The 226,656-nt window shown below is 40.6% G+C and overlaps 1 protein-coding gene across 2 annotated transcripts; it reads left to right on the plus strand.

Moving 5' to 3' along the window:
- The first annotated feature begins 34,673 nt into the window (after positions 1-34,673).
- On the plus strand, positions 34,674-224,450 carry NR3C2 (nuclear receptor subfamily 3 group C member 2). Of its 2 annotated transcripts, none has more exons than XM_050973779.1 (8): positions 34,674-34,880; positions 39,622-41,386; positions 144,677-144,816; positions 174,332-174,448; positions 192,556-192,894; positions 193,288-193,432; positions 208,559-208,689; positions 220,736-220,874. In XM_050973779.1, exons 2-8 carry the CDS (start codon positions 39,624-39,626, stop codon positions 220,741-220,743), a joined length of 2,643 nt encoding a protein of 880 aa, XP_050829736.1. In that variant the 5' UTR covers positions 34,674-34,880; positions 39,622-39,623; the 3' UTR covers positions 220,744-220,874. The 2 variants fall into 2 exon arrangements, with proteins under 2 accessions (XP_050829736.1, XP_009099607.2); XM_009101359.4 differs by lacking the exon at positions 34,674-34,880 and adding an exon at positions 212,331-212,488 and having other exon boundaries at positions 39,609-41,386; positions 220,736-224,450.
- Positions 224,451-226,656: the final 2,206 nt, after the last annotated feature.

Raw genomic sequence — 226,656 nt, forward strand, 5'->3', positions numbered from 1 at the left:
AACAAACGTGGTGTCACACCAGATCAAGCCCAATCCATAAATGTAACAGACAGCCAAACCTGGGCTTTACAGAGTTAACAGGATCCATGCCATTGGTTCAGTGTGATCAGGCTCTCTCTCCAGGTCTCTCTAAGAGCCAGTAGTAGAGTAATCAGCTACCCATGAGAGCACACTGGTTGCCTCAGTCCCCAGGAGACTGGACATTTTATCCATCCCTGTAAATAAGCCCAGGGTGTTTTAAATTCATTGACAGATTAGCTGCAAACAAACTGGTCCTTTTGTCATGGCACTCAGGATGAGAGTATTTTTTCTTTGAGGTGATAATGACAGATTTTTTCCACTGTATAATCTCCTTCTTGGTCTTTTAAAATGTTGTCTTAGATCTTTACTTTCAGCCAGCTTTCTTTTGCCTAAGGTCATGTTTACTCTTAACACTTAGACTGCCCAATGGGAGTTTTATTAGCAAAAGAAGCTGATTTAGTGGGCACTAGGAAGCTGTGGCAGTCATTTGGCTGCTTCATGCTCAGAATTCTTCTCTCTGCTTCTGGTGATGCCTTATTTCTGAATTTCTCCTTGCATGCGTTCTCTTAGCAATTCCATTCCCAGCATTAAGTTATGCCTTTATTACCTGAGAGCTGTAAATATGTCTCCAGCAGCCCCCGAGGCAAGGCACTGCTGTAAGGGATGATGCCTTCTGCCCTGCATCACCAGGTATGTCTTGAAACTTTGCCTCCACTTTCTACCCCTGTCTTCTCCCCGTCAGGAAAGCAGATTTTTCAGCCAGGGTATGTGTGCAGCAGGTTCAAAGGCAGGCTAATTCTTCAGCAGCACTATAAATAAGCCTGTCCCTCTCTCCGCTCCTCCAGTTCAGCAGCTCAGGCCTCCTGGTGCCATAAAAGTCACCGTCTCTGCAACCTTTGCTCTGTGGCTGCACATTTTTGGGCAATAGGGCATGTAACACACTTTTGAGTCTTCATATGCCAAGATGCAGAAAATCAATTTTAATGTCCCTACAAAGAAGAGCTAGTGAAGCGAGAGGCTATCAGTACTGCCAGACACTCTCGTGTGTTGGAGGTATGAGGAGAAATGCTTCAAAAATAAAAAGAGGTTCAGTGCTTTCTCTAGCCCCTTATTGTTGTGACAAGAACCAGCAGCATAACAAAATGCAGAGGAACAGGAATGGAAAATGAGTGTTGTCTGCATCATGTCCTTAAGAAATATTTGCCTATTAAATGAAAAATTGAAGGATTATGCATTCTTTTCCTGTTACCATAGAATCATAAAATGGTTTGTATTAAAAGGGACCTTAAGGATCACCCAGTTCCAATCTCTCTGCCATGGGGAGGGTTCTGCTAGAAATCTTACTCTGCTCATGTCAGCACCAGATCAGTGATCAAATTAGAAAATAGAAAAGTCACATCTAGAAACCTACAATGCCTGGTAGAGAAAGTGTTGAGAGAAATTTCCAAAGACAGAAGTAATTAAATATTAAAGTAATGGTACTATAAGGATCTCCTTGTAGTTTTAATTACAATCCCTAGTTCATAGCAGTTAATAATAATTGGCTTTACCATAACTTGCTGCATCTGAGTCACCAAACTATCCATATCTTGATTATTTTAAGCCCTCGTACTAGCTCCGAATTCATAATGGTTGAACTCCACAGATGAGAAAATAGGATGTGAAAAGGAGAGAGAGAAGAAATCACAGCAATCAATTCAAACAAAACTGTTTCTTACAAGCTGAACAGTAAATGTCTTCAGAATGTTTCACTTCAGGGTTTTGACAGAGGCAAATTCTAAAATCTTGGAATACATGGTAGAAAACAAGTCAACAGTTTTGTCAGCAAGTAACACATAAATGGGAATTATTTCGATCATATGAGTATCTTAACCTTTGCAACTGTGCCTTTCGAGGGATATTTCGGGAAGAGCGTGAACTGACACCCTGTGGAATGCTCACACAAGGCATGTTCTTGTTCTTCCAGTTTTCTTCGGCGCGTCTGCTGCCTCTAACCTCCTCCTTCCCAGCTGCATCCTGAAACAATTTCCCAGTGCAGTCCAAGCACACTGCTATCTGCTGGCTTTCTTCAGCAATGGGAAGGGTTGTGCTGGGCAAGTCTTCTCTGCTAATGTGCAGGTGCTGATATCCACAAAACCTCAGCGCAGCACCTGGCTCGGTGAGAGTCTTTTCAGGCTGGCTTTATAACAAACACAAACGTATGATCAACTGGTGGGTTGAGCTGGTGTTTTCCCCAATAACAGCATAATTTAAGCAACTCCAGAAAGGAATAATGCTGAGTGCAAAGAGAGAAATATAATAAAGCTGTGAGAAACGCTTTCACACAGTGCATTTAAATGTGCACTGAATTATAAATTAGGTGATTCCATAGAAACATCTACAATAAAAAAAAAGTTTGTTGTGAATAGATTTTTCTCTTATGAATATGTTTGCAGAATTATGCAAGTATCCCTGTCCACCCTGTTAAAAAAAACAATATAACTTGAGGAAAAATTAAAAAATAACAAGTCTGAGGGATTATATTAGGAAAAAATACTCAAGCACAAAAAAAAAAATGTGGTAAGCACACAAAACAGGGACTTACAAGCTCTTAAAAAACACCACAGTATCCTGTAGGGTAACAAACACAGTATCACAAAAAGAAGTCAGGCATTTTGAGTGTTGCATATCCTCAAAATACATAAAGTTGAAAACAGATATTCAGTATGCAATGCAAAAAAAATCTGAATTATTAAATCTATGCTGTTTTTCTGTGAGCACTGCTTGCTTATAAGAGCTACTTCAATGAAGCCTTCTAAACCCACTGAAACTGTCACAGCTTTTACTGCATTATTTCATAGAAGAATCATAGCCTAGTGTTTCACCGTGGCACATTAAATAATTTTAATATTTGTACTGCTGAAAAGACATGGTCAGTGTTCTGCTACTACAAATGGTTGTGTTTTGTTAGAAATCCACTGGAGATGGGATGATTGGTGGCTGTGAATGCATGTGTAAATAATGAACTCAGGGAGCAAAGAGCTGTCATTTTCCAGAAATAAATAAATAGTATGCCGAGCTATTTTACTAAATTATAGTGTGTGCATCACTTTGATATATAAAGTAATGTTATATTTTTATCTGAGATAGAGAAGAATTTCACAATAATTATTTTTAATCCATATTGTATCTTACACATATCGGAGTGAAACATTGAGAAATTTGGGGTAGTTTGGCAAAGATGCTTTTCCCAACAGTAGGAAAAATACATATCCTGTAGATGAGGCTCTTGAAAGAAAATCTCAGAGGGAAGAGGGGGGTGGTTTCTAGCAAGGGTTTAACCTCCCTGCTTCCCAGCCCATCTCTGTTTTGACAAACATGCCTTATTTCCATTGGAAAGCGGTTTCCTTGCAAAATTCCCAACTGGCTGGAGTCAGGAGTTATGGCTATTTCCTTCCAGAGTTTGCTTTCTACAACAAAGCAGTAGAGGTTGCAAGACTTGTGACAAATATATCTTTAGCATCAATGGCATGCCAGGCAACTGCTTTTCCCCTGTGCATGCCAAGCTGTGCAGGATCAGGTGTTTGTGCTTCTTCTGCCACTTTTAAAAGTAAATGTGTGAGATATTACTGCAAAACTCACCTCTGTCTGCACAGGAACATTAAAAATATGCTGCTGCTTTTCATACAGAATATTCTACCATTACAAGTCTTTGCTCATTGGGGGAGACAAACTGGTTTCTGATACAAATCCAGAGACATCCAAGTCTTTTTTTGTTTGTGGTGGGTTTTTTTCACATTAGGAAACAATTAATTTCATGGTGTTTATGAACTGTTAAAAATAACTATGCCCATTTTTCTCCTTTCTGTAGTCAATTCTCTGCAGAGGCTACCACATGAAAATTCAGTGATATAAATCTCGATGAACCTCCAGACACATTTTTTCATGACACATTTTAAGAGCTTAAAGCAGCAATGCAAGGCAGCCCATTAACTTTCCTTTCAGTGGTCCTGAGGCATATACCAACAGCTTATTACACCAACCTACCATACAGTTTGCTTTTTGCCAGTTCTCAAAAAAAAACAAACAAATTTATTCAACCAAACTTTAAATGAAAACTTTTTGGTTCACTTTACATGTCTTTCTACATGCAAAATGTATGTACTGCATCACATTTGCAGTACTGTGAATAGTCCCATCCCAATTTGTGTATTAATTTGGATGATTGGCAGAAGCTGTACCTGCCATGCTTTCAGGTGTTGAGTCAGAAACTCATCCTGTAGAAATGCCTACCAGCACTGACCTCCCAGGGCATATGCACATGACTATAGGTGTAGGCAGGATTAAGGTTAGCTATTTTTTGATTCAGTGGCATCTGGCAGAGCATTCCTTGCTCTGCCCATATACACCTGCAGGAGTAATTAATATGGTGCAAGAACTGGTATAACTGTGAGATTTTTGTTAGCCTTTAACATCTGATATATGTTTCCAGAAGCCTTACCAAAGTTAGGAACAAACTGACTATGTACATTTGACAACATCAACAACAAAACAAAACCAAACAAAAATCCAAAACCAAAAAACAAACAAAAACCCAAAAACCAAAACCAAAACCAAACCAAACAAACAAAAAAAAAAAGTGGTGTGTCCTTCCTTTTTGTGTTCTCTCTCTCTCTCTGGTAGATCAAATCTTATAAAACCATCAGTGAGAAATAGTGCACATAATGTTAGCCTAAAGGAGAAGGGAATGGATTAGAAGAAAAGGAAAAAATTTAGAGTGTGCAGAGGATACCTGAGTGCAGCCTCTGCAGGTGTATGAGGAAAGGAATGGATCTAAAATGGTTTCAATCCCAGCTCCCTTTCCTTTTACTGGCTTTCTTTTCAGTTTAAGAAACAAGAAAGGGGTCACAGTGCTTTATTCAGAGCTCTTCAAGCCATCAGCTGCCTGTTTATCCATCAGGAGCCTGAATGCTCTGACAGAGGCCATCAGTGAAATCAGTCACCAGCCTCCTTTTCCTTCTCAACCTGGCTTTGAGAGCATTCCTGATCAGAGGGGTAAAAACCCTTTCTAAGCATTCTGAATCACAACCCTCCATTGAAAGGGCTCCCTTCAGAGGTGTAGCATCTCTTTATATAGAAAGAGAGTTTTTTGATTTGGAAGGAGCTGCTTTGGCTCCAGAAAGCAGCACCAAACACTTGTCCTACATTGCTTCCTGAAAGGAAGCATTTCAGCTGCCACTGAGTCTGCAGGACCAGGGATGCTGCAGGGAGACTGCCAGAAAGTAAACATCAGTCCTGTGCAGGACAACTGCAACTCGCCTGCCATCCAGCATGGATACCTGTGCATCCTGTGCTGTGGCTTAGAATAAGATTAGAAGAAAAATTAGATATAGAAAAATAAGATATTATAAAAATTAGAAATCTCTCTAGCTGATCTGTTATTCAGAGAGAGCCTCCCTCCCTGGGTCTCTCTCCAGCTCACTGCCTCATCTCCTTTTCAACCACTCCTCCTCCCTGCCCAGACACATTCCTTCCCAACCCCTCCCACACCTCAAGCCAAGGGCTGGAGAGCCTCCACAGGTGCTTTGGGTTCCTTACATGAATGAATGCTTATAAATGTTCTCAAATGTGGTGGCTACCATACACTGAAAAGAGTTTTCTTTATCCTGAGGGAAAGACTATTATTCAGACAAGCCTTCCCTAATGTTTTTATTCTTCTGTTTCCCACCTTACAAACAGCAAATTGAATTAGACTCTCAGACAACTGTTGATGTGGGAGAGGAAGAGCAAACACTGACGTGTACATACACACTTCTTAAGGATCTGCCTCTTAGTTTAACAAAAACAACCCTCTGTTATTCAGCCTTAGTATGCCTGGATGATTTATACAAAAGCTTGTGAGAATTGCTACTCATTCCCTAAGGGAGATGTGAGGAGAGCAGAAGCTTTCCATGCAGCTCTTAACTCACAGTTAAAGTTTGGTTCATCTGAGAGGATGAATGGAAAAACCCCAAAAACTTACTTCCAGAACACAGACTTTTCTAGACAATTCCCACAGTGACCATGAGGTGCAAGAGACATAGCTCAGCTCCAGAGCATGACTGCAAAGCAGCTCCCAGAGGAACAGAGACCATGAGGACCCACCATGCTGCAGACACAGAGCAGCAAACAGCCACTCACAGCCACGGCAGGGGCATAGGCTGTCCCCCACATCCTCTCACCACCACCACAGATGGGATGGTGTAGGATGGCTGGAAGCATTTCCCTGGGAAACCCTTCCCAAGCAGGGCAGCCTCCCAACAGCACCATGCTGGGTGTCTCCTCTTCCCACAGGCCCTTGTTCCACAGGGCTGTCCATGGGTGTTGGTTTTTCTTCCGTAATTTAAACATTTCCTGAAATGTCAAAACTTGTCATCAGTAACTAGGTCAAACTGGCTGGAGCACTGTGTAGGCTCTTCCTGAAACCTCACCAATGTGTCTCTCTCACATTCCTGGTCCTTTCTGCCACTTCCAAACCCAAGCCATACCAATAAATGAAAGTTAACCCTGAAACTCTCTCTAACTTTGTCCTAATGTGGCTTCGGGCCAAAGGCACAGAGTTAGTGCTTTAATCCCCTTCACCATCTATCCCTCTGGGGTTCATAACTCAGCCATGAATGTTTGTTTTGAGCTAAAACTTGCAGTGCAGGTTCTCTTCCAAAGAGCCGCGGCACGGCAGAAGGCAGGCGCTCTCTGGAGAGCACGCTGGCACCCCAGGGACAGCAGTGGGAAAGCAGTGAGGGAGAGGAAGGGCCAAGCCCCTCTGCAGGGAGAGAGGTGGGAAATGAGGCAGGGTGCAGTCTGCAAGGGAAGGAAGGGGGGAAACACTACAAGATGTATATGCAATAACACTCATCTTTGACTTGCTTATTCTTACTCTCATGGATTTGTCTGGATTGACTTTTTACTCTTCACACAAAGACTGGCACTTAATTTCTCCTCATCCTGGTCAGGTAGTGCTGGTGTCAGTATAGCACTCTGAATCATCATAATCCCAGTGGTAATAATATCAGTGTGACTGTTTCATATTCCTAAAACTGACCACACTTGAATTTGTGGGCATACATTTGTACATCCTTGCAAATTTTATACAGATTTTTAGAAGATTCAAGCAAACAGTGTACTTTATCTGAGGTCCTACCATTGGGATATCTGCATGTCTCAGGCTTTATGGTATGTTTGGTTTTGGTTTTGGTTTTTCTAATATGCCCTTGAGAAGAGTGGAAATGCTACCTCTGTTTTACAGAAGAGAAACAGGGGTATAGAGCAGCTAAATGCCTTCCCTGAGGCCAGGTAGGATGTCTCAAGCAAGTAAAGAATGAAAATGTTTCATAGAGTGAGGACTGCTGGAGTCCTGTGGTGGATTTCCAAGCACAGGGATACTGAGATGTGAACTATGACCTCTACTGACTAAAAAATAACATTAGACATTCTCTTATCAGAACACAAAGTACTTACATACACCATGGTCACCAACTGTTTTTTTGGGCTTGATTTCTAGAGTAACGTCTTTAATTGCTTTAGTGCAAAGCTTGGTGGAATTGTAACATTAATGGATCTAATGAAAGATTTTCCATTTTTAAAATCCTTTTTCTGACATGAACCTTCTAAACACATCTTACTTAGCAGCTCTCTTATTTCTCTTATGTAGCTACTCCTTACTTTAAAAGTCTTTCCAAGGGTAGAAGTTAGTTAATATGAATTTTGGAAACCCATAGGGAAAAAAAGATCTTTATAAACTAATATCCTCTCTCTGTGGGTACACCAACCACCATGCCTGATGACAGGTACACCATCAAAGATTGCTGTAGATGTGAGCATGTTAAATTATGTTTTAACTTGCTTAACATTTATTTAACAGGGGCACAGTCACCAAAGCTGTAAATTTCCTGACAACTTTTTGATTGATCCAAGCTGTTTGATTTGCAGCAGGAACCGAGTTGCAGTAAGAAAACTCATGGAAAATCCGTGGTTTTTAACAGCTACTGACGAGTCAGTGTGAGGATATCCATGCTTAAGCAAGAAGCTGGAAAGCTGAAGGATGAACAGCTCTGATGAGAAAAGCACATCCCAGTTTCCCATGGCACCTCAGTGTCATGTGCTGTACCGAAAGGAATGACTGGCACACCCTACATACTTCCATGCCTTGTACAGGAAAATGGCCAAAAAAGGTGTCTCATGAGCACAGCAGCCATAATCGACCACCTACAAGGGCTCTTGCAACAGAATGTAACCACCAGGTTTGAGTGTAACCACCAGGTTTGCAGCCCTCCTCCTTGGCAGCCCCATCAGCGCACGGATAAGGACGCTGCAGATGTGGTCACGCTGATGAGGCGTTCTCTGCGCCATCCAGCTACACCTCTGACCTCCTGTCATCAGCAAGCCCACTTTGGCCAGATGCCTTGCACAAGAGTGGCTTTTGGCTGATGCCATTAGGCAGATCAGGACCACAACAAGTGGTCACTCCCACTACTTGAGTTGCTGAGTCATTAGCAGGAAAAATAGGCAATGATTCATGCACGGGATGGGTGCACTGCAGTGGCTGTGCCGTGCCTCATTACCAGCTGGCTTGCCACAAAGAGTAATCTTTGCATACTTTCCAAACAGTATTTCACTACATGCTAATGACAGAAAAATCCAGAAATCTTCCTGGGATGCCACCAGGGATGGCTACAGAAGACCAAGGGGTCTGAGACTCATGGATCCTCATTTATAGGTGCTTTGCACCACAGGCACGTACACCATTGATAAATGTGGATGAGCACAGAAGAGACGTGGGAGTGTCATCCTAGGAATATTAACTTAAACTTCCTGAAAGATATGCTCGCATTTCAAGCACATCTGATACTTGGAAATATAGGACTGATTTCTCTTCTACATTTTATTCTGTCCCACTTGTGGCATTACAAAAAGTGGCTCAGCTTTACTCCCTAATGTATGCAATGTATACTTCACAACCAGCAGCCCAAGTGAGAAACCAAGCCTGCAGGCAGGCAGAATAAGCCATTACTGAAGATTCCCTTTGAGATGGAAAAATGAACAACCATCAAACCCCAGTATTAATGTGGGATATCAAAAGACTCCTCAGTAGAGGTCATGCATCTTACCTGCCTTCTCATTTCCAAAGCCAAATTAGCACATTCTTTGAAGTACCAGTGTTTACCCAGGAGCCATTAAATCATCTCTGGGTACAGGCAAAGATCTAATGACTAAGCAAAAACATTTTACACCTCATTTCAGCTGTGCATGCTGCTTTGAACTGCTGCTCCAGCCACAGTGTGGGCTCTGGTCCCCTGGCACTCCAGTGGGGAAAGGGCGTGGGGCCCACCAAGAGAAAGCCGGTTTTGGGAAAGCCTTCAGACCACAGAATCACACACTGGCAGTCACCTCCCACCTGCCAGCACAGGCAATCTGTCACCTGCCTGCTCTCTCACCTGTGTTTATCTGGTGGCTGGTCCGCTTTTCATAAAATAGCACAAGACCAATATAATTTGACCCCCTTGCACCCAGTCCCTGGTCCTCTGTCTAGTCCTTCTCCACAGCCACGTTCTCATAAAAGAAGCAGGAATAACAAACAAAAATTCTGGAGAGAGAGAAAGAGACAGCTACTGGTGGAACCTCCTAGCTCCCCAAGTCCCAGGTACTAGCACTTGCTCTTCCCAGAGTCTCTCTCTGAATGCAGCAGCACTGGCTGGCATACAGTGGGACTTTGTGCTCTGCCTTTTTCGGTGTTTTTCTCTTTCCTTTGGGGGATTATTAAGTGTTCACTTCTCCAATATTTGTCTCTTCGGTGTAGAAATAGCACAGGAATAATATTTCAGCTGAGTGAGAAAACGCTGACTTCTGATGTTTTCCACAATAGATGGGTTGATGTGAATATGAAAGATGATGTACTTGATTTGCTTCGCTTTCACCATCCTCTGGAGAGTTTAATCTATCCAGAAAAGAAGTGTCTGCTTTTCTCTTCCTGTGTGACTGGCAGTTCATCATCTTGTAAGAAGGAGTTATTCTAAACACAAAAAAGGAGAATTCATAAGGCAGCTTGATGAGTTTGACTCACCCTATTTGCAGCCAACTTCCTCTATGAGGTTATGAAGGGATATGTTTAATTGCCAGGTTATGAAGGGATATGTTTAATTGCCAGGTACCATCAAAAAGGAGACACCTGAATTCAGTGCTTGGACTTTGAAAGAAAGGGCGTTTCTGTCTGCTTATCAATATTTACTGTATTGAAACTGTCAGATTCAGCTTTTAAAAGTGGCCCAAGGAAACACAAGTCTATTTTGTGTTTGCTTACCAATGTAAGCTTATTTTGCATACTTCCTAAAAGTTTTTTTCAATTGTTTTATTTCTCAAAGGAAAGCAAAAAATTATTCAAATATCATAAAACAAAAGAAATATTTCTCATGCCATGTTTTCTTATTTTCACAAAGGCTTTTTTATAAAATTCTCATGAAGTCTGAAGGTTATACGCTAAGTATTATTTACAATGATGGTCCTGATTCACTTATCTGTGAGGATAAGTCTGGCCAGCACAGAAAAAAGCTGTGAGATGGTGCAAAACAAGGGGTCTCTTGCCCGATGATCATGAGCAGAGAGACCCCAGAGAGTCATGGCACCTCCTTATGGCTGCAACCTGTCCTTTATCTGAGGGAACACCACTTGCAGTCCTTCTGTCAGCCAAAAAAGGCAGGACACTTATTCTTCAATTCAGTTCCTGGTACCTCTAGCTCAAATTCTGGTAAATACAGCCTTTCCCTGCTTTTATCAGACACACAAAGCCTCAAATGGCACAAAAAATATGTAAGGGCATAAAACAAATGGATGTTGAGCAAGAGCTTCTGCTTTTCTTCCCTAGTCATACGAGGATAAGGTGACATTCAATTACATTAAAAATTGGCAGGTTTGACTAAAAGGAGGTCCTCTTTCACATAATTAATGGATGGAAGTCCTGGCCCCAGGATGTCATTGAAAAAAAGTGCTACTCCTTAACTCGGATGAATCTACAGGGATCTGCACATGCTCCAAATCCATCCTCGGGAATGCAGTGGTCTCTCTGAAACTTCCCAGGATCTACAGTCTGCCAGATCCAGGGATGCCTCCTTGAAGGATTTTGCAGGAAAAGAACCAGAAAAAAGGCCTCCTTTGACATGTCACTGAGTGTGTTCTACATGCAGCATCTGTACAGGAGTTGTGAAGATTTGATTCACCAGCAACAACAAAAAGGACGTGCTGCTTTGCACACGCAGCAGGGCACTGACAGCTCTGCTAGGGCTCGGGGCTTCATTGCCAATGATTAAAGAATTTAAGATGATTAATGCTTTTGGACAACATTTATCAGCTATAAAATCATAAGAAGTTCTACATTTTCATTTCCATCAGGGCCTGCATTTTTCCCATTGACATTGGTGTTTATTTTGACAACTGAAAATCAGATCAGACACCTGCTTCGAGCAGCACATTGGCAAATTAATAATAAAAAAGGCAAATGTCTCCTGGAAGGTGGATAGTTTTTGAAGGAAATCTAAGTATACCCTGTGACTAGGAACAACAGCTAAATAGTCCTGCTTCCTTAGTTACCAGCTACTTTTTTGCCATGCTTTAACAAAATTTTTTCAACAAACATTTTCAGACACATCTATTTACATGATGAAAGTAACATCTTGAGCAGCTTGGAAGCCACCCATGAAGCCTTCCAAGTTGGGTCACCAAGACCTGGAGTGGTATGAAGTGGGTACCTTCTATGGTTTCACAATAGTCTTTCATTTCAAGTTTTATTTATAACAGAAGGAGGTGTCTCCAAGGGTGCTGGCATCTAGATAACTAATGGGGGAAATGAAACAACAGGTGGAGCCAGTATCTGCCCAAATTGCAGCACAAGTGCAGCAGAGTTGTTGACAGGGTGCTCTTTTCAGAGTATATGAAATCCCAGACTGGAATTTAATTTTGTAGTTCAAATGACATGAACAAATTTTATGGTGCAGGTTGGCCAGGAAAAGGAATGGATTATGCTGGATATCTGTACAGGGTACTGCACCTATAAAAACTGGGGCATACAGGCATTTTTAGCAGGTGAGACCAAGGCTGTGTTTCACCCAATGTCCTGCCACTGACAGCTGCTCTGTCAGGAATGCCCACGGAAGTGTAAGACAAGCAACAGCTCCAGTATAAAGGTGTGCTAGCTTGGCTTAAAAGACTAGCTCCTGAATTTCCATAAGTATTGGAGCAGCAAGCTTAGGGGTCCTCTTTTTCTCAGGAACATTCATGAGAAATACACAAGGCACGACATTTTCAATGCTGCACACCAAGCAATTCAAAGTAAGCATAGCTGTATTGTTAGAGGTTGAAAGGGACACGTTTTTTTTTTTTTTTTAATCAGCTACACCAAACCATTTATCATATTTTATTCACTTCCAGGGCATAAGGTAATGACAGTCTGATGAGGCAGTTTCTCCTGTCTCCTTGAAAGAATTACTCTCCAGGCTCTTTTGGACAGGTAAGAAAACTGCAAACTGTGCCTGGTGCAAGCAGCAGGCACAGTTGCACAAAACCATGGGACAGCCAAAAACTGGACAGTTCTTGGGAGTGTTGGTGAGTTGGACAGATTTCCAGCATATTCCAAACACCAGCTTCTGCAAGAGCCATCAGTCCTTAGGAAAACCTTATGCATATAAGAAGGGATGGATGATTTAGACAGAGCAGATAAATATAATTTTAATCAATATTCACCCTTCATAGCAGTTCAACCCAGTGCCTGAAGTGCTAAAACACCAAACCAAAATGCATTTGGCAGGCCAAATACAGCTGGTCAAGAAAAGCATCTGAAAGCTAGGATTTCCACCTGAATTAAAGCACTTTATCTTCTGAGGTCTGCAGCTCACTATTTATAGAACAGCTAGGTGGATCCTGGTCTTAAGCACATGGATGGTCCCATTCACCACTGCTGCTCAGGAGAGCAAGGGCTGTGACAGCACCTTCCACTGTCTCTTTCCACCCTCAGCAAGTGCCAGTGCCAAGGCTGCTGAGCAGCCCACAGCCTGAGCTCGATCCCAGCTCACGGGGGCAAACCATGGTGAAATCCACGGCACTCGCTGCTGTTACAGCAGGACTCAACCAGCTGTGAGCTAAGTGGCATCAGGATCAGATCATCTGCTTACAGCCTCTGTGTTTCCAAAACATTCTCTGATGGGGCTGAAGTTTTCCATGATTGATCTCTGGCCAAAGGCAACCCTTTTTTTTTTTTTTTCAAGTGTAAGCAAACCCTTCATTTTCAAGAGAGAAGATGTTGGAAAGAGGGCAGAGCAACCCTGTGAGGAACAATTCTGTAACCCAGCTTTTTTGTTCAAGCCTTTGTATCCTCAGAATGCAAAATGTGATTTATTGCTATAGGATGGCTAACTGCTAAAAAAGGCCAGAAAAAGTACAATTGGACAAAACCACTAGCTTTATCATGTTTCTGATTAAAAAACAACTCCTACATATATTTTTCCTGTAGTTGTATGTATTGTGTGACAGTGGAAATCAGAAAGTCACTGCTATTAGCCTCAAACAGAATGGGAGCTAATAAATCTGACTATAAAACAAATAAATCTTTCTCTCTGTAGTTCCAAGAGTGCAAAAGTACCTTCTGCTTTGCAGAGCCTGTGCAGGGGTCCAATCCACACCAAGGAAAAAGAGCAAACTCAAAGCTAGCCATCAGAACAGACCCGAAGAGGAGGCCAGCTCATTTGCAAGTGAACAGTTTACACAAACACAGAGAAGTGCAGACCCATTTTTAAACGTGGTATCACAATTGAAAATAATTTTCAAAGGCAGAACTATGAATGCATTTTCTAGCATTTGCTGCTGACTTTTGGACAAACTATCTATTTGGTAACTCAGAGCAGAAGATGGAGAGGCTGCATTAGTTTCCCCAGGTTTTTGTTTCCAGCTCAGTGGTTTCTGCCTGACTGCAGCCCAGATTCCCCGCGAGGTCAGCAGCCATTCAAAATCACTCCTGCTCCCAAGGACCAGCCAAGCCTCATTATATTTCTGTGCAAACATCCTCCTGAAATCGCAGCTCCACTGACAAACAGTCTTGCACAGCAGAAAACAACGGGGTAAATCACACTGAGCTACAAGTTGCCACTTTGGAGTTCCCAGTGAATCTGTAAAAAGCATGTGACAACGCAGAAGCACAAAATCTGTAAACATGACAAAAGCAGGCACTGCCTGTGTGTTGGCCTAAGGAGGTGTTCAGAAACCACACGAGGGTTGACTTGGTAAGATGGTCACATATTTAGTGGGTTCCAAACGCACACAGTGAAGACCCAGACCTGGCTCAAGCTCCGTATGAGTTGCTCAGCAAAAAGTTGGTCTCCAATGGGAGTCTAACATGGAGAGGAGAAAAAAAAATCTAATTATTCCCCAATGGGAATCCATAGAGCTGCTTGAAGGGTAGGTCTCATTTCACAGAAATCATGGTAGGCACTGATCCCACCCCATGGGTTTCTCCTGCCTCCATCTGTCTCTGCTGGCACCTGTGGCCCCCAGGTCACTCCTCCTTGTCACATTGGAAAGAGGAAGGATGGACTTTTCTTGATTTCTATCATTTAGTGTGTGCATATCCAAAGGTAGAAACCACATTGTATTCAGGGCAAATACAAGAGGGGTATAGTGGACATTGTGACACAAATATTATAGTCTGGGAAGTACCAGTGAAGCAAACTTCAAACCTGGTGCCGTGAGGTTACCTATGTCACAGACTGCCTGTGAGTTCTCAGGCAAATGACACCCCTGCCTCACAGGACCAGGGAGCAGGACTGTCCCAGATGCCTGTATCCCCAAAACCCTGCCTCGCTGTCCTTGAAGCACTATTTCTGTGCCATCCCAGACTTTTGCAGCAGGACTGATATCTTGTTCTTACATGTCGCACAAGCTTGGCTCCTCTGACAACCCAATTAGATACATTTCACATTTTAGTAGTTCTCTGAAAAGAGAGATCAAGCGAAATGACAATTTCCTTCCCACCCAGGAATGCCATAAACAGGAGGCTTCAGAGCCAGCCTCACTGACATTGAACGTTTTTGTCTCTGCACTTTGCTGCTTCAGCAAAGGCCATGTGGAATACAACCTCCCCAGAGCCTAGAGATCCACAGATTCATACAAGGGTTTGGGTTGGAAGGCACCTTTAAGATCATCTAGTTTCAACACCCCCTGCCATGGGCAGGGACACCTTCCACTAGACCAGGTTGCTCAAAGCCCCATCCAGCCTAGCCTTGAACACTTCCAGGGATGGGGCATCCAAAGTTTCTTTGGGCAATGGTTGCCAGTGCCTCACCATCCTCACAGTAAAGAATTTTTCCCAAATATCTAATCTAACCTACTTTCTTCCAGTTTAAAGACATTCCCCCTCATTCTATCACTTCATGCTCCTGTAAAAAATCCTTCTCCATCTCTCCAAGGCTGGAGATCCCAGCCCCATAAAGCAGTGGCTCATGGGAGGCCAAACCTTCCTCATAAAGGAAGAGGGGCACCCAAAGGCACTGAGTTTCTTCCCAGAAGGGAAGAGCTGACCTCCAGGTGAAGAGCAGGAGTTGGGACTTCTGTCTGCGTGGGGCTGGGTGACAAAGGTGTCAGGGGGCAGGGGGTGGCTGCTTGGCCAGTTACGCCTGGTGGCAGAGGTGTGCTGGAAGACAAGCAGGGTTGGCTGCTGCCTTCAGTGCTTGGTAGGCACAGCCAAGGTGGGTGGGGGAAGCAGCGGCTGCTGTGTTTGGGGGTTCTGGGAACATGGGGTGCTGCTCCTGTGGCAGAGACTGCTGGCATGTCCCAAATCATGCTCATCCCTTGCTGCAGCAATGATGCTGGGCAGTACCACTGACATAAAAGTCTGTCCTGCTGACTTGTACAACTAATTTCAAGAGAGGGCTTTGGTTGGTGTTTCTTGATTTCATCAAGAATCCTTCCTCAAGCCCAGATTTAAACTTCTGCCTTCTGACAGCAAGCTGGGGAGAGCTGCCTGCTCTGTGCTCTGCCGCTGGGACTGCGGGCTTTGCACGGGTTAGGGCAGAGAGGCACAGAAATAGTGTGGCAATGAGTGACCACAGAAGCACCACAGTTAGACATGGTTTGTTTAGTGCCAGATGTATGCAAGTCATTTTGCCAGACAAGAATCTTCCTTCCAAAGAGGCTCCCATAGAGCCTATCATCAGTTTTTTAAAGTTTGCAGTTGGCTGGCTGAAGCTTTCCACTGGAGTTGGTCTTGCCTAAGGGCTGTAAACTTGCAGAGTTGGAAAACATAGTGTTGATGTATTCTTGCCAAATTCAGCTTGTTCCTTGGATTGTTTCCTTTCTCTAATCACTGTTTATCTTTACATGGGCCAGATTGGCCCATTTCTTCCACTAGTCTCTGCAACAGATACACGATCTCTAAAATTCTCCCTTGGCTGACCATGGTTCATTCATTGGGGAATAAATTTATCCCTTTGTTGGGAAATTAGTTACCACTCACTGAATTTCCAAAGGCATTTCTAATACCTCAGCCACCTTGGATTTCCAGGTGTCACAGGAGCACTACCCTGTGTGCACGCAGGGTTTCCCCTTTTAGCAAAACATCTGCCACCAACAGTCCACAAAAGCTCTGTACCTCCAGCTCTTGGACAGGAGTCAGCTCTTCCCCAGTCCCCCCTTGCTTTTATAGGCAAGGAAAAGGAAAGCGCTACCCAAAACCTGCCCTCAGCTATGTACCTAAGCAAGGATTTTCACTGCAGTTTTCCAAACTGCATTCGGAATTTCTCTTTCTCAAGATATTGGGTTTGATTCTTTCTACTCTGTAATGTCTAAATTCCCAGGCCCATTTGCTTTATTTTCTCTCATTGTTACTCACATTTTAGTGTATATTCTACTCTAATAGGTAAAATAGATAAACAAAATATTATTATCAATTTTGGCAGATGGACAAGAAAGAAAGTGGGAAAATTAGGTTATTGCCTCACAGATTGCAGCACAGTCACAAGCAGAGCCTCAGTCCCTCGAGTTTGGTACCCTGATCCTTGATCCTGATTTTGATCCTGTAATTTTCCACCTGAACACATTCCAGCTTTTACTGATTCCAAAGGGCTGGATGAATGTGCTTTAGCAATACCTCTATCTGCCTGGGACAGCAATACTCTCACACTGAAGAGAGGGGAAGTAAGCAGCCGCTAAAACAACGGGAGGCAGATTCAGCCCTCACATAAGTGAAAGCAACTCTCTTCTGCCAAGCCTGAATTTGCCTCTGTATCCATAGCATTGCATTTCTTAAGATCCTCCGGCCAGCATGAAAGGGTTTTGGTAACCCAAAGAAACCATCAAGCCCAGCTCTGAACTGGCTCTAACACAGCCGGCTGCCATCCCGGACAGCTGGAGATCATTGGGCTGCGGACGCGGCGCCAGCACGCGGATCCATCACCCATTGCCCCCCGCGGGGAAGCGAGGACCATCGCCAGACTATTCCCATCTTGCAGCCAGAAGCAGGAGGCTGAAGCAGCTCTGCTGCCACCTCACGCTGTGCTTCTCCCGGCCTGCCTCCGCTGAGAGCCTGCTCTCCGCTGGCTGGAGCGGAAGCCCCGTGGGCCCCGCTGCGGGAATTTTCACACATTAGCCTCTGCACAACTCCCACTTAGAAACAAAAAAAATCACAAGTTTGGGGCAAAAAGTATTTGCCAAGACCCCGTAATTGGAAGTGTTTCTATTCAATTTCCCAGCAGTAAATTTAGCTACAATTTCTAGTTTCTTTCTTCTCGAGCCCACACTGAACATTTGGGGGTGCGGTTCCGTATGGCAGAATAGCGCTGTGACTTTATAAAAGTCTTGTAAATATTGCCTGTGAAAGAGAGCACACGGGGGAGTTGATGTCCAGGTGGCCAGCATAAAGGGGTAGGTTCCTGTCATTTCCAGAGTCCTCTCTGCCAGCAATGAGTTATATACTTCATTCAAAAAGTCAGCATCAACTTGCAGGCAGTAAAATCAACAAAATTTGCTTGGGACTGCCCTGGAAGTGTTCAAGGCCAGGCTGGATGGGACTTTGAAGAAGCTGGACTAGTGGAAAGCATTCCTACCCATGGCAGGGGCATTGGAATGAGATGGTCTTAAACATCCCTTCCAACCCAGTCTTTCATGATTCTATGACATCTGAACATGCTGTCTTGAAATCCTTGTGACACATTGTGTGACCCTGACCTGTGCTTCTCTCCATGCAAATAAAATTAGTAAACCTGCTTTTTTTATATATAACATTTGCCCATTTAAAAAAATAATAATTTTTTTAAAAAAGAATGGAGTCTATTTTAAGAGTCTTCATATAGCCTCCTTTCCATTTCCCACAGAGAGGCACAAATGCAGCATTTACAAATGTGACAGCATTTACAAAACACAAAGCTCCAGCAAACATAAGACAGTGATCCAGAATAGCTCTCCAGAGAAAATGGAGAAAATAAAAGAGAAGGATGCCGAGCCCTGTGATTCTGAGGCTGACCATGAGTGAGAAGCAACGAAACCTGACCTTGGTCAGAAGTCCTTCCTGTCTTCTGCCCTACACCAACCTCAGCCAAATTCAAAGATACCACAGAAGACAGAATGACTCTTGTCCACAGCTTGTGGCCAAAAGGCTACACCCTGTTGTGGCCATGGTACCACTGGTATCTCAGTTTAGGCTCTACAGACCTCATGAAGATTGCAGAAGGTGACTGATGCATGTAGGAGGAAGGTTCCTCTGCCCCATTTGCTCCCTAAGACACCTGTGCCAGAGAGAACTCTATAAAAGGCCACAGTTTTATATTAAAAAGGAAAAAAAAGCTTTCAAGATGAGGTCTAATCACATTCAGTTCCTTCAGTGCTTGCTGGAATAATCATGATGAACTCTGTCAGTGTTAATGGGGGTGTTATAAGTATCTGTGTAGGACTGCCTCTGTAATTCAGCATTAATTAGCTGAATCATTATTTTAGAGTGTTACTGAATTATCTTATAATTACTACCTAACTTGGTGCTTGTAAATGAGGCAACAGAAGGAAATGGCAATTCTTTTAAATGTACTTAAAATTAAGAAGGCATAATAAACACTCCATTCTGTCCTTTTGAGAAGCTTTTTTATCTTCTGTGAGATGTAAGGCTAGTACAACTGCTTTCATCTGTGCCTTGTAGATTTATTACAATCATTATAACAAATGGAAATGAATATTATTCAGGTTTATTACCCCATAGTATATCTTTATGAGCACACAGGAAACCATGTTGCTTCTTTATCCACTGCCTATGAAGAGACAGAAAAAAGTCCTGCCTGGGAAAACAGACTATTGTGATTAAAAAAAGATCATTTGATTCTCCTAGTAGAACTGTTTTGCTAATAACTTATCTGCTCTGATTCCCAACACAATCAGACCTAATTGTTGCTCACTAAGAAGCCTCATTATGGCTTGACTGGGAAGGTAGTTCGGAAATACCACATACATTTTTTGTTGTCACTGATTCTGCTCCAAAGGTGCTAATTCTGTGGTACAAAGTCTTTGGCACCATATCCCCCTGCCCCAAGTGTGCTGAAGGAAAGGGGAAGAAAGGGAATGTGTTTGGCACCAGGCAAATCAGAAAGGCTGGTTTGGGGTTCAGGTTCTTGGGATCATCTTTGAGTGCTGGGGACAAGCCCCTTTGCTCAGACCATCATACATTCCCAAAAGACTACTCTGCACAACTTTTTGCAGGATTTTTTTACGGCACAGACACAGATTTATAAAATTATGAAGAAGCACGCTAAGACAATCTCTCCCTGTTATCAGGCTTTTACTTAAATGTCCTTTTTGTAACTTCTCTGCTCACACTAAAAGAGATTGTCCAGGTCAACAGCTCTGCTTGACCAAAGGGGAGTCAATGTTGTGCAACCAGTTGTACAAGCAACCAGACATTTCTGGCGTGCTTTAGTTTTTCAGGCTGTATTCAGAGGTTTGCAGCAGGCCCTCACAGTCTGCATTCTCTTACCACATACTTCGTATGCAGGACTCACAACATACCTGCAACCTTCATTTTCTCAGTGTTTTGCCACCAGAGCTGAGGGCACATTGGTACTTGACTTCTTTAGAACCCAAGAGGTTCTAAATTTGAAACAAAAATCAATATACACACACATACGCGCATATATATAAATATATATATACACACACAGGGAATACAGATACTTGAAAAATCTTGTTGTGAACAGATTTTCAGCCTGACTGTTCTCAGATACATTGCTTCCTGAGCACCAAATATTATACACAGTTTGAAATAGCGTAACAGTTTATCAGGGATGATTGCTGGGAGGATGGTACTGATACAATGAAGGTATGAAACATTAAATCACACTTAACTTTTATATCTATGAAAAGAGAGATGATTTTCATACCATGGTATGTTTATTGCTTTGAGACCTAGCCTGTTATTTATTAGGGTTTACTCTGTAGTTTTTGGAAATGGCAGACTATTACTATTGTGATTGCTCTTATTGCTAGAATCATGATGGTATCCAAACTTCATACAGAGCAGTTTAAATCATGGGAAGAATGCACAGCATGGCTAAACAATTTTGTGGCAAAGATAGCCCACAAATAACCCCTCTTACAAGTAGTACACTTTAAGAAACTTACCTTAAGTTTCTCAACCCGCTTATCCAAGATCAATCAATTAAAAATGTGTGCCATAGCTGGTCTTCAAGAGCACCATTCTAGAGAGCAGTGGTCCATTACTGGAAACATAACCATCCTGACAACTAGAATATGAAACACTCAGAAGTTTAGATGATGAAAATATGATGGAAAAATTTTGGTTGGAAGGGACTTTGGGGACTGATCTTCTTCTCAAGGCAGGACTAACTTTAAGGTTTTGTCAGGCACCTCAGGATCTCAAGTAAGCAAATTTTGCTTACTTCCCCTGCTCTCCAAATCTCCCAGAGGTAAAATGCATCTCTCTGTTCAGCTTATATCCAGAAGAACCCAGTTTGGGTGCATTTAGATGTGTCACTCCTACCTGCACTGCTAATATCAGCACAGCAGTAGTTTTACATATTAATAGGGCTGCCAACCTCTTTGAAGAGCCCACTTCCAATTGTGTGTGACATTTCCAAACACTACAAAACATCTCCACAGTGAGTCAATTCTTCTCTTTGCTTTCACTTTAAAATACAAATTTCAGCTGAATTAGCTGAGCTGTTTCTAAGCAGCAGACTCAGGAACAAGATTCCTGCTGAAAAACCCAGTACCCTCCCATAACTTCAGAGCAAGGACAAGAAGCTCTGTCAAAGAACAGCTTCCCTGTGCAGTTTCTGCTCAGGTCCACCCACATTTGGTCAAAGGATGAGCTTCACAAAAATTGTGATGGAATCCACTCAGTGGGGACTTGCTATAGCCTTGAAGAGACGCTGCCTGTGAGGCTGCCAGCCACAGGGAGCACGTCTGAACCTCTCTGCTTTTCAGGAGAGCAGAAGCCAGCTGAGTGTCAGGGTGGCATTTGGGCACAAGCAAGACAGGAGCTGACCTGCCACCAGTCTCTGCTACCACATACCTTGGTACCAAGCCTGGGACCAGCCAAGTGGGCAGAGTGCAAGGGGCCAACACCAAGAGAGGGAGCATGAGGACAGGAATGAGGTAGAAAAGACAAAGCAGGCAGAGTAATTTGCTAATGGCACTCACCACTACCAGTCTTGAGTGCTTTACAAACATCAATGATTTCATTTTCACAGCATGCTGGAAACTGAGGTGATACTATTAACAACATTTTGGAAAAAAAAAATCTAAAACCTGGGGAATAGTTCCAAAGTTTCTACTATTCTTGGTGTCTGTTCTGAGTCATTATTTGTTTTTCTCAGAGCATTTACCACTACATAATGTTTCAGGCATTCAGAGATCATTACAGATGTAGCTGCTCATATGTCTGAAAACCAGAATTCATGGCCAAGTGTCTGTAAAAGACTAAATTAAGGATAACCTGTGAAAAAATTTGTTTAAGCAACTACACAATGTCCTAATGGGACTCTTTGGCAAAGCCAAACAAGAATCAGATCCCACAGCTCAGCTGAGGCTCCTTGTGCTCCAGACTTTCTAATACACCTCCACTTTCAGCTGGGCACCCTAGAAAAATCTATTGTGGGTTGGTTTAGAAGAAGAAATTTGGGAAGGTATGGGAGGATAATTGAAAAAGTTACCAGAGGATAACACTGCAGGAAATATTACTAAAATGTTGATGAATATTCTTAGTTTCCTTTGCTGCTACATCATCTCACCCTTCGGTCTGACTGGTGCCTCTAACTTACTCCAGGACAGGCACAATCCAGAGAGCTCTCAGTGACATCTTCCCTGCTCCCATAATCCATCCAGAATAAACCTCCTGGGAGTCGTTTTTCTTCCCTAGCCCACAATTAAGTGACTTCTTTCCTGCCTCTTCCTGTTTATGCCCTCCTGCTCCCCGGTGATTGGGCTCAGCAGCTGGAGTGTCACATCTTTCTGTAAGGGATGGCCTCCTTCCTTCCCTCCTTTCTAAAACCTACTCCCTTAAGTTTTCTTCTGTGCATCTTTAATTAGCACACAGCCAGCTTCAGGCACCGGGACATTTTCTCCTGCTTAAATCCTCCTCAAAGTATGATCACGTTACTCGCACATTACAGAGAATGGAAATGTTTAATGATGAAAAGCCCTTTCAAGGGTTTACTCTCTTGAACTTGATGGGGTTTTCAATGCCCTGCTGTGTTAAATCTCCACGTACACAGAGAAATGCAACAAAATGTTTAGGAATGGAATAGTTCAGGCTACACTGTTGACATCTCAGTTTGTTGGATTAGGGAAATGGCCTTGCACCTGCCCTGAGTTCAGCACTACAAGGTTAACTCCAGTTTCAAGGCATTAGCCTGAATGCAAATAAAATATGTTTACTCAGTTAGGTTTGAACATGTGTGGCCTCAGTTGCCTGATAGCCTACCATGACATTTATACTTGTGTTGATTCTTACAGTTAGGGTAAATCTCTATAACTTTTAGGCTATCTTTTTTGTGCAAATGCCAAAAAAAAAAAAAAAAAGGAAAGAAAGCAGAAATACAGTATGTTTGGTTTTTCAGATAAAACAACCCTTTTTACTCCTGGGTTTCTTATTAAACATGTCATTTCAGGAAATATTTTAAATATTTTACATCAAGTTCACACTCTTTCAGGCATGAAAGTGTCAGCCTGTGAGCTGGTGCCATCACTGAAAAATCCTTGATTCCTGATTTCTGATGACGATTTTAGGTAAATACTTAGAGCAGCCATAGCCCATCCCAGTGCTTTGCCTCTGCAGAACAGGCTGCTGCCAGCTCTTTGTAGTCCACCAGAAGCAAAACTCAAAGGATGGTTCCTCTAAAAAACTTTGTCTGACAGATCCTCATACGTCATTTCTTGGCACCTATCTGTCAAATTATTTGGCAGTTCTCTCCATACGAATTGTAGCAGTTTAGCTGCAACAATTTCCAGATCAAAGCTGTCAATCACTAGGCAATTCCCACAAGGACATGCAAAAGGACCTGACAGGAAAATTAGTTAAAGCTCCAATAATCTAAAAGACGTGAAAAATATTTAAAAAAAAAAAATTAAAAAAAAAGAAAGAAAAGTAAGATTTCCTGAATTATATGGATTGAAGTTCAATTACTGTTTTCCTTTGAACAATTTAAGACACTGAGCTATCATAGCCGCTAGATCTGCAGGAAAAAATCTAGAAAGGGAGTTGCAATTCATCTGTTTCCTTGGCATTCCCCTCCTTTCCAATTAAATATGCTTTTCTTTTCTTCGCCATTATTCTGAAGAGGCAGTAAACTTCAGTCTAAATGAACATTTACATGAAAGTCAGAGCTCTCCAAGGCATCCACTAAAACTTCTTTAATACAATATTTGCTTTAATTTGATTTTCCCTCTTGCCAGTGGGAGAGTGTCAATCGCATTTGGTATGATTTATAATTGTACGCCCCCTCGTCCTGCAGAGGTCATTCCTTTCCTAAAACTGCATCACTTGACCAGAAAGAATTCCTTTTACAAGTAAACAGCCCAGCAATCAATACTGTCCACAGATGATAGTGAGCACAGTGCATTTTTTAATGGAGTCTCTCAAATGTCAGAAGCCTCACTTTAATCTCCAAGAAATATAATCTGTTTACCTCACCTGCAGCCTCTTGGTTGTCTCCTTCAGGAAGACTACTTTCTTGGGCTCACTGAATAATCTCTTCCACTTTATTTTATGAAAACCCAGCTTCATCAGACATATTTCAAGAAATCTTTGCTTTCCTGAATACAAGTGAATAGGAGAATCATATTCTGTGATTTATTTATCTCATCACATCAAAATATGAAGCCACATACAAAGGGCTATGATGCAAGCATCTTCTTAAAGATATTTAATCCTGCTTCCATGATATTGATCTCACTTTGTTTCATTAAAATAATCTACCACATGCTATTGAAACTGCCTCTCAAAGAAACAAATTCTTCTTCTAAAGAGGGAACCTTGACGAAACATGTTGTTCAAAGTCTTAAAAATTAGTATTTATCAGTGTATTTATACAGATATACTAAACTTTTACCAAACACAGAATGATGTGCAAAAAAAAAAAAAAAAAAGGACAGGCTAAAATTAGTAGTAGAAAAGCAAAATTCTAATAATTTACAAAACAACTATTTTTTTCCATTACTAATCTATGCTATGACATGTCAAAGCACTACCATGCTTGTTAGAATATGGAACCCAAAGCAAAAAAAAAATTTCTTATCTAAAACACATACTCTGGGCTGGATTTTCTGTCCCCACACTTATCTCCACGTATTTTGTTGCATGTCTGCATGGCACTATCTATCTATATAATGATTTCAGTAAAGTAAGCACCTCCACATGTCAGCATTTTCTGCTTAGCCATGTATGTAGAGTGTTTTGCTTACTGATCAGACATATAACTAATGGAAAAATTAGAGCCTATGTCCTTCTGTCCCTGTACATCCATAGGATCTCAGGGTTTGGATTTCTCTCTATCTTGCAATTTGAAGCTCTTAACAAGTCATTATTTATCAACTATTTCAGCTTAAGTACTTGGAGCTGTGGGAAAACCCAGGAGATTTCTGTATCGTTCTTTGGTTTCTTCTGGGGAACTCTGGGCTTTATTTCAGAAACAATGTGCATTACCCAGCCTTGGGTCAGCAATTGCATCTGTGTTAATTGTTGGCTTGAAACCATTTCCCTGCCTACACTGCAAATGACAGCAGTGTTTCCAACTTTCTTTCTCTTCTTGGTCCTAGCAGAATATCCTTCTAACAAAGACAGCAAGCTTTGCACACACACGTTGCATGAAAAAGAGCAATGTAGAGACAAGTTTCCTCCAGAAACCAGGAGAGGGACCAATGTGTGGTTCCTCAGGAGTTAACACAGCCTGTAAAATAAACTGATATGCATTTCTGTAATGTATGTACTCTAACTTGTTTTACTTGCTTTTAGAGTGGCTACAGTCCAGATGTGCATAAAGTACACATATATATTTATATACATATTTGTGCACGGTTGTTTCACTTGACTGTATTATTAAAGACAAGGCAGAAAACCACAAAGGAAACCTGCCAAGCACTGACCTAAGGTAAGATTTGCAGCCTCTTGGGCCTGAGACACTCACATGAGGGGACATTCCCAAAGAAGTTGCAAAAACATCATCAGCCAAACATTCTCCTAAGCAGAAATCCCCTGCACTTCTCAGAAAATCCTGCCAGCCTGCAACTGGAAACACCCAGAGCCACCAGCAACCTAAGAGCTGAGTGAAACCTCTTCATGCTATGCCAGAGAAGCTCTTAACCCATGGTAACTCAGGGAAGGGCTAAAACCACTGTAGCCCCCTGGCTAGGGCTATGGCTTTTGGCTGGACCACTTGAGCAGGCAGAACTTGTCAGTCACACCATGGAGGGTGAGAGTGAGACACTGAAATACATCATCCCCAAATCAAAGTTGAGGATCCACAACACGTCTGTGCATGGGTTGCTCAGAAATGTGTACTCACAGTGAATGCAAATGGACTTACACAGATATTAAGGGGAAAACCCAAAAAAGTGGTGTCTCCTAATCCTCTGGGCCACTCATTTGTCTGGTTACTGCCTGTCCTCCTAAAGCACCCCAAAAACCAGAGCATTGGGATTTACCTTATATCTTACAGTCTAACTAAAGCCCCATAAGACTTCTCACAATCCCAAAAAGCCCCTTTGTTTTTTCATCATTATAATGAGGTGCAGCTTCTAGTTTCCAGATGTGGCACTGCCCTGAAAGCAGAAAGCCCCTAATGGGATCAATGCACAGACTTCCTTGCTCTGTGAGAATGTGTTATTTCCTGACAGAAACTTCTGTGATGCAGTTGATTGTCTCTATCAATGCCTTATCAATGCTTTCCTGTGGTGAACAGCATTTTGAACAGTGCTCATGTCCATCCGTGAGCATTAGCTCTGTGGGAAAAATCTCCTGGTTTTTTTCTTATGGAAAACTCATAAAAAAAAGATATCCATTTGCCTGAACCATGGCTATGCCAGAATATTACTAACTTTAAATCCAACAAATAAAAATAGTGAGGGTGCACATCAACATCTGGAATAATATTTAATATTACATTCTACCAAGCCCTGAGGAAACATCATTATATGGCTAATGCTGCAGTGAACAAGGAGTAAGCACTGAACACACTTTAAGGCAGAGGCTGTCATTTACAGATGTGCTTTGGGTAAGATTTATAACATGCAAGTCTGAGTCTCCCTCTTCCTTTCAGCTCTTACAGAGGTGCAGGGAGCTGGGATGCAGAGACAAAGGAGGATGGACTGAATTGGATGGACTTTCTTATCTGTCACCTTCAGCTGAGGTTTCTTTGAACTGCTCTCCCTACTGATTCATAACAACAGTGGAGCATCATGTCTTATTCTTTACCAAGGCCACTGGGACATAGTGTTGGAGAGCCTCAAATCTAATGTTGGCTGGGAAGGAGCCTTATAAGAAACACCTTTCTCACATCACATGAGCCATATAAAGTTACATCCCACCTGAGAACTGATATGTCTTTGCCAATTCTGAGTCACCTTAATGGAAATAAACTTTTGGGATAAGAGTTGTGACTGTTTTCCCTCCGTTACAACCCCTAAGGTGATACTGAAAAACTGCTTCCAGTTTCTTCCTGCCAATCTGCACCCCTGAAGCTGTGGACTCAGACCGAGCTAGAAGGAAATTATCAAAGGGATGCTTCAGATCTTGGTACTTCCCCAAGTATTGCTACTCACCTTAGTATACACCACTACTAAAACCTCCATGCAGACACAGATGGAAAGAGAAAATGACAGGCTTTTGTTAATGTCCTTCAAATGTTTATTGTCTTCATTCTGCTTTTGCAGCTTAAATCGTAGTCAGCTTATAATGTCATTACTGGTAGGAAAACCGTCCTGACAAGTGTTTCATGTACTCTATAAAGATGCCCATTAATTTACACCCCATTTCCTTTTTGTTCTTAATTGCCCAAATAATTTCTGCATTTTATATACATGCTTTCTGGACTTTGTGACACCAAACTTCACTGTCTGTCAAAAGGAAATGCATTCTTCATGTCACTGTAGATATTAGAATTTCTCATATCAGTCTGGATTACCTGCAACCCTTCCCTTTCACTCTTCAATTTATGGATCATCAGACTAGATGGGTAATTTTTTAACTCGGTATCTATTTTCATGCACAAGGCAGGAGGTTGCATCATCTCTTTCATGAAGTATTCCAGTAATCTCTGGATTCATAAATTTCTTGCCCTTGTCAATTTGTCTCTTTGATTAGTCTTCTTTTTTATTATAATCAGAACTGGCATGGGGAATTACCTTAGGCTGTTTTGACCAATTATACCTTCAATCCTTGAAACCATCTTTTTGGCATGTCTGATTAAAATGGATCAATTAAAAAGGACATTTTGCTATTCCTTGACATGAACTCCTCACTTTCAGTCCCATCTCATATTTTAGTTCCCAAGAGTTACAGCACCATTAAAAGATTTTTTTTCTTTAATCAAACTATGATAATTCTTTTTATAATGGTGCAATTATCTCCTCTCATCTGGTTTCACCTTAGCTAGCTCAGTGAGTCATAGACCTTTACATCTACTGCATCTACGCCCACTGATGATCAACAAGGAGCGACAGTCCCTGGGATTCATTTGCTCTCCGCAACGGATTTACAAGGAAGCACTTGCTTAGACACCCTTCAGTACAAGCTCTGAAATAAAAATGTGCAGGCAGAGTGTACTGCCTACTTTATGTATTCATTTTTTTAATGATTCCCACTAAAAGAAGGTCTAATTCTTTCTCTCCTGATAGTGTAAATCATGTTACAATCACTATTGTTGTGGTTATATAAAAGCAGTATAAATAATGCAAATACAGCCCAGCACCTCCAGTTGTCCTGTGTTTCCTTTCAGCTGTCCTTTTCATTCTTCTTACAGAAAAGAGTAATGGTTAGGACTTGAAAAGTCCTGCAGGACTAGCACCACAGTGGCAGGTGTCTTCTGCCTAGGACAGGACCAAAGCAACCAGATTAAAAGGATCAGTACCTGCTCTTACATTTGGAAGTACTCACAACTTCCATGCAGCTGTTGAACACAAAAAATTTCTGATAGGCTCATGTTTTCAATTTTAAGTCATGCACAGAGGACATAAATGAACCATGCCAAGAGAAATTCTTGTTTGTTAAACCCTCTATAAGTCCTGCCCTGGAACAACTTTGACTCTTAAACAAGATTTCCTTTGAGTCCTGGCTGATATTCCTTTGAAAATCTTGAGAGGGTACATAATTTCTACTCCATGAGTGTCTAACCAGGGCTGAGAATAGAATACAAAATTAATAAATAAAAAAAAATTATAAAATTGCTTTCATTTAGCTTCTTATGTGTTTACTTTACATATATATATATATATATATATATATTATATATATATATATATTATATATATATATATATATATACGAAGGAATGATTTTTTTTAATCAGAATTACTCATGAGCAGCAGAGTTCAAAGTGGTGAGGTCACGAACAACATGCACAGAAGCCAAAATGAAAATATGCATGTACAAGAATTCATGCCAGAAATTCTTGCACATTCATGGAATGTGACTCTTCTGACCAGGTTTGAGCAGGCAGGGAAGGTAACATCAATCTTCAGTGGCTGCTGCTAATCCACATGGTAAAAGCCCCAACAATATGGGGTTTCTAAAATTCATTACAATAATGAATCCATTCAAACAGAGCATGGTGTGTTTTCCTTCCCAGACAACAACCAAAAGTGCTTTACCTCTACGTCACTCATGCTCAGGCAGCATTCCTGGGAAGGCCCTGGCTGAAAAGGAACCCTGGTCCTGCAATGGAAGGCTGTGATTTGGGAAGTAACAATCTTTGTACTTTGTAACCTTCTTAGTGGCCTGAGATAAACCCTGCAATCTCTTTGTTCCTCCACTCCCTGCCTATAAAATGCTGATAATGCTGCTCTTCTTTCTAGAACTCAGAAGAAATGGGTCTGTGTGGTACTTGGATGCTGCAGGTGCCAGGATTGCACAAGCGCTGATAGAGAGAGCAGCCTTTGTGGAAACCAAGCTGGCTTGGTTTAAACCAGAAGAGAATGGACCACAGCCAGGCAAAAGTGTTGATGAGAATACTACTCTCACCTGTGAGTTACTAGGGACAAACCAATCCAATGTGCCAAAATTTCTGTCTCTCCTGGCTTGTGAGCCAAGTGCTGATGAGCTCAGTGGGAAAATGCTGGAATGCATGACTTTTCATTACCAGATATTTAGTCTAGGGCAGACAAATTCTGGTGTGACCTTGATCTCCAAAGCCAGGACATGTTCTCAGAACACTGACCTATGGTTCCTTTTTTAACCAAACCTGTGTAAATCAACGTGCATCTGGCAAGGACCAACTCTCCGTGTTGTGCAAGATCAGCTGCCCAGGGGACACATTGAATGAGCTCCTGGAGCTGGATCATAGCCTACCAAGGAAGCAAGAGTTCAACATATGAACAAAATCAACAAAATACATCCATTTAGGAAAGCTCTGCATCTTCCACCAAAATCAAAAGATTTTTTTTCCCTTTTCTGTCTTGCACATGTTTCTTCCTCATTCTCTTAGCTTCACAGCAGTGCTCTTCTCAGTCTCTTCTTCTCTGTATGCTTTGGGGAGAGTCCAGCCAAAACCTCTCTTTTCCAGGAAATACAGATTTTAAAAAAAATTTAGACAACAAATGTTTTTCAAGTCTCAATATGATTTTGATCATGCAGGTTAATATCAAACAATCTACCATTGCATAATATCTGAGAGCAGGCAATTTCAGGATTATAGAAGAATCTGGAAAATTACATAAGAATTCTCCTTTTGCTGTAGGAGCTTTAAAGCTGCACCTTCATTCAATGAGGAAGATAATTTCTTCTACGCAGCAAGTTTCAAATTCTGCTTATGACCTTGGTGTCATGACAAATTTGCTACTAACTTATCCCACACTTTAAGTATTGCTACTAGAACTGTGAATAATCATCAAAATTAACTAGTGTATAGACTGATTAAATAATTTCCTCCAATTTGCATTTGATATGTTTATTAAGTGCTGGAGGGTGCTATTTGCTGCTTTTACTGCTGTTAAACACTGTGTCTGGGTTTTTGACACAGGTGCAGTACTGTTATGGTTACTACAAAATTTTTATCAGATTAAGGCGTGAATTACCATTTGATACTGTAGAAATGCCAGTAGGTAGCAGATAAATATTAAGATACAATTAGCTGGCACTACCTTTTATTGCTTGGGAATTCATTAATATCGAGATAAGGCTGCTTTCTGTGGCAGTGACAATTTTTTGAAAAATTACATGTTCTTACAAGAAATAGTGCAAGAGAGAAGCTGACTCTAAACAATGTAAACATATGTGGCAATATTAAAGCTCCACAAAATACAAAGTACCGCCCATGTGTTATTCTTTATGCTTTGTTCGTCCTAGCACTGTCTACAAGACCTATTATCCACAGCAAGCAACTCTCTGTGGGATGTTTTCATTTCGAAGCAGATGAAACTATTGGTGCTAATAGTCAATAAAAACTGTGATTTGAAATGCATTGGAAATAGATGTTTTTAAATGCATGTCTTGGCCCTTTGCACAAGCAAGTGGTTGCTAATGCCAATGTGCATTAGAAATGCACTTGTGCTATACTTAGATGTGGTTCAACCACAGTTACAACAGGGCCATTAAAGAGCATTAAAAAAAAAAAGAAAAAAAAAGGTAGAAAAGAAAGAATACAGGTTAAAAGGGAACATGTTCTGTTTCTCAGCTAAAGGATTTCTCTATAATTAGAAAATAAAATTGTTCAAAATTGGACTAAATAGATAAAATATTGATATCTTGGAGAACATAAACATACCATACAGAAAACATGCTTACTTATAGTCTCTTAAAAAATTCTAAAGATTTTCAGCATGGCTTGGGAAACTAGCTTTCATACAATTAACTGGCAAATCAGAGAAGACTGTGGACTCCTCTCTTGGAAGACTCATGTCTGTTGCTCAGGGAAAGTAAACTCTCACCTGTCATCCCTAATGTTTTTCCAGTGTCTTCACAAAATACAACTACTTCTGACCAGCTGCAAATCTCAAGTAATCAAACCCACATGAGCCAAATGGCACAAAAATTAAATCTACGGTGAGTAATGTCGGGTAAAGGAATAATATGTGTGACCATGTGATTGCCTGCATTCCTGGGCTGGAGCTGGAGAGAAGTGGGAAATGCCCAGCTGCCTTAGTTGGAACCGACTCAAAACTTCATCCGCTTTGGTTCAGTTCTCAAAATAGGGCACATGACCTCTAAGTAAGACAGTACAGTAGGCTGCTTTTACACTACATTGCTGCTCCTGCAGCCCCTAATACCTAATTCACTCACTTTTCCAAGCACTGGAGGAGGTACAATTTGACACTTGCCTAGTTCCAGCGTTATCTTGTTTTGTAATGCATTATCCATAGCAAATTTGCCCCTATCTTTAGGAACAGAGATGACATCTGCTGCAAGAGTGCCCTAACACTTGTCTGACTGCTGCTTTCAGTGTCATGTGTGTGACATGAGTTAACCTCATAGAAAATCTAATATGAGGGAAGGGAATCGCTCATTGGAGGTGTCCGCGCTGCTCCTCTTGACCTACTTGGAAAACTATGACTCGACTCTTTGCGGCTTCCCCCATCGCAACACAGCTGCAGAAGGCAGCAAAACAGGACCACTTTTAACCAAATCTGAGATGTGCTATATATACATTTGTATGCCTTTGAATAACATTACTTCCAAACCTTGCAAAGCCCTGTTACTTCATCAAGCCCACTACACATCCCCCTTTTCTTTCCCCCATAGAATTGGCATAATGAGAAAATAAAGCCTTTTCTCTTTGCAGATAAAGATCCAAATTACATTTTATAATCTGACAACAAATGTAGTCTGATTTTTTAAAATAAAACAGATAAACTCCCCTTCTTGTTCAAGATGGGATCGTATTTGTTAGTGACAGCTGTTAAAATGCTGCTAAAAATAGATATAGTGTCAACCACTAAAAAGCTAAGTGCTCCTGTGAACCACAAACAGAAAACAAATTAGGTTTCTACTGAATTTGTGGAAAAACTGTGAGCATCTTGCACATACCATGAAAGATGCTTTATTCTTCCAGCAGCCATCTCTGTCTGTATCACAGGGGGAAGGGAGGGGATCAAATATTTGGTACTAAGGCAGTACATTGGTCTATTCCCTCAATTTTATTTTCTATCTCCATTTTGCTATTAAAAATACAAGAAAAAAGATGATGCAACACAAAGACTGAGGCTACATCCAAGCATTTCAAATGTCTTTTTCATTTATAACTTTGCCCCCCCCAAAAAAATCAAGAAAAGTAAAACAAAAAAAGTGCAACCAAAGAGCCAAATACACTGTAATTCTAAATTAATAAAAAATAGTTGTTCTGGCTACGCCAGTTATTGGGAGAGCAGACAGCGTGCTTGGATGCTTTTTGCATGGCTGTGACTTGCCGGGTTCCTTGCAGAGTTGCGTGGAACTTTCCTCTGCCTTGGAATTACAGCCTCCGGCCGGCCCATCCACGGTAGTTCTGTTCAATTAATAAATGAGCTGAATTCCAAACCAGATGTATGTCACAGAATGAGTAAAAAGAGAGAGAACAGAATTGTTCACATTTGATGTTATAACACATCTCAGTAGGTTCCTTCTTTTTAGCTAGATTATGGCTAAAAATAGAGCACTAGTGTAGGCACAGTGAAATATGATTTGCTTCCAATAATACAGTAAACTAATTGTGAAATTAAGCTATTGAATGTGCTGTTATCTCCGAATCTGGCCTCACCAGCACTTTCTGCTTCCCTGTTTAACATTTATCAAGTTACCCACAAACTTTGATGGATGCAAACAACAGCTGATAAAATATTGCCTTTTCCAAGGCCCCGATCCTACAGACTCTGGCACAGGTAAAATTGCCGGCGAGCAGCCCTTTTCCACGTTTAAAGACTTGCATCAAGGCTATTAAAATAGGGCCAAGACTTTCCTTCTTCCAATGCCTAATTTTTTCCTTAAGATGTTCAAATGAAGAGACATTTAATGCCCTGAACTCAAACATAATCTGTTCTAAAAGATCTTAGCCACAAGTGAAATATTATTTTAAAACCAGCATCGCTCTTAGCACCGATTTTTCTGTTAATGTGTGGAATCGGGGCGGGTTTGCCCCACCGCAGCCCCGCGAGTGCGGCGTGGATGCTCCCGCTCCTTGCCGGTATCCCGGGACACAAGGGCACGCTGGGGGGGGCAGCGGGGACCGGCTCCCCCCGCCTGGCAGCGGCGGGGACGGGGGGATGGAAGGCGCAGGCCCGGCGGAGGGGGGGAGGCGCAGCCTCCTCCCGCAATCCCGTCCAGGGGCGCTTCGCTCCCCGCAGCCCGCCCGGGGGCCGAGCGGGGCGGTCGGAGAGGGGAGGGGAGGGGTGTTCCGCCGCCGCCGCCGCCGCCAGGGCCGGGAGAGACGCTCCGCCTGGGGAAGGGCACGGGGAGACACTCCTCCTCCCCCGCCGCCCGCCCTCCTTCCCTTCCTCCGGCGGCTCCGCGAACCAGGAACCGCGGCGGCGGCGGGCTCCGTGCGTGAGAAACCCCGCGGCGCCGGGAGCCGCCGGGAGCCGCCGGGGCGGGCGGCGCGGGAGGGGGCGGCGGGGGCGCCGCGGCCGCCGGGCGCTGCGAGGGGCCGGGCGGCACCGGAGGGGGCGGGGGGGAGGAAAAAGTTTACACCCTCGCCACTCTCCTCCCTCCTCTTCCTTGGTGGCGCAGATGGGAGTTTTACCTGGAATGACATAAGTTTGATTTTTTTTTTCGGGTTTGTTTTTTGATTTTTTTTTTTTTTTGGAGGGTGTCTCTCTCTCTCCCTCTCCGCCCCCTCTTCTTTTCCCCCCCCACCCCCAAAAACCCCCTTCCCCCCGCACCGGTGCTGGATCCACCCCCCGTTCCCCTCCGCCGGCGGGCGAGGGTGTGACCCGCGGGAACACCCACCCACCTAGGCGTCCATGGTGGGAGCTGTCCGCCGAGCCGAGCCGAGCCGCGGGCACCCCACCGCCTGCCGCCGCAGCTCCCTCCCGCCGCCCGGCCGCGCTCCCGGTGCTTCCTCCGCGTACTTTTTTTTTTTTTTTTTTTTTTTATTCTACCCTTGGTGGCGGTGCGGGCTCCCGGATGGTTCGCTGCCAGTAGCTGGGGGCCGCGTCTCCTCCCCCCGCCGCGCCACCATGTCCTAGGGGAGGTGAGTGAGTGCGGCGCGGAGCCTTGCGCGGGGCGAGCAGCGGCGCGGGGGGCAGCGGGGCGGGTGTCCGACACACCGGCCGGCGTATCCAGGTCACGGCTAGTCCCGTCCCCATCCGTGAAAACTTCGCGGGAAGGACACGTCCATTGCTCGCCAGCGCCCGCGGGGAAGCGCGGCGGTGGTGGCGGCTGCTCCTCCGCGGGTCGCGCCGCGGGCGCGGGGAGCCGCCGCCTCGGCCCGTGAGTGTGGGTCGATATTCGGCAGAATAGGAAAGCGAGAGGGGCACGTGACACCCCAAATCCTAGGGATGTTGGCGCTTTCGCCGTGACTCTGGAATACAAACCCGCAGCAGCACACGCGGGGTCCCTGCGGGCGCGCACGGGCGATTGCGGGAGAAGGTGCGCGGTGCCCGGCGCTGCCGCTGCCCGGTGGGCTCAGCCCCACGCCCCGCTCCCGGGGGTACCGCTGTCACCCTGCGGGGCCACGGAGCTGTCCCCGCCGGGCCGTGGGGCGCACCTGGGGGCTGGGGGCGGTATTTAGCGAGCGAGTTGGGAGCGCATCGCCTGAAAGTTTGCTCGGCGGCTTTTTTCCCTTTCTTTCTTTCTTTTTTTTTTTTTTTAAAGGCTTGACTGGGAAATGGGTATTCCTGCAGCCAGGACGCAGGCACCCAGGGGGACACTGGGGAATAGGAGGTGGCAGCAACCGCGGGGCCAGGGGTCGTTCCGGCGGCTCTTCTGGCTGGCGGGAGGCAGCGGGCGGGGCGCCCGGCGGGATGCGCGGCTGCCGCGGAGCGGAGCCAGCCCGGCGGGGAGCGGAGGACGAGTCCTTGAACCCTCCTGCGCTCCGCCGCCGTCGCTCCTCCGCTCCTTATTTTTTAACACCCGTACATTTTCCTTTTTCTTTTTCCCCCTCCACCTAATTATATTAATTTTTTAAAATTTCCCTGTTAAATCGCCGCTGCATCGGCACGGTGCGCATTCATGCGCCGCTGACAGGCGGAAACCCCGGGCCGGCGGAGAGACGATGCCCGGCCCTGCCGCCGGCGCGGCGCGGGCACCGGGCGGGGGCGGCCGCGCCCCGCGCACCTCACCTGTGCGCGGGGTCCCGGGGCCGCCGCGCCGCCGCCGCGCCGGAGGGGCCCGGGGCGGTGCGCGGGGACCCCGCGGGCGGGCGGGCGGAGCGCGGGGGCCGTGAGGTCCCTGCTGCTTTAAGGAGATGCGTTTCCCAGGCTGTGTCGCAGCAACTTTGTATCAGTCATGTCGCCCGGCGGTTGAGTGACGGCGCGGCGCAGCCAATGGCGCGCCCGTCTGGCCCCGGCCGCGCCGCGCTCCGAGGCGCGCCCGCCAATCGCGGCGGGCGGCGGGCGGGACGTAAACTTGAACTTTATGTGGGCATGTGACATGTTTTTAAAGGACTTGGCACCTTTTCCCGTCCCCTCCCGGGTGCCGCTCCGTGTCACCGGGCGGCGCGGCGCGCCTCGGGCGGGCGAGCAGGCGGGGGAGGGGCGGGGGAGCCGCGCCGCCCGCCCTGCCGCTCCGCGCCGCCCTGCGCTCCGCTCCGCGCCGCGGGGCTCGGGCTCGCCCCGCCGCAACAGGTACCGGGGCCGGGCCGCGCCGGGCCGGGGGGGCACCGCTCCGCGACCCGCTCCGCGGAGGGAGGTGCTGCTGGCGGGGTGTGGCGGGAGCCGGGGGGCTCGGCAGCGGGGCCCGGACCCTGCCCGCCGCGAAGGGTGGGGAGCGGCGTTTGCACGAGAAGAAGCGCTTTTCTGCATCGCTCGTGTGGCGGGCGGCAGGAGGGGGCCGGCGGGGAGGGCTCGGCCGAAAGCGGGTTTGGGCTGTGGATCCCCCCTCCCCCGCGGACTCCTGGGAGGGAGGGAAGGGAGGGAGCGAGCTTCCGGGCACTGCTGGGCTTCCCCACGCGTGACAACCCGGACTGCACCTGCGGGAAAGCAGGCTGGCGGGGGGGGCGTGGGGGACAGGGGTGCAAAGCGGTGGCTGCTCCCTGGGAGCTGCGGTGATGCTCCTCGCAGCGTAGGATAAATAGGGAAATCAGCGTGCGCGCCGCCTGCGTGGATGTTAACGCGCGGCGACGGGGATCCGCTCCGGTCCGTGGGCGGCCGTGCCGGGGCAGCGCCGGTGCCGGGGCTGCCCGCGCCGCTCCGGTACCCTGGAGAAAGGGGGGGAAAACCCCAGCCCAGCCATGAAACTCAGGTCCCCTGGGCAATCTTGTGTCAGCGGGGTGGCTGGCAGACAGTGAAACTTCAAGGAAATTTGGTTTACAAACACCGAGAATTAAGAAGCGGGTGGCCGCTTGAGCCACCAGTTTATTTATTTTTTTTTTTTTTCTGAAACTGGGCTTACTTCAGATTTCCCCGTATCTAGGTGACCTTTTGGTTGCAGGGATACCAGGTACCATTTGATTTTTTATTTGGCTGTTGCTGCGAGACTAGTTTCATGCCTAATTGATCGGAGATTTGTGCTGCGGAGGGCTGTTTGTTGATGTGTTTGGGGTGAAATACACAGCTAGCAGTGTCTTCGTAGTTCTTCGGAGAGGGCGTCTGGATAAGCTGCTGTTCACACAATGTATCTTGCTTTTGTAACGTGTCAGATAAAGATGATCTTAGTTTCAGTATGTAACACTGCTGAGCTTTAGTTGTGGGTGTCCGTGGATGTTGTAGCCCCCAGTCAGATTTGTTTAGTGAAAGTCAGTAAAAAAGCATGTGTGTGCAGTAGGTGAAGTGTGGATTCCGTGGATAGATGTGCTAGTCAAGTTGTAATAACTTCTGCCTAAAGGAACAAAACCAAACCCTAATGCTACCAGTAACCCCTGAGATTATTAATTTGGTTCTGGTATTCACCGAGGCACTTGGAGGTGACAGAAACCATCACTCCCAAAAAATCCGTTTGCTGCTGCATTCTCCCTAACTTATAGCTCTCATTTTAAACTGAACTTGTATTAGGCCACAAATAATCTCTGCTTCTTTTTGATCCTCTCGGATATATTTACCCGTCTTTGCAAGTGCAGGATCACTGCATTTTCTACTTTCTTTTCCTTTATGTGACTCAGATTTTTATTCGCTGAAGTTTCAGAGTATGCTTGGCTATTGATTATAGTTGAAGTTTGAATTTTACTGCCGTGAGAGAAGTCGCTACGAAGCTCAAACACTGGTGCAGTGCTAGGCCTATATCAGAGATTTCCTGGCATGCAGTGGTTCTGCTGGTGTTTCTGAGAGTTAAAATTAACTTACATCCTAATTTTAAGCCTTAACTAAGTTTCCTGGTTTTCAGAAATGCGGGTCACTCACAGCTGCAATTGATTTCTCTAGGATTTAGGCTTGCTCAGCACTTAAATCAGGGGTAGGTGATTATCTGGGAGTGACTTTATATGGAATTAGGCACTTCTGTCTGAAAATTTTATACTATAGGAATGTGATTTAATATACATGATGATGTGAGACACATAATTCTAGGTTCTAATAAAATTTGTGCTTGAGGAAAATGTAAGCATTGGGCTATAGTTCCAATTAAGTAAGGGCAAAGAAGTATTCAAGTCATTCAGTGTATGTTTTTTTGTTTTATTATTTTGCATAAAATAGCTTAGTTAAGTAGTGTTAAGTAAAGGGGTTGAACACTAAATTAAATATTGGAAAATTAATACATTCTGAAAGGAAAAAATATTTGCATAATTTTGATATTGTAACTGTTGGTACTTGAGTTTTTGCAGTTCTAATGATACTATGAGCCAAATCCTTTAAAAATAAGAAATTGTTGTTACTTATATGTGGTTTTCAGATTGTTAGAGACTGGATCATGCATTTTGTTCCTTACCTAGAGAAAGTGGCGTGTGGGATGGGAGGGGTTTTTTTAGGGTCCATATTAAAACAAGGTTTGCTTTTCTTAATATATTCCTCTTGCTGGCTGCCATGGAAGTTTGCAGAGTTGGCAGAGTTATGGATCCGTTTAATAGCCGTGCATTCCCACCTAGTCTGATCCCCTTCCTCTGTGGCAGAAGTGTTTCCTGCTGATCTGCTGTCCTACTTGTCTCCCCACACCTTCATGTCTCCTTGGGAGGTTGTATGAGAAGTTTGTGTAGTTGGGAAGGGGTGAGTCAGCTCCCAGACCCTCAGAACCACTGGTTCCTTCTAAAGCATCCTATGTTACATTGAATGGTGAGGGTGAAGAGAAATCCCCTTAAAACAGCAGTCTCCCTTGCTTTGTTGTCCCTGTGACATGGCAGTGGAAGGTCCTTGGAGGAGCAGAGCTGGAATGAGCAATTTCCACAGGGTTTTCATCCTGCCTGCCACCAGCATGTCCTTTCAGGACCTCTCTGGATCCTTACTCCCCTTTCCCTTTTTTAGCTGAGGGACAGCCCCTGGTGCAGCGTGCACTGATCATGGGGTTATGGCCAGCGAGGGTGGGCGGTTTGCTGACATTGCCAAGCCATTCCTTTTGGGGCAGGGCTGGGAGCACTAATTTGGGTGTTTCCTAACTGCTGAGCTGTTTTCTCCCTCAGCCCATAGGGCTGTCATATCCATGAGACCTTTCCCTCGGTTTGATTGAAATTGGACAAATGGTTGAGAGATGATGGATGGAGCAGGGAAATGGGACTGGCAGGCAGAGAGAGAGAGGAGGATAGACAGAGAAAGCGGATACGCCTTGTTTCCTTAGGAAATTAGGAAATTTCCTTAGGAAGTCACACTGTCCTGTCATTAATTTTACTTTTTTATATATGTCTTTGCTAGTTATGGAGACAAAAGGATACCACAGCTACCCAGAAGGCTTAGATATGGAGAGACGGTGGGGTCAAGTTTCTCAGTCTGTGGAGTATTCTTCCATAGGTGCTGGAGAGCAGACTGATGACAGTAACTACATGGAGATTGTAAACGTCAGCTGCGCCGCCGGCACTTTCGCAAACAGCAGTGCTCAAGGAAACGGCAAAGAAAAACCTGAGCTACTCTCCTGCCTGCAGCAAGACAACAGCCAGCCTGGTCTCCTGCGCTCTGACATCAAAACCGAAACAGAGTCCAAGGAGCTGTCGGCAACGGTGGCCGAATCCATGGGTTTGTATATGGATTCGATACGAGATGCCGATTACCACTACGATCAGCAAAACCAGGGGAGCCCAGGAAAGATCTACCAGAATGTGGAGCAGCTGGTGAAGCTCTACAAGGAGAACGGCCATTGCTCCTCTCCCCTCCACAGCGCCAGCAGGCCCTTGAGGTCTTTGATGTCGGACTCTGGGAGCGCTGTGAACGGCGGTGCCATGCACACGATTGTCAAAAGCCCTATCATGTGTCAAGAGAAAAGCCCCTCGGGCTGCAGCCCTCAGAACATGGCCTCTTCAGTATGTAGTCCTGCGGGAGTTAACTCCATGTCCTCAACTACCGCTAGCTTTGGGAACTTTGCCATGCACAGCCCCATGGGGCAGGGCACCCCTCTGTCGCGCTCGCCCAACGTTGAGAGCCGGGGCTCCATGTTGCACAGCCCCGCGCATGTCAGCAATGTTGGCTCTCCACTTTCCAGCCCTATCAGTAGCATGAAGTCGCCGATCTCCAGTCCTCCCAGCCACTGCAGCGTGAAATCTCCCGTCTCCAGTCCCAACAATGTCACTATGCGATCTTCTGTGTCCAGTCCTGCAAACCTGAACTCCAGGAGCTCCATTGCCAGCCCTTCCAATGCCAATAATAGGTCCACACGTTCTAGTCCAGCAGTTAGCACTGTGGGATCAGCCATCTGTAGCCCCGTAAACAACTCCATAGGGTTCCCGCCTTCCGGCACGCCAGTGGGGCCTAGCAGAAGCCAAGATACCGTTCCTAGTCCAGAAACAAAAGATAAGGGTGCTCAAGAACTCACGTTTCCTAAGATGGAGGAAATGGAGAACGCCATCTCCAACAGCAGCCAGATGAACCTTGTTCAGTTCATAAAGCCCGAGCCAGACGGGTCCTTTGGCAGCGCCTGCATCGGCGACAGCAGCAGCAAAATAAACTCCGATTCCCCCTTTCCAGTACCAGTGAAGCAAGAGTCTGCCAAACATCCTTGTTCTGGTGCCTCCTTTAAAGGGAATCAAACAGTAAATCCTTTCCCATTTACAGATGGCTCGTATTTTTCTTTTATGGATGACAAAGACTATTACTCTCTTTCTGGGATTTTAGGACCACCTGTTTCTTCATTTGATGGAAATTGTGAAGGTAGCGGTTTTCCAAATCCAGGCCTACGTGTGGGGATTAAGCAGGAGCCTGATGATGGCAGCTATTACCAAGAGAACAGTATACCCTCCTCTGCCATTGTGGGTGTAAATTCAGGTGGACAGTCATTTCACTACAGGATCGGCGCCCAGGGCACAATATCCTTGTCGCGGCCGGTTGCTCGAGAGCAGACATTTCAGCACTTGAGCTCCTTCCCTGCTGTCAGCACGCTCGTGGAGACCTGGAAGTCGCATTCAGAGTTGGCATCCAGAAGAAGTGATGGGTATCCAGTTCTAGAGTACATTCCAGAAAATGTGTCCAGGTGAGCTGGCAAATTGCCTTTTTTTTTTTAAATCTCCTTATTTTTTTCTTTCTTCCCCTGCACTAAACAAACAAGACATGAATTAAAATGAGGACCACGGTGGTACTTCTCAGTCTGATGCATAGTTCTTTGTTTGAATTTCCATTAATTTTAGATTTGTGGCTATCTTGCTGTATTTTACTCTGCCTTTAATGAAAGCAAAGTGCTGGCTTTAATATTTAAGAAGAACATATTGTATTCTGTTATTATTAGGTTTGAAGGTATGGCTTTAGTATGTTTATGAGCTCTTACTACTACAAATGTTGTTTTTCCTATAATGAGAGCTTAGCAAAATTGCTCTCTTGTGTCCTATAATGGTTATTTTTTTTCTTAGCTAGTGCTTGAATGTGTGGTACCTCAGATGAAATGTTGAGATGAGGATAAGAAAATGGTAGTGTCAGGAATCTGTTTTTGTGAAGAAGCATAGTTCTGTCTTTGCACTGGACTTTAACTGGTTAAGTTTAAAAAACAACGTTACAAGCCTGTGGCAACATATTATTTCTGTATTTTAACTGTAGGAACATTTGGTTTATATATATAGAAAAATGCCTCCAGAAGGAGGAGAGCTGTTAAAACTTGATGCATTTGAAAGGGAGAAATGGATAAACTGATCCCCTCACTTTTGGTGGAAGAGAAATGAGCAAGTGCCATCTGAATTTGGCTTTCTTGGCTGATCTTTGGCTGATCTGTGGCAGCACGTCCTTCCTCAAGCAGGTGTCCTTGTATCACGTGAGGGATGCCTACTTTCCTAAACCATTTGTTTAGTTGCAGAGTCAATAGTACATGTTCTGAAGCACCTCTGACAGCATGACTGAGTTCAAATGGTTGCACAGCATACCCGTGTACCCAGCAGGCTTACCAAAGGCTTGTGCCAAAGCTCAAATAGCCAGTGACAGATTGGCATTTGCCTTTCTCAAGTGGTTTTTCTTGCTCATCACGAGCTATGCAGCTGCCCTCAGTGAATGAAGCATCTGCCTTATTCTTGGCGTGGGGTTAGAAGGATGCGTGGTGTTTTCCATATTTGTGTGATACTACAGATTTCTGAAAATAGTGTTGCAGTGAAGAACATAATATCTAAAACAGTGGTACTTTTCAGGAGGGAAATCAGCCTATCTACCTATAAGGAGAAAAAAAACCCAAAACCTGTTTCCATTTTACTCTCTGTTCTGTCCAGCGCTGATACAATCTCTCTATCATTTTGTAGGCCATACTTCACTTTTTCTTTGGCCATTTCTGATACGGTCTTGAAAAAGAATGCGCTTTTTAATATACTCAACTTAAAAGGGCTGTATCCTGTCATCATGTTGAACTTTGCATGTAGCTGAATATTTTTTACCTCCAGTCTTGGCTTAAATGTACTTTCTTGGATTAAGGAAGATGCAGTCTCTGTTCCTTAGTTATTTTACCTGATGAAATGTTCATAAATTGTATTATTTATATAGTGAGAAAAGTTCACCAGAAGACTGGTGGAATGCCTGAATACAAAGACCCACTATTTTACTGCCTTTGTGGTTGAGCACTGTTGCTTGGACAGGTAGCTCCTGCCGGCTGTGAGAACTCTTGTGTGACTGAATGCTTGCACTAAGTCAAGGCTGTCATCCATTGCAGGGACAATAAACAAGGAAATAATGCAGGAAGGAGCAAGGTTGTCATCAATAGTTGTGTTTGGAGTGACAGTTTCTTATAAGACTTTCAAAGGAGTCTCCTGATCTGACATCAGTCCAATGTAGCTCTAGATCAGTAAATGCAATCAGATTCGATGATGACACAGGCTGGGTTCACTTTCCAAGTCTTTGTTCTCCAAGCTGGTATCTCTGTAGGATTTGCAGGTGAGTGTAGTTGCCACTCTGCAGGATTGGAATTCTGAAATGTTTAGTCCTCAGAGCTGTTATGTGTGAAATTCTGTTCAGGTGATGGAGATCTGCTGCAGGGTTGCGACACTCCAGGCATCCTGATCTGTACTCCAGATTAGGACATGTGTCATCATTTGAAATCTCAGAACTCAACCCCATTATTTAACTCCATGTTAAATGGCTGGTGATGGCTATATGCCAACAGTGCAGCCAGGGACCTGTGCAAAGCCCTTAAAATTTTCAAGGTAAATTCATGTAGAGATCTTTTAGGCAGTGCAGATTTGAGTGCAGAGGTGCCTGCTGAGATATTTGTCTGCTGGTGGGACAAGTCATAAAGACTCCACATAAGATGTCTCACATGTAGAATCTCATAAGATGTCACACATGTGAAAGCTCAGCCTCGCTATTGAACCTCAGGCTGATCTTTATTCTTCTCTTTGTTTCTGTGCTGTCTTGCAGCTAGAACAGAGGAAATCATGCTCAAATTAGTTGGTGCTCTGAGGTGTTGTAATAAAACACACATAGCTTAAAACCGTGCCAGACCCAACATCCCAAGCAAGGTTGGTTTCAGCTGTCCCATATCCATGTGGCATGGGGATTGCAAAATACCTCTTCCTTCGTGTCATCAGAACAGCAGCATCACACCTCTGTCCTCTAAACCAGATCCTTGCTGTTTCCAGTCAGGTTTTTTTTTCTGATGTGTCAATCATATCCGGCATCACACATTTTGCAGACTTTTCCAGCATGTGATTAACCCTTCAAAGTTTGCAATATTTTGAAGTTTCCAGTATTCTAAGTCTTGGTCTTTTTTTTTGGCTTGCAATATAAACGGCTGCAAGCAGAGAATAAGGTGAAGGGAAAAATAGGCTACATGGCTCTCTAAAGCCAGTAGATGACCAGCATAGCAGCATTATTTTCTGACTCTTGATGTCATACCCTTTCTGAACTGCCTCAGACCTGCAGCTTACATGGTGAAAAGGAGTGGATGGCCAAAAGAAGATGACTTTGACTTTTCATCTTTATAATGAATCTTAAGAATATTGCTCTTAAAAAAAAATCATATTAGAGTGTTCCCTTTCTTGAATCAGTGGTAGTATCTAATAGCCATAGTTGAGGCATTTAAAATGCCTTGCTGCCTTGTTGACTGTGCCAATCACCCACTGCCAACTAGAACATTTCTCTTTTTCTCCTTCAGTTACTTTTATTAGATGTGCACAGTTATGGTTCTTTTTAAGTTAGTTGATAGTAACTTTTTTATAACATTGCAGCTTTTGGTGTTTGGGGAATGAGAGCCTCTTAAGGAAAACCAAATTGCCTTATTCCCTTTTAAATATTTTTCTTCTGCTAATACACATGCAGAACATGTCTTTTTTTTTGAAAGATTTTACATTTGTAATTTTTAATAAAGGGTGAATCATACTTATCTGGTTGTGTGTATAGATTCCTCCTTCCACAAATGGCCTTTCTAAGAAATACTGGTTTCTAAACTAAATAATAGCTAAGTGGGCTTGAAAAAGAAGGTATAGGCAATTGTGTGATGTTATTGATGAAAACCTACACAAAGAATCCACAGAGGATTTCACTATAAGGTGATCAGTGCTTGTCTGAATTGGGGTGCTAGCCTAAGCCCTATGATCATGCCAATTATGTGATTTTCAAAATGGCCTAAGAAAATGTCATGGTTGCTTAAAGCAACAGTAAAAATCGAGGAGGATGACCTTCTGCTGCATTAGCTCTTACCTAAAGCTTCTTGTGCAAACGTGCCTTTTCCCTCTAATTTCCATATTAACTCATGTATGTCCACACGTGTACTCGCTTTTCTCAGTGCTTGTGGTGGAAACAGAGGGTTGATACTCCCTCCTACTGTCATTTCTTCCTGGCAATTCCACTGGCGTAATCCAGTGTGGGAGGAATTCACAGAGTTTGATGTGCTATTCAGAAGGTTTAGTGTTTTAATATTAATTGCATATGTTTATCTATAATAGTGTTTCAATAAATTTTTGATCAGACATTGATAGTATTTTAGGAATGACTTATCCCTGTCTGTTCCTGAGCCATTCACATGTGTCAGTATTTATTTCTTAGACCCTACTTGAAAAAGCCGCCCAAAAAAGCCATCCCACCCAACCCAAAACCAGAAAGCAGCCCAACAACATGATCCTGATTTACCTGTAGCCTTTACTGGCTTGAACTGATTCTGGTTAAAATCTGATTTCAGGCTATTGCAAGTATTTTTGTAAATAAACTTTTATGTTAAATATTATCTAGAATAGTCACTTATCAGAATTATACCTGCCAGAAAGATAAAGGTCTGGTAAATATTATTTTTAGAATTTATGAATAGCCTTGACCTCTGTTTGCTGATGGACTTTATGAGAAAAGGACTGTGCTGTTAAAATATTCTCTATGCTTGGCAGGACTATATTCCCTTTCATCTTCCCAAAAATTTACTGTGCCAGCCTTTTTCAGAAATGATTCTTTAATACCGTGGAACCATAGCCTCAAATCTTTATTTTTCCTTTATTTCAATTTGAGAAGGTATACTTGGTTTTGAAGGTTCTTGTATAATTTTGTGTCTTTTTAATGCAGCTTTGGGTGTAGTCTTGACATAGCTGAGACCTCTGCTCAGCTATATTCTTTATTTCTCGCTAAAGAAATTAGAAGTGTGTATTAATATGTCAGCCCAGGAGGATGAAAGGTTCCCTTGGGCATACCAGCATGCATTGAACAGCTTTTTACTTTCTGCAGCTTTCTTTGTTGTTATTTTGGTGAGGGTGTTGGGTTTTTGTATTGCTCTTTATTGAGAAGTTCAAAGTCTGTATAAACTATTTTCCCTTAAAATATGAATGCAAATAATGCCTTATTGTCCCTTTAAATTATACATATCCATTGCCTCCTGTGCTGTGGCACAGGGAAGTCCACATTAATGGAAAATTGTGTTCCAGAGCTGGGTGGGTCTTCCCCATTTGGGGATATAAGAGCTCTGTTGTCAAGCTGGGTGCCAGGATCCAGGGCCTGGTTGTTTCTTTGTGCAGGGGTAAATAAAGTGCTTTTCCAAAACGTTTCAATTGCTGGTTGATACCACTAAACTTTGCAGTACTTGGCTGTTGGAAATCAGTTTGCCATGTTTAATTCTGATACTAGCTAATAGCTGCCTAGTTTTTGTATCACTTCTGATGATATGGAATCTCACTCTGATAATCTTGTTTTGATGGTTTTCTGAAAAACAGGAAGGTGGGGTCACCTTCAATGCACGGATTTTTTAACAAGCAGAAGAAATTTTGATCGCGCATTTTCCGACAGTATGGTTCAGTCCGTTTTCATGACTGGAAGACAGAAAAGTATGAACTGTATTAGAAATGTTTCCATCCTGTTTTATGAGATGTGTGTTGCAGCAAGGCAGGCGAGCCCAGGGATTGCTGCAGCAGATGCAGTGCTCGTGCAGTACTCTTGTTGTCTGCAGAGGGAGTAAATTGTTAAGCTGTGGTTCAATAACCTGTCCTTACTCAACCAGCACTTAACATTAATGGAGCTACAACCTGCTGTGGAGTGCTCTGCCTGGCTGAATCAGATTGCCAGGTACTTATTGGTGCTTTGCTGATCCCAGGCTGGAGCAGTGGCTGCTGTTGGGTGTCACTTGTAGCTGAACAATATATTATTTGCAGTGGTGAAAATACTCTGTTGGGCCATGCCTTGTCTACTCTGATTCTGGCTTTGCCTTCTGATTGGGCTTGTCGTGTGTGAGAGCAAGATTGCGTTCCTGATCCAGTCCACTCTGAAGCTGGAAGAACCAACAGGACAGTGAAACTTGGTGAGCAGTGTGATGTGATATGGACACGAGAACAAACTGAAGGGATGGAAAGGGAGTGGAGCCTGTGTAATATCCCAAGTGCACCTTTCTCCTGAAAGATAATATATTGTCGAGCCATAATCCTAACGCTGGTATTCTCAGGACGTAGTTTTAAGGCATTTTCTCTTTTTCAATTGGATGTATTGAGTCTTTGAACAGAGTTGTAGGAGATGGAGTTAATAATGGACTTGTTTTGATCAAAACTTCTTGGAACAATGAAGTGCTGTGATTTGAGATTTAAGATCTTGGAGGTCAGAAAATACCACAGTTAAGGATGAATATAGAACCATAACTTGTTCTCTGGCAAATGTGTCTTAAAATATGGCTGTCTAAGAGCGATGAAAACGGTCCAATGAGGAAACTAAAAAGAGTGTGTGAAAAACAGGTATTAAATCCATCTAAGTTTAGTACTTTTATCAGTTTTCACATGCAGCTGGTTGCTACACAGTGCCTGGTGCTCAGCATATGAATTACTTTGGTTGCAGTCTCCTCTGAGTGAGAGATCTGTGGAGAGGAAGAAAAAAGCAGCAGTATTTCCATTGGGTGCAGTGGACCAGGTTCTCGCAGTGTTATTGGGCACGTCTGAATGCACCCTAAATAGACCATGGCATGATGTGACTGCTCGCTGCCCTACTTGTGTCACCCGCAGCAGAAGGTCACCGTCTGGTGGGCTCTCCAACTGCCCTCTCCTGCTGGAGCAGCCTCGGGGTTGCTGCTGGAGGAGTCAGGCTGACCTTGGAGGAAGGCACACTTTTTTGGCTTAGGCTGCAGGGAAGAGCTCCCAGGTCAGGAAGTGCCTGTTTATCCATGGCAGCAGTTCCCAGTGTAGCCTGCTCCAGTACCACTGCTGGCAAGAGGAGCAGCAACATCTCCCCTTCTCTGCAGGGCTTGTGTAGGAGGAGACACTCCCTCCTCGGACTTGGAGACAGGATTTCTTTGCATCCAGGTCTTTCTCTTCAGGGACCCTGGGATTTTACAAAATCCTTGAGGGCTGGTTTGCTTTCAGGGCAAAATTTTCAAATAAATGGTCTCTTTAAATGGGAGACTTTGTGACCTTGTTTGGAATTGGGGGGTTTTTTTGTTTGTTTTTGTTTTGTTTTGCAGTGAGGTTTATTAATGTGGTTTATCAGAGCTTAACGGTGTGTTTTATGAAGGGTTCTCTTTCTCTGTTTTGCTAATATCAAACAGTGCTGAAAGATTCAAAACACATAAAACAACACCACCACCCCCCCCACCATCCCACCCCAATCTCCTGAAACCCTCTCCCAAAACAACAGAAAAAGTGCAGAAAACCAAATCCATGCTGTTGATTCTGGATTCTTAAAAGTATAAGTAACACTGTTTGTATCTATTCAGTATGTGAACAAGTATTTTTGCAAGATGCCATTTCTTTACTGAGTTATGTTATAGCAGAAGTTCTCACTCATGAAATAACTTAAATTTTATTTTTTATCTTAAACAGTGAATTAAGCACCTGCAATTACATTAGAGTGGCTTGTTAGCTGGTTGCTAAATTAAATTTCTCCAAATCTGTGATCTCTAAGCTGCATATTGGCTTCATGAACAAGCTGATAGCTTAAATTTCGTATTTGGAATTAGGGTTAGTTGGAGTTAATATGTAATGCTATTTTTTTAAAAGGAAAAAAAAATAAAAGTAGATTTTAGTTAGAACCTCTGAGCAGAAACAGAATCCAGTATTTGTGGATACTACATAAAATGGCATATAGGAATTTGTATGCTCCTTATAAGATGCATGGATATGCTGCTGATTGTTAGTGATAATAATAGATCAAAGAGTTACAGCCCTAAGGTTAAAAAGCAAATTTCAGACTAATTGATGAATGTTTCTGACATTTTTTCTATCACTTTGCTCATTTCCATCCTCTCTCCTAAACAATACTTTCCACTTGCATCTGGAAGTAGAAATAACTGTTTTGAATGAGCTTTCAGGCTAAAATTTTTGCTGAGTACATGGGTCTTTTCTATTGTGCTTTTCATTGCATATCTGCTTTTGAAAGGTGTTACTCCAAAAAGTGGCAACTTTATAAACCAATTCTATAGTAATTAGGTCTTTGGAAAAAAAAAAAAAAAAAACAAACCAAAAAAGAAATTAAAAAACTTTAATATTGCTTTCTGAATCTTTTGGATTTGTGGGAATATCTTAATTCTTTATTTTTGTGTATGTATGACCTTTTTGGGTGCATGTTCAGCCTTAAGTCCACAAAACAAAGCAGTATTTTAGAGGTTTATTTTGGGCAGTGTAATCTATCAGTGGTCTGAGAACTTTTAATCTGAGAGCAGAATGGGGAATTAAGTAGTTTGTCCTGACCAGGATTTTGCCTCTCCTAGCTGCTGAGAACTGTAGGGTCTTGCCAGCATTTTTGGCAATGCTTTTCTGAATCCTGTGTTGTACTAAGATCACAGTGCAGTCCTTTGCACTGAATTTCTTTTGCTCACCACCTCCTCTCTGTACCTGGCTCAGAGGGTCAGGATGGCGCACGGGAGCTGTCCCAGTCTTGGCTCGGGGGTGCCCCGTGGAGATGGCAGCAGTTACCGAGCAAGGCGCTGCTCTGCTTCATACGCTTTTACCTGGTGCTTTGCCTCTCTCTGGCAGCTCCAGGCCGCGCAGGGAAGGGGCAGGCGCCGAGCGTGGCTGGAGGGAGCAGGGCGCAGGGAGCCGGCGCTGCCCCAGCCCCGCATCCGCGGCTTGCGCAAGGAGCCGGGTGCGTGTGCCTGGGAGGGCGTCACGGCACCTGCCCTGTCCTCAGCGAGACCTGCGCTCCCCGAGCCCTTTGGAAGTGTGGTTTCACAACCGGCGAGCCCCGGTTTACTCTGGCAGCGTCTCACCTTGAAAAATCAATTGTGTTTGTGTCTTTAGCTCTCCCTCAGCGCTGCTGCGGGAAATTGAGTGGGGAAGGGACTCTCCTCACTCTTACAGAGTGGGTTGGCTTGGGAAGCAACAACAGAGATTGTCCAACCCCACCTTCAAACAGACAAAGCTGCTCAGAGCCGCATCCAGCATGGCCTTAAACACTTCCAGGGATGGGGCATCCACAGCTGCTCTGGATAGCCTGTGCCAGTGCCTTGCCACCCTTCAAAGTAGAGCATTTTTTCCAAATCTAAATTAGGTATTCCTAATATAACTCCTTCAGTTACGACCATTACCCATTGTCCTATCGCCGTGCGCCCTTGTAAAAAGTCCCTCTCCAGCCTTTTGCAGGTGATTCACCATTTTCCCCACTCAAACGCTGCCTCTCGTCTGACAGGAGCAGTGCTGGAGGTGGGATGCAGTCTCATAGTCAAGTTTCATCTAAGTCACTGCCCTCAGACTAGGAGCAGGAAAGAGATTACTTCTGGAAGTGCCTTAAGGTTGAGGCATCGTGAGAGCAGCCTTTCTATTCTCTCAGGAGGCACGAGTTCAAATATGGGCTTCTCCAAAAGGTCGGAGATCTCACTTTTAGCATTGCTGAAGACTTGTCTCTAGAAACCTGTCATGCACTTCAGCGTTTTTGAAGACTGGAGCGCCAGGGACCTTGCAAATGAAGGTGGGTGGGAAATTTGCACAGTTTCCAGGCAGACTATCTGAGCTGTCAGCTTCATTATTTTGAACTAAATTAGATTTGTGCTAGAGAGTGCAGTATGCTAGAACGGTTAGAAAGCTCTTCCTCTAATGGTCTCTTCAGAGCTACTTTGCTAGATATAGCTGTGTTAACTTCCAAACTCACTTGGATAAATTAAAATAAAACAAAACAACTAAAACCTTGCGCAGATGTGGATCCTGGGATGTGGGGAAACTTCCTGGAAAAACTCAGGAATTCCACTTGAAGACAATATAATTTAATGTTTGGTGTTTCTAAGGATCAAGGTCTGTTATTTTTTATGGTTTGGTAGAAATTGAACATGTCATCATTTCTGGGAAGGGGATGCATGCTTCTGGACCACTGCGTTCCTGCAGCTCCCCGAGCACCCTGAGCTCAGCAGGCAGAGAATACTCAGGGATGCTGCAGTGGAGGTCATTTTCCCCCATTTCCTAAGGATTGCTCCCCAGCTAAGGATTGTAGCCCAGTTCCTTGGATTTAGCATGCACCATGTTTTGTTATTTCCATTTTAATTTTGTTCGGTGTTGAGCACTAAGGCTTTCTAATGTTAATAATTAAGAACAAATATTGGCCAATAAATATTCTTTAAGGATTAGAAAAAGTTAATAAACATGACTAGCTTGTCGAGATTCTGCATTGAACCTTTGTTGCAGGCTGTCCTGCTGGAAAATCCATCAAATAAACCCACATTGCTGCAGAATTAGCTCTACAAACCTTACACAGCTTTACCATACTCTTCCTTCAGCTACGCAGTGGTAAAAGAGAATGATTCCAGTTGATGCAATTAGGATTTTTAAATCCTTATTTTTAATCTGAATCCATGTAAAGTAGCTGGAAGATGAACAAAGTGTGGGGGGTTAGACATGTCAGCTTCTGCTCAGTGTATGGAAGTAAATGTTGGAAGTGGTCCAGAGCTTTATGACTGCTGCCAACTAATGACATAAGATAATGTTGCAGTGAAACAATGCATTTGATTTGCATTTGTTTCCCAACTAACCTTTCTGATTCTTGGGACTGCTTGGAATTTATGTTTCTGGAGATTTGACAGTAAAAAAAAAGGAGATTGGGCATTGAAAACTTTGAATGATTAAATATGCAGTAATGACAACTTCAAACTGCACATGCAGATAATGAGATAAAGAATGGTTACTCACTTCATATTAAACCCATTTGGTGGAAGAAGCAAAAAGGATGAGTGTCCTTTGTATGGACATGTTATTTTAAAAAGGGAGAAAAGTCAGAGGAGCTAATGTGTATAGAAATAGAAGTAAAAAACTGAGTTGCTGATTTACTTTTTTTTTTTTATTTCTGGAATCAAAATGTATCTATTATGGGTCTGCAAATTGTCCTGCATTTCTTTTCTAACATAAACAGGAGTTAACTGGGTGCAGAAGGCTAATAACAGAGTTTGTAGGTTTTGTTTACATTTTTATTTGGATCAGAAATGTTCTTTTGAAGCGAATCTTCCAGTTGCCACCATATTCTGTCCTGTGGTTCACATCACTGGGCAGCTTAGGGATGAACAATCAGATATTTCTGAGCCAGAAGGGAATGAAAAAAGGTGCCCAGGGCATTCCAGCCTCGACTTCTGTCCATGGGACCCCACTGGAGCTGGCCTGCACCTATAGCTGGATGGTGGTCAGTCCTCAGACTGACCACTCCTCTCCATAGATCTCCTTTTAAGTGCTGCCGGTGTGTAATTGCATTTTCACCTGTGAGCTCAGACCTCTGTAATTGAGAAAAGATTCAGAGTTACAGGCAGAGGAAATTGTTGCACAGGAGAATCGGAGGCACTGTTTTCAGCAGATGTGTTTGCTCATAAGTTGTGACCAGAATGAGAAAAGTACCTACTTACTCACCCTTCACTGCAATCTAGAAATCCTAAAAAAAGCTGAATTAAATCCTGGAAATAGGAAATGAAACTGAAATGACAAATAGGCTGTATCTTTTTTTTTTTTTTTTTCATTAAGTGAATTTCACTTCTTTTCAGCTAGATAGGGATATTCTGATATTTATTATAATTCTAATCTGTAAAGGCAAACAGAATTGTTTTGATTATAGGCAGCTGCCTTAAGTATTTACAAGGAGCTGTAACTTAGACCAACTAATTTAAGGACTTATAATTGTCATTTCAGGAGAAAAACCTACTTTGTGGATCAATAAATTCTTGTAAAGTAAACCTATTGATTTGCAGCTAATTGGATATTGTGGATGTCTGATAAATTAATTTTAATATGAGGCTAACTGAGTTGACTAGGTGATGTATTAGTGGTTGTAAATGACTTCGAGTCATTAAGTCTATTTATAAGATAGGTTTCTAACTATTTTTTTCCCGTAGCTATCTTAATTTCTAATGAATCGGCACTGTAATAATACCAGGTCCAGATGACTTCTGAGCTCACAAGAGGAGCTTCATGCTTTTCTCATCTTCATACCCTCCATACTGTGATAAAAAAGATTCTCCATGTCCTCCACTAATTCTTCCATGTCCTTCCACCTGTATTAGCCCTTTCCATGATCTCAAGATGCTTCAGGTTCTGCTTGCCTCAGCACAAACACCTGATATTGTGCTTATTAAAAGAAAGTCCTACAAAGGTTGTAGCAAGGTCCATGTTGCTGCACAGAAGCCTGGTGCTCCCTCTGCCAAGCTGCTTTTCCAAGCTGGAATGTTTCAAGGCACAAGGAGGTGGCACCCCAGCCATGAATTTTGGCAGCTGCAGGGGTGAGGGTCAGTAGGGCCAGCAGCATGGGCATTTACAGTTCTTTCCAAATTTTGCCTGAGGTGTTTGGACTTTGAGCTTGGGTTTGACTCCATAGGGAAGGTTGCTACTGGTTGGGATATATTTTGGCTTTTTTCCATGAAGCAGCATGCCCCATACTCAGAGGTGGTATTGATGTTGATGTGACTTAAATCAGTAATTTAATACAAGAGAAAGCAATTTTCATGCTCAGTGAAAAAAAAAAAAAATCAGGACCAAATAGGACTGAGCTTGGGATAAGGAATGCAAGGCAATAAGAAATATGATCTAGTGGGAAAGAGGAGGATGATACGAGCAAGGGAAATAGCAGGTATTGGTGCGAGAGGATAGAAGCTCTGTATAATGCCCAGGTCCTAGGAAAGCTCATGCTTTTGTCTGACATGACTAAAAATTAAGAATATTCAGCATCTTATCACTTAGGATTACAAGAAATAGCTTTGACTGATTTTTATAGATATATTTCATGGAATCAGTTTGAAAGGCAGCAGTAAATACACAAACATTTCTCATGTGTTGGTTTTGGTACAATCTAGGCTTTTTGTGATGTTTCATATGGTCAGATGAAGGTACCATATATCTCTGTACTAGACATGAGAGCTGATGGTGAAAATTGTTAAATTATCCACTGTTCACAAAAATGTAAAAATAATAGGCCATTTGTAGAAGACTCTGCATTAACATTGTAGCTTTTTTTTAAATTTAATTTTGCATAAAACCAAGGAAAATAACTTTGCATTACTTGCACTGTCCGAAATACCAATGCTGTTACGGGTCTCATAAGGTAACTACATACCCAGCTCTTAATTATATTTCTCTATTGCATCAGGTCTGTGGATTAGGAAAGCGAGATGTCTAGAGTAAACTTAGAGTGGGACTTCTCCGCCAAGTCCCCAGTGCTCCCACCAGTAGCTCAGTATGAATGAGTCTGTTTCTTTAAAGACTTGAAGTAAATATTGAGTAGGGTTTCCTAGCAACATTTGTAAGGTTAAGTAAAAATCAGGCTTGCCAGGTGTTGCTTCCAGAGCACACTAGCCTTTCTATGTCAACACTTACACTTTCAATACATTGTCTGCAGTATGAAATGCTGAACAGGATCTGATAGTATTGTAAATAGATAATTTTGCAGAATCATATGTCCAAGGGCAAGTCGTCTGCAATATTTTTCCTACTTTGGGACGTAGTTTTTCTTCTGCTGTGTGTTATTACTGTACTTTGACTAATGGAGACTAACCTTACTTGATTTCTACAAGTATTAGCTGTAGATATGTGTGTGTGTGTTTTAAAAATACAATAATAAAGCCAATGTTTAAGCCTGCTAAAAAAAAATTATTATTTATTGTTTTTTCATGGTAAACCAAGAAGTCATGTGCGTCCCAATTGGTCTCATGAGTTTGCACAGGTCTGAGGTACAGGCAGTAGAATCTCTTGCAGAAATCTCGATTTTTTTTTCAGCTTTAATTTTTAGTGCTAATGACAGGAGAGAAGATCAGCCTGAATACTTTGTAGAGTGACATAGAAGTAGAGTTTTCATGTTACTTTAGTCTGCTCACCAAATTGCATGCTCTCTCCATAGGTGCCTTGGGATGTGTAAGAGGTGTATGTGCCTGTGGTGTACCTGTTGTGGGTGGGATAGTTCCCCCTTGAGAAACACAGGAAGCTGGAATTTAGGTTAGCCCAGGATAGATAGATAGATAGATAGATAGGTAGATAGATAGATAGATAGATAGATAGATAGATAGATAGATAGATAGATAGATAGATAGATAGATAACGAAGGGGAACAAGGAGTGGAAAAATTTGGTTGGCTGCTTCCAGTCCCAAGTTTTTGAGTCTATAAATAGAGTCTATCGGAATATTTCTAGTTAGTTCTGGGGAAAGTCAGCTGCTGTGCTGGGGATTGGCTGTGATCCCAGAATGAGGAGGGGAAGGAGAAAAAAAAAAAGGATGATAGGAAGCCTATTGAAAATCTACCAACAGACACCAATGAAATGGAGAAATTGGAAGATGCTGTATTTGGGCTTCAGTTTATTTTTCTGCAACTTCTGTCAGTGCTGGATGCTCTGCAGAGTGACTCTCTCTGTATGCTGCTCTGAGTTTCTGAGTTAGCCAAGCCCAGCAGGCAGGTCCAACTCACCAGGGTTTATAGTTCAGAAGCCAGGGCTAAAGCCTGATAGCAGGAATTAGTACAGAAGTACAAGGAAGTAACATATTATCCTCATTCCATGCTGCAGTGGTGAGTGTGAGCAGCCTGCCCTCTCTCTGGGTTAGATGCATTATATAAAGGAAAATGGAGAAATGAAACCAAAAGCTGAATTTTCAGCTAATAAAATTAAGTTTTTTTGTAAACTGTGACTTTTTCAAATATACATAGAAAGGTCTTGCTGATAATTTAGAATGCAAACTAGTTGAAGTATATTATGGTACCAGAAATAGACATTTAAGGGAGTCATGAAGAGCTTTGCAAACAGTTGAAATGCTTTCTAGGAAATGTAAATGACACACGTGAAAAATATTCTGAATTGAAATTCAAACACAATGTACAGCTAGAGTATAAATAGCTAGTAAATTTTAAAAATACAGTATTTTTAGAAAGTGCTTTAGCCACAGTAATAGATAACCTTCTAGCAAAAGTCCCTCTACCCTCCCTGCCCCCAGCCCTGTAACCAGAGAAGATGGTTCATACTGTAAGAGGAAAAGGTAGCTTTGGTCAAATAAACAGCATTATGTAGGTAAGCTGAACCAGAGTTCTCAGGGGAGCATTTATTCACATGTCAGGGTTCATAAGAGCTGAAATTATCTGAGCAGTAAATGAGCTTTTCCAGTGCCGAATTAATCCCAGAAAAGTCTGTGCTCACGTTGAAAATAAAAATGTTCATGACAATGGTTTTGCTGCTCAGGCTTTGCTGGCAGCTCGTTTTTTCTTTTGCCATTTTTCAGGAATTGGAGAAGGGGCTGTATTTAATGTTTATGACAGGAGGAGAAGGGATAGAGCAGTGTCCATGTTTCCCCATAGGTGCCTGCTCCCTTGAATGTCCATTCATGTCATGTACCAGTAAGATGCTTGCTGCTTCCAGATTTCCTTCAATATTAGATAAGAAGGTCCCACCCATATTTAACTTGGTTTCTTTTTTAAAAATAAATTTAATGGGTTTTTTTCATCTTTGTGTTTGTAATAAATCATGAAACTTATAATAAAGCAATTTTACCTCTGCATCAGTAGGTGCCTCGGTTTCTCTGTATTTTCTGGAATATAATCTTGCACTAAATGACTTTCTGAGCTCTCTTACTAAGCCTTTTTTATTATTTAAATAATAATAGCAGTAGAACCATTTTAGACATTGTTGAGTGATATTAAATGGACATGTATAGGTAAAATTTTCATTGGACAAACAGAAAAAGGCAAGTGTTTTGTTGTTGAGAAAAGGATGTTGATAAATACTTTGATTTTGATAGTTCTTGAGGAAGATTGGATAAAAAAGGAAAAGAACTATATATTTTTATCTCTTTGGGATGTGGGAAAACAGTTCCTTAAAACAAAAACCCAAAGAATTTCTTACTATTTGAAATTAATTACTATTTGAATTAATAAGGAGGAAAATCTATCAGGAGGTTGAAATCTGCCCTTGTGAGAGTTGATGACCATTCCCATCACTTTCCATAGGGCCAGTACTATACCAGATGATGGCTCTGGGAATTAAAACTCCTAATTCATTGTGACCATGAATTTTGCCTTGAAGAAATGCTGAAAAACAATTTGTCTGTGGAGGGAGGAGGGGAAAATCATTCTGTGTATGGCCAAGGTAGATTTAATTTGGAATAATGCACTAAATTTGAAAAGACCTAACAATATCAGCTATCTGTGTTGGACAGGCTCCAGGAATATTTCAGCTTACAATTCCATTTGTCAAAAACTGAGAAATTTGAAACAGAAGATAAACAACATATTAATATTTTATTTCTTTTTGGGATAAAGTTCTATCATGTGTTTGGAAACTTCATTGAAATATTGGTCTTGTTAGAAGAAGCAGCTCAGAATTGACATTAACTGTTCATTGTGCCACTTGTTAATTTGGATTTTGCAAACCAGTGTGATAAACTGATCTGGAATGAAACTGGAATAGAGTTCTAAAATTATGCTTGTAAATAGATCAGCAGATGTTTTGCCTCTTTCCAGAGCAGTACATTTAAGATGTATGTAGCATACAGAAAAAAACCCAGCCAAAACCCAAATGAAGCTCCAAGCCCCCTCCAAAAGTCAAATCAACTCTGGATTTAATGGGGAATTAGAATTCATATTTTCTGAAATAGCATCTGCTCGAAGTTTCAGAAGCAGACAGAATTGTGTCTTTAGAGGGAGGATTTGATCTCGCATCAGTTAGAGTCCTGACAGCTTCTCCTGACATGTTGCTTGATGCATGGTCTGGCAGACAGGCTCCTGCATGGAACTTTTTTGCTTGCAGCAGTGGCCCCATTAAAATCAGTGGGACTGGCCACATAAAAAAGGCTGCTGCAGGTTGAAAGTTTCCAGAGTCTCCAACTTACATCAACTGTTTTATATTATGCTTTTTTCCTGAGTTGTTCTGGCACTTCGATTCTTGTCATGCACAGCATGCATCTTTTCACACTCCCAATGCCTGCCTGTGATGGCTTGAATCCTTCATTATTTTGTGATTAATTGTAGAGATACAAACATTATCAAATCAAAATCCCCGAAAGGCCTCTTTTAAAGGATCAGTGTAGCTTTTTGATTGAGCTGCCCCACAAATTACTTATCTGGTAGCTGTGTGGTTTTTAACATCCTGCTAAATTTGGAACACGTCCATTAAATACTTTCTGCAATATCTGGGGAATAGAAAAACTTGATAAGTTATTTCGTCCATTGCTTGGGTCAAGCCTTTAAAGAGATGGCAGTGCTGTGTTGAATCCATTAAGGAGGAATCGGTGGGTGAGCAGGATCATGGTTTGTATGGGCAGTGATTGCATTTGGGTGTTCAGTGCAGGTTTTCAAGTGCTGGAAGTCCAATTTTTGTCTTTCCAATACATGTAAACTCATAAGCTGCAATTGCAACTGTACAGGAGAAATTGTGATGCAGGTGAGAAATAGCACAGCAAGGAAAGTGCTTTGCATTAGCTCTTTTGTGCATTGCTGCATGTGGTGTTTTTTTAAAACAGATTTTATCCCTTGGGATCTAATAAAAGGCTGGAGAGTTATTTGGTTTATAAACCTATGTGGTATATTATTTGGATATTCAGAGGGAAAAGGTCAAAGAATGTCTCCTGTGTTATCAATTCCTCAGTGGGAAACTATATTAAAAACTTGAAAATATAATACTATATAATTTAGAAACACAATATGTAATGTGGGTTGAGAGACAATTACTGTGTTGTATTTCTCTGTATTTTCCATTTTACTGAATGCATTTCAGCAACAATTGGGTTTTGGCTGTAATGCTATTTGTAGCAGTTTCATGAAGCTGCACAGCAAATTACTGTGGTGTACCAGATAAAATCAACTCCTCACTTCATTTCTGAAAGTCTCATTATGAAAAGCTCTTACTACTGGCTTATGCAGGTGGCAGTGGTTTTCTCCATGTTCATACAGTTTTGTGCAATCTCCATTATAAGTTTTAAAGCAGTTTTAAGATGGACATATTTTACATATCTAGCCTGTCATTTTCAGAGTTTATTAATTGAGAACTGTAGGTAATACACAGACTCATAGAACATGTCTCTTTCTCTCAAAGTACTGTTGCCTGGCATGCAAATGTAACTTAAGTATTCAGCAGCTAAGCCTGACAAGAAATTAAAAGTGTATTGTTTAGAAGTTGCTTAATATGTTTAATATTGTTTAATAGTTGCTTAAATATGTTTAATGTCAGTAGCCTTCTTGGTATTAGTGTTCCTGTGCACCTGAGCTGGTAGGTATTTTCCTCGTTTTGATGACCAGCCTTTGAGTGCCAAATGGCTCACACTGACATATTAGGAGAATAAGGCAGATTGAGTTGAAAAAAGGAAGTTTTGGCTGCTGTCAAGTGATACTTTATCCTAGGAGTTTGGGTTAGCATCCTTAGTGCATGTCTTCCAAAGAGGAATTTTTGTCAGGAACCATAATGGTATCATGAGGAGTAATGGGTACAAACTGAAAGAGGAGAAATTTAGGTTAAGTATTATGAAGAAATTCTTTACTCTGAGGGGGATGAGGCACTGGAACAGGGTGCCCCGGGACATTGTGGGTACCTCCAGCCCTGGCAGTGTTCTAAGCCAGGCTGGATAAGGCCTTGAGCAACCTGGTGTGGTGGGAGGTGTCCCATGGCATGGGGGGTTGGGCCTAGATGATCTTTAAGGTCCATTCCAACCCCTAACATTCTATGGTTCTATAAGTCTGATGGATCTGTTTAGAGAAAGAAGGCAGATGTGTTAAAAATGTGTCATAATGGATAGCAGTTTTCTGCTTCCATTTTCATCCAGCTGCTGCTTAACACTTTTGTAGGGAAATCTAGAAGTAAATTGTTTTTCCTTAGTAGTAGGTTGATACTAAGTATTCCCAATGACATGCTGAAGGTGGTTGGGCAACAATCATGACCAGCCCTCCTCATCCTTGGTGTCCATGGAGACATCAGCACTGTCCATGGGGACATCAACCCTGCTGGTGGGCTTGGATTCATGGAGCAGATGTTGCTCTTGGCCATTACTGACTTCTGCAGATGTGTGGGAGTTGCTTGAAAATTTCTGAAAAGGCTGGAGGTGTTTCTGGTGCTCACTTCTGGAGGAGGTGGAAGTTTAGAGATAAAGAAGGGGTGTGTGGTTTGGGCATGTAAGGTGTTGTTTATATCTGAATAAAGGTCCATGTTAATTTTTTATGCTGGAGTTGAGCATGGTTTGGTTGAAGCAGGCAAAAGAGATAGAGGAGGTTGCTAATGATGCCAGGTAGCTCAGGATAAAGGATGCTGAAGTGAAATCCATATGTATTCTGTGTTCTTTTTCCAAGAAATTTTCCTTTTGTTCCTGTCCCTGTGTGTGGATTTCGGTCTTTTCCTTTTTCCTGTTCACTGGTGGCTGAGAGGTGCCCTCAGGAGGAGCCTGTATCCTCCACCACAGGAGGGAGGAATATAAGAGGACTCTTGGGCAAATATGACCTTGGTGAATTGTGTCCCTTATTGTCACTTCAGTTAAGACTCTGTGCGTTCCTTCAGATTTCACTTCTGGATCAATGTCCTAGTGGCCTTTAAATTAGACCAACAAGGAACTGGTCTGTCCAGATTTTCTGGTCTCATCAGAAAGGCTTTAAGAGACTTCCTCTGCAAAATTTCCACATGACCTGGATCTGAAACACACTGCAGAAGTGTATTCCCCACTGGTGAAAAAAAATATATGTACAGAAGTTTCCTGCTGATCATAGGTCTGAAGTTTCTCTCTCTTTGTAATCAAGAGGAAATTTTAGATACAAATATCTGATCATTTACATGTGAGATTCTATGTTGAGGTGTGTGTGTATGTTTAAAAAATATTTCTGTCTGTCTTCCTGGCAGGAGTGAGATGAGGTTGCAGCCCCTTTGTGGCCCATTCCTCACAAGGGCTCATGGGCAGTGCACCTTCTTCCTCCCACTTCACTCCTCTGAACTCAGCAAATGAAGACTTAAGGCAACTATGCAACTTCTGTTTTCCATCTAGGACAAATTTTATGATTTCTTAAAATTAAAATTTATCAGATCTTGGGAACTGGTTTGGAGTGGGTTAAGGTGGGTTTTGCTGCCACCTTTATTTATATAATACCAATGTAGTAATGCTTGTAAATAACTTTCCCCATTATGTAAACAATTCACTTTCCTGGTGATACTGACAGTGTCATGTAACCAAGCCCGAGGGGGCAGGGGAAAGTTTGTCTTGCACAACAAATTTCAGTTCTTTTTGCTGCTCAAAGTATATTCTTACCAAGGAGTATTAGAGAGCAGTGTTGTCTTTTTTGGTTTAATTATACCAAATTGAATTATTTAAATGAACAGATACTTTTTTAGAGCATTAGATAGATTTTGACTATTCACTGTATGGAAATACATGCTCATTGTTATTTTTATTCATGTGGAATTTGAAGTAGTTTAAAATGAGTATGTATTTTAGTACTAGCCTTTTCTTTTTTGTATTACTGCTCCTTCTCCCCCTTAATGGCAGCCCTTTTTCAATTCTTATAAACCATGGTATTATTTGTAATAATACTATGTAAAATTACAATGGTAATCAGGAAGAGGGTATATTTTTGTTAGAAGAAGGAGAGAGGCAAAAAAAGGGTTAACATCAATTTTCATTTCTTAGTTCTAGGAGAATGATTTTGTATAAAGCACGTATCAAACCATTGCAGGTCTGTTGTTCTGTTCTACTTTATTCCCTTTTTCCTTTCACCATTTCAGTACAGAACACATACATATTTCTACTAAGGAAATTTTAAATGGGGAGCCTATCTCAAGTTGCTGATCACAGAACAGTGAAGGGGCTTTTCCTCCCTTACTCAAAAAACTCTTCTAGCTAATTTCCCTTGTGTGTGTTGTGAATCCCCAGCAGGGCATAAAAGTGTATGGCCACAAGGAAGGATAAATTAAGAACTGTAGATAATACCAATCTTAGTCTTCCCTGTTTGTACAGCTCCTTATTTCTCCGGTAAACCTTGAGAAAGACTTTATTTACTTGCTAGGAAATCTAGGAAGTGTAATTAAATGGCAATTAAAGCACAGAAGTTATTTCATGGTGCTATCGCCTTGCTTGAACTCACCAAGTTTCTTTAAGAAAATACTGAAATACTGTGCTTGAGTGAGCTGCTGCTGCAAATGAGACAGGAATAAAAATTACTCCTGCTGGCCAAGGAAGGGATGCAGTTGGTTGAAAACTTGTGTGGTTTTGAAGGAATACTGGAGCAGATGAATGCGGACACTCAAAATACCGTCGTTGGAGAGATGATGTGTAGAGTCCGAGGTTGAAGCTAATGTGAACAGAATTAAAAATAGCAAGTATGACAGACCCATTAATTTTTGAACATAATTTATGTTTTGGAAAATAAAAACAAAAGCTAAAGTTTAAACGAGATTTGTCCTTGAATCGGTAATAGCATTCAAATGGAAATCTTAGCAATGTGAGGTTGCTCTATGGAGCATAAGAGGAGCTCCAATGAATAATTAAACAAGTGATAGCTAATAAAATATACAGCACATTGCTTCAAACTTAGAAATTGTAACTCTGCCTAAGGGATGAATGTTTTTCATTACTTTTTAATTGTTGCCAGTGTTGACCTTCAAGGTCTTTTTCTGGCAGATAATTTGTTATGGTAAGGATGAGATCATTAAGTATTTTAGCACAAGCCGCATGATGCAAATAGTTTCCTAATATTATAGAATGCTGATGTGGTAAGGGTTTGTTTTCTCAGGAATTTGTTCTCCATATTTAGTGGTATTTGGGATCATATCTTAAAAGAGCAGTTTTACTGTAACCGTGCAGGACAGTGATCATAGGTAGTACGAAAGCAAACACCACCAGTTTCTGTGGCAAGATTTTTTGTGACAGTTTTTGAGTTGTAATAAAAAGATATTACTCTAAAGTATCAGCATGGTTTTTTGGCTCTTAATGATATTTGTATATTCCAAAAACAAACAGCAACTCTTCTCCTTTGCTGGGTTCATGAAATTATCCACATAGCAGCCTGCAGGTTTTCCCCACGCTGAAGTGAACCTCTGTGGCATCTGAGGCCCCAGGGCCCATGTGCAAGGAATTAGGTGTTACTAAATTTTGCTAGTTTTATACTGTAACTCTGTTTTTACTGTTTCAGTGTTTGCATAGGTAGGCACTAAAAATATGTATTGTGCAAACACCAAATGCTCTTAGATTTATGTTACAAATTTTAGTTTAAATTCTCTACAAGTAAATGTTTAATTTTATTTCTTTTTTTTTCATCAGAAATGCTTGCTCAGAGGGAAATAGCAGTGGGGAGGAGCAAACTAGCATATAAACTCTTTTCAATATTATTTTTCTAGCCTGAGGTGCTTGGAACAAACTGAATCAGTTGTTTGCTCAAATGTTTGTTGATAGAAACATTTATTGCTTGTACAGTTACGGATGGAAGATGAACAGAGCTATTGTCTTGTGTTCATCAAAGCTGTGGGCAGTCACTTGCAGGAAGTTTAAAATAATTCTTAGCAGAAAATTTACCTTCGTACTGTTTAGAACCTAAAGAGAAAACCCTGGTGATATGTGGGACTGGGGCAGAGGGCTCTGGTTTGCAGGTCATCCATCTGCAGGCAGTTCCCTGCTGCAAGGATGCCTGGGTCCAGCCTGCCTGTCCCTGAGGAAGAGCTGGAAGGAGGAGAGGAAGGGCTGCCAGAAGAGCCTGTGCTTTGATGGGTAGTTAAGGGTGGCCAGGGCCACCTGTCCGTACCATGGGGAGAGCATGGGAGCAGTGTTGGGTTAGAGAGGCCAGCTGGGAGGGTCTGGCTAAACAGGGGGTCCCTCTGGAGTGGGGTAGGTTGTCCTGAGATGTCTGGGCAGGATAAGGGATGAGTGGCAGGAATGGAGTCTGCTCCTCCTCAGCCCTATCCCTGTGCCAGCTCTGTGCCTGGGGCTCTCTGAGAAGAGGGTGGTGCAATGGCTGGCTTTCCTCTCTACCAGAAAGGGAGGGAAGAGAGGTCCCAGCTGGTCCCGAGCTGCGCTTGTGTTGTTCCAGCCTCAGGCATGGTGTGCTCTGGTTTCCCTGCAGGAAATGCACCTCCACTGTTTGAGTTTTGGCATGCCTGCACCAACTTTCAGGTTTGGGTCCTTCTAAATCAAGGAGGAGCCCCAGAATGAGCAGCTATCCCTATTTCTGTTTTTCCTGATGTTGCCTCTTATTCAGCTGCACATTAAATGAAGGTAGAACTTTCCAGTGCTCAGAAATGTGCAGTGGTGAAGTAAGTTGATATGAACATGTAAATGGTGGGTTTTAGGTACCTTTGGTTTATTTTCAGAGATTTCCCACTTAAATGTATCTCAGAAAGATTAAATAGATATTTATCTAACTTGTTACTGATCAGAATAAAGACTAGAAGCTGTAGGTTTGTCAGAGTTACTGACAACATTAGAAAGGGAGGTATTGCTATTAAAAATGAGCCTTGTCTGTTACAAATCTCTGGCAGGGGAGACATTAACGCCTGCAACAGTATCAGTATCTGTAGAACTCAACAGTATCTGCTCAGAAAGGGTGAAGAACATGGTGCATAGTGGTGGTCATGCAGCCTCCCTGCTCCTCTCAAGATGTCCCATCTTCACAGAGGCGGGAGATAGGAAAAGCTGGGTGACGGAGCTGGCTGTGGACTCCAGACCCTTTCCCTCCAGGCTGGCTGGAGAGGAAACCACTGCAAAGGGGCGTGTTGAAGTGTAATAACTGAATGCTTTCTAGTCCCATTGGCACTGTAGCACTGGTGAAAAAGCAGAGACGTAAAATGGTGATGAAATAGCATTAATAGCCGACTGTGGCTTGGGGCTGCAGGGTGTTCAGCCGACCCTCCATCTGCCCTCATGCATTTTTGACTCAGCAAGTGGCTGTAGCAGGGGACAAAAGTAAGAACTGGGACTTAATAAGCCCTGAAGACTTACATTGCTGTTTGTTGGTATATGTTACTTGTCATACCTTCCAAGGGTTTTCTTGTTTTTGTTTGTCTTCAGCAGGTTTGCATTCCTGATCTAAATCTGATATGCATTATTAAGTTCAAACAAGAATGTCTGAGGCCATCCCAAAATGTTCTGTTTGGAACAATCACCTCAAAAGAAGCCAGATGCTGACTTTAGAGAAAGTTGTGATTTTGAACCCAAATGATTCAGGATTTGAATAACATATTCTGGAAACATGCTTTCTCAAGTCAGTGAGGGAAAGGGCTGCTTGGTGCAGCATGCATAATGGTGAAGAACTGAAGGAGCTATCAGGAATGCAGTCTCAGAGGCTGAGCAAAATTAAGCGCCATTTAACCATGTTATACACCCTGCAAAACAGCAGATTAGAAGTAATGGAAATTATTATCAAATCTATCACTGGATTAAAAATAGTGTTAACTCCTTAAGAGGAACTACTGGTAATCAACTTGCACTTGAATGGGGAATTCAAAAACACTCATAGACATTTTATTACTTGCAGGAAATAAACCACTGCAAAAATCCAGGAGCATAAAGACGATTATTTGATATGTATTCTTACGTGATAGAGAATTAAGATGACTGTATTTGTTGCTTAACTTGAAGCACAGTTCATAGCAATGAACTTCCATGTTGTTGCTGAATTTATTCAGAGGTGAAACTAAAAATCACTTTTAAAAATCAAACCCAAAATGCCATAAATGACATACAAGATCTGAGACTCCTTCAGGAAACAGCAGTTGTAAAAGTGTCCCATTGACATGTAAAATATTCCCTTTACTTGTGTTTGGTTAGCCCACTGACAATCCCTACTGTTTTTGCATTTGTTTCTCAAGCACTGCAAAGAATGTTGCTAAATTAGAACTGTGATTTTGCATGCTGCAATTAATTTGCATTATGCCTTTTATAGGAACAGAAGAAATTTGCCAATTGTGTGTTTACTGGACCTGTTAAACAGTGTCTGGTTTGCTAAATATGATTTTCTCTGCCTATGTTATCACTTGTATTTGTCTTGCAACCTTGGGGCCTCCCTCTTTATCCCCCCTGTTCATTTAATGATGGGCAAACTTAACTTGTACCTGCAGTCTAATGAGGGACTAGAAATGTGTTGAAGGATGTAATGATGATCATCTTTTATCTCTTTTTGCAAGTAGTTTATTATTTGTGTTTATAAAGTGAAATGAACTATCCTAGTATTTACAGACATACATATCTATATGTATCTATCCAGTGTCTCTGTGTGAGGATAGATGCGTGTATGTACACTGCAGCATTCAACATCTTTTTTCAACAGCTGGGATTCCATGTTTTAGCTCCCAGTTTGTGTGATCCAATAACTCTTTCTTCTAATAAACCACAGACAAAATGCTGTGTGGCAGGGGAGGAGCCACGCTGTCCCTTTGGAATGGGTAGTGCATGTGCTAGAATTCCTTCGGCATCAGAGTGGCCCGTGCAGCAAAGGTCGTCCCTGGTTCCCAGCTGAAGCAATTTTTTGCATTTCCCTTATTTTGAGCTTTGGGTGTTTGCACAAGCTGAATGCTTTTTTTTTTTTTTTTTCCTGCCTGTGTTTATATCTGTAAAGTGGGTGTAGGGAGAGCAAATGCCTGAAGTATCAGGAACTGAAACGGGATGTCTCAAGGCTGGCTTAAGGCCAAGATGAAATACATCTCTCTTGGCAGCAGGGGTGCTTGAGGCAGCCCTGTGATACTGGATAACTTATTTTTTTTTCACTTGCTTAGTCCCATCCGTACCTCAGCTGACCTCCTTTGCTGGGCGGTGGGCAGTCCGTGCTGGGCCCTCAGGACCCTGCCTGCGTGTCCCTCCTGGAGCGAGGGCGGGAGAAGGTGCCGGCAGTGGGAGCGTTCTCGTGTCTGCCTTGTGCCGCCCTGGGGAGATGGCCTGTGCACCTGAGGAGAGCCCGTCATCCCTTGGCACAGTGAGCCAAGTGCCAGCAAAGGACGGAGCTGTTGTCCCCCCTTCTCCGCTGTACTGACTGAAAATGGTGCCCACTGGGTTTGTGGTGCCTGGCCCGCTTGGCATCCGGCAGGAGATGTCCCCTGGTGGCACTGTGCTGTCTGTCACCTGTGTCCCTGTCGGGCCCTGGCTCGGCCCGCTCGCTGCCAGGGACAGGCGGCAGCTGTCAGAGCGACTCAGCCCTCCTCGGGACAGCGTCCGCTCGGCTCGGGCAGGAGCGCATTTATAGCTCGGTTTGGTTTCGGTGCCAAAGACAATCAGTCAGGAATATGGCTCAGGTCAGTATTTTCTTAGGGGCCTTTCCAGAGAAATGAAGCATATGGCTGCTGGCCCGGGGAGCTGTGCAGCCCCTGCGAGCCCCGCGGCCTCCCGGAGCTGTGGCAGGCCCAGGAAGATGCTGCTCTGAAAGTTGTCATGAGGCAGAAAGGAGAAGCAAGGATTAGTGTCAATAAGTGGCTGCAAACAGTTTTCAAGGTTCCCCCTGCCAGCAATAGAGCTGAGTGTCTGGCCTGTGTGCTTGGCACCCTTCCTCTGCAAGCTTTGAAAATGTTGCTGGAAGTTGATGCTTCCATTGCTGATTTTCTTTTCTTTTTTTTTTTTTTTTTTTTTTCCCTTTCTTTTTTCCATTTCTTATTTTCTGCTTCTGGCAGGAAGCAGGATTCAGGTAAGAGCAGAGAAAGCAGGCCTGCCAGGAGCTGGAATTCCTGGGCAGGCAGTAGGGTCTTTTGCTGCAGCAAATCCAGAGGTTTTTGCAGCTTCCCCCTTCTGCCCTCACTGCTGGCTGCCAGGGGCATGATCATCCGACACTTAATTATTGCTATGTGAGTTTCACCTTTCAGTTGTAAAGGATCAGACCATTGAATTTATGGTTTTAATGCCGGAAAAAAAAAGTGGGTCAATCAGGTATTAATAAGTTATTGCTTTAAAATGGTGATAACCTCCTGATTTTGAGTAGTTTTTAAATATTTCGGAATAGCAGCTGCAGCCTCTGTACAACATAGTCATGCACATGACACATCAAATGAGGGACAGAACCTAATGAGCATTTTTTAACTAAAAATGTGAACATTTTTACTCATTCATTGCTTGGGGTGAAATCAATGGCATTTCATAAAATATCTAACTGAAATAATTAGTAGGGTAGTTAGAAGTGTCAATATTTTCAAAAACATTTCTCATGTTTCATGATAATTTATATAGACTATTACTACAACTATTCTTTAGTAGCAAAATATATGTTATTGCCTAATTGTCTAATATAACAATGCATAATTATTTAGGTTTTTCCAGTTTTTCCAGCTCCTATTTTTTTAATTAATTGTAGCATTTCTACCTGTAGGGAATTCTAAAAAACAGTGATTACTGGATTTAAAAAAACCTTTTTTTTTTCCCACAAAGTTTTGAAAATACAAGAAATACAAATAAAAGATTCCATGTTTCAGGCACAGTATAAGTAGGATTTCTTTAAGGAATAAAAACCTGGGTTCATGGGGGAGCACTGACAACTTGAAATTTGACAGAACAGAAACATTCTTGTTTGTTTAAAAAAATGTTTCACTTTTATGCAGTTGACAAAGGACTGGGGTGAAAGAGAGGTGCAGGATAATCAAGATTGCCTGCTGGTAAGATTAAGTGTGTACTTTGTAGGTCATTTGTTTGTATAAACAAGAATCTGTTGCTATAGCTGATGGCATTTCAAAGACTCTTAAACCTTGAGAAGACCAGCAAGAGTAAAAAAATCATGGATTTAATGCATTTCCATGGTTTGAAGTGCAGTTCCCGTCTCAAAGCTACCCAGGTCAGCTTTCGGGCAGCCTGATAGGAGGTATGCTGAAGTCAACTGGAAGTAGGCTGATAACTTCCAGTCTTTTTTGGAGCAGAACTCAGGTGAATTCCTTTGTTCATTGGAGGAGACACTTCAGCACTGTGTCAGAATAATTAAAAAAAGAAAAAAAAATTTTCAAGATTTATTTTATTTTTTTTAATTTAAGCAGTGAGGGAAATTTGTAATTGGACATGGTTATAAAAATATGTAAAAATGGTGCTGAGAAATGTGTTCTTATCTCATGTAATTGCTCTGTAATTGTTGGGGAGGGGAATCAGATTAGGGAGGCTAAGTAGTTCCAATGCTGAAGTTAATGTATTTTTGCAAATAGTGAGTCTAAGTCTGCATTCCTTGAAGTCAGTGGGAGTTCGTGTGTTTTGCAGAATTGGAGCTAGTATTTGCAAGTACTCAGCTTTATGTAAGCAAGTTTGAGTTTTTGAGGATTTTTTAAAGAATAATCAAAACTTTTAATCAAAGGATTCATTTATGTTTAAAATATTTTTTAAGTAGGAAGTGTTAATCTTGAAGGTATAATTTATTTCTTCTTTTGTCTTTCTCTCCTACTCTCCACTATCTTTTTAAAACTGAAATACAAAAACATTTCCATCAAGCTTAAAAATCAGTAAATTAGTTAATGTTTTAATGCTTAGAGATATTTTCTTGTTTGATTTTGGATTTTTTTGTTCCTTGAGTATGTTGTTATGAAACTCACCAGCACTTGCTGCATTTTGTACCTGAAGTTAAAATATTTGTGTAGTACATTAGCAAAGCATTAACTAGCTGTAGTGATTGGGGACTTTTTTGCCAATTACTACCTTTAAACTAAGATTTTGTATATGTAAAGTTACTGTTTTCTTGTCAATAACTTCATTTGGGAGGATAAGTTATTATTTAAAGCCAGTCATTCTTCTTAGTTCTTCCAAAGATAAAAAGAGCAGGCAAACACATCAAAACTTGTGCTGTAGGTTATGGTGTAGATAGAGATTAGAGTGCTGAAAACCAACCTTCTGCAGAAGTTGTGCTCCACAGCCATTATGGAACTTCTGAAAAGCATGCTACTTCCAGCAAAAATGGTTTCCTTGAATTCGGTACAACAGCAAGTATTTTTGCTGCTGTGGAAGCTGCTTCAGTTTTGTTTCCATGCTAACCAAATTTGCACTTTGTTTGACACTGTGTGTGGTGCTCTTGCTGCCGGGGAGCTGCAGCAGCTCTAATGTATGTGTAGTAGATACTGTGTCTGCGAAAGCAAAACCAGCCCTGGAAACAAAATAGTGATGGCTGTGTCCTATGAGACCTGCTTGGAAAAGTCCATGAGAGCAAAGGAGCTAAAGCAAATCAGTTCTGTGAATGCAGAAATGGAGACACAGGGAAGTGGTTTTCCTTAAACTGTCCAGGGGTGACCTGCAGGTTGGAGACAGAAAGGGGATTGTCAGCTCTGTATCCATCTGTCGGATTGTATCTCTGTGTCTGCACTTTTGTTATCAGCATCCCTGATTTTTGGTGTGAAAAGTAAGTTAGTACTTGTCCTGAACTTGCAAAAAATCTAATACTTGTCACAGCAAGATGCACGTCAGACAGTGATTTTCAGATCTTTGCAACCTTTACTGATATCTTTCAGAACTGGGATCTAACCTGAAACATTTAGTAAGACGCAAAGCTCATTTAAGCAAGGCTGTTGCTGACTTGCAGTACTCTGAGAAATTTTACATTCTTAGCTAGGAGGGGTGGGGTGGGGGTGGTGATGGGGAAGACTGTCAAGGATTTGAAAATCACTCTTTCCAGCCCTTCCAGGACTGCAAGCAAAAGCTGTCTGTTTTATGTACTCTAAATATTCCTCCATTCTCTCCTGCTTAAGTTGAAAATTCATTTTTAGGCTAGAGAGATTGTGATACCAAAGTTTAAAGATTGAATACTATTAAATTCAGATATTAAAAAAAAACTACTTAATTTTTGGGAATCGGGCACGGAAGTATGATAATCAGCTAAAACTGCTGAAGTTGGGAGAAAAGAACATATTCTGAAAACAGGATATTTTTGGAAAGTGTACTGATGCTTATGAGGATATTTAGAATGTCTCCAGACATAATATGGGCAGGGTAGGAGTGGAATAGTTGGAAATTCGCTGAAAGTTTAAAGGCTGCATAATAAAACAAAGGCAGGTCACATGGATGTTCACTTCTCATAGGTGGAACCAGTGCTCCTTTTATTTCTCTTTTAAGAGTGGAAGGAGCACTCAGGCTGTGCTTATTTATAATCGTTGATCCTTAACTCTCATCCATATTCTCTGTATTTACGCATGTGTTCTCCCTCATAATGTGGAGTAGCAATTTTCTTTGTCCTTTAACGACTTGTTTCCTCTTCAGTCATGCTTTCATTCACTTCCTTTTGGCTCTTTCTATTAACTCTAGCCTGTTCTAATTCCTGCTTGCTGCTGCTTTTTACCCTGTCTTTCCTTTTCTTCCCAGCCCTTAATGCCTCCCATCGTTCTGTTCCTCCTTCCTTCCTGCCTCCTGCCACTGGCTTGGATGGTTTTGAGTGACCAAGATGTGGAAATATTGCATGATGTATGTGGAATGGAGCAGTTATCCCCAGAAGAGAGTAATCCCCAGAGGAGAGTAATCCCCAGAAGAGAGTTATCCCCAGAAGTCAGTTTTTCTTTCAGATTTCCCCACTGCTGGCAAACAGTTTTCTCTGTACACTAGGAAGCCTTAGGAGATGGGCTCAGAAGATGGGCTTCCCTGTGTCACTATCCTGTGGAAGCCCTTCAGGAAGCGGGTGCTGTGCAGCTGGAGAGGGAATGAAGCAGTAATGTACACTCGTGTCATGAGGAAATAGAAATATGAACCAAACTGCTTAACCCAGCACCTTATACTTCTGCTGGAGTAACTTGATTTAGTAAGTTAAAATGTCAGTGCTGTGGCTGTAGCACTGCTGTTTCCTTTCCCTGCCTTCTCGACAACAGCAACACTCCAGGGTTTTTAAAAACATCTCCCAAAAGCGGGAAAGATCATGAAAAACATTCTCTTAATTGCACGCAGTTTTTAATATTCCTGGGATCTGTTTTGAAGGGTGCATTTGACAGAGAGAAACCCAGCAGCCCCACACTGAATCCTTTGTCCTTCCTGCGGGGTGAAACAGTAGATAGCTTACTGTAAGTGTGGCTGCCTGCCAATCCGTGGCGCAGATTCTTTTTTTAATACTGTAAACTGGCAAGAAATCAAGAATTGCCGTTCTTCCTTTTATTTACTTTCCCTTCTGTATTAAAGAGCTCAGTAAATAAGAGAAAGTTAAATGTTGAGTGAAGGTTTCATACTGATTAATCATTAAATAGCAAAGAGTTATCTGTTCAGGGAGGGATTTGTCCCCTTTTTTCCATTTCTCTTTGGTGGAAACTGGAAATATCGGTTGCTTCATCTGGAATAGATTATCACAGGGAAAAGTCTGTGCAATTTGAAATGAGGACAGAGCAGAATGCATCCATCATGCATAGTTTAAAATAATCTGCAAGACTGCTTCAGATTTGATCCTTAGATGTACTTCCTCCCGATTTTCTTGAAAACTTGTGTTAATAATGAGTACTCTGTCTCTAGAAAAGGCTTTTTTGTAGAGTCTGCCCCCAGCCTCTGCTTGTAAGTATTTTCTTATTTCAACAACTAAGCTTCCTGAAATAGCTGCTGAGTTTTTTGTTTTGCTGTTATATTTAAAAGTGGTAGAGGGGTGTGGAGTTCCTTCTGCTGCTTCTCAAATCCGAGGCATGCCTTGCAAGCTACTTTGCTTTCACGCTAGAAAGGGAATCGGTGTTGCTGCTTTTCTCATGATTGTGTCACTAAATTATTGGCAAAATAAACCCCAAGCAAAAAAAAAAAAAAAAATTTGGTATTGATATAGTGCACATTTGAGTGATTTATCTTGAGAGAAATGTATTTCTATGTGCATGATGCAGGAGGCCAAATTAAATTTAAAAATTACTGTTGCTGTTAAATACAGACCTAATGTGAAAAATTAGCCTACAACAGATTGTTTTAAATCCCAAAGCGTACTGTGGTTCATTCAGAGGTCAATCTTGCTTAAAACATATTAAACATTTAATAATATCAATGTATATCTGTTGCTGATTTGATGAACCTACCATATAGGTCATGTATGCACAGCTTTATTAAAGGCATTGTTGAAAGAAAACATGGATTCATATTTTGTTTCTTTTATAATTCATGGCTAATTGGAAATTAAGGTTTCTGGAAGTGATAAAGAATAGTTCTGCTTTAAAAGCAGTGGACTGTGACTGAAGAAATCAGGACTTGATCTGGCAGATTTCTTGAAATACCTTGCTCTTGCTTATAATTGTTTGGGGGGGGGGTTGGGGTTTGTTTGGTTGGTTTCTTTTCCCTCTGAGTTCTTCATCTGTAAAATGGAGATAATCCTGTTCCCTTACCAGATGGCAGTATGTTATAGATAAATTAATGAATGTTTGTGGGACAAAGCAGTAGCACATAATGGGTTCAGCATAAGTATTCACATTAATGATTCATGTTAAAGAATGATTGAAAAACTGCATTAACTTGAAACTTGGGAGTCTGCTGTCCCAGAGGCAGAGGCTTAGTTTCCAACCTGCAATGCCCAAATGAGGGACACAAAAAATATTTATTCAGGAAATTTAGTAGTTTACAAGTTTCCTTCCTTTGGTTCCTTCCTTCCTTTAGCTAGAAAGAAATTTTTTTTCAGACTCTGCTGGAGAAGTCTGGATTTCTGAAGTAAATTCTCTTTGAATATAAAAGGAATAGGCACATTTTTGTGGATATTTGTGCAGGTGATCTGGCACAAAAATTAATGAGTAAATAAACTATTTGAAAATAATTAAATTTGAGAGATTATCCAAAGAAATGAGAGCAATTTTTCTTACCAATTATTAAAAAAACCCAACCCTCTCCTGAAAAAGCACAGATCAAAAAATATCCCGTCTCAATTATAGCCATCAGAAATCTTCCCCCCATTCTCCTTTTTCTTTTGATTCTATATTTTGAGCTCGTTCAAGATATCTAGGAAAGTTTTCTTGCAAAATGACAGGTAGAACTATCACAAACTTGTTACTATTTTAGGGGTGTTGGATAAGATGCATAATTATCTTGAATACAGTTTCGGTTTTGCTGCCTTTTCAGTGTAGCAAGCTACAGGGAAAATACAAATTCAGTCTTCAAGGATCCTCAACTTCGAAGGGAGAAATAAATAGGTAACAACTCTACTTTCACTTGTGTTTTGCAGTATTTTTTTTTTATAAACTGGATTGTTTATTTTAAGTGCAAGTGGCATTAGTTCCTCCCTGTTTTGTTACCCATATTGAGGGAAAATAAAAAAGTATCTTTACAGATACTTTTGGAGTTATAATGTGGCCATGAGACTTGAGAGGAGTCTACTAATACACGGTTCTCCTTTGATGCTGGGAGCAGATTGTCTTCAATAACTAGCAGATTTCTGTATATATTTTTAAAATGCAGGAATGAATGCTTGATATAACTTTTACAATGACTTTATTTAATAAAAAACAGCACACTGCAGTAGCATTTCAGAGCTACTCTTGCCATGTTTGGATAGTTCTCTTGTGGATCTCAAAAGCTCGGGTTTTGGGCTCCTTTAGCTATATATTTGGATGAATCAGAAAATTGTTTTATCTCTTGCTTCCTACTTACGTACTCAGTTCTTACAGTAACAATTTTCTTGGCTGTTGCAGTGTGTGCCAGGAGATTGCAGATCCTGTGTCTGTCCGTAGACTTGATACCTCAGAAACTGTCTTTTATCCGATATGCCGGTAAGGCAATTACCATGAGTCAGATCAACCCTCCTCTCCAGGTTCCTTGTTATGGGTCAGACCAGAGCAAGACCTTTTCTGGTCAGGGAGCCAGTCTGTGAATTAATGTCAGTGAGAATTACGGGTAAAATCCCCAGCCATGGCTGGTGTCCAAAATCAGTAGCAAGACTGGTAATTTAAATGTCTGACGCTCCTGGACAAAAATAAGCTGCTTGCATCTCGCTCTTTCTTTCATCCTAACAAGACTGCTTTAGATTTGTCCAAGTAAAACCAAGAAAATAAGTTCGAGGAGGAGGAAAAAGTGTATCTTCCTCCTTCACTTTAGTAACTTCATGTTTGTCCATGTTTTTTTCCCCAGCTCCTTAAACCGGAGGAAGGATGTCCCACTGATCGTCTCTCAGCAGGTCATGGCATAAGCTGCTCCCTGTTTCATCCCTCTGATGAGGCCATATACCACTCACTGCATTCACTCTTTCCTTTGCCAGGTCACATTTGAGTCTCTCCTCTTGAGTAGGGCTCAGAACAGCCCCAGTCCTGGCTAGCTCCTCACTCCCTTTCTGGAGCTGGGGGCTGCTGGGCAGAGCAACACTTGCAGCCCCGTGACCTCCATGGCCGCCTCATCTCCGCTGTGGCACCTGCGGCAGTATCGGCCACAAAGGGATTTTCTTTATTGCATTAAGCTTGCAGAGAGAAGATTTAGTAGGTGTGTCGCAGTGCCATTAGCCTCCTGTGACCCAGTGTCTTAGCAAATCCTGCCATGGCTGTGTAGATTTGTTTTAGTTTGAGCAAATTCATCTTCATTAGAGCCATTCTGAGGGAAACTGTTCTCTCTACCCATGGGCCCATCTTCTTAATTCTAGGTGGCTGGACCTACTGCTGGTATTTGAAACATTTTGCCAGTCTTGAGTAACATCCCATCTGGGAAAGGGAAATTCAAAAATACAATTAATCAAGTTTCCTTATATCATATGGTTGTGAAACCCTTTTTAACAAACTTTCACACAGAAACAGAAGTTTTATGCTTGAGGAAATAATGTTCATAAAAAATGTTTTGGTGTGCGTAGTGCAAAATAACATTTCAACTTTTGGAGGACAACCACCAAATCTATTAAAAAAATAAATGTTGGCAGACACATAGGCAAAGGAAATCTATCAAAGTTTGTTGATGTTTGTCTGCAGTGCGAACCAGTTAACAAATTCTTTCCCTATGCGAGCGAGCTGCATCTCGTCACAGCACTTGAAAATCTTGAAATAACTTAAAGGCTCTTTTCTTTGCTGTGAAGTTCACTGTACAATACCTTGGTGCCAGGGAGGATAGTTAATTATTGTCTTTATTAGAGGCGTGGCCTGATTTAAATATCTGTATAAAATGTCTCATCTCTGGCACACTGATACTGCTTGTGCATTGAGTACCTCTTGTATGTGAGCCACCTTCAGCTGGGCCATGTTCAAAATGAAGAACAGAAAATATTTTACCACCCTTCAGATCCTAAATGGATCTCTGCTGAAATGTCATACAAAAAGCTGGAAGAGTCTGAGCCTAGCTTGGGAAAATAGCAAACAAAATAGGATTTTTAGGCGAGGTACAAGTAAGATTTGCCTGTACAAGTAGAAAAGTGTGACCTGCTAGTTTACACCAGCAGGCTGCCTCTTGCCAAATTCCAGATGACAGTGACTAGAAGTGACATGGTCTGGGTCTTTTGGTGTGAAAATCCCTGTTTCAGCTGTGACTGCAAGGTATTATTGGGGGGGGGAATTGCTCAGTCATTGAGTCATGCAAAGAATGGTTTGGGTTGGAGGCAACTTTAAAGGTCATCTAGTCCCCTGCCATGGGCAGGGACACCTTTCACTGATCAGGTTGCTCAAAGCCCCATCCAGCCTGGCCATGAGCACTCCCACGGATGGGGCATCCACAACTCTCTGGGCAATGGTTGCCAGTGCCTCACCATACTCAGCGCAAAGATTTTTTTCCTAATGTATCATCATGCCTGTGTTATTGGATTCTAAACAAATATACAGGAGAGCTTTCTAGTTTCTTTGGAAAAATGATCAGAGGAAGGAAGATCAATGTTTTGGATAGATGGATGCACTGCAGTAATACCTGCTTGCCCATTACTGAAGTCTGAGGTCCAGCCACTGCCTTTGCTTTAAGGCGTTCACAGAACTTTCATAGACTCGACATGCATTAACTATTGGATAAAATGTGAACCTTGAGTGAAAGGATGTACTGCCAAGATAACCTTTAATTGCCAGATATGGGAAGGATTTAAGATGTGTTTCCAGCATTTTTTTTTTATAGCAAATGTAAAAAGCTTTCCAGTCAGCTTGACAGTTTTGGGGGTGGTCTTGCCCCGAAGTTTCCATTCTCCTTGTACATTGTTTAGGAAGAATAAGTTCATAATTTTTTGTCTGTGAATGCCTGATCATGGAATTTAATGCTGTTTAACTCAGATAATCAAAGGGTCAAATAATTTTTTGAATTGTTATGTATCATTTCATCTTTAGTACAGTGACTGTGGTCCCTGGGGTTGAAGAGCAGTGATTGTTATGGTTCTTTTACCATCTGGCTCTGTGACAAGAATACCCGATCTTGTGTTGCTCTACATGATGAAAAAATAGATAAATAAATAGGATTTATGAGTTTTCTTTACAAGGCTTTTCCACAGGGCAATTGATTTTATTTTAGTCTGTACAAGACAGACCAAGACAAGAAAAAAAAAATTGTATTTCTCTCTCTTGCTTTACCAGGTCCGGTGTAAATGAAAGAAGACTGATATATACTTACAGATCTTTAAAAATGCCTTTGCAGTTTTTCTTTAACTTTCTGAAGTAAAACTTTCTGATTCTGTATTGTTAATTCTGAAGAAGGAAATTTCTTTTTCAGTAATTTTGAATGCCCTTGAGCCCTCTTATGCAGAACTCTGTAATTCTTCATGACAAGCACCCTGCACAAGGCTTTTTGGGGTGGGAACCTTTCTTTTTAATTAGGTTGCAGATAAAGGTTCAGCTTAGTCATGTTAGCAGTGGAAGTTTTTTCAGTGACTTTTCCCATCAATTGTATACTTTATGTCAAGGTCAAAAGTATCACTGTTCTTCAGAAATTATCTTACAACCTTTTTTTTTTGTTTAAGGAAGCAGTAGTCTCCTTTGGAATAGTCTTATACAAAAGATTAAATTGGTAGCATCAGATATTCAAGATAAATCAAAAGGCTATTTGTAAATGTGAAGACATTCCATTTAATACTAACCTGTTTTTCACTTTTCATGATAGGGCAAATGCAAAATTAATTAACAGAAGTCAAGATCAGACACATTTTGAAGGTTTGTTTGTTTTTAAAGTGTATTCCTCTTCCTAGGAGAATGTACTTCAGGTAAATATTGGATCCATCTGTAAACTGGAAAATCAGCTTCTCATCTTACTTAAAAGGTGCCTTTGTAGTAAGGGCAATATAATAGCATTAAAATAGTGTTTTCCATGAAGAGAAATGCAATGTCATGCTATATTTAACTACTTTGTAAGAGCCAAGCTGTTGTGATGAGAAAATTTCAATAAAGTTTCTAATACTAAAATATATTTTGCAAGTCTATAGCCTTCTTTGGCATTTGTCACTTGGAAATATATACTGGTTGTCTTCTTGAAAGAAGGCTTAGAACTGTGTCTTTAATATTTTTCAAAATGCAAATATAATTATAGGTTTCTCATTGTAACAAAGGTACCACTTGTGTTTTCTTAGTGTAGAGATGGTTAAAAGCTGATATATTGGTCATCGCAGATCAACATATATGTATATTTTTGAGGTAAAAAGTAGCTGTTTGTTGCATGAAAGATAACCAAGATTTAAAAATTTCTTAGAAATGTGCAGGTGAAAGTTTCTTCATGTCTACAGCCTTATGCCTAAAGGCCTAATTTGGTATTTGTACCCAGAGAGCACTGAGCAGAGTGGGATGTAGCTGAGAAGATGCTTTAGGACCGATCCTGTAGCAAGACCCAGCTCAGTCTCAGTCACCCTTTGCGGCATGGCATGTCCTGAAGGGCAGCTGCTGGCTGCATGAGGATCACTGGTTCAGGAGAGTGGTCAGACTTCCAGGGCAGGGGTGTGTTTCATGGGGCACAGGTGTATCTGCATGAGCGTTTTGGTGTGGGTTAGGAGTGTTCTCCTGAAGTAAGTCCGCTCATTGTCCCCACTTCCTGCCGACGTGCACGCCTTGCCTAGCAGGTTCCGAGCGCGTGGGCGGGTTTCATTTTGGGTGCTGCTAAGGGAGAAGATGTTTCCACCTGGGAATACCCATTCAGTCAGCAGGACCAGTCTGGTTCTAGCTGAAAGTGAAACCATCTGATGGAAGTGTGGACACTTGTCCTTGAGATCAACCCCTGAGGAGCTGTGCTACTGGCTGTTGTCACAGCCTGACTGCCGTCGCTGTCCCTGTCTCGGCCAGGGACTAACAGCAGGTGCCTAGCGAAGACAGTAAAAGTGCAAGCACAAAGTAGTGCTTTCCCAATATATTTTCCCAGCTTTCAGCAATCTGAATCTCACAAACTTCCTGAAACAGAGATGGTATCTTTGGTTTAATAGCCTGTGATAGATTTTTCTTCCATTAGTTTGTCTTATTGTTTTGTAAACCGTGTGCGTTTTTATCATCCACAATATGCTGTGCAATGAGTCCTAAAGTAGAACAATGTATGTGTTGAGAAGTACCTTCTTTTTGTTTATTTTGAATTTATTACCTGAACATTTCATTTGATGCTCCTTTGTTCTTATCTTGTAAGAGACAAATGATTCCTTATCCGCTGCCTTTATGGTGCTCCATTTATCACAGATCTCTTTGATACTACCTTGATTGTTTGTCTTCCAGGCTGGAATAATCCATGTCTATTTAGTTCCTTGATCAGAACCCATTTCATACCTTTGATCATCCTTGTTCTCCTCTCTGCCTTCCCTTGTTCTGTTTTGTGTTTCTGAGGCTGGAGGACTGCATGCAAGCTAGAAAATGTATTCATTGTGCGGTATCTGTTGTTTAAATGCTGGCTTGAGGGTGTGTTCTGTGGTGGTCTACATTTCCCATAATTTTTAACAGAATTTGCTTTTTTATTTGACTGCTGAAAGTAATCCATCAGTTTTTTTTAATGTCCCCATTGAACACAAGATCTTTCCCTGTACTGGTAACAGCTAACCCAGAGCCCATACTGTACCCATAGGATTGGGGTTGTTTTACTCCCCACCACTCCCTACAGTTCTTTATACCTGCCAACACTGAGTTTTGTCTTCCATTTTACAATTTAGTCTTTTGCTATGTGAGATCAGTTGCCGTTCTCTCAGTAAGCTTCCGTTTGTATTGCTGTGAGTGACTTGGTATAAGTAGGGTACTCTTTCTGCACACCATTCTTCCCTCTTCTTCAACCCTTTTATCCAGCTGTGTCCTACAAAACTCCTGTGGAACACTGGTAGCGACCTATTTTGATGGAGAAACTGAATGTTTAATGCCATCTTTTCTTTCCTGTCTTTTAACAACTTATGTATTTGTTTGGAGATCAACTGAGTGGATTGATCTGGTCATGTTTGTCCTCACATACAACGATCCTCCAGCAATGCTAATGGATTTATGAGGCAATTGTTCAAATGCCATGGGCTCTTCCCCAGCACGTGGTATCTAGCTCTCTGTTCTTTGTAACAGTTCCTATCAATTTGCTCAATGTGTATGTCAAATTAATTGTTTTGTAGTTTTCAGGATCCTCCTGAGAGGCCTGTTAGGAGCTTGGCAATGTGTTTGCTATCACACACTTCTTTGGTACAGAGATGGGTCTAAATAAGATTAACATGAGCAGTAATAGCTCAGCTATGTGTACTTGAGTTCCTGCTAAAATTGAGGGAGCACCATCTCACACTTGTGGTCTGTGACTGTTTTGGCTGTATTTCTCAGCTGACCTCTATCACTGATGCTTAAATTTCAGGCTGATTCTCAACCCAGAGACAAAAAAAAACCTACTCCGGTCAGGGTATCATCTACCTAACTCCTTCCATAGCAAGCACAGAGGGAAGACATATTTTAGTTTTGTTGTTGTTTGTGGTTTTCTTGGTTTGGTTTAGTCCTATTTCTTCTTCAGCCTATTTAGCTCTGTGTAGATTTGTAGGCAGATCTGTGCCAGGGTTTCTTTTCAGACAGAGATAGGTTACATTATGCAGAGATAGAAGGGATACACTTTTATTTAGGACTGTCCATTAGCTTTCTGTTCCCTTTAACCCCAGGTAGCAAGAAGGGACCAGTGCAGAACTCAAGCCTAAGTCCCTGAGTGAACCTCCTTCAGTGATGCACTAGTGACATGGAGAAACTTGATAAACTTTTGAGTTGTGTGGGCATTTTTTTATTATTCATTGCTGTTTGTTTTGAGTGAGTTGTTTGGGGCTTTTTTTTGGTGGTTGTGCTTGATTGGTTTTTTGGGGTAGTTTTCTTTTTTTTGTTTTGTTTTAATTCTCTTTAATATTTGCCCTAAAGACAGCTAGGAAACTAAACATGTCTTAGTGCAATTTTATGATTTCATAATTAAAGTCACAATGGCAGGAAATGCAGAAGTTTAGGTTTCAGTAGCAATGTTGGCCACATATGGACTGTTTTAACTTCCTGCTTTTCATAATCAATTCTTATTTATATACTTTTTGACCTACATTAAGAACTAAATGTTTGGCAAAACGTGATGATTTTTATCCTAATGATGCTCCTGGGAAGTTGTGGGGAACATAAATTTTTTGGTTAAGAATTTAGCACAAGAAGTTGATTTGCTGTATTTTGTGTATGAAACTTATGGAACTTGGGAGTGAATGCAGACTTCTGAGTCCTACCCCAAGGTTAACTTGCTTGATTTTCTTTCCAGTAATATTTAGTGACTTTGCTGAGATTCTCTATAAGAAAACTCCCTGTAAGCAAGGGAGAATGAAGAGGAGAGTAAAGGTGTTTGGATTATGAATAGTTGTCCAAGAAGACCTGAAGGTTGAGGAAAGGGTGGGTACTTCAAATTCTCTGGAAGACAACAGTGTGGGCATGTCTTGAGAGAGGCCAAAATTGTCTCTTGGGAGACAGCAGGTGACTTACATGTAATTGTGGAGCTTTGTCAAGGGGACCAGGCAAAAATGTGCTGCTCTGTTATACATAAGGTCATTTCAAACTATGCTAGTAAGTTAGAGAGAATACACTGCAGGAAAGCAGGATATGAGATCCCTTAATGTGATCTATGTGTTAAAACAATAGGCATGAACAAAAAGGGAGGGCAAATAAATGGGTTTGAAGCACATTTTTGGTTTTGTTTTCAGCTGCTTCATTTTGAGTAGGCCTATTGGGAATCTGCTTGATGGGAATTTGAGTTGCATTGCTCTTCACTAACACAGCTGACAGGGCAGAAGAACCTGAAAGTGGAGAGGTTTGTGACAAATCTATAGCTGAAGAATGAGGCAGAGGATCAGTTGAAGACTGGCTTTGAGACTGAAGTCTTTGAAGGTCAGAGGCTGTGCAAGAACTAAGGTCAACTTCACCAAAACAACTAGAATTTGTGAGGGTTGGACACAAGGCAACATTTGGAGAAAGTGAAGTTGCTGGTTGCAGACCAAGGATCTTGGCAGGTACTTGTGAGGAAGGTGTTTGTGCAATGGGCATGAGGCATGAATGTAGTTATTAGCCTAGACAAGAGAAGTGCTGGTCCTTCAGGAGGTGCTTGCAGACATGCATGGCTATTTGAAGTCTTAGAAATCAATTTAACATTTTAATTTTTGCTTAGTTAATAGGTAATTTCTGCACTGTGTCAGTGTCGATGGTTAATTTATTTGCACATTTCATTAGGAGAGCAAAAGGAGGTTGTGCCTGGTCCTTGGAATGATCTGGTTGGTGTTGGCTGTCATGCTGTGCTGAAGTCAGAATTGCTTTTCTGCTTTAATATATTGTTAATACTGCATGTGGTTTTGTCATGGCCAGGACATTCAAGTTACTGTGGGATTTTTGTTTCGTTTTTAGTTGTCCCATATTTGTAACTGAGCAGCAAGTATGTGGTCCACAGAGCCATTCTTTTTCTGTCATCTGTCATTTTCAAGTAACCTCAAGTGTCACTCCTTTATATTATGAATGGTATATATTCCAGTTGTGATGTAATGGTTTGGCTAGTAGCTGAGATAATGAGCTGAAGGACTTGAGCTGATGATCTCATCTTTCAGCCTGCCAGACTCTAAATTTTTTTGCTAATCACTGCTCATAATGAATACTCACTTACCTAGAATATTTCTTGGTACTTCAAAAGTTTTCTTATCAAGCATGGGGTGAATTTAATAATGAATCAAATAGGAGTTTATATTATTTAAAAGAATTTTCTTGTATCTTTTTAAGGTAGATTATTTTTCTGATTTCTGCTGTACTGATACTTCCCTTGTTCCCTCCATGGCTTTAGAGAATTCTTGAGCAGTGAAGACCGGACATAGTGTTTGATGAGGTAAAAAAAGGACTTTTTCTGAGCAGAGTTTACATTTGATTATGCAGAGCCTCTGAGTGCTCTAAAAGAGCTGTATGGCATGTTTCATAAAACTAATATTTTAGTAAAGGAGGATCTCATATGACATTGCTTTTCATCATTGCTGCAAAACACGGACGTTCCTCCTTGGGTGGGAGCCACAGGACACAGATTTGTGAAATGAATGTTTATATAACCAGAGTTTTCAGGTACTTGGGGGGGGGGGGGTTTGCTCATATTTATTTTTCTGGAGTTGATTGGATCAAATTGATTTCACTCTGCATGTGATATGTGAATTTTTAGGTATATTAAAGGTCTGTATTCATCCCGGGGTGGATTTTTGACTGAGGCGTCCAAGTTTCAATGCCGCTGCTGTGGTCTGCATCTGTAATCCATAGATGCAGGGGGGTGCTGCCAGAGGGTAATTTGCAGGTGCCTTTGTTTCTGTTCTCAGTGCACAGATAACGAAGACGAGAGCAAATATCTTCCCTTCTTTTCTAATTCTGAAGTGCTGTCATCTTTTCAGCAGTGGGGTTTGGCATCCTACCTCCAGAGAGGCTTGCTCAGTCACAGCCTAGTTTGTGTAGGATGCTGTTCTCATACTGTTGTTTTTTCTTGTTAGAGCTTTGATAATATGACTGTCAGGTTGGCATCTTGCTCTGTTTTGTATCTACAACCAGCAGAGCTTCATTTTTGCATCTCTGTCATCTACTAATGAACTAAGTCTTGAATTCTGCTGTTGCTCCTTGAAAACTAAGTGCCAAATTTGTTTCCACACAAAGCTACTTCACTCAAGATGTGAAGTAGATTCAGATGTGCTAGCAAATACACTTTGTAAAGTTTGTCTTTCCCTGCTTTCTGGCTACTGATGGAAAAATTTGATTGCAAACCACTTTCTGACTATACAGACTTCATCCATACAGAGGTTTGAAGACCAATTGGGTGGCTTTTTATCATCAATAAATAATTCCAGTAGCATATGGCACTTGGAAATTTTAAACACCGATAAAATACAAACTTCCAGAAGGTGCCAATATAGACAGAGGTGTTAACTTCCAAGCAATTTTGCCCTTGCTTAGAAGTTCAGAAATTGTAATATTCAGTCTCTACTAATTGTATGTTACTGATTGCTTTGTTTGTGGCGTGCTTTACAAACCTGGCCATGTAACATTTGTAATGGGACTGGACTTCTTGAATTTTGCTGCTCTTTCTAAAAATGAATATTGAAAATGCATTAAAGGAATTTGCAAATAGCCTTGCTGTCATCAAGTGTCAAGTCTGGTGGCAGTCCATGGGGCTTTTAGATCTGGCTCTGGAGGGGATGATATGGTTTAAGGTTGGTTGTTTAAGGTGTTTTTGGAAGAGCAGGACGGCAAACCACGGAAAGATTCTTTGAGAACTTAGTTGTTGATCCATATCAGGCACTACGTCCTCAATGCTGCTTCAGTACTTCATTGAAAACCAAGTGCTGATCTGCTGGGATATTGCAGATTGCCTGTTTTTACCTTGTTACGCACACGCTACTTAGATTTGTTTTAGCTAAATTAGCAGATGAGTTTAGCCTGCCCTTTGAAGTCAGCCCCCCACCTAGACATACTCCCAATTAATTGAGAGATGCAAGGGTGGAGTAATTCTCTCCTTACGCTGCTTGTGCTTCTGACTGATTACATTTCTGTAATTATTTGCAATTATGTGAAAATTGAACAGTGTGAGAGGCCTCATCTCTCGTAATACAGTCAGTGCATGGGGCACAGGAACCAGCCATAAGGCAATTATTCAGCTCTTGGATGAAGAACTGTGATTTCTCTTTCTAGATCTCAGTACCAGGGGTGGGAATGATTATGGCATACTGAAAGTGCAAAAGTTTGCCTCTTGGCTTGCAACTGATGAGGTTTTAATGTAGCCCTTTGATAGGCAGAGGAACAGAAAGCTTTATAATTTTGACAATGGACTTTTATCAGATTTTATAAAAGTGGTGGCAGGACAGGGCTACCTCTAGTAGCAGGGAACTGGGCTTGGTTACTTGAAAGGTCTCTCCCAGTCTTTTATTTTCTGTTTCTGGCTAGAGGAGAAAGATGACCTGCCTCAGTGAGGGAGGTTTGCGTTGTCAACAGACAGAGCCTCAGAAAGGGAGTTCTTTTGCAGAAAAAAATTGAAGTTTTTCCACAATTCCCTGTCTGCTCAATATTAATATACAGTTGATATAACAAAATAATTTTCATGATTTTTAATTATTTTTCCAAATATTTGTAAAGGTCATTTGCCATTTAATCATTCACATAATCTGCTTACATTAGTCTGTAACTCACAGTCCCAATAAATACTCAGTCAAAGAAGAATTTGCCAGTGCAGAGAAGGAGCACTGAAGTGCTAAAAAATATCTGAGCCAGCTAATAGCCGGTAGAAATAAAGCTTATCTGCACCTTACTTTAAATAACACAGAGTTTGAGACTTTTAACATAAACTATTCTATCTTATTTATTTTCCAAGGATTTGAATTTGCTCCTGGATTTTCTTCTCTTATAGGTCATTGAAAGTTCCTTAGAACTAAGTGTTTTTAGGTTTGTTTTAATTCAGATATAAATCTCAATAGGAAAAAATGGTGCTTCTGCTATAATAGTAATATCCCCCACAAATGAAAGTTTTGTTACTGATCTTAAGGGGCTTTGATTTTGTTAATCAGTTTAATATAGTTCACACATTCTTCTTATTACATTTACAGGGATCAATTAGGAGCTGAATTTTGTCTTGAAATAAAAAAAATTAAATATTTTGAGTACTCCTAAGTGCCACTTTGTTTTTGTTATGTGTATCTTTATGCATTCATATATATTTTATAGTAATTTAGATAATTTCATAAATAAAAGATAAAGACACATTTCAAATTAAATAAAAATGCAAATTATTTAAAACAGTAATGCATTTAAGAGTAGTGAATAGACAGTTGTATTTGTCAAGTAAAGGGAGAATATATGATGTGATACTGCTGTGTATGTAAAAGATATGTTAAAATTTACAAGTCGCATTTGTAATGTTTTGATTTAAGTGGAAGGTCAAATGAGTTTTACAAGGAAAAGTTCATAGTACTTACTGAAATGTTGATCTTGAAATGGTATGCATTTGTGTAGTTTGTAATACCCATTCTTTATTCTATTAAATGCTATATTTAAATTATAAAATGCAAATGTAGTAAGAAAGCACGCAGTCAAAATAGTAGGAAATATTGCTGCTTGGGTAAACTAAGAAAATATTTGCATTCTCCACTTGCCAAACATCACCCTTTTACCCAAAAAGATGAAAACATACTATCTGAGTCATTGTGCTGCAGTTGCTAATATTTTTCATTAAAAGTGCTTAACAGTGAATGCAGGAAGTATGAAAGTTTTTACCAAGAGTATCACATAAGGGTTAATGAGATTATGAATAAAATGTTAGTTCATAATGCTCTTTATATAATAAAGATACCCTTTGATATAGGAAAAAAATAACCAAAGAATAATCTTGAACTTCATCTGAACTTCATCATAAAAATGCAGCTTTACTCCTTATCGCTTCGGTAAAAGCTTTTTAACAGAATCCAACTTCTTTTTTTTTTTCCCTCACATTGCAAAGGGAGCTTAGGATATACTTGGAGACTGAATTAATTTTTCATGGCAAAAGCTAAAGTTGAAATTAATATTTTGAAAAAATGAAGGACCTACAGACGTTCTTGGGTTCTGTATGAGATGTTTCTGGGTGTATTGTTTTGTTTTGAGTTCAGGTTTTGCTGTAGCTGAGTCTTGTCTCTTCTAAGTCATATTCGCTCTTACTTACTGGCTGATGAAACACATAAATGCTCAATATGCTTCCACACTTGCTGGCAAAATTAGAGAAGTCTTTGGCCAGAGTCTGAGCCCCAGCTGTTAAGTTGTATCTAAACTCACTGGAGGAAAAAATGAAAGTCAGGTTTGAAAATACAACTAACCCATAAGTTCGTCTCTTAACCTTTGTCTTTTAACCCATATTTGTCTTTTAACCTTTTGAAGTCGACATTTTTTAGAGGATTGGCTTCTTAGGAGCTCTTCTTAAAACTTACTTGGCAATATAAAGGTGTAGAAAGCCACTAATTGTATTATATGGCTGCATTAAATACTTCATTTGTAAAAAACCACAGAGATAAAATACCAACTGAGAGTAATGTTTTCATGTCATTTGGTCCCCACATGTATGTAGGCATACAGATATTGCTGTTTTGCTGGTTAGTATTTCTAATGTGCTTTTCAAAATGGAATATAAATACTGGAGTATTTTCATTTTTCATGCTGTTTCCTGTGTCTAATCCCATGGGATGTGATGTAGAACCGCTAGTAAAGTTTGTTTGTTTTTGTAGGCTTGGGGGGGGGTAGGTAGGTGGGGGTTAGTTGCATTTCCTTAAGCATTGTTAACTATGTATTTAAATGTTGGGACTTCGGCCAAGAAATTCCACCTCATAATTACATTTGTGGTTTAGTGGCAGAACATAATACCACTGCCTTTAACAGGAGATAGAGGAGAACATGCAAAACAGCCCCCTTGTCACTTTGTGAAGCACAGACCCCAGGGATAAAGATCTGGTTTTGGATACAAAAATCACATTCCTAAATTTATTTTCAGTGCTTAAGGGAGATAATAGAACAAATGGTTGATTGATAAAGTAATTTTATAAAATGTTGCTTGAAATATCCTAATTCTGGGTTATACAGTAATATATTAGATTAATAATGAGAAGGAGTTAGGTCAAGTTGACTTTCAGATTAGTTCTTTTCTATTTAGACATAAAAGTAGCATCATTACAAATGCTTCAAAATGTGTGTTTAGAGTAGTACTCTTGAAGCCCTGATACTTATACTGTATATTGAAACAAGGGTTATTTTTCCTTTATTTCTTTGCGTTTAGTTTCTGGACATGGTAATTCATTACACTCTGTGTCTCCAGCTTAGCAGCTGTAGGGAACACAGAAAATGAAGCCACTAAAAGAAGTTTTCCTGCATTGGATGTGTTAGCAGCTGCCACACCACATTCAGTAGGAGCCTCCCAGCTGTTGTGCCAGAGGGGGAGCTCCCAGAGATGTTGTGATCTCACTTACCTGAAAGTCAGAATTCTCATTCTGAAGCCAACAAAGGTAATGCAATGTAATAAAATACAGAGAGCTGTACCAAAGCAGAAGTTAAATAATCCCCTAGTATGTATTGGTTGCACAAGTGGACTATTTGTGGATGGAGCAGCTCCATCCATGGGAATCCGAGAGAATTAGTAGCCATTCCTAATTCTACAAACCAAAACCAAAACCTACAAAGGAGAAGGGGTCTTTCTGTGCCAGTAGGGTCCTGTTGCAGGAGCCCAATGGTCACAGAAAGAGCAGATGATCGGTTCTGCACACAGATTTATTTTACTGAGCTTGTCTGATGAGCTCATCTCAGGTAGGACAGTTCCCTCTTCTGTCCAGGCATTAGAAAGTTTTGATTAGATACTTTTTAAATATCTATTAGAAATTAAATATTCATGGCCCTGTGCAAGTATTACTAGTGTTAACATGTGAAAAAAATCATTCTTCATATATGTCTCCAGGAGAATTATTGAAATAAAAAGGATGAACTTAACGTTAAACTATATTCCTTAATGGTTTTAGGATTATGTTGTTCTCATACCTCAGGTAGGTCTTCACTTTTTTGTTGATACAGCAAGTCTTTATCGCTGTTGATAAAGTCCAAGGATGGACTCTTAGGAATCTAGATTTTCAAAGTATTCAGACACTTGCAGATGACAACAGTCCTGGTCAAATTTTTTGAGGTACATAAGCAGAGTGGGCTTATGAGTGGTTAGGTCTCTAGCCCACTTACACTTTTTTATTCCCTATATATGCATTTTAAGGTACTGAAAAAACTTGAAAATACAGCCCTAGAGGCCACACAGATGCACATTAAACTTTCAAACCAATATTTGTTACGTATTTTCCATTTAGCAGGGAGCAGTGTCACTGTGCCTTCTGAACTGTTTAGTCTTGCTTTGGGAGATGGGCTAGATTAATCTCTCTCCATGTGAAATGTATTTTTATAACAACGAGGTGAATTTACTTGGGAAAGCACAAGTTGTTGTAGGATTTGAGGCATAGTTTACCCCAGTCTGGGCTTAATTCAGCATGTAATTAAACACATTTTTAACTTAAAGCATATGAATAGTTCTAATTAAATTAATGGCTCTCAGTGCAGTTCTGAGTGCATGATTCTGCCTGCCTGAAACAGACTGTGGGATTAGGACCTTCATTTAATGGGTGTGCTTTACGGAGTGCCAGAGTTCATCCCTGCCCTTACTAGAAATGTTAGACTATTGTAACATCTGAGAATTAATATTCCTGTTACAGAAATAGATAAATGCTAGTTTTTTGTAGCTTTTCTGAAATCTTTCACCTATTGGTTTATACAGAGGGTTGGGAAAACAGCACTGATAAGTAATAACGAATGTGGTTTTGTGGTTTCCAGTCTGCCACATCAATGCTCTGCAAATGAGTTTGGTTTGCAGCAGGCACTGCATATTGTAAGCTGTTTCTGAGGCAATATTTAAATATACTTCCCTGGCAGCATAGAAATATAAATAAACATGCGATGTTAACTTGTAATATTATTAATCTGAGTGAACTTCAAAAGCAGCTTACCAAAACTGTAACATTATTTTTGTTGGATTTCAAAGGAGATGTACAGATAGCAATGTTTTATCAATCACACAAAGAAATCAAAGTGGAAACAGCATTTGAAAAAGCCTTGTAGAGTTTTGTACTGATGTGCTAATCCATTCAAATTTTATTGTTAGCGTCTGTACTGAGTGATTGGAAGAATTACCACATTAGGGGCCCTTGAGACAAGTATTATTTACATTTGTGTCAATGAATTTGATAAATACATTTTAAAATTTAGGGAATCAGGTGGTTAAGCTATTAATGAAAGTTAAATAATATTAAATGTGAGAATATTATATTACTGCTTATGCCTGTTGGTATTGCTATTAATATTATTCATTTTGTTGTTGTTTTTATTAACAGTATTATTATTGTTATTATTAAGATAATATTCCAGATAAACACCCCCATGTTGTTTAGCTAGAGCTTCTGCATTTATTAAATGGTACTATTTTTGAAGAGCAAGTAAGAATACATTATTAATTAATTAGACTGATAGATGACGACCTTCCACCATTTCAACCAGCTGCATTTGATGCTGTTGATGTCTTTCAAAGCTGTATTTTTTCTGCTGATAGAGTTTTCCTGGTGTGTCAGGAGTTTGTGGCAAACTGTTCTAATGGAATTTCCCTGTACATGGTGACAGTGTGGAAGATCTCACCACACAGAAACAATACTTGCTCTATTCGCTTTTTGTTTGATAAGCCACAGTGTAAAGAAGTGGCCTTTTTTTGTTGTTGTTTTGGGGTTGGCATTTTTGTGTTCATGCCCACTGATGAATAAGGTGCCTGTTGTCTGTGTGTATTTGTAGCATGCAAATATATCTCTGCTGTCACACTTCAAAGAGGTTGTTTGTGTGTCACTGTGATGTTGTTAGTTAGCAGTGCTACCTGACTAAGTTAGGCTTGGAGTGATTAACTTCATAAACATTTTAAGTGCGTGTGTACTTCAGCCACAAGTGTATTCAAGAATTACAGAGTACTGAAAATCACACACACTGGGTAGAATGCAGGATTTCCACACCATTGTTTTGCGGAGTGCCATTGCGTCCACAACATTTGCAGTGCGTTAAGAAAAGTGCTTAACTGGATAAAATTAATTGTAAAAGCTGTCAGAATCTACCAGATATTTTCCTGGTTTTCTCCACCACTTCTGACTGTCTTAAAGACCTACCTCAGTGACATTTTTAAATGAAGTAAAGGTATTCAGTGGAGAAAATGCTAAGTTATGCTACTTGTGCTTTATGTAGGGAAGGATATTTCTTTCAAAAGGTTACATTTACCAAAATCCTTATGACATGAAGGGTTTTTTGTATTGATGCATGGAGAGAAGGCACCCCAGGAGGGGGGACCCCAGGAGGCTGCTGTGCAGCTGTTGCCAGCTGTGTGCTTTGGCAGCACTAAGACAAGGGGACCTGCACCCCTCCATTAGTCTTTCTGCCAATAAAGTCACAGCTGGCCAGAAATAATTGCCTACAATACAACAGCACATGATCCAAAAACTAGATTGATTTCATAAACAGTTATAACAGTTACAGTGGTGTTTCTGCATTTCTTTTAGATATTTTTTCTATTACTAGAAGTCTATTGATGCAGTTGATGGATATTTTAAAAATAAGCCCTTTAAAGAGAAAATTACTGTGGCAAGATTAAAACACTGAAGACTTGTACTGCTCAGTGGACTCCTCCCTTTGAGAGACGTATTCTAATAAGAGCTGTCCAATTAAGAGATTTTGTGGGGTTTGCAGGAAGACTGGTTTATTTCACTTTATTTTAAACAGAGAAATGAATGTATTTCTGTGGTGTGTTTCATACAAGGATGAGCAGACACATGTTCCATTTCTCAGAAGTCTTCTTTGTGGGCTTGTGAGAGGACTGTCTGTATTACATTGGAATACAGAAATAAAATGTCTTAACAGTGGAGTTTGGTCTCAGTGTACAGACTAATCATGTTTGCTGCCTACACTTTATTTCCTGTGGTCGTCTGTTAAATTATGATCTCTGTCACGTAGTTTAGAAGTACCAATTACTTTCATATGGTAATATGGAAAAGAATCATAGTTAAATAAAATGCTTCTTTGGCACTCACTCTTGGAAATACATGATTGTGTAATTCCTAGGCAAATTTGAGCTGTGTCTTTAGGTATTTTAGTTTTTTCTGCACTAAACATCTCAGTAACTTGCTTCTCTCACAGCCCCCTTTTTAGCCCAATTAAGCTGTAGATCTTTCCTCCTTCCACACACCCTTGTGTTTCAGGCTACTGAATAGCAGACTGTTGTGCAAATGTTTTTGCCTCCCATCTTCTTTAAAAACCTTTCAGGCAGAAGCTGGGACAGAAGAGCCTCAGTTTCACAGAGGGAGCCTGGGCTTTCCTCCCTTACCCCCAGCAGATCCGAGAACTGGGCTCACAATAAGGTTGAGAAGGAGCTCGGTGAGCTGAACTTTTTCTTTACATGCTTTCTTAAAAATACATTTCTTCTACCTCTCAACTTCTTGGATGTGTGGTAACCAACTTTTTGGCTTTGGTAGCTGTCTTCTTGAAGACTGAGCATGTACAAAGTAGGGCACACCTTGCTCTGGGACAGAACCCTTTGTGTGTGTGAAGGAGCAGTGGAGTTAAACACCGCTCCAAGTCCAGGATTGAGAATTACTGAAACAACCAGCACCAGCTTTGAAAGTTGGTGTGCATCCTAGAATTTTCAGCTGTAGGAGTTCATTAGCCTACTGGCCTTGCCTGCTGAAGTCTTTCAGACATTAGACCCCAGATCCAGCATCTTTGTCATCCAGTAGGAAATGATTCTGTAAGCATTTTGGTTACTCCCTCCAGAGAGTTTGCAATCGTCTTCTCTGAATGAGCAGATAGAAATGATGTAACAGATACTTAATTGCCTAAAAGCTTACAGAAGGTTTAGCAAACTACCGAAAATTCAACAGTGAAATAAATAACTGGAAACATTACACTTCGGTGCACCTGTTTTATTTGAACATAAAGTTACTGTTTTGAAGAGTTTATGTCTATAGTTTAAATTGTGATATGTAAAACTGTTTTGTATTAAAAACAAAACAGTATATTCTCACAAACTGGGCATGTTACACCAGAACTTTGACTAAGCAGTGATTCACAGCTATCCTCAAAAAACTGTGTCATGAGAAGTTGTAAAAAAGTATCCTACTAAAGTTTCATTTGGCAAGCAGAAATAGCTGTGCTGCATTAAAATTTGTTTCTAAGTTCTGTCTAAAATGTATGTGTGGTGTGTTTGTAGCATATGCTGTAGTTCAACTGTATTTTTAATAGCTTTGTAACTGTTTTTCTCTCTACTTTGCCATATGAATTCTTTTCAGTTTGAAAACTGTTATGCTTGCATTCATCCCAAGAAAGGAATTATTTTGGGAAAGTTGAGAAAAATGTGTTTAAGCATTCTGTGAAAAAAAAAAAAAAATCAGTTTGAGTCCTTAATGGTTGTAATTGAAAGTTTCAAGGATTAAAAGAACAAAGTCTCCGACCCTCCTGGGGAGGACATGGGATGAAGCACAGCTGTGGGTGTGACAGAGCTTTGGTCCAGGTGGAAGGAGGGTCTCTGGGTGCTATTGTAGGATAAACTCTCACCACAGCAATCTTGATCTCTAGTCCTAAGAATGGGCCAGGACTGACAAAAGGATTTTGTGTGGCATGGACTTAACATGAATGGACTTATGGCACCATTTTTTTGGGCTGTGAGTTGTGAGGGGAGACTTCTTCATCGTAAGGATTTCTTCTTTTGTGTGCTGCCGTACATCCTTATATAGGAAAAAACTTCCAGGAATCCAATTAAAATCTAGCAGTCCAGTGGTCATGAATAATTAAATCTATAGCAGTTGCCTTTGGATTCCTTGATTTTCTTTTCCTTTTTAAAGTTTTTTGGATGTTTTCTAAGGCCCCTCTTTTAAGACTCTCTGCAGTCAGGAAATTCATGTTAGTTTCCATGGGAATTTCCCCTCTCAAGGTTCCTCTGGATGCTGATGTCCTTCGCAGCACCCCTGAGCACCCCATTGGTGCCACCAGAACCAGTGTGAGAATACACACCGTGGGTTGCCTGTACTGTTGATCAAGCTCAAGCAGAGAAGCCCAGGATAAACACACAGATGTGAGGACTACCAGAGGCATCTGGTGGCTTCAGCTCAGCTCTGCTGTCAGCTCATTTCTGTTTGATGCTTCCAGTGTTCTTGGGGAGGAGGGGTGGAAGAGCAGTGTGGCTAGCTGGAAATAGGGTGCATAGGGGACAAGATTATATTGCAGGAGTGATTGCTTTCTAAATAAAGAATTTCTGTCTCTCTTGAGAGAAATCAGGAAAAGGACCATAAAGTTCCTGTTGTCCAGCAGAAGAGAACCGTCTGCTGGAGTTATGAACAGTTGGCTGTGTTTAATGGCCAGTGGTTGATGGTCCCAGCTCTAACAAGGAGGAATTAGTTTATTCAGTGCAGGTGATTGAAACTGTAGAATAATGCACCAGAAATAAGAAAGAGAAAAAAGAAAAGCGGATAAAAGTTGTTTAAAAACCAAACTGTGGTTCCACAAGGACAGTATTCTTCTATTTTGGTTTTTTTAATTATAAATTTCTCAAATGTTAAAAGGCACTTGCACATGCCATGTCATGATGTTGGTGAGTCATTAACTTTGTCTTCAGAGAGAAACACGGTATTTTGGCACTTCCTCATCTTTTTCCTTTCTTTCTTTGTGGTTTTCCGTTTCTGTTCTGCAAACAGTTAGGATGAACTAAAGCATTCTCTGTTTTCCACTAGGTCTCATTTGCTACAGCTTTCTGCCTTTAAATTACTTCTGAACCACAGAATCTGGCAGGGCTTGTTGGAAGGCATTTGAGGACAACTACTTGATCTGGAGTACAGCCATGTACGGTACTTGAAGGCATAGAACAAAGCAGTATAAATTGAGATTGTTTTACTAAATGTTTATGGCTCTTCCAGGACAGCCAGTAGAATTACAGAAAAAAAAATCTTAATTAGGGCATAGCATGTAAATACTCACTTTTTATTGCATCGAGGAATGCTTTTACCTTCTCTGTCTTAAAACAAAGGCCTGTTTAATAGCTTTTCCTTAGTTGTGTCCCTAATCTAACATTTCTTGTCTAATTGTCAGAGCTCAAGTACATGTAAAGAATTGCTAACATCAGGGGCATTGAATAAATTATTTAAGGAGGACTGGCTAGGATAGGAGATGAATCACGCTTCTACAACCTTGCAGCCCAGTTAAAACTCCATAGTATAAAACAAGTAAATGCACATATTAATAATAGCCGCCATTTAAAATATTTTGGACCAGTTCTATCCTGATATGTACCCACAAAGCCTCACTAGATCCCATGTGCCCCTGCTATGCACTGCAGATACATGGATGCAAAACGAAAGGTTATTACAGAATTGACAAATTCAAGCCATGCAAACTGTTTTGCAAGGAGTTAAGTCATATTTTTTTCTTCTCATAGCCATTATGCTGCAAGGAGCTCTGTGTGTACTCAATAATTTTAAATATTTAGAAGCATGTTTTGAAAACTTGGCTAGTTACTTGAATGCAAATGAGAGGGATCAAGGTCTTTTGTACAGTTTTCCACTGGCAGAAGAAAGTGCCCATGCAAATAAGGTAGATCAGGTTATTCCTAGGTGGGTTCCAGTTTGCTCACATGTTACAGGTTGAAAATCACGAACACAAATGGAGATTAGCTTGAACTCTTATGGGACTTTGATAAATAGACAGTGCTGCATTTTCTGTGAGTGTTATTTCTTGTAATAAAAGGAACAAATTGTAATAAAAAGGAACAAGCAAGGCACTCTAGGTGTATGGAGCATCTTTGATTTTAATATTAAGATGAAACTGTTGCTGGCAACAGTATGTTTGTATTTAAAACACACTTTTGAGGTCTTAACTAACAGCATGGTTATTTAGTGTTTTAAATTCATGATACTCATTCTGTAATTTTGTGGCTTCCCTGCCGTTGGTAATACTGCAGTAATGAAAATTATATGCAGTGCTTGAAAGGTTAACGTTACCTGTTTGATTAAAATACAATGATTACACCTTAGAGATGGATGCTGGTTGTTTATTTTCTGCGCTTCCTCTGTCAAGTCCTCCAGCAAAGGAAGTGCTGGCTTGTGAAGTGTGTGCCACCTAAGTGTCCCCGTGCCCTCATCCCTGCATTGTGTATTTGCCCCAAATCATATCAAATTGCTTTTGAGGGGTCTGAATGCTTTCTCTTCTCATGGATGTAGTACACACAAAGCAGTAGACACATGAAGCACCCAGCATACTCCCAGGATCACATCCCAGGTTGTAAGAGTTCATATTTGCAGAAATGTTGTCTGTGAAATCATGAAAACACTTTCCATACATCGCTGTAACAATGTTTTCACGTGAGGAAGGTCAACAATGTTTTCTGTTTTCTTTGCATTGTGAGTTCCAAACAATGGTAAATGTTGCCTTGTTTGAAAATGCTAAAGAAAAAAATAAAATATGTTGCTGATTTTAATTCGCAGCCATGCTTTTCTGCTTTAGTAACGGCATGACACATAATTCCGGTTCTCTTATACATCTTCTTAATGAGTAGAATATTTCATGGAGAAGCAGAGTTTAGTTATCTTGTGTAACTGGGCAGAAGTTACTGTTGTGTCAGTGTTACTTGAGTTACAGCGAGGGGTGGAAGGGAAGGGAATCTGTTTGTACTTTAGTGAAGTCTAGAATGCCATTTTTCTTACTCTCTTAGAAAAGGTTGAAATCTTGTGTGTCTTATTTCCTTGGGCCAAATGTTGAATTTATTTAGATCTCAGTCAGATACATAGTAACACATTCACATTCAGCTGTATGAAATTTCCCAGACTACTTTAAGTGATGCCAATTAAGTTCACAGCTACATGAGTCACCTAGAATAAAAAAGAGAGGAAAGTGACCAAAAAAGCACATAGCTGTCTTTGCATGCTAAAGATTTAGGAGATATGCCTGAATAAATACGTGTGAATTTTATTAATTTTATACTCTGAAGTGCCAGTGAAATACATGCTGATGGAAGGCTGTTTGATTTTAAAAGGTAAACAGCAAATCCAGGTAGATTCTACCAATATTATTGAGGGGACACTTTACAGGCTTCGACTTGGTTTATATGAAACAGGAGGCAAGACAGCTAAATGCATAATTTTCCAGAGATGTTCCTTGTTTTTGAATGTGCTGTCCAACAAGCTATATGTAGAAAGAATTCATAATAAGCATAAAAGTGGCCAGGTAAGGTTCACCTCTTAGCATAGGCGCTCTGCAAAAAGCTGTAAATGTTACATGAGAAGCAAGTTTAGCATAAAGAGGAAAGGTTTAACAAAAAAATACCTCTTCCTTTCTAACCTGAGTCAAAATTCAAAGTAATTTTACCTGGGGAAAAAAAAAAAAAAGGTGTGTGAAGGTGATTTTTCCAAATGGTTTGTATTTTTTTTAAAAGCAGAGAGCTGTTTAAATACCAAAGACAAATTTGGCCATGTATTTGTTTCCGATTTCAGCTGGCCTGCAAAATAATGAGAGGGAGAGGAAGCAATAAGTGTCATTATTAAAGATATTACTGTCCTGCCTGTAGTGAGATACAGTGTCAGTGCCTGACTCAGTGTCAGAACTACTGTATTTGGTGTAAAATTCTTTCCTGCAGGGTGCAGGCATACATTTATGTATACTGGCAAAATTTGGATGTGGGTAGAATGTACCTGTAAAGCTACAGAGAGATGTACATGGGCTACTTTGCAGGCAGAAAGGGAATGAAACACGTTATGAATGGAATAAGAGAAAATACATCTGAAGTGCAAAAGCAGGAAAGGTCAGAGTATTTTTGCTGTGTGCTCTGACCTTGGTGAGGGCAAAATAAAAACCACGTGGGATGACTGTAGTGGATGACTGTAAATGAATGTGTGTGTACACACTTAAAGGTAAGAAGCAAGGAGAAGAATCTGTCTGGAGAAAGGGAATTCCAGACGATGAGGCAACACAGGCTGAAGGGCAACCCCAGCTGCACGGTCATGAGGATGGGACAGGGAGGAATGCATGAGTGGGCAGTATTGGGATGATGGACACAATATTGGAGAGGCAGGATGGAGCGGGGCCAAAAAAAAGGTTTTGAAAAAAAAAAAAAACCAGGATACTAAATATAAATGGGATTCAGACATTAACTGTGTCACTGTGATATAATTATGGCTGCTGCTTTGTTTTGGTCTGGAAGGACACAAATTCAGTCCTTAAGGTTCCAGTTTATGGGGGCTGAAGGACAGAGTTAAAAGAAATAAATAGTATGAATGGAGGCAGGAAATAACAAGACCACAAGTGGTGATGTAGGTGGAGCAGGTTGCTAATGAATTAAGTAAATAAATCCAGTTCTGTTTAGTTAGTTTTAAATTTAGAGTAATTTGAAAAAAAAATTAAACTTTCAAACTTTTTCTAAAATGAAACCTGAAGAGATTTGTTTTTGTTGGTAGTTTTTTTTTCCTTAGGTCTGCATATTCACTAATGTATTTTCAATGTATTTCTTAAGTTAAATGTGTTATCTCAAAGTCCATGAATTCATTTTTAAAAACTGTCATTCAGATTCCATAATATGAATGTGTTTTAAATCCCTACATAAGTTTATAAGGACAAACTGTATTTCAAATCTTGGCCAGTCACTGTCTTATATTTAGTGACTGGAGAAAAAAAAATATAGAATAGCTGATTACTGCTGCTTGAAAAATGTACCAATCTAATTTTCAGGTGGTAAAAACGTATTCATCATTGAATTTAAACCTAGTCGAGGCACTTAGCAGTGCCTTACTGACTTTTTCATCTCCACAGAAAATTGTGCAAATAATAAAATCACTTATCTCTAATATTTTGTAATTGCAACTGTGTTCTTCAAATCAGTGTTCTTGGTTTTTTTCCCAACAAGATCAGGTGTCTCACGCTCCCTTAGTTGCTCTCCGCAGCTGGCATGATTTTTTTCAAAAAACTTTTCCTTGTAACTGGTGGCACCGCAGACAATTTTCGAAATGCTGAGCAGCTGCGAGCTGCTTTGCACGGAGTGAGGTGCCCTCTCTCGGGGTGGGCTGGCTCTGCCGGCTGGCCCGCTCGGGCCGGGAAGCGGGAGCTTGGGAAGGGGCTGAGAGGCATCAGCGCCGGCAGCGCTGCTGGGAGGGATCTGCAGCCTCCGCCCCTCCGAGCCTGCGGGGCCGGGGGCAGCAGCAGTGCTGCTGGTTATCCTGAGCTGTGATGGGCACCTTAGTAATCTCTCCGTGGGAAGACCTGAAAATGTTGTTTGGCAGTGGACTGGGTCTCTCTGGGCAGGGTCAGGTGCATGCAGAGTGCTGATTTGACCAAGCCATGAATGCCACATGGTGTGAGGCCAGTCTTGGTGCTAAAAACGATGCTTTAGATTTGGGGGGCTGCAGACGTGGTCACAGAGTGTGCAGCTTGGGGGTTTCCAATCTCTGAGGGTCTGTTCCTGTCCCTCATTCCCTCAGTTCCTCTGGTGAGAAGAAGGTCAGGAGGACGTGGAGTTTTGGTGGCTGCAGTGCTGTCCCTGTATGGGAGAGCAGCTCCTGAGCCGGGGGAGCAGCCTGGGAGTGGTGCCTTCCCTAGATTGGCTGGACCGTCCTGAGGGTTCCCCTCCTACTACAGCAGCGGATCCTCTGAGGGCAGAGTCAAACTTCCACATTTGCAGGTTCTTTCAGCAGTTAAAAAAAAATGAAAATACTGATGTATTGATTGACTTGGCAAATGGTGCCAGGAAGTTAAAGGTGATAAGAAATGACCCCTGGGACAGCAGGACTGGATCAGAGTATGAGGATTGCTCTTGGCCTTGCTGTGCAGCCATGCCAAGCTGTGTTCTGTTTCTTTACCCTCTCTTACATGAACATCATATATTGGTTGGACGCTTAAGACAGAGAATCTGGGAGATTTTTGTTGTTGAGGTGGCTTTTATTTTTTTTCTCTCTTTTTTTTTATTGTTTGTTTGTTTTTTTTAATAAGCTCCTAGACAGAAGTCCAAAGTCAGATGTGACATAATATAGCTATGGGGGCCTCAGGCTCTACTGTATTCCAAATAGTAGTTGAAAGTCAGTGTATTCTGGTAACCTGACAAAAAACCTTGATGATGCAGTACCAGCCTTTCCAGTGACAGACTTGTAGTTTTGGTTTAGAGGTTTTCTGTTAACCTGCTGAAAGCTTGAGGTAAGCCTACCTGATTTGCCTGCTCTTCCTGTGATAGAGTAAGAGCAGGCAAAAAACTTCACCAAACCACTTCAGGTTTTTTGGACTCTTATTAAATTTCCTGCACAAACATGAAAGTTACATCTTGCCTTTGAGGGGGTAGATTGTTAAAAGTTACCGTGTATCCTACTCTGTTTTAGTGCCACTGCTGTTTCACCTCCCAGACAGAATGGGGATTGTGTGAGGGGCCATGGCCTGGGAGGTCATTGTTACTGACCTTTACCTTGTTGGTTTTTTGTGGTTTTGTTCCTGATTAACAGCAGGTTACCTATGACCTTTGTAAGCTCCTGTGCTGTTGTTGCTGTCTGATCTCTCCTTTTATTTCTGCTGCCCTATGGTATATGTTTATTTAAGCAGTGAAAGGGTGGTATTTTGTTATGGCACGTGGGTGCAACCCTGTGCTAGCTCAGTTTAGCTGTCCTGAATAACAGAAATAGCCAATATGCAGGGACATGAGAGTATCAGGCTGGCACCTAGGATGCCCCAGGGTGTTGGGGGACGTGTCCTGGCTGCCAGCCTTGGCCATTGCTGGCAATCCTGCGGAGTCGTGCCAGTGTCACTTCACTGTAGAGATTTGCAGCAAGTCTTGGTCTGACACTCCTTGTGAAACAGAACAAACTTACACCACTCCTATTTGTGTAGATGTAACTTCTCTGTAGATATGAGGTGGTTCTGCCTCTGTTTTCTTTTTACCCCGTTGCACTTGTGTGCAGCCACCAATAAACTGCTGCCCTTTTCCCCCATACCTGTGACAATACTTCTAGGGCATTTTGATTAAATTTAATTGATATGCTGATAGGTGCATTGATTAAACACCGTCATTGGTGCCAAAATAATGTCTCCCCATATCCACTGGACTTTGTTCCCTCTTTCTGAAAGAAAAATGTGCTCATGGTGTTCAGCTTGGTTACGGTGCCTTGCTGCTAAGAGCCTGTGCCATGGCTGAAACTACTGTAGGGATCTGTTGTTTCAGCAAAAAAAGTCTGAAATGGTTTCATTTAGAGGAGGTTGCTGCAAACTGAGCTGCCTGAGGAGGGCAGGCAGCCTCAGGGCAGTATCACCAGTGACTGCAAATTCTTCTTCAAGTCGGTTTTTTACTGAGTCCACTATAGTGTTGTTGGTTTGCAAAACAGCCCTTGCTGCTCTTTCCTTATTTCAGGAAGTATCACTTCTTTCAGTGGAGCCAGTTTGGGGATGCTGTTTGATAGCTTCCCGTGTTTTCTGAATAGTGCTTTTTGCATGTGTCCTCATGCAAGAAGATGTGAATCCAAAAACACATGGAAATGCATCTCAGTACATTGCTCACATTGCTCAATCTGCTTGTATCATCTATGTTTAGCTTCTCTTCTACATTATCACTTCTAACCCTGAGGCAGCTGTAATTTATATCTGTTAATTATTTTCCTGCACCCTAACATGTTGAAAGAAGAGAGATTGGAAACCCAGAGAAAGGTGCTAAAGTGTAGAGGAATGAAAATATCTACTCTGCATGTCCAGAACTTTAAACGGAAGCAAATAGAAATAAGTTGTTTGGGATGTTATCTGCCTCTCTTTGTATTTCTAATTCGGTGCTGAGGCACCTGATGACATACTTTGAAAAGTGAGAATACGTAAGTGCCTGTAAATCACTGTGGCTTGACATATGAGACTACTCATGTCTTTTGGATTGTAAATATGATTTATATTACCTTGCAGAGGATCTGAGAAGTCATTCCTAAGCCAAAAATGTGCGAACAGTAGGCATCTGCAGTTTTTGGGCACATCGGCTGCACTTAATAACACCCCCAGTTTGGAATGTTAGGTGTTAATGGTTTCACGTGCACGCAATGCCAGTAAACTTGCTCTTCTGCTTGTGTAAAACACCTCAGCACTGCAAACTTCACTGATGGGCCTTTTTTTGTTGTCTGAAGAGCATTTCTCAAAGGTGCAAGTTCCTGATCTGTTTGTTTCCCTACAACTTGTGATCTGTCCAGTGAATTGCAGCTGGCTCATCATACCAGGCAGCAGAGCGGGTGAGTCAGCCCATCCAAGCGCTCCCTGCGAGTCCGTCTTGGAAAGGCTGATGTGCCAGCACGGCTGCTGCCGAGGCTTCCTGTACACAGTCCAGAGCTGGAATCCTAAAGCGACATTTGCCTCTTGACACCATTTATTGTAACAGGCTTAAATGTATGTGACACCTATTCAGAGTTTAAAATCACTGCAAATACATCTAAAGGCAAGTTGGCCACAGCCGCTGTTGCTGTACGTGATGTGCCTTATGTCTGGGTGAGTGTTTAGTCCTGTCCTCCTGGCTGGAGTTCAGTTCTTTAAACAGCTGAAGTTTTTCCTCTCCCTGCAGGTTTTTTAGAATTGGTAGTGGAAAAACGCTGTGTAAATGCATAGGAGTACTTTGGGGACTGTTGGCATATAAAACTTGTGGTATCTTCTGTTTCAGCTTCTGCTTTCAGAAGTTTGTCCCTCATTCACACAACTTTTCCAGGATGAGTGGTTTTGGGCTGCTTGGCTTATGCAGCACGATGGGGGCAATGCACATTTGCTGTGACACCTTGTAGGGTTTCTGGGCTTTTCTCTGAGTGTTAGAGCTCATGGAAATAACACCGGTCACAGAACCTTACTGCTGCTGCCCAAGACTGGGAAAAAAAACAAATGGGCATTACAAGGGAGGGTTGAAAAAGTAATTAAGGTGCCCAAGTATGTAAGTCTGCACATGATAGGATTTCCAGAAACACCCACCATTCCAGATGCACAAACAAGTTACAGTTCATCAGCTATTTATGGTAATTGCATGTGCATTATTCGCCCCTGGCAAAAGCAGGGTCACTTGAGTTAAAGAGCCAGCATGTGCAATTACTGTGTTTGGCGGTTGATTCAGAGTAACTTGTTATCGCATGGTATTTAATTGAGCTTTTTTCGTCTTTCCCAACTTCCACCAGAGTTTTTGGTATATTTAAACAAAGGCTTTATAAACGTGGCCCATAGTGAATGCTGCACTGAGTGCTTCCCCTCCGCAGGGACGGGAATTGCAGCCTTCCCACCCTGCTGGACACTGCCTCCAGAATGATTTCTAGCAGAAAAGTCCATGTCATAGCAAACAAAGTGAAAACTTGGCTAAACGAGATTGGATTGCTGCATCTGGTTTTGGACTGTTGGCAGTGACGCTTGGTCATCGAAGTGCTCGCTTGTGGCATCCAGGGACTGCATTTCCACAGATGGGGCCTGTGTCTGTTGGAAGGGTGGGAGAGCAGGATGTTGCCCACTTCATCCTGGGAAACCATCTGGGATGAGGCCAGCTTTATTGTGTGTGTTTCTGGATTAAAAGCTCCCTTTATCATTTTCTTTTGGAAAATAGAGGAGCCTTTCAGTTCCTATCTGAAGGAATATCTCTGAATGGTTCAGGATGTCAAATTTGGGGCTTCTGGGATGCTTTCTGCTTTATGTTTTAAGCACAACTTCAAAAACAGTGGGAAAAGCAGCTACAGTAAAAGCAAATTAAATTTGCTTGCTGTACCCTTTCTGCTAAGGGCAGTTAATTCTGTTCCTTATTCATTATTTGCAAAAAGTTGTGTGAAAGCCTGAGTAGCATGCAAAGTCCTTGTCTGACTCTCTCTACCATGCTTAGGGGGACTTGAGTGAAATTATAGGCAGGAATTCTGGCATCAGGCATGAAGGGATGTTTATATAGTGCCTGGGTCAAGAGGCAGGCATGGCACTGTGCTTTTGAGCCATGTGGGAGGCATATCAACAAGGAAGCTAAAGCCCCATATATTGAAAATTTAGTTGAAAATTCAGCATTGATTTTTTTTCTTCTATTTTCCATTTGACAGGCCATCAGCCGTCTTCATCGAAGCCAAAGCAAAGAGGAGGATTAAAAATAATAAAAAAAAATATGTAATTACATTTCTTGTTCTGGTGAAAGTTGTTTTGTTGTGACATCTCTGAAATCATATTTTGTGCCAGCTTTGTTGAGTTGGATAGAAGGCTATGAAATAGAATGTGCTAGAGGAGTAGATTGGTGTATTAAAAATACTGTAGTGATACCATGCTAAAAGCAGTTAGTATTGAGATCAGTATTTGTTACTTATACAACAAACATGACTTAGTTAATAAGTGACCTAGGCAAGCTTTTTAAAGTATAGCAATAAGATGCTGTAATAGACAAAAATGGAATTTATAAACATACTCAGTGTCCATGTGGCTCCCCCTTGGTCTGACAACTCACTTTTCCCAAGGCATTACCTTCTGTAGGGGTGAGGTCTATTCAGCAAAAAGTTATGAAGAGAGGTGGCTTTTTCCTGCCTCATCCTGAAGGAAAACCTGGGAGGTTTGAGTTTCTGAGGGGGCAGCTGAGTAAGGTGTTTTGGTTTGGATTTTGGTCTTTTTTGGGAGTTACAGGGGGTTTTTTGGTTTGGTTTGGTTTGTTTGTTTGTTTGTTTGTTTGTTTGTTTTTTGTCTGAGATAGACAAGTTCCTATTAATCCAAAATTAAAAAGGAAAAAAAAGCCCATTTTTATGAACAAATGTTCACTTCACAGCTTACCTCGTATCTGTGCTGGGTCCTTCATTAATTAATTGCTGTTAATTTTTGCATCTTTAGAGAATTTTTCCCCCTTGGACTTGTTACTCCTGCATTTATTCTTTCAGCTGTTGATGTCCGTGTTCTTGTTGTATGTGTGAATTAATTTGATTCTGTTTCTGAGGTCTTGCCTTTGCACAGTGCATTTGACAGTTTCATTTTGCAAATTAAGGGAAGGTGTGGATAGAGAGAGCTTAAAAGGCCCAGCAACCCAATGAAGGGTGGAGACTCTAGGATCCTTTCAAAGGTAGTAAGAAGTGGTCTTCATCTTCTTTAATGCTTTTTTCAGAATTGTGATGATAAAAAGAGGGATGTGGAGACACCGGGCTTCAGGCACTCTTGGCTTGTTACGGTGTTTAAGGGCTATTCCATATGGGAAGCTTTTACCTAGTCAGAAAGAGGGACTGTGTTGCTGCTATTGCTGGAATTTGTGTTTTGTTGTCTCCTGACCCAGTCTAAATAAGAAATCTGCATGTTTTGTGTTATTAAAATATTTTGGTAGCAGAATGTATTATTCTGGTTCTGTCCTAGTCCTAATTTCTAGGGGCTAGTTTGCAGTCAGCCTCTAGCTAAAGAATGTTTACAGAGAATGTTGTAAGGCCTGAATACAGTAAATTTAGGTCATACTTAAATTGTTTTTTTTCTTAGGTGGTATGGTTTAGAATAGGGTTTGTATTTCCAGAGTTGCTAAAGCTGATATTTAAAGAATTTTTTTCTTATCCATTCAGTTTTCGTGATGTTTTTGTGAAATGTTCTTGCATGGATCTCCTCAAGGATCCATCCACTGTTGCTATGCATTTAAATTCACAAGTAGAATGCAAATCTTTTGATAAATGTCCTCAACATATATCCCATAATTTGTTTTTTAGCTGTTTTTAGAGCTGCAGTGAATTTTTTTTTTTGCTGTCGTTAAAGCCTAAACCTAAACAGTTCTTGAACTGTTTTCTATTCTAGTAGATCTAATTTGGATCAAGATTTTAGCCATGCAACAGACAAACAACCAGAAAAAAAAAATCTTTGCTTTGAGATACAGAAAGAGGGGAATTGTTTGGTTTTTTCTTCCCTATAATGTTGTAGGAATTGTTAATTTCTTATTTGATGGAGCAACTAATATACTTTGACATCAGAGCTCCAAAAATCCCTTTTTCTTGTCCAGCATGTTGAATTTCCCACAGGAATTCTTAGTGTTTTTGTTATGTTCTAATAATATATCAGAAAAGTCTTCTGTTGAAGTAGTAATATCAATAGGTTTCTGTAGCACCTGTGTGTTAGGCAGAGGTCTGTGAAATTGCAATTATTTTTGGAATTCTAATTTAGTTACACTTCCGCCTTGAAATAAAACCCTGAAAAGGTTGAGTAGGCTTTGCTGTATACTGTTCACTGTAAGAAAAAGAAAGTAATTAAGTTGATATCCAGCTGTGTGGTGGAGCTGAGTGCTGGAGGGAAGGGATGCCATCCAGAGGGACCTGGAGAGGTGAGCCTGTGTGGACCTGGTGAAATTCAGTCTGGGGAAAAGCAGACTTCCTATTGCTTTACCTGTTACGGATATATCTAAAATGTGTGTTTGATATGTATTAAGAGCACAGCCCTGCTATTTCCAGAGATCTTTAACTTCAGAAATGTGCGTACTGTGGAGCCATAATAACATAAGTCTGATAAGGTTGTATTTTAGCAGGGGTCCTGTTATACAGCTTAGACACTGTGACAATGTATAATTTGGTACTATTTATGTTGGTATTTAGTCACACTTCTAGAACTCAAAAAATGCAGGAAAAAGACAGACATATACTTATCCACCAGGTACCAAGCTTAGAGTTGGAAAACCAGAATTTCAAGCATTTACACATGGTCTCATTTACTTTGTTTTAGCCCCTATGCAGTAATTTCATATAAAGGGTTCCTCAAGCTTCTTTTGAATTTTGCAGTGCTCTTTCTGTCTTATTTGTGACTGTTTGGATTTTCAGTTTCTTTTGGCTTCTCTTCTGTCAGTTTTGGTTTTTGAGTCTTTAATCTTCTGGCTTAAAAGTCACCATTTTGCCACTTGAAAAGCACAGGCCAGTTGGAAGCTAGAACCACAGTCATAGAATGGTTAAGGTTGGAAAAGATGTGAGTCCAACAGTTAACCCAGCTCTGCCACCACTAAGCCATGCCCCAAGTGCCAGTTCTTTTGACCCCTTCCAGGGATGTTGATTCTTCCACTTCCTTGGGCAGCCTGTTGTTGTCTGGCAACCCTTTCTCTTGAGACTTTTTTTCCAATGTCCAATCTAAACCTTCCCTGTTACAACTCACGGCTGTTTCCTCACATCATGTGGAAATAGTGCAGGACAGGTTTCACAAAGATGGAAGCTTCCAGGCTTTTTATTCTGATGAGTTGCATGCGTATATAATACTTAATTCAGTCAATATTGTCTTTTGAGGTATGCTTAAAGGATATTGTGAAAATTAGAATGGCAGTTAGATGTGGTTGCACAAGCAAAAGAGAATTGTCCTCAGCTTTTGTTTTCATTTCCAGGTTTGTTGTTTGTGTTTTTTTTTTTAATTGAGTTTTCTAGACAGATGCTTGGCTATTGCACAGTGCCTCAAAAAACTAGCAATCTTCCCATTTCTTAATCAAAATGTGTGGAACTGAGTCAAGTTCTGTGCGGGAGTGGCGTGTCTCATCAATGATTGTCTTTGCAGCTAAAAACAAGTAAAAAACTAAAGTTCTGTCAAAAAAATTAATTAGTTTGACAGGACTTACTTTTCATGAACTTGTTTGATATTAATTGCTTTAATTACTCGATGCTTATTAATTAAAGTCTTATTAATAAAATCCTAAATCAAACTTCTCACTATTTTGATGGGCTCAGTATTCAGATGACAGGCTATCATAAAGTTATTTTCTGCAATTATCGTTTCAAGAATTTCAGCAATCCTAGTTTTCTTCCAGGCTTTTGGAATTTCCCTGGTATTCTAGGACTTTTTGGAAAGGGGTGTTAATAACTCAGATAAAATCACTTGGGTGTTTTTTGTTGCGAGTTACTTGGCCCTAACCATCTGAAAGAGTTAAATGTTTAGAGCCACTGTCTAATACTAACTAATCAGCTACTAACAAAAATATCTCTTTTATCTCTGCTTTTTTTTTTGTTTTTTTTTTCCTGGTGTTGTCTTTTTTTTTTTTCAGTTCACTGCTAGCAGGAGGTCCATGATTTTAATGTGGTACCTTTGGTACCTTTTTTGTTTGTTTCAGTGAAGTTAAATGAGTTTGGGGTTTTTTTTTGAATTCATGTTAATGATGGTTTGTACTTCGCCTTTCTTGTATTTTAACACTTCTAATTAATAAAATTTCTGTTGGCTTCCATTCTTTTCACATGTATACCAGGGTGAGAAGCGTAGTTGGGAGCTGCTTTTTCTGCTGCACTTAACTAAGTTTGTCTTGCTAATTTTGCAATGCAATGTTTAGTATTAAAAGTTCCAAGTTACCATTTGCATCTCTAATTATGTCCTCAGTAGTTTTGTCTCAGAACTGTTCTCAGTTTTACAGAAGTGTATGTGATAAAGTGCTGTGTATGGATTACAGGATTGGATTTATTTTACTTGCTTGTGCATGGACCAGTAATGGTTACTCTCTGAGAACTGGTGTCTTAGTCAGGGTGGGTGGCTGCAATACGTTTTCTGCATATTGATCATTAAGGTTGCTTCCAACCCAAATCATCCTCTGATTCTATTCTTTGTGGAGGTAGAAAATGGGTGCCCAAATATACAGGGATGTTGAGTAGTGCAATTGCTTGTAGCACTTAAATTCCAATTAAGGGGTGACTGTGTAAAAGGTTAAAGTAGTGTCTTGGCCTTTTCTCTGACAGCCTGAGTCTGAGGGAGATGGTCATGCTGGTCTGTTATTGTGTATTTTGGGAAGGATGGGTGTGGAGTGTGTTTGATCTTTATCAAATACAGCTAATGTTTGTCTGGACTGCTTAGTTCGAGCTAAGCAATGAAATCCTTTAAAGGCCCCACACTGTCTCCTGCTTTTCTGTGCATCATCTCCTAAGTATTTCTGTACAGCATCTCCTAAGCCATTCATCTGTACCATTCCAGTTGTGCTTTTCTTTGCAATATAAGGGGACTTTCCAGGAGTGTCTTTGTGCCTTTTTCCAAGATAATAATTAGGTGTTCATGTTGAGAACAAGGAGATAATGCTGAAGAAAAGATCGGAATTCAGACCGAGGATGATGGCAGTTGGCTTGGTCTCCTGGCCAGGAAGAACTTTTGGTTGTTTTTTCTTGAGTTTTTTTCTACAAGCCTTATTTAGATGGATTTTTCATTGAAAAAATATTTCTGTTGGGTTTGTCATTTTCATGAGCTGACAGGGAGTTTTCTTTGTTTTTAATGAGCAGTAAATCCATGGAAAATATTTTTACAGAGGTTATTATTTATTTGTGTGTGGAAAGAGACACTTAAAGCACTCCAAATAGTATTCAACACCTTAGAAGTTTTATACCATGAGCAAAGCAAAACATTGGAAATAGGCCAAAAATGTATTATTTTATTTCAGTTTTATTTTTTTATGAGTTTTAGCTAATGGATGAGTTAATTCCACAGAGGCATAGAAATGTTTTTCTGCATCTGTTGAGTTCCATCCTTAGCAGAATGAGACCACAGTCCAGATTTTGACAAACCCTGATGAGCTGCTGCAATTCTGCCTGTATAACTATAACAGAAACCTAGGAGGATGCTGCAGAGCAAAAGCTGACATTTGTACCACGTTCTGCTTCCTCATCCGTTATTTGCAGGGTCTCGTTTCTGAAATCTAAACCATATTTTTACACATAAAATACCTGCTTGACAGTATTTCATGCTTTACTGCAGTTGAAGGGCTTTTCAAGGACAAGGTGTTTTGGGGGGAGGGCTAGAGAACTGATTAAAGCTAAGGAAGAATGTTTTAGAGAATGTATTAGTTAACATTGTTGATAGCATCGACCTGTTTTCTCTGACTGATACTGAAGCTATGTAACCTCCCTGCCAAGCCTGAGCATGTGCAGAAAATAAACATTGGGCAGCTCTTACCCCTGCAGTTTCAGGGTAGTGTTTTGGGATATGCCTGGATCTGCTAAACATGCATCTCTAAAGCGTATTTGCTGGCACAGCAACACACTTGTGCTACTTAAAGATGGTTTTAGCTCTGAAGAGGCAGTTGCTGCTGTCCTGTCTCAGCTTCCCAAGGCTTTTGTAGAAATATCTCATGTGGCCACTGCTCACCTTCTTCTTTCATTTTATGCATGTGATTGACTGATGCCAGTCAATAGGCAAACTAGCTGGAAGTGATATTTCTCATAAATATGCATGTGAATATCCACGGTAAATGTTCAAGGCTGCTCATTTTTTGCAGTAGGGAATAGTTCCTGTTGAGGCAGCATGCATTTTTGTCTAGGTCACAACAGGAGGATTTGACTAAGTTATTTATAGTATATTTCAAAATAATAATGCTCTCTCCTTTAATGATTTATCTCCGTAAATATTCCTATATTTCAAAGAGGCTCTTTCTCATCATTCTGATCTTTATTTACAGTAAGCCATTGAAGTATATGGAGCTGGCCTGTATTTCTCTCCATTACCAAATGTAATGGCTGAAGAAAGCCAATGAAAAGATGCAATCTGTCATTTTTGTTTAATGTTGGGCTGTTAGTCGGGGGTTTTTAAAATTAAAAGCTGAATGCTGCAATGGTTCCTGTATGGAATACCAGCACAGCCAAGATGCTTTTCAGTGGTGTGGGCTATCTCTGCTGAGGTGCAGGAGCACATTGCAGGAGGTGGGTGTGCACAAGCACCTCTTCTCTCCTAATTTCATCAAATACTTCTCAGATTTACACCTGTGGAGTTGAGGCTTTGCACTGATTCCAGTATTGAGCGGTCTTCCAGTATTGAGGTGGGGATGAGTCTGGTGAAGGAGGCAGAGCAAGCTCAAGCTGCAGATTGCACTCTGTGCTCAAGATGTTTTGCTGTTAAGTCATAGGCTACCTTTAATACTTAATCTTAAGGGTCCTTTTTCAGACTCCCTTTAGAAATACATGCCAACACTCTGAAAGTTGAATATAGTTCCTCCACTTACAAAGGTTCATAAACCCAATGTGACATTGATGGTTCCTTCCATTTGACGTCTTCTCTCTTCAGCTTATCAGGTGATGTTTTATCTTGCTGCAATCTGATTCTGAGATCAGAAAGTCAGGTTTCCTTCCTTCAGCTAGTGCTTCTTCATCAGAAATACAAATTCTTTAGATGAGCCTTGTCCCAAGCCAACTCTGTGCAGCTCTCTGGTCTGCAGATTGTGCTGACCCACTGTGCAACCCTGTTGACTTGAGTGTAAAAGCATTCAAACAGATTTCTTCATGTGAAAAACAGTATTGCATTTGTTCTGGAGAGGCACTGGTCTGCAGAAATAAATTATAAGATGTTTCTGGGGTTAATTTTGATTTGTTTCTTTTTTGACTACTGGTGAGTGATCTTCGTGGTGCCCACAGGAAGCCAAGTTGTTGGGTTCAAGGTTTGGGGTTTTTTTCCTAAATGATGGCTTGGAGACTATGCTATAGTTGATGCATATGGACTTAATGCATATAGATGTGTTTTATTTTAAGGAAGTGTTAGTTTTAAATTAAGTATTAGCAGTTAAATATTCGTTCTACGGCAGCAAATACGCACTGGCTGCAAGTTTTGGTTGGTGTTAGAGCATCAGCAAATAATCTCAGCCATGCAGTACAAGATTTTAACTCCTCGTAGCTTGCACGAGCTGCTGACAGGCAAAGGGACATCAGTTTTTATTAAAAGATCGTGGACTCTTACTTGGAGATCTGTCACTGGTGGGTTAAGTTTTGTATATTGATCCCATACACTGAAAAGGTGTTTACAAAGTGTAATATTTTTTTAACATTGGCCTCTGAATATTTAGATCATATTTTAAATATTAGATAGGGGAGACATGGTGAAACTTTGATAAGATATTTACAAATCCATGAACAAATTATTTCTTGAGGAAATTGAACTTGAAGCTTTTATAGTACATTTCTGTTGTAAATTATGCTTGAGATGGCCAATTGTAGCTGGAAAGAAAAATAATCATATCCATTTAAAATGATTACGAACTTTTTCTCTTGCTTTGAATGCAGAATTTGCCAATAATGAGGAAAAGTGGTGCACACGTGGTATACACTTCAGTTGCTCTTTAGCATGGTGAAATAAGCTCATTTCTAGCAAGTTTCCTAGTGCTGTCTCTGAAAAAACTGAGAAATAATGGAAGTTTAGCAAAAAACATTATTTCTCTGTTTAAATATGTTCTCTAACTTAGAAAGTATCAGTTTTATGAATATTAAATTACCATTCAATGTGGTTCTGTAATATGCTTTCTTCAGGCTGTGGAAATAGTATTAATTTGGCTTTAATCATCTTATGGATACAAATGAAGCAAATTGGGAGTAATCTTTTCATTCTTTTGGAAAAAAAAAAAAAAATTAGTCAATGCATATAGCTTAAGCCAGAAAAAAACTGTTGCTTCCATGACATTAGCTGATGATGGTGAAATAACTGAGATGGTATCTAACATTTTAACAAGGCTGTGAGAACTGGAGAAATCAATCTTCTAAAGGGAGCTGGGCAGCTCAAAGCCTGGGCTCTTGGCAGAAGCTGCTTGGGAGCCCAGTGGCTGCTGAATTCTGCTGATTCCTGGCTGCTGAGCCCACCACTGTGCAGCACTGAGCTCAACACTGCATGATTAACAAAAGCACAACTTCCTTAGCTAAGGTGTCTTCCAAGTGAGATCATATGTCTTTTTTAGAGTATAATAAAAAATGGAGGATCTACAGCTTCCCTTCTTGGCTTGTTTCTGTGGTTTATTACCCTGCCTGTTAAAAGCTTTTCTCCTGATTTGCTCACAGATGCTTGTTTAAAAGCTCTTTAAAAGTCATTTTAGTATGCACAGTTTTTCCTAAAAAAGGTGAAGTGACTTATTTTTGAATTCTCTGTTATCTTCAATGTTTAAAGAGTTCTTTTCAGCTCTCTCACAAATTGTGGAAGTTTGTAGTGTGTATTGCATGTTAGTTTGCGTTCAATCATTTGTGAATATCTGCCTACTCTAAACAAGTACATCTAAAGATTACTAGTATCTGGTTTACTCCAGGAGGTCATTATGAGCTCCTCTGGAGTGGCTCTTGCCCATTTTAGCCCCCTCAAAGAGCAGCAAAAAGGAAGGGGGGGTGCAGTTTCATGGGTGGCATCCTTTCTAGGTGGGTATCAAGAAAAAGTGTTTGTTGGTTGGGTTTACCAGTCCAGATCACTCCTAAATGAGTGCTGTGTCCTCTTCCAGTCTTTAAATTCATTGCTAATCAAATATCCAGAGAAATGTTTGTGATTTGAGAGCCAGATGTGGCAGCAAGCAATGTGTCCCTCAACTGTGGCTGCCTGTGGAGACGGCAGCCTAATATCAGTCTGTTGGTACACTGCTAATCTTAAGTTAAAGTATCCTAAAGAATATAAGAATTAATTTTTCATCAACCTAGAATCTGTACTTACAGGTAAAGTTAGGCTCAGCCTTCATCAGTAATGGACTCTGTGCCTGTGATTTGAGGCTTGTCTTCCAAAAGCCTGGAAGCTTTTCATTGCATTGCTTTTCCTTTATAGGCTTTCCCCAAAACTGCTTTTAAAACTATATTCTTTGGGGCAGATCTCTCATTCAAACTCCTGAATACAGCCTTGTTACAGCCTCGTCAGGCTTGCTAATCTCAATATGCATATCCCTAATAGACGTAAATTAGGAGGATGCTTAAACAACCAATGGGCTGGAAATTATTTATTGCCCTCCCATGATACAAGCCTCTCATTCTGGAACTGAGTAATCTGCTGCTTTCTGTTCAGTGTGCCTGTCCTATGTACCCAATTGCTGACAACTTAGTAAGGGGTCTGTTCTTTCAGGATTTTCCTGGGCTTTCGATTCTTATTGTCAGTTTTGTTCGGAAACCATGTCATTTGGGGAAAATTAGCAAACATCTTTATTTTTTCCTAATGAATTTACTATTCTTTCTTTTGTTCTGTTGCTTGTTACTTGATAATCTTTATTTTATGGTGCAGCCTCTCATTTGTTACCAAACTGGGATAGGCTTTTACCCAAATTCTGGGCCGTTATTTTGCAAAGCAGAGCTGTGGGTTGGAGTCCCTGTCTGGCTAATTCAGAGCTGGTTCCCCATGTCTCATGGCTTGACCATTGGCAATGCTAACACTAAGCTTGCTAGGTTAAGTCTTGCCAGGTCTGGGCAAAGAGGTGTTTGGGATCCCCAGCTGGATTCCCTATATATGGTTGCTGGTTACTAATGCAGTACCTCAGTTGCTTATTTTTTTGCATCAGAAGGCAAGCCATGCATTTAGAAATTCAGATGACTTGTTGCAGGCTGTGGGAGGTCTAGAGCATGTCTCTTCAAAGCTGAGGACTTCCGTTTCTGGAGCATAATTCTCCTCATTTATTTGTGAGCTGCTTAGCTGATGACATCCATTCTCCAGCACAGTTGGATCACAGACTCCCCTTGGTGTCTCTGTGCTTCAGAGTTTTCCTGCAGATCTATCCTAGTGCAAGACCAAGTAAGCAACTGAGTCATCCTCATATGCAAAACAGAAAAAGAGCTTTCATGTGAAACATCCTATGTATCTCATAACCTTTTCAGGAAGGTTGGAACCTGTAGATTTAATATTTGGAGGATGTGATTTATGACACCCTTTTTCTCACCCTGTTTGTGTCACTGCTTCTCTAAAGGAAGATTTTTCACTTGGTTTTCCCTTTTAGCCAAACACCTGGCATTTGGGTAAGCAGTTGGGGAAAACATGGGGAGAATGTGAATATTTTTGGCGGTATTGCTTTGTGTGTTGCATAGTTTTTGTGTTGTAACTTTGCCTTTAGTCTGGTGTCCTCATGGCTGGTCAACTTAATCCTCAGCTGGAGAGTTTAGGACTAGTGGAGATGCAACCAGAAAACCAGAAAAAGCATCTCATCTCATGCCATACTCATTTTTGGTGTGAAACAGTTGACTATGGATTTCAATGGAAAAAAAAAAAAAAAAACAGACCTTAGTCTGTGAAATCCAAGTGGTTGCATTTCTGCTGTTCCTTTGCATGCCTAAACTTCAAGAAGTGGTTTAATATTCGCTGTTGCAGTTTTCCTTTTTAATTTTGAAAAGGAAACATTTTAATCACTTCCATACATGTGCTAACTTAAAAGGGTAAAATTATTGCATCATCATTTTACAGCACTTGGCAGAGAGACTATTCTTGCTAATTTTACCCCAAATCATATCAACTTAAAGCACTTTTCATGCAATCTTGATTTTTTTTCAGTACACTTTTTATACTAAATGCACAATTTAAATGCTCTCCATAAAGATTCAAGTCTGAATGACCTTGTGCCTGTTTGGATGCCCTTCATTTTATCTAGTACAGATTGTCAAATATAATGCAGTGGCTCTTATGATAGAGTAGTCCCAAAAGTGATGGTTCTGTAAGAAAAATACATCAGGATGACAGTGGTGTATGACGGAGGGAGGAACTGATGCTATTTCATACTAAAAAATGCCAAATGGCCTCACTAGAAATTTGTTTGTAAAAAAAAAAAAAAGTAGTTGTGGGAGGAGAACATGCCTCTCCAGGAATTGCTTGGGATTCATGAATTCAGTTTTGATTTTTCCTTTCCTCTTTTTCCTTTCCTGATGCTTTCAGAAACTTTCCCAAAAGCAATAAACATTTACTTAGAATAGTTCAAAAAGTAGCTACTGTTTTGTGGAATGTGGGCTGTAACATATTTGTGCTGGTCTGAGTGTACTAAACCCCTCAACACCTTCACAGAGGGCATATATATAAAATCTCATCTAAGTGGGGTTTTTTGTTTGCCTTGTAATTAACCATGGGCTGTTGTCCTTTCCCTTCCTTGGAAATTAACTTCCTTCATGTCCCATGTTTAAAACCAGCCAAAAAGATGGGGCAGTTGGTGTCCTGTGCTGTTTGGAGTATGTGTTACACGGCCAGACGTGGCTGGTTTCTGTCCTTGAAACAATGATGAAAATCCAGGGCTGAAGTTCACCAAGTTGGCTGTGCTTAGAAGGCTGCTTTCTCTCAGATTTATTCTTGCTTTCATTGCTTCTGGGTGAGGTAATGCAGCTTTTTATACACAGTGAATCTATGAGTTTTCTCGGGTTTGATAGAGACATTAATGACTTTGGGGAAGTTTGGCAGCATATTAGCATCTCTCTTCCCCGTCAGTTGTTTTATTCCTGTTTAATTTTTGCTATGGCATTATCTAATTTCAAGTAGCTTTATAACTTAAACCTTTTAGGATTTGAAGAAGAAAATCCTGCGCCACAGAGAAAGTAAGAGTGCTTTCATTTGAAGCAAAAATGGTGTTTTGAGTGATTGGGTTTCTCTCCTGCACAGGAAATGAAAAAAAATAGCATTTTGTCATTCGTGCGCTGCACCTCTTGTACTTCCACTGTTGAACTTCAATTACTAATATTGTTCAAGAGAATTCACAAACAAATCTTGGGCATGAGTTTATTTAGTTAGTCAAGTGGTAGAATCTTTTATTTCATCTTTTCCTGACTGTAACATGCAGATCTCTTTAAGACATACGCGGTATTTGTATGACTTAAAAGACTATTGTTCAGAATTCTCTGTCTGAAAACTTGCTTCCTACAATGACTTTGCATTCTGATTTCAAACCCTGGTATATTACCAGGATGTGTCTACCTTTGGAAATAATTCCTGTGTGAATCACACACCTTTCTTCATTAGGAAAAATAATTAATTAAATGTTTTGTTTCTTGCTTTTGTAGCAGTTGCAAGTGAAACTCTTGTATATGTATGGATTTAGGCAACCTCCAAAGAAGATCTTTATTACCAAGTTTTTGGAAGTAAAAGTTCCTCAGAGTGAAGTTTATCTTTGAGGAAGTAATAAAATGTAGTTGTGACTTTTCCAAGGACTAATCTTCCATATGTGTTCTGACAGTGTTTTAGGGAATTTTGCTGGCGGAGGCCTTCATATTTGATCAAAATCAATGGGCCTGTTCCTTTTTTGATTCTGCTCAGACTGGAGGAGGAGGTTTCACATTCTTCTAAAGGCTTATTTCATTAAAAAATATGTGAGACCTTTACCATGAAATAATGAACTCTGAGAAGTGGAATACAGTGGTCCATGGAACTGCAAGCCTACAAACCTGAAGTCTAGCATATGCAAAGCACTAGAACCACATTTTTTGGAGAAACAGGTAGATACAAAGTAAATGAGATAAAGTGTTTGCCAGAAGTAATCCTACCAGACTAAAATAAAATTTCAATGGAGCCTTTGGTAGAGTGGCAAGTGAAAAATATATAATTTCAAAGCAGAGAGGAGTTAAAAAATCAGAAAAAGAGAGGTGTTGGATTAAGACTGTCTCATGGGGAGACATAAATGGCTTGTGCCAGAAAATGCTTATTAGTAGATAACAGCTGGTCTTTCTCTTCTGTCATTTTCTTCTGCCCAAGCTTATGGCAACAGCTGAGAGTCAATTGTAGCTAAATGCATGGTCATACATTACCTTCATTTGAGCTTTGTCCCACTTCTTTAATGAGGTATCCAGTGCCTGTCCTTGAGACTGATCCTTTGGTGCGATGATGATAATCCACAACAGTGTGCTAAGGGATCATTTTAGTAGGACAGTCCTATTTTTATGAAAATATAAAGAAGGAAGACTTGGGGCACCATTAGACCACATATAAGTAATGTCCTGAAAATAAATAAGAAGATCCATGCTGTAGGGGTTGTACAAGGTTTGCTTGCAAACTCAGGTGAGCAAACTCTTCTGCCTTGAGGGTAGTAAAGCAAGTGATATCTGTCCGGGAAAAGGAAAGCTGAGAGAATGTGTGGGGGGTGGGTTATTTGTTTTTAAATAAAGTTTTGGAGAGAATAGAACTGATTTAAAAAGCTTTGAGGTTGCTTTTATAAAGTGAAGATAAACTCTTCTGGGACAAGGGTAAGTGCATATAGCTTGGGTTGAGTGCATTTAACCCCTGTAGATTAAAAGTCTTGACATTGGAAAGGCAGTGCTCAGAAACAGCTCTATGAAGTGGTATCATAAGATCAAAACAATTGACTAGTTCTGAAATAAAGCTTGGGAATTTATGAAAGTGGCTACCTTGTAAGGTGGAGGGTGGCCCAACCCACAGAGTCTCATCCAGTTTCATAATCAGAGTTCTAAGCATGCAACAACTTCTGTGCTATAGCTAAGAGATAATCTGTCTGCTGGTTTTTTGCATTCTGACACAAACAGGGAAAAGATGAAATTCAGCCTTGTTATTCATTAAAATTCAGTAATAAGTTTCACTTATTAAGAAAATACCTCAGAAAAAGTCTAATCTAGCACAGTTTGGGCAATTTAGTTATGGTCAAACATTTTGGGGTCCACTTGTATTCTCTTTTGTCTAAATACAACATGCAAACCACATAATGGAACAGTTCAGACGGTCATACTGGACAACTCTATAGCCATATCACAGGATCACAGAGTATTCTGAGCTAATTTTGCATTGAATTTCAGAATAGTTCAGTGATTGTTGTATTACTATTTTTTCTAACATCCTACCCAAGATTTATATTTTTAATCCCAGACTGGGCAAGGTAATTCCTGTATCATTTCATAATTCTTCTAATTTTACAAAGGCTGTAAAGTTTGAGTAGGTTCTTCTTATGCTTTGAACCAGTGTAGCTGAATCTAGTGCTTCAGTTTTGATTTCAGAAGATTTCTTTTTCTGGATTACTGCAATGACCTAGCAGAGATGGGAGGGAAAAAAAACCCTGATAGATTAATTTCATTCATTTTACTTTTGTGTTTTCTGTGGTAGTAAATTCTGTGGTTTTGGCTCGGTGCAGAAACATGCAGAATTGTATTTCTGTGTTGATTATCAACTGATTTTTTTCCAGTAGGAACTTGATATGAAAAAGCAAAACTTTTACAGATGTTTAAAGAGCAAGGTTATGTGTATATATGAGTCTTATTTTTCTGCAATGCAGTTATAGGGCTGTGCAGAGAATGTGGAAAACCTTTGGCAGAATTTTCAAAGCAGAGCACTCGTGCTGAATAGAAACTAAGCAGTCAAAGAAAAAAAAAAAAGGAACAAGAGAATTAAAAAAAAAAATTGCCTTCCAAATAGAGCCTGGAAAGCTAATGAGCATATGACATCATTTAACTAGTTATAAAAAGCTTACAGCTCCTCTGATTCAAGAAACAGACCCTCAAGGTTTCTGATGTTCCCTAGATAAAGGAGGTCTAGAGTTGTGCTGCTGAAGTTTGTCCTACCCACAAAGCCCCTCAGTGCTGGCAGGGAGGGTTGCTGCTGGTTCTCCTTAGGAGCAGCACCTGTTCCCAGGGCTGGCAGCAAAGGGCTGTGCTTCATCTCGGCTGGGACAGGCAACTGCAGCCTGAGCTGGCCAGCCAGAAATAGTGTTCTACTCTTGGAGTGCCTCCATCTGTGCTCAGAGAGCAGGAGCTGCTGGAGACGACCTTGTTTGTGGCTTGTGCGTACCTGTGGAGACCCATGGGCTCCTCCAGGGCCCGGAGAGATGTGTCTGCTGTGGGTACAGAACCCACCCCTGGGGCCCTCGGGCCACATCCTCTGCCCCTGGTGATCAGAGTGAGCGCTTGGTCCAGGCTGGATTGTCTCCTCTGAAGCCCAGCCAGCCGTGGAGCAGACTGTGAGCATGTTTGCTGTGCCACCCCCGCAAGGGGAGCAGGTCCTCCAGACTGTAGGGGAGCAGTGAGACAGCAGCATTTCACATAAAAGCCAGCACTCATCTTTGCATGATCCTCAGCTCTGGGTGCTGTGCATCTTCCTCCATCCTGGTGAAATGCTGCTGCCTCTGTAACCTTCCAGCTTCCCCACAGCTGGGCTTCTTCCCAAGGCCTCCATGTTTCAGCCTGAGAGCTAGTAAAAACCATGGAAACATCATTTTATTTTTTCAGACTTAATAATTATGTTTCAGGCTAGGAATGTATTTTTAGGAGGGGGAAGAAAAGAAGTTATGTAATTCCTGATTTATTGCATTAGCTTAAAGAGCTAGGGAACCTGGGATTTTCCTCTCTGGTCCTGGTGCTGGGAGCATTTCCCTTTATGGCAGCAGGGAGGCCTGTGGATAACTGTTCTCAAGAGCAATTCAAACTTTTTATAAATCTGCTGAATGTGTTCCTCTCCATCACATCTCGATTGCAGAGCGGGGAACAGCCGCTGTTGGGAGAGTGAACCTTGGAGTGCAGATGTACCTTGATGTAGAGGGAGCACCTGGGAAGGCAGGGAAAGTATCCCTGTCCTCTCTCTGGTGGCAGAGATAGTTTCAAGGCAGGAGATAGATTTGTTATGAATTAGAGAATTTTTAAATTGATTCCGTAGGAATTGTTCACCTACCTGTAACGTGTGTGTGGATATAACTTGTAGTAACTCTGCAGAGGAATCCTGAAAGTTGGACAGTGTGTTGGAGTAGAGGCAGAAGTGAGTTCTGATTCTGCAAAAACAAACTTGCAGGTTAGGAATTGTGGTTGCGTGCGTGTGGCTCATTGGGAATAATCTGCATAATAAAAACAACTTGAGCAAAGCAGTGTGGAAGTCAGCATGCGTTTTGTCTGCTTCATCTGAGTTTTGCTTTTATTCTTGTCCAGCAGCTATGAACCAAAGAGAGAACTTCCAGCTTTCAGAGAAGGGACATGGTGGAGGGGGGGATACTACAAAAGAAAAATAAGTACTGGATATAATTCAGAAAAGACACGCAACCAAACTGAACAGATTGCTCAGGAAAAGATCTATTCTGTTGCTGAAATCCAAGAAAATGGGGGAAAAACAGGAAATAGTGAAATCTGTTATCAACCATCTGCTAAGCCTAGGAACTTGAGAACCATTCCTATGACAAAAATACTAGATTGTGAACTTAATTTATATTTCATAATACTTAAGTATAGATACAAAAGTCCTATAGAGAATCTAGTATTACTAAATGTTTAAAAGATATTTAAAGTCCTACTTAAAAATCAGAGTATTAACTGGTTAGATGCCATTTTTCTGTCTGATCTTCATTGATGGGTCTAACAGATCACGCCTTGTAAGGACAAGGCAGTCTTTTCAAACTTTGAGGAAAGAGGAAGCAGGCAAGGAGACAGTGGTTCTCCTCTTCCAGCTCCTGTCACCTCCCCTTTGGTTGTTCCTTGTGAGTGTTGCCACCTCTATTGGTACCGTTACCATCCTGGGACGAGAACTGTTTGTGAGCTCTGATGTTCAGGAGCCACGCGCTTCCCATTCCTGGTGCCACCTGTGTGGGGCACACCGTGTTTGCTCTGGCCTGCTCCCTCCCTGCCTCTCCTTCCACATGGCACAGCCAGAGAGAACAATGTCCAAAGTAATCCCAGCGGCTTGGTGGGGGGGGCGGCTGTGAGCAAGCCATGAGTTCTCCTGGACTCTGCCCGCTTGCGATGACTCCACATGTGTAAAGGTGTAAGCGCTGTTTCCTCTAAGCATTTTTGAAGGATGCAAATGGAGTTTAATTGCTGAAAGTCAGGATCACTGTGGCCATTCAAAGGCTACGTTGTTTGCTGAATTGTCAGTATTAATGAACTCGGTGTGCAGTTTGGAAATTGCCTTAAATGTGGGCTATTGGCTCGCACGGTTTTTTGGAGTCTTTTCACAATTCAAAGATAAAAGTGAGAGAAGTCTTTGGCAAAAGCATATGTTTGCATGAAAAGTATTATTATGTAGCATGTGGAAAACTTATGATAAATTCAATTCTTCGTGGTGATATTGTACTTTCTTAGATGGATTGGTCATTTTCTGCCAAAACTTTCTAGCCTTGTTTGGGTTTCTGAAATGAAGGAGGCATAGTCTCCTTCCTAATAAGAGATTTTTTTTTTTTTTTTCAGTTACAGAATATACTTAAATTTTCTTTTCCAAATTTGCTGTCCAGGTAATAGGCTGTTCAGCCTGTGCACAAAGCAGAGTTGTAATAGGTAAGATTGTATATGGTCACAAAGCTTTACAGTCACAGGTACTTCTGAGACCTCTTAAGAAAGCAGGTGGAGTGAATTGCATTTCATGGAAGTGCGTTACCTCCCGTGTAACTCACTGACCCTTAAAAATGAACCTTGCTGCAGAAAGAGGCCGTAAGTAGCAGTAAGGCACAGGGAGATTTTCATGATGTCCTGGAGTCTTCACCGCTCTGCCTCATTTCATACTCTGTTCTAAATAACCCCTTATTTTCACCCACATTGCTGCAGAGCTCTTTTGCTGCTCTTCCCAACAGTCGGTCTCCTCCTTTCTACTGCTACTGGCACGTTTCCACCTTGCCCTTCTCCTTGTAATCCTCTGTTTACAACCACTCGTTGCGTCTCAGCAGCCTCAAGTAAATATAATTGTGCTGCCTGTCCTGGTCCCTTTGTGCCTGTCCCTTCCTTTGCAGTCTGTATTTGTAGCAAGGTGTTGGCAGAGGTGAGGTGGGGTTCAGGTGTCCTTCACCTTGAGATCTGTGCAAAGGGAGGGAGGGGGGAGAGTGAACTTTGCTCAGCCCTCATCTGCAGCTTGCTCAGTGCAGCTAAAATGGAGGGAATACTGCTGCCAAGTACTGCAAACCACTCCTGAGTGTATGCAAACACTGCTTTTAGGTGGGTTTGAGTGGATTTTCCCTCTTCTGGAAAAAGCACCACCTCTGGCTCCAAGGTTAATTCAAAGTCTGTACGCTAAAACATGGAAATACTGGTTCTCAAAGGATCAATTGTAGGAAATATGAATACTGTCCAAACAGTGTTCTCCCTTCACTTTGCTTTTTCAGAAACATCCACAGCATTTTTCTTAAAACACGGATTCTTTTGGCCTGAAACACACCCATGTTGTAAAATGTTAATGCTTAGTTTTCAGCAAAATAAATAGAGAATTTTTTTCTATCAGTAAAAGGAGAGTAGTTTGGCAACTTTAGTTGTAGCTGCTGTTCCACTGGTGTTAATTTGCTGCAAAGTTTAATGCAAAAAGGGTGGTGGGAATAGTTAATATATTATTTAACATTTTATGGTTTTTTGCAGTTGTAACTGAAGAACCTGTAGTCAACCTGAGCACATATCAGATGTTAGTTTTCATGAGGTTTTTGGGCATTTTGTTCTTTCTTTTGAGTTCTTTCAGGTGTATCATCTGCTATCCATAGCAGGGCAGGTGGCTGGACAGGGATGTCAGTAAGAGTCACTCTGTAATTCAATAATCTTATGGAGTGCTGTGTACCACCATTGTACAATTCAGATGCAGGGGGCCTCCATAAAGATCCTGCCTCTTGGCCAGTTGTACTGCAGTCTGCATCTTAATGGCATTCAGCTTCTGGCTCCCAGCAGTGACAGCCTGTGCCTTCAATGGAGAAGTAAACTTTGCAGACAATTTATTGTAAACTTTGCAGACAATTTATTTGATGACTTTTCTGTATATGATGTGTGTGTATGTGTATATATATATATATATATATATATATATATACACATATACATATACATATCATTTAAAAAAAACTTGGGTGTGGTTCACGTGTAACCTTTGTCACACTGCAAGTGCTTACCTTTCTGCATGCTCTTAATTGCCAGCTCCCATGTCCTTGAGTGTGGAAGAGAGGGAATAAAACATAATCTCTGCCACTTCAGCCCACTGCCCAGATGTACAGTTATTACAGTTCCTCTTTGCATACTGCAAATTATAATTAGTGCTTAACTATTCCTTAGCTTCAGCCAACACTGTCTGCTTTAAAGAACCTGTATTCTGAAAGCAATTTCAGGTTTCAGTTTCTGCTTTTGATTTTTCTGATGCTTTTGTTTGTTTTCATTCTCCAACTCTGAACCAGAAAACAGTGCAGTATGAAGGGGCGGGGGGGAGAAATACAACTGAAATTTAAGTTAAAAATCTACTCCCTTGATCATAAGTTTTTGAGGGCAGGGGAAGGAGTGTGCGACATATGTACAATTTGCTAGTATTTAATATAGTTAAGCTTCTTTTTGCCCAGTTACAAAAATTCCCTCTATTGAGGATAAAATTTCTGTCAGGAGAGCATGTGCCTCCTGGCTGCTTGCTTGATCATTGCTCATGTTCTTGTTCTGGCTTTGTAGCGGGGAGTTGATTTAAGGAAAGGACTTAATTGTGGTGCAGCCCAGTGGCTGATCTGGGATGCTGTGTCAGTCATGAGGTGGATTTCTGGCCCACCTTGATTTTTGTCAGAAACTTTATCATGGCTCTTGGTGAGACTCAGGTCTGCCCGTCCAGCTACTGGATTATGTCATCTGAGATTATAACCTTATTTACACTGCTCACCTCAGGGATGCCATGGCTGGACCACTCTCCTAGAAGCAGTAGTTGGCCCCATAGCAGAGAGCAGCTGCAGAGGCAGAGATTTGGGGTTGATTGTGCTGACAGTCCCTGTAAAAGTAAAATCTTGCATGTTCAAATTGAATATTTAATTTGGTTATAATCAATAGCTTTTTAATTCTGAGCCTCAGAAATCAGAGTACCCTAAGTAGAGGCAGGGCAAATTCACTTCACCATAAACCAGAAATGGAAATGTCCCTGGAGATTTTATTAAAAAGAGCTCAAGATTTATCTGTCAATTTCTTTAGCTGATGAATAGAAATAAGAATCCTTGCAGAAGATTTCTAATATTGTTGTAGAATGGATGGCTTGGGATTCTGTTCCTATTCTTAACTCTACCAATGGCTTATGCCATCTCAAAGGACTGATAACCGAAAGAAATCATGTCCATTTGACATAGGGGAATGTTGGTTCTTTGGAATTCAGAAGTGCTTCACAGAGGGAAACTGTTCTGTCACGTTGTTTGTTTGACTTTCTGGTCTTGCTTTGTGTTTCCCCAGGAACATATTGGTAGGTTGATTTTTGTTGTTGTGCCATCTTCCTTGAAATAGCCAGCCTGGGACACTTTCCAGTATGCTTAAAGGTTGATTTTTTAAAAAATTTCTCTTTTTTAAAGGTTTGTTTGGTTAATATCTGGTAGAGGTGGGAGCATGTCACTGTCATGGTATCTGATAGCTCTCACAGACCTTAGGAAGATAGATTCTGGTGGATGTGTGGGGTTTTGTGTCAATAGAAGTTCCTTGTGACATTTCATTGCTATCTCTCTGATGTCTCAGTGGTCTGTTTCAAGAGAGGGGTTACAGGAAAAAAATAGAAGAAAACAGACTCCATATTTTATAGCCACTTTATCAGATCATTATTTATGCAATAAGAAGGCAGCATTAAATTTATAAGTAGCATAGAATTGAGTTGATTTGAAGGGCTTGTGTCCAGTATTAATCTTCAAGGCAACCAATACCAGAAAGGAAATATTGCTGTGTCCCACCTGTCTGCATAATTACTTAATTTAATATTTTATATTTTCCCAATTCCAAGACCAACCAACAAAGTATGGTACTCTATCTCATATATATGTACATACTTATGTTTGTTGTTATAATAAGGGTTTTAATTATATAGATTTGTACCTTTGAAGCCTGGCCATGATCACTGAACCTGTGACACTAAGACAAAGCAGCCTTTGTTCTGCATGTGACAGTTTGGTCATGTAGAACCAATTTCCAAGGCCCATCCAGCCTGGAGTCTTCAGCTTCTTGCCTTGCCTTTTAACTTGCATTAAGCTGCACCAGGCTTGAGGTGACTTCCATTTATGATTAGAGAAGGTGCTAAAAAACCTTCACTCCTTCACTGAATACTCAAGTCACTTGGGACATTTGACTCACCAGCCTCCTTTGTGCTCTGACTGCCCAGTGCTACGGGGTATTCCTAGAGCTCATGGGGGGCAGTGCTCCTGTGTTACCATGGCTGCCTACAGAGCTGTTGTGATAGAACCAAAACTGCTTTGTCTGGCTTTATGAACCTGCAATTCCTGCTTTTAGTAAGCGAGTTTGCAGAAGTTTGACCTTGATTTGTGTCAGAAAGCTGAGCTGCTGGTCTTCATTCCCAAAAATGTATGTTGGCTATCCAAGGTAGATTTGTGAGATATGCATGTGTTGGTCTGTGTAGTGTCCTTGCATTTATCATTTAAAAATGGGAATGGTGAAGAACTGGCACTATGTTGAATGTTGCATATTTATTCAAATATTGCATAACTGCTTTCTTCATGGCTGCCTGAAAAGCAATACTCACCACAGTGACTAGGTGTTAGTCTTGGGTATACTCTGTTGGGAACTGAGGAAATATTTAGGAACATTTAGGAACATGGGATAGGAGTTGTCTTTTTTGTTTTAACAAAACCGTTATCTTAACTTTTCTAAGCATATCTTTTGATATATTTTTTTTAATATGAATTTTGAGCATCTTGTCTGGAAATTATCCTGTTCATTATATTTTTTTTTGGAAGTAAAATACTGGCATAATTTACTGAAACCAATCTCATTTCCATCAGTCTAGGATTTGCTAGTGCAGGGTATTTTTACTGGCTCCAGCTTTGAAGAGTTTACTTAAGTATCAAGCTCTTAGTACAATCCCAACATGTGCAGCCTCTGAATTATGGATGATTAAACAGTCACTTTAGTCTGAATAAAGGTCTGGGATAAACTGGGTTGGGTTGTACAGAGGAGTCAGCTTCAGCAGACAACCACAATTGCCAAAGACAGTGTTTTTACTTTAGTGCAGGCATTGCATATATAATTTCTGAGTGAATTGTGAGGAGATAAAACAAGCTCCAAGTTTTGTATTTAGAGTAAATAAAAGACTAGAAGAAACCTGGGAAACTGTATTGAAAAATATAGAACATATAGTATGAATATATGCAGTAAATTCTAATTCCATGATGACATACTTGGGAAAAAAAAAAATTGTAAATGAATTCAACATTTCTTATTTCACCAAAGCCAAGATTATCAAGATCTCATTGTTGATAAAAGAGAATAAAACTCAAAGGCAAGTTTCAGCCTCAAATGCACTTAGCTTTGAAATAGCCTAATGTGCCAATTCTGTTCTTAAAGGAAAATAGTTTACATACCTGACATCTGAGCCCTTTAAATCCTACCCGAAGATGTGTTTAGCATGCAGAAGAGTGTAAGAAAATGTCTGAATCTTGAGAGAAAAGCTTGAGGAAATAAGGAAGGGAATACAAACTAAGGCAGTCACAAGAGAAAAACTCTTGAAGTGAAAGCTTAGAAGTGAAAAGTGTATGTAACTTCTCTGGTCTCCTTAACATACTGAAGTTTAATGCTTCAGTTATGCTGTAACACTGCAGAAGGGGCAGTTCAAGCTGAAATAATTAACAGATACTGACCAAAAACTGAGGAAAAGTCTTAAAAGCTTTTATGTATTCATCCCTAGCCATAATAGGGAGATGGAAAGAGAGTTAAGAATTGTTTGCAGTTAGTAAAGTCTTCTCAAATAGTTGGAATATTAGCTAAAAAATCAAGTAAACATCCAGTGAAGGGAATGGCTTTTTTGCCTGTTCCAATTCATAGATGAATTTGCAGCAGAACTTGCACGGCACTGCAGGCAGTGCTCGTAACTCTTGAATGGGACATTCAATCCCTGTCTCAGTTGAGCACATTCAACTCCTAACACTTGCAGATTCTGTGTATCAAGATAACATCCTTGTCAATTCTTACAGAAGTGTCTTCAGGGAGCACACACAGAGCCAACAAGTGATATCTCTCTCCTGGAGAGCCAGTAAAGTCCTGTTTGTGCACTAGTGATGGGCTCGCTTGGAACATCACCAAATATGTTTAATCCAAAGTAAAATGGAGTTTTGCCATAGACTGTCATGAACTTTTGCAGATTTTGTGTTTAACATCCTTCCAGATCTGTGAATCTCACTGTTAGGGAAGGGAGAGAAAAAAAAAGAAGACCATACAAATTTCATGAAGTATGCATTGTATAAAGGATAAATGATTATAAGCATATGGTACCTTTCCATGAACAGACTTGCATATGCATAAAACTTTCTTTAGAAGTAGCCTTGGAAGCATGTAGAGCTTCCAAAATATCATTCAGACCACTAAATTAGACTTTCTCCTTTTCTTCCCCCTCCCACCATGTTAAAGTAAAATGGTAAGAGATAGAATTAAATATGCTCCCTAATTTCTTTCTTCTTATCTTTTCCCTCTCTTCCCCCAAGAGAATTCAGGGACTCCTTGTTAAACATTATTGTACCCATTTTGGCTCCATGATGCATAAAGTGTGAAGAGATTGCCTTCAGCTGAAAGACAAAAGGCTGGAAGATTATTAGGAAATGTAGGAAAATAAAAACTATATCTATGGTAGTATGCTAAGATGCTGATCAGACAGCTCAATGCTGATTTTGTCTTACTAGGAAAACCAAAGAGCAAATTATTATTATTATTATTATTATTATTATTATTAATTATTATTATTATTATTATTAATTATTATTATTATTATTATTATTATATTCTATTTTTGTTTCAGAGGGTACCTATATGATCTCCCCTGTATTTCATATACATCCCTTGCAGAGAATTCAGGAGGTTTGTGGTGGGGGAGGGTCATTATTTTTCATGCCTGTCATTTGTCCTCTGCTCTGTTAGCTCCCCTCTGCAGGCTGGCAGTGAACTAAACCAGAACTCTGGAGCAGCTAAGAATTGTGTTTCTGTATCTAATCTGAGACAGTTTTGAAGCTGGCCCTAAGAGGATCAGAGTTAGCAGCATGCAGCAGCCGAAAATGCAGCCGAAGTCATACTTTGGCTCTGCTGCTGGGCTAAGTCTCACTATTGCCCTTTGTTGTTCTCACATAACATTTTATTTTTAGGTGGCATTGTTTATGAGGACATAGAGAAGAGAGGTGAGAGAGAAGGGAAAGGAGGGCTGTTGGGCTGTCAACATTAATATACAGAAGTAAACTGGTGAGGTGTTGGATCCCTCAAGTCATCCTTGGAGATCTGGACATGTGGGTGGGTGAATGTTAAGATCAAGTATGAGCAGTAAGTTAACATCAAGGTGTCAGCAATTTACAACAAGGTTTTCCACTTACTAATTTCTCTGCCTAATGTGTCCTCCTCGTGCAGGTGATGGCTGTTCATGTGCTCTGTTGCAGGAAAATGTTGTTCTGATGGACTCACAGCAGGGGGGAGAGAATGCTGCAAAGTAAAGGGAGGGCTTGAGACAGGTAAACATGCCAGACGGAGTTTCAGATGTGCTCCATCACGTTACCTTCCAGGAACAAACGTGTGGGATGCAGGAGTATTTTAAGCTACAAGCTCATTTGGACTAGCAAAGTGAAATGCATTTGAAACAACTGGGTAGACAGTAATTTAGAAGGTGAAGTTCAGTAACCGTTTGACAGGTCGTGCTTTGGTGTCACCCATCAATCTGATAATTCAGTTGCAAAATATTTTTTGTGGTTTGTCCAAAATATCTCTGCCTGGTAGAGCATTAGGTAAGATGGCTTCTGGGCTGCTTTGTATAAGGAAATTGTAGAAGAATGGGAATGAAGGACACAGGTAGTAGTGACTGGTAGTAGTGACTGTTTTACCTGTGTGAATTTCTTGAAAGACTAGAGGAGTGTAGAACCCAGAAGTACTGGATATAATCTTTCTGTGCTATCAGGAACAGCCAGAGCACCCCAGAGCACTCTCAAGTTTAGAGTGGTTGATAGAGTTGATTGACCAGGACAGGTTTGCCATATTCTCCCCCATATCTCCCCATCTGCTTAGCACAATCAGAAGAGAATAATTTTTCCACTTATTAAATTAAATGATTGAAATTTTGCTCCATTTGAGAGAGGAATTTCAGCTTTAGAATGCAGTTATTTCCAGTAGTGCTGGGGATATAAAGGGAAGCTGTGGCAGAGATTCCCTTACAGGAGGAGTTACCTGGAAGGAGCACCCAGTCCCTTTTTTTCCCTGCCAGTCTTCAGACTTATTGGAAGCATATACATTCCTAGGGTAGAAGGGCACAGAAATAATATAATGGGAAATATTTGCAGGATTATCTTAACTACATTTCTGCCAATGAGACGTTGTTTCTTACAATACAATCCTAAATCCTTTCTTCATTAAAATTTTAAACCACTCAGCTCCAGAGGAAAATGCTTTGGTTCCTTTTCTCCTTAAAAAGTAATGCACATGTGTCTACTGAAATTGCACTGTTATATTTAAAAATACCTTAACAGGCTGCTTTCTAATGAGCAGGTTTTTTCTGATAGTGCACTTTTTCTAGAGCAGTGGAACAGCTCATAAATAGTTAATTGGAACCATGGCTCTACTTGTGCACTTGAGTAACAGCCTTGGTGAGGAACTTCTCAGTTGTGCAGACAGGCTACTGCAGCCTTATCAGCAACAGGAGCAAGATGTCAAGATGTCGAATTTTCAACAGGAATAGGAGACACCAAGAAAATTTGCCATCTACTTCTAATTAAGTATAGACTTGAGGTTCATTTGCTCAAGACAACAGTACCTGAAGTTATCAGTATTTTTTTTCTGTGAACTTCTTTTTTTCAAGGCATAGTGCCCATTGGAATAAATTTGGAATGAGTTAAAAGGTTGAAGCCTTTTCTGTTTATATAAGATTCTGGTATTCTTCTGTATCATCTGGATTTCAACTGTCCAGTTTATCCCATCTTTTCACAGCACTGGAATTTAAATATGTATATCATGTTTTGTTAATAATATGTCAGTGAATTGAATTACTCTCTATTCTTAATGAAAGCTGTTCAGGTTTAATGAGCAAAGAAATAATGTAAAATATAATAACCCAAGCCTTAATATTTTCTTGATCACAAGTCAAGCCTTCTATATAATTTATTTAAGTAGCATAATGTCCTTACATTTGAGGTCAAGATTTTGCAGGCTTAGCAGAGATTTTTATGCATAAGGGAAAGATGAAACTTTAAAAATATTATTTCAGCAGTTTCATAATTTAGGATTGTGACCTCATGCTCTAAGAATAATTATGGCGCATCACGATCAGCAGTTTATCAATATTCATTCATGGACTTAGACTCTCTTCATATCATAATTTGTTGGGTGGTTTTTTTCTTTTCATGCAACCATAGTAACTTTAAAATAGATGCTAAATGCCTTAAGGAGCATGGGCAGTTGCATTCTTTGTGGATTGTGCTTTAAGCATTATCTACAATATTTATGAAAGCCGCTGTTATTCAGTTCTTTCCCTGAATTTTTGTGCACTTGTTCTGCACCTTCTGCTGCCAGGTGGGACCAGTGTTTCTAAGGACCTCACACAGTGATGTTCGCCAGCTCTGCTTTCACTGTGGCCACCAAAAATTTGAATTTGTTGTAGCTGCAAGTGCAGTTCCTGCAAAAATTAGAGGCAATAGGAGGGTTGCCATTAGTTTAAGCTGAAACTGTGATGGCAGTAAAGGCTAAGTACAGATATGAAGGTCTGTGGCTGTAAGTATAGTGGTGTTGCATCAGTCCATTGTCAAGATGGTCAAGTACTGAGAAACAGCTGCAAGGAAAAACCAAACTTCACCAGGTTATTAAAATTTCTATGTATCATCTTTATTGAAGCATTAAATGAAGGTTTCCGACCTACCCAGCCAAGACCAGCAGGCAGCAAAACAGCTGCCTGTCCTGTAAATTCTACAGAGAAGAGCAGTAGGCACTTGTGTTTCTCCTGGTTAGAAAGCACCACCTGGCCTGATAAAGGCAAGACTGTTTGCAGGCATCAAGGGCAAGCAGATGATTCCTCAGGAGTCCAAGTATGCAGACATTCAACTCTACAAAAGGAGTAGAGGTTATGCCTTGGAAGATAGTGTATTCATTCACTTCTTGCAGGAAAAAGAAGCTTCTGCCTTTGCTGGAATAATGGTCATCTGACTGGAGGTTTAGCTTGGTTGAGGAACAGTTAATGCAGTTTTTCAGCCAAGGAAATCTCAAAAAAGCTGAGAATAAAGGCCTGTATATTTTCTTTGTCAAGTAAACCAAAGCCTGTAATACCATTAATCCCAAGGGTTTCTTCAGGCTTCAGCAAAACTCAGCTGTTTGGGCAAGTGGTTGAATTGGCAGCTCTGGTGTGCGCTTTCAGTTTGGGCAAAGCATCACAACTTTCCTCCTTGAGACGGGCATGAGGCTTCATCCCTGCCCTGATCCACCTTGATACCTTGTAGGCAGGGCTGCTTCTTGACCTGTTTGGTGACTGTGCTAGGGGAAACTGCACCCTGTGTCGCAGGATTGGGGGAATTTCCAACTTTTTGCATCAAGTCCAAGGTTGTGCAGCCGGTAACCTGCACCCTGCTACTCTCTGCCAGCCGCTGCAGTTGGTTCCTGAAGGGCTGAGAGCAGGAGGGTCTGACTCCTCACGTTATTCCGCCAAGCAGCTTGGCCTGAGCACTTGTGTGAGGCAAACTTGAGGTGCTGCTTCAGCCTCGCTCTGCTGGGAGAAGTTCATGGGCTTGACATTTGTAGGCAATTTGTGCTTCTCCTGCAGCAAGTTGCCTGAGTGCTGCTGCACTTGACAACACAGTCACCAGCGAGGGTAACAAAAGGCAGAGCAGCATTTGTGAGATTAAAGCAGTGTTTCTGGAATGAAAGAAGTGCTGAACTTCAAACAGGTGCTTGGTATGCATTTACTTTTATTAAAATTCCTCTATAAGACTGTGAAATGTGGGTAACAGCCTCACTTCTCCCAAGCATTAGTGAGTTCCTCTTGAACTGTCTTTGAGTCCTTGCTGATGTAAAAAGCTGGTGTAAAAAGCCTGGAAAGGGGTTTGGCAAGTTCTTGCAAGTGTATTTAAGAAGCTTAGAAAACACTGTTTTTGTAGATACAGGAGCACAGATACAGATTTTCAAGGGAAGGTATGGACAGTGTTGCCTGAAGCTGCTTTCTTTGGGCTCATTAAAATCAGAATGGCTCTAAGGAAAGTCCAGGAAATATTGCAAGAGAGTCTTCAAAGAAAGTCCACATTTGGAGTCCAAAATCACAAAAAAGGCAACAGCACTCTCCAGTGTGGTCAAGCTTTTGCAAATTCAATAACTGGACATCTACAGACAAGTGCAAAAGTGGAACATTTTATTTGGGGAAAACAAACAAGAATAGGTGAATCAGATGAGTATCTGATAAAGGTACCATGCAGCAAAAAGTTCCTGGTTTATAGCAGCAAGTCCAGCAGACCCCTAGACAGAGCCTAAGGAGATCTTTATGTAACTGAGCTGTCTGTGTGTTTCCACCTAATAAGTTTTGAATGTCAGCCAACTCCAACTAAATTTGACAGTGGGTAGCTATTACAGCTATTCCATTTTAGCTGTTATCTCTTACCAGTTCCATTAAAAGAAGTGACTGGAAGGAGGAAAGGCACCCAATTAGTGTCCCCACTAGAGGGAAGGGGCTGGTTGGCATTTTTCTCCTGTTAAATGTTGCAAGCAGGAAGGAGAAAGACCCAGGAAACAAGGTTTCATTATTCTAGCTCTTGAATGACAAGAATTTTTTTAAATAGCAATTTAAAAAAATCATAAACTTTAGAGCTTTATTCTTTATTTTGTGTATGTTTTTTTGGAACATGAAAAATAAATATAGAAGTAGGAAGCTCTAGGTTTCTTCTATCTTTGTGACAGCAGTGGTGTCCCACGCCAGGAGCTGCATGGGGTGAAGTGCTCTGAAGCCTGAAGATGTGCAGATGGGGCCTTCTTGTATCCTCCAGCTGTGTGATGAAACTGAGTTACACTCTGGCCGCTGCAATGTTTGAAACCATGGGTGCTCAAAGCTAACTCTTTGTTGAGTCATCTTTTTTCTTTCCCAAATGCTTATTCTGCATATTGCACACCTGTTTTTAACAGAAATAATTTTGGTGGCTACAGGAGGCAGGGCGGGGTGGGGGGGAGGGAAAGCAGATTGTTTTAGAATAGGCAGAAATTCAAAGCCAGATTAAATGGGGTATCAGCAGCGTGGTCGAGTGGAAAGTGCACTTGCCCATGGCAGGAGGTTGGCACTAGATGAGTCCCAAGGTCCCTTCCAAACCAGTCCTTTCAGTGATTTGATGATCCTGCTTAATGAAGCAAAGAATGTGTCACCAGGTTCTTTGGTTTTAATTGGCTCTGTGTGGGACCAGTTTTGTCAGTGAGTAATAATATTTGTGGTATAACAATGAATGCAAATATTGCAGTCCTTGCTAAAGGAAACTGAAAGTCTGTGCCACAAACAGGCTGCATAATTGAGTTCTAGGGGGGTGATGGATTAGCAAGTAATAATGTTTGCTCACTCTGCTATACACCTTGATTTCTGTATAACTTGTATAAATTTATGCATAAGCACTTTGTTATGCACACTCATAAACTCTCTGTCTGCCTCTACGGTGGTGTGCTTTTGTGCATAAACAGTAAAACATCCTTTTCCTGACATGGGAGGGATGGTGGTATTTTTAATTATTGTACCAGCTCTTATTCCCACTGAAGTTAAATGCAAGCTGCCTTCCAAAACCAAGGCCTGCTATACATTGCAAGAGAGTTTTGGAAGGATGTAGCAGAGGATTTAGGAGATGAGCTGGAGCTATGTTAGTTGTTGAACATAACTCTCCTGGTCTGTGCTTTGCTTAGTGCTCCCGTTTTCCTTTGGTCTTTGCTATCTGGGTTTCAGCTGCTCAGCCGGAGAGAGTGGTAGGTACAGTCCTGTGTATCATTAGTATGTGAGCAGTAGAGTGAATTTCAGCTGAATAAAAATGAATTCTTTGACTTGCAATTGTGAACGTTTCTAGTTTGCCTTGACAATCCTGTCAAGACAAATTTGAACTTTGTCAGCAATTGTGATTTCTTGTGGGAGAATTACCAAAAGCCTTTGCTCTAGGTATCAGTCAGTGATTGCAGCCCTCATCTGCTATTTGACCAAAATTTTCCATGGCACTCAGCAGGCTATTACTTGTCACTCTGACATATAATGGAGGAGTATTTTAATTGATTTAAAAGTTAAAATTTATGGTTACTTAATACAGTATAGCTGTATTACATGTCAGCGGTTATACTTGCTGTGAAAATAGAGAAAGGGGAGTTGAAAGGACTTGGGGTTTGGAATATTTTTAAAACACATGCCATTGATTTTACCTTCTACTTCAAGGAGCTATCAATAGAGTTTTTATTTAGTTAATAGGACCAGAGGTTTTATTATGTAATTATTGTTGATTTTTAAAAGATATTCTGGAATCTTGACTGTGCATCTAGTTTCTAAAGCTGTTTCTTCCAAGATTCAATAGTGCTTCTGCTCAAAATTCTTTGCTTTTATGCCAAACTTTGAATAACCGCATTTTGGATCTGACGCTGTTCTGTTTTATCACCTAAACCATTCCTCTGTCATGGTTTCCAGGTGCCCAAAATAGGCATTATTATATGTAAGTCCAAGGGTTATGTGAAATTGGAAATTGTAAGTCACTCTGAAGGCTGTACAGCATGAATGTGGTCAGTGCATTTGCACACATGCAGGTTATGTATGTGCTGAAATATGGGATCAGATGGTCTGGTACTACTGTCTTCCTGTTTGCTCTCATGGGTGCAAGTATGCAGTGGCTTTCTAACTGGTGATGATGAGTTTAAACCCTCTTTTTGTCTGTGTCCATTTCAAGACAAGCCCTTTTGGAAGCAATTGAAGAGAGGAAGGCACTACAAAGATGAGTGACTTGCATTTCTCTTCTCTCTACCCTGCCCATTGTCAACTTTTCTGACTTTCTAAATTAGGAAGAAGTATGGAAAGAATATCTGCATTTCTTCCACAGCAGCAGGGTGGGAAATGGGGCTGTTGAATACTCATTTTTGTACCTTCACTTTGGCTCACACCGCCTGACCCTCCACATGAATGACAGGCAAGGGAAAACAGAAGAACTTGAAGTGTGCAAGTAAATGTGGCAGTCAACAGTATCACCACCAACAGGAGTGAACTTACCTTGGGGTAAATACAAGAGTAAGGATCTCTGCAAATTGTCACTGTAAGTGGAGGTGGGACAAGTGGGAAGTGATGTCCCTGTCTGAACTGGAGCTGTTGCTTGCTTGTGCGCTCTGCTAATCATCACAGTTTTTAAAAGCATATACGAAGCCGGAGAAGGCTGTTTCACCTGTGACAAAATTCACAGGTTGAACTGGAATCACGATTGCTGGAGGGGATCCAATTGCAAACTGTTGGTAAGCATCCTGAGAGCCAGAGAGTCTGGAAAGGAAAGTGATTCTTTAGTAAAGATAGATTTGGAAACCCTACCTTCTACTTTTAGAAAGGTGTTTGGTTTGGGCCATGAGACCAGGATGGTGGCAAAAACAAATTTACAAACTACCTCCATATCTGTATACCTAGAGCTGCAAGAGTCATCCTATTTCACATATCAAGTGATAGTGACATGCAGTAAAGCACAATGAACAGGTTGAATTTCCTAAAAATGGAAAAATGTTAGGGAAAAGGAAGCCATCATTATTTCAATTAGTGGTTTTAGAAGTTGACAGATGTTTCAAAATAATGTGACTATTAGTCTTTTAAAATACCTGTTAATCAGAGATGATGGTAAAGTTGGAGTTTGGTTCTCACTGTATCATCTGAAGCCAGTGCCAAGCTGAAAACTTCCAGTAAAATATGAATACCTATGCCTAATCTTATTAAGGATTATTACTTTTTGATTAGTGAGATCATTTTAGGGGGTTTATTTACTTTTTCCAATCTTCATTTTACAAGTGTTCACAGAACTCCCTGAATCTTCCAAGATACTCAAGTCTGTTATTGTCAGGAATTTGTCTGATAAGGCTCATGGGCTGAAATTTTAGCACTGAGTTCTGTGTTGGTACTTGATGCTAAGTGATACTGTGAGCTGCCTGTTGCTTTTCATTCTCCCCTACGTCCTCTTTATGAAGTTTAGATTGGTGTGCAGACCTTCCTACTTCTCTTTTCTGTTCCTGTGTGGTATTTTATTATAGCAAACACTAGGGCTGTAATTCCAATACTCTTTCAACATCCACCATAATTTTGTCTTGGTGGATGGGGGGGGAGGGGGCCATTAAGGCGTTAAAAGACCAAACCCACCTCTCCATTTTCCCCTTAGATTTTTTCAGATCAAGTAGTAATTATACATGTTGCCTTCCTAAGCCTGTGGGATTGCTCTTATGAGTAAAGGTCTGCCATACTGGGGCTATTATGTGACAAGTTGGAAAATAGCCTTTGTTCCCATGGTAACCCTTTTTTGTGCTTTGGTGCATTTTTTCCCTATGGTTTTATGGTTGCTCTGGAGGTTTTTCTATTGTGGTATTTTAATCCCCAGTAGACAGTTCAGTTTACTTTTTGCTGTTATGAAATAATTTAATTTTGAAAAAAAATTATTTGATTATGGAACTCTTGTAAACTTTTTATGTTGTGGTTAGGGTATTAATGGTGTGGTAGCTTTCTCGGTAAGCATGTCATGCACTCAGAAGTCAAAGCAAACAGTTGGTAATAGGAAAGTACGTCCAACTGGACCAAGCTGCTTCTGTCGTAAACTAATAGTTTTAATACAGTTATTCTTTTAGGACTTTTGGGGCCAAGCTGTTTCCAGACATATCAGGTAGATTTTTGTCTGCAGAATGACTGTTTCTTAAGGTCAATAACAGTCAATACTCTGGTCATCAATGTCATTTCAGGTTGATGTAATAAGGATTTCATAAAATAAGCTTTCAAACAAAGGAAGGTATTTTTAGGAGTTGCTTGTTTAGACTCTGAGGGAAGAACTTCAACTAAAGTTGAGAGCCTGCTTTTAAAAGAAGGAGACTTTTAAAGAGATACTTTTATTACTGGTGGCATCTCCCTGCATTTGCCTTCTTCGTGCATTTTTCTCCCTTGCTCATTCAGGTTTCTTTGTTTTGGAAGCCTTCAGCAGCAGAGCAATGTACTTGTGCAGTCTTGTCTTGCCTAAAATTCCTCATGGTTATGATTTCCCACTGGTGCCTCCATCAGCAAGTAAGTCTCACTTGAATCATGGCATTTTGTGCAGCTTTAAAATGTTTCTGACTGAGAAAGCAGCAGAGCTTCTCCAGGTAAACACTACTGTGCCCTGGTAGGAGACTTACCAGGGTGCATAATGGCTTGTATAGTTTTCAGCAGTGGAAAATGAGATGGTGCTATGAAAAGCTGGATCTTTCAAGCTCTGTGTCTCCTTCTAGTTAGGGCAGGTGAGCAGGTGCAGGAAAAGAAAGAGTTAAATGTACTCCCTGCCCCCTCAAGCAGACTTTCAATAATTAACCAGATAATTTTCCAGATAAACTGTTCCTGCCTTATCTTGCTATACATAGCAATTTATAATCAGCAGCACAAACACCAGCATTGCATGCATTTAAACTGCACTAATTCTATAAGTGGGCCAAATATGAAAAGTTAGAGCAAATGCACTGTGAGGCTTACTGGAGTTCTCTGCCTTCCAAAGCCAAAGGCTTAATCCTGATAGGAAACTCCCCTTTTAGGTTAACCATTCCATTTCAACAGATAACTATATCTATGTACTGAAAAACCTGCAGAGCAAGGAAATTTTATTTCCCTGGGGCAGTTGTGTCTTGGTAGGTTGTGACAGCAGTTAGAGGAGAAAAGTGCATTGCAGAAGAAAAGTAGGTGGATGTTATACTTTTCTGATCACTAAATCACTAGGTAAAAATTAGTTTTATTTCCCTAGTAAATAAGTGCTCTTCAGTTTCAGTCCATCAGACACACTTGCATTGATGCTTAAGTTTATATTTTTCTGTACTCAGCCAATTATTTGGAGGTAAAATTTGGATTGCCGACTATAGTTGCTACCAAAATATTTCAGTAGAGAAGGTCAAGGAAAAGTCAAGGTTTACAGCTGGACGGAGGAAAGTGCTGAGTCCTGTCAGCATCCACAAAGGTAAATGGGAACTGAAGGAGCATAGCACACTTGCTTCATTTTGTAAAATCAACATATGCCTTAAGGTTAAGCTAAACACAGGAACCTGTTCACTTTGACTGCGGCACAGAATGCATCAGATTCTATTTGCTGAATAAACATTGGAACGTAAATGTTTTTTTTAAATCCTGAGTGCATCTTTTTAGATTTGGTGGGGCTTGGAAAAAAGGTTGGAGCCTTTTCTATTAGTGCATGTCAGAGTTTGCTTGTTATCATAATTAAGATCCAGGTATGAAAGTGTGATGGGTGACCCTTAGCCATTGCTAAATAAAGTAACTTCAAGTGAAAGCTGGAGCTGCCGAGGAAAAACACCATCCATGTTCTCAGCTTGCTTTTTCTTAACTAAATGTGCTTCCCTTCCAATTCCTATATGTTCCATCATACTAAGCATTTCTTAAGATTAAAAAAGGTTGTAGGGTTTGAAGTTCAAAGAATTGAAGGGTTTCTGTCTTGGGATACAAAAGGTCTCTGCTTTAAAAAAAAAAAAACAAACCTAAATAACTAATTGAGACTGACCACTAATTTAAATGTAATATCACAGCTACGGAATTCTGTTTGTTATTTTCTTGGTTTTGGTTTTAAAATTTCTTTAAAATAAACCCTCAAAGAGGGCAAATGTTGCTCTGCCTGCTCTGGGAGTGTTGCTGCTGAGGCTTAGGGGTGGTTGGGTTCCGGCAGTTCTTCCTTAGCTCAACGTTCCCAAGGTCCCACGTGGCTGCCTTGTCCTCCAAAATTCTGATAATTTCATTTCTGCACCTTTTCATTCCTCTCTGCTTTCTTGGTCTGCTGACAAGAAGATTGGTTTATATACTCTGACATTTAAGAAATACCATTTTCCAGCCTGCTAATCTGCTTTATTCAAGTAGTTATAGGAGAGAGCCAGGGTTCCTTCATACAGTGAAGCTCTTTAAAAATTCGGGTTATGCAACAGAAACTGATGCTGGTCAAGCATAGGTATTGACAATTAAAGCAGCCAGCATGGAGCAGAATCTGGGAGATGATACATGGCACTGGGGGAGGTTGTGACTACCATCATTGTGGAGTCAATTGGTTTAATAAATAATCTACTGGACATGTTTTGACCAGTATGTCACTTTCTAAAGGAGTAATAGAGTTATCTTGGGCAGTGAAGTTAATGTTACTATGTGAACATGCACAAAAATAATGGAGGTAATATGAAGAGGAAATGCTGTCTACTATGATGGCTGAAGGAGCAATGAGTTAGAGAAAAGAAGGTACTGGGAGAGCTGCTAAGAGAAGTAAAATGCCCAGCTCTTGTTTTGGGCCACAGGCAGGTTAGTTGCAGTATTTCAAAGTGCAGAATTGACAATCATGTGTTCCCAGCAGAAGATGACTCCAGGGAGGGTATACTCCTTCAGAAATGAGATGAGAGGGTAGAAATAAACTGATGGCAGCCTCTGCATCTTGAATATCCTGATTATTCTTCCTCTTACAGTTACTTTCTTTTCTTCTTGTGGTAAAAATATGATTCTATAATCTCAAATTCTTTTTACTTTTGTTTTTGCATACGTTTATTTATTGAGGTGTACCTGACTTCCTTCTGTTTGTTTTACTGCCAGAAAATTTCAGTATTAAAAAGAAAAGTCAATGATGTGGAATTAAAAAGGACTCATCTAGATCTCATAATAATAAAAGCGCTTGGAACAAATGACTTTGGAATACATATTGTGGCTTATGCTTCTTTGGAGTGCTTCATTTTATCATCAGAGAGGCATCATTTGTTTAAACTGTGCTCCTGTATGACATCTGGTTTGAAAAGCATAATAACCTATATAATCAGCTTTTAAAATGCTGGATTATCTGTGGGTTTATTGACTCTTCTTTACAAAATCTGTTATTTCTAATTAATTCTCCATATAACTACTACTAAAGCCAACTCTGAGAGACACAAATGAGCTTGATGGCAATGGCTAGTCAAGGTCAGCATTTAACTGCCAGCATTTGCACTGTTAGGGATAATAAATCAGGCTTATTCTTAATCACATACCCTGCAACGTGACAAATGTTACTGGAGCCATCGAAGCAACCATTTTACAAATCGTTTTGGAGATACATTTGGCATTGTTAAACCCTCTGTGCTGCCCTTGGCTGTAACAGCATTAGGATAAAATATGCATGCTCTGGTAGATATCTCTTTGAGCCCTGTGGAGTTTTATGAGAGGGATATGGGAGTGTGTTTGCCTATTCTTGTTGTATTAGAAACAATGAGAGACGCCTGAGAGCAAGCAACACCACCTAACCAACCTATGGGAGCCACTGGCTTCTGAAAACGGGAATGAGTAGCCAGCTCTCTGGCACTGTTTCACATTTCTGGTGTTTTCAGTTGGGAGTTTATATTGAAACTAGCTTGCCACCCACAAGCAATGTCCTGGCTCAACAACAGTCTGTTTTGTAGAAGTTTTTTGAAAACCATGTTAAATAGCAATGGGGTATAGGCTCTGATTTGGTTTTGGGTAAATACAGTATTTTCACTCAATCTGAATTTTAAGATTGAAACCTGCTATGGCCCACATATGCCATTAGATTTAGCATGTCATTCAAACAGATATTTGGCACTGGGCTAATTACCTTCCAGGGAGTCAATTGTAAAGTTCCTAATATTTGGTATTATGGTATTCATTCTTGGTATTATGGTATTCATTCTTAAATGGATCAACTCTTGGATATTCCAGAAGAGAGAATGACTTGTTACTTAAGTAACTTGGAGTATTGTAACTAAAAAAACAAAAATTAAATTAGTATAGACATCTCTGTTATAATCAACTGAATGTAACACTGATGTTTTGCTTATTAAGTGTTACCTGCCTGTAACTTTTCCCGCATGCCAGTTTACATTAGGCATTTTTCCTGGGCAAAAATTTATGGCATGTTGCTGTGGAAAATTAAAGCAAAGGGAAATATTTAACTTGGAGCATGTATGAGAAGTAATTTCAATGGGGGGAGCGGGGGCGGGAGGTTAGTGTGGTTTTTCTGCCTGCACATATTATAGAATAAAGGGCTATAATGATTAATAAAAGAATTGATTTAATGAAAGTGATGAATAAATGAAGTGTCATCTTTTTATATCATCAACACTGGATGTCTGGCCTTGAAATAAAGGCCAAGGGGTAGTTTCCTCATCAGTCAGATAATTTTCACAGTGGTCACTAAGGGACGGGATGACAGCCTGGAAAGAGAGAGATTTAGGAGGAAAAGGTACAACTATCTGTGTGTGCCTTGTTTGGAAAGAAAAGCTTCCATGGAGAGAACGAGTTATCCTGAGGTCTAGCTTGTGATTTGAGCATATTTTTGGGCTCAGCCTTTTATTATTTGCACCACTTTATCTTTGTGTGAGGTATTACAGCAGCATTTTGAATTGGCAAATACTCTGGTATAGCATGGGTGAAAGAGAACATAAGAGATTATAAAAAAAAGCCAAACATTGTTCATTGAAGGCAATCATAGCCAGAGCTGGCACGAGTTGGAGGAGACTGAAGAACCAACAGCAAATATCAATGTTTCTTTGCAGTAAAGTATTTGAGAACAGCTCCATGTTTGATAGTCCTGTTAAGAATGAAAAAGCCTCATCTGCGTTTTAACGTATTCCACTTTTAAACTGAATAAAAGAATGAGTTAATTTGATTTAATTCCGGAATGTTAAGCTTCCACCTGTGATGCAGTGGCTGAGTAGCTGAATACATACTTGCTGTACCTTCCAGTTATACTCAAGTCTTCAGTGGAGAGGAGCACTGTATAAAATATGCTATAGATTGCATCTTAGGTAGGCATTTAATAATAGTCATGGATCAACTGGTGTCTTAATTTGTCTTTGCTGACTTTTTTTTAACCTAATAATTCTATGAAAGTGCAATTTTGTAGGGTAGCTGGTATCTAAAAAAAGGTTTTCCCACCTTCTGCAAATCCTACATGACAATTTATTTTCAACTAAAAATAATACATAATTACATATATATATATGCAGTATGTATATATAGAGAAGCATGTGCGTGCGTATATATATAAAAATAAAAATCATGCACACTGCTGTGATACCCTGGAAACCTCCATTTCTCTACAGGAAAAGCTCTCTAATAAAATTACCTCTTTTATAGATATTAAAAAAAAAAAAATACACTGACCTCTTTCAGGGTAGAAAGACTAGGAAAGTTTTTGCCAGTCTTTATGAAGAAATGGGAACACGCAGCATCAAAATTAAAAATCCCCTGAGACTTTTTGGTCTTACATCAGAATTGAAATGTTTCCCTACTCAGGCAAAATACTGATGTTTGCAGTGAAAGAAAAAGAATTTTCAAGGTGAGTTTTCCAGGTTATTGGCATTTTCTCTAGAAAGCAGACACCTTTTGAAGAATTTTGTTTAATGGAAGGTCTAATTTTTTCACGTTGTATGGAACGTGCTGGAGGGAGAAAGTCCTTTTCTTTGCCTTAACACATCAGAGCTGAATACAAGCACAGTCTTGGCAAATCCTGGAAAAGTTACTTTTCCTGAGGGTAAATTAATGCAGCGTGTGCAGGTATGACTGTGACTGGAGCACGCAGAACTTATTTTAACATGAATTTGGTGAGGCTTTCTCTCTTAACAGATGAGCTAATGCCATCACCTAGCAATTATCAAGTAGTGTGATGTTATGTAATGAGAGTATAAATAGCACAGGGACTAAAACTAGTAAATCTAACAGACTAGTGAGCAGACAAGAGCAGGAATGAATACTATTTGGAACATTTTGATTAACATCTGAACACTGTCATTTAAGCAGACATTTAGATTTGATGTTGCAGTAAAGCTGTAGGCCAGGGGAGCTGCGGTCCCTCATTTGGAGTGACATTCGAGCTGTGCCCCGTGGATAAATCACTTGGCCTCTGCAAACCTCTTTAAAGGAAGTTAGAAATTTGGAAAAGGAAAAGGGCTCATACTTGAGATTTCTTAAGCAAGCTCATTATCTTATATTTGAATTAAGACTACCTGTGGACTTTGTTTCCCAGTGGCTGATGGACAAATAGCCTGTGACCTGCAATTTGAACTGCCTGATAATTTCCCTGCTGGTGGGAAGTCTTTCAGGGTTGTTTTTGTACTTGTTTGGCAGTGTTCAGAGGGATAACATGTAAGAAATGCAAGAGGTCACGTTTACCTGGAGAAGAGAGGCTGTGTGGAAGGAGATACTCTCTCCAGCCCCATTGGGGACATGGGAGGGATCCAAAGTTTTCTCCTTCAGGATCTGGCATGTTTCTCCAAGCATGCCCATTGCATTAGGATGGCATTTCCAGTTCCTGGGGGGAAGAAGGGAGGGAGGAAACCCACAGGATCAGGAAATGTGACTTGTTTTTGAAAAGCATTGTCCTTGAGAGTTGCCAGTGGAAAATGTTTCCTAAAAGTGCCCTGTAATTTAAGACAGAGGTAGGTAATTGAAGCAGGCTTGCAAGGTGCATCACTCTACCAAACTTCAGGATGGTCTGAACCTCCAGTGCTGCTTGTCTGGCACCTACAGGCATGTGGGAAGATCTTCTGCACTTGCAGAATGTACAAAGGCTTCAAAGCTACATGGAAGTAAGTTGCTAAATTGCAGGAATATCAGAAATAAACTCGTAAAGTACTGCAGTGGTAAGCAGGAGCACAGACAGGGGAGTACATACCACCTTGCTGCACTCCTTCACCAAATGGCCTTAGAGCCTTAGTACCTTATAGGTACTCCTTAGTTGTGAAGGCTTAAAAACTAATAAAGAAACAGAAAGAAAATTTATAGCTGCCAGGTTGCTGCCAGAACGGTTTGTTAGTTTATTTGTTTTTTATTTTCAGTTTTAATCATCTGCTACCAATAAATTCCACTGCCCTTGTGGTAACTTCTCACATTAGCATTGATATATTATGGGTGTTTTAAGATAGACAATGAAAATATTGCCCTTACTAATTAAAGCAATTCATGTATTCAGCTAGGCACTGCCAGAAAGTGTTGTGGTTTCCTAATTGTTAGGTGCCTTGAGCAATATACCTGTTATAAATTCTTAATTGAACTTTCTATTATGGCTGGTGTGATTTGAAATATTCATATCTGTTTTGTTTTGTTTGATTGTTTTCACTCCAGCTCTTCATTGAGAAGTGTATCAACTGGATCTTCAAGACCTTCCAAAGTGTGTTTGGTGTGTGGGGATGAGGCATCTGGATGTCATTATGGGGTGGTTACATGTGGCAGCTGTAAAGTTTTCTTCAAGAGAGCAGTAGAAGGTAAGAAAACACAAAAAATATCAACACAAAAGACAAAATCTTTTGGTTTTTAAAAGAAATATATATACATATAAATTTTCCTATGTGTTTTCTTCTGTTGGTAAAATTCTATGTTGTTAATACGAAAAAAAATGTTGAGTGAGTTTTACAGACTTTGTAAGCAACTTCTTCAAGTGGATGAAAGGTTTTTAATATCTGATAATAAGAGTTCATGGCATGCAAAGGGCATAAATACTGTATAGGTTTTTGGAAGTCTTTGCCGATGAGTAAATGTTCTTACAACCACAGATGAAGTGGGAGATAGCTACTCACTGATTTATGTTCATGAAAAAACCCTAGAAGGAAAAAAATAGGTTCTTAATATGGTGTCCAGCTTGTGCACTGAGTGAGGCAGTGTGAGGTGTGATTAATTTCTTCTGTGATCATTAAATCTACTTCTGATGGCAATAAGGATTTAGCTCTCTGTTAAATAGACCTGGAGGGCTTGTGCGTCACTGAAGTCAAGACTTCATGTAATGTCTATCAATCTATTTATCTATCTATCATCTAAAGTGTCAATCTAATTGAAATTAACTTCCCAAAGTTATAAGGACATGGAAAAGGTTTCCCCTTGCTGAAAACATCTTCTCTTACAGTTGTGCAGTAGCTGACCTTGATGTCGTCATTCCCCAACTTCTTCTTGAGCATTTCCTTGCTTGATATAGCACATGAACTGGAAAACCTTTCTTTTTTTGGCTGAGTCATTTCCTCCATGTACTTCCACACCACATAATGGATGGCTCTTCAGGCACCCACATCTGAGCTGATCCCTGAATCACGAGAAGATATTTTTTGGTAGGGTGGTGGTGATGGTGAAGCTTTCCATGTACCTGCACATACTGTGTGAAGTGACAGCACCTTCTGTTGTCTTCTTCCTCCTTTCCTGCCTCCCAGGAAAGCATCTTCTGCAGTCCAGAATCACTGTAATTTCAAGGTAATATATGCCCACGTTTGCACCCCTTTTGCTGACCATTCCAACATAGCATGATGGATGTTGCCATCCAGATTTACAGGAATTTATGAAAAATTACTAAGGAATCCCTTTAGGAGTTAACAGAGCAGCAAGACTATGTTTTCAAGCCTCAGAAGACAAAATTATTAGGAAAGGATTCCTCTCTAATCAGGCATAAAAAGATGCTTTTTAAATGTAGTTAAAACTGATCAGGAATTACTGAAAGTTTGCAAGTTAAGCAAAAAAAAATTTAAAATTAAAGAGAAAGGTACCCTGTCATCACCCTGTCAAAATTTGATGTGCTTTGAATTAGTTTAAAATACATTTTTAAGTCATTATAGTAAGATACATGTATCTACCAGTGGTATGTGAACACTGTCTAGACTTCTTGGTATGCACATGACTGAGCTCTTGGTGCTACCAGTAGCATTGTTGCTAGGCAGACACTGAAATTTTGTCTTGGCTTGCATTTTTTTTAATATATTGTAGAGTGTTGGCCCCAAAAGGGCATAGCAAAAACATAACACACATATTGGCTTCAAAGATCCTGGCACAATCCATATAAATAAAAGTTTTTGTAGGTAGTTTTGTAACAAGAGGTTTCGTGTAGAGCCATCATAAATTTTTCAGTTGAGAACAGGACCAATAAAACACCCCTTCCTGAGGTTTCCTATTTGAAATAATTGAAACATTTAAATATTTTTAGCACAGGGACACACACATTTCTTTCATGATCCACTAAACGTTCCTCAGTTGATGATGTGCCTTCTCTTTTCAAGAGAGAGAAAGGTCTCCTCCAACTCAGCCCCTCTATGAAGTGGGGAGACAAATTGGGTCAAAAGCATGGAAACAGAGAAAAGAGGGATTTGGAGGGAGAGAACTCTGCACACTACCCAGCTTTTTGGGTCTCAGCTGGAATTGCTAACATTGTCAGCACACCGTAACAGCTATTGACTGCCAATTCCTCCAGGCTCCTCTGAAATCCTACAAACCCAGAGAGATTATAACAGAAAATAACAACTGTATTGGAATTTAAACCCAAGAAACTAAGAAGAACAAAGAGACTAAAGCTTGCATTTCAAATTATAAATCTGATAATTGTATTCACAGTTAATCGTGTCTTGGAACTTTGAGGAAATATCTAATGGATTTAGGTGAACGAGAAGCGTAGACCAAAAAGAGTATTAAAATGGGTTTATTGGTAAAATTTCAAAAGTAATTTCAGATGGCATTAAATCCAAGGCTGTAAATTCTCCAGGTACTAGTTTTAGTATCAAGTAGGCACAGGCCTTTTGATGACTGACTGATGAACAGGAGACTGCTATGAAGAAACATGATTTTGTCATTAACATAAATTTGATCTGCCTTGCAAGCATTAAAAATCTTTGGACTGTAAAAGTGTTGGTAAATGGTGTCACTGCAAAAGTTAAGGTATAAACATTTAGAATACATTTTTACATAGGTTAATTTTATTCTATGGGTTTTTTCCTCAATTACAGATATGGCCAATCCTAAATTCATTTGAACTTGAATTTATTATCAAAATAGAGTCATATGCTGAAAATACGCTGTACTGTGAGGGAACCTAACAAGACAAGCACCTGGCCAGGCTTGTGTTCTCTTTTTCCAGTTTTCTCTAAGGAGAGTAACAGGCTTGAAGTCAGAAATCACAGCTGTTCTTGACTATGCTTTGCATTTTCAGTCTTCATTTGTTCAAGTTCCAGACAAGTATGAGGTAATCTCTCCTAAATCAAAATTTATATTGTTTCGTAAATTGCTAATCTTTTATTCTTCCTTTGGCTTGGAAGCAAGAAGAAAGGAAGGCATTTTTTCATCTCCATATAGTGCTAAAGACTACAGCAAAAATGACCATTTTCTTTAAGTCATTTTGCATATTTGCTTGGAGATTTTTAGCTACTTAAAATGGGAGCATTAAAAATTTATATTGGAAGTTATAGGGAAGCTTGTCCTTTTTATAAAATACAAGGATGGGATAATTCAGTAAAGATCAGATTCTGCTCTTGATTTCTGTTCCAGAAGGTTAACCTTAAAGCTAGTTTGTCACTTTTAAGTTAAAAAAATAGATTTCTCTTCAGCTCTGAAGTAAAAACACAGGCACAACAATGGAAGTTCCTAGGGTTGTGGTGGTTTTTTTCTCACCTAAACTTTTGTCAGTTTAGAGTGGAGGGATAATTTGGCTGAAGGAAACTTTTGAGTCTGATTTGATGCCTCCTGGATGTTGCAAACTTGCTGTACCCCTAAGTGAGCAGCATAAGAACAAAGAAATCTTATCTGGTTTTTCAGAAACAGGTGCTTTTCCTATGCACTGTAAGCTGAAGAACTTCCTAAGGCTTTATAGGCCCTAGTAGAAGATAAACTAAAGCCTCTCTCTGGGTGCTTCCCTTTTTTTTTGGTTTTGTTTTCATTTCAGTTGAAGTGGAAAACTTATCAAGGTATCAGACATACTAACATACAGAACTCTTGAATCACTTGTCTAATTAGCATACCTTTTTATGGAATGCTACTGGTGAACAGGGAAGTTCATTGTATTGATCATTTTAAAAAGCAATACTTTTTATGCTGTGTGAACTGAAATTGACACATAACAGGCGTTTTGCACACCATTTTGCAGTGTGTGCAGCCATGAATTTTGTAGGTCTGTATTACTATAATTAATTATACATACAGTTCTTCACTCTCCACTCTTCTGTTCATTCACTGTAATGGAGTCAGTGTTTTTCCATAACAGGCTGCAATTTTCCTTTTATCCACTTTCCTAAGGTCCGTGGCCTCTCTAAATTTGACATCACTCAGTATAGATGTCCATATGTTTTCATAGAAATTTTTATGTGGGATTTGAAGTTGACTCTGTTCCTGACCTGTTGCAAGAATCTGTTTTACAACCTATCAAACAGAAGTATTAGGTGAAGAGCAAGCAGATGGGTGATCTGCTGAGGGCAAGTGAGCTGGTCAAATTCATGTAACAGCTGCTACTCTTACTTGATATGCTATGGTTAATAGGTGTAAAATAAAATTTAAATAATTAAGTCATTATAGGTTTGAAGCTGCCACCAGCCTTCCATGCTTTCATGGATATGTGAAAAGGACTTTTCCTGGGTTTAGCTCTGGCAGGCAGTATTGCTCTGTGAAATGAAGCCTTCATTCCTTCTCCAGGCTGACTTTAGTTACTAAGGGCTCGGAGTTGAGGAGACTGGTAGGAGGAAGGTGCTAAAAAAATTTGCAATGGGACCCCAAAAAGGAGAAAAAAAAAAAAACCCAAGCAGCAAGAGTTGAGACATAGCAAAAAAAGGAAAGAATAAGGAATCTAACATATATTGCAACTGAATATTTTAAAGTTAGGGAGAAGTGAAACGTGAGGAAAATCTTTCCTTCTGAGTGTTTGGAATATGTGGCCTGCATGGAAAACACTGCCCAGTGCTCAGTAAAAAACGCTGGATGCATTCAGGTGAGTGTGAAGTGGAACACCAGGGGACCAGGCATAATGTGGTAGCATTTCAGATGGAAGGGGGAGATTGGGGAACCACCAAGGTGACGGAGTGCCTTGCTTTGAAAACAAGCACAGAATGAGTGGGTTTAGCAGCTGCAGTGCCACAAAGAACATAAGTTGGTTAATAGCTGTGAAAATTATACAAAAAATATTTTATATCAAGAAAGCTGAAAATCTGCATTCATTCCTTTCCAAAAGTGTTAATAATTTCTTCCCTCCCCCAAGACTTCCCAACATTTGCAGTTTTTTGAGGGAAACTTATTTACTGTGTGAGCTGGTGTTGCTGTGGAGAGGGATAGATGAGTATGAGAATTTAAATATGGGCAGCTGTCTAGCCTTGAAAAACACACGCACGGGCTGCATGCAACTATTCTTCTCCTGCACTCTGTCATTTGTCTTTTGTTCTTTATTTTATGAATATTAATTTCTAGCCTGCTTCGTCTATAAAATAATATGCTCAGTAGGTGATAGCCAGCCTGCACAAGCACAGATACCCAGTAAATGGAGCATGGCTGCAGTGGTAATGTTGGTTTATCTTGGGCAGAAGCCTTCCATTGCCACAAATTCAAGCACCATACAGACTTTTACACGCTTACCTTCTACATCCTCTTAAGAGCAGGGAAATTTTGGCATTCATATGATGTGACAGGGAACTCAGTTGCAGTAATTTGTTGTTGTTTTCTTTTTTAACACATCACAGGGTAGCATCCCAGCAGGTCATAGTCTTCCTGGGGGGCGGGGGGGTGGCCCACTCAGTGCGTGCTGATTTAAAGTAGCCACAAATGTTTGGCTAACAAATGTTCCAATGCTACAGCCATTAGTTCAGTGTTTTCTTGAATATGTCAGCTGCCTTTTCCTTAAAAAGGAGTGGATCTCTTTTTCTGTAGGAAAGATAGACAGGGTGCTTCCCGGGAAATTAATCTTCTAGGCAGTAGTTCCAAGTTAGCTGAGCCACTTGTGTAGTGTATTTGCAAAAATGGATGTGTAAAATTCAGATGCACTGAGTATTTCAAGCCATCAGGGAAGTGTTCACTCTGTCATGGTATAAGTGATGCTGGGAATGCTTATGTGGAGTGTTGAGTATACTTCTGGTCACCAGCATGTTAAAGACAGCTCGATTCATAGTCAGGGAAACACATGAGGAGTTTATGGTTCAGGTTTTTGAAATGATCTGGGAAATAAAAATTTATCCTATGTCAGGTGACTGAATGCTTTTTTTAGCTTACCCAAAAAGAATCTGAGTTGGGACATGATTGCTGTCTATAAATATTTCAGTTGAGGAATAGACAACCAAGAGGGAGGAGAATTTATTTTGAACTAAGAACTGTACTGAAATAAGAGTAAATGGTAAAAATCCCATTAGTTAGTTTGCTATTTTGAGAATGCTGTAAACCACCAAAAAAGAGAGACTTTTGTGGGGGCACTTTCCTGAAAAGAGTAAGAAGGATTTAAGTGCCTACTTTGAAATTGCTCTTAAGAGAAGTAGCCAGTGATATAATTTAGTTCTCTGTGGTAGTAAAGGATAAGCCAGAGAGATCTTTTTTGGTTAATGCTGTATCCTGGTGAGGCTGGAGACTTCAACTGACTCTGAAAATGGAGGAAGTGTGAGTAATAAAGAGGGTGGACTAGCTAATACGTTTTTAGAATATTCCATTTGCAATGATGGTGAATGACTAGATCTTCACAGGCGTATAGAACTTCAGTTTTTAGAAATGGATGCAAAGTGTTTAGATCTTGCATAAGGCAGAATTACTTTGTATTTGTGCTAGCCAATTAATGTTTTTCTCCTGCAAGGACTTTTCTCATTTAGAGTTAAAAAAAAAAACTCAGGAGAGTGAAGTCCTTTTGAAAGAACTCCATCCTACCCAGCTAAGGCTCTGTAGGTAGCCCCCCAGGCCCCATCAAGTTTTTGCTGATGGGGTTGTTTTGTTTTGTTTTGTTTTTAATGCCTGATACAATACAGCTAAAGGGATAAATAAAGCATGAGCAGACATTTAAATTGGAATTTGCAGTTGGAAAGTAATAGATCTACAAGATCTTTATCTAAAAGCATAAAATCTATAAATTATCATAAAACATCCTTAATCAGATGCTTTAGCTCCATACAGCTATGGTAGTGCTTCTTAAGACATATTACTTTATAAAATGCTGTTAATCTGCCTGCCTCAGCAGCCTCTAGCAGCAATGTTATAATTTTCATTTTTAGGACCAAATAGCACTTCCCTTCTACAACCCTTAAGTTCCTGAAAATTTTTCAAACCTGAAAAGGCTCTTCAGGTTTCAGAATAAGTAGTTAAAAGCCAACAGGGATAATCCTGCAAGGGGCCTTCAGCACTCTAGTGTTAGAGATAAGGAATTTTGCAGTGTTGTGGCTGAAAGAAATTCTTAATAGATAAAACTGGAAAATAAATATATAAGACTAGAAACAAAGCATCTTTTTGTGCCTCCTAATCCCATTTTAAATTAGGGGATGGGAAAACAGTCTTCAGACAAAAAAAAAGATAAAAAAGAGAGAGAAAATGTACATACAGATCTGTCTGTTGTAGACAGAGGGAACAAGGCATCTGCTAGCATCTTGGATATAAATAGAGTGGGAAAGGTAATGGCAAATCTCCCATTGCCTTAAATGAAGCCAGGATTTCATCCTTTTTTGGAGTACATTTTTAGGTTGTTGAAGTTTGGGAGTGTCTCTGTTAGGTTTGAAGTCTAGACTTTGACAGAGGCTGTTTTGTCAGGTTTTTAGAAATAATAATGGCCCATGCTCTGCATTGAAGCCCACAGGTCCATATTGTTTAAGGAGAGAAACATTTGTTAGACCAAAAATATATTACCTATTTTAACCTACAAAATTTGGGTGCCATTTCTCACTGTTGAGTGGCCAAATCCAGGGCCCTAAAATAGGGAACATGAGTTAGTCAGTCCCTTCCCACCTATTTCAAGAGTGATGATGATGTTTGGCTTCTGTATGTACCTTGTCTATACTAAGAGCAAGTAGAAACAAGCAGTTTGGAGTTACTGCTCTTTTGTGGTTTCTTGTATTAGCTGCAGTGGTGGATTTCAGGGGGTTTGAGCTGGTTGGGTTTTTTAAAGTTTGCTATTTTAAGATATATTGGGTAGGGGAAAAAAAAAATCAAGTTTCCAAAATTGTCACTAAGTATAAACGTAATGAACGTTAGTGGCCTGCGTCTTTGTTCGTCTACTCTGCATGTAATGATTCCTAATTCAGCCTTAATAACACAGTCCCATACAGTTTTTTCCATTACACCTCTGCCTTGTTCATTGAAGAGATTGGATGGTGTTCAGTTAATGAGCAGTTATTCAATGTCTTATATTCTTTTTGTTGCCCCATATATGGTCCTGGGCCTTCACTGCTGATTACTACTCATCTCTTGCTCAGAATACATAATTACTCATTTCTTACAAAGCTTTTTTTGTGGTGCTTTCACTAATATCTAAGTGCTTCACAAGCATTGTTTAATCTATGAGATGAGTGGTTATTACCCCTATTTTACAGTTTAAAAGATAAGGCACAGATTAAGCTCAGACATACAAACTGATTTGGGATTCATGATTTATGATATTTAGGACCTCAGGGTCTAAGTACTTGGCATTTTATAGCTCTTAGTATGTCCAAAGTGCAGTTTCCATTGATTTTACTTACAGCTATGGTCAGTTAAACCACTGCAAATTAGACTCTGGATCACAAGTTGGATATTCAGGAAACAGGGAGGATAATTAGTATTTTTTCTTGCTTATTAATATAAAGTAAGCCCATGGCAAAGGAGATGCCAGTTCTTCAGGGTACCTGCCTCATGCATCGACTTTCTCTCTTCTCCCTTTCTCTCTTTCTTCTTTAAATCTTTGTAATCCTTTGTGTACTTTGTTCTCAGTAGCATGTCAATGTGGACTTCAAGAACAAAAGTCCTTTTGACTTCAGTCCTGATTCATCTTAGATCACTATCCACATTGCCCCCAGGATAAGCTAGAGGTCTGGCAAGGCAGGGCCAAGGATGTAGAAGTAAGACATAATGTAGTAACAGACATGGAGAATTAGATCACAATTCAGGTTTTGAGGTGTTGGGAAGTCTAAGATTTCTTACTTGTTCAGCAACAGCAGTCAGAGCAAGGTTCCTAGGATGCAGTCATGTGCAGGAAACATGGATAATGGTGGTGCTTGCTTGGAGCTCAACAGGTGCCTAAAACATTTGACTGGAGTGCATTTGGGAAGGCTGTGATGCAACTTCTCTAGTACATGCTGATACTTCCATTAGTGGGAACTCCTCAGGGCAACCTGTTTGACCATCCTCTGCATTAAAAAAAAAATGTATTCTTGCTCTTCTTAAAGACAGAAGTGACACCTGCATCCTTCTAGTCTTCCTAACAGATTTTTTTTCCTGATTTATTAAATCATAACTTTTTAAAAGGTCCATCTACGGATTTTCTTCAATGGTAATGCCAGAGGACCCAGTAATAAGGGCAAAAAGCTGTAATGGAATTACTGCTTGAGGCAGTAGGTTTTTCTGTTTAATGAAACTATTCAGTGCCTCCTGCCTGGAAAGGAATGTCTGAAGAAACTCAAAAGGGCTACATAAATGCCTCAGAAAATAAATGTGGAAAGGTTATGGTTTAGAAATTTATTCTAGAGATTCAGAACGTAGGCTGACAAGTCACAGGGTGAGAAAAATGCCAAAATGGGAATAGTTTCTGCAATAGAAAGACAGAGACATTATTTTAAAACACAATGTGATGTCCGTATTACAGAAAAAGAGTGTAATGGTGATTTTGAAGAAGATTTCTTCTTTGTAACTTTTGGACTGTTCTTGCAAGATGCCAACAAAAGGCATTGCCATTTGCATGTTGCTGAATATTCTGGTAAATATTTTGAATATTTTTTTATTCTTGTAATTTAACATTTCACACTTTTTCCAGAAAAGGTGTCATTACTTTCAGCATTAAGGCATTTGTATCAGATTTTTACATCTCATTTCATTTGCTTTTAATTCTTGATTCCTGTGGAAAACCAAACCCAGAATAGTAACATTTTCCCTACTCATTTGCCATTCATGGTGTATTTGCATTCATTTTGGGCTACCAGCAGAAGAACTAGAGCATATTTCCCCCATTTGTACCTTGCCTATTTATTTTACTTCCTCTGGAAATCAGTTTGTGGTGCTGTCCAGGACAGATGAGGACCGGACCCGATGTTTAGAACTGGCTGTTGCAAAACCTGCTCCCTCGTGTAGCAGAAAACTGATGTGATCCTGTGTGATGGAAGGGACATATGGCAAACAATTTCCACACTGTCACAGTAGCCAGGCTGATTCTGGAGCAGGGTGAGGGGTGGTGTTAAAAAAGGTAACGTTGCTTTCCCGGGGACGACTGAACGATGTCGAGTGTGGCATCAGGGCTGGAAAACCGAGCTGGAAGAGTTTTGAACAGGAACAATCCAAACTGCAGTTTGAAGGTTTACAAACCTTTTGCATGCTCTGCACAAGTTTTCTGATAAGCCTCTCCTTGATTAGGCTGGAACAGCTTTTTTAATTTAAAGCTAATGCCTGTGGGGAAGAAGTGCAGTAGTTCTGTACTTTCAAAACTTGGGCATTTATGCAAGTTTCATGTAAGCATTTTAGGAATCTAACAGTATCATTCCATTTCTGAAAGGACATTTTTTGTCTTGGCTGTTTAGCTGTAGATGAGTATTATTATATGTATTTCACAGACTCATGCTCTAATTTTTTTTCTAAGAATAATTATATATTTGGAGCTAAGCATTCAATTATTTATTCATCCATTTTACCACGTGGACTTAGCAAATGGACTTGTGTTAGCCTATACACCATATCATGCATGCAAATTCCACTCTTAACAATAGTGCTTGAAATTATGTAAGCGATAGGTGCTAATTTTCTCTGATACAACAGAATGATAATGATGGACTATTGGGAAAAAATAATAATAAGTACTTCTTAGGTTGTGTGCACTGGCATACTAAACTATTCATAAAATTAAAAAAGGAGAATGAAAAGACACTAACCTACTTAAAAAATGATGCCTTTTACTTGCAGTCTTTTTAGTGATAACAGGAAGAGAGTATTCCTACAGTGATAGCACCATATTCCTGAAACTATCAGGTTGTTCAATATGTTGAGTGAGGGTGGTTGTTAATGGCTTCATATGCAAGGTGTAAACAGCCAGGCAGTTGAATTCTAGATGTTCAAGTGCTTTATAGAGCCCTGAGAACTATGAGTTGTATTTCATATTCCATACTTCTGCACTGTCATCGTGCAGGTAACTCCGTGCTGAATGTAGGGCAGCAGGCAATCTGTCAAGTAGACTATATTTTAATACAACATTGCATACAGCTTTATAAAATTATGGTGCTGGAAAATAGTGCAAGGACTTGGACACAGTGGTTTACACTAAGCTTCATCTTTTCTTGCTTCCCTTCTATTTCATGAAGGAATCCACTTCCATGTAAGAAATTTAGAAAGAATACCTAGCAATTATTCCATGTAAATTATTCATTTCAAAGTAGGAAGAGGAAATATGGCAAGGATGAGCTCTTTCACTGACTGTTTAATAATAAAAGATCCTTCATGGAAAGCTTATGAAAAAATGAAAGACATAAAAGCACAAGCAAAACATATGTATTAGTACATGCTAAAAGCTCTGCGATGAGACAAAAGAGGGTTGAGCAGCAGAGGGGTTTTGAACAGCATTTGGGTAAATTTGCTTACTTGAGCATCCCTTTTTCCATTGAGTTAGAAAATTTTCCAGAAATAGAAAAGTGAAGGACAGTATCATCTTTCTGAAATTCATTTCAGCCCTTCCTATTGCCATTCTCACACTCTGTATTTTCTATTACCATTTCACAAAGAAAGTGAGAAGGTCTTTGTTACTGTCACCATTCTTTGTGTCCTTGAAGCCTTCAATAACAAACTCACGATGCAGGAACACCTGTTTCCCATAAGGAATAAGGTGGGAAATGCTGTGTGTGCTTCTACCGCCCAAGGTGCCCACTCAGATTCCACAGGGAAAGGTGGATCTGAGGTATTGCCAGATACTGCAAGTGGGGCTAATCCAAAATCCATATACAAGTGCATTATGGAGATTATGCAATCCTTAATCCTAAAATCAGTATGCCTGGGAATTTCTTGGAGGCTTCACATTGAACAAAGGTTGTCAATTGAAAAAATGAGGGAAATCCTTAGAATTAAATGTTTTTCATCCAGCTGTGGGACAAATGTAAGATTTCAGCTGGAATCAGAAACAAAGGCTTAGGGAAAGAGGGGAGAAGGGCCTCTGGCATCCAGCGAGGGGCACAGTGCAGGCCACAGCAAAAACAGTTCTCCTTTCCAGACGTGGAGGTCATGCCTTACAGTGGCACTTGCCAATACTAATAAAGGAAGATTAAATTTAAAGTGAGAGGAAGATACTTGTTCAGAAGAAAGCCCTGGTGCTCAGGCCCGTCATGTCTTTGTCACAGACTGAGTTGGGATGTGCATGTTTAGCTTGTGTCCTTCTTCTAGGCTTTTGCCATTTGCTCTCTGCTTCCTTAGCTCTTTGGGCCTCATGGGAGAAGGGTTTACAAACAGCAAATTTGGGAATGTGAGGAATATGTGTGAAAGCCCAGGACTGAGGGACACAGGGGCCATGTGGCTGAGCCTGTGAAGGGGCATTATAGCAAACCTGTTTAGAAGGGAGGGCAGTCAGGAAGGATTTTGGGAACAGGGATCTAAACAGGGCCACCTGCTGCCTTGCAGCAGCTATCATGGAGCATGTTTTAGTAGGTTGCTGAAGGCAATCTGTTGCTTTTCTTTTCTCCTTTACTCCAGGACTTTCCCTCAGTTAATATGTACAGTGCAGGTATTACATATATTTGTTCACTATTTAGTCAAATTTATTGTAAGTATTCATTTTTATTAATCAGCCTGTCAGGGTTTGAGGTTTTTTAGGGAGTTTTTTAGGTATTTTTCCCTGTATGTAAACACAGTGTACCTTTTGTTTCCTGGGAACTCTTGACCTCAGCAGAAGTGTGGCTGCTCAGTGCTCGATTAACTGGGTTAATTCCATTTTGCACAACTATAACTAATGGCCATTTAAAACTGCCAGAAGCCCGCCGTGGGTTTCTCCTCGTGCCTGACCCTGGTGGGGAGCAGCACATTAATCAGCACTCTCTGTCATGGTTTATTGCTTCATGATGAGGGTTAACTGGCCACTTCCTAGGAATAATGAAAAACAGAGGTCAGCAATCACTGGCTGAGCGGAGAGAGGAGCTCTTCCCACTTGCGCTTCTACTCTTTCGTCCTCGGGCAGCGACAAACGTGTCCGCTCCACCACTTCAGCATGAACACTTATCTTTAAAATTCATCTTAATTATACATCAATCCCTGTCACGTGCTTACCCAATTGAAACAATCAAAACCACTGAGCCAGTTACCTAATTAAAGTCAGTGTAATCATATTTGTGGGAAAACACTGCTCTCTTTGGCAGAGCCTGCTTTGGGAGGGTGTTCTTGCAGCCGCAGTGTGGATGCGGCACTGGAGCTCCCCAGGCCAAACGTTTTGATGATGGCTCAGTAATCCGTGTCCCTTCCAAGCACTGGAGTTTAATTTCTGTGTGCAGATACAGCAGCTGCCAGGGTAACCCTTACTTGTAGGTACTGATGGATGCTGGGCCACAAATTCACGCTGAAGGATATTTTGAGTTTTATTTTTCTCGAGTCTGTAGTTTTACTGCTGGTTGTGGTTTGTGCAGGACTCACGTACACGGGATGTCAGGACAGCTGCTGGGCTGGGTGGCCTTGCTGGCCAGTGGCACGCATGGCAATGTGTGCAGAAGTTGCCCGCTACCTGTGCAGGAGGTATTTGAGCAGGGAATATGTCCTGGGAGCGACAGCTCTCATTTGTCTTTATCCCTTCATCTATTGGGTGTGCTTGCTCTGCCTCTCAGCCGGCACTGCAGGGCTGTAGGGTGTGGGATACGCTCCTCTGCTCAGTGGTTAGGGTCTTAAAGCCCCATTTCCTCTTCCTACAAAGTTTTAGAAAAGCAGAGAATGTAAATTACAAGCCAGAGGTTGTCATCGTTTCCTAAGGTTTTTTGCCAGAGGGGGAGAGGTGAAATGGGATGTGTGGGGGACATCCATCCCTTGGGGCAGCACTCCTCTGTTACAGCAGCACGACAGAGCCCTGTGAGGCCACGTAGGTGTCTGTTAGCAGTAACCTGGGTGACAAACATGTTACTGGGGACAGGTTTTTGGAGACATTTTTGCATCCATAAGTTTTTATGGCTGCCATTAGCTATTTTCCCTGCACTTACAGAGAGCAGCAGAGGGTGGCATCAGGCTGTTTTGGGCTCACCCCAAGATAGACTCAGCAAGTCAAGTCCCAGGGACCATGAAAGCTTGTAGGCAGAGCTGGAGCTGTGGCTACCTGTTCCAGTTGCCTCACATGGGGACCTGTACCCCAACCAGCTGCATGCCTGCCTCCTTGGAAAGCAGTCTCTTTTAAAAATGCTCAACAGTCAGAAAAATCAAGCTATGGGAGTGACAGGTCAGGCTCAGTGCACGAATAGACATTTATTTTTTGCCTTACTCTTTGCTTGCCTTTGCTTTTGCGACCTGTGCCTCATTCCTCTTTCCTCCAAGCTGTTCCCTTGCTGCATCTTGAGGGTGTGATGGGGATTTTCTACACGTAGTCCCTGTGCCAAAGCATTGCCTGGCACATGGAAGAGATGGCTGGAGCACAAGCTCAGCTCAGACCCTCTGCCCTGGTCTGTGCTCTTTGCAGAAGGGAGCTTTGGAGGTTGGCAGCCAACCTCCACCAAAACCTTTGCAAATCATATCACGCACAAACTGCTACTTTTCAGTATTTTATACTGTGATCCGTTATAGTTTTAAGTGATAATGTATGAGATGGCAAAAGGCACATCTGTGGTATCAGAGCAGTGATGCTTCAAAGGGTCTGTCTCAAAGTGTGAAGGCTCTTGAGCTTCTCAAATATGTCTGTGAAAAATGTAACACAGGAGAAAACCAACATGTTCCTCCCTACCCTTATTCACAAACTTACTTTGCACGAAGCTCCGTGCTTCTAGCTGATACATTCTTACTCTCACAAAATAATATTCAGCCTCAGGCTGACACACAGCATGGAAAATTTCAGCCCTAACTGCTAATGTGTGGTAAAGTTATAAGCAATAGAAAATGAGGTCTTAAAATGAGAAGTGTCAGGCAACCTTAACTATATGTAGACCTACCATATTCAATGATGATAATTTGGTTTTTGTCAGATTTCAACCAATTTGCAGATTCATTTTGACATATACTTTACAGAGAAAGGGGGAGGGAAGAAGTCCCTGGCATGGGACTCTCAGGCTTATAGGTATGACTTTGTAAGTAGTCAAAGCACTGATCAACCACACAGTCATTTTACCTTCTGCCAAACCTTCAAAACTGTGCTGCAGAATGTCCATTACAAAAAAAAAAAAAATAAGGTAAAATCAAGGCACCAATGCACTGAAGCTGAGACCTGTTGACTTTATGCTCTTCTTACTTCATTCCATGAGTCTAAATGTAGTTTGCAGAAAAATGTTGAGTTAATAAAAAATATTGCAAAAGCTGTAGCTTAAAGCTTGCATTGCTTGCATAAACAAAAGCCTCGGCTAGCATGCTATTCAGGTATGCATAGCCAGCACAGTTTTAGTAACAAATGCTGACTTTCCAGTAAACACTGCAGACTTTTTTGTCTCTCATTTATGGTCTAAGGATCTGTCCAGGGTATTTTTCTGGAGCAGAACTATGAACTTTGCTTATTTGGAGCATCAAGAAGGGATTTTAAGCCCAAGCCAGGTGAAGGGGTTTCAGGTGGCAGTGTGGGGGCACAGGGTTACCTTTAGGATAACATTTCTGGGTGGCCTCACCTGCTGGTACAGGGGTTGGGAATTCTGTGTGCCCAAACATGGCTGTTGGCCTGGAATGTTGCTTGGAGATTATATAGCAAGCTGCATCCCAGCAGGCTTGTTTGCAGGCTGCCTGCAGCTGGGCTCTGCTGTTTTTTTGGCTAGTTTTTTGGTGCTTGGTTGCTTGGAGGGTTTTTTTCCCAGATCACATGCAAAACCTATGTGAATGGTAATCACCCGTTCCCTGGATCAGGCTCTGGCAGTCTCTACATGACTTTTAAAGTGTCTTTCAGTAGAGCCCTGCTGACAGCTCAACAGTTATATAAAATGCTGCCTTCCTAAAAATCACTTCACAGCAATGTCAGTGTGTGAGGAGCTAGACTAATCCAGTTACTTTCCTGCTGGGATATAATTTGTCATTTTGCAGAACTGTTCCACCTATCTTACACAGTCTGGGGTAAAAATGTTTGCTTAGTCGTGTCTCTTTACCTGGACAGGATAACTTGGTGCTATATATGTTTGTGGCAAAGTCTTGTATAGGTAAAACTGCTTTTATTGAACAGTCCTGTTGTTTTACAGATAATAAACTTGAGATGTGAATAACCCTTTTCATTATCAGCAGTGAAATGTGAAATTTCAAGATCTCCCTCTTTTATGGTAGCTCGTTTAGTCATAATTAATTCCTGGGAGGATTTTGATGGCATGTGGCCTAAATTTTTTTCCTTTCCTTGATCTTACTCTCTTCATCGGGTCAAAAATCTTTGGCTACTCAGTGTTCTTAAGGCTAGGCACATGCTTAGGTGCCCAAGGCAAAATGGCTGAAGACACGTGACTGGAGACTAGAACTAGGCTGTTAGCATTTCCCGTCTCTAATTATCAGAGAAGTTATAAGCGGGTAAAAGACCACTTTAAATTTTCTTGGTAAATCAGTCCCTCTGGCTTCTAATCATTTCCGTTCCACTTCTCTGGACTTCCTCCAGTTTGTTTATATCTTCCAGTAATGAAGTGCCTGAACTGCATACAATATTCCAGGTGTGGCTGCGAAAGAAAAGCATGAAGAGAGCACTGCTGTGCCAGCCTGCCCCACTGTGTAATGCTTCTACAAAACAAGCCAGGGGTCTCAGCGGCACTTTATTCTCCTCTGACACATTGCTTCTTACATTCAGATTATCCTCATCTTTCTAGGTCTCTTTCAGCAGTGATGCTTTCCAAATTTTGCTTTGTTACTGTGCCTTGTTAACTCTTTATTTTGGATTTCTCCCTTGATACGTGCTGTAGCATTTTTTCCAACTGCAATTTTACTGCTTGTTTCATATCTTTGCTTCCAATTTCACTACACCTCTTTGTATTATTTTTCTGTCCAAAACTTGTGCTGGCAACTCCTCCTCTTTTCTTCCTACTTCAATGACGTCCCTCTGATACTTCACAGGATATCTTCACAGTGTGATAAACTCTGATTTTGGCAGTCACTTATCCTCAGTAGGAATTTGCTGTAGAAATACTTAATGACAGAATTGGTATAGGATCTTTTCATCGTGTACATCTTGCCAGGTAGTAACAATAAACTGTATTCTAGATTTCCTGCTCACTGTATAAACAGCCTTTTCAGGTGAGGAGTAGAGGGGGAGAGGGGTCACTGGATAAGAAATGTAGTGGATAAAATGAACTGTGCATTGTGCATCAATAAATAAATAAAATACATTTTCTGTATGAGTGCATATTCCAGTTGTGTTTCCACTTGAAAGGAAGTATTCCTGACCTAGTGGGTGGCTCAGCATCTTTAGGGACCATTACCTTGGAAGTTTGAGGGGTAAGGATGCTCCTGGAGGCAGGAGGCATGTGCTGTGCCCAGGAGGGAACTGCCAACCAACACTCTTGTTTTTCTGCAAAGGAATAGTGGATTTCTTACACTGATGGCTTGATTTCCCCGTTTACTTGGTGTAGACATCTGAACTTGGGTAAATGGAGTTTCCCTGGTTGCATCAGCACTAATATAGAGAGGTCTTCTGGAGAGGTCTTCCCCTCTCCAGGCTTGGAGGGGCTGTAATGTCAGAGCAAATCAGGCTCTGATTATCTTCAAACATTAGTTCACCTCCACACTTTGTCTTGTCTACTTCAACTTAGGTCTTCTGGTTAACTAAAAGTCTGTCTGTCTCTTTGGAAGCCCTTCAAAAACCAGCAACCACCAATCTTTCCACATAACTTTTTAATTATTTCTGCATGTGAGTTTTGGCTGTGCTCCAACACTGAAATCATTATGCTGTTTCAGAGTGTAAATAAGTGGGACTGGATTAATAAATTCTATGAAACATGGTGCCACACTTCATTATAATCCACTTATCAAAGTGGAAAAACCTTTTAGTACATAAAGTGCATCTGCTTTTAATTTTCATTTTGATCTTTTCTTTGTGTGTTTTCAGACACAAGTGCACATTTTCAGGGAGGCTTTTAATGCTGGTGCCTGGCAGTTTCAAAGTTACTTCTGAGGATGGCAAAACAGGCTACCAATTTGGGATGTATAAGGAGAAGCATAGGATTGGATTATTCTCTCATAATTATAAACTGGGGTGCAATACAGCACAAGGAAATCTGGCATAAGCAGAGGGAAGATTTTTTTTCTTTTATGTTAGTGACCTTTTTAAAATTTGCATTTTCTTAATGCAGATTTTGTCATTTTTACTTACAAAGTGTATTTCAGACAAGTGGTCTTTGCCTTTAGTCACTCCCATTTTCCCATGATAAAACAATTGCTTTTGATGCCAGTAGTGAAACGCACCTTTTCCAGAGTGCAGAAACACATCATGAGCCACGTGGAACTGCAGTTAAGCTCCTACCATGGCTTTGCACTAGGAGACCACCACCCTCATCATCTATTTCCTTCCTTGACCTCTCCTGCAAGCCTCAGCTCCAACAGCTGCTCCTGAGGAGATTGGACTCTGTCCCTGGCTGATTTCTATCACTTTAATGAGCAAATTGCTGTATTTTATGAAGATTAGTCCAAAGTATTTTTGTGCTGTTGATACATTTCTTGTAAGCAGTGACATTTCATTTCACATCAGTTTGTATTAAATAGCTACTTGCAGGAAACTAAAATGAATTCAATCTGCTTAGTACTACCGGAATTCTAATTATGAAAAATGAACTCAAAAAAAAAAAAAAATCTGTGTCCAGACCTGCCCCTTGTGAAGTTAAATGGGAATCGACTGAGGACTTTGATTTTGTTCTTTTTAAATGAGTTGAATGCAGAGGGTGAGGATACATACCAGGGAGGAGCAGCAACCCTAATCCAGGGGGGAATTCTGGATATAAATTATATATTAATTAGTCTTTAGTTTTCATTGAGCAAAAAAATTTTGAAATAACAATTATTGCAGTAAGGGAAAATGCTCTTTGAAAGTAATTATGTTTATGCCTCAGTTATGGTGTATTTATGTCCCAAGATAATTATTTTTCAATTGTCTTATGCCTCCTTTTTCGTTTTTGTTTTCAGTGGCCACCATTATTTGGTCTGAAATTTGACACATTCAGTTTTACCTGAATATCCATTCCCTTGCAGAAAAAGGAAGGTCTGATCCTTTCAATATGTCACTCTGGCATATGAATTATGTGTCTGAGAAGTTTTGTGTGCTTTAATAGATGTCAGGCTTGTTTGCTTTTAACTCCCAGTGGCAATTTTATATGTGTTGAAAATGTCAGATGCAGAGCAAGTCATCTGTGGCTGTAGTTATTTAAGACCTAGGATGATTCCAGTGTGAAAGGTCACCCCCTTTGTGTATTTCTGTGGCAAAGCAAATTGCAATTCCTATGGAAAAGGTGCAGAAATGAGGGCATGGATCCAGCACCCAGCATGGTGGCTCTCACCATGGCAGATTTATTAATCTCTTTTGTTATCTCTTAGAGGTCATTCTTGTGCCACTGTTGAGGTGTCAGACCTACCACGCCTGGGTGAGCAGGGCCATGGGGCTTTTACTTGTGAGATGAGCTGCAGTAAAATTTGGGGTGATTAGGCAAAGCTTTGGTTCATCAGTGGTTTTGCTGCTGTGTGATGCTTTGCTCAGCCTCTTGAGGCTGGATGAGTAAGCAAAGGGCAAAGGGTTTGTTTTCAAGTCCCCCCTTGATCAGGGGTTTTTGCAGCAAGGTTTGGAGGGAACTGTGGTTCTGCAGCCACTAAATTCTGCTTCCACTTTGGAGAATGGTACTCGGAAAGATGTGCTCATCTAATTAAAGATGGAAATTGTGATTGTAATAAGTGTAATATCTGAATTTACACTTTTTTTTTAGGTTGTTATAGTATTTTAACAGTAAACATACGGTGAAATTCCATTATAATTGTCAGATCTTTTTTCTACAGTCCCCTAATCCTCCTCTTTCTTCAGGTTTATCTGGGTAACAGAGAGCTGAGGTTCCTGAATAAATAAAATAAAAATAAAATAAACAAATGGAGGGACAAAAAGAAGAAAATAGTACATAGTTCAAAGGGTAAATCAGACTCCTTCTCAAAAAGTCAGCAAACAAATGCAGAGAATTTTTAAGTTCACTTTGGTGAGCATCTGATATTACTTTGGTCAACATTTCTGTGTTTGGGATCTCAAGAGACTGTGCTAAAAGGCTCTCTTGTGATGGTATTGCTTGCAGCCTTTAAAGGAAAATTATTATTGACCAGAGTTCTAGTGGAAAATATTTGTCAACGTATGTGCTGGCAATATTTTAAATTGTTGCTATTATACATAATAATATTCATTATTATAAATTTAGCATATTTCCAGACTGAGCTGTAGTAAACTGTACATGAAAAATGCAAGAGAAAAATATGCTTTGAAGATAATGTGTCATTCACACGGAATAAAATTTGTGATCTGCTGAGCATGCTAAATGCAAGAACACAGCAGACTTGAACATCAAAATGTTTGCAAAAACCAAAGGGCAGCTAGTTTTAAAAACAAAAAAAATTAACAGTACATTTTCACTGAGATCAAGAGTTGGGGAAAATCTAACTTTGTGAAACAAACAGCCTAATTTTCTTCTAATATCTTTTATAAGTAGTGTGCATCTTACTGAAAGAGTCAGCCTGTAATTGCAGATTTTAAAATGGAGGTGCAAAACACAGAATTAATGCTGTGCATCTTGATTTTTCTGTTTGTCCTATGAGAAGTTATCTCTTGATTATTACTGCAAGGATAATTTGTTACATTAATATAGCAGCAGGATGGTGGGGCAGACACAGAAGTTTGGAGGAATAAATTAAGTGTAACAGGCTTCAGGTACACTTGCAAATACATATATTTTTGTAGAGGTGAATAGTTTCAGTACAGTGTTCACTGAAGGAGTCTGGCTCAGGGAGCCACAGAGTCAGTCAGAAATCCTCACATTACCAACTAGTGCTCCATATTCCAGAATGCTCCCCCCACACCTCACTCTCAAACATTCCCTTAAATGAACTTGAAATTTCACACAAATGTTATTTTACACGGAGTGCTTCCTGAAATCCAGTTGAAACAGTGAGCTATTTGTAGAGCAGGATACTACATCGTGTATCAGTGGAGCAGATTGGCTGACCGCTTTATGTCAGCAAAAAATGGAGGGGCATTTCAGTTGTCATTTAAGATTTCTGCATTACACTCATTTAAAAAAGTATTTTCAGACCTTTTAGACCATTTCTTGTATGTTGAGATTTTCCATTAAAGTGCCTGGAAATTTGTATTATGTCAAGAATGCCTTATCAGATTTGTAGCATGGGAAAGCAGTATTAGCCATCATGAATGCAACATGATCTCTTGTAAATCTGCCTCTGCAGATAGCAGCATCTAGAGACTTCAAAAATATTCAGTTAAAATTACACCAAACTGAAAATTTGGAAACTTGCTGCGAGAGAAAATGCTGTAAAGTATTAGATGTGTGATTTTGTCAAAACATCCTCTAAAGCTCTAATTCCACTCTCTGTATCACTGTATTCATTATAATCTTAAATCAAAAGTAATTGAGCTGAAAACTAGTTTCAAAACAGAAACAAAATCATTTCACTCAATAACAGGATTTTTTTAGTATTTGTAGATATTTTTCCTTGGTTTTCATCCAAAAGAGATTTCCAGTGCTGTGTGATTTCATTGAATCAGAAATGCTTTGCAAAGATCAGGTTTTTCCTATTCCTCTTCTGTGCTGCCATCATGCAGCATCTCTTTGACCACCCGAAAAGGGAATTATCTTGTAGTCTGACATGTGGCTGTCTTCAGGTTTCCAGCAAGCTGAACTGAAATATGGTCCTGGGAATGGTCTCAGCACAGATTTGGGGCATATCTTGTGTTGGTGGCTCAGCCTGTCTGAATATCAGGATGGCTGGAGCACCGCACATAGGCTTGGAGGGGCTTTCAAAATTCTGCAGAGTGTTTTGAGCATGAGAAAATGTGCACGTGGACCTTAAATGCGAGGCGCTCACAAATATTTTTGTGCTTGCTCGTCTCGTCTAGCAGGTTTCATCCCTGCTGGATGGTTTCTCCTGCAGAAAATAGTAGCCTCTTTTGGGCTACATCCCGTGCTCCCTTGCCAAATTTCCTCTCTCCTTGATCCCTCTCATCGGTGCCCTTTCAGGCTGCTTAAAATAGTGAGTGAGAATCATTTTTATAACTTCTCATCTCCTTTGCCAGGGTCACCAGACCATTCCAATTGTTGTTGTTAGCCTGGTCTCAGCCCAGTGTGAAAGCAAGCTTCCAGAGAACGTGAAGGAGCAGAAGACAGTCTCCATGTTAAGATTGGCAGAGCATTGGAGTCTTTGTTCTTAGGTGTGTGTGCAGGGAGTGTGTAAATGACAACTCAAAAAGTTTTCCATATGAAGTTTGCATTTTTTATAAAAGTTTTGCATTTTTGCATGTATGTCTCCAGCATCTGGAGACACAACGCTCCTTGCTCCACTTTCAGGAAAAAAAGGGGAATCAGCTTTGTATGTGTGGTCATCGTGGAGGAAGCTCTGGTAGCTCATCTGTGAGCACCGGTGGGTGTGCCCCTGCTTTTGAAAAAGCCCTTGCTGGGTTTTGTGGACCCTGCAGGAAATGGTTCTGTTGAGACTTTGTTTTTCTCCCCTGCCATCAGTAATTTTAATATACTTTGCTTCAGTATATTCAATCAGGTGTAGCCATACCTTTAACTGCAGTGTAAATGTGCCCTGTGAAATCACATGTATTGGCTGAACAGAGGAAATAATTCATTTAGAAGATAAATGAGAAGACTGAAGAAAGTGTTACAGAACAGGAAAGGGGTAAAAGTCTTGAGGATGAAAGTAGGTTTAAAAAAATGATTGGAAAACAAATTTTATTGAAGGACAGAAAAAGGAGGGGGGAGTAGAAAGTAAGGAGACTTTAGATAAATATCATTTAAATGACAGATAAAAAAAGAATCCAGTAATATAAAAGAGTAGAGAAAGATATCTTGGGACCTAGAAGTAGCAGAAGGTAATTTAGAATGAGAAGCATGCAGGAAATATCCCAGATGTGATGAATATTTTGCCAAAGTAAAAACAAATTTTAATTAAGCCTCAAATTTATTATAAAGGAGGGAAAGCTCTAAATTCTTGTTTCAGGGAAGGGTTTAGATTATGCCTATGCTATAAGCATGCTGTAATAATGTTAATAATAGACCAGTATTGTCATCTTGTCAGATACTGGCTTGGTCTGCAGCCAAAAAGCACATAGTCTGGGAATGATAGGGTCTGTGGAGTAATAAGGGAGATAAACCCTGAATTTTGGGAAACACTGAGATTCAATATCTAAAATGCAGACCCAGAGTATTCTCTATGTAAAATGAAGGGGCAGTATTCATATCTAAGTCCTGTGCCATGGCTGGGGCATTTATAATCTTATTCTGCTACACATAAATCTCAGCATGAGGAATCAAGTTTATTAGTTTACCATGGTCAGAGTGGACTGGTTTAAACAGAGCTGAGGAAGTTAATTATCCAGTGTCTCAGGTGGGTCTGGCAATGAGTAACTAGCCCTGGAGAGAGGCACTGGAGCTGTGCTGGGGGGACAGGTCCTGCCGGAGTGTATGGATGGATGGCCGGCTGGGAGGGACTGCCGTAATCTCTTTCCCAGGTTGTTCGAACCAGTTCAAGAGCAGTAAAACAAGGTTATGTAATTGACATGTGATGTAGCCTAAAATAGTGACTGCAAACATAGGCTGCTGTTGCTGGGCAGTTGTCAACTGCTTTAAAAAAAAAAGAAGAAAGGCAAAAAAAAAAAACCCACGAAAACAAAAAAAAGCGCCCTCAACTGTGTAACAACTGGACATTTGAAATGAAATGCAGTTCTCATTTCCACTGACTAGCAGTTTTTTGGTTTTTTATTGCAAGAAATGGGGACGTTTGAAAACTGAAGTTTGAAAAGAGATTCATCATCATACTTATCATGTGCTGATCTATTTGAGAGTACCTGCCTGCTGCAGACAGTGAAGTGAAAACCTCAGGTATATGCACTTTGTCCCTTGATAGTGTGATACGACTCCTGTCAAACAGGAAGTCCTTTTCTGGATGTGGAAAACCATTGTGGCAAGCCTTGGCAGCAGTTTTATTTGTATACTGGCCATCAAAAGATAGAAATAGTTAACTTTTAGTAATTGAAGGAGCTTATATGGATAAAGAGACAAAACCTGGAGGACTTTGGAGCTGGTTTAAAGGAACACATCACATAGCTCAGTGAGCACAAATGAGAGGTTGGGATGTGCACATTTTGCCATTCCTTGCTGTAGGAGGCAAAGCCCTTCATTAGGGCTATACCAGAAAGCAGAAAAACCTGGTGTTATGTTCTGTTTGCTGACCAGATATTCCTGAGACGAGAGACTTCCTTTAGAAAATCCTGATGATTTTCTGCAGCATGTTTGCTTTATCTTTAGCAGGGAAGGATTGTGGCTCAGGTTGGAAGGGATGCACAGGCTGAGTTTGTGCAGTCTGACAGGCTGGTGGGTAAAGGGAAAGGACAGTGTTAAGAAATAAATGTTATTTATTCCATAAGGCTTTTATATGTATCACTGCTGGAGAGATAATCTTCCCAGTTAGGAAATATTCCAGAAACTAAGCACTTACTTCAGCCCAGAAGCTGCAAAAGGGATCCTAGCTTTTAGCATGCAGATCTGCAAGGCAGGGCTGGAGATGGCTTCCAGCTCCTCTCTCCTCAAACCCTGGATGAAGGCTTGGCTTTCTGGCTGCGTGCAGGGAGAAGACAACTCTGCTTGCAATTTTCTGAGTCAAAGTATTAATTCTCATTGTGGAGGAAGAAGGGAAATTGGGACATTTTATATGCATTTTGATGTGCCTCAGTAAGACACTATCTTAAAAGCTGAGCTTTTTCAAGCTACTTCTGCTTCATTTGGTCCCCAGCTGCTGCTCCTGTTTTCTCTCTTTGCTGTCCCTTTTTGAGGCTTCCTCAGTCTTGGGACCCAAGGCACATGCCTATTTCAGACCTCAGACCCCGAGCGGATTTTGGACTTTTTCTTTGCCTCTCTCTGTGAATGTGTGTGTGGATCTAGAAGAGGAATTAAGAGAGCTGGCTGCCCAGGTAAAAGCAGGAAAGAACATGTGGAAGGCAGCAGTGCCCCAGGAGAGGAGCCGGTCGTTAGTGACACACAAGTGAGCGTGAGTCAACAACCTAATGCCATTGCCAAAAGCCAGCTCTGCTCCAGGATTGCATTAGCAGGGCTGCTGTGTGTGCAAGATGCAGGAAATAACCATTTTATTGGCCCCAGTGATGGTGAAACTCAGCAAGAAAAATGTGCCTTGTTTTAGGAAAGAGGCTGGAGGAGAACAGGAGGAATTGATGACAGATTCAGGAAACTTGACCTGCAAGGAGAGATTGAGAGAACTGGATTTGTTTAGCCCAGCAAAGAGATGGAGAACATAAATCTTTTGATAGGCAGGAGATTGTTGTGAGAAGTTGGTGATCTATTACTCTCAATGTCTGTGAGGGGACTATGACTATCTCTTCCTGTCACAAAATATTCCCATTTGGGGGAAACGTAAAGGGAAAAAATATGACTTCAGGGGTGCCTAATCACTAGCCTAATCACACAGGACTTGTAGGTTGTAGGGAAGTTGCAGAATACCTTTCCTCAGGAGATTTTAATACAAATAGAAAGAAAACTAAAAACCTGCCTGAAGTGTTAAGCTAGTCTTATCATGCTTCCATGAGTGGGCTTGAATTAAACAGTCTTTGGGTCCTCTTCCAGCACTACGCTTTTCTCCTTACAAAATTTAACATTTGATCATAGTAGTTGCTATTTTAACAGGAGAACAAAAATGTAGAATACTCGTTAATGACTTGCAATTCCTGACTTAGACTTCAGAAAACTGGAGGGAATTTTTTTTTTTTTAGGAGGAAGATAAAAATATGGAATGTTTCAGAATTTTCTGTGATTTTCTAATTTTGCCCTAGACAGGAACAGAAATAATACTGACAAGAAATACCTACTTCTTGTTCCTTTTGCAGCCTTACCTCTCGGGAAGCATGGCAGCCCTTGGAGTGCAGCAGTGCTCTGCACACATGCATATGATCATCTTAGCAAGTCAATTTTGGGGACTGGTGACTCAGTCACTGTAGTGGAGTTTTAAAATGGGGAAAGGCAAAAATTCTGCTCTAGCCTCATTTTGGCAGTAATTCCTAGGCCAAAGAAGAGCAGCTTTTTCTACTCCCCTTCTTTATTGCTGAATTTTGCTTATTCAGGGAAACTCAGTAAGAGGGAAGACTATATTTCATGAATACTTCTTTTTTGTTTTCCTCTTCAAGCCTGTAAAAGCAGGGAATTATAGAATCTTTGGAGGGGAGAGGGTTGGAAACATTCAAATATTTTTGTGTGTACATTTGGTTGTGTCTTTCTGTGGTATGTGGTGGCACAATAACCTGGAAAATACAAACTTCAATATTCCTCTAGCTCTGCTGCTAAGAGAAACAATCTCACTTTCTTCTTACTGTGTAACTGTGTGTTACCTATTCGTTATTTATTTAGAACAGGAAAATTTTCCTCGCATCTTTGGTATCTTTGTATTTCAGATGGAACAGGAATTAGCTGCTTTAAGTGCTCTTAATGATGGCATAAGTAAAAATTACTTTCATCTTAATGCATTTAGCACATGGGAGATGAGAATTCAATACCTGCTCTGTCACTTTCCAGCCCACTTGTGGGTGATTGAACGGGATAAAAAGAACAGCTGGATTAAGCTAAACACAAACTGCACGAGGCAGATCAATAAATCTCTTGAAAGAGTTGGAGATCTCACAGCACAAAAACATCAAGCCTCTCTTCAGGATGGCCTCCTCCACCCCATTGAGGTCTTGAAGAGCCCTGGAAGTCCTGAGAGCCCTGCATCAATTTCAGATAGGTCGTGTTTTGGTTTGATCCTGAAGTTGAGGGGCCTTAGGGAGGCACAGATGGGACATACGGATTGGTTATGGGTGTCTTTGCTTTGCTGACTTACTTTACAAAATTGGTTTATTTGAAATGAACTGTGTTTGATTGCATGGAAGACTGAAGCCTTTTTTTTTTTTTTTCATTGCAGATAAATGAAATTTCATTGTTAAATGAAAAACTGTTCATTATTTTATAGCTGTACTCTGCACAGAGGGTTTGTTGAAATGTTGATCTGTTATCTCTTTTTAAAGGGTTTACAAGTTACTTTCGTAATGTAAACTTTATCATGGCTGTGTTTTTTAAGGAATATCTAGAAATTTAAAAAAAAAAAGTGAAGATTTTGTTTGCTGTTTGCCTTGCTTACTAGAAAAGCTAGTTATAGATTTGTACCATACATTACTACTAGAGATGCATGATTCAAAAATTGATGAACCTTTACTAAGTTATGTTTTCTGAAAGTATTTGATCTAGAGTTGATAGGTCACAAAGCAATAATTGCAGACTACTGAAAGAATTTGAAGGGTGATTTATGGAATATTCTGTTGTCGTGGGAATATTTCTTAGGAAGTCCCATTGTGACAGTGTTGGAATCAAACATTACCACAACATTTAAAAATGCAATCCAAGTAATTATCCTGGAGTGCATAAAAGGAACTTCTGTATTAAACCCATTAGATTTTTAAAGCAGTAATGAATTAACAGGTATACATTTTTTTAGCACAAACTGCCTTCAGGGTAGTTCTGCAAAGGGGTTTATTTTGCAGTGTTGGAGCTGACTTGTCTTATTAATAGCCTGCATCCGCCTGTGGAAGCCTAAAAATGGTATTGCAGTAGTCTGATGTACAAAGGACATTGTACAAGTACTGAGCAAGTGCACCTGCATTCCTGGCAGAAAATAACCATTTTTCCCTTCTCTCTCCAGAAAAAGGATTACATGTCAGTATTTGTAAGGACAAATAAACCATCTTTATGCTGCATATCATAATTTTAAATGCTTTTTTGTTTTCTCCTTTTACGTGACTTTCATTCCGTCTGCATGTGGTTCTTTAGGGGATGTGCTCAGGTCAGTTCAGAGCAAAAATATAAAGAGTAATTAAGCTGACTCCTCTCTTTTGTGTATGTTTTTGTATAGATCACATCACAAAATAAGCATTGTGTGATACCCAGGTTTTCATTTTGTGATTAGCTGAGAATGTTATCTTTTTCTTGTTTGGCAGGCCTACTTAAAGGCCAGCTGATAGATCCTTGTGCTGTCACTATATTGTACAACTTGATTTTATGCCTTATGTTACTTATTCTTCAATTATTTTGAAGTTTTGTTCTTTTTCATCTGTGTCACAGTGCTAGGTAAAGTCCCTTAATAAAACCCTTATTTGCCCATCTGCTTGCTCTTTGAACATCTAAAGCATATCTAAATGATGATACCTTTGTGATACTCCTGTAACACTTCACTCACTCAAATGAGGTAATTTTTCTTTGTGTGAGATGCTCAGAAGAGATTCGAGAAACATCCCAAGTTTCAGTTCACTGTCTAGATAACACTGTAAGGCTGAAAGGAGGACAGGTGCAGAGATAGGAAATGATTAGTTAAAGTTTTAAGGCAAATTTCTGAAAGAGCCCAAAGCAGAAGCCAGGTCTCCTGTGTCCCATGATTATTGTCTTTATCTTTCCTGAGGAAGTATATGAGTATTGTGGAAAATAGCTTGGCAGACATATTTTATGCCTCTTGTCCTACATCAGCTTTGTCCCCTTGAGGATCTGCATCTTCATTCCCTCTCCCTGCACATCAGCCCCTGCCTGTTCCAGTGCAGCTCTGCTCCTGACTTCTTCCAGGGCTTCCCCTCCTCTCCTATAGCTGCTATTATTGGTCATTGACTGCAACTTCATTTGCACATGTCTTGGGTTTCTGCACATTTGTTCTGGCCACTCCAGATCCCTGTGTGCCACCTCTGGATCAAGGCAGCTAAAACAATTTCCTCTCGCTTCTGCTGTCACGCTACACCAACCCTTGCAGCTTCCTTTATTCTTCCACATCAAATTCAAGCACCAGGCTTTGAAAAGGCCACGTGATAGTGCCCTTGCCTGAGACACTGCATTGTCCACTGCATTGCTCCACCTGTGTTCCTCCCATGGAGCAAAATGCCTTTTGAGTCCGAGTTCTGAAATGCCAGCCTCTTTCCCTGGTTGTCGCGTAGTTCCCTTCTGCATTAAATACCTACTCTCTCTTCAGGAGTGCTTCTGTGGGGCTTTACAGAAATTAAACAATATAGTTGTGATTTAAGCCTGGTTGAAGAGAAAAGAGTATATGGGGAAAGTTAACCTCTGCTGTGCATTTCTGCGTTATATCCTGAACTTCTTGAGCATGAAAATGTACTCAAACTTAGAGCTGTTAGCTCTGTGAAGATCTGAAAAATCTCAAACCAATTGTTTGCTTTTCACTAAGAGAAAAATTCCAGTCCTGTTTAAGAAAAAAAAAAAAAAAAAAAAAAAAAAAAAAAGTAATGCAATCTCTCTTGAGGGTGACACCAAAACTCCTTTCCAAATTAAAAAGAAGAGATGCTCATAATAAACACCCATGACAACTCACCAAGATGATTCGGAAAGGGTAAAGAATGGGATTTGAAGTGTCTTCAATAATAAGAATCTCAAAATGAGTGCAAAACAGCAGAGAAGAACAAATTTGAATTATGTAAATACAGCCTCTAATAATGCATTTTATTTTTGGTTCATTCAGGCCAGCACAATTACCTGTGTGCGGGAAGGAACGACTGTATAATTGATAAGATTCGGAGGAAGAACTGCCCAGCCTGTCGATTACAGAAATGTCTGCAAGCTGGAATGAATTTAGGAGGTAAGCAGAATATTAATAGTTCAGTCTCTTAATTTGATTAGGTGAAAACATTGGAAATGTGCAGCCTTTTTATAGTACTGGCAGCTGCATAATCTCAGATGTTTTAAGGTGGGATTATCCTGAAGAAGTGCTTAATAGCTGATAAACTCTATTGTCATTCTAAATTGGGGTTTGGAGGTGCCTATTTTATGGCACAGAAAAAAGAAAAGTGGGTGTTTTATGATGACAGTAATTTGAGTAGAATACCACAAGCTAAAAATGTTAAGGTTTCAACTATTGCATAGTTTTTTGGGGGTTTTTTTGGATTTTTTTTTTTGAGGAGCATTCTTCTGAATACTGAAAAATGTGTTACACTATCATGAAAGCAAATTCGCACATAGTGAAACCTCTCAACTTCTTTGGTGCTTATTCGGCATTTTTGCTGATTTTTTTCTGTGACTGTAGGGATGTGCAATAATTTTGATGATGTTACTGCATTGTTCGTATATCAACAACAACAAGGAAAAACGTTTTCTTACTAATTATCAAAAGCATACTGAAAACAGTATGATAACAAAATTATTAGAGGATTTTTTTCTGTTGTTTTAATCCTTCTTTGGTAATGGCTATGTGTTTCTGTCTGCGCTTCAGTGGATTTCCTGTCTCAAACCATCATCTGAGCAAATGCTATTACAAATGCCTTTTTTCCACCACTCCTGTGTTTATGATGTTGTCTGTGAACAGGGGTTTGGATACTGCTGCAGGTCTTTTCCCTGATGTACAGGGTTACCCTTCCCTTAGAGTGTTTTCACTGTACAGAAAATTACAACATGGTCACATAATTCCTCCCTATCTCAAAATTCACTTTTTGTCCTCCTGGACCTATTCTCCTGGCAGCTGAGTTTAGTTCTACAGGCTGAACTGCTTTGTCTTTTATATATTTTGTGCAAAATCCTGGTTCCTGCCTGCTGCCTTTTTCTATCTCCCAGACTTCTTCTTTCTGTCCTGTCTCCTGCAGAAATACTCAAACAAGCCACACCTTACTTTTTCAGAGAGAGTAGCCCAGTTAGGCTCTCTTTCAACCCCCTTCCCAGTTTTGAGATACTACATTGCACCCTAGGCCCCTTATTTCCTTTTCCCAAGGGAAAACAGGGCCAGATTGTGGCACGCTGGGGAAGTGACAGCTTTCCCTTGGTTTTGATCTGCACCGTTCAGCCTAGCAAGGGAAACAAAATGCCTTTGTTTGATGAAGCAGAAGCTCCATGATAGCAGCTTCTTCATCCCCAAAAACTAGTGCTAAAAATCATTGTGGAGCAGGGAGGTCAGCTCTTTGCAGTGCTGGGAATGTTGCTGCATCCTGCTGGCAGCTGGTGTAGGGCATCCCCCTTGGATGTGCCCTGTGCAGTGCCAGTGGAGCTCCAGCAAAACCCAGGGTTTGAGAACCTTAGGAAATGGCAGCAGGGGACACTTCATCTGCCATGCCATGAGTTCATCCCTATGATGTCCAGGTGGGTTTCAAAGGATGTGTTCACATGATGTCCTCTGCAGAAAAGCAAGGCAGGAGGGAAACTTTACAAGAGGGGGCTGTTTTTTCTTTTTTTTTTTTTTCTTTTTTTTTTTTTTTAAATACTGACTGGAATGCTGTAAATGAGGAATTTATTGAAAAATCCTTTCTTTTGTTGGAGCTTGGTAGACTGCTGGAAATCATAATTTGTGACCTGTGTTTATAGCAGCTTTGGGTCCCTCAGTACAAGAATAACACTGAGGTGCTGGAGCGAGTCCAGAGAAGGGCAGTGAAGGTGGTGAAGGGTCTCAAGCACAGGTCTGATGAGGAGTGGCTGAGGTAGCTGGGGTTGTTTGGCTCCTTAGTAAAGGAGGCTCAGGGGAGGCCTAATCTACAACTGCCTGAAAGGAGGGTGTAGCAAGATGGTGATCAGTTGGTCTCTCCTTACATGTAACAAGCTACAAGGTGAAAGAAAATGGTCTTAGGTTGTGCCAGGTGAGGTTTAGATTGGATTTTAGGAGAAATGTCTTCGTTGAAAGGTTGGTCAGACACTGAAGTAGGCTGTCCATGGTGGAATTACCATCCCTGGAAGTGTTCAAAAAAAGATGCAGATGTGGCACTTCAGGACAAGGCTTAGTGGTGGACTTGGCAGTGCTGGACTAGCAGTTGGACTCGATGTTCTTAGAGGTCTTTTCCCAGCTTTAATGTGTGTGACTCTTTGACCTGGAAGGCCAAGTCTTCCTCTGCAGTGTACAGCTGGCACGCAGTTGAGATTTGCAGTTCAGCTGTTTTAGTGATTTTCATCACAGAGAGAAACTTCAGGGGAAATTCTCACTCCTGATTTGATCCCTTTATGCCACATAAAGGAGCCAAAATATGATAAAGGAGGTCTTTCCATCACTGCCATGAACGAGATGGCTGAGGAACAGTTCTGGATTTCTCCGCACTGCAGTGCCTTCTGCTTGGTCAAAGAGGGAAAGGGAAGACTGGAGGGAGAGGCAAGGGCTGCCAGAGAGAGGTAAAGCACCCTCAGGCCAGAGGCAGCATTACTGTTTGGAGAGCCTCAAGGGCTCCCAAATCATGCTGATGGACCTTCCAGCCTTTGAGCCAGCCCAGCTCTGGCAGGAAATGCTGGGAGCTTAAGGATTTTTCTTTGCTTAGTCCCTCTGTCTCCAGTGGTGAGCTCTGCATTGGGCATCTAGAGAGGAGTGACACAGCATCTCAATTTTGGGAGCTTCTGTGTGCTGTTGCAGGGCATTTCTGTTATGTTGGAGATCATCACAAAAAATGGAGGTGGAAATGGCAAAAAGAGATAATAATTCATATTTGAAACCTGTGCTTTCATATAAAATGCCAAGGTTTGGTACTAAACATTTTTTTCATATTTAGTTTGAAGAGAATGAGTAAGGTCATATCATGAAGATACATTGTGGATCACAGTTTCATGTAGTCAGTCTGTTTTGCCAAGCATATACATTACTCCAGTAAAAATGGGTTTCTACCTGTTTCTAGCTTGGACTTACAGGCAAAATGGGCAAGTATGTTATTAGGTAGTATGAACAGTAAGGAGCTGGAGAAAAATGAATTTATAAATGCAACTTAGTTTGAAGTTCTCTTTGCAGCAGAGTATTCTCTGTAGCTGTGACACACTTCACTGTGCTGTGCTCTGATGGAGTAGGGCCAAGCTCAGCTCTCAGCTCTTTTCTTCTCTCCAAAGAAAAGCAAATGTAAAAACAAATCCCAAATTGTATCAGAAGTGCCGATGTGCTTGGTTCATGAGAAATAGAGAAAGATGATATGCAAAATGGTCATCAGCATAGCTCAGGGTTGGGAAGTCTGCAAGCTGCTGAAACCACGGGCATTTATTTTCTACTTGTACATAACTATGATGTTTTATCCCCTCATTTAAAGAAAAAAAAACAAAACACCAAACCTGCAGTGGATCTAGCAGAAATGTTGCGTTAGGGAACAAGGTCATGTCTCCCATGGTCTGGAAAGGAGCTTGACTCTCCTTTGCCACCCTCCCCATGTAGATGGGAGTGAGGGACCCCAGGCTGCCCCCACTCAGCCTCTCCCACTTACTGAAATAGGGGGGTTATGAAGCAAATTTTGTAATTTCACAGTTTGAGATTGTCTTCCTGCTCTTACTGAAGATACTAATCTCTATAATGGAAAACTGGAAAGCAGAAATAGTGTTCCATGTTTCCTGCAGCACATTTTTGCACAATCTCTGATTAATCTACTGATCTTTTTTCTTTATTTTTTTTTATTTTCTCTTTTGGTAATATTCTTTCTCAATATTTTTAAAATAGTAAAATAGAGTGCTTTTGTACTCTGTCAGTCTCTCTGTTTGGTTTTGATGGCATAACTTCTACTTTCCAGCATGCAATTTTTTTTTTTTTACTAAATTAAAAAAAAAATATTTTGGCTGGTGGCAGCATGCCATGATGAGGCACCTTGTAAAAAATACATGCAATTCAGTGATACAAAATGCACCTTTTCGTGAATGCTCAGCCAAAATAATTTGACAGTATTATTGTTTACCTCCTCATTTTGTTAGTTGAAAAATTTGAGCATTTTCTAAGCTCTTACATCCTTTAATAATCTTTAGAAAATTATTCATCAAGTCAGCAAATAATTTACCTATTTATATTATTGTCTCGATTTTTGTTTTGATTTTATAAGAAGCAAGTGCAACCTGTAATTTCTGCAAAGCTGAAGTTGCCAAGCATCACATTAAATCATCCTTCTCATTTCTAGAAGGTATGTGTGTGCTCTGCAGACAGCTATATCCTACTTGGCAAGTAGGACTCCAAAACTTTTTTGGGAATCATATTTTGTTTGTTGTTTTGTTATCTTTTTTTTTAACTCCAGTGACATATGCTAGGCTTAATTGTTGGAAGACATTCAGAGTGAGCAACTGCACTATGAAGGTATGCTGGCCCATTTTTGCTTTATGCTCTTTTCAAGATTCTGTAATTAATTTTCAGTTAATTACGGCCCAGAACGACTTCACGGATTTGGGAAGTTTCTTCCAGCATACGCCGTGATTGGATTTGGCGAGGCTCTTGCTTTCGCACGAGACGCTTTCCTTTGGCTTCCGCCTTGTGCTGCTGTTCCTCAGTTGTGTCTGTCCCGTGGTGGCACTGGTGGCTGCCACAGTGACTCCCCCAGTCCCAAACTTTGGCATGGGGCCTTATTCCGCCACCAGCTGCATCCTGTAAGGCAGCAGCACCTGGGATGTGTCCCGCATTGCCACCAGGGTGGCACAGAGCCTCCTGGTGTCACTCCCATGTGCAGGAGCCCAGAGAGTGAGAATGTTTTATGTGGTGTCAGTTAAGGTGACCGCCACCCCCCTTTCCTGGGCAGATTGGTCCTCACACCTCGGATGAGACCTAGTGGCCAGACATCCCTCCCTGTTCTGCATGTTCAGAGAAAGTTCCTCCTCTGCCATGGGATGTGCCATATGTGCAGAGGGGACAAAAATGTGTGGAAAGATCAGCACAATGCAGGGCTGGAATCCTTCCCTGCCTCAGCTCCCCTGTGAAGCAGTGCCGAGATTTCCCGGCATTGGTATCCCACAGCAGTGAGGAGCAGCTTGCTGAGGGACCCTTTGGATCTGAAAGGGACATAAAATGGATTTCACCTTGCAAATTACACAGTTCATCATTCCGTCTGCAGAGGCTGCCTGTGAAATCCAAGTCTTGGGTCCGCATACATTTACATATGTAAGGCACTTGGTGCACAAGATGCTGGCTGTGATTTGTAGGCTTCACTGGCAGATACCCTTATTTTTTATACATTGAAATATTTCAATAATCTGAAGAATAGGTTAATAAGATGACCAGTAATCGGAAATAGTACCTCAGCTTTTTGCCCAGCTTTTCATTTTCTGTTTAAAAACTCATACTAGTAGGGTTTTAAATTGCACTATTATTTTCAGTTACTGGAGCTTATATGGTTTATGTTATCATTGTTCCTATCTTTCTGAGAAAAAAAGAAAGAGACAAAATCTGAAAACCTGGAGAAAACATAAATACAGCAAAAATGTATCCTCTTATTTTTCTTTAGAATTTTCTACTAACCATGATTTCATAAGTTTTAAAGGAAAATAAACCCCTTTGTGTAAGGAACAAGCAATTTGAGGTATACATATGGTTAAATTTTATTTTTCATTTAAACTTTAACTGCAAAGTATTTTGAAATGCCATTAACTTTAATGCATTGTTATTTGCATTTATTATGTAGCATTTTCTTCTGAGGGAATCCAGTCAATAATTTTTTAGCTTGAACATTCAGCTGGGTTTTTATCAGTTCTTTCAACAGAGCTTTAAAAACACCAGCAGGCTGAAAAAGATTTTTAAGTAATAAACAATACTATTTAAGTAATGAGTAACAAACAAATAAATAATATTTAAGTAGGTAATAAATAAGTAACAGATAATAGTAAGTAATAGATAATTTGCCTGTTGCTTATAAACCTGTTGTTGAAGATGTTGTAGGAGCCAATTTATTCAGCAGTTAACTTTACCTACTTTTCTGTCCATGTTACTCCACTTACAGGGCTGTCAAGTATTGGAAGAGGCTGCCCAGGGAAGGATGTTTTCCTTCAGAAACCATGTAGGTCTGGAGCTTAGAAACATGGTTTAGTGGTGGACTTGGCAGTGTTGGGTTAATGGTTGGACTCAATGATTTTAAAGGTCTTTTCCAACCTAAATGATTCTGTGATTCTTGAATATTGTAGATAACTGTGAGAACAGTCACATGCAGCAAATATTAAGAAATTATTTGTGAATGACAGTTAAAAATGCAGAATTATGAAGAGGACTGGTAATGTCAGAGTAATCTCTCGGGCATCAATTAAAAGCAATATTGAAAGTGTGTCCTTGTACTTGGCATTTTGATGATTATTTTATTCTGTGTGCAAAGGCAGCTGGAGAAGATGCACTGTAGGGGTTCAAGAGCTCATACCTCACATCCAGCAGTCCCTGATCAAACTCCTAATCGGGTTCATGCTTTGTTTTTTCACATTTTCCTGGTTCCAGCTCTGCCTTCTGCAAGAGCCCAGCTGCCAGCAACATTTGTCTTGCCTCCAGGAACAGCCTTTCAGGCTTTTGGCGTGGGGCTGCTGGACTCCAGACTTCCCATTCTATCTTCTGGACTCTCCACTGTACCATTCAAGGCACAGCACCCTTGACTGCCAGCCTTGCAAAGGAGCTGCATCCCTGCTGGGCTCCTCTGGGAGTGTGTGTCCCAGCCTGCTTCATGTCCTGCAGTGGTGCTGTGCACGCAGGCTCTGGGGGTGCTGTCTGATTTTGGCTGTGCAGCACTCCCTGTGCAGGTTCAGAGCCTGCTTTTTTCCCAGAGCTTCACATTCTGTTCATGGCGCCTTGCTTTGGTTCAAAACACAACATGGGTGATCACAGGTTTTTAAGAGGAAGATTTTCAGCATTTCTCAAAGTTGTTATGTGCAGCTCTTGGTGATGTTTTGTTTTTTCCTGAATCACCAAATTATCACTTCCACAGTGATATTAATATTACAGTTTTTTTACACAGTGCTGTAAGTCCATATCCTTTTTACTCTTCCTCACAGTAACAGTGTAGTCTTTGCTGTGAAAACCTGCCTGTGTCTCCTGTTCCTCTTTTTCCAGAGCTGCTGGTTGTCACCAGAACCCTGTAGAAACCTGCCTGTGTGGTTTGTGATGATGTATTTCCATTACTCACTTCCCCATCATGAGAGGAGCTGTAGGAGCAGGAGGAACTTGTCCTTTTCACCAAGCTGTTGCTTCATAGAATTTCCACCTGAATAACAGGGCATGAAAATTTAACTTGCCATGCTTGCAACAACCTTGGCCAAAGTAGGGTGGGCTCACAATGCTGAATTGTGCTTCTTGTTATTAATCTATTTTCCTGCTTTTTTCTCCCCACCAACTCCTAAGTGCATGGCTTTCCATTTTTTGTATCTGAGTTTTCCTAAAATAAGTGTGAGGTGTGGCAGGGTTTACCTGGCTCAAAAAGCAGCCCTTGGAGTCCAATGACAGTAGAAAGAACATTTCCCAGCAGGTTATGAAGGGAACCTTGGGCACATTTAAGCCTTAGAAATACACAGCCGCAAGCAGCTGGTGTTTAACAAGAGGGAGGTAGGGTGAAGGCACTGGGTGGAATGTTTCTAAACCACCCAGTACACATCTTCCTGCTCACTGGGGCTGGTGATTTGTGTGCTTTTGTGGTTTTCTGCCATCAGCTTTCCCAGGTCATACAAATGGGTGATGGCAGAGATTTGCCATTGCCCCGGAAAACGGTTGACATTACCTACAGTGTTTTCACTAATGTTCAGGGTGATTTATTGAAGCAGGAGATTAACAGGGCTATACTCTTTTTTCTTTTTTAATGACTAATCATGAACTAGATGGTGAAAAATATGGCCAAGATGACTGCAGAAGATAAACAGCCTGGTCGTATTTCACAGGTAGCTTTCCTGTTCTGGGAAGTGGGGTAGATAATTTCTAGAAGATGAGGGACAGACCAGCAGCATTCAGTGTATTAGAAGCAAGGTCATCTGACAGAAATCTAAGTTGATAAAAATTGGGGATATGGAAGTCATACAGATGAGGAGACAAAGGATCTCACAATTTGTTGCTTGGGGGGGAAAAAAAAAATCAAGTGGGAGTGTGGTAATGACATAGCCAGAAAGACCAAAGAGGAAAGGGCAGCACTTACAAAACTTAGTTAGCAAGAACAAAAACAAAACACTCTTTAGCATGGAGTGGAAGTCTGAGCACTCAAGATGTAGAATGAGAGGTGCTGTGGCACAGTTTGGTTTTGAAGGACTCTGAAACACTTGTTGAGAACCTTTGTGTCCAATGTAAATATGAAGTTTTATACATAGTAAGTATCTGTCAGGGTTTCATCATGTTGTGATCAGGATGGAGGGCACATAAATCATGTAACAGACATGGAACATTGGGTATCAACCCAAATAAAAGCAAGAGAGAAGACTTGGATGAAGAGTGCCTTGCAGAAGGCTGGATGGGAATGGGTGTCTTGGGAGGAACATTGTTGCTTGGCATAAGGCAGAAAACAGTGACCATAGCCAAGAGTACTCAGTCTGGTGCCGTCAAAATCTGTTCTCCAAAGTTTCCTTAACTTCCTTTTTAATCAAATTATTACCAATGCTCACAGTTTAGGCTGTTGGTGTTCCATTCCAACAGGTGTCTTGGAGTTGTAAGTGATCTCATCTTCGCATTTGTTGTTGACATTTTACTGCTTGTCTTTATTTGATATCAAATAAAATAATCAAAACCACTGATGCATTTAGTAGAAAGCTCTTAGCTCAAGAATTATTGAATTTGCCATACGCTTGAAGAATGAATAAATAATCAGTAAAAAATTAGTTTTGGGAGCATCTGAAAAGGACTGATTAAGATTGGCTTTCATCAACATTCTAATTTACTTTTGTATGCTTTTTTTTTTAAGGCTTTGTTTATTGGATGATTTAAATATTTAGTAAATACTTTTCTTTTGAAATTAAAGAAGAAGTACAAGAGAGAGTTTTATATACCAAAAATGTTAGATGTGAGATTGTGTTATGTGATTTTGGGATTTAATATGCAATATATATGGGGGAAATTTTTCATACTTTAGCCATTTCTCATTAAAAAGCTTTATCAAAACCAGCTTGATTTGATTTTAACAGGAAACCACTAATTGGCATTTGGTGAAAGTTGTTCCCACACAGGGAGGAGTACCCCTATGAAACTGTTATTTTTCATTTAATTATCACTTTGAGGATAGCTGAGAAAAAAGCAAATGTGTTAGACATTTTCCCTGACAACCTAAATATTCCTGTAAAATGCACTTTGGATCTTGGCTTTCCTTTGTCACTTCTGTCCGCTGTCTCTTCATGAATGCTTAGCCTGAAACTCAACTTAAAAAAGAGATTAATTCCTCTGTCTCCTACCCAAACACTCCCCAGTGCTTATCCCTGTCCCACATGATAGACAGGTGGGTAACCTGAGCTTCACCCTTGGGTTAGACCTCAAAATACACAAGACTTGATCTGGGCTTTCCCCTGAAGATTTTTGAGACAATTGCTGTGTGCAAACATTGGTGTGAGGTGCCACCTCCCTGCAGGTGTTTGCATTTCACTGCTCAGTATCTCGAGCCATAAGTGTAATCAGAAGAAAATGTGGATTTTTCATTGAAATATCATGAGATTTCTCATGAAGTGGGCATATAATTCCTCAGAACAGTGTTCTTCCAGAGTGGTTCCTGGTTATACTGAAGGACATCTGGAGTAGAGTCCTGTTGAGGCTCCAGTAGTAATTGTAATGATTATGTGTATAACAAAGTAGGGACTAAATATGTAAATCCACAAATTTGGATCAGAACTCAAAAGCATCTTCAGTTCCAGTGTTGGAAACCAATGTGATGGCATTTTTGGTACAGACTGGGATGTTGAGAAGTGCAAGTTGAGGCATGGGGAAATGGGATAACTGAGAGCAGCTGCTGAGGGATGGCAGGGAAGAAAGAAGAGAACGGTTGTGTTATGATCATGAGTTAAAGTCGGTGAGGTGGAATTGTTGCAAAAATAGGCAAAGTCTTGTGTGATGCCAAGGAATCACTCTGTTTCTTGTTTGAGCTGGCAAGTGTGGGCCTGAAGATTGTGTCTGGTTTCAGCACTTCTGGGCAGGATGGTAGGGATGGGGCAGCCTTGCAAAACTGTCGTGTTCCGGTGCCAGTTGGTGGGATTGCAGTACCTGGGGTACCTTTGTGAAGGACGTGTCTCTCATGTCTTCCGGGCCTTGTCCAATGTGAACATATCTGCAGGTCCCTTTTTAACCTGTTCTTTTTTTTCACATCAGGTCTTTAAATTTGGAAAGGTTCCTTTACGATCTAAACGGAATCTTCCTGAAATTTCATATCATGTATCTGAAGAAAGGTGTGTACAGATTATAGACTGTACAGGAAAGAACAAGGATAATAAGATGCTTAGGAAAAGAAAAAAGAAACAAAGAGTCAAAGAAACTCATTTCATGTTAGTGTAGAATGGAGAAGCTTTAAGAAGGTCATGATACCAGTCTTTCAATTCAAAAAGTGGTGTAAAAGAGAACAGGAATGATAAGTTGTTCTTTTTGGCCACTGGGAGAATGATGGGGAGAAATCAACTTTACTGCAGACAAAAATGATGCAACATTGGAGGTGTTGGGAGAACACTGGGTGGTTAGATAGTGGTGGGATATTGTGGAATTCTCTTTATTGGAGATTAATAACATACTGTGTTGGGCAAAGTTTGGTTGATCCTGCTCAAGGCGATGGGATAAACAGCTTCAGATATATTGTTTCTGTGCTTTACAGGCCTGTGCTCCAGCAGCATTGCACTGCATCATTTATTAGAATCTGTTCCAAACAAAGCAAAATGCAAACGTTTCTGAGGTTGCTCTATAAGTAACCAAAGTAATATTTACCTAGTTGCAGTCTGCTTTATTAGTAGTTTAAATCCAACTAGAATAATGAAACAAAATACATCCAGGTGAAAATAATGAAAATAGTACACAGTTACTATTAAGATGTGCATCAGAAGCTCTTTCTTCTATCTGTGTTGTACCTGCCTTTTTGGTATGCAGATGTAAACCAAGAGTAAGAATTGCACTTATGGATGGTCCTGGCTCTTTGCAGGGTCTGACCAAAGGCAGATAAAATGTGACATTTCCATTCATGCACGTTTACTCCTTGTCTTTAAGCTGTCCAATCCTGTCAGATTAAAGTGTTATTTATTAATTAGTAAACATGACATTGTTACAGTTATGCCTTCCATTTCATTCCACTGAATTCAATCATTAAATTGGAGCTACTTGTCCAGCAAAAACTTCTTTCTTCCAGTGGAGGATAAGAAATTAGGAAATTTTCTTCACTTTAATTAGACTGCTGATTCCTCAGGCTGAACAGCAAGTGATAGCATTTTCTATCACTTTCTCCTCTGGGTCACAGCTGTCAGAAACAGATTTTAAAATTTATTTTGCCATGTGAAGCCAGAGCCTTTGTTTTCTTCCTTACCAGCTGCAGTCTTGCTTTCTTTGCATATTTAGACAGACTACCGGGTCTCTTCAGCATATCCCAAGCACTACTGCAGAAATCACCCTTGAAAGGCCTCTGCTTTGCAAGAGTCAAGTCCTTTTGGCAGTGTGTCTTACATGATAAAGTAATTTTGTGCTCTCCTTTTAAGTCCCTGCACAAGTTGTCCCTGCTTCAGTAGTTGCTTTTCGTTTGCTTCCTCCCCTTGGTCTCTCCAGTTAAAGCAGTGACTCATCTGCTTGCCTGTGTGCCTCCAGATTTGTACCTGATCCTTCCTCTCACACATGGCACAACAGGAGTTGGACTCGTGGATCCTTGTGGGCTCCTTCCAGCTCAGGATTTTGTGATTCTAACACTTGGGCTCACATTTAGAGGTTCTTCATCTTCTGGAGCTACCTGAAAATCAGTGGTTTGCTTCCCAAAGTGGATAATGGGTTTTATGGAAGCTTTAGGGTCCTATCTTGGTTGTTCCTTCTGTGTTTCTGGAAGAAAATAAGCATGCTTGAGTGCACTTTGTAGGGAGAGTGAAATAATGCTGTAAGATCTAGTTTGCATTACTGCTTTTCACTTTATTCCATGCATACCCAGGCATATGTGTGTGTGTATATATGAAGTCTGTATTACTGTCTAGAAAATTCTCAGCAAAATCTTATTCCCATTGTGCTAGACAACTAAGTGAAAAAACGTCTGTACCAAGATAGCTCAAAATTTTCATGTCAAGATACAACAGATTTGGGGGAAGGGAAAACACTATTTGTGGTAGCAGTAAAATAGCTAATGAGAACAGATGTCAGCTCATTGAAGTAAGTGAGGCAAAGTCACCAGGCAAACATGATGAAAAGATTCAGAGGAGAGAAGAGTGGCATTTTGATGGAGCATTTATCTGTACAGAGGTGGAGGCGCTGAGTGAAGGCTCAGAGAAGAATCTACCTTGAGTCAGAGCTGCCTTGAGGGGAGAATTGGCACCTTTGGTAACTGTGGTGCAGCAAGGTCCTGAAGGTTGTTTCTGTAGAGCAGAGGGAGATGGTAATGGCAGGGTGTGCAGGGAAATCCTTAAACATTTGGCATGGGGAGGAAGGGAGAAAGCTGGCAGCTGTGGAGGCTGGGCAGGAGGTGATGGTTGTAGCTCAGGTGTGGAGCTTGGGCACTGGACCTCAGTGGAGTAACTCAAGTGTTTGAAATGCAGGTGTTCACTGGCTTGGGTACAGAGTTACAGGTGGCCACAGTGAGTTTGTTTTGCAGCATATTGTCTACCCTCAGGCTGCCTGGACTGTTAATGGTCCAGCACATGCTTAGAAATAATTCCAAATTACACCTCCTCTGAAGTGCCTATAGTGATTAGCACCTTCCCTGCCTTGTCTTTTACATTGTGTATTTACTCCAATTGCTGCTTTCTCTTCTCCTTTATGTCTTTTTTAAACATCCAAACATCCACCACTTTTTGTGTCCTCTGCTGTGTCCATTCTGGTTTCCCCTCTCTCTTCACTGAAACTCTCTGCTTTACATATGTTTTTATAATGTGCTTTTGATATCCCCAATGGATTCAAACATGCATAGAATATAATAAAAATCTGTTGGGTCAGGATCAGCTTGGTCCTGGCTCTGGCAGAGCTTTATAGATGTGATTAAATAAAAATCTTAGTCATCTAAATTGTGACTTTAGGTATACAAACAATAAATGATTTTCTAATGGACATCAAGGCAAGCTGTGAATATCATCTTTAAGAAAAAATAAATTTAGATTCCAGGAGATTGTCATCGCAAGTCTTGTGATTCACCCTACATAGAACTTCAGACTTAGCTTACTTTTTTTACTTTCAGAGTAGTGGAAGCAAGCGTGAATCTGCAGAACCTTTTACATTGTTCATCTTCTAAATTTGAACACTAATACAATTCTACAAACAAGATACTACTCTCTTAGAAATCTGCTGAATTAAATCATAATATTTATGGGGGTTTATCTACTATTAAAAACATTTTGTTCTTCAATGTTTCTAGGTTCCCTTTTTCTAACAGTAATGTGATGAAAATTATTAATTTTGAGCCTATGAAAAATAGGGATTGCATGTGTGGAGTCCATAACTTAATTTTTTTATATTCCCTGGGCACAAAGGGAGTATATAAGGCATATAATTTGCATGAATTATCTCCCTCTAGACCCAATTTGTATAGCAAGTGTAAATTTACTGTGAGATTTTTAAAAAGAGTGTGGTAGTTTACCTACCTTGTGGCTACCCTAAACCATCAAGCTTTGCCCTTAAAAATAAGGATTTCTATAATTTGTTCATGTTAATTTGTAAGCTTATGTTCATGTAAATTTGTATTCCAAAGCTGCTTTACAATAGGGCCACATCCAGATAAATGTCCTGTTATTGGACCTAGAGTAGTATTCCCTGTTGCAGATGACTAGAAACCTACTCACTCAGCATTTTACAGATGGCACAAAAACTCTCATCCTGAGATGGCAGGATCCCTGTTTCATCTTCAAGAAAGGAGACTTCCATGTAAGGGGTCAATACTAAGGAGCCAAATGACTTGTATCTTATTTGTTCCATTATTTATTGTTAGAACTACAGAGAATGGCTATTGGAAGTGCCTTTTTAAAATCCAGGTTTGTGACTTTTCAAATGTTACACCTTATTTCTTTTAATTGGAGCATAAGAACCACCTAAAATACTCAACAAAGGTCATGACGGATATTTGAGATTTTAAACTTGGGTGTATCTGCAGGGTCTTTCCCTGTTGATTGTTTTTCTTCACCTGTTACTCTGTCTCAGGTGATTGAAAAATAGGAGAATTATAATATGATATTCTGGCTGCAGTAACACTGAACAGGAGGGCAAGAAGTCCTGGAGTCAGGACTTCATTTTCATTTGGATGAAACCCTTGTCCTAACCCCAGACAGGCTTCAGACTTCAGCTTTGTCACTGGGAATGCCCCATGCTTGCTCCATCCCCTGGTCAGTGTGGAGAGCCAGGGATTTCTTGAGTGTTTTCAGGGAGTAATCCTGACGAGTGGCTTTACTCTCCATTTCAGAAGTGGCTTAGTCAGTTTTGTAGCTGGTATTGGAGTGAGAGAGCAGATGTGAAAAACAGCTTTTAAAGAGTGCCTTGGAGTATGTACTGCTCAGTTTGTATTTAATCTTTACTTGTTGGTTTCTGTGGGAGTTACCAAACCAGTTGAGCTACAGCGCTGGCATGGAGCCAAATGAAAAATACAGTTTTCTTCACTGTAAACATGACTGTCAAGCAGTAATGTTTTTCTCAGCTTCATTTTAAAGGCATTATAATGGAAGAAAATGAAACTAAAACACATTTTTATGCCAGTTTTATACGTGGAAGAATTTTTTTTTTCTTTTAATGAAAAACTCTTAGAGAATAGGACATACAAACTTATGTTTTAAGTATGTTATCAGTTATCTGTGCTGCAGGATACTTGATGGAGTAGGTAAACCAGCACTTTTATTTTATTCTGGTGTAGTTATGGTGCAAATGCATTTTTTTGCCTCTGTTAACATTAAAAATGTGTAGAGTTCTTTTTTTAGTCCTGTTTTGATAACAGAAAAAAAAATAGTGCCTGAGAACTTAATGAATAATAGCACCAAACACTAATCTCTATATCTTCAGGCTTATTTTTAAACTCTGTTTTCAGTGTCCAATGGCTCTGTTAACTCATTATCAGACATTCAGCTGAGCTTGCTCATCGTTGCTTTGCTTTTGGGATTTATTTTGTTGAAAAATCTGTAAGTCCAGCTTTGTCTTTCTAAGATAAATGCAAACTATATTTAGTGCTCAGAGTGATTTCACCAGGACATCCTCATGTAGGTGCAACTGCACCTCATGGGGAACAACTGCATTTTCATTTCCTTTTCAGGGCTGAACTTTCCAGGGTTGTCTACTTTCCCTATAAGTCCCTCTGTTTTATTTTGCAGAGTGAGGAAAATGCTCGTTTAACAAAATGATCAGCTGTTGCTTTGTAAAATGGATTTTTGGGTACTAGAGTTGAAAATGACATCTTGAAGAATGGATGTTGCATCCATGTGGCTTGATACATCAGAGAATAAACAAATCCTTCAGTTGTGCTTTGTTGTTTGAATGAGTTTTTTTAAGAATTTCATAATAGAAAAGTAGGAAATAGGATCTGAACAGACTTTTAGAAGGATCTTCTCACAATTCTTGTGTTTTGAGACGGATTAAGCTGCAGTGAAACCTTTGCTGACAGATACTTGTCTCACCTCTTCCTTATAACTTCAAATGGATGCAATAGCAATTGCAATAGCTATTCCTATGTAGCCTGTGCTAATTCTTTTGGTAATTAGGAGGTTTTTACGTAGATGTGGTTAGCTGAACAAAAGAACTTTAAATTTTATTAGGAGAAGTACATTTTTATTTACATATTCAGTCCTTTTATTAAAAAATTCAACTTGCCTCACTTGGTCTGTATGTCTGCAGGCATGGAGGAAATAAGGAATTCTCAAAAGCAGACATACATCCTGAAGTGAATCAATGAAATTAATTTCCTTCACCTAATTTTCTCCAGCTCTCAGAAGCAAAAGTGATAAAAGTTAAACAAAGATCTCTGAAGTTCTGTGTAGGCTATCTGAGGGTTGTTTGCACTGAGATCAGCCAGGAAGATCCTTCATGGTGTGATGGAAATGACTACAAACTGATGTTGGGATTTCGGACTCCCTGCTCTGTGCAGGATGTGCTGCAATAGCAGCAAATTTTATTTTTACCTTTTGAATGCCATAGTCAAGGAGCTTCTCTTTGGGCACTTTCAAGATCTTGTGTATGAGTAGTAACATCACTGTTTTCTGTAGCAGTGCCTCATGTTTACCCTAATAAATAATATTTTCTGTTGAGTCTTGGGATGAACCATCTCCTCTAAGTTCAAGGCACTGTCCTGGCGAGGAAGTGTTGAAAACAACAGGCTATTGTTGCACTTGGGTGTGCATTGTCCAGGCCCCTGGGCGTCTGTATCCTGCCTCGCTCATTCCCAGCCACTGGCTCTGGGCAGGCAGCCCCAGTGTCAAGGAAACAGTGACACATTAATGGCTGCTGTCACCAGAAATGGTCTGAAGGCAGCAGCAGCTCTGCTGTTGATGGGGGTTTCTTAAAACATTGGTTTGTAGAAGAGTAATGAGGTGCTTCTGTGGGTCTCACTGGGGAGTTTCCTGCACCGTAAATAAGAGGAGGAGGAACAAGAGCATAGAGCAAGGTTTGAAGGCATCCCAGGAGGAAGTGGAATGGCATGCTGAGCTAGAGTGGAAGTGAGCATTTTGGACAGGTGGAAGTTGTCCAGAAAGGATCCTGGAACTGAAGAAAAGGAGTTATATTTAAGGAAAGACAGGGGAGGGGAATTGATGATGGGAAGAAACTTCAGGAGATAAACTTGGGAAAGGATATGGGCTAGGAAAGTGCTATTTGCAATAGTATTCCAAGTGGGAAAGAGATAAGCTTGTATTTACTGATGCCAGTAAAAGGAATGTTGTAAGAATCAAGAGAGAGGAAGATAAAAGTCCAGACAAGGGTTTTAGCTGTGTCCAGATAGATAAGAAAGATTTCATCTGAGAGAAGTTACTCTGAAAGATCTGCTAACATTTAAATGTAGTTCATTATTTCTTAATTTTAAAGATTATTTGTTGTTGTTGTTACGTTTCCCTATTGCAAAAAGGGTGATGGTGGGTTTTTGGTTTGGTTCTTCGTGTGTGGTTTATTTAACAGAATTGTCTTGATTTTTAATTCCAATTATTTTCTCATGCTATGGCCGAGTTGGGAACGCAGCCCACAGGGAATGGTGGCTGGCCTCTCTTCAAGGAGTCAAAGCACTGCAGTGTTGCTGGCTTCTAAGAGTACTTAGTAAAGAAAAGTAGGGTGGGTAGAATTAAAAAAAAAAAAAAAAAGGAAATTAAAGAAAAGCGAAGGCAAATCATCAGAGACATTGATAGCAGTGATAAAGGTGTTACATGAAGTTCAGTTTTTCTTCTTTAAGTGGAAAAATATTTAAGCTTTAAATATCCAAGAGAAATGGGTAAAGCTGTTATGGACATATCAAAGCAGCAAAAGGAAAAGGGACTTGACTAACTTGAGCTGTTCAAAATGGATTGACTACATTTCAAGTTAAAGCAAAAGCTTAGGAGGGCTCTGGGTCTGCCAATATTGTGCAGATTTCTTTTGATGACCAATGCAATGCAGATCATGAATTGCAGTCATGTAGGTGATAAGTGATTACAGTTCTGAAATGTTTAGTTGGCACTGACCACAGTAACTAGGATGTTTTATGCATGTCTGTATGGAGGCAGATACTGGACATTCTGTCATGTATGAAAACATTGAGTAAAGCAGTGAAAATGAGCTTAGAGGTGTCTTTTGGTCCTTTCTCCAGTGTGACAATGCTGCAGGCAGTGAAGCATTTCTTAAGGTCCTGTGCCTGTTTCACTTAAGAGCTTTGAGATTATACTTTGGCTTTCATTTCCTGTTCAAAGCCCAGAAGCCCAGGGTTTTGCTGGCTTTCTGTACTGACTTGGTTTTCTCATTGCTCATGTTCACAGCCCGGAAGTCCAAAAAGTTGGGGAAATTGAAAGGGATGCACGAGGAGCAGCCCCAGCAGCGGCAGCAGCCACCCCCGCAGAGCCCCGAGGAAGGCACGACATACATCGCGCCCGTGACCGAGCCCTCTGTCAACACTGCACTTGTCCCCCACATGTCTGCTATCTCACCAGCACTTACTCCCTCTCCTGTTAAGATCCTTGAAAGCATTGAGCCGGAGATCGTGTACGCAGGATACGACAGCTCGAAGCCGGACACAGCAGAGTACCTGCTCTCCACCCTAAACCGCCTGGCTGGCAAGCAGATGATTCAGGTGGTGAAGTGGGCAAAGATACTTCCAGGTAGGACCGTGAGTCATCTGCTGAGATGTCACTTCACTGTTTCTTTTAGTTCAGAGAAATATTTGCTTGGCAAATTGCATCATTAATCCATGGACTGTGTTGAGAAAACTGGCAACTGGGGGGTGTGAGAGATGATAGTTGGGGTTTTTTCTTATTTTATGTGAAGTTTGTTTCAAATATCTGTGATTGATATTTAAAAGCTTTCATTTTCAGTAATAGCCTCTTAAGGAGAAAACATGTTTTGTCACTGGAATGAAAAATTACGGGTTTTTTTTTTTCTGAATTGGGAGTGTTGCTCTTGTTTGTGAATACTGGAAAAGTACTTAGCAATGTGTTTGGTGATGGTTTGACCAGCCCTTGTAGTTCATGAGTATTTTCTGGTTTGATCTCCAGGATTTAGAAACTTGCCTCTCGAGGACCAAATTACTTTAATTCAGTATTCATGGATGTGTCTGTCATCGTTTGCCTTGAGTTGGAGGTCATACAAACATACAAACAGCCAGTTCCTCTATTTTGCTCCAGACCTGATCTTCGATGAGTAAGTATTCCTTAATGGCCCTTTTCAATGCAGGCTGGAAGGATTGCTGTCTTTATTTGGTTTTTCAGGCATACTTGCATTCTAAGAAAATTTCAGCTAATTCTGGCTTAAAAAGCAGCTGAAGTTTTAATTTTTTTCAGTGACTCACATTTCAATTGCCAAAGCTTTGATTACTGCCATCCACTCTTCCTTATGTATGGGGATGTGTTCTCAAACTGGGACCATCCCACTGGTTTGAAATGTGACCGATACACAACCACAATTTATAGAAAAGAACATTTTTTGGTATCTACTGGAGCTTGGAAAAATATCCAACTTCTAGGAAATGTGAATGTTTAAATTACTGGGGTTTTTCAGAGCAGTCATATAATGGTGCTTTTGTTAACAATATACAGCTGTTCAATGTGTTTTCTTGACAGTCTTAATTACCCTTCTTTGCGACCGTGAAAGAAGCCAAAATGTTTTTTCAGTAATGAAACATAACTTCTTTTATGATGAATTCAGACAAAAAGAAGGCTCAACCATTCTGTCTGAGTATGTGTTCCTTCATATTTTATGTTTGTGTGTGTTTAGTGCTTTGCTTTTGATGACTATAATTTAATTTCTGTTTCATTCTCCTAGTGTTTATTACAAGACAGTAAAGTAAAAAAATCTAAGCGAATGCACAGGCAGTCAAATGGGGCTTACATCATTTGCTTATCCCAGAAGACTGGGGGGCAGGGAGGGGTTAGATGTAAAAAGGAGACTTAATCAATAGGATTTAGGTGCACTTGGGGAAAAAAACACAAACCAGGAAAAGAATTAACAAAAAAATAACTTAGCACTTAATCTCCTGATGCATTTTGAAATCTTTTTCTTGGAAAAGATGCTTTGTCACTGTCCATCTTAATAGTCTGTCTTTGATTTAGGAATCCCTAAATATTTAATGAGTATGAGATGGGTCCCAAAGCAGTGAGCAATATCAAACAAGGATTGTTTGGTTTAGGGTTTTTTTTTTTTAAGAGGGAGAACTGGTGATTTACTTCATGTGGCCGAAAATGTAGTATCAGCCATTTTCCATGTTGAAAGCACCTCCATTATGACTTGAACATTAGAAAATTGTCACAGGGAAAAAAAAAAAATAAAGGTAACTGTAGCCAGAGGTGAGTGAAAATGTGAACTTTGAAGAGTTTAGTTCTCCTGGGGGAATGTAGACTAACAGTTCAAACACAAAAGCAGCTTTCCCTCATCTCAAGAAAGTCAGTCAGGGGGTCAGAATTTATTGGACAGAGAAATCAATCCTGCTTGCAAATAAAAGTGTGTGCATTGCTTGCTCTTGTTCTACTGCAGCTAGAAGCAACTTCAAGAATTTGAGATCAATTGAGAGTTTTATGCTACAAGCCTTGAAGATAGGTGCCTGTAGAATTATATTGAGGTTGAGGTAGGGATCCAGTTGCAAAAATGAGTACAAAATTAAAACATCCCAAACCAGATATGTAACTGAGATAGTGGTCTGGTCTCCTGTGTATTTGGCAATATACTCATTGGAGAGAGAAGGCAATTGCTTATAAATAGAGGAAAAAAAATATTGCCAGGAAATATAGGAGTGGTACAGGGCCTTTTGAAGTAGGTAATCAGGGCAAGAAATTTCCATGGAGGTGAAAGAGTAGGACATTTGGTGTTCACTCTGAAATAGTAATGGACACATCTCTGGAAAGCAAAGGGTTTCCTTTCACACACACTTTGCTTGTGTTTCATACTCACTGGGCATCATGGCAGGCATTTGTTCCAGGTTCTCACATTGCCACTCAGAATGGTGGTTGAGGCTGCATGTGGAGCCTGAGTTTAAGGCATTCTGGCAAAGTAAAGTTGTTGAGAATGTGCAGAGAGCCAGCAGAGATTGGCTGAGGTGGTCAGGGCTGATTGGGACAGTGAAGGACCTGATGATGCAATGTGGATTTAATTGCTCCCCTCAGCTTCCTAATGAGTTGTAGAAAAGATGAAGTCTGGCTCTTCACAGAGGTGCTCAGGGGAAGAATGAGAGTTTGTTATCCCAAGCTTGGAACAACACAGTGCCTCCTGGGCAGCAGGAGAAGACATTTCTGAACGAGATGGTGAATCAGCCGATCAGGTGCCCGGAGAGTCTCGGTCCCAGATGATGTCCAAGCCTTCACTGGGCAAAGCCCCAGGCAGCCTGCTTCAATGTCAAAATTAGCTCTGCAGGGAACAGGGGGTTGGACTTGAGCCCTCCAGAGGTCCCTCTCAAGCTACTGTTTTGTGATTTTAAGTTAAGAGATGCAGTGCTTTTCTCAGTTTTGAGGTAAGGCCAGAGATTACTTACTGGAATTGTACAATACAGTTCAGTGTAGAAACCATTCCCGTAATATAAAATACAGTACATATTCCTGTTCATGAAGTGCTTTGAAGCTTTGCTCTGAAATTGTTGTCTTACCTTCACTTTTTGAGTACCTTGAACTTGGAAATGTGCTATGTAATTATAAGCACTGGCCTTTGTTTCTGTGCCACACAGTTTATTACACCTCCTTGAGGTTTACTTGGTGAAACTTTCTGACTGCCCTTGGCATTTTAGAACATTTATTAATTGATGCAGAATTAAAGGGGATGCTTTACAATGCCTTTCCTTTTACTGGTTTGAGAGAGTTTAATTTCTGTTATCACCTGGCCAAGATTTTCTTGGTATTTCTTCATATTGTGTCTGGAGAGGTCATTTCCTGTTTCTATACAAGAAAAAATAAGCAATGTCCTTGACCAGGCCCTTGGTGCCCCAGAGGGTTCAGCATTTTCTTCAATGAAAATGAGTGAAAGTAGAAGTTGGCATTAGTGGAATTATGTGGCTTTGTTTTATGTTAAATGAATTTTCCGTTTACTCTTAACTACTGTGAATTAAAGGAAGTTGTAATGTTTCTGGAGGGCCATGATATATGATCTTGTTTTCTTTCTTGTTCTGAAGGCCTGTAAACAAGGCCAATAACAAATGAGGATCTGTATTGTTAGTAGCTGTTAAATGTAGTTTTGATTGTATAAATACAGGGCAAAATGCCTCCCTACTCATATGTGGTTTGATTTCCTGTTAGGCTTGTGGAAGGCTGGAAATATTTGTCTGCCTTCATTTAGTCATGCTACCTATCTAATTAAGTGTACTGTTTGTCTTTATGGTTCAAGCATATATTCCATTGATTTAATTGGGCTTAACTGAACATGAAGATTTTAACTGAGGGATAAGGAAATGGCTGCACAGCCTGTCACAGTAATGCCTAAAAAGCAGCCTGAAAAGAGGCATAAAGTAGGGTGTTTTGTGTTGTGTTTGTTTAAGTTATGGCACGTGCAGTTTTTAAATCCATTTCTTTTGTGTCGTAGTAACTGTGATCAAAATTAATATTCTGTAGATACAGCTTTGAGCTTTGGTTTTAATCCGCAGTAAATCTTTAGAAACCGTGATACACATGACACCACATAACTTGTTTTGAGGGTAAACACTCTGCTGCATATGGGATAACATTCAAAAAGTATTGTAGTTATGTTTGTAGGCTGCACAAACTCAAATTCAAGAAGTTGCAAAATTCCAAAATTAAGGTGGTCTACAAAATCATAGTTTAAGCCCTTTAGGTGATGCTTTGAAAACTGTATCCTTAACAAAACCCTTAAGTTATACTATCCCTTAATATTTTTCCCATGTGACTCCTTTGATCAGGTTGGATGAGATGTAAGGATTATGTAGTGAGAGACTCTAAGACATTTTTCTTCATTTGTTGTCACTGAGGAAGCCTTACCTTGAATGGATCTAGGGATTTGGGAGAACAGAGATATTAATGGGGAAGAATTTCTTAAGCCATGGGAAAAGACTGTCCCTAATTCAGGCCCTAAGCTCTGAGACTTTTCAGGTTCATCCTGCAAAAGTAACAGAAATCTTGCAAGAAAAGAAAAAAAAAAAATAGAGTTTGTTTAACTCAAGGGAGAGAGAAAATTTTTTTTTAAGATTTAACCAAAGACTTTAGCTTAAATTTTCTAATCTAATTCAACCTGAGGCAGGCACATGTGTGGATAGTCTAAGTCCAGAGCATTAAATGGGTAAAATCATACACAACTGAAAGTAGAAAACCAAGTAGTGCTGGCTGCAATGGGTGTAAGAACAAAGCAAGGGATGTCAATACCCCATGGTTTGTAACACCAGCTTATTTTCAGGGATTCTAGCTGAAAGTCTGCAAAATACTCTTTACTACAGGGAGCAGCCTTAAACAGGATTTCTAAGGCATGGTTCTGGAAGGTAGGGCAATTAGTTGCAACTTCCATGGCTTTTTCCCTTACTGGATGAATTAATCATAGAACTAAAGGCTACCATGACTCTTTCCCTGGCTGTGCCCTTTTGAGGGAAAAGTCCTCAACATTTTTGAAAAGAGGTGGTCTGACAGTTCATGTCTACAAGAAATGAGCCCAGCCTTTCAAAAGAAGGAGTTTTTCTGTCTTTGCAGTGCAGAAGTCAGATGCCTGAATTCTAGAGAAAGGCAAAGGGATGCTCCTTTTTGCTCAGGTTTTAACGGGCTCAGGCAGTTGCTGTCCGCCGGCTACTGGTGACAACATCCCAGGTATCTGCTTCCACCCATACATTAAGACAGGGCATTGGCTGGCAAACTTTCAGAGGCTCAGGAAGGAATAAAAAGCATTTACAAGTTCAGCACTGCCAACAGAAACCCAGCAGGAGCCAAGACACGGAATGGCAGGGATCCTCACTCACACAACGTGGGAAACCAGTGGGAGCGGTGGGACATGGGCTGCCTTTGGGGCCATGGCTCGTGCTCCCAGCACATCTCCTCCTCCCAGCTGGAAGCCAGAACTGCATCCCTCGTGGCAAGCTGTACTGCTGATCCATTCCTTCCCCTAAGGAAGACGCATGGTGGCTTCTTATTTCTCCTTAAGGCAAAAACACAGTTGATGGCATTGACAATAAATATTAAAACTCAAGCTGTGCTCCTACTCTAGATATTGGTTTGTGCTGGCATGAAAGCCCCAGAGGGACAACCCAACCCTGGAATTCCCCTACATGTCTTGATTTATTTTTTGCTTTTAGGTTTAACATTGTCTCTCTGTAGATTTTTGAGATTTTCTGTGGATTTTTGAATCTGCAGCTACTTCTGAAAAGACTGAAATTTCAAAATCATTTCCTATTTTCAACAAATCTACCCAAATTGTATTATTTACCATTCCTGGCTGTAAAATAGCAGTGATGTGGGATACTGAGAGAGTTCAGTGATGCTGAGACACACTGTGTGGAGACACTTTAGTACGTTAAAGTACAACATCAATATTTCAACAGTATTTTGCAAATGCACTGCATGACTAATGTGCTGTGTGTTTTCTTGCTCCTTTGATTTTTCTCGGTTTGTCATCTGTGGCAGAAAGAATAAATCAGGTGCAGAAGTGTGCAGGTTCTGAATTTCCTGGCCATTGCGCTTGATGCTTCCATCGTTTCTTTACCCTAGTCAAGGACTTGAGGGTTTGCCTAATGAAAACCAGCACTAGGCATTGTATAAGGTACCGAAAATTAGTGAACTTGAAAAACTGAGTTTAAAACCATTCACAGCCATTTGGATCAGTTATGTTGTTTTCCATCTCTGAAATAAATGTATTAGATCATATGCAGCTCAGTCCTTACAGTAAAAATGTTTCAATAGAAACTGCACTTTACTTAACATTATATACAAAATATTAAAAGCAGAATGTAGTGATGGATATATATTTATTTTTTTTTTAATATGTATTATGTAATTAACAAAGTTTACTACAAACTGATATGAACAGATCCTTTAAAACGTAGGATTTTGCTCCCATTAAACAAAAAAGGGAGTTTTGCAAGCACCTCTCATGCTATGCCTTTGGTAATTGCCCTGAGCATGAAGATTTTAAATTTAGAAGCAGACTGAGGTTGGTGCTGGCAGTAGATGAACAATGGAGAATACAATGTTCAAATGAGACAGCTGAGGTAGAGCAAACGAGGTAGAGAGGGGCAGGAAAAACAGCAGTAGAAGGGGATTTCTAGGAAGTTTTTGTGCTAGCATTGTCATGGGATGTGGATGGCCAGAGGATTTTATAACATTGAGGAAAGCCGTAAAATTAAATTAGGAATTACTGTGTAGCTCAAGTGAAACAGCTAAGATTGTATTAAAAAATACCTTCATTTAATAATTATGTACATTTTCTTAGTAAATAACATTTTCATTACATTCCTAAACTCCCTCCTAATATGCCAGTGGAAGCTGGGACCATTAGGATTTGGTGTTGTGTAAGGCAATGCAGGGATGCAGCAGCTTCTGTGTCCCCTTTCAGTGCTGAAGCCTGTAAGTCTTCCTGGTGTTCTGATTTCTATGGTAACAGCAGGAAGACAAATGTAATAAAATAAGCTGAATATTTAAAATCACCTTTTTTTAATTTATTTAACCTCATATATCTCAGGGCTTGGGGGGGAATAATTAGTTAAATCATCTGTGAATGGTGATAAAGCCAATAAGAAACTTCACTTATTGTTTGAATGATTACTTTTTTGCTTTTATTATGGCTGTTAACCCTTTTGTCTTCCCTTGCAATCTGCTAATCCTGTAGTTCCTAAATTTAGGTACATTTTTGTAATCTCTGTCATCTGGCCACCTCCAAATCCCTCATTTTCCATTATTATTGCCATAACCAGAGTTGGTAAGAGTTGTCAGTGTTTATTTTTGTTGATAAATTGTGTGTGCAGTCACTAGTCTTGTTAAAAGGTCAGCAAGCAATCCTTGGTGATCCTCCCTGCATGGTTTTTGCTTGCATGTGTTATTTTGGTGAGGAATACTGAATTCATGCAAAGTGTCAGTGCAGTGAAAAGTGAATATCTTCATCAGTAAATTTTTTATATACATTTTTACTACTATTTACTTTTTCATAAAGTGTGGCTCAATTCCCATCCAGAGAAGTACATAAAGGGATTTTGTTACATACCCACCCGACAGCAGCACAGACAAAAAAAAGAAATTTTGGAAAACTGCTGTCATACCTGTACATAATAGATGCAACATGCTTCAGCTAGATATTCCCAGTTTTTATTTTGGGCTCTTTTCTTTGTAAGCAGGTCATTGGTTGGACAAAGCAATAGATTCGGTTTCTTTGCATAAATTTCGAAAGGCTCTGCTTTTTAATGCCTCTATCTCTAAACACTTCTTAAATTTCTGAAGTGTTTTGCTTCAAACTGTGAAGGTTTAAAGGAAAACAGGAGATACTGTAGTTTTACAGAGATCTGTAAGAATGGGGAAATGTCAGAAACTGTCCCTCTAGCAGAGTTTGTCATCCTTTTAAGTGGCCAGAGAAAGTTTAAGATCAGGACAAGGGGCTTCTTCATTTGCCCATTCTAGCAATTACTTAGGTACTTTCTGAATGTGAGATTGCATTTGAACAGTTGTGCTTAATAACCCTTCTGTGTCTTTCTCTGTTACCTCTTTGAATACATTTATAATCTTGATATCTAAAATGTTCCGTGGCAGTTGCTTCTGCAACTTAATTATGCATATTTGTTTGTTGGAGATGTTTCTGGAGTGCTACTTCAGTCCTGTGTTTGCAGTAATAGTGGATATAATCCTTCTCATTCCATGCATGCCATTTATCACTTAGATCTCCATCAAGTCCTGTTGTTTCTTCTGTGAGCTGAAGAATCAGTGAGTCAGTTTGACTTCCCCTTGTATATATCTGCTAGTTGTCAGCTGTCCCTGGCCATCCTCAGCTCCTCCTCTCATGCTCTGTATTAATTCTGGGAGGAGACCAGACTGACACACTAGATTTAGAGCACAGTGGATCAGCACCAAAATTATAATTTCTGTCTTGCTCTCAACTCTTCTCTCACATCTTTGCTTTTTTCTGATGAATGCTGAGCAAACATTTCCAAAAGGCAGAAGCCCAAAAACCTGTCCCAAGTTACACCTTGGACTCTTTATTGTGATGTTTGTTATTTTGTATGTATGGTGGGAGACGATTATACTGTCTGCACTGTCCAGTCAGTGACTTTCACCTTCCATTTTGTCAGCCAGCCCCACAGACTTGCAGGATTCTTAGCAGTCTTTCACAGGCAGCTCTTGATTTCATCGTCTGGAGCCATCAGCAAGCTCTGTCACCTCCAGAGGTCTGATTTTTCTCATATGATGTATGAGCACAGTTCTCAGCCCAGGCCCCAGCTCTGTAAGACTTCCCTGGTAACCTCCATTACATGTGAGAGATGTCCATTTGTTATGACCTTTGGTCTCTTATTTTTAAGCTGCTGATAATCCACAAAGAGACAACCTCCTTATCCCCACGCTCTCTTTAAGAGCTTCCAGGAGATCTTTTTAATAGCTTTAAAATCCAACCCTGCCGTGATTGCATCCTCTCATACCTCCTGATGCAAGGCAGGTCCTAGACCAGTAATTACCCACGCTGGCACGCTGACAGAATTTATTGGAGCCCATACCCAAGCTGCATGCCCCAGTTTCCCTGTGTAGAAACCAGGGCAGGGGAGAGGAGGAGGAGAGGGTTGGTGTTTGCTTAGGTCTCACCCCATATGGCTGTGGGATGCAGCTAGACCTGGCATGTGCAAAGCATTTCCGTCGTGGAGATGTCGCCTGGATCCACCAGAGCGTCTTCGTGCTATCATCAGAGTGCTCTTTCAGATTCGTGAGACATGACCTCTCTCTGCCAGAGCTGTGCTGACTTTCTTCCCTTACAGCATGTTTATTTATCAATTCAGGCTCCTCTTTCAAAGGTTTTGCTTGATATAGAACTGGAGCTTACTAGCCTCTGGTCTCCAGTGCTCCCTTCCCACCCTCAGACCCATTTTAAGAAATCAGTCACGTTTGTCGCCTTCCATGACTTTTATAAGGGCAATTCAAGCAATAAGCTGCACAGCACAGTTAGTAGTTCAGCAATTCCGTATTTAAGTTGCTTTACAGCTCGTGGATGGATGCCATCTGGTCTTGGTGATTTATTACTATTCATTTTACTGTATTTTTTTTTTCCTTATAAACTCTCTTCTTCTCACACTTGAATCTGAAACTATTTCTCACACTTGCTTACTGAAAAGGGAGAGCCCTTGCTGGGCTCCTCTACAGAGAGCACTGATGCAAAGATTTTATCTAACTTTTCTGATCTTTCTCAAATGCTTCATTTTCATTTTGCTCATCAGTTGGCCCAGTGGATGTTCTGGCAGATTTCCAGCTTGTGATGGGTTCAAAAGAATCTGAGCATTAGTTTTTAGGGCTTTAATACAAAGACTTGCCCAATGACTTTACATTTAGACCATAATTATGCTCTCCTGGTATTGTCTCAACATAATTTTGGGACATCCACAAGCATTTTGGGAGGGTTTCTTCTTACTTCTGTCAATGTCTTAGAACAGAGGTTTGTTTCTTGCAATTGTGCCTGAATGTGGTACTGCTTTAATCTTCCTGCACATCGATGAGCTGTTGCTGGCATCTCCAAATGCCTCTCACGTGCACAGTGCTTGCTTCTGCTACTTCCCCAGTAGAGTTAAATATGAGAAAAATAAAAATTAGGAAGTAGTTTTTCTAAACTGGCATGAGAGGAAGACGTGTCTCAGTCAACTTCCAGAAAATGCCAGGCTTTGCGTGACTGCATGAGCAAAGTCTTAATTTTTGAGGCATTGTTGGCATAAAAGGAGAATTGCTGCTGCATGTGGAATATAGCAGTAATTTTGTTGATGAACCACTGCAAGTGACAATGAGCCCTGGCAGAATGGATGTATAAAACAATACCTAATGGGCACCTTTTCTGGCTCTCAATACATTTCTCTGATGAACTTTGAAATGGGGTATTTATTGCCATGTGTACATTATCATCACTTATTGAATGTGTTATTGAAAAAGCACTTTGGTAAAGGCATAATTATGTATTTTCTCATTTAAAACTGTGATTTGTCTCTTTTGAAATGCAAATGCAAACCAAAAGAGAGTATTTGGTATCAGCATTCTCCTAAGTGCATAATTAACTGTTAATACCAGCATATACTTTGGGTTTTTTGCTATTGATGTGCTTGGGATTTTAGGGTTACATAACTGGGTGATTATTAAGTTGGATTTTTTCACAAGTTCTCTGCTAGTGATTGAGAGCTGAAACTCTCCTTTGGCAATCATTATCCACAGGCTGTTGCCAATTCCTTCGTCGATAGGCATATAACAGGAGGACACTTGGCTGGGACTTTTAAAGCAGCTCTAAATTCCTTAGTATCGCTTATCCGGGATGGTATTCTCTAGGGTCACCATGATGATTTTCTTGTGAGAAAACTGATTTTCAGACTTGACTTCTATAAGTTCAGTTTAAAATTGCCAAGTTGAATTTAAAAATTGCCAATTGCCTGGGTGGCTAAAGGCCGAAAAATCGCAGCCCAATGTCTGTAGATCTGTTTTAATGTGAAACTATCTTCCTTGTCTGATTATCAGTGCTCACACTGGTGGTCCTGGGTCCAGTCACTATTTTGTTCTGGGTTTGGCAGTGCCCAAATTGGTGCAAAGTAATAGGCATTTTTACCTCCTTGGAAGGAGATGACTCAAGCTTTGCTTTAAGAGTCGAAGGCAAAGTGTTGAAGGGAAGAGGTTTTGTATCTTTCTGCTGTGGCTTGCAGACTAAGCAGAGATTAGAAAGTGCTGAATAAAAAATAAGTACTGAATGAAAAGTCATAATTGAATTTTGCCTGAATCCTGCTTGCATTTTGGCTTGGATTTTGATCAGTGTGTTAACTTAATGAGGCTGCTCCAGTATGGGTGACTTCAGTGGCATTTTTAATGGCTTCAAGATGGGACGCAGGTGTCTGGATGCAGTCCATTGAGCAGAGGGATGCTCAGTGTTTCCTGCCCCTGTGCATGGAAGAATTTATTCAGGTAGTGGCATTCTGTCACCACTGTTGGAGCAGAATACTCCCTCAAGAGACAGTTAGGTGTTGTGACAATAATATGTTTATTTTTTTCTTTCCCCAAGAACCTCAACACTTTTTCCAGTCAGAATGCCTTCCTAAGGCAGGTAAAATAATTCAGGCCAAGGGCTTTTTATGATTAGAGGGTTTGAGCCACTGAGTAGGGGTTTCTGTAATCCCATGTCCTAGTCCTTTTCTGTCTTTATCCTCAGTAGCTCTGCCTTGCCCTCAAGGTGTCTGGTGATGTTTTTACTCCTCTCTCTGTCAAGTTCAAACTGACTTCTTTTGGCATGAGGGAAAGCATGCCTTGGTTTTGGAGGCTTCCAAACAGGTTTTGACTTTCAAGCCTTCGGCAGGTTTTCTTATTGGGCTGCATTTGTTTGATTGGTTGTTTGTTTTGGTTTTGTTACAATGAAAAGTGCTTTCTGAAGGTGCCTAAAATCAATTTAATTGGTTGGAAACCTTCAAATGGATACAGGGTTTAGTCTAGTTAGGGAAAGGCTCTTTGTTATAAAAATGGAAATAGTTCTTACAGTGGTAAAAAGTGTGAAATCAGAAGACACAAAAACTATCTTTGACACCTGAGTTTTGCTGCAAATATTTATTGGTCTTTTCCTAAGTCTTTTCTGGGCTGCAGAGGCCTAGGGATGAACTCAGGTACATTTTAGTTCCTCTGAGGTGCTGTGAAAGGGGATGCCTTTGCCAGTCTTTTCTTGGGATTATCAGCAAGTCACTTAAGTCCTGATGAAACCTCAACACACCCACCACAGCTTTCCGTTTATTCACTTCTCTGTCTAATTTAGGAAGATGCCTTGTGCTGCAGCTTTGAATAGTACCCAAGAGAAAGTAAATAAAACGTGGTATCAGGTTTGGTTTGGGGCTGAGTTTCGCCTGTCAGTGAATATTTTTTGCTGTGTGGGTTCCTCTATTTGGTTACGGTCAGTTGAGTTGCAGTTTCCATCCTCAGTGAGGAGATTTACGATACTGGGCTTTATGATGACTTCATAAATGATGAGTTACTTATTCATAACAGGCTATTTCTCTTCAGCCTGCCTGTAGTTTCACAGGTTTTTATGTGGCTGCCTGGTTTCTGTAGAGATCACATAAGGGTATTATGAGATACATGGCTGGTTTGGTATTTAGGATGCCTTGTCTTAAATGGTTTCCTCAAACCATCCCCATCTCCTGGGTGACTGGTCAAATCCTACATACCTCTTGTAGCTGGGTGGCTCCAATGACAGTTGAGCAGAGCAGTGGAAACAGGCTGGTAGGAGCAATTGGTGACAGCAGTGGGATTGGCTGGGGACAATGGTGGGAATGGCTGGTGATAGCGGTGGGAACGGGCTGGTGGCAGCAATGGGAATGGCTGGTGGCAGCAATGGGAATGGCTGGTGGCCGTGGTGGGAATGGCTGGTGGCAGCAATGGGAATGGCTGGTGGCGGTGGCAGTGGTAGGAATGGCTGGATGCCCTGCTCATCCACAGGGCTGCAGGAAAGGTCAGACAAAATGTGAGCTGGGCATTACTTTAAGCCTGTAAGGAGACACTCGGGGAATTTAAGATGGATTAACTTAAGGTGTAAAGTTTAACACGTATTATTATGAAGGAGGATTAAGCTAAACTGAGCTAATGACACCACTTCTGAATGTGGATCCAAATAGCGGATTCAGAGCTTTGCCTCCACGCTTTTTGTTACTTAAATGTACTTACCTTCTTAAATGTCCCCATGAAGAGAGGTGCCCTTCTATTCCTGATCTCCGTTTTTCATGTTGAGAGGTTCAGGAGCTGTGTCAGAGGTGGGGCTGGGTTTGGTTGAATGGGATTTGCTTTTTTTTTATCCCTCCTTTTTTCTTTTTAATTTTTCCTTGTGATGGTAAAGGCATTTGTGATGACTTGATGGCATTTATTCTTAGCTGATGTGTTTGGTGAGGAAAAAAATAACTTTGCTCATGTTATGTTGACATGCCTTAATTTCTCTGTGCTTCTTCACTTTTCTCATATTTCTATTGCTTTATTTTGTTGCTGCTCTCAAAGTATTGGTTATCTGTTATGTCAGCATCTGAGTTTTTCAAAAGCTCTGTACCCTCTCATTCTACACAGTGTGGGATTGAAAACCAAATACAAAGTTGACTATCATAAACTCCCACAAAACACTTATCTTTCATTAACAGAGTCAAGAATTAACTAACAAAATTTTTAGTTGGTAATATTTTGTAAATAAGTAATAAATCAACTTAATTGATTTTTTTAGGTGGCAGACTGATTTCAAATAATGTGTTTGCTGTATATTAAACAAATCACTTAGTAACTCATTCTGTGCATCATTTTATCTTGCTACAAACAATGCCATCAGGTTTTCCTTGAGGGTAAGCCTAGAGATCAATATTTGTAAGTAGATTAAAAAATGAATATTTAAAAGACAGAATGAAATAACAAACCAAAAAAACTCTAGCTATAACTGAAATTCTTCTATTTAGGCAATCACATATAAGCAAAACAAGTACAAAGAAAAACGAAGGTCAGAAAAATTTGGATGTCAGAAAAAGAGCAATGTAATGTAAAAAATTGAGTTTTTGAGTCAACACTTTTACAGTTAACTTGCACAGAGAGTGTTTTGCCACCAAAAAAAAAAGGGATAAGAAACCTGAGACAAAACATCATAATGTTTTAATTTTCTTGCTGTGTGGCTTGTGGTATCTGATGAAAAGTCTGTCACTTCTCTCTTTAGAGGTCAAACAGAGATGGTGGCAGTGGCTTTATATTCTCAGTCTGGAGGAGCAGGAACAAACCTTGGTGTCCTGAAAAAGTAATGATGGATGTCATAGATGGCTCTTACTTCGAGTGCTGCTGTCTCTGGCCATCTGAGACACACTTCAACACGTAGAATTGAAAATACAAATGTCCTTTATTAATCATTCTCCTTTTGAGTTCAGTGTGTATTCCTCAGAGCCTCCTGGGAGCAGTCCATGATGCATAATAAAAACAAATACGTATGGCATTACTCCTACTATTAAATGTAATTAAAAAAAAAAAAAAAAAGAAGCTGGAAGTTCTTAGTCTCAAGAAAAGAGGGTGGAGTAGGGGAAAAGTGCAGAGCCCATCTAACAATGGGGAGTCCGCTTTATTAGTATTAAAGAGGAAAATGAAATTGCTCTGGCAGCAGTGCAATAAAACACCAGGAAGATTATGTCAGTCTTTGTTTGCACACAGTATGATTCTTCTCTTTCACCAGCCAATTTGTATATTTGAAAAAGCATTTGCTTGGTTAAAATAATGAGCTGAACTTCATCCAATTCCCCAATTATACAAAAAAAAGTGTTAGAAGAAATACAGACAATTGGTTTTGAGCAACTGAAAAAAAGAGGAGTAGTGGCCAAGGAACAGTTGTAGGACCTTGTCTCCATACCTGCATACACACGCACACACGCATACACAGACACACAGACACACACAGACATATATATATATATATATATATATATATATATATATATATATATATATATGTCACCGTTTCTGCTGAGACAGGCAGCTCTCAGTGACCCTTTTCTGTAGCTCCTGGGGTTTAAGATGGCAGCTTCAGAAATTTAACAAAATTCTAACTAATTCTGCCTGAAACTTGAGCAGGATAGGTTAGCCTAGGATTACTTCAGACAAGAGAGACAAGGTGGTCTGAAGTTAAATTTATGAAAGTATATGTAAAGATACAAGTCATGTATCCTAATTATTTTACGATTTAACCAGCAGAAGTCTGTGTTAATGAACAAGTTCAATTTTTTACATATTCCTTTTTTCCAGATTGTTTTAGATTACTAGTTTGGGAAAAAAACATATGTTTTTTGAATATTTCAGTATTTGAACAGGAGATGTCAACTGATGGGGAAGTGTATCATCTAGAGCATGCATTCAGTGGGTGTAGGTTCGTTCCCCTGTTGCACCAGCTCTGAGCTCTTCAGCAAGCACGCTTCCATCAGCCAGGGCAGAGCTGAACAAACACTGACAATTCAAATACGTTTTAAAACAGTTTTGCCACTTCACTAATCCCATCAGTGACAAAACTCAAATGATACTCGTTGCCGTTCCTTTTCTGTGGTCTGCCGGGTAGCAAGGCGAACTCGGCCATCCATCTAGGCAGCGTAGGAGCAGGGTGATCCCCCTGCAGGTTGTGCTCTCCCGTATTTATGCAGTGGATGTTGTTCCCCTGTCTCCGCAGGGAGCGGATGCGCCAGTCGGCGATGTTCGAGCTGTGCCAGGGCATGCACCAGATCAGCCTGCAGTTCGTCCGCCTGCAGCTCAGCTTCGAGGAGTACACCATCATGAAAGTGCTGCTGCTCTTAAGCACAGGTGAGTTGGGTCCGTGGTTATGTAGGAATGCTTGAAAATATTCCAGTTCACAAAGACACGCAGTGATTTTAACCAACTTGACAAAAGAGCCAAACTGTTTCCAGCTGGGCTGCAGGAATAAGCCTGGGTTTATGCCTTGGGGTTTATCTGCAGTTAGCACGGGAAGTGTCTTTGCAATTTGGGTGTGTCATGTGCATTGGAGGGACAGGAGTGGCCAGTGCATTGGAGGGACAGGAGTGGCCAGGCACGGGACTTTGACTCCCCTTTCCATAGGGGGACCACACCAACGGATGTGCCAGGCAAGTGCCACAGCTGTGGGGATTGATGGAAAATCCCTGGTAAACATTCAGAGCCACCAGGGTTTGACTGACTCAACATGACCTTCAGGATCAAAGGATCAAAAGATGTGCATTGCCTGTACTGCAGAGCAGGTGATCTTGTAATGCCAAGTGACTTGAGAATGGAAAGCCTTCCACAGGCCTCTGAAAGTTTAACAAATGACAGTGTGTGCTTCCTATTTTCTCTTGAGCATCATGCTTTGAGTTTTAAGACACAAAATTATATCATGGTGCTTGTTACTGCACTGTGTAGTAATTAGCAGATCTCTTGAACTCATCTTACTGAAAATATTGAAAACCTCCTGTCCCAGTGCAATTTTATAAATACACAGGCAGTTTGTACGTCACTTTTCCATCAGTAACAGCCTGTAAACCTGTAAGCAAATGTTACTCTGTGGAATCCTGCTCCTTTTTCTGGGAACAACTCAGTGATACCATGACAAGCCAGCTCTGTGGTTAAAGTACCTGCCTTTGAGAGGGGACATGAGGCTGTTCCTGTCAGAGCTGGAGGGCATTTAGTTCCTCTAACAGAAACCTCCAGGGACTGTAAGTTTCTTGAGCTCAGCCATCTCCATCCTTTCCCTGTTCCAACTGAAGCAGTTCCAGGTTGCTGGGATTGGGAGAGACACCACTTTTTGAGGAACCCTTTGTGTCCTGGCCTGCAGAGTCTGACCCCAGGTCCCACTCCACCAAGGGCTGGAAAAGGTCAGCCAGTGAACCCCGAACAGTGGGGAGGGGCTGTGCTCCAGGCTTGCCCTGAGGGGTAAATGTGCTTTTTTTTTTAAGGTTGTCACTCCTCCTGTTTCCAGAAGCAATGTGCTCAGGGAGGGTTTGGCTCCCAAAATGTTCTTGAGAGAGTGTCTGGACTTGAGATCTGCCTCTGCAGCATTTAAATCAGCCTTAAAGGGGAAGAATCTTTAGAAAAATAACCTGAAGGCATTCTAAAAATGCAGCAAAATGTCTTTAAGCCAGGTATTTATTATTCTACCCTCTGGAGACTGTAAACTAATGAGTTATTGCAAGAATCTGTTAGGTGAGATCAGTCTGGCCAAGTAACTTCAGTGAGTTGGGTCCCTTTCAAACACACACCATGGTCACTAGAAAACCTGCTAAAAATAGTTTGTTTTGGGAGAATCAGGATATTTACATTAGAGAGAGAGAAAAAGGCGAGCAAAATGGAAATGGAGGTGGTGATAAAACCCAGAAAGTGTCAAGTGAAGGGCAGCAAACCTGGTTTTGAGTGCTTGCACCTTGTACAGTCTTGTGACAGAAAACTCCAGGTTTGTTTTCATTTAAATTGTTTTATTGAATCATGTGATGAATAGAGTACAAGTTATTCTGAAACTTTCATGGCGACCACATCAAGGAAGTTTCGCTCCATTTACATGTGGAAGAAACCACACATTACAACTCAGTTGTTTTCTTGCTTTCCACAGACCATAGATTTTGGGAGCTTGCCAACAGTATTGCTGCATTTAATAAGTAAAATCAGAAACACTGGGCAAACCTCCAGAATTTCATGTTTTGCTTGAGTTCTCTTTATTTGTGGTCTTTCTTTCTTCCTTAATAATCTGGCTGGGGTGATAGTATAATAATTTTCAGACAGAACAGTAAAATACATAGTAGTAGATGAAGAAAGAGTGACTCTAACAGCCTGTAAGCACTGTACATATTAAAGGAACTGTAAAGCCTGTGCATTTTTTGTGAGGGCCACAGCATGCTCTGATGGCTTTACTTACCTTGATTGGTGCCTCTGTGTTCATTCACCTTGAACTGAATTTGTAGATTTGCTCCAGACAGTTTCTTTTATCTGTCAGCTGACTGAGAGGGTTTGGGTCTAGAATTTGAAAATTAAATGAGCATATGATATTTATATTATGATTGTGTGATATAAAGATATAATATTTACCAAGCAGCAGGCAGGTTGGTGTGTAACCTCCTAGGCTTTTTCTAAAGATTCTTCCTTGTCCCCCTTTCCAGCACTTGGTGGCCTCAAGTCCTTGCTGCTCTTGTGGTGGTACAGCTCCTCCTTGTTCCCCATTGCTAAATTGCTCTTGTAGAAACTGATGCTTTTTCTTAAAGCTTCTACTCTGGAGCCATTTAGGCTTAGTTGTTACATGCTTCTGATGTGATTTCAGTAGGATGGAGGGCAGTTGAAAGGGTTTAGAAGAGAAGGGAGTGTGTGAACAAGTTTCTGTCAAGAGGTTAAGTCAGGGTAAGCTGAATTGGAAGATCTCCTTTTTTTTCCTTTATCTTTTTAGTAGGTAACTTCCCATTTAGCTTAATCTGACATAGTTTTCTGACTTACTTAGGAAATAAAGTCACTCACATACAGACCATATTTTATTTTCCTTCTATGGACTATGCCTAAGAGATGCAGAGAAAAAAAAGACATTTGATGGTTAAGCAGTGTTCAACGAATTTGGACATTAAACCTCAGAATATTTTGAGTTATATTGAGTAATAACCCCTTTGGAGTTTTCATAGGGATCTGATCCTAATAAGCCATTCCTGTCTGGGGCAGAACCTGCAGGAGTGTTTGCAGTCTGTAAAGAAACAGGGCATTTGCTTGTGTAATCAGCCCTGCTGATACTGGTCATGATAAAAAGTATCAGAAAGCTGTGCTTCTGACCCATTTATAAATTCCATGATCATGATTCTGTCTCTGTCTGGCAGATGGAAACTTCAACAGGACACTAGAAATGCTTGCAACTGTCTGTCATGGTCAAGCACTGGGTCAGGATGCCTGTTTGGAAAACAGTCTTCTGTTCTGTGCAGAAAAATGGCTGTTTTATTCTAGATGCTATGCAGATGCTTGCTAACATTCAAAGAAATTTTAGATCTTACTTGATGGCATAAAAACGTGTCACTTGGTCTAGCATTTCTGCAGATTACAGCTGTGATTCTGTACCTTCTCCTCCTCTGCCAAGTGTGGGGAATCATTCAAGAATGATAAATCACGTTTTCAGCTTCTAACAAAATACTCTTGATCCATCTGCTTGGTTTTTATGTGGTTGGATTGTATTGAAAGCAGTTTGGCCATGAGGTTAGCATGTGTCGTATTTCTGAGATGTTATCTTGTCCTCTGCCGCAGCTCCTGCAATCACACATCTGGAGAGGATGCCTGAATCGCTTGAGAATCTGTGTGATGTTGTTGATCCCTCACCAATGTCTGTAAAATTACGGACCTTGCTTAAAGGTTTCATTCCTTCATCCGCTGACTGGTGTAACTGTTTAAGTATGCACATCAAAAGAATAAGCAATGCAGTTAATACTAATTTAAGACTGTCTTTTCAATGACAGTTCCCAAGGATGGTCTCAAAAGCCAAGCTGCATTTGAAGAAATGAGGGCAAATTACATTAAAGAACTAAAGAAGATGGTAACTAAATGTCCAAGTAACTCTGGGCAAAGCTGGCAGAGATTCTACCAACTGACTAAACTTCTTGACTCCATGCATGATGTAAGTATAACTCCTCAGGGAGCACAGAAAAGCAAAAATCTCTCCTTTAAGGTAAACAAATAGTCTTTAATTGTGCTAACTGACAGGGAGACAAAAAACAACCATATTCTTTTTGAAGGAACATCTGAGAGAAGTTGTTAGATGTATTTAAGAAGTTAAAATAAGAAAATAGAAGTCATTAAGGTGAAAGGTTCAGGGTTAGTGTGTTACACATCCAACATGCCTGATGTGCCAATAAACAGAGAATTCATTTGATGATCTTTTACAGCTGGGTTTGTAATACTGATGGCTTTAAAAGATGCACTGAGTCCTTGAAGCCATCCTGGGTGTTCGAAGCTTTGTTTGAACTTTTCAAGTGGAAGATTCCTTGTTGGGTTATTTCTGCCACTCTCCCTTATTCCAGCACAAGGTGTTTTACATGTTTCAGGTGTGAGATGTGATGAATGACATAGGAAACTAAAAGTTTGGTCTCAAAGCACCTGGGCTGCTGATGCCTCTGCCCAGAGTAATAGAGTTGTTGTGGTAGGTGTGGTAGATTCCAGAAGGGGTGTCCATAATGTTGAACTGTTTAGCTGGGAGCAGCCTGGTTCTAGCCAGCATAACACTAAGTGCAAAATTTACCTCTGCAGCAGCAGGGCTGTATATACTTTAACTTGCTCTGAGGGAGCCTGCAGCCTCTGCAGAGGGAACCAGTGACCCAGCTGGTAAGGTCTCCTCAAGCTGAGGAATTTCCTAGTGCCCCCTGAGAACCATCCCATTGCCTGGGCCAGCAAGGCTGGCACCCATCCTCTCTGAAGCTGTGTCATGGTGCAGCAAGTGATGGGAGACTCCTGGGGACACTGAGAGTGACCTTTAGCTGTGTTTGGGTACATGAGAGGAGGGCTCCCAACATGCTCATCACCCTCCCAGTAAAATCTGGCAAACTGCAGCAAAGCAGAAAAGTGCCCTACTCCATCCTGGCTGGGTTGGGGTTAGGGAAGGATCTTTGCTGCACAAGAAGCTACAGCACTTGCTTTCAGAGCCTGCATACAAATGTGTGTCTTTGTACTCAACTGAAATTTCATTTTGCAGAGATGGTACAGTATGGTGCACTTCAGGTCATATCGGTGTAAGAGCCTCAGGTCTGTTTACAGAATGTACATATGGAATTATTTTTCAAATATTGCTCTGTTGTTCATTAAAACATTGCAAACCTTAGTGGGAGGCAGGGGGAGTATTATTAGTACTGCAGTAATAGCTCATTCTTCAGAGATCAGGTTTCACTTGCTCAGTGCCAGCAAAGGAAGTTGTAGTGTTTTAGTGGAAAAAAAAAAGGGATGGGTGATAAAATCATTTGCAAGAATTCACATCTGAACCTCGAGGCAGCATAACAAACCCCTGCATTTATAGAGTTTTCCAATCCTCTTCAGGATAGGCGGTGTCTGATTTGTTGCTGAAATTGGAGTGTTTGTGCGGTTAAGGTGACTGGATGACAGGCTCATGCTTACTGAGAGCGCTCCCATGTCCTACAGACATTTTCCAAAACACAGCATTAACCACTGGGAGCTGAACTAACCAGAGGAAGCAGGCTGCTCTTGCATTTTATTTAATTTTTAATTAAGCTATTTTTGCATTACTTTTGTTTTAATAGTCAAAGGACTTTTTAAAGAAAGTCCCATTGTCAGCAATCTCTATTAGAAAGGCTGGTTGTCTCCACAACAGTGCTTCCTTTCAGAGATGATACTAGAGACTTGTTCAACAAGGGCACTTGTTTATTTTTCTCTTTTAAACATTTTTTTTTTTTTTTTTGCTTTTTGGTTTTTGAAATCCATCAGAATTAATTTAGACTGGTGATAATATTAATGAGAAATGAGAATTAATATTCTCTCCCCACTGCCTGTTAGTGCAGAATTTCTCCATTCAGTCGACATGAATGCAAATTTTCTGCTCGGTTCCTTAGTCTAGGAGGAACGCTTCCTCAGCTGTCACCTATGTATCTTTAACTTATCCCATTATAATTTCAGAGGATCAGAATATATTTGGTGCTGGGCAGTCTAACTGGAGCTGAGGCCCCATGTTTACATGCTGCTGTAGTCTCAGCATTGGCATTTTCAGTGCAAGCCTGAAGGGGCTGGTGCACAATCCGTGCTTATCCAGCCCTCCTGCTGTACCCAGCTTGTCCATCTGAGCAGAGCAGCATCTCATCACTCATGGAATTCACTCTACCTGAGTGTAGGGGCAAGCAATAAAGAACCCTGCTCTTTTGCACCTCCAGACTTGCTTTCATTAACCTCATTTATAAAACATCTGTCTGAGGAATATATGAAATACAGTGTGTGGAAATGTCAAATTACAGTATGCTTGGCTTATATAATATGAGGAAGGAAAAGAAAACCCAAACAAGATGGTTTTACATTGCTCAGTATGCTAAATCATTCATCCACACAGCAAACATATGTGCAGGTAGAAAAGCGCCAAGCTGAGGAAATAGGAAATTTTCAAGAAGGCCAGGCAAACACTTAAGTATTTGAAAATATCAGCAACTTTATTTAATGATCCATAAAGCCTCAAAGCACCTTAAAAATAAGAGATGGAAACCCATCCTGGGCAAACAAGATGAACAGGGTTTTGTGCATGTGCACACCTGTGCTGGGCCTCTGGAGCCTGCCTGCAGCCTGCCCTGTCACTCTCTGTCTGTGTAGTGCCATGTGGAAGCCGTGGGTGCTGAGGCAGCAGGATGTGGGTTAGTGGTGAACATGGCAGTGCTGGGTTAACAACTGGAATCAATGATCTCAGAGGTCTTTTCCAAACGTAATGATTCTATGATCCTGTATTTCCTTCTTGTAGGGATTGCATTTCTCTTATTTTGGGTGGCTCAGGTGCATCCTGTCCTGAAGAACCACAGTATAGCAAGGACAGCGCCCCCCTCTACCTAGACCCCAAAGTTTTGGTCTTGTGCCTGTGAATGGCTGTGGGCATTTCAGGGAGAGATGCACATGCAGCACTTGGATGGAGGTGAACTGCCTGACAAACACCCTCAGGAACATTAGAAACAGATGTCCTGCACATGGTATCAAAAACTTGATCTGGATCCTCCTCGGCATCTCCTGTTGGCTTTGGCAGGAGGGGCTGCATCTTGCATGGCAGGCCTCATTTCATATAGAGACTGTGTAGTGTATGGTTAGGCAGTTTGCAGAACAAAAGCTGAATTTGGTTTCAATCTGGCTGATACTAAACAGGCTTTGAGTGAAGAGGGCTTTTGTTTCAATGCCATGACATTAAACCCTAATGTGAACCTTCCCCTTGGCAAGGCAGCGCCCTGCGCTGTCATTTGCTTGTTGACATTTTCTGCCAAACAAAAATAAATTCTTTAAGGCTCATGCTGCTGAATAATTAATTTTTTATGGTTCCTGAAGGGACTACTTTATAGCTGAGGTGGATCTTTCCATAGGCTGAGAGCGCCAGGATTTCACTCGCTGAAAGAGCTGACAGTGGGAATAAGGGCACGGATCCTCCGGGGGCAGGGTTACACGGGATGCTGTGCTGCATTCAAATGCCCCTCTGCAGGTTCCTAATCCAGCAGATACAAAGCTGCAGATGAGCCCCTCAGCTGTCACCAACACCTTTGGGTACACTTATTTCTGCTACTGATCTGCCCAAGCTGTGTCCCACAGACGATGAGCAGTTTGGAGCCTCATTTCGGTCCCAGTGCCTGAATTCTCAGGGTGAGCATTTTCTCTGTTTAGTGAGAGGATAGATCCAGCCTCTACTCCCAGAGCAGCAGCGATGTGGGAGTGTGCCAGGTGTATGTTGTGGCAGCTAATATGCATCTGTCAAGTGAGAAATTGATTCCCAGCTCCCTAATGTAGACAGAAGCTACACTGAGAGTTGTCTTGCTCAGTTTGTGATGGTTGGCTCCCTCTTCCTTCACGTTTGTTGGGGAAGGGCAGAACCCCGCTACTGGTGAAGAGCAAAGGAGTCTTGGCTCAAAGTTTGTGCTGGCCAAGGGATGAGGAGGGTTCATTGCTGTGGGATGCTGTGGGTGCATCTTCCAGGCACAGGACACAAGCTGAACTCAGGCTCCTCTGTGGCATGTCCAGGTGTCAGGTGCTGTGGTTTGGGTGTGCACGTGGTTATAAAGGAAACCTGAAAAAATGAGTGCAGTTCCTCAGATAAATACATCAGTCTAGGCAGAACCAGGGTCCATGTTTGCTCTGCCAGATACTGTTAGTGCCTAATCCATATGTATTTTATCCACCTTTTACTCCTTTCTAGCATGAGGCAATTTCTCTGCGTAGGTATAACCAGAGGCTTTATCCCTTGGTCTTCCCTTGTACTGCCTGTGATGGTGGAAGGCTTTACAAGGCTTTACTCTTGGGTTAGAGTTCAGGATTTCCTAGGCAGCTAAGAACTGGCCTCTGTGGGTAACCAAAGGACATATGGATCTCCAAGAATCAGCCTGTAAGCCATCCCAGAGGGAATAACTTCCTTCCTGAGCCCTTGGAGTAACAATTCTTTTACATCATGGGATTTTCATAGGACTGGGAGTAAAAACAAATATAGTGGTAATGTAATAATGAAGACCTGCTTGACAGTGGTTTTCCTTAGCCTTCCTAGTTGTTGGAGCAGGAGCTTTGTATCCACTGCATGAAGTGGAAAAAGCAGGAAGGGACAGTAGTCCTAAACTCACCGAGGGCTCTGCTGTGTAAGGAAGGAGCTAGGAGCAGGGACCCATTCCTGAAAGGGACAGAAATAGGCAATTTGTAGTGTCTTTTTTTTTTTTTTTTTTTTTTAACATAGGAGAACATTGAAGTTTCTGACAGTAATAGCTGTAGCTAATAATAGGAAGAAATTACTCAGCATTGTGTTGTTACCCTACTGCTGTCTTAATTGCTGTCTCAGTAGGCTTAATCACAGAGATGCTCCTGGTAGAGAAGTGACTGAGGGCTTTCATACCACACTCAGAGATTCTGAGAGAATTTGGTGAAAAAGAAGCACAGAAATGTGCACCCTTGCAAATCCAATGTTCTTACCATTTCTGGAAATGCAAAGGCATCACGGTGAGATTTCCAAACTAAAATAAATTCTTTTAGCTGTAAAAATGGGGCAAGTGCTCAAAGGTCACTTTAACTGTATTAACTTCAGGGACTTCATTAAAGGATTCATTTTTTTTAATTATGAAGAACAGTATGCATGAAAAAGTCCATTTTATACACACCCCACCCTAATAACAGAAAATTACATTTGATTAATACTCCTATTTCTCAGAGGTGCTCAATACAGCATACAAATGCAAAAATTGATTAAGTAAAAATATCAGAATTGCTAAGACTGCTGTAGCCCTGAAAATGTTTGAAGTGCAGCACACTGCAGGGGTAGCGATGAGAGAATTGGGAATTGTTTTAGTTGTGGCCTTAACTGCACTGCCAAGCTGTAAGGCTTCAGAAGTGTGCTTCAGCAGCTGAAATAATTGAGATTGTAGAATCCAGGATGTTTCTAGTCACCACTGCACTGCTTGTGCAAACAGCAGTGCTTTCACTCTCACTGCTAAATTGGAGTTGTCTGTCACACTGCTGGACTGGGAGAGCTCTCAGCTTTTCCACTATAAACCACCAGAGGTAGAGGGTAGAAGTGGTCAGCTAAAGTGTAGCCAGGAGTTCTGAGAGCACAGGGATTTTACAAGGCTTTAAAGAACAACCAGGAGTATATTTGATCTTGGGAATTCATAAGGCACGCTCAGAGGTGCTGGATAGCTCGTGTTACCTTGCTTGTTACCTGTGGTGACAGTCACTGCAAAGACAGAGCTTGTGTGTTCCAAGAGAAAACAAACTTTTTTATATCCTTACTGAGGAGGGAATTTCTCTTTTAAAGCAAAAGACCATCTAAATTATTTACCTGTTACAAATCAAAACTCCATCAGACAAATGTTGTTTGGGATGCAGAAGCAAGGACTTACATTTCAAAATTAACATTGCCTGTGGGACTTGAGTTTTTCATCCTTTCAGTGCATCCTCATGCCAAGGCTGCTGAGCTGGCAGGGGGCTGGTGCTTTTGAAAATGCAGGGGAGCGCACCTGCAGAAAACAGCCTGCTCATGGCTCAGCTCTTGGTCTCACAGCTTTATCTGTCTGACCTTAGCACAGTGTTTACATTTTCGTACTTCTGAGCCAGCTTTCAATTCTGTCACATTTTTCCTCTTTATTTTAAATTAATGCTTTCCTAGTCCCAAAAAGCCATGCACCTTTCAAGGCTGGAGTTAAAAAGATCCTGACTGCAATCCCGTGGTCCTGGTGACACATGGGGTCACAGGTGTGACACATGTGCTTCCCAGTCCTCCCTTTTTCTTTAAGTGAATTATTGTCAAGTGTGTTAAAGCTGATAGCTTCAGAAAGTGGAACAAAAGTTTTAGCAGACTAAATAGGCATAGAAAATGCATTATTATCCTTAGGACTTCAACCAGAGTATGACATGATGGGAAGGTTCTAGGGATTTTCTTTTAAACTGTTGTGCAAACTTAACCATTCTCCTCTGCGGTGAGATTTGTAGTGTGCTGTGATCATATCCATGATCACATGCTGGGTTTCACCCACTGGACTGCTGTCTTTTTCATAGACTAGAGTAGATTATGCTTCCTTCATTAGTGTTATTTTTAATTTCCCCTGCCTGCATATTCACCAGACATAGATGTGTACTTGGTACTACTAAAAGCTTGAAAAGAAGTCAGAATTAGTAGTTTCTAGGTAGGATTTCCTGTGACCTGTCTCACTGAATCCAGAGGCTCCACAGGGGCGTGACGAGGTAGGAATTCAAGCTGCACAGAAGGCAGTGGGACAGAGGTGATCCCAACCCCCTCTCACATTCAATGATGTGAACAAAGTTTAGGAAAAGAAGCACATTCACAGTGTCATTGTCAAGGCTGTGTTGGGGTGCAAGGCTTACTTTGCTTAGGGCTGGTGTTCGATGCCAGAGGCAGGGAGGAGGGAGTGGCAATCACACCAAGACACAGTTTCCTTCACTTTGGTTTTGTGCTGTTTAGGGTATTTTTGGCACAGGATACATGCAGTAACAACCTCCTCCTCATGGGTAAAGTAAACCCTTGAACATCAGCATTTTTTCCTTGAAAACCAGATTATGTCTGTGTTACTTATTTAGCATGCATCTGTTTAATTAATTAGTGTTGCTTCATGACATGCCAGATCATCAGGAATGACCTAAGCCCTAGCAAGCAGACTCATGTAGTGCTCAATAGCAGCGAGTCATGTGTTTGAGTGATCTCAGCACTTCTCTGGGATGTTCATAAACTGCTTACATGTTTGCAAGAACAGCTGTCAAAGTCCTGAAAATGAGCAATAAGATATGGAAATGGATGGAAATGTTGCTGCCCATTTTTTTTTTTATTCATTTCCTTTTCTGCCTTCCAGAAGTCCACTTTTATTTGCTCTGTCAACAGGGGCTTTATGGCAGAGTGCAATTCTGCATGGTAAGAATTGAAATGACAAACTTGTGTTTGATAAACTACACAAACAGAAGTGTTTCAAGTCCTTTGCAAGGACACGAGGTGCCAAAATTAATTTAACACATAGATTTTTAAATAGCAGAGACTCTTTCTTTCAATCACACACCAGTGTGTGAACTGCAGTGGAAGTTCACACACTCACAAAACCTGGATGTGCTTCATTCCTTCACATTTCTTTAAGATTGGGAAGGGTCCAATATACGGTAAGTCTTTAGGAGATGCATTTAGGTCACCAAAAACCTGTAGACTGTGTCTCTGTTAAAACTGAAATGCCACCGTGTGACGCAGCAGTTGTGTTGCTGAGCTGCAAACATCAGCTGCTCTGGCAGTTGTAGGCTGTGGGCCCTGGAGAATGCACTGAAGTTAACCAAATAATCTTATTTAATGAATGTGTATCCAGCTGAAGCTGAGAGATACAATAGTTTATGGCTGATCTTTTCCCCCTGGGCAGAAGCCTTTATTTTTGTAGACCTGGAGTTTTTGTGGTGGCCAGTTGCTGTTAGTGAAAGGAAAAGTGCAGCTAGGCTGAAAAATCAAATCTGTGGTCTCTTGAGTTTTCTTAGTTTGCTGATTTTAATGAGTCAAGTAGCCCTTTGGCTTTTGGGTTCTTCTGTTTGCTTTATAACCCCTCCAAATGGACTGTCAGGTCAGAATAAGATGGTATTTCTTGGAAATAATCAATTATCAGTAAGCTGTTGTTGTGTGCAAAAATACCGGTGTTTTTCCTAAAAAGTGTTTCTTTCTGTATTTCAGCTTGTTAGTGACTTATTGGAATTCTGCTTCTACACCTTCCGAGAGTCTCAGGCACTGAAAGTAGAGTTTCCAGCCATGCTGGTGGAAATCATCAGTGACCAGCTACCAAAGGTGGAATCTGGGAATGCCAAGCCCCTGTACTTTCACAGGAAGTGATAGAAAATGTCTTAAATGGAAGAACTTTGCCTTAAGTTTCCCTGTGTTATTCCACACCCATGAAGGACCCAAGAAACCATATTTTAAACATGCTCTTTACACTTGTTCAGCAGTCTCTGAATAGTCTAAAATCATACAAAGGGTTTGGGGGAATGGAAAGCAGTTGACTTGGATTTGGCAAGACCTAGATGTTTGGAAATTACCCCATAACCCTAAAACACTTAGAAAATGTTCCTGTTCCTCTGGATGAAAAGCCATATCTAGTCAATAACTCTTTGATTTTGATATTTTAACAGATGGAGTTTTAAATATGCCATGTAGTTTCTGGTATTGTTTGCTTGTTTTAAAAGGGTTCGAGAACTAATGAGAACTTTTTAAAGCTTACCCTTGGTTTGCACATAAAACGTAAAGTCAATATGGGGCATTAATATTCTTTTCTTGTAAAAAAAAAAACCAAAAAACCAAAAAAAAAGAAAACCAGACAAAAACTATATATATATACACACACATATATACACAAACACAAACCCTAACGTGTAAAGTAATAACAGAACATTTGGTGTGGAATACTGTTATCCCCACCTGTGGCATTTGTTATCCCATGTTATCCCATCATAGATGATATACACTGTGTTAAGTGTCCATTTACTATTTAATTCAAAAGGATAAGATGTGAAAAACAAATGCCCTGGTATCAATTTATAGTATCTATTGTGCTGGCTTTACAAATAATTTTTTGCAGTCTTTTGCTGTACTGTACATTGCTGTATGTATAAATTGTGAAGGACCTGAAATAAGGTGTAAGGAACTTTTGTAAATGAGACAAAAAATCTTTAATGGTTAATAGGATGAACGGGAAAGTATTTTTGAAAGAACTCTATTTTGCTGGAGACTATTTAAGTACTATCTTTGTCTAAACAAACAAGGTAATTTTTTTGTAAAGTGAAATGTTCTGCATGCATAATGAACCGTTTACAGTGTATTTAAGAAAGGGAAAGCTGTGCCTTTTTTAGCATCATATCTAATTTACCATCCTACAGTATCTGTTGTAAATAACCACGCTTAACCTTTTCAGTTGTGTTTTAAGCCTTTCTATTTCTCTCTCTATTTTCCTCCTCTTTTGTCTCTCTTGCAAGTGTATGTGACTTGAGCACATCTTAGAACTCCTGCTTCATATATCTGTAGGAAACTACACATTTTTGTGTTTGCCACTTTACCAAGGTTTCATTTAACAAGACAAATTATGGTCTCTCTCCAAAGCTTTTGCCAGCTTAATGATCTAGTGAGTTCTTGCCCTCTATTCCCTTTCTCTCTCAGGGGAACAGGGGCAAGAAACACGTTGAATGATTTTTCTTTTTTTACTAAGGTTTCCCAGATTGTTTGGTTTTGGTTTTGTTTTTTTTTCCTTTGAATACTGGATCTATAAAACATCTTAAAAGGTCAGATTATTATTTCAGATGGGGGAGATTGATTTCTGGTTATGCTGAAGGGAACATGCAGATCATTACAGTAAGTATATCAAAGAGATTTGTACTGGTGAGAGGGATGATGAGGAATGATAAGGGCAGATAAGCTGAGTAGAATTTTTAGTGATAAACTAAAAGCGTCTGTAATTTTGTAAGCATTTTTGTAATAATCGGGATACATCCAAGAAGACAAATGTTCACACTACAACTTCAACTCAGTTGGTCTGATTTTGTCTCAAAAATGTTTTCTCTAGAATAAGACTGCAAAGAAAAGAATTTTTGAGGTGATTTTCACTATTTCACAATTTATAAGCAACTACAAGATTTTGGAGTAGAATAGAGGACAGGTGAACTTTTCTGAGGCTCAACTGTTGCTACCATATGCTCATGTTTAAATAGAATAGTTTTTCAGAGTCCTAATCTGTAGTGTTCTCTCTGGGTGCCACTGGTATTTTTGAGCTATAGTGTGTCCCTTGGCCGGTTGGAATGTAGCATTTCTTGTCAATGGTGGTCGAATTAAGAATTCTACACCCTTTCTGAACTCAAATTTGGAGGTGCACTGTGGTGCACTGAAGACAGTCAGCGCTACTTGTCTTTTTAAATGACACCTGCCTTATGCAATGGGTAATCTGTAAAGACTGTATTCAGAGAGGTTTTTTTATATATAAATATATACATACATATATTATTTGCATTTTGGAAGTCTAATTCATAGGCAGATCTTTAAATACTGACCTGCACAGCAATATGAAAGCCAAACTTCCAACGTGAGATATACAGCATGCAGACTGGTTGTTTACAGTAAAGACACAGTCATACATCCATCTTTTCATTTAGGTTTTTTTTTTTTTAAAGTCTAAAATAGAAGATTTCAAAGCCAGGTTCTGGGTGAATACAGTCTGCAGCAGCTTTTTATATTAACAAAGTTACTGCCTCCTTTTCTGTCTCAGAGTAACTTTGCTTGACTAAAATAGCAAAGCCATATTCTACACTTCACTGTTAAATGCCTGTCCCAGTCCAAATTGTTGTCTGTTTGCTCCTATTTTTGTACCTTATTACTTTTAATCTTGGTTTGGTACAATTCATAATTCACAGAAACTTCATATAATTAAACACACTAAATTAGTTTTAAAAAGCAATTTATATCTTTATGCAAAAACGTATGTCTGTCTTTGCAAACAACTGTAAGCAGATTATAATAAATCCTTTACTTTAATCACCTGTTGTTTATGAAACCATTCATTGATTATTATTTTTTTGCTAGACATCATTGAAGTAATAGATACAATTGGATATAGATGTTGTAAGAGGCAGTATTCTCTTATCAAGGACACTTAAGCAGAATAGCCATCACTTTTTTTATCTAAACCTGTGTACAGAAAAAAGAAAAAGAAACCACAAAACCCAGCCCTAGTTTTTAACTACCGGGAAGTTCTTTTGAATTTGTTTAGAATGAAATAGGCATTTGTCTCCTGCAAAATACAAGACAAACTATAACAGCTTTTAGAAAGTGGGCTTTTGTTCATCGAGCTAAATTATTTTGTTGTAAGAAGGAACAGGGATATGCAGCAAGAGCATTGTATACACAGTTAAAATGTAAAATAGTGTAATGTACTGCAGTGGGTATTTCAGGAATACTATACATCGTGCCACTGAGCAGTTGCACGGAGTAAAATAGAAAAGACTAAAGTTTGCAATATCAAAATCTTATTAAAAAGATACTTTACAATCAATCATGCAAAAAGCTAATTCACAGGGTGGTGTTTTTCACTGACTTGTTAAAACATTTATGAAATTAAAAAATTCTACAGTTAATGCACTTTTAATTGTTTATTAAAGATTTGACTTTTTTTAGAGCAATGTTTTCAGCTGGAGGTCAATGACTTGATAAGATAGACAGCAGTTCTGAGGCCAGGAAGCTCAGAGGAATGTTTAAGAATTCTTGGAGTTTAAATAGATTCCTGGATGAAAAAAGCAGCCAGCAGTATGGTGTAAACAGTAAAATCTATGCATAATGATGCATTTATAATTAGGGGTTTGCTTCTGTATGTTTAAAGCTTTTTAAATAAATAGAAAATATTGTTTGGTCTTTATGTTAATGTCTGCAAGTACCTATTTTTCTTTTTTTTTTCTTTTTTTTTAATACAAATTGTACAAATATACATGAATTAAACTGGTTTGATTGCAAGTACTTCTTGCATTTTAATCTCAGCTAGCTGCTGGTGCAGTGATATCCTCAGAGGCAAGCCTTCTGCTCATGTAGGAACAATACAGAACCAAAGAGTGGGTTGGGTTGGAAGGGACCTTAAAGATCATCCAGTTCCAACCTCCAGCCTTGGGCAGGGACACCTTCCACTAGACCAGGTGCTCAGAGCCCCATCCAACCTGGACATGAACACTTCAACATAAAGTAACTTGAAATGCACTGCAGCATCTCTCTTCAGCCAGCTGGGGAGTTGGTTCCAGCAATCCCTGTCAGCTCCAGGTGTTGCTGAGCTCAACGGCTTCGGCCAGGGAGCAGCTCCTCAGGCTGCAGGGCAGGGAATGTCCAACACTGAGCAACGTGGTCCATTGCACCTGGCTCCCTGGGCTCCACACACCATGTGCTGATACTGCTCTGGGCATCCCCCTGGAGGAAACAAACCCTCAGTAGCCAGACCAGTCTGGGCTCCAGGTTTTGTGAACCTCCTGCTGCTCTTCCCATTGACCAAAGTTAGTGAATCCCACTTGCCCTGAGAGAATTCTATTTTATATACACAAGGTCTCCCCATTGACCCTGCCTTCTCAGGGTCAGACCTTTTCCAGTTGTAATTACAGTAAGGTAGCAGGAGTTTTATTTCCTCTTCTATCTTAGTTTGTTCTGGACACTCTCTCAGCAATTCACCACCAAGTTCTGCACAAAGCCTGGTCTGTGGTGTAAAACCATTTAATTGCATTTTGGTCTTTTAATAACAAGTTGCTGAACTTTTTTATTGCCAAAAAATCCTTGCACCTGCTTTCTCTTTGCTGAATTGTCAGAAAGAAGGAATAGTAGGGGATCAGCAGTGTTAATAAAAATTTCCCATATGTTTACAAGCAGATGCATCTGTCATTTGCTGCTCTAGAAATAAGACAATGCTATCGCTACTTAAAACCATAATAAAACTTGTAACCTGACCTCAAGCTGGAGCACTCAGGTATCTGTAGAGACTGGGAGTTCATGAGGAGTATACAATATTACTAAGAAAGGAGGGGAAAAAATGCTCTTTCCTGTCACAGATTTTGCTTGGTAAACCATGCCCTGCCTTAAGGTTTTCAAGGTATTTTTACTTTAATTGTAGATGTTGACAGGGTGAAGTTTATTTGGCACTTACCTGTGGCTACTGCAAGGACAAATGAGGGCAGACTGTTGGACTCTGATGTAGAAAACAATGTCCAAGGCACATTCAGCTAAAGAGGTGAAATTCCAGTGAGGACTTTCAGTGAAACCCAGTTTAGCACTGGTGCATTTACAGCCTACACAGGCCCTCTGTCAGCAACTTTTCTCCTTAAACTGAAAACCAGGTAAGAAATGTGAAATGGGTTAAGAGAACAAGGAACAGCACTAAGGAAGGCAAGTTTCTGCCCAAGTCTCTTCTGTGACACAATTACAGAGGCTTGGGTAGCAAAGGCTGCAAGCAGAGTGGCAGTTATATTTTCATTACAGGACAGATAAATCAGCTAATGAGATTTTTCTTTCATTCATTAAAGATGCCATCAGAAGAAAACCTGCCATGAAGATCAGCTGGGACAACACTTAACCCTCAGCAGTTTGAAAACCCCAGGGTTTTTCACCCAGCAGAGTGGAAGTGCTGCTGGCCAAGGCACAGTGCTGCACCCTGGCCAGTGACTAACAGGTTATAAATTTCTGCTGAGCCCAGCTAGGCAGGAGTCTCAGCTTGGCCATTAATTATTCAGCAAGCACATCTGACCTTAATCCCCAGGCTGAGGGATTCAATCTCTGGCCCCACAGTGATGGCAAGGCCAAAGCTATTTTGCATAAAAAGCTTTTTTGGGTTTTTTTTCCTAATTCACACTCTAATTTTCAGCCCATGTCACGCATTCACTGTCAGCAGCCCCAGCTTTTGAAAACGGACAAGGCTGTGGCCCTGCCCACAGTAACCAGCACCGAGCAAGGGAAGGGAACCCAACCCGAGGATTAACTCCTCTGTGCCCCCAGCTGTGACAGGAGAAGAGCCATTCCATGAAAGAAGACAGAGGCCACGCCCATGGAGAATGAGCACTCCTGCTGCCCGGTCAAGAGAAGGATCCTGCAACCAG

This window comes from Serinus canaria, chromosome 4 (genome assembly GCF_022539315.1).
Source record: "Serinus canaria isolate serCan28SL12 chromosome 4, serCan2020, whole genome shotgun sequence".
Taxonomy (NCBI): domain Eukaryota; kingdom Metazoa; phylum Chordata; class Aves; order Passeriformes; family Fringillidae; genus Serinus; species Serinus canaria.

What these genes read in the sequence shown, in the direction of transcription:
- NR3C2 (XM_009101359.4), top strand. Translation starts at nt 39,609, where the DNA reads ATGTCTTTGCTAGTTATGGAGACAAAAGGATACCACAGCTACCCAGAA. An exon ending in GCTGCTGCTCTTAAGCACAG is followed by an intron (nt 208,690 to 212,330) that starts GTGAGTTGGGTC and finishes TTTCAATGACAG; the next exon opens with TTCCCAAGGATGGTCTCAAA. An exon ending in TTCTTGACTCCATGCATGAT is followed by an intron (nt 212,489 to 220,735) that starts GTAAGTATAACT and finishes TCTGTATTTCAG; the next exon opens with CTTGTTAGTGACTTATTGGA.